The 288,358-nt window shown below is 40.1% G+C and overlaps 2 protein-coding genes and 1 pseudogene across 4 annotated transcripts; 2 read left to right on the top strand and 1 right to left on the bottom strand.

The window, feature by feature from the left end:
* Positions 1-126,664: 126,664 nt before the first annotated feature.
* Positions 126,665-270,629, top strand: WLS (Wnt ligand secretion mediator). Of its 3 annotated transcripts, XM_054574545.1 has the most exons (13): positions 126,665-127,009; positions 170,198-170,470; positions 200,407-200,531; positions 205,488-205,649; positions 206,727-206,863; positions 209,726-209,894; positions 211,170-211,267; positions 211,622-211,685; positions 213,629-213,772; positions 215,039-215,122; positions 221,466-221,619; positions 239,275-239,388; positions 270,610-270,629. In XM_054574545.1, the coding sequence occupies exons 1-12, from the start codon at positions 126,904-126,906 to the stop codon at positions 239,364-239,366; spliced, it is 1,608 nt and encodes a 535-aa protein (XP_054430520.1). In that variant the 5' UTR covers positions 126,665-126,903; the 3' UTR covers positions 239,367-239,388; positions 270,610-270,629. The 3 variants fall into 3 exon arrangements, with proteins under 3 accessions (XP_054430520.1, XP_054430509.1, XP_054430500.1); XM_054574534.1 differs by lacking the exon at positions 270,610-270,629 and having other exon boundaries at positions 239,275-239,515; XM_054574525.1 differs by lacking the exons at positions 239,275-239,388; positions 270,610-270,629 and adding an exon at positions 230,515-231,446.
* On the bottom strand, positions 154,263-155,550 carry LOC129069243 (protein FAM118B-like; annotated as a pseudogene).
* Positions 270,630-282,669: 12,040 nt separating the features above from the next.
* Positions 282,670-284,880, top strand: DIRAS3 (DIRAS family GTPase 3). The gene is made up of 2 exons (XM_054572704.1): positions 282,670-282,715; positions 283,526-284,880. Exon 2 carries the CDS (start codon positions 283,591-283,593, stop codon positions 284,278-284,280), a length of 690 nt encoding a protein of 229 aa, XP_054428679.1. The 5' UTR covers positions 282,670-282,715; positions 283,526-283,590; the 3' UTR covers positions 284,281-284,880.
* Positions 284,881-288,358: the final 3,478 nt, after the last annotated feature.

The following is a 288,358-nucleotide window of genomic DNA, read 5'->3' as shown; positions in this document are numbered from 1 at the left end:
AATCTTTTCAAGGTGATCTCTCCACCTTTGGTTTCTGCTGGGATCACTGATAAACAGCCCTAAGCTTCTGAGAGACCCTTTGGTTTGGCTAATAGGATGTGTGGGTCACACCCATGATCTCTAAGAAGAGCCTTTTTTTATGGCTGAATGCTTTGACCTTCTGGTCCTTCTGTTGTTTTGGTAAAGAGCTGGATAGTCACACAGTCCTTCTTTCCTCCATGCCATGATTTCAGACGCTGTGGCCAAATGCAGGCCTGGCTGCCTGCCACTTCCAAAGCCAATACTCTAGAGGCAGCTGCTGATGTAAAAGGAAGTGGTTTATTTTCAGGTGCTGGCAACGGAGAAGATGGAGGACTCACATCTCAAAGCCCATCTCCCCCTCTCAGTGGAGGCAGAGGTTTCTAAAAGGAGGGAGAGAGGAACAGAACAAAGAGATAAAGGGAGGGGATTGAAAAGTTCTCCGTGTGCAGATGAGCACAGTCCATTCCATTGAAGCAAGCGATCATCTGTTGTGCATCATCCTGGTTTAGTCTTTCTGGCTTTGCATCATCTTGGCCCCATGGTTGAAGGTCAGCAAATCTCCCAGAGTTAGGTTGCCTGAAGGTTGGAGTCTATATCTTTTGAGGTTACTTCCTAGGATTCTTATACAAATGTGCTGTTTATCTACACGCTATATGTTAGTCAATCAGCATTTACAGAAACAATGTCAAAAGAATGGGAGTGTGGGTTACAATTCCTCACTGTTATAATTTCCTGCTATTACAAAGCCATTTCTGATGTTAGCATATTTTACCATCTGCATAGGCTGAGAATTTTAAAAATTATCCAAAACTGATCCCTTTATGTTAACCAGTTTTTCCCTCCAATTATTTCTTTTCTTTTTTTTCAAATTAAAAGCTTAGCAGCTATAAACAACTCATACTTATTATCTTACCATTTCTGTGCTCAGGAATCAGCCACGTTTTAGCTACATCTTCTGCTTTGGCTCTCAAAGGCATCAAGGCATTGGCCAAGCTGAAGACCCTGTGTAAGAATTTGCTTGCAAGTTCATACAGGTTGTTGGCAGAGTCAGTTATTTTTGTTTTTGTTGTTTTTTGGTTGTATGTAGAGGTCTTCACTGACTTACTGTCTTTTGGCTGGGGGCAACGCGCAGCTCCTAGAGGTCACTCAGATTTTTCAGCCTGTGGCTTCCTCTGTCTTCAAACCAGCAATGGCATGTTGTTTCATTTCATGCTTTGCATCTCTGACTTCTCTAGCTAGCCAGAGAAAACTTTGCTTTTAAAGGGTTTGAATGACTAAATTAAACCCACCTGAATAATCTCCTTATCATAAGATGAACGGACTAGTAACTTAATTACTTCTGTGAAAATCCCTTTTGCCCTGTAACATAATTACAGGACTGACCCCAGAAGGCAGAGATCATGGGAGCCGCCCTAGAATTCTGCCTATTGCACATCTTTACCCTGAAAATACTCTGGAAACATATCAAAAGTGGCAACTTTAAGTTTTCAGTTCTTTCTGCTGTTTCATTTATACAATAAAAAAATATGACTGCAATCAGGAAAAATATAGAATACTGTATCATTCATCTAGTTCCAATCACTGTGGCCTTACAGAATCTTGGAGCTATCTGCCTCCCCATTTGCAATGACTATAACAGCATGACATACTGATTACAAAAAGTAGAATGGTAAATTTTTAGAAAACGGGCTCTGTTACACTGCAAGGTTATCCTGCACACGCATATAAACACACACACACACACGCACATATCCACACACACACCTTTCTAATAAAACAGGTTTATTGTTAATGACAAACTTTGAGAATAGGTGGCTTAAAGGTATGTCTAGCTTCTTACTTTACCTACCTTTATAGCAAAAGAAATCAAAAGGCTAAGGTCTCATTAGCTATAATCAACTAGCTGCTTCCAGCTAAACGGCAGAACAGGACTGCATAATGCAATTGGCTTTCAGTTTCCTCACTCATGTGCCAAATGTTTATGAACTCTCACTATACGCCAAGCACTTTGGTACAAAGGTACAGATGATACAACCCTGAACCCAAGTGAAGAGCTCAAAATGTCTCATTTTTGCCCAGTAGGCAAGTTTCTTATTTCACTTAAATATTTATATTTTAAATATGAACTACCAGATTTGAAGGCCATTTGAGAGATCCCAAAAAGGTCTTCACAATTAAACAAAAAGACACCTATGTTTCGATTGATGTTTATTCCCTACTTTAAAAAAAAAAAAAAGTTTCATAAAAAAAATTTGACAAATTGTAATTTTTCTTCAAACATGACCTCTAGTCAGACATTTTCTTGACTATTTTGACAAATAAGAATCAGGAAAAAGACCAAGGTCACATATCTTGAGGTCACATACCTTTAAGGGCACGTCTCTGTCAACATCATCTATTCTTTGGGAACGTACAGTAGTTACTTCCCAAATGCCACTTACTTTGAAAAGATCTTCTTGACTTAACCTTAGCCTAACCCGGCAAACCCTCCAAATCAACCCAGCATCAACCCCAGTAGGCCTTGGAGAAGTGAAAGACCATGCTGCCCATGCGCTCTTTCTACTAGAACATACCACACTGGTAGGCAAAAGATGATTAGCCATTCAGAACACCTACCCCTTGAGGAGTGAAACACTGTTATGCAGGCTCACATTTTAACATAACTTCAAACTGCTTGGCTAAATGAATTTCTAACCTTCACATTCAGTGCTGTATTCCACCTGCTCACAGTTCCTCATCCTGCGCTGCAACCCTTCTGAAATTGGGACAGGTCGAGTAGGACTACAAAGGAAAATGCAAAGGACTTCAGGGTCCTGGAGCTGGGAGGAAATAAGGAGAAAGAGCCCAGTCTGACAGACAGGGGTTCTTTCTTTATTTTTCTTTCCTATTCAGCTTGTACCATTAAGCTTTTTTTAGCCATTTAATGTCTTCCACTATTGCCTTTCCCTTTCTTTATCTGAGAGATCTCTGTCACCACTAATTCTCAAACACTGCTCAAACACCCCCAGCTTCTTATCATTTTACTAACACTGGCTCTACAGGTGATAGATACAGTCATGCTGCTCTTGCAATGACCAAAAGTTAAAAGTCACAGGTTTCCATTAACTTACTGTTCTCCTGTTCATCCATTCATTCAAAAGGCATTTGCCAAGTACATCCTACATGTCAGGCCTAGGATTAGGTACTGGGAATAAAGAGGGAAACTGTATCTGGTCTGTCCTTCAAGGAGATAGAGGGAACAGTCCTGTACACAAGGGCCTATAGGATATTGCATTAAATTTTTATGCAAGAACATCGAGGCTGGGTGGATTCATTCTCAACTGGGACATTAAGAAAGGCCAAAGGTTAATACCATCCCCACTAAAAACCTATATTCTAAAACAAAGAAACAGACAAACACTATCAGTCCAACCCAGGCATATATAAGACAACTATACTTTTCCAAGGATATCTGTGTGTGGAACTGATAATATTTGCTTTCCAGGGAATGTTCACAAGTGCAGCAGGTATACAAGATCTGTCCAGAAGGTATCTAGCCTTGTACTATGAAAAATGAAGACGTTTATTGAAGAAGATACAAGATACAAGAAACATTGTACATAGGAAAATGACACCTCAGTCCCCTTCAAAGTAGTCACGTTGGGACCACACACAGTTTTCCTAATCACCATCAGCTGCCCTGTCATATTTTCCTGAAATTATCAATGATCTGAAATCTCTTCCCTTTCAAAGCTGATTTTAGTTTTGTGAAAAGCCAGACATCGCAGGTTGCCAAACCTGGGCCATAGTGGGGACAAGTTACCTGGGTGATTTGAAGTTTCACCAAAACACTCCGCACCAGATGTGATGCATGAGCAGACATGTTGTCACGATGAGCTGCCAATCACCAGTTGCCCATAGGTGTGGGCTTCTGAATCATCCAAATAATTTCAACACAGGCATTTGAGGCAGATTCATTTCTCTATTTACTCAGTCATTTTGAATCCAGTGGCCACACAGTACACATTCTCATTTAGTGGAGTCTACCACCCCCTTTGAGTAGTACAGTGAAGTTGTCATTGCTCACACATGTGCATTCCAGTCCACCCTCCTTGGATGCCAGGTTATATCAATGTCACATAAACTGTTCTCATTATATTAACAATGGATGGACTTTTTCCGGGCAGACCTCTAGAAAGAGATTTGTATACCAGAAGAAAGAGAAATGAAGTTTGTGAAAGTGATGCATTGCCAGAGTATTCAGGATATACTATGTACATGTTTATCTTGGTAAATTCTTTTTCAGGCAAAGAAGAAAGTAGAAAATAACTTCAGTTAACAAACATGGGAAGCAGACTATGCACCAAGGCATTTTTTAAGTGCTTATCTTGGCTAAGAATAATGCAGTATGACCTTTTTATAAATCAATAAGTAGACCCACAGAGACAGAATTGGCAAGACCTAGAGGTCATCCCCTTTCCTAACATCCTCATAAAACTCTTGAAAAAAATTGATATTCCCTTGCAATGTTATAAAGACCACCCTTTATATGATATTATATGACCTTTCCCGTGGAAAGATCTCCTCATTCAACCTTGTTTTCATTACTAGCAACCAAAGACAAATATTTGTAACCTAATTCTAGGCTTGAAGGCCATGAACTTAAGCATCTACTTTCAACCTATAATATTTTTTTTTTAATGAGCTAGAATCAGCACAAATCCCACAAAGGGTGTAGCAATTCAGGCCAACTGAAAGCTGCAAGGATGGGGTAAGAGGAAACCAAATTTTCCTGTGGAGGCTGCCCTCTCTTCATTCTTCTTTTAGTCTTTCTTTGTTAATTAATGAAATATTTGTTAAGAGCTCTCTCAATGTAGCCGCTGCACAAGGTACTAGGGTAACAGAGGAGAATTAACAATTCAGCTCAGACCCTGAAGATATTCTCCATCTAAGGCTGAGGACAGGGAGGTATGTGATCATAATACAGTGTGAAGGATACACAAACCAAATTGAGTGCCAAGACCCAAGGAGTACAAAGAAAAGCATGCCACATTAAGGCAAAGGGGTCATGGAAGGCTTCCTGGAGGAGGAGTCATCTGAGTTGAATCTTGAAAGTGGTAAAGGATTTTTCCCATGCGGAAAAGAGACAGAAATGAAAAGGGAAGTATGTACAAAGGTCTGGAAACAGGATACCTCACAAAGTGCTGGGGAAAAAAGATTAACTCTTAATACCTTCCTCTTTCCCACTATCTTACATCACTAATGATGATGGTCATGATTTCTTATAATACAACTCAGGCTGGTGCAAACTCATAGGTCCCATTGAGGGTGCTACCAGCCACCTCAGAATCACCCATTTGTGAAATTACGTCTTTGTATGAGCAGAAATAAAGTTGAATTAAAACTTTGCTAACATTTTTTAAGTGAAAAAAATACTCAAGTCCTACTTCATTATTCCTGAGGTTTGCTTTGTCAGTGGTCATTGGTGCCAATTTAATGCCGACAGGAATCCCCAAGTTGGAGTGTGGTGAAGAAGGAAACTTTATTCAGTGCAAAACAAACCAATTGTGATATAGCACAGCTGTGAAAACAGCGTGGTTGTGAGGAAGCCCTGGGGCCAGGTCCTTATGGGCAAGTCTGCTCTGCTCTGTACCAGTCTTCTCTGGCCTGCCCTGGTTTGCTCCTCTCAGCTCAGCTGCAGAAAAGCAGTGTTCAGTCTTCGGCGGGAAGGGAAAATATTCTCCCAAAGCCAGAGGGGAGCTCGCTTATATATACAGAAGTCCCCCACTCTGGTTCTTGACTGGTCTGTCCTCATGCAAATTAGGACTCCAAATTTCACATTTCGACTGGTCCAAAAGGCACTGTTCTAATTGGTCTGAATGGAGCCACTCTGTTTGGTCCATGAAAATAGGGAAATAGCTGAGCAGCTCCAATTAGATGGGGAAAGCCTCAGGCCTACTTGTTGAAACAGGAATCTAAGAATTTCTTTGTAAGGGCTGGCTCAGATGGCAGAAACACAATGCAGGCAGGCAGTTCAGTGTAGATGCAGGTACAATAGTTTAGTGCAGGCTTCTCCCTGAAGAGCAGCTTGTAGGAAAGACTCTGTAGAGATGACTTTTTTTTGAGCCCAGATGGCCATCAGAAGCCCTTGTTAGCCGTTATCTTCTCATGGTCCACAGCTTCTACAACAGATTTACGGGCTGGTTGAAGATGACCATCCAACTCTGGGAAGGACCCCCAGACCCTGGGTTTGCCCCTCAGAAAGCCAGAGGGGACAGAATTCCGGCCATCCCGGAGGCTGTCTAGCTGTTGTGTCCTCCTCCCAGATTCCCAGTAAAGACCAGAGGGCCCCCTGCGGCTGGTAGCGGAGAGCCTGGAACCTGGCCCCTCTTCGGGTCTTGGGAGAGAAGGACGTTTAAGGGCCCAGAGTCTCCTCAGGAGAATGTAGTTCCACATCACTCAGGCAGGAGTCACAAAAGAATAACCTTGTGTTTTATTCAAACAACGTACCAGAAATTCATCAACTGCAGTAAACAGGGGGATCAAATGCACTCTAAGTCCCCAGGAAATGTGGCAGAATATTCACTACAGCATTTTTTTTTAAGTAGAAGCAGAAGCATAATGCAGTGCAGCCTGTAATTAAATGCTCTTCGACCTGCTCTTGTCCCAGGGGCTTTCACAAGTGTGACCCTGAACTATGGAAATGGCTGACGCTTTTTACTAGCCTAAAAGAGTGTCGCGTTCATATGGTTCCTTCAATCCTCGCCTCATCTCTTGTGATAGTGCTTTTGTTCTGACAGGAAAGTGAGGCCCCGATAAGTTAATAGCTTATTAAAGGATCTCCCCCACAACCTGCAGCACCATACACACACCTGCTTTGTGGGCCATGTGACTCTGCTGGTGCCCAACCACAGCTCTCCCAGGGGGACAGAGAAACCAGATCCGCAGCAGTCACGCCAGCCCGAAGGGTCCCCAAAGCATTGCCCCACCCCACCAGTGTGACGTTCAGGAATAGGGGAGGGAAGCCCCAGCCCCAACTTTCTCAGGCTTTGGCTGTCTGCCACATCTTACCCCTCGAGTCCCACTTGCTTGCGGCCCCATCTTCTCCCTCTGCCGGCTCCTCCTCAGTGTCCCCAGTGAGCTCCAGCCACAGGCAATCTCAGGCTCGCGTGGTCCTTTCCTCTGCCCAGGTTTTCATCCTCTGCCATGTGCACTTGGTGTCACATCCTCTGCCACCACTATTATGAAATAGCAAAATCCCTGAACAAAGTTCATCACTAACCCCTGGCACTGAACTAGAAACCCCAGATGACTCAGTATTGTGGAGGAAATTGGGCTAACATGTTAAATTAATTTGGGTTTTGCTCATAACCACAACTCCATCCCTTCATTTATGAAATGTAAGTAACAACATTGGTGTTAATTACCACTTGGTATTGAATTAGGCTACCTGACACATCATACTTACTACTACTACTATTACTATAATTTTTAATAAAAATTATAAACTTTTGCCCTGGCTGGTGTGGCTCAGTTGTTGGAACATTGCCCCGTAAAGCGAAAGGTCCCAGGTTCCATTCCCAGTCAGGGCATAAGCCTAGGTTGTGAATTCAGTCCCCAGGAAGTGTGGACACAAGAGGCAACCCACTGATGTTTCTCTCCCTCTCTCTCTCTCCTTCCTTTCCCCGTCTATCTAAAATCAATAAGCATATCCTTAGGAAATGATAAAAAAATTATGAACTTTCATTTATTCAACATTTATTGAATGTCTCTTTTGTACCAGCCACTGTGCTAGATACTAAATTTACAATTGTCATTATGAAAAAGGAGACCTCTGAAATGTCAGGCAACGTGGAAGGTTACCTCTGTAATTTATGATTGACACACTGAGAGTGCCCCCGGTGGTTAATGTCACATTTTAGTTCACCAGAATTAAGAAGACTTGATGAGAATGTATATTTCCAGTACCTGGAGCACAGTAAAGTCCAAACAGGTTGGAGTTTTATTTTTATGTTGTTGTTGTTTTCAGATTTCCTTTTCTCTGTCTCAAATTTTTAAATTCATCTCAAAGAATTTGCAGACCAATCACCTTCTCCATAGACCCTTTTAGAGGGCATCTAAAACTGCACCTCATTTTGAGCCACACTGATATAGCCCCAATAAACTACAATGTTTGTTCTTTAATCAAGTGTTGAATATATCTTTGAAATAAATAAAACAATAATTAATTGAGGGACTATTATATATCTAAATTTATTCTTTGAGAGGAATAATCCTGTCCTTGAACAACAATCTAAATGGGGACTCAGAAAATAAATTTATTTTGTTTATTTAAATTGAACATTCTCGTCACTTTTTTTCTGGATGTAGCTGGTTGTCTTTCCCATGAAATGTTTATATTAGGCCATTTGGATACTGGAGATATGTATTTTTTTAAATCACTGACTTAAAGACATTTTTTACTGGGTATGTTTATTAATCATTAATATTCTTAGGGAGTAAAAAATTTAATGCTTTAAAATGGTAGTTTTCCCTTATTTTTAATATATTATATTAGTATGGTACATTTGTTAAAATTAATGAAGCAATATTAATACATTATAACTAATTAAAGTCCCTTCATAATCAAATGTTCTCAGTTTTTCTCTAACGTTCTTTTTCTGATGCAGGAATCCATCCAGGATACCGCATTTCATTTACTCAGCGTGTCTGTTTAGGCTTCTCTTGACCATCACAGTTTCTTAGACTTGCCTTGTTTTACATGACTTTGCCATTATTTGAGAAATACTGATCAGGTATTTTGTGTAATGTCCCTCTATTGGGAATTGATGTATATTTTTCTTATGATTAGACTAGGGTGATACATTTTGTGGAGGAAAATCACAAAAGTAAAGTGCCATTTTCATCACATCTTATCAAGTATACATACTATCAACATGGCTTATCACTGCTGGTATTGAACTTGATCCTCTGACTGAGGTGATGTTTGTCAGGTTTCTCCACTCAGAAGTTACTCTCTTTTTCTTTCTTTCTATACTGTACTCTTTGAAGTGAAGTCAGTATATATAGCCCAAACCTAAGGAGTTGGGGTGCTAGGCTCCACCTTCTTGAAAACAGAGTATCTACATGAATTATTTGGAATTCTGCATGAGAGCTTTGACTCTTCTCCCCTATTTATTATTTATTCTATTTTTTATATCATTATGGACTCAGAGATACTTTTTTTATAATTTGGGTTATGATCCAATGGCTCTTTTATTCATTTTGTTGCTCAAGTTGTTCCTGTTGTGATTATTGGGAACCTTTTCATTTGGCTTCTGGTATCCATTAGACATAGCTCCAACATCATGGGTGTGTATTTGTCTGTTTGTTTGCTTTTGAGTATTTCCTTACTTTCTGGCAATGTAAGATGCTCCAGGCTCATCTCTAATATTTCCTGTCCCAGTCATGGAGTCAACCAGTTCTCCAAGGAGCCCTGGTTTCTTTCACTGGAGAATAGTATTAGAAACCAAGGTCTGAGTGCTAGGTGTGCTCATTGCTGCTAGAATGTTATTGCTTCTAGACAAGCTCTGCTAACCTGTGTACATGTACATTTCTATATATAAACATCTGTACTAATATTAATCTAAACATGAATTCATACTGATATCCCAAACTGTAATCCATTGCCACTTGAATATTTTAGCCCCCTCCTTTTGTCTGTCTATAAATCCCCATGGCAATAGTGAGACATCATCTGACATCTGACTCCTACCACATGACATCAATTCACTTATGTGTTTAATTCTAGAATAACAGTATCAGATTGTTAAACTGTAAACTCTTGGGACATACCTTCATCAACCAGTGACAATGCTTACACACTGTTTCTTTTGTCATTCTTTCTTTTGTCATTCTTTCTTTTGTCATACTGAGACTCCACTCATTTCCAAAACTACTTAGTTCAGTACCTCTTACCCCATCCCCCTTCGGTGAGGTTGTTTGATACATTTGACTGTTTTGTCATTTATTGGACTTAATCCTGGGATTCCTCCAACCTTCTAAATAATTTTTTATTTGCATAACTAAAGTTCACTCTTTTTACTCTAAGGCTTTGACAAATGCATTGTGTCACGTATCCACAATTACATTACTATACAGAATCCTTTCATCACCCTTAAAAAATCCTGTGCTTTACCTGTTTAATCTTTACCCACCACCTGCCAAATCCTGGAAATCCCTGACCTTTTTTCTGTCTCTGTAGTTTTGCCATTTCCAGATTGTCATATAATTAGAATCATAGAGTAGTAACCTTTTAAACTGCCTTATTTCACTTAGCAATATGAATTTAAAATTCATGATGCCTTTTTATGGCTTCCTATTATTTTATCACTGATTAACATTCCATTCTACGGATGTGCCAGAGTTTGTATATTCATCCACCAAAAGATATTTTGGTTGTGCCCAGAATTTAGCTTATAAAGTTACTATAAATATTCATCTTAAGATTTTACATGGACAAAAGTCTTCAAATCAGCTTCTACCTAGGAGCACAATTGCTGGATCCAGCATGTAAGTGTTCAGTTTTATAACTTGCTGCCAAACTATCTTCCAAAGTGTTTGTGTCATTTTATGTTCCCACTAGCAATGAATGAGAGTCTATGTTCCATCTTTACAAGAAACTGATTATTTTCAGGTTTTCTGATTTTGACCATTCTAATACAAGATTTTTTTTTCATGCTTTTACTTTTAATTAATTTGTTGAAATTTTATTTGGATGTATTTATTCTCAGGTCTCATGTATTTCTTGTTTTTTTATTCTTCTTTTACTGCCTTTTATTTTATTATGTATTTTCTAGTTACACTATTTAAATTCATTTGTAGGATCCTGTTACAGACTAAATGTTCATGTCCCTCAAAGTTCATAGGTTGAAGTCCTATCCTTCAACATGATGGTATTTAGACATGGGGTCTTTGCAAGGTACTTAGGCTTAGATGAGGTCGTGATGATGGGGCCTCTATGATGGGATTTGTGTCCTTTGTAGAAGAGGAAGAGACTAAAGCTCCCCCTCTCTCTGCCACATGTGGCCACAGCAAGGAGTACGCCAGAAGGAGTGTCCTCCCTGGCAAATCACCTTGATTTTGGACTCCTTATTCTCCAAAACTGTGAAAAATACATGTCTGTTGTTTAAGCCACTCAGTTTATGGTATTTTGTCATGGCCAAACAGAATAATACAGATGCATTTTACAATATAAATTTTAGTTCTTTTCAGACATAATTTCTTGAGTATTTTTTCTTCCCCTTTCTTTCCTCTAATTCTGTGACACTTATATTGGATCATTTGATGGTGTTCCTCAGATCTCTGAGACTGTTCATTTTTCTTTTTGTAATTTCTTATCATTTTTATCTATCTTCAATTTCACTGATTCATTTTATTCTACCAGCTGAAATCTGTTATTAAGTCCCTCTAGTGAATTTTTTATTCCAATTATTCTACTTTTTAAGTTTCGAAATTTCTCTTTGAGTTTTTAAATCATCTTTATCTTTTTATCCATGTCCTCTATTTGATGAGTTGCTGTTATACTTCCTTTACCTCTTTAAATATCATTTCTTTTACATAAACATGTTTCTAGTTACTGCTTTGAAGTCTTCTTCTGCTATGTTGAATAACTGAACCCCACAGAGATAGTTTCTATTGATTTGTAGGGAAGGCAAAAACCTTATCTCTACCTTTTAAAGTCTCTGAGAATTAAATTGACATAGGGCACATTAATGGGGAAAGCATACAAATTTATTTCATACTAGTTTTACATGACATGGGAAACTTCATAAGGAGAGGGAGACTCAAAGAAGTGACAAAACCTAAATGCTTGTATACTGGGTTGAACAAAGAGTGACAATTGTGGAAATGCAACTAAAATAAATGAAGAGACTAAAGGAAGATGAGAATTATTTTCACAAGGTCTGCTAGTATAGAATTTTCCTGGCCTTGACTCCCATTTCCTGTGATAAGAATGTTCCTTTCTTCCTGACATAGGAAAGGCAGCTCTCGAAAGGGAATTTTCAGGAAGAAAAGGATAAAGCAAGCATCTTCCTTGCACCTGCTGTTATTTAAGTGCCTTTGATTCAAAATAATCACCATGACCAGGTGGCATATTTTGGGGTGGCATGCCCTGAATACCTTCACTTTTCTTCCTGTGTATGGTCACACTTTCTTGGGACATTCTTTTTGCACGTAATTTTTCAAATTGGAAACTTTAAATAATATATTTTAGCAACCCTGGATTCTTATCCCCTCCAAGGGTAGTTTGTTTTGCTGATTTTTCTGTATCTTTAATGACTTGCCTTGGTTAACTCTGTAGAGTCTGTCTTCCCAGCATTGTGCAACCAGCAGTCTCTGCTCAAGTTTTTTTTAAATCTATTTGTGTCTTATTTTGAGCCTGGTTCCCTTGAGGTAAACAAAGCTTAGTGGTCAGCCAATATTTGATTAGATATTGTGCATAAACATCTTGAACCAGTAAGTCTTCCATCTTTTGCCAAAGGAGCTGTGTGGCTGTGTGTATTTTAGAAATATAATCAAAGTTCAAACAGTTTACAGGTCTGCTCTAGATTATTCTTTCTGCATACTCAAGGCTTCACATTCATCAGGGAAAAGCAAACAGACAGAACCCTATCTGTTCTTTCCTCTGTGTGTGTATATCCTTGAGCTTACATATCCTCCTCTAAATCACCTGGGCTAAGTGAACACATATGAAGGCCGATTATCACTATCTCAATCTTTGGATTTCCCTTTCAATTTTCTGGCCTGTCAGTCTGTTGCTTGCCCAAGTAGTATTGTGACCTCTGGCTAGTGGGAATATCAGCCTTCTTAAACTATTTGCTATTATATCTAGATGTTCCTACTATGGTGTTTGACAATGCCATAGGGTATCCGCGCTCCACTCTAAAGCACATCAGGCTTCTCTAGTACGGAGACGTCCAGCACTCACAGCTTGCCCCACCCCGGTAAAATTACTGTATAGCAGAGATGGGGTCAAGTATAGCCAGGAGCCTCAGGATAAAATGCCACAGACTCCCACTGTGATTACTGATGCTTAGTTTTTCTTGAATAAATTCTTGTCATTTAGATGGATGCCTTTGGTCAATGTCCCAAATCCTGAAGTGGTTGTTTTTGACATTTTTGTCTGGTTTTCTACTTACTTTCAGGTGAGGGTGTTAGGATTTGCATACCTCCTCACACAACTATTCTAAAAGTCCCACTTCAAGTCAAAATTTTTGCTTTAGGCCAGAAATCATTGTGATGTTTCATTATGACATATGAAGAAAGAAAAAGCCCTTGCCAGTGTGGCTCAGTGGATTGAGCACCAGCCTGTGAACTGAAAGTCTGCCAGTTCAATTCCTGGTCAGGGCACATGCCTGTGTTACAGGTCAGGTCCCCAGATAAGAGCATGCAAGAGGCAGCCAATCCATGTTTCTCTTGCACATTGATGTTTTTCTTTCTTCCTTTCTCCCTCCCTTCTCCTCTCTCTAAAAATAAATAAATAAAACCTTTAGAAAAAGAAAAAGGAAAATATATGCAAGATTCATGGACAAAATTATGAATAAGGAGAGGTCACATTTTAAAATAAAAAGATTCAATATCAAAAAGACAGAAACATATAAATCCAATGCAATTCCAGTTAAAATATCAGAAGAACTCTTGAAAGAACTTGATTAGAGAGAGTGGATTCTGGCACATGGATTAGCCAATGGTTAGAAAGCCCACAATCAGATTGTGATAGGCAGAATTCTAAGAATTACTCCCCGTGATTCTTGCCCTTGTATAATAACCTCCCCTTTGACTGAGGTAGAATATGACAAAATATCTTTCCCACGATTGTTACATTATGTGGGAAAATGGAAATTACCCATGTAAGGCTAACCTAATCAAATAAGCCCCTTAAAAGCAGAGATTTTTCTCTGGCTGGTGGAAGAAGAAGAACTCAGAGATTGGGTGAATTGCTGGCTTTGAAGTACACAGGGCCACACAGAAGATGAGTGAACTTGAGTTGCTGAGAGTGGCTCTAGGCTCACAGCCAAGGAAACAGGGACCTCAATCCTATAGACTCAAAGAACTGAATTCTTCTAACTTCCTGATGAGCTTGAAAGCACAGTATTCTCAAAAGCACCAGATAAAAGCCTGGCCCAGCCACCATCTGTTTCAACATTTATGAGAACCCAGGGGAAACTACCTGGTCATCTGATCTACTGGGTGTAAATAAATGGGTATTGTTTTAAACCACAAATATGTGGTAATTTGTTATACAGCAATAGGAAAAATAATAGATCTAAACTGACATAATTTTTAAAAATTTTTTGTTTTATTTTTTTCTATTGTCATTTAGTCCCCTTATACCGCCCCCCACCCCCCACTCCCACAATCACCCCACTGTTGCCCACGTCCATGAGTCCTTTTCCCTTTTTGGCTCAATCCCTTTTAGATGTACAATATAGAATGGAGCTGATTTTGCAGACCATTGGTGAAAGGAAGATCTATTCAATGACTAATTCTAGGACAACTGGTCATACATATAAGGGAAAAAAAAAAAAAAGGTTGGATCACTATCTCAAAATACAACAAGCAAATAGAAACTTTTAAATGTTTATAAGAAATTTTAGAACAATTCCCTAAAGCTAGTGTAAAAAATTCCTTAATCAAAGATGCAAAATGCAGAAAACGATTCAAAATTCAAGTACACAAAAAATGTTTAAATTCTATTTATCAAATGCCAACATTAAAAAAAGAAAAAGCAAGAAAGGAAAAACAAGAAGGCTAAAAAGCAGGGATTCATGGCATCAAGAGTCACGAAAGAAGCATGTTTGAAGAAAGAAAGCTGTTGTCTGCATTGAATTCTACTGAGAAGTAGAGTTAGAGGAAAACAGCAAAGTGTGCACTGGATTTGACAACACAAACGCTGGTGGCCAGAACCAGAGCAATTTCAGTGGAGTAGGAGGAAACCCAGGGTATTGCATAGATAGCTGCTGCTCCTCTTACTCATCACCCTTCCAGAAAATGCCACACCTTCCTAAATGTTCCAAGTGCCCTGTTGAGACAGGATAGTAAGAAGCTAGGAAAATTCCTTGGCAAGTGGAATAGGGGAACTGAGAGAGACAGCTGAACACAATGACCAAGCAAGTTACAGTCAGGTGCAGAGGGTCTCTACGGCAGAAGGCCTGCGTGCCTGGCAGGGGGCAGAATAAGGACTTGGCTTTCCAGGTAACCTCTCCTCCCTTGGCCTTTCCTCCTTGGAGATGACATCTAGGCCTCAGTTATGTTTCAGCTCCAGGCCCAGGAAACCAGCGAAACCAGGTGGGCAATGCCAGAACCAACCACAGTAACTAAAGACCCCGGCCCTGTCACGAACCAGTCAGTGGAAATCATGACCCTGAAAGTATTCCGCTGAAACCCTCCACTGAGGGAGACATCCCTTAAGTTTCCCGCCTGCAAGAGATAATGTCTCAAGACAAAGGATACAGCAAGTGAGCTCTCCCTCTGGGGAGCAGCCCATGCCATTTCCTTTCCCTTCTTCCCCCAACTTCTTTCCACACAGGCACACACCTTCTAAACACTAAGACAACCAGCAGCTGGCAGCTTGTCCCAGGCTGATCTCCTGAACCTGTCCCCAGAACCCCCCTTTCCCTGACTTCCCAGTGAGCTAAGGCAGCCCGGCCTGGGCTCTCGTGTTGCTTCTTCTGTGCTCGGCCTTTCCTTGTTTTACTGTCTCCAGCTTTAATAAATGTGCCCTCATAGTCACCTGGACTCCTGTTGTGAAATCTTTCCTACCTGAAGCTGAAAACCAATAGCCAGCCCCACTTTAGGCCAGGCCCCTGTCTGATAACACTGTCATTTGCATATTCATAGTTCTCCTCAAGTACCTGAATATGGTAGTGATAGGTTTCTATTTCACTTTTATTCTATAACAAAAAAGGTAGAATTATGACTCATTTCACAATTTACTTAGCTATTTCCTTTTGACAATTTTATATTTTTTTTGACATTTCTCCCTCTCTAGAAAGATAAAAAAGAGAGAAACAATGACAAAACTATAACAATCCTTAGAGTTGAAATTGGTCTTAGTTGTTTCTAGTCAAGCTGGTCAAGGGATGGTAATTTGAGGTGATCCCTGCTAGTGTTAAAATCCTACATCTCATGTTATATGTATTTGGCACACACACAAAAGCCTGAAACAAACCCCCCACCCTTTTTTCTCTTAGTGTCCCTTGCAAGGTTGACCTAATTGGTTATTTTGACTGCACTACTTCAATAAAAAGAAGTCAGGCTAAGGAGGTACAGGGAATGGGGGCAGAGACCCAGTCCTGCGCTCCCCAGGGAGAGATTGTATCTCGATCCATAGAATCTTGAAAACAGTTCTCTTCCTCAAAATTATTCTCCTCCAACAAAAATAACTCCTAAACTATAGAAGCTCTGGATGTGCAAAAGGATTTCAAAATTTCACTAATGAAGATTATAATTAAAATATTTAAATAGGTTTTTAATTTTCTTTCTGGGCTATGCTATTTCCTAGTCCTCTCCAGGAGCTGCTATTGTTCAATCCTGACAGAATTCTCTGTTAGAAATTATAGCCTGCTGCCTTTCAGCATCTTCATTAAAATGCAATGCTGCCAGATATATCTGCATGCATATGAATGAAGCATCTATAGAATAATTAAGTCATGAATAACACATTGCTGAGCATGTTTTTTCCTGAATAGGGAAAGAATGTTATTTATGAACCCAGAGATTTTATATTATGTGAAAAAATAATTGGCAATATGAAGAATATCAAGCATTACTTGAGGATTCATTAATTTAAATTACGATTGCCATGTTGTAGACTCCATTTTTAATAAAATGATGATTTACATTGGAAAATGGATATGAATTTATGTGCCATTTTTCTTCATTTTGCTCAAAAGGCCACAGAAAGCTTTTTGGCAATGGGATTGCATAATTTGAGGACCTTATTTTAGATGTTTTCTAAACAAAAGGTCATTAGCATCCAGCAATTTCACAGGCCTGGGTTCAAACTGATAGCCACATGTCAATGGAAAAAACATAGATACTATTGCAAGCAGTATTTAGGCTTTTTCAAGGAGCATTGTGGAAACAGAAGCTGAGCTTCTCTCAATCCACCCCTCCCCCCATGCAGTGTGTTTGAGGCAAGAAGCAGTTCTTTTCCAAAGGCCGCAGCTAAGCAATGCCCACACTCTAGAGTCAAACTGTGCTGTAGTTTGCACTGTTTAATGTGTAGCTCCTTGCCCTCCTGGGACCTTTAGCTATGGTGCACTTTATGTTCAAGTCATGCAGGCAGAGAAAGAGTAACTGAGAAGGCAGAGGCAACGATGGAGAGGGAACAGAGACACAAGTCATAAGGTGAAAAGAAAAAGATTGACCTCCCTCCAGTCCTTTGGTTCTCTTTTTTCTGTCATATTTTTTTGTGGTCCTTTTCACATTTAGGCGTATTTCTTATTTTTCAAGAGCTAGCACATGTAGCAAAGCCTGCCTGAGCAAGGGGCAGGGCCAAATGTCAATGGAGCAAACAGCTTTGGACACCTGATCAGTCTCCATGGTGGTCAAAAGAACCTGCTGTAAATCTTGGAAACCCATTTCCTCCTCTTCATTTTTCCCTTCCAAGGGTCTCAGTTTTCCTGCCACTTAGCCTGGATTACAGGAGTGTCTCCTCTAATGGCCCACTCCACAATTTCCCATCCCCACCCAACACCTCATTCCTGTTCCCTCTGGTTTTGATGGCCCCCCAGACTAACACTTTGAGTTCGTGTACTGGAATCACCAGAATCCAGGAGGCATAGAAAGCACAATAGCTGCCTGGGTTATTATCTGGAGGAGAGCAGAGAGAGCTGCAAACTGATGGAGCAGGTGGGTGGAGAGGAAGAGTCAGGGAGCAAGAAGATTTGAGGGAGGAGCTTAGGAGAGAGCATAGGGATAGAATGGCTTATATTAGAGGAAAGTTATTGGCACTATAAGTAGCCAGGGATTTTATGAGTTGCTATGGGATGTACTCTCCAGTTCCACTTATGTCCTTCAAAAGAAGCAAGTAAAACAGATTCAAAAAGACTGTACTTTCCTGAATGCAGCACCTTCTGTAAGATTGGACTAAATAGGTCAAAATGTTAGTGGGCTTTCACCAATTAAGGAGAAGACAGAGACGTACCAACTGGTGCACCCAAAAATATGTGTACTCTGAATATGCATTTAATTTTCAGGATAAAAGAAATGAAGAAAATATGATTTGAGGTGTGTTCAGAACACTAAAAAACTTTTTCTTTTGACATTTTACAAACAAGGTAAATGGAAAAGTGGTAAACTTCAGTACAGTCCAACACTTAGGTGATCAGGCCTACTAAAATCCTTTCAAATGGCATAATTGATGTAAGTAAAAAAAAAATGTTTCATTATTGTGGATGGGAAATTATTTCACAAACATGTTTGGAAAACTCAAAAAAATTACATTTTCTCCTCTTTTAAACAGATATTATTGAGGCAAGACTATGTTACTTAATAACATATTTTAAGGAAGGTATGGCTGCCTTTCTAGTCAATATGGCTAACCCTTTCAGCTAAATTTGTAAGGAAAATGTCAGCTGGGAAAACAACATGGTAAGAATATGAAATCTGATGAATTCAAGGAACCATAAATCATTTAGTTGGGCTAACTAAGGGAGTTATTAGGCCTGCATTTTAGAAAGATTATTTTGGTTGCAGATTGTCGGACAGCATGAAAGGAAGCAAGACCAAGGAGTCTAGTTCGGAAACTGGGTCAATAATTCAGATGAGAAGCTAATGGGAACCTGAACCAGTGTGGCTGAGAATGAATGGGGAGGTAAAAATTTTGAGTTTGATTCCAGGCTTTTGCACTAACTATGCATATACTCTCAGACAAATTACTAAAGTTCTCTAAACTTTAATTTCATAATCTATAAATGTGAATATGAGTATATAGGGCCATTGAAGGATTAAAAAAAGATAAGGTATGTAAAACATTCAGCATGGTTTCTGGAATAAAAAAAAAGACATGGAAGTAATCAACAAATATGTAGGAATTAAACTATGAGATTGACCAAGTATCAAGAAGGGAGTAGAAAAGCAGAGAGCCAAGGTTGTCAAGGGTAAGAGAGTGGAACTCTGACTCCTCAATCTTAACCCACCTGCTGCTCTAGAATATACTACCACCTCTTTACAGAAGATAAAACGCATGCCATATAAATGACGGCACTGCCACTATCAGCCAGCTATTTGTTTCTTGGCAGCTCTGCCTATGGCTTATTTTCAGAAACAAGAGTAAAAAAACATAAATGAAGATGGTTGGTCTGCCTTTTTGATAAATCCCCCTATGCCCCATTTGGCCTGATGAAGATGTATGATTTTTCTCAGTTGCTCAGATGGGATGGAAAAATGAGGTCTGCTTTTTTATGCTGTTTTGATTCCGAGGTTTAATTAGTGTTGTTTCTGGGGAATTCATTGCTTTAATTAATGATGTGCCCTGAATTTCTTCAGTTAAGAATGACATTGCAAGCATGAATATGTAATGAATACAACTTTATCCCAGCAGAGGAGGGTGGCTGGTACTTGGCTATCACCTGTCAGTACAAGTAAAGGAACTCAGGTACTAAAAGGAGATGGACTGTGAGGTTTTATTTACGTATTTTTTTTTTCAGCTCAAGTACTCTTGTTTTATTTAAAAGCTGGGTCCATTAACAAGAAAAACAGAGAAAACACAATTGGCTTGCTTTGGTACACTTTTAGAACTTCTCTTAATTGCTTATAAATCAATAAAGCTAAGGTCTAAGTCAGGGTTTCTCAGTCTCAGCACATTTTGGACCAAATAATTCTTTGTTGTCGGAGGCTGTTCTGTGTATTGTAGGATGCTTAGCAGTATCCATGGCCTCTACTCACTAGATGCTAACAGCATATCCTATTTGTGATAATAGAAAATGTCTCCTACATCGGCAAAATTCCCCTGGAGGAAAAATCACCTAGTTGACTTACTTAGCAGGACAATCAAAGCAAGGCTTACTAATCAACAGTAAACATGTATTGATTGAGAACTTGGGAAAAATTGTGCTTAATGTTATAGAAAATATGAAAATGCTAAAGTATTATGCAATATTAGGAAAAGATGTTGGACCAGCAGTCTAAATTCGTATCTGCTGCTTACTAGCAATGTGTCCTTGAGCAGTTCATTTATTCTGAGTTTCCTCATCTTGCTAAGGAACAAGTTTGAGAAATGTAGGATGAAGAGACACAGGTAGTTGCAACTGGATGAGTAATCTTAGTAGTTTTATCTAAAGGTCTCTAGTGGAGAACCATAGGTCTTAGTTCTCCAACCTGATCTACTCACCATTTTTACTAATGGTTTCTGTGAATGAAACATAATTAACATGTTAATAAAATGTAAACATGACATACATTTAGAATGGTCATTAGCTGGATAAAAGCACTAGAATTTAAGGTGATATTGAAAAGTCACACCTGAGCAAAAGATACTTGCATATAAGTAATGTAAATTAATGCATTTGGACTCCAAAATTCACACCATAGCACAAATACCAGAAAGAGGGCAGCCAGTCTGTATATAGGTGAACGAAGTGGAGTGTAGTAAATGAGATAAGATATATAGGAGCTCAAATTACATAGGACCTCATAGTTCATCTTAAGAAAGCTTTGTCATTTACTCAGAGTGAGAGGGAAAGCCATTTGAGTGTTTAAACAAAGGAATAGCAAATGGAACCAAATTTTAATTCTATCATATTACTTTGATTGTTGCATTGAGATAAATTAACAGAGCTAAGTATAGAAACAGGGAGACCAATTGAAAAGGCTCCTTCAACAACCAAGAGAGGCAGTCCAGTCACTTGGGCGAGGTGTAGCACAGAGACATAAAAGATTAGATTTGCAATGTCAGAAATAGAGAGGAGTTGATACTGATGCTAAGATTTTTGGTCAAATGGAAAGATAGAGGGCCATGAACTAAGATGTGGGAGGCTGAGGGAGCAGATTTTGGATAGAAAAGTTGAATGATATAACATGAAAATAGAATAGCTATGAAAGAGGAATTTGGTTCATTCTACAAAACTTCAGAATGATGACCAAGATGTAGAGTTTATAGGCATGGCAATCTGATTCTGGATAAGAAGGAATAACGGCAGATGAAATGGGTAACCATATGAAATAATATCAACCTTAGTTCACACTCCCTATGAATAAGGCAATTTGCAGTCATTACATCATTTAATCCTCAAATCAGTCCCATTTTACCAATGAGCAAATCATAGTTCGTAAGTGATTAAACTATGCAAAGGCTAGTCTGGGTTCAGATTAACAAGACTGGTTACCCCGAGTGAACTAAAGTTAACTTTCCTCTTGTTTTACTATTGCTTCAACTATTAAGGAATGCAAAAAATACACCTAAGAACAAGATGGGAAGGAGATAAGTGTCTCTAGTGCAAACCTTTTATTTCAGGGAAGCATGCTAAAAGTGGAGTAGTTTCAGCAGGTCAAGTGGCACACAGATCCTCCTCTTTGGAAAAATCTGTAACACTGTATTTGCCCTTTATTTCTTTTTAGGCTGGGAGAGAATCATATAATTTAGGCCCTAGTATAGAAACTCCAGATTCATAATTTCTGACCAACCCAGATTCTAAACTAATCTAATTAGAATCTGTTACCTAATCTAATTATTTCCATATTGTCGTCTTTGCTTAGCCAACGTGCCCATTTGAATCTTTAAAGCAACAGGTCTGGCCATGATCTACTATAGCAGTGAAGTAGGATTTGAACCCAGGCAATTTGACTCCTCAACCCAGACTAAACAACTGCCCCACTCTATCTATTACTAAAGGCATTCAAGAAGAAACTCAAAACGCATTTGAAAAAATACACTAGAGAAAATTCAAACCACAGATATGGTATGGACTAGGTGACTAATAACACAACTTCAAATGTATAGAACATAAGACTACCTCTCTGCCAACCTGTTGGGTTGGTGAACTATGATAAAATATAGACAATAACTGGAGAGGTGTTATTCTTGTTATATATTTCTGCAGAATAGAATCCTAATTACATCTCTTACCATTTAAGTGTCCTCTATTCTATATCTTACTCAACTTTCTTGTATCCGATTAAGCCATAAGGAGTAGTGTCTTTGCAGTACGCTTTCGGCTCCCGCAATACCTTCTCTTACTTTCTGTTCACCTGGATAACAACTACTTGACTGAGAGACCATCTTTTCTGTACAGCCATTTGGAATCTCACTCATCTATCCAGTAAGCTTTGATCTCTCCTTTCTCTCTGATTCTAGATGTAGCCTCTTAGACCTGTTTGCAATAGTACTTATCTGATTATTATGCAGACACACATACATTTAATTACAAGTTTCCTCCAACAACATAATCACCTATTCTTGGATTGCTGAAGGTTTTTTCTGAGCTCTTTTCCAAGATGCTAAAACTAAATGTTGTTGCTGACTGTTTTCCATTTTGTTTGTCTAAGTAGGTTTCTGGTTATCACATGCAGGACGAACTTGGGAGTGATATAAGAGGGTGGGGTGGGGGATCCATATTGGAGGTCCTTGCAATAGCCCCACTGTAAGGTGTAGAGGATTTGAAAGAGGAAAAAAATAGAAAAAATGAGGATTGAAGGAAAAATTCTTTAGAGATGTTGTAGAGGAAGAAGGGTGAGAGAAAAAAGCATATGGGAATGGATAAAAAGTGTCTTTTTAAATGAATAAGCATTTCTGACAATATGGCTATATAAACATGAGGTAAAATTCCTTCCAGACAGCACACTAGAAAATGCTAAAAAAATTTTTCTTAATGTAACAAAATTTGGATATATAACAGAGCCGTTGGGAAGGAACAGAATTATTTCAAGTCTAACAATGTACAAAAATTTAAGTTAGTGCCAGAGCCAGCTTTTCCTTTGGAAGAACTTACTGATTTCTGGTGGTCTACAATCTGAATTTTAAGGGGCTCCTGACAGTGAACCGGAGGAGCCTAAGCAGAGTGGGAGTTTTGATCAAAGACCTTTTCCACAAAGTCAGGACCATCAAAGGGCAATATCCTCAATGGGAGAACTAGAAACAACCTCTACAAACAGAGATGCTCTCAGCCTTAGCTTTTTGTGAAAAGGAAAAATACAAAGAAAAATAAATGTCTCTAATAAGAAGCCCTCATACAAATCTGCATTTTCATGATTTGAAAGCCAAAAGCCACATTGTCCATGTATTTTTAAACCCTAAGCAAGAGTAATTTGAGTATTCCCAGAAGCTGGCATAAAAAGCAAATTCAATGCATAAAATTAATTTTACAAACAGAATCAAAGAAATTTCTCAGATAATTTTCTAAGTTCACAATCAAAAATAGTCAAACTAAAAAAATAAAACACGATGAATAAAAGCTGGCAGACAGAACAAATAGCAGATGGAGAAAATAAAGAATTGATATTGGAATAATCAGACCTAAAATATTAAATAAGTATGTTAATATGTTTCAAAATAGAGTATTGAAGATATTTAAAAGATACAATACACTTAGAATTGGCCATCTAGATAGAAAACAGAACCAAACAAAAATTCAAGAAATGAAAAAATATCAAAATTAAAAAGCAACAGATTAAATTCAGCAATGGAGAGATTTAGTTAACTGAAAAATAGAGATTTTTTTTAAAATTACACAACACTGCTGGGAGAGACAAAAGGAAAATATGAAGTAGAACATAAAACACATGAAGGAGACAGTGAGAAAGTCTGCCATATTGAATCCATTGGTAAAGAAACTCTGAAGGAAATATCACCAGTAGCCACTGCAAAATTGGAGCAGATTTCAAAAGCTGTCTTCTGTTATTCAGATTATTAATATTACAAGAGCATACTTGATGAGTCTCAAAACTGAAAGACTGTCAAACTGAGACAAAAAATAGATGAAAGGAAAAATCTGATCATCCTCTTCCTTTTCAGTCAAATTCATAGTGTCATATCAATATAATTTCTAAAAAAAGAAGGAAACTGGGTCTTAAATTCCACATATCTAAAAATAAACTTGCAATGGACCTAAGGGACAGGGGATAGTAGATTCTCCAGCAGTAGTATTGATTGTTTCTGATTCACTCTGCTCAAATAACCCAATTAGAATAACCTAGAAAATAAATATGTTCCCCCTCCCTTCTCTTCAGAAATGGCCAAAGATTTTTCTCTAAGAGAAAGTTTGAGAAGCCCACCTGTGTGTTCTGGTTGTGGACATTCTTGGGCAGGAATAATCACACTGAAGAATAGAAATAGACGAGTCTTTTCAGTAAAGGACCAGATAGGAAATGTTTCAGACCTGAGGGTCATATGGTTGGTCGCACAATTACTAAACTTTGTCACTGTCGGGCAAAAGCAGCCATAGATAGTGCATAAATGAATCAGACTGGCTATGTTCCAATGAAACTCTACTTACAAAGTCAGATGGTAAACTGTAATTTGCTGCAAAATATTATTTATCTAGAATTACAAATACTGGCAGCATTTAAGAAATAGAGCTGTTCTAAAACAATATTTTAATGAACACTCATTTTTAAACTCATACCATTATGATAACTGAGGGGAAATATGCTATAGAACTTGGGCATACTGATAGTATAAAGGCCCGGGAAACACAACCCAGTGAGTCACAGTGGCTCAGTTCAAACAAGATACCCATAGTGGTTTGGGGCACCTGAGTGGTTAAAGTCACAGACTGCTAAATAATATACATATGGTGATGCAAATTGTGACAGAGTGAAAATGACTCTTTCAGAGGGCACTATATGTGGTAAAAATGTTGGTATTTTCACACAGTAAAAGTAAAAGTAATTTACTGGTGTGCTAGCTATACTTCAATGTACAAGCAGAGGAGAAATTCTCAGGGGAAGCACAACATCAGACAGCAAATGACACGGAAGGAAATTTATCAGTGTTTTCTCCTTTGGATTCTGTCCCTGCTGTTATAAAAGGTCATATACACCATTTTATCACACCCCTAGCTACAAATGAACAAGTTTTCTAGTAAATCATAATTTCATAATTTTGAAAATTATAAATACAATGCAATGTTTTCGTTTTGAACAAAATGATGTGCTTTAAAAATTCTCATTTTCAAGGTAGGGGATGAGTAGGACAGGAGAGAGTAATGGGGGGAAAAATGGGGACAACTGTAATTGAACAACGATAAAAAAATTAATATGTTTAAAAAATTCTCATTTTCATTGGGAAAATCAAGAAGAAATATACAATATAATATTTTTACATAAAAAATTATTTTTTATTTTCAGCTAAATTTTTAATCAATGAACAATAGCTAATATTACTGATTGTTTACTTTGTCCAGCTACTCTTCTAAACACTACATGAATTATCTTATTTAATCTCCATTAAGGTTGACATTATTAAGTGATTTGCAAGACATGTATTTAATCTATGACAGCCACTTAACACAACATTTTTTCTTTCCTTTCCTGGTTCTTCCCATACCTATTCCAAAATGCTGTAAATTAAGAGATTAAGCTCAAAGAAGAATTTACCATGTGAGACCAAAAGGAAAGTCTATGCAAAGCAGAACAGTTGATCTTCCTAAGACCTGACCCCTTGCAAGGGGAAAAAAGATAAAAATAAAAATGAGCTGAAGAATAAGGAAAGTTCTGTTTGGGTAAGATTCAAGTTCACAGATATTATAGTTTGTTGCATGAAATCCCACCCCCTCACTCCTGGTTTGGGGGACTCCATGAGACCGATCTATATTATAGTGGGACTGCAGGAAGAGGAGACTCATTTGCTTGCCAAGTGCTTGACTGATGAGCCCCACTCAGGGCTTGCTACCAGAACTTGGGGAAAAGAAATTTGGGGAGGGAGGGATGGGAATTGGCAAAGTCGGACAGAGAGAGCAAAGTTCAAGCCCCAGTGCTACTTCCCACCACATACACCATGTTTTCTGAAAGACATGAATAATTGGATCAAAACCACACCCACAGACCTCAAGATCAGGAAGACTGGGACATCAAAAAAATGGATAGAAATAGAAGGAAAGGCTTTTGCTAAATGGACCATATTCATCAGAGTTGTAGGTAAGATGGATCTCAGATAGAATATGCAGCCAAATAACTCATGGAAACCACAGATGTCTAGGCAGCTGCTCAGAGACATCCAAATCTATTGGGATCCCTCATCAGGAGATTTGGAATTACTATAATCAATAGTGATGATCAACTCAGAAGTATACGGCGCATTAGCTATCACCAACATATAGACAGTCAAGAAAGGATCTGCTCCCCCAACACTTTTTTTATTCCCTTCCTTCCAGATATGGCCAAAGGAGAAAGAAAACATTCCACACCCTTTTCCTCCACAAGCAGCTCCCAAATGAGTGCATGTGTCAGTTCAGATCCTCTAAGGAGCACATGACAAGATAGAATTAAATATGCAAATGGTCAATTGGGGGATAACAACTATGAAGAATAAAGGAGAAGGAGCAGGAGTATATGAGAAGAGCCTTCAAATCACAATGTTCATCTGACACTTGCGAAAGGAGAGGGAAAAGCAGGATGAGTAGGTAGACACAGCCCCTCAGACTGCAGTGCAGATCTCAGAAAGTCTTGACCAGGCCAAGGGAGCCCAGGAGTAAAGTTTGTCTAGTAGAAGAGTCCTGTGTTGAGCAAACTTGGCTCAGCCCTAGTTTACCTGCCATGCTTAGTTATTGGCTTAGAGCATTCCAGAGACCATGTAGCCTCCTTGTCATGGGCACATCAATGGATCCCAGAGGTATGCATCTGGAGGCCATCAACTAACTATTCTCTTTGCAACATATTTTTCCTTCAAGAAAGATATGAGCAACACATTCCATTAGCTGCCACAAGATCTATTAAGTCTATTCTGGGATGATGGTGTGGGCTTCATACTTGGACATTAGAGAAATTACAATGACTTTGCTTCAAGCCAGAGTTAATAAGATCAACCTCTTCCCATTCAGCAGGTTATTTAAAAAAAAAACAAAAAACAAACAAACAAACTAGGACACCTGGTTCATCTGCTCCACATCAACCCTTTTTCATATTTGCCTTCTCCCACCTCCCTGCTTTCTCTCAGCATTCAACCACATGTCTATCCTATCAACACCTGCCCTCGGATCAGGATCACCTTTACACAAATGGCAATGCAGGTAATACTTAAGTACAGTTTGGACACTGCTTTTAAGAGCTGACAAAAAGAATGTGTGAATTTTTTTTACTGGTTTCTGTCTTAGCATCTCATTCTTGTTAAAAGAACAAAAATGTGATCAAGAAAGAAGAATCACCCCTAATTTGGGACAGTCCTCAAATCAAGCACAAAGTGATATGAGAGGTTACAATAGTGTTATTAAACTTAACCAAAGGGGCTAGAGGAGGTTTATTTAAGGAAATGGCTCAGAGTTAAGACCTTAAAAGGGAAAGGAAGAACATCCAGGCAGAAGAATTAACATGTACAAGGGCCATGGGGGGAAGGGGGCAGAGGTGTAAGATGAGACTAAACAGGTATGTGAAAGCCAACTCATCTTGCATGAGTGTTCATTATCCTAATAGTAACAGTAGGATTTTAATCAGAGGATTTGGATGGGAGGAGAATGATGTATTCAGATTCATATTTTGATAAAAAATCCCTCTGAAGAATGGATTGAAGGATGCATGATATGATGCTCAGAGATATTTAGGAGTTTTGTTTGGTTTTGTTTTTGATTTGTTTCAGTAGCCCGAGTCAAAGATGAGGCTATATTGGACAAAAAGCAGTGCCGTCAAGTGATATTTAAATAGAAAAATATCCAAAACACACTGGTGGATTAGATATGGGCCTTGAAAAAGAGAAAGGCATCAAGATGACTCCTCAGTTGCTAGCCAACACAGCTGGAGGAATGATATTGTCATTTGCTAGAATAAGGAATACCAAAAGAGAATCAAGTTGGAGGACCAGGCTGTGAGTTCAGAACTAAACAATTTACCACTTAGGAATCTTTTAGTTTTAAGTAATTAAAAAGCCCAATTAATCTATTTTAAACAAAGAAGAGAAGTTATTGGCTCCCATAACTGTAAAATCTATAAGAGGGGCTGGCTTCACCAGTGGCCTCATTTAAGAATCAGACAACATCACCAGGATTCATTTCTCAATTCTACTTCATCAGGACTGGCCACATTCTCACACTTTGGAGAATGGCTTCAGGCTCACACCATCACAATACTAGTTCAGTACAACAGGAGATTTTCTTCCCAAAAACGTTGAACAAAAAATTCAAAATCAAACCTGTTCAGCCTTTATCATCTTAATTTGGGCACATGCCCAGCCAGAACCAATTGCTGTTGCTAGGGTGATAAAATATACTAATTGGATCTTGGAGCTTGAGATTTAAGTTATCTTCAAAAAGTTCACAGTTGAAAATGGAGGAGAGTTATGTATTACAAAAACAAAATCATATCTCATTGCCACAAAGAGGATAAATAAACATGGGGTTGTGAAAACTATTGTATGACTATCCATTACAGGTGAAAATAATTTCTGAGATAAACAACAAGCAGAATGTGGTAGACATTCAAGAAAATCAGTTTTATTGATAGAGAAGGGGTACTTGAAATTAGCTCTAAGCAGTGGCAGAGGTCCTATGGGCTTTCAGTAACAACAGGTTCACTACCAAAACACAGACCACATAGGAAAAAAGCAACATAAGATAATTCCAAGAGAATCTGTTTTTTACTGAAGGTCACGTGGAAGGTCCATCAAATGCCTTGCTGTAAAATAATCAGAACTAATTTTCTATTTATATTTAATTCACATCATGTGATGTAAGTTCAATAAATCATACTTTTCTTATTTTATAAGTACTTTTCCAGTATCAACAGAAATAGGTACAGGCCCTGGCACCTAGAACAGACAAAAGTAGGAGTGCAGCCCTCTTTACTTGCTGTTCTATCAGCCAGACCTATTTCTGCTTTGGATAAACCATGTACACAAAAAATCTTTTGGGAGCTGTCTTGGTATGATTGAAAGTAAAAAATAGTTTCCATGCTAAAGGCTGCTAAGCCCCAGAATAAAAATACAAATCAAATACTTGTGATTTTCCCATACTTTTCAATATTCATTGAGCAACTAATAACTGAATTAGCTTGGATTCCTTAGAAGCCAGAGCCTGAAATGAGGCTTATGTGCTACCATTTTATTATAGAATATGACCCCAGGGAGCAAGAATGAAGAAAAAGAGAGAAGGAGGCAAGGAAAGAGTGAGAGCTAATCCAAGAAGATGAATTACTGAGCAAGTGACCTCTTGCTATTAAATACAACTGATTCCTAGATCTCATAGTACCTTCCACCAACAGGCCATATAAAAAGCTCCTTCTTAGAATGGTTCATCTAGGCTGGCTCAATCTTCCCTTGTCCAAGTTTCATTCAGTGGGTATTAATTACCTCCATCCATCTGAGTTGCACGGATGTGAACACCAAGCATGTCTTTGTGGTCTCATATTACTGTCTAAGAACAGAAGGTGAGACTATGCAGAGTTTAGAAGGCAAAGTGATGTTAGTTTGGTCTGTGGGATGGGTCCCAGTTCGAGCACAGCTGATTGCCCAGTGCCTGGGAGTACAACAAATTGCCAAAGGCCTCAAAGACAAGTGAGAAGCACACAAAAGGTGTCTGATACCATGAACAATACTCAAGATAAACAGTGCACAAATAAAAGGGGAATAAATATCTGTCAAAGATATAATGGTGGAGGGTGTTTACCCTTTGACACTACACATTAATTATCACTCTCCATTTAAACAACCAGCTGTGGGTTTCTTAGGTATTTCTTAGTTGAAAATAGATTCCATTAGACTTGCTAGTCATCTAAGAAATTAGCTTTGTTGTTTATCTGAATTAATCTTGTTTATTTTTGCCAAATAAATGCCACATTATAACTGATTGAATGAGCAGAGCTATTTGTTTTTAAGAATGAGAACTTTTTAATTGTTTTTTCTAGCTTATACATTTTGAAATATTTATAACTCTTCCTGTGGCATTAGAGACAGATGAAATAGCAAGAGAAGACATATAGGCTGTGTCTTTGAACAAATACTGTACCACGCAAGCTTGTTTCCCATTTGTCTACTTAGTAAATCAAGCAAAAGTTTTATACAAGAATTTGACTAACTGTCATACAATTTGCATTCATTGTCTTGCTTCCTAAATAATATTACATCTTAAACCCTCTTCTGTTATTTTTAATGCTCTTGTAAAATATGCCATTTTAAAATTGACTTTTTATTTAGAAGTAATTTCAAATTTGCAAAAACTTACAAAAATAAAAAATAGTTCAAATAAAAACCTAGATACTCTTTATTCAGCTGTGCCCGTTATCAACATTTCATGCTGTTACCTGTGGCTGAGCAGCATGGTCCTTTACGGCTACATACTTCAATGTGTATTAAGAACAGGAACAGTCTCCAAGATAATCAATTATATAATCTACTGTCCATAGTCAACGTTATCAGTTGATCTGCCATGTCTTTATAGCATATCCCCCTCCAATACGGAACCCAGCCGAGGTTCAGATACTATATTTGCCATGTCTCCTCAGCCTCCTCTAGTCTGCAATAGTTTTAATGCATTAGTATTTTTGAAGAATACAGTCCAACTTCCCTTTAAAAAAAAAAGTGTGTCATTTTATGATTGTCTTATGTTTCTATGTGATTAAATTTATCCTTAGCCAGCAAACACCTAGGTAATGTTATGTCCTTCTCAGGGTATCACATTATGAGCCCCATGACTTCTAACTGTCCCTCATTGGGAAGAATAGTTCTGATCACCTGGTCAAGGTGTTATCTGACTTCTCTGTGTATTTATTCTTATCCCTCTTTACAACTCACAAGCAATCTGTGAGAAGAAACTAAAACACCATACAAATACTCTGCTTTTACGTAAAATTTCCTTCTAGATTAGCAGCTATTGTTGATACTTGCCTAATCCAATCTTCACTATGATGGCTGAAAGGGTAGAGCCAACGGCATTTGCTATTGTGGCAGCATTTACTGAGCAGGCCTGTGACTTTGTTAGACATGACTGACATTTTACTCTTCTGAGCTTGTCGCCAGGACTGGAAATTACTGGAAAGCAAGAACAGAACTAACTGCTCCTTACAGCCACTGGCAGAAGGTAACATTGGAACAAACTGCAGCCTCCTGTTACAACGCCCCAACAGCCCAGGGGCTACACAGCAGCAACCCCCACCCTTTTTTAATCCAATTATAATTCAATAAAAACTCAAAGCCCCCACCCCTCAGTGCTGGTATATCTGCACACCATGTCCCTCTCCTTTCTTGGAGAGTGAATAAAAACTTTATTCTCTACACTTTCTTCTCATTGTGAATTCTTTTACAGCCTGCGTTATCAACTACTCTAACAATGGCTGCAAAATTTATTATTTTTAACTCCAGAGCATCAGTTTTTGACATTCTACTGTAAGCGAGAGCTCTTCCCTGGCCTCCAGTATCATCAGTGTAGACTTATGAATTACTACAATTTTCAGTAGGTTAAGATTTATTCCTGTACTTAATTATTTTGTTGCTTAAATTGTCCCAGATTTGGCCAACCGGAGCCCTTCAAAGCTAACTCCAGTGTCCTTGCAACACTTTTTTTTTTTTTATAGCATTTCCTTACTATTTGGTATAACAAGATGTTCCAGGTCCATCTCGTACCTACCCTTCTCCAGTTCTGAAATCAGTCATTTTTATACTGAATCCTACTTTTAGTGAGGAATGGTATTAGAGATCCAATTCTGGGTGATATATATGCTCACTCCTACTGTCAAGGGAGAAGAGGTCTTTGCTTTTTTGCTCTCAGGCAGAGCTAAGAAATGTCTGTGTACACATGCATACAAATATGCATAAATACATACATATATAAATAAAAATACATAGGCATATAAAGATCACAAATACATTTTTTTAAGATATCAAGCATCTACACTGATTTTTTCCAATTCATGCCTAAAGAGTTTTTCTTGCTTCTTCATATTCCATACTTTATGTCCATTCTTCCACAGAGAGCATCCTGGTTCCCAACATCATATTTATTCATTTGCTCAGTCTTATAATATATCAAAAATAGTTTTAGAATTTCTTCACCAGTACTATGCAATAAACAAAACTACTAAAAAGAGTTCAGGATTTATATCCAGTTCTCATCCCCACCCACCCACCCCAACACACACACACAACCCTGCCCATGACATAGTCAGATACCGTGTTCATTAATTAACTTCAATTACCTCTTCCTTCTTCTCCTTCTCTTTTCCTTTCCTTTTTATTTCTTTTCATATCTCCCTTCTAGGAGATTATAGCATTCACCTAAAATACAATTAGATTAATTTGTTTCCATTTGCTTTCAGGTTTAGTTCTCCCTCTTCTTAATGATTAATTTTATTTTTTGAATTTTTAGAGCCTTAAAATGCTTTAAAAAATCAAAACTATACAAAAAAGTATACTCATCAAAGTGTCATGCACTCCTATAGTCCCTCTAACCTATTGGTCTCTACCTTCTACAACCCCTGGTAGATAACCAACTTTATTGTCCTTTGGTTCATTCTTTCTATTTCTCCTTCTAATTATAAGCAGATATGTATATGTTTTCCCTTCTATCTTACATGAAAAGTAGCATGCTCTAAATGCTCTTTTTCATTTGTTTTTATTTAATAATGTTTCTTGGAAATCATTCTATATCCATTCTTAGAGATAACCTTCATTCTTTGCTCTAGGTACAGAGTACCATTGCCCACGTGTACAATAGTTTATTCATCTAATTCCAAAGCTTGCACATTTAGGTAGTTTCCCATATTTTACAATTACAAATAGTACTGCAATGAATAACTTTGTGCATGTGCATGTTTGGGGGTAATTTCTAGAAGTAGGATTTCTGGGTCAAATAAATATGTAGTTTTTTAAAATATTGCCAGATTCCTCTTCTTATGGCTTGTATAACATTTCATTCCCATAAACAAGGTATGAGAGGGCCTGATTCTCCATAGCCATGACTTTAAAAACTTTGGAATTTTTGTGAATATGGTGGGTGATAAACAACATCTCAGTGTGGTTTTAATTTTCACTTCTCTTGTTATAACTAAAATTGAACTTTTCTTCATAAGTTTAAGTACAACTTTGTATCTTTTTGTGAGTTATCATTGCATGTCTTTTGCCCATTTTCTTCTATAGGATTTTTGAAGTTTTTTTTTTCTTGATTTTAAAATGTTCTTTATTAATTAAAGATATTAGCCTTTAATCTCCTATATGTTAAAAATACCTTATTTCAATTGTCTTCTGGCTTTGTTCATAGTGAATTTTTGCCATGCTAAAGTCTTTTTCTTAAGTTTTCAAATCTAAATTTATCATTTTTTTAATTGCACTGGACTTTTAGCCATAGTTAGAAAACTTTTCTTTATACCCAGGTTATGGAAAAGTTCAATCATATTGTATTCTATTTTTATATATCTTAGGTTTGGCTTTACATTTAAAGCTCTGATTGATTTGGGATTTATTCTTGTGTATAGTTGAGAAGAATGGCTCTAATTTTAACATTTTTCCCAAAGCTATTTAATTTTCCCAATTTTAGCTATTTATTAAAAAGTGCCCTGGCCGGTGTGGTTCAGTGGATTGAGCACTGGCCTGAGAAAGAAAGGGTTGCTGGTTCAATTCCCAGTCAGGGCTTATGCCTGGGTTGCAGGCCAGGTCCCAAGTAGGGAGTGCTTGAGAGGCAACCACACATTGATGTTTCACTCTCTCTCTTTCTCCCTCCCTTCCCTTCTCTAAATAAAATCTTTAAAAAAAAAAAAAAAGCGTGTCTTTTCCTCGGTTTTCAGATAATATCGTTATCAAATGATATATTAGATTTTTATAAATAGTTGGATCTATTTATAAACTTTCATTCTTTTCCATTGATCTGTCTATTCATGTGTCAGTTCCCTACTGTTTTAATTATAGAAGCTATGTAGTGTTGTTAATATCAAGGCTCTATTTAGGGTTTCCCTTTCCACTGTTTTCCTAGCTATTGTGTGTTTACTTTTTTTATATGACCTTTAGGACAAATTTATTCAATCCCATTAGAAGCTTATTGGGATTTTTACTGGGATCACACCAATAAAGTTGAAGCTTCCTTACCAAGAACAAAGAATATATTCTCATTTGTTATGGACGGAATTGTATACTCCCCAAATTTCAATGTTGAAGCCCTAACCACCCTTCTCCATGTAACTGTAATTAGAGATATTGCGTTTAAAGAAGTAATTAAGGTTGAGTGAGATCATAACATTAGACCCCTAATTCAACAGAAATGGAGTCCTCATAAGAAAGGGAAGAGACACCAGGATACTCAAGCACAGAGAAAGGCCAGGTGAGAACACAACAAGAAGATGGCCATCTGCAAAACAAGGAGAGAGGCCTCAGAGGAATCCAACTCTACTGGCATCTTGAAAGCATCTTGATCTTTGACTTTCAGTCTCCTGAACTGCAAGGAAATTAATTTCTGTAGTTTAAGTCACACAGTCTCTGACATTTTGTTATGGCAATCCTAGCATATGAAGATATCATTCATTTATGACTATTTTGTGTCTTGGAACAGTGTTTTTATATCTCTCATCACACAGATTTTGAAAAATTCTTATTATGCATATTCCCATATATTTTATCCTTTAAAAAATAGCGTACTACTTAAGGAAAAAATCATATTCTCTTTTAGTTTTAACAAAGAGTATTTTCTTCCCATTTTTTAAATCCTTATAGAAAATACTATAGTGTTTTTTTCCTGCATCTTCACACTTCTTTTGCTTTGAATTCTCCTTTTCTTTCTACAAGTACAATATATTGAAATCTTCTCCATCATGAAATATAAAAACCAAAGTCAAAAGCTTTGTATAACATTTTCAAAATTCCTTTTTATAGAACATAGTTCCTTGAAAAGTTGATAGCTATTTATAATTATTTTCATAGAGCAATGCATATCTGCAAACCAAAATTTCAGAGTAGCCAAAAAATGTACACTGTTAATCTAATCAAATATTTTTCAAGCATATTTGACCGTGAAAGCATTTTTTTTTTTTTTTTTTTTTTTTTTTTTTTGCAGAAACCTGTTGACATTACATGAAATAAATACCTTTTGGGACATTTCTTTCCTGGTCATTCACCTGAATCAGCACTTTTTAAGACTACCAGTAATTCCTGCTTTGGCCAATGTGGCTCAGGTGGTTGGGCATCATCCCATAAACCAAAAGGTCTCAGGTTTGTTCCTGGTCAAAGCTCATGCCTAGTTCAGCCTGAGTTGTGACAGAGGTGAGAGGTAACCAGTCAATGTTTCTCTCCCTCTCTTTCTCCTTTCCTTCTCCTCTCTCCAAAATCAGTAAGCATTTCTTCAGTTGAAGATTAAAGGGGAAAAAAAGCCTATTAGTAATTCCTTATTGCCAAATGCAATGGGCTTTCTTCAGGTCTTAGTCTCTTTGCCTTGTTTCCAGTATTACATATTGTTAGCTGAAACTTTGGTTTTAAAATTCTGCTACCTTGATTTTGGTGGTAATATATGTTTCCAGCTCTCCTTCTACTTCACTGACTTCATCTTCTTTCTCTCTTTTGGTGGATAAATTTATTTCTCTGAACTCCTAATTATAGGTGTTTCCTAAACATATTAATCCTTTTTTTCTTGACTTTAGTCTATGCCAGTTGTGAGAATTTTTTAAAAATACAAATGTCCAAGCCACACTTCAGACCTGCTCAGAATCTTCAAGAGTGGAATCCTGGCATCTGATTATTTAAAGAGTTACCATCAATTTAAAATTCTATAATTTTTTGCCTAGTAGATTGAAGAAACTAAAATTTTTAATAACTACTATGTATTTTGCTATACCTAGCTTGAGTTTAGCTTATATCTCATAAAATAAAAGCTCTTAGTATTATAGTTGGACAATAACTGTATAAAATTAAAAGGACATGCACTCTGACCCAGGAACTCTACTGATAAGAATGTATCTTACAAGGTATATTGCACATATTTAAATTTATTGATATAAAAATTATTCACCATAGTATGTTTTATAATGGCTAAATACTTTTCAATAAGATAAGTCTTATTAAATTGTGGTATATTGAATATTGAAACACTATGCAGTCCTTAAAAATAAGGAAGGAGTCTAGCTGTACTACCATGAAAAAACCTTCAAGAGAGACGGTTATAAGATAAAAACAAAGAATAGAACAATATGCGTAGTATGACATCATGAGATGGGGAGAAGTGGAAGCATAAGATCTATGTTTGTAATCACCTGAGAAATCTCTCTAGACAAATATGCGTTGAATTGATAGCAATGGATTGTTTCTGTATAGAAACGGGGTTACCACTAGCAGATAACCATCTCTTTAAGACACATTTAAAAATGCACCCTCTCTAGGCGAATACATTAGGAATATTCATCTCTCTTTCCCCCTCTTCCCCCCTCATCTTCTTTTCCTTCACCTCTCTATTCCTCTTTCTTCCCCACCCATCATGTGCTTATGAACAGTGCACTTTGCACAGCATTTATCAATTATAATGGACATATTCTTTGACTTTGGTTGGACCAAAGCCAGGAAAACAAGGCTTACTTTTCCCTGTAATAGTTGTATCATGAGCATAAGTTAACTATTACAGTTAGCCAGTTGGATAAACGGGATCTTTGGTCCCACCAAAAGACTGAAAATCACTGTTCTATGCCCTGTTCCTCAGCATCTTCTCAGATAACTCCCAAATCAAGCTCTCACTTCAGACCCTCCAATCCCCATTTTCACATAAGCAACTATCTACTTGATATCCCATTTGGATTTTATCAACTCAAAGTCCATATGTCCAAAACTAAATTTTTCTACAACAAGTCAGTTAATTCTCTTGCCTTAGTCTCATTCTTTTCATCTTATTCAGTCTAAAAAAATTAGATTTATCTACATCTCCTTTCTTTTACCTCACTTCCTTGTTCCCATTTCTCAAGCAGAATAGAAAGATTGAAGGATTTGGAGTTTAAACTTATTCTTACTCTTTTATTTACTTATGATATCAGGAAAATTACCTCACCTCCCTTCTCTGAGTCATAGTTTCCTCATGTTTAAACACAAAGATAGTATGCATATATACTCTGGAAGACTTCCACGAAGATTACATGAGGCAGATTTTGCAAAGTGCCCAGCTTTGGTATGTGGAACTCAATGAGTGTTAATCCCCACCTCACACCAGCCTCTTTCCAAGATCTGTGTGGTCAATCTATTACTTCCCAGAAACTGGTTTCTGCAGGGAACTCCAGAATCTTTTCTCTCCCTCCTTTCTGCCCCCACCCTCAATGACTATAACTGGTCAAACCCCAGAAAACTGTAAAGGATCACAGTTCTACAGAGAGAAGACGGTAAGGGTTAAGAGACTGACCTCACCTATAGGTGGTCAGTCAGTGGCAGTGTCCAAGAGTAGTTTGGGGTAAGGACCTTATTTTTCTCATAATCTCCATCACTGTATCCACCATTGCTTAAATTTTTTAAGTAACAATTTTATATGAGCAATTGCTATTTTGTTAATTTTATATATACTGTCAATAAAGGCATATTTTTTAATTTTTGTTATTTTTTATTATTCTTAACAAATAGGATATCCCATGTCCTGACCCTCTCTCTCCCCCAGATATCTAACAGATATCTAACCCATACTTTGCGTGGCCACTAGCTGGCAGGATTGCCACAGGGTTGCTTGGACACTCCCCATCTCCACCTCCATCTCTAGGAGGACTTGCCTTGAGGACTCTGGACCAAAACAAACAACATTCCAGGCTGGCAGAAGCAAAGGCTCTGGAGGGCAGCCTTGCCAGATTGTAAAAGGAGAAAGGGAAGCAAAATCTCCAGTGCTTTTGTGCAAAGGAGATCCTTTTACTAGGATTCTAAGGGATGTTCTAGCTAACATCTATCTATCCAGCCTGTCTACCACATGGTAAATGTCCCTCTAAAGAACTGTAGGTGACTCAGGCCAACACAGAGGTACCCTCTGGGGAATCTGAGAAACATGAGTCTATCAGAAACCACATACCATGCCTCATGAAATACAAGTGAAAGTTTGGGATTTGGGCTTGCAATGTCCAGCTATATGAGCAACTCACTTCAATTTCTCCAATCTTTGCTTTCCTCCTTTGTAAAACCAGTATAAACCTGGTCCCTGATAACTTGTTCTGCCTCCCAGTGTTACAGGCAGTATAGAATCCTGGAAAGAATATGAGCTTGTAAGCACTCAGACTTGCTTTAAATCCTGTTCTTACTATTTACATGAACCTGAGAAAGTTTTCTAAGTTTCCTCATCTACAAGATGAAGATATAAAATCTATTAATTTCACAGGGTTTTTCTGTGAGTGAAAGTAGCACATAGAGGTGCTCAAAAATGTTAATTCCCACCTTTGATTATAAAAATACAAAACAGCATGATTCCATAGTCATTAAAAATTTGTACACATTCATAAAAATACAAAATCAATAAATATCAAAATCTTAGTCTTTAACTCTAGTGATGAAAATTCAAGTAACTATTTTCTTCTTTATACTTCTCTGTAGTTTCTAATTTTCTAAATTGAAACTTTATTACCATTGTTACTTTTATACTGTGCAAGAATATATATAACATAAGATCAATGATTTTAACCATTTTTATGTGTACAGTTCTATGACATTATGTATGTTCACATTGTTGTACAACCATCCTCTTCCAGATCACTTTTGTCTTCCTAAACTAAAACTCTGTACCGAAAAAAAATCATAACTCTCCACTTCCCCTCCCCTTGCCTGTTGTAACCACCATTCTCCTTTTTGTTTCTATGAATTTGACTATTCAAGACACCTCATATAAGTGGAATCATACAATATTTGTCCTTTAGTGTCTGGCTTATTTCTTATTTCGCTTAGCACAGCGTCATCAATGTCCATCCATGTTGTAGCATGTATCAGAAATTCCTTTCTTTTTAAGGCTGAATAATTTATATACGAGGTCTGTCCAGAAAGTATCCAGTCATGTAATATCAAAAATAGACATTTATTGTAGAAGATACAAGAAACATTGTACATAGGACAATAATGCCTCAATCTCCTTCAAACTAGGCTCCTTGGGACCTCACACAGTTCTCCTGATAGTCTTCAGCTGCCACTTCAGATTTTTCTGAATCTCACCAAAGTTCTGAAATCTCTTACCTCTCAAAGGTGATTTTAGTTTTGGGAAAAGCCAGAAGTTGCAGGCCACCAAAACTGGGCTGTAGGGGGACTGGGTCCCTTGGGTGATTTGACATTTTGCCAAAAAATTCTGCATGAGACAGTGATGCATGAGCAGGCATGTTGTTGTGATGAAGCTGCTAATCACCAGTTGCCCATAACTGCAAATTTCTGAATCACCTGAATAGTTCCTACAGAAGAATGTTCAAGCTTAATGCAAAATTTGGTGAAGATTTGTTGCTCTACTTGTTCAGTCATTTTGAATGCGATGGCCACACAGTATACATGCTCACTCAGTGGGGTCCACTGCCCCCACTGACTAGTACAGTGAAGTAATCATTGTTTACATATGCGCATTCCAATCTACTCTCCTTGGCTGCCAGGTTATATCAGTGTCATGCAAACCGTTCTCATTATACTAACAATGGCTGAACTTTTCCCAGACAGACTATATATATATATATATATGTATATACATATACATACACACACACATACATACATATACATATTTATACATATCTATATCACAGTTCTGTTTATCCATTTATCCATCAATGCATATTTGGATTGTTTCCACTTTTTCACTATTGCGAATAATGTGAACATGGGTGTACAAACATCTATTCCAGTCTCTGCTTCCAATTTTTTGGGGCACATACCCAGAAGTAGAATTGCTGAGTCCTATGGTATTCTGTGTTTAATTTTTTTGAGAAAATGCCATATTGTCTTCCACAGCAGCTGCACTATTTTACATTTCAGTGGCAGTTGTTTTTTTTTTCCTTTTAATAATAGCAATCCTAATGGGTGTAAAGTGGTTTCTCATTGTGGTTGTTTCATTTACCTAATGTGCTGATTTGCATTTCTCTAATGATTAGTGATATTGAGTATCTTTTCAAGTTGTTAAATAATGAAAAAATTCTACCAAATAAGTGGATGTATTATGGAGTAGAATGTAATATTTGTACACATTTTCAAGCCAAAACACAAGACTTCCAAGAAATTTCCCATTTGTGGTGAGCAGCTTCGGTCTACATTCCTAGATTCCCCAGGAGTCCTCATTCATTCTCCTCCAGTGTGGGGATGGACCAGGCAGTTTGAGAAGCCTTCTGGCCCTTAGTTCACATAAGGCAGGGAGCATAATAGTCCAGGAATGCCACAGCTACCCGACTGGACAGCATTTAATACGACAAAGTTTCCAAAGGAAAGTCAGCCCAATTCAATTCAAATCAGTTCAATGAACATGTAAGTCACCTGGAAGCTACTCTGCATGTGACAGTGATCAAGTTTTCCCTTGTGAAGTGGTTAAACAGATGTCGAGCATTTGTTACTGGCCTAGTGAGTGTTACCAATGTGGAAGTAGAGTACCACAAGGACTTAAATTAAAAAGTAGAGGAAGCACAGAGCCAGACACTGCACTGAAGTGTCAGGAACTCCAGGGGAAGAGGTCGAGAATCTATTCCCGAACCTCTGTCTGTGGGCCAAGTGGTAGCTGATCAACAGTAAAAGGAGAAAAATAAGGAGGCTCTCATGAGTTTTTCGTAAAGCTAAATTTACCCCACAGAGGAATCATCATTAGGGAACAAAGGTCCTTTCTCTTATAAAATGAAAAATATTCTTAATAAGCTCTAGTAAAAGGTGCAAACCCACCTCATTTCTTAGCATTCGTTGTAACCTTTAACTGGTCTGTGACATTTTAATACTCTCCAGCACTCCAGGAATTCCTGGTTAGGAGCAAGTGGGGGTCTGCTATGGAGAAGGGTAAGCCAGTCAAGTTGAGTTAAGACCTATGGAAGGCTTGGTCTAGGATGACTCTCATGGACTCTAAGATCTTCCAGGGTGATATGTGGTCCCTTTCCCCATCCTCCTGAGCAAAACACAGGGATTTAAAAAGGTAGAAATCTGCTAATGTCTTTTGGACTTGTCTGATCCAACCTCTAAAAAAGAGTTAGCAAACTTTTTCTGTAAAGGGCCAGGTAGTAAATATTTTAGGTTTCCTACACTATGGGATCTCTGTCATGACTCCTCAATACTGACATTGTAGCACAAAAGCAGCCTTAGACAATAATTCGTAGACAAAGGGCAGCGCCTATGTTCGAGGAGAGCCTCAAAAATCCCAGATCAGACTCAGTGATAAAAGTAGATCCTGGTCATCTATAGACAGGAAACTTGTGGCATAAAGAAACATGTGGTTTTGAGTTCAGCATGAAGAGCTGTCTTCTGAGGATCACTATTATCATTACTGATAGAATTTTATAACTGGCTGCTATATGCCAAGTGACATGCTGGGTATATCATGTGGATTATTTTATTTAATTTTCACAACCACACTATAAATAGATATTACTATAAAAAAACTATATTTTCCACTTTACAATTAAAAGAATTGAGGATTAGGAAGTTATGTGACTTGCTTAGACTCTGGAGCTTGGAGTTCCCTGAGCACAAGAGCTGTGTGTGGTTCATAAAGCTGAAGACATGGACTTTTGCTTCTAGCCATGATGGAGGAAATGGACCTAGATTTACCTCCCCACCTAAGCAACTGAGAAACTGAGCAAAATCTAGGAAACAATAGTTTTAGTCATTCAGCAACAGACAGAACAGGACAGTGATCCCTACAAGGAGGTAAACAAAGAGGTGAATCCTAAGGTGTACCAGCACACTATCTGCGGAGAGTTTCAAGGCTATACCAGAAGAAAGAGGAACAAAACAGGTTTTAGCTATTTGAGGACACAATGTCTGGATCTCTGGGAGACCCAAGAAGCTAAATTTCTTGATAAAGGTGCCCTTGCATCTTTAGCTGAGTACTAATCAGCACATATGTGTAGAGAAATTATCAATGCAGGAGAGACCTATCAGTAGGCAGTGCTACCCAGATGTCACCCAGGGTTGGGAATATTTGCTGTTCTTTCCAGCCAGAGGAAAAAGTCTCCTGAAAAGGTGTTTCCTTAGTAGTAGTGGAGCTAAGTCAGCCCTATGCTAAAGGCTGTTCTGGGCCTGCCTAACAAAAATTAAAAGCAAGTCAAAAGGATCAATTTGTTTTCAAGTACTTCATACTGCAACCTCCCTAAAAGCCTTAAAGACATTTAAATGTTTGAAAAATAAATCCACACCCAACAACATACAATTCAGTATGTCAGCCACCCAATAAAAAATTAACAGGCATTCTAAATTCAAAGAAGCAGGGAAATATGACCCAAAATTCAAAGGGGGAAAAGGTCAATAAAAACAAATACATAAATGCCACAGATGATACAATTAATAGATAAGGGTGTTAAGACAGTTTCTGTAAATATACTCCATATGTTCAAGAAGGTAGAAGAAAGCATAACCATGATAAGACATGAAGGATACTTTCTTAAAAACCCATATAAAATTTGTAGGGATGGAAAACAAACAATAGTAACACCCAAGATGGAAGGTCACACAACTCGTAAGTAGCAGACCTGGGATTCCAGCCCTAGACTGACTCCAGGTTTGGTGTTCATTGCACTACTGTATCAGTTCTGTAGCAGAGAAGACTGATCCAGAAGGCAAATAATCAAGCACCATTTTCTTAATTAAACCAATTGGTTCGTACATGTAAGTAGCATTTTTAAAATTTCCCTGAATATGTTTGAACAATCTTCAGCTCACACTGCACAGGAGAAATCAAGGCTCGGGAGACATTGCCTCGCATTATCTGTGACAATCAAAGCCAAGGGCAGTAGAGGAGCGGGGAAGCCATTGCTACACAACTGTGAATCAAACCACACCTGGGTTAAATTTGCTTAGTTTTCTATTCTGTTGAGGATTTGTGTACTATTTTTTTAGACGAACATTATTATCTGATAAAAGTTAAGTAACTGTACATCAGCTCAGTTACTATTCAGAGATATCTTCCTTGCTCTATCAATGACATAAGAGGCACCAAAGAGAGGACACTGTTCTTAGTGAGGGGAGATCCTGCATGGGTCCCCAGGGTAAGTTAGCCTCGGATTCTGGCATCCACATTCCACCACAGTGTGGCTGGAGCTTATGTTTTGGTTTTTAGGATATTTTCAAGAGCAATATTTTCAAGATCAATTTTTAACCAGTAAAAAAGAATGGAGTTTTCAAATCCCTTTGCCATGTTTATTTACACTTTACACATTGCTAATTATACTGAAGTTTATCTCTTCAGATAATGCATAACATCTTAAAATTAGATGCAATCTCAAAGATCATATAATCCTCCCTTGTCATTTTACAGATGAAGAAACCAAGGCCACACACATAGATAGTGGCAGAGCTGGAACTAATATTTCTACTGGTCAGAGAACTGGAGTATATGTGGGAAGCAATGCGTTCACCTTCTAGATGCTGTGGGCTGGGAGGCCAGATCCTTAATCTTTCTAAATGGGAACAATATCTTCTGTGGATTAGAAAAAATAATGTATATTGCATTAACTTTCCTTTTATTTAGTGGATGCCACACCGAAAGGACTTACTGAGTGGATTTAATGTCCTCAGAACTTGTTTACTCGTGTCCTCTCTAAGAGATGAAAACCAGTTGGAATCTACACCAAATATTAAAAAGTCAACCACCCTCAGAACTTAATAAGCAAGGGTATTTTCAAAGTCTAGTCAAAGTAATTGAGATGATAGCTCAGAAAGGTGTAACAAAATACAATAAGGTGGGGGGAGAATAGCTGTGGCCTAATGAATTTTATTGTAATCTTCCTAAAGAAGGATGACAATTAAAAGGGAGGTCTAGCCTACATGAAGGCTAGAAAAGGATGATGAAAGAACACGAGTTGGTCATGTTGCCTCAATCCCTGTCCAAAGGAGGCAATGCTATGAGCTGGATGGCAGCGGCTGTTATTTTCACCCAGGAAATTCTTTGATCTCTAATTCCGTGCTCCCCAAGCACCTTTCTATGAGTAATATATGTTAGGACAATATCATTGTCTTTCTAACCTCGTTACCACCTCTCTTTTCTTCTCCCTTGCCCTCTATTTTCCTCTCTTCTCCTTTTATCTTCTTCCCTCACCCCTCTACCTCTCAGTCCCACTCCATTCTGGGTCATGCACTTTGCCAACATAAAGCCAATTCAGCCATTTTGCTACCATAAGGGAAACTAGCCTCAGAGAGAACTTGATATTGTAGAAGGAAGAGAGAAGGCATCTGAGCACGTACACACACACACACACACACACACACACACACACACACCCAAGCAAACAAACGCTAAAACCAGAATTTGATAATATGGTAAGTGCCTAAATCGATCCAACTCAATGTCTCACTCTACATTCCCAGTTATAGAAACCACCAAATCTCCTCATTCATGTCATCTATTTTGAATTGCAGTTTCTATTACCTACAACAGAATCCCACCTGATGAATTAAAATTGGTTTATCATGAGTACTTTTCTACATAAGAGACAATGTAATAATCAGTCAACATATTTATTTGGTCTACCTGAGTTTTCAAACAAAACTAACAAATTAGCATTAAGTTTTACATTTAGGTCACATATGATTTTGGTTACAAGTGTGCCCAACCTGTAGCCTGTCAGGTGCATGCAGCCCAACACAAAATCATAAATTTACTTAAAACATTATGAGATCGTTTTTGTGATTACATGTCACAATGTATTTAATATGTGGCCCAAGACAACTCTTCTTCCCATGTGGTGCAGAGATGCCAAAAGTGTGCACACCCCTGGCACAATTCATTTACCTATTGAGTGGAATGTGTCTTCTGGCCTTGTTGAGTGAATCATTTCTAGCAGTGCCAACAATTTCACATTTCTGAACCTACAAATCTAAGGGCCAGACCCTGAAATGTAGCCACCAATTTCTAGGACTGCACCTTGTGCAACCTAGACTACTATCTCCTCTATTTATCTCATCTCCTTCCTTTACACAATCCAGCTCATCATACTCCCATTACAGTGCTCTTTCTACCATGCCACATGCTCATTACGTGGTTAATTACATCATAAGCTTGAAAGTAATAAAACAGCATTTCTTACTTTTTGTTAATTTAGATAGACCTTCCCTCCAATTAGCATAAATTTTTGAGGTTTTATTATATGCATATATACGTGTTTTGTTTGCAAAGTTTCATTGATGCATAATGTCTGTGCAGCCACCCACAGACCAGATGGAAATGACTGGGGACCATTAAATAAAACATTGTTAGGTCATTTTCAGCATGTAATCAGCAACAATGGCTGTGGTTAGACTTGTTATTTAAACAGATGGAGGAGAGGATGACTCACCGAGTACAAGAATTATTGAAGCCTTAGGTATCCCAACACTTCAAGAGAACTTCAAGAAATAAGCTTGGGACCCTGGCCAGGTAGCTCATTTGGTTAGATGGTTGTTCTGATATATCAAGGTCATGTGTTCAGTCTCTGGTCAGGACACATACTACAAGTAATGAATGAATGCATAAATAAGTAGAACAACAAAATCAATGTTTTTCTTTCTCTTTCCTCTCTCTCTTCCCCCTTCTTCTCTCTCTAGGATCAATAAGTAAAAGAGAAAAAAGAAGGAAGCAAGCAAGCAAGGAAGGAAGGGAGGGAGGGAGGGAGGAAGGAAGGGAGGGAGTAAGGAAGGGAGGGAGGAGGGAAGGGAAGAAGGAGGGAAGGAAGGAGCTTGGGAACTGCTGAGCATAGTTTGGGAGGTGCCCTAGATTGAAGGGTCTTTGCTCATTGCTATTGACTATAATTTGAGGTCATGAGAAGAGACTCCCCTTTCCTTATTTTCCTTCCTCCTTTCCACTTATTGTTTTTCCCTTATTTTCTTCCTTCCTAAAAACATTTCTTGAGTATCAAATATGTCAAATATGTGCCACCCTCTGAGATGGGCATTAACAAAGACATAATCCTAATCACTGTAACTACTATTTCCTGTTTTTGTGGCCTTGGTCAAGTTAATTAACTTCTAGAAGCTAAATGTATGTTTTTAAAACTAAAGACAAAGTTGCCCTTCATGGTTCTACTCCACAGGTTCGCTTTGAAGAGCCAATGAAATTAATGAAGAAAAAGGAAGGAAACCTCTGAAAATTGTTATTGTTATCCATGCCCAGCACCACCACAGCCTTCTAGCAGATAAGAGCATCCTTCTGCTTTGCTTCTCAGCACATTTTACAAATAGTTATGTAGCACTGGAACGAAGAAAGCAGATGGCATTTGTTATCAGATGAATCAGGTTTAAGTCCCAGCTCCACCATTTAATAGCTGTGTGACATTATTAGGCAAATCTCTCAAAGTCTAGGAGCCTCAAGAGATTGTTACGAAGAATAAATTAAGTTTTAAAAAAGGAATAATGGCTATAAATCAGTTAGGATTTTTGTTTTGTTTTGCTATTTGATTGCAAAAACCACCTTTAGAAAAGGAGGAAATTTATGTTCAGGATTTATACTGTCTAGAACAGGAGCAGGAAACCATCAGGACTCAAGGTCTCTGAGCACCAGGCAAGTCCTTCAAACTCTTTCTCACCTCATCTCTGTTTCTCTCCATCTCTTTGGTTGGTACTCACTGTATAATCTAAACGGATCCTGAGGTGAACCAATCTGAATGGTTTAACACGTCATTATAGCCTCTATGAAACAGAACTGTCCCTCCACCCCCGCCACACACACAATCTCCAAACAGGCTAAAGATGGACTAGCTTGTGGCCATGCTGGTCCAATCAGTGGCCACTTCTGCTCAAAGAACAGTAAAGCACTACTCTCCTGGTTAGGGGGCTATGGATGTGCTGAGGGTTATTGTATGTGGCAGGAAACACCACCGCTTCTTCCAAAATCAGACAGGAATGAATGAGAACCCTGTACTATATTGAGAAAGAAGTAATAAGTAGAAGCTTCCCCTCCAGCACTCTGAGGGTGTGATTAAATGATGTTACATAGAAAGTGCCATGGCTTAGAGAGATTAGATTCCAGTCAGAAGGTAACTTTTCTCAGTAAAAGTTTCCTTTCATTATAGCAAGTTGAGGAGAAAAAAGAAAAAGAGAGAGAGAAGAAAGAAGGAAAGAAAGAAAGAAAGAAAGAAGGAAGGAAGGAAGGAAAGAAGGAAGGAAAGAAAAAGAAAGAGAGAGAGAAAGAACGTTAATATACATGCAAGGCAGTGGGATAAAAGAGGCATCCAGAGTGTCAAGATGAAATGAAGAGAAGCAAAGATGAAAAACCTTGCAAACATTCCCACAATAAAATGTAAAGCAGGAAGCCAGCATTTTTGCAGGACATTTGGAGGAATCCAGTCTCCTCAGCAATATTAATAATAAAATTTGAACCTGAGTATAAACATAAGCATTTACTACTAAGTGCCCTAACAAATATGCACAGAGTAACTTGGGGAAAAAAAGGTGTGGGACTCCAGAGGAAAATCAAAGGAACCTGGAAGAAGACCAATTTAAACTATTAAAACTAAAGCTGTCCCTTCAACAATACCAATCTATTATGGACTAAATTATGTCCCCCTCAAAAAAAGGTGTAGAACTAACCCCCAGCACCTCAGATGACCTTAGTTGGAAATAAGGTCTTCATAGAAGTAATCAAGTTAACTTAAGGTCATTAGGGTGTCCTTATAAGATCAAATTCATTTGTTGTCCTTATAAAAAAGGGAAATTTAGACACAGAGACAGACACACATAGAAAGAAGATAACACAGGGACATGGCGAATACACCAGCTACAAGCCAAAGATTGCCAGCAAACTACCAGAAGTTAGGAAAATGTCTTGGAACAGATTCTTTCTCACAACCTTCAAAAGGAACCAAGCCTACCAAGTCTTTGATTTCAGATGTCACCCTAAATTTCTATTGGTTAAGCCACCTCGTTTATGGTAATTTGTTATGGCAGCCCCAGGAAACTAATGCACCATCTAAGGAAGCTTACCAGTTCCTTAGGGAGATGGAGAAAAGAAAGTAACCATCTCCTTAGGTAATTATACATTCTTGTTGCTTAAAAATTATCTTACCACATTGCTGTGAGAAGTGTGTAGGTTCTTGGTCACTAGTATAGATTCAGTCTTTGAATCATCCCCTGGCAGCCGCAGGTTAGGAAGCTCTCTAGCACTGATCATAAATATCTGAACTTGGTGTGTTCCACCTGGGCATTGCAGTCAAGAATGTAGTGGTTGCAGTAATCAAAATCAGAATTCCTCTTTAAAGCAGAATGCCTCTTTAATATGGCTTCTGTTTTTCTACCCAGGTGGGCCATATGATATAAAAACACTCTACAGATTGTGAAATGCTATTAAATAGCAAAAACATATATTCCACTGGCAAAAGCATTCTCTCTCTATTTTATATTTCTTCCTTCTAAACAAGGATAACTACATGAAAACCCTATAAAAATCCAGGGAAGTACTCTTAGGAATATTGGGAAAGAATACATATTGTTTGAGCAGGGCACTAATAGTATGTCAAAAACCACGGGAAAAGTCCAGTAACACCAGAAGCATTCTCACAGTATCCCACAAAATCCCCTCCTGGTATCAATTTCCACTCCCCCTCACTGCTCCTTGTTGATAAGTTAGGGGGAGTCTCTAGGTGATAGAACTCGGTAGGCATTCCTCCATGTCTGTGCTCCTCTTCTTAGTAATAAACTGACAGATTGTCATCTGGAAGCCTAACCATCTGAAATAAAGACAATATTTCAAGCCTCCACATAGGTGTTCCCATGTAACTAAGTTCTTGCCAATGCCATACAGAAGAAGTATTGACTGTGGTTTCTATGTCCATAAAAAGGGAAGCTATGTGATCTGTATCCTCTTGTCTTTCTGGTGTTGGGATGTAGACACAATGGTTTAGCCCTGTAACATGATGCCCAAGTCATCCATTGAGAATGGTGTAGCAACATGATAAAGGGATCTCAGGCCTTTCCGCTGTAGAGTGTATGCTTACCCTGAAGCAAGAGAGAATTGTAATTCTATATTGTTTAAATCATGGTTATACTGGGAGTTTTGTAACATGCAGCCAAAATTCATCCTAACTGATTCCATGCCTTTGAATATAAAGAACAGAAAACTTAATGTCTTGGTCATTCAAAGAATATAGAGATTTATATAAGGAGAAATCCAGAGTTCAGGCTGCCACAGGACTGGTCATTTAGCAATCCAAGGAGCTCAAAGGATCCAAATTTTGACAACTTTCTGGTCTATTTCCCACTGCTTCCCTACAAATATCTTATGACTTAGGCCTGATGAACTACTGCTGGTTTCCTGAATATGTCACATTCTTTTAAACCTCTTTTTACCTAAACATGCTGTTGCTTCTCCTTGGAATACTCTTTCTTTCTTTTTTAGCTGGTGTTTTAATCAGCTCAGGCTGCCATAATAAAGTATCTCAGACTGAGTGGCTTAAACAACACAAATTTAATTCTCACACTTCTAGAAGTCTAAGATCAAGGTCTGGCTGAATCATTTTCTAGTGAGGACTCTTCTTGGCTTACAGAGGACTGCCTTCTCCTTAAATTCCCACATGAACTTTCCCTGGTTTGGGGATTGGAAGGCTGGGAGTAAAGTGGAGGAGCTAGCTCTCTGTTGTCTTTTCTTAAAAGGGCATTAATCCTTTCAAATCAGGACTCTGACCTTACGATATTATTTAACCTCTGTTACTTTGATAATAGACCTATCTCCAAATACAGTCACATTGGGGTTATAGCTTCAACATAGATTTTGGGTGGCGAGAGACACATTCAGTCCATAACATCTGGCAAGCTCCTCGTAATCCTCTAAGGTATAACCAAATCTTATCTCCTTTGGAAAGCCTTCCAAAACCCCTAACATAGAATAGGGAGGTTCCCTCCCAATTTCCATATTAGTTCTTATCATGCAGTGCTAATCACATTGAACAGGAATTAAGTAGGTGCTTGTCCCCCTTGATGTCGCATGAGACCCTGAAAAGCAGAGAGAGCAATTTGTTCACTTTGTATCCCTAACACTAGGATATTGCCTGGCACAATGTTGGTGTTTAACAAGTGTTTAAGGAAAGAGGAGAGGAAAGAAACATTACATCTTTAGCAGGAAATGTGATTTGTGTTCCAAACAACTGAATTACAAATGATTATCAGGAAATCCATCAACCCCTGTATTTGTCTCAATGATACATAAATTCAATCTCCAGATTGTTAAATTTGGCATAGTGGTTAAGGATGTCTGAATTAAAATGCTGTATTGCAATTTATTGATTATATGACTTGACTGATTACTTATTATGGCAGATTTTAAATGATTCTCAATTCTTAAATGTCCCTCCTATTCCCTTCTCCTTGAATATTGGCTAGTGTTAGTCACTTGTCTGTGGTAGAAGTCACTTTCTGGGGGTTCTGAGGATATGCCATAAGAAGCCTTGCAGCTTCAGCTCAGGCCTCATGGAATACCTGCTCTTGGAGCCCTGGGGCACAATGGAAGAAGTCCAACTACCCTGAGGCCACGACACTATAAGGACACTACAAGGTAGCCATGTGGAGAGGCCATGCAGAAAGAGACAGCTGGCCAGCACCCAGATATTCAAGTCATCCCAGCTATGGTTCTAGACTTCTCGGAGCAGAGCAAAGCTGACTGCTGGGCCCTGTCCAAATTCATGATGCAAGAAAAGGATGAGATAATAGTAATAATGTTAGAGGAGTTTGTTAAGTGATAACAGATGATGGAGCAATAACTTCCCTGGGCTTCAGTGTTCTTGATTGAAAATGGAGATACAGTTTCTACCTCTTGGCTCTACTGTGAAAGTTAATCGAAGTAAAGCTTGTGAAGCACTTAAAATGACCCAGCCCAAAGTAAGTGCTTATAAATATTATAGATCATTTTACTTTTGTTTATTTTTTATTTCTGTAAATCAAAACCATTTTGTTTTGGTGAAATTAATTATGGTTCAGAACTGAGGTATATTGGAATTTTGATGATTCTTGATGACTTTTTATTCAGTGGGACTTGATTCACATGCTGTATAGGTAAAGCCACCCCTGCCAAGGGTCTGTAGGTGCAGAGTTTGAGGGAACAAGCCTTTCTCCCAGTTGTTAACTAATCCTCTTTCTAAGACAACAGTGCTATTCTCCGGGTGGGGGAGAGAGGCTTTCTAGTATGGTTCTGAATCCTCTGTTTACACTGCTTTTTTTTTTTTTCCTCTTGCCTTTTCCCTCCTGGGATAATTTGACACTAATGGGCAAAGCTCTTGAGAATGGAAATTGTTGGTCTTTTCTCCCTGTGCGCCTGGAATCAGCTTCAGAGGAGGAGAAATACAAACATGACACTAATGGACTTCCCTTGTTCTCAGTTCTTCTCATTTCAAGACAGCCATCCCCTTGGCATCAAGGCTCCTCATTTCAGATCCATTAGTGCTGGGCAAACGAGCCGTGTGGTTTCTCTCATCTCCTGCCCATAAACCACCGCACATACCTCTCTCCTGACCCCTCCCTCTAGTTAACATTGTTTAACAGACTCAAGGACACAGTTGCGGTTCTTTTATTCTTAGAAGAGCAAAATGTGCTAATGCTTCCTGTGCTGGCCACCTGGGTTGGTGGCGACTCAAAGCCAAGGCCTGGGCTGTTTGATGATTTCTATTTGGAGATGTTATTGATAGTCTGTTGCTGAGCACCTGGGTGATAAAAAGAGCACCTGAGAGCCCACTGACACTCCCATGTTCCTCCACTGACGCACCTTGGCACAGCCAGTCATTTGCCCTCCCCTCTTTCCAGTGAGGCTCTGGATTTACTCACCTTCTCTTGGGCAGCATCAGGGCTCTGGGATCTTGGGAGGTGAGGCCAAGGAACAGAAAAGGGACTAAGAACTTAGACTTATGCAACTAGTACCCTAATTCACCTAACAAGGGAAAAATTATTGGCTTGGCAGGACATTTAACCAGCATCTGGAGTAATGGAAAGTACGAGGTCTGTCCAGAAAAAAAAACCTACCCATTGTTAACATAAGGAGAACTGTTTGCACAACATTGATGTAACCTGGTAGCCAAGGAGAGTGGACTGGAATGGAATGCACATGCGTGAACAATGATGGCTTCATTGTACTAGTCAGTGGAGGTGGTAGATACCATTGAGTGCGCATGTGTACTGTATGGCTATCTCATTTAAAATGACTGAGCAAATAGAGCAATGGATCTGCTTCAAATTTTGTGTTAAGCTTAAACATTCCTCTGTGGAACTATTGGGATGATTCAAAAGGCTGCAGCTATGAGCAACTGGTGATTGGCAGCTTGATCATGACGACACACCTGCTCACGCATCACGTCTCCTGCAGATGTTTTTGGTGAAACATCAAATCACCCAGGTGATTCAGCTCTGCTCCAGCCAAGATTTAGCGCCCTGTGACTGGTCTTTCCCAAAACCAGAATGCTTTTTGAAAGGGAAGAGATTTCAGACCATTGATGAGATTCATGGGGTAGTTGATGGCATTTGGAAGAACTGTGAGGTTCCAAGGTGCCTCCCTTGAAGGGACTGAGGCCTCATTTCCTATATACAATGTCTCTTGTATCATCTTCGGTAGATGTCTCTTATTTGGTGTTGTGTGGCTTGATACTTTCTGGACAGACCTTGTCTATCAGTTTTGAAACTGCAAACAAGGGTTTCAAGCCCTCTCTGCTTTATACGAGCTGCCTGATGTTGAGTAAGCTTTCCAGATCCCACCCTCTTCTTCATATAAACAGGAATATAATATTCAGCTGGGAGGGCTATTCCGACAGCTGGACCAAATAAAGTACAGTCTTTATGCAATATAGCATCTGGAAGGGCATGCAGATATCAACCATTGCCAGAAAGGGCCCAGTTTCCTTGATCTGTGTCACAAACACACCTGGAATCCAGAGGACACTACAGACTATTTGACTGCTGCTCCCAACAGGTTGCCTTCCAGTCCACACAGAGCTTGACTTCTCTAGTTTTTCTTTTCTTCCTTTCTCTTTTCTATCCTCTGTTCTGGTTCCCAGCCAAGTCCAGGGTCTGTCCCTCAGTTATTCCAGGTGCCTTCTGAGCTGAGCTCCTGCAATGGAACAAGACTCTCTTGCTGGTCCTGACTGCCTCTCTTAACATAGCTTCGATGTATAATAATGTTGAAAGCTCTCTCCCTACCAGGAGTGAGAATGGGCCCAGAGTGAAGGGGCAGAGACGTGCACCCTGACAAAGGCACAAAGTGCCTAACACACAGTAACTATTCAATAATGACCCCATTTTCCTTTAATATTTAACTAAATCTTTATCCTAACTCTTTAACCTACTAAATGTGTGACCTGTGGCAAGTTCCTTGACCTCTCATGCCTTAGTTCCCTCATCTGTAAAATAAGAAAAATAGAACCCAGGTCACAGGATTGTTATGAGAATCAAATAAACTTAAACATATAAAACCCTCACAATGATGTCCAGCAAAATTTAAATAACATGTAAGTAAAGTGTTTGCTGGTATTACTGTCATTATTCACCATTTTGATTGTATTTTTGGAAAAAGGCTTTTAGCCAGGTCAACTCAGTTTAAAACTGGAGGGTCAGATACTGCAGTCTCTTCCTTCTCTCTCCTTAGTTGTTTATAGACTTTTAAAAGTTGTTTCATACTGTTCAAATTCTCATTTGTTATGGTGTAGGGGGGCAGGCTGGAAGCATCCCAGCTTGAGGTCTCCGGGTTCAGCCACTCTGTGACCAGGACGGAGCCCCTGCCTGCCTGCTCCTCCCTTTTCTCTCTGCAGAGGGCAGTTCACTCAGACTGGTGATCTCTGGAATCAACACACCCTGAGGTCAGGAGAATGGCAGGGTCCCTTCAATACTGCTTCCCTGTATTTCTCCTTTACCCTGGATCCCAGGCAAGGCTGAAGGCAGCCTGTTTTCAAACTGCTCAACTCTCAAGAGAGGAGGAAAGCTTGCCTTCAAACATAGTTCATTGCCTTTCTCCAAGATAAGCAACCCCCCTCCCAACCAAGACTCCCTGATTATCGAACATGTCAGCAGTATAAGATTCTTGTATGAAATAAGCAAACCAGTCCCTCAGGAAGACCTGAGGGGTTGCTTTGAACAAAGTGAATGAGTCTTAGCACATGAATGGATGCATCCTCATTAAGCTGCAGATGCCCAGAATCACTGGGGCTGTGACCCTGTGCAGGAGGTGCTGCGTCTCCGCAGGTGGGGAGTTGCCAGAGAGCACAATTCTCTACCCCCTGCAGCGTACTCGCCTCCAGTATCCTTATATGCTCACGGTTACACCTGTCGAATCAAGCTTTTCTCTCCCTTTCCTTCTTTTTCTTCCTTCCTCCCTTCCTTCCTTCCTTTCTTTCTCTTCTTTCTTTCTTTTCTTTTTTTCTCTTTCCTTTAATCTCTCTTTCCAAGTAAAATGAGCCTCTGTGATATACCAGATACTGTGCTTATAGACAGTTACATCAGGAAGATTAAGACATGCTTCTTGCTTTCAAAAACTTTATACATCTGTAGGAAAAACTAAAATGTAGAGAATTTTATAATACAATGCCAGGCTAAATCTGGTCTCCCTGTCAACACTCTAATGTCACTTAGTACTTTCCTTTCCTATCACTTGTCGTAAGTTAGAAAATGTATTTGTGTTTTCCATTAATTAATATCTGCCTTTCCTTCCTCCCCCACTCCACAGTAGAGGCTTTGTTGTTTTGAAAGTATATATATTTTAAGTGCCTTACATATATCTACTTTTAATCTTCACAACTACTTTAAAATGAATGTACTAACATTATTCTCAACTTAAAAATGAGGAAACTGAGAAAAAGAGAAATTAAGTAAGGTGCCTCAGGCCACATAGCTAGTAAGAGTCAGAGCCAGGTTTTCTACCTAAACCTCTGCTCCCAATTACTAATCTCTGTATTAAAGGGAAGGGACAAGACTCTTTTTAAGGTGATAGCTAAGTCCATCAACAGGTTCGCTAGAGTTCCTTGTAAAATTCTTAACTTTTGATAATGCAGGTAAATTTCATTTATCTGGACTACCCATTTATATGGAATCCCCAGTGTGAAATCCAAGTGAGGAACTGTGGTGTGTACAAAAGATGAATAAGATGAGGGAAATGGCAGCCCTAGAGATATCAGATGTAAGCAAATCTGCATGTAGAACTCAGAAATATTGCTGCCCTGAAAACAAAGGGCTCTACATTGTCAGATTTCTGACTTGATCTAAATTCATAATTATAAAAACCAAGAAAATTGCTCTACTGTTTCCTCAAGTAGCCCCACTTGACAGCTAAAACAAACCAGTTTCATTAGTCCATGAACAGCAAGCACTTCAGCAAATTCTAACCTTCTCAACAGTTAAAATAACAAAATGTCTATCAAAAATAAAAGTTGAATTCCTTTTTGCAGCTATGTAATTTAAGGCCTTACTAGATTTCTAAAGTGTTTAATTGTTCTATGCCTTTTCAAAGTATAATGTGGAAACTTTTTATCTTGATGTGTTAAATTTTTGTTGATAATTTAAACTATGAGGTCACATCAGTTAGGTTTCAACCCCAGCTCTCTTACTAATTATATACATATTTTTGGATGCATAATCTAGTCTCTCTTGATCTCAGTTTAGTTAGCTGTAAATTAGAAGACTGAAGTAGATGGTTTTTAAGATTTTCTTGCCCTTCTCTAGCATTTTGAGATCTCACATGGCTTTAAGCCTTTTTATATCTTCATGTAATGTTTAATTTCCATTCGATGATGTAGAAAATGATCATGTTTGACTGCAGTTAAAATTCTTTCTATGAGCTTTTACTATCATAAAAACCACTGAATTCACATAGAAAATAGATTGGGAGTTAGGCTCAGCATTCAGCAAAGCAATGTGGTTCCCAGAGCATCAATAAATAGACAGAATAAGGACATCTGTTGTATAGATTGCTGGTGTTTACAAATACCAGTGCACTGCTTTTCTTCTGGGCACATGGCTGGACCACATCCTGCAGTTAGTTGAGGCCATCTGTCTGAATTTCTACCAATAGAAAGTGAACCTAAGTAGCCTGAGCCACATCTGGGCCTGAAACATAAAAACCCCCTGCATGCATTCCTGGTCTGTTTCCACATTTGCTAGCTAAACTGACAAAATTTGGAAGGTAGAGAGAAAAGCAGTCACAAGACAAATGCAATCCATGTTCCTCAATGACCGCATAGAGCAGAATTCTTCTGCAGAATGCTATTGGATTGTCACATGAAAGAAAAAGAAATGTTTATTGTGTTAATCACTGAATTGTGGACAAAAGCTTATTCTAACCAATATATCATTCTTTTTTACTTTTATCCAGATATAATTGAGTTTTAATGAGCATCTGGTTCAACCCTGAAGGATGGCAATCTCTCAAATGGTTAATCTGAGGAGTGCTTTGTGGCAGGGAGAGAGGAGTATTTTTTCTGAGCATCTTGCCTCACTCTCCCCTGTTCACGGTGTGGCACTTTGGTCTAATACCCCATCCTGTCGTCTTATACCCAGGTCGCCTTAGCTTTGCGCGTGCTCTAGCTGCAGTCCCTACCCAAGTCCTTTCATGGTTTTTCTGATGCTCCACTAACCAAATCTTCTCTCTTGTAAATGCAACTTAGCTTTTCTTTACTCATTTCTATAGCATTATTTCTAAAATATTGTGAGTTTTCTAATCTGTCACATTATTGACCAATTTGCCATCCCATTCAAAACTAAGAGCTGTCCAAGGGAAAAAAAATGTATATGGATTGATTTAGTTCTCCTTGCAATTTTGAGTTTTGGCTTCATATATTTTGAAGCTCAGTTATTAGGTGCGTATGTATTTAAGATTGTCACCTCCTCTCAATGGAATAACCCCTTTATTATTATGAAATAACATTTCTTATTCCTGGTAATATTCTTTGCTCTGAATCTTTGCTTCCCTGCTTCACTGCGTGGAAATTATTTAAAGGCAGTAAGATGTGGCAATTGCAGGGCTTACCTCATTTATTTCCCATCTCTCAGGATTTACAGTACAGATAACTATCTGTTTCTCAGTGTCCTCAAAACTATTGCTTTATGTGTATATTAGCCAGCTTTTGTTTGTTTCAGCCAGAAGAGTAAATCTGGTTTTTGTTATCCTAATTGCCCCAACAGGAAAGTTACTAAGTATTTTTATACATCATCTCATTTGATCATCATAGGAACCCTATGAGGCAAATCTCATTATCCATTTTTTATGTTCAAAAAAAAACCCCAACTAAAAACAGTTTCAGAGAGATTATATAATCAGTCTAAAGTTATACAGTTAGACTTCCAGCCAAGATGGAAGCATAGGCAGATACACTTTGCCTCCTCATAAAACCAAAAGAAAGACAACAAATTTAAAAACACAATATAACAAGAACTACCAGGAAATCGAACTGTATGGAAGTCCAACAACCAATGGGTTAAAGAAGAAATATTCACCCAGACCAGTAGGAAGGGCTGAGACGAGTAGCCAGGGCGGAGAGGACACAAGGCAAAGCAGTGGCTGGAGGACTGGGCTGGTGAGAGGGCAGCTGGTGGTCCCACATTTGTATGCAGATAAACCTGGAGGAATAGCCAGGGAGTGAGACAGACCACATGATCTAGGGTTCCAGTGCTTAAACAGAAATCCTCAAACCCTCTGGCTGTAAAACTCTGTGGGAGATGCAGCAGCGAGAGAAACTCCCAACCTCACCGGTGAGTTCCTCGAAGAGCTCCACAGGGTCCTAGAATGTATACAAACCCACCCACCCGGGAATCAGCACTAGAAGGATCAAATTTGTGTGTGGGTAGTGGGGGAAGTGACTGAAAGCTAGCAGAGAGCCACGTAAGTGGCATTGTTCCCTCTCAGACCCCTGCCCCACATACAGCAATACAACGCAGTGACCTGGGTTGCCCCACCCTAGAGAATACCTAAGGCTCCGCCCCCTCCAACATATAGGCATGCTGAGACAAAGAAATATGGCCCAAATGAAAGAACAGATCAAATCTCCAAAAATAGAACTAAGTGATGAAGAGATAGTTAACCTATCAGATGCAGAGTTCAAAACACTGGTGATCAGCATGCTCACAGAAATGGCTGAGTATGATCGCAAATTGGAGGAAAAAACAAGAGCTATGCAAAGTAAAATAAAGAAAAATATACAGAGAACCAACAGTAAAAGGAAGGAAACTGCGATTCAAATTAATGATAGGGAGCAGAGGAAGAGATAAACATTCAACCAGAACAGAATGAAGAAACAAGAATTCAAAAAAAGGAGGAGAGGCTTAGGAACCTCTGGGACAACTTTAAACAATCCAACACCTGAATCATAGGGGTTCCAGAAGGAAAAGACGAAGAACAAAAAATTGAAAACGTATTTGAAAAAATAATTAAGGAGAACTTTCCCAATCTGACAAAGAAAACAGACTTCCAGGAGGTCCAGGAAGCTCAGAGAATCCCAAGGAAGTTGGAGCACCCAAGGAAGCACACATCAAGACACATCATAGTTACATTACCCAAGATTAAAGATAAGGAGATAATTTTAAAAGCAGCAAGAAAAAAGGGGAGAGTCACCTACAAAGGAGTTACCATAAGACTCTCAGCTGATTTCTCAAGAGAAACCTTGAAGGCATGAAGGGGCTGGAAAGAAGTATTCAAAGTCATGAAAGGCAAGGACCTACATCCAAGATGACTCTATCCAGCAAAGCTATCATTTAGAATGGAAGGGCAGATAAGGTGTTCCCCAGATAAGGTTAAGTTAAAGGAGTTCATCACCAAGCCCTTATTATAGTAAATGTTAAGGGGACTTATCTAAGAAAAAGAAGGTCAAAAACTATGAATAGTAAAATGACAACAAACTCACAACTATTAACAACTGAACCTAAAAAATAAAAAAAAAAAGAAGTAAAAACAAACTAAGTAAACAACTAGAACAGGAACATAATCACAGAAATGGAGATCAGAGGGAAGGAGGGGGAGGAAGAATGGGGAAAAAGGTACAGAGAATGAGAAGCATAAATAGTAAGTACAAAATAGGCAGGGGGAGGTTAAGAATAGTATAGGAAATGGAGAAGCCAAAGAATTTAAACATACAGCCCATGGACATGAACTAGGGTGGTGGGAATGCAGGATGGAGGGGAAGAAAGGGAAGAAAAAATAGGACAACAGTAATAGCATAATCAATAAAATACATATTTAAAAAAGTTATACAGTTAACAAAACCAATTGAAATACAGAGAATAGATAGATTTGGGCAATGGGTGCATATATATTCAGAAACTAAAATTAGGCACATGCCATAGATTTATTTTAATATTTGTGAATTTATTTACAAAATAAGTCTCATGAAGATTTTAAAAATCAAAATGCATTGACATATACAAGTATATGCAGTATTTTGCCTTACTTGACAATAGTTACAGTACATGAAATCAGGTCTGGCTCTGAAAATCTGGGCTACAAGTTTAAAGTATTTGATGGGAAGGATGATGAAATATTATAGCCAATGGGGCTGGACAAAGGATAAAACTTAACACTTATTTCAGGTAGGAATTTGACTGACATAATTTTAAAATATCCTCTAAGCCAGCAATCCTGAAGCAAAAATCCTTAGTATTCATGGAAGATCTTAAAAGAAACAAACAATTGAAGTGTGTGTGTGTGTGTGTGTGTGTGTGTGTGTGTGTGTGTGCGCGTGCGCGCGTGCGCGTTAGTCTCATGTTGTTGGGTGTTACCCTCTCCCCTCTCTGCCCTCCTCCCCCCATATTGGAATGAAATGGAAGTAAATTATCAGAAGTGGCTTGGGAGGGGCCATCCAAAACAGATGATTCAATCTATGTGACAAACACAGTCCTGGGACACAAATGTCTCATTTTAGCAATTCTCCAGCGAGCTTGGTGGGAACAATGGGAAATCCTAGTTCAAAAGTGTCATCTTCTTTTAAAGTACCTGTCATGGTTCCTGGCACATCGGATGCACTTTAGCAAATATGTGTTCCTCTTCTTTATTGCCAAGCACCATCTCTATCACAAAAGAAGAAGCTACTGAAGGACACCAAGGTAAGTCTGGATGAGAAGGCTTAATTTGTTTTTATCTTGGAGATCCTTCTAGTGACACTAATTAATCTCTCCCTCACCCTTGGAGGGTTAGCAAACCTCTTTTAAAACAGCAGCAATATAACGCTTCCTAAAAGGAATTTTAACTAATGTATAATAATTACTCTTATCACAACAGCATCTCTTTACCATATTCGGAAGAGAACCTCGCTTGTCTTCCATAAGTGGTGCTATTGGAAGGACAAGAGTGTTTTCCTGTCCATTCATGCTCCAGCTGCCATTTAGCTGCTTTCTGTGAGGAGAATGATCCTTACCTTTCATAGCGTGCAGATGGAAATGCAGGCTGGTGACATCCACAGAGATTCTGCTGTCTGCTACAGAATTCTAGCAGCCCTACTTCTTTGGAAATGTATAATATTTCTGATCTGTATGAAAACTTTCTTTAAAAAGAAAACTGCTCTCTGGGTCCTCTGTAGCCCAGAAAGAGAGGTCAGATGTGGGGAGTTGCCACAGTAGACATGGCCTTTAGATAAAATGCCTTTTTCATTTGTTGAAATGCAAAGAGAATTTATAGTCACTCTGCATGAACCAAAACTTAGTTGCACAAAAATCTGATTGGAGAATTCATGTTTACTTTGGACACAATACAGGAAAGCATCTGCTTTAACCCAGATCCTCTGCAACTTACTGAAGTAGAAGCATGGGGTTTAGAATCAGATAGATTGATAGGTTGAGTTCAAATCTTAACCTGTCATGTTATATTATGAATTATTATAGCCAATGAAACCAGACAAAAGATCCAACTTAACAATATTTATTTCAAGTAGGAATTGGACCTGCCACATTTTTAAAATATTCTCCAAGCCAGCAATTCTGAATCAAATGTCTTCAGTATTCGTGGAAGAGCCTTTTTTTTTCCTATTTCTTTTTTTTTTTTAATTTATTTACTTTTTAAATACATTTGTCTCTGCCTCCCCCCCTTGGAAGAGTCTTTAATGCAGTATTGTCCAATAGGACTTTCTTCCATCATAGAGATGTTCTACATCTCTGCTGTACAGTATAATTGCCAGTAGTTACATGTAGCACTTGAAAGGTAGTTAGTAAAACTTAATTTATATAGACTTTTTATTTTTTTATATATGCATATATTTAACTTTAATTCATTTAAATTAAAATGGCCACATGGGATAAGTGGCTGCTTTACTGGACAACACATTTCTAGGATGAAATCAAGTGGTTGAGCCTGGTCGGTGTGGCTCAATTGGTTGGAGCGTTTTCCCATAAACCAAAAGTTCACAGGTTTGATTTCCAGTCAGGGAGTATACCTAGGATGCAGGTTTTGTCCCCAATGGGGCATGTGGGAGAGGCAACCAATCAATGTTTCTCTCTTGCATTGATGTTTTTCTCCCTGTCTCCCTCCCTTCCCCTCTCTCTAAAATCAACATGCTGCCTTTTGACCCAGTGATTCCACTGCTGGGATTATACCTAAGAACCTCAAAACACCAGTTTAAAAGAACCCATGCACCCCAATGTTAATAGCAGCACAATTTACAATAGCCAAGTGCTGGAAGCAACCTAAGTGCCCATCAGTAATTGAGTGGATCAAAAAAACTATGGTACATTTACACAATGGAATACTACACAGCAGAAAGAGAAAGAGCTACTACCCTTCACAACAGCACAGATGGAACTGGAGAGCCTTAGGCTAAGCGAAATAAGCTAGGAAGTGAAAGACAAACACCATATGATCTCACCTATAAGTGGAAACTAATCAACAAACAAACAAGCAAGGAAAATATAATCAGCAACATTGAAAGAAAAAACAAACCAACAGTAATGAGAGGGGAGGAGGGAGTGGGGTAACAGACAAAAGAAGGGGAAGGATCAAATCAAGGAATACGTATGAAGGACCTATGGACAGAGCCAAAGTGGGGAAGGATTGAGGGTGGGAGGTGGGGGTGGGTGGGGCAGGGGAAAGTGGTGGCAGGAAAATGTAGACAAATGTATCTGAACAATAAATAAAATAAAATAATCAATAGACATGTCCTCAGGTGAGGATTTAAAAAAAATCAAATTGTTGAATTTTATACCTTCTACCATTAAGTAAGAATTGCACCTCTGAGCACTAAGTTGGTTTCTTTGCATTTTGGAGGCAACACATACTGCACTTAGGGACACTGGTCCAACCCATCTATCAAATGACTCAGAAGGCTGCTAGTGTCACACGGGACTCAGAACAAGGGAGGAATTTGCAGCAAGTTGAGGCTGTGGACCTCCCTGCCCTGTGAGAATGCTAGGTGGAAAACCAGGCAAGCCCCAATGGGAGAGTTGCTTCACAGTGTCCTAGAGCATGAGGAAGGTCATTGCTTTTGCAGAATAGACCAACTTTCTGTTTGGAAATCAATGTCTGGCATTCTACAAGACCCTAAAAGGAACTGAGTACTGACAGCAAAAACTATGTGAGCACAGCTGCACATCATATGGATTATGTTTGGTCCACTCTACTATAAATTCAAGCAGGTGCAATACAATCCATTATTCTATGGAAACAGTACATTGGAGGCTAGGTCCAAGTAATTCAAGAAGGCAAAAGTAAATTGCATAGACAGGTAGCCCGGATTCCAAAGTCACCTATCACTATTGCACCAACGCCTCTTTTAAATCAAACATATAGCACTGGCCATGTACCTTATTGGTTAGGACATCATTCCAACATGCCACGGTTGCAGATATGATCCCTGGTCAGGGCACAAACAGGTTCAACTAATGAATGCCTAAATAAGTGGGACAACAAGTTGAAGCTTCCCTCTCTCCTTTCCTTTAGCTCTAAAATTAAAAATAAACAGTAAATCAACCTATAGCTCATAGTAGGGGTCCCTACAACTAATTACTGGGCTTATTTGACAGATAGGCTGGCATAATATGTTAGTGCTGACTGAAAATGGACAACTCTCATTATAATTCCACTCAGAAGTATTTCTAAAAGACAGTAGTGAGGGGAGACCCTCTCAATGAGTAGGTCTGCTAGAAGTACATACAGTCATCCAATTCTAATGGAGGGAGACATAGCTTGAAGTACTTAGACTTTTGGTAAGTGATGCTTGGCTTGACTAATCATTGAGGGGCCTAAAGGAATAACACTGGAAGATTTAGGACAAGTAATTCTGGGGAAGAGGTATGTAAACAAACCTATAGCAATGGGCACTAAGTATGGAGGACTTTGTGTCTCACTGAAGAGTGGCCTGTCAACAATTCATCAGATAGAATAACTCTTTCTATGGATGTTGACCTGCTCCTTTCCTTAGCAACGTAAAGGCAGATGAAATGGGCCAATCAACAGAATGGCCACATGATAGAAATAAAAACACTGGATGGGTCTAATAGAATGAACTTCTCACCAAGACTTATATAACTAGTGTTATAGTGAATGTCTGTTCTCCCAGGAGAAGAGACTAAATCTAAGCCATCAATGTGACACCAACTCTTGAGGCAATAGCTGGGTTACAATGATCCACATCTAACAAGAAAAGAGCAGTGATCTGGTCTCACTAAAAAAAAAATTATTTATGATGTTAGTGTGCCTTTCCTCGTACTTTCTTCACCACTACTATCCCCCGATTCACAGAACGTTTGATCAATCAGCATGTGTTTCATGCAACACTTCCTTAGAGCAAAGTGCTTATTTATGCTAAAGTGCTACGGTGGATACACAAGTACAAGAGCCACTGCTCCCCCTATGTATGCCCTTGCTAAGAGATGTTGTCTAACAGAGCTGGAAAGCCCTGTTAAATGTTCAGCTAAGGCACCAGCTCAGGGTTGGTTGCTATTCTCTAGGATGCTAAGTATATGTTGATAAATGGTAAATCTACTATGATGCTTTGTCCTAAATAGACCTATGATGGTCTGGGAAACAAAGAGTAAAAACAGAACTAAGCTCTTTCACCATAATTTCTAAAAATCAGAGATTTTGTAACTTCCAATCTTAATTTTTATTTACAAAGTTAAAGATTGTGGTCTCTGGAGGTCAGATGGGTAGAGTAGAATGTGAAAGGTCCCTACAGAACTTGAAGCTATGACATACCTGTTCACTTTAAGCATCTTATCCAAGGGACCAAAAGGCAAATGTGTTAATGCCTTGTCAGGGATAATTGATCCTAATTATCATGAGAAAGAACCAGGATTGCTACTATACAAAATGTTAGAAATTAGACTTGAAGTATGTCTAGGTGGTTTTATGCCCAGCAAATGATCCATTGTAGCAACCACAGCCTTACAAAGGCAAGAAGACTATGGGTCTGTACCCTCAGAGATGAAGATCCTTTTCATTCCAGCAGGCAAGCAACTGAAGGTGAGGGAATTCTAGAAGAGATGGTGAAGAAAAGAGACAAAAGATAAGTATTATAGCCTAGAGGTAGATCAGTTATAGCAGATAGCATGCTGTACTCAGGAGAAGAGGCTTCTTATTGTCAACATGAGTTGATTTGAATAGTGCAATGGTTGGACTGTATCATAAACCACTTATGTTATGATTGCTTCAGATTCTCTTGACTTCACTTGTTTCTGTCATTGCCACACTTGTTTCAGCACCAAGTCACTGTATTGACAAACTCTGGTTGTACTCTGATTAATTTCATGGGGACACAACCTGACAGCATTTTTACACAGGCCCACACTATGCACATTCTGCCAATTTTGAGGGATGAGATGATGTGGGACCTGCTAGGTACCACAACGCAGGAATATATGTCCTAAGAATTAATGTCCTAAGGAGCAAACATTTTACCAATGAGAAATAAGAGCCAATAAATAAATTCGCCTTCCTCCTCTAAAGTGACTGACTTGAGAAGCAGAAGTGCAAAGAGATCAGGTAATAGTTTCACTTCATACCACATAAGGCCAGCTTGGTAATGCACTTTTTTATTGGCTCTTCTCCTACTTTCCCTACCACGCTCTCTTTCTTCCTCATCTCTGTTGTCTAGGATTAGGAAAACCCAGGCTAAGAGAGAATGAAATTCTAATATTTTCCTGAAAAAAAAAAATCCAGGTGTGTAAAAAGAGAGGGCTATTTTTAAACATCTTATAAAGAATAGAGTTAATATATATCTTTGCCTAACTTCAGGAAGTCGGCCTCTAACCCTAACTTGTAGGTTCACTGTCCATTCCAACTCATCCATACTTAGGGCCTGACCCAGGTCCTCCGGAGAGCAGTGCCAACGAAAACACATAGAGGGACCCAGAAGAGAGTAAGACCATAAAGAAAAGGAAATTAATACTGATTAAACATTGTGCCACGTATACTCCATATATCATCTCATTTAATCTTCATAGGTAGGTAGCATTATTACTTTATTTTACAGAAGAAGAGAGTTCAGACCAACAACACCCAATAACCAAGTGGCTCATAATCAAATGTATATTTCTCCACTAATGCAATTTCTCCAAACAGAATTTTTTTAACTGAGAACCAGAGTTATGTTTAGATATTATTGTTATATGAGATCACTTAACTCAGAGAAAAGGAAGGTTGACATTTTGGGAGGAACCCCCCCGCAACACACACACACACACACACACACACACAATTTTGGCAAAAGCACAAGTTAATTACAGTCATATCTAAAAAGGAAAATAAAAGAGTATAAGAAGGTCAGAATCTTGAACTGCATTTGTCCAGGCCGATGAGTTACAAATAGTATGATACAGAACACTTACGTATTCCCCCAAAATGTGGGTGTGTTACTAATTGTTTATCAATTTGCCCAATACATTTTGGTTATCAAGCATTGCATTTGATAGGTTATGCAACATGGTATAGGGTGGAACAAAACTTGCTGTGAACCCGAAAAGATTGTATCACAGATTCCAGCAGATGCCAAAGAAACTAGTATTTACTGGAACAATTGAGAACATCATTTCCTGTGTGTATGAGTAAAGGTAGTTAAGATAGCCACTATTTCTATCAAATAGCAACAGTGTTGCTGGGTGATGAAAGGAATACTGAAAAAAATTAAAATGTGAGACAATATTATTTTTTGTAGTTCAGACTTATCAGTTTTGACTGCTGACTTGTTTACTGTTGTTAGATGAGTCTTCTTATCAAATTGTGTCACTAAAAATACCATGCACATGAGAAGTGTGAGGATGGATCTAAGAAATCTATTTACTTGACCAGACTTGCCATTCCATCTAATATAAGAAACAAATGGGAAATCATGCTTGTCAAAGCAATTTATTGTGTTAAAAAAAGTCTTTTTCCCCAGCAGTACAACCAAAATGAGTATGACTAGCGAGACAGAGATTTATATTCATGGAGCTTCCTATCAAAATCAGCAGCATTCCTTTGAGACAGGTAAGAAGTCACCTGAACCCAACTGGCCCAGAAACCTTGAAGGGGAGAAGACCTCATTCACCAAGAATGTATCTGGGAACAGAAGAGCCAAAAATTAAATTCCTTGAGCCTTGGGCAGGGATCACAACATCCATTAAGAAGGGATAGAAAGGGCAGGGAAAGAAGACTGCCAGGAATTTGCTTTGACCTGGCCCTTCCTCCATTTTGCTGAACATGAAGGAAGCCTGCAAAGTGGAGAGCGTTTCTTCTGTAAATGGCAACCCTCACATCTGCTCCAGTGTGTAAATAAAAGTAGTCACCAAATGCGTCAGAGTGGCTTTGAAACAAGCCATGACCACCAGTCAGGCAGAGATAGGAAGTCATTACTGACCCTACAGGTTGACTTCAGCTCTTTCAAGAGAGTCAGCTGCAGTTTCTTTTGGAAGATTTTCCCCCGACAAAGATAAGTTTCACCTGCTAAAATCCCTTCTTTCACACTGTCCTTTTATCAAGGTGTGATGACATCAACTTGGTATGCACAACTGGAATCCACATTTGGCTCCTGGTGTTGTCCCGGAAATAACAACCCATATCTGAAGGCAGCCCACAGTGGAAAGAACATGAACTTACAGGCCACAGGGCCCTGGATGAAAATTCTAACTCCACCACTTATTTCTTTGGGTCACAGCTCTCTGAGCTTCAGGTTGAACCCAGTTAAATGGGGGAAATGATAGCTGCCTTGCAATAGTAGTATGAGAATAGTATTATGGAAAGGGTCCAGCCCATAAAGGGTGGTCATTAAATGTCAATTCTTTTATCCTGATTGCAGTTAAATGCAATGTCTCCTTTAATTCTCACACTGTACTAGGAATGTAGTGAGGTATTATCCCCATGCAATAGACTGGAGAAACAGACTGGTAATAGGCCTAAGGCTCACCATCAGTAAATGACAGAATTCATAGTGATCTCTACATCTTTTAAAAATTCCTAATGTCTTTCCTCCTTTGTTCTGAGACATCATGTTTTGATTCATTTATTCATTCATTCAATAAACATTTATTCAGTGACCAATATATGCTAGATATTATAAATAAAAGATTGAAAAAAAAGACAAATCTCTCTTCTTGTAGAATTTGTATTCTCGTAAATGGAGACAGATAACAGCTAACCATGAAACATGTACAATGGTGACTATGCTAGAAGGAAAATAAGGTAGAGGACTGAGGTGCTGAGTGTGTGCGTGTGTGCGTGTGCATGTGTGTGTGTGTATGTGTGTGTGTGTGTGTGTGTGTGTGAATTTTAAGAAGCTGGTGGGGAAAGTGGTCTGATAGCACATCTTTGAATGGGCTTGAAGAAGTGAAGAAGAAGCCCTGTGAATATCTGAAAAAAGAATGTTTCAGACAGAAGAAACCACCAAGTACAAAGGCTGTGAGGTAGGAGCTTGCTGCTTTTGTGGGGGGGAAAAAAAGAAGAAATCAAGGATAGTGTGGCTGGAAGGGAATGAGGGGGTAGAGAATGGGAGTGAGAGGATGTGAAATGAAAAAAGCACAGCGGCAGGATTATTCAGGGCTTCACAGGTGATGGTCAAGGTTTGAATTTTTCTCTAAGGTTGGAAGCCAAAGGATGTGCTGAGCAGAGAGGTAGCATCATCTTAACTTTTGACAAAGATCATCCCCACAGCTGAGTGAAGAGACTATACTGAGGGCAAAGGGAAAAATGAGACCAGTCACTGATTTAGGAGAGAGATGAGGTGGCTTGCTTGAAATAGCACTGGTGCAGGTGATGAGGAGGTGTTGAGGTCTGGATATATTTTAAAATAGGTTCAAAAGAATTTGTTATGGATAAATTTGAATGTGAGAGAGAGAGGGAGAGGTTTCAAGATAACATCAAAGTTTTGTTACCTTTTAAACACCACAGAAAACCAACAGTGGTTGCTAAAATATTAGCTTTTATAAATAACGCTGAGTTAGTCATTTTACCTCTCTAAGTTTAGTTCCTTCATAAGAAAACATTGCGCAATTGGTCCAGAGGTACTTCAGCATCCCTTCTCTTCAGTATGCCTTTACTCCAGAATCTTTACATGCCGGGAGATTTAATTTGAGGATGGTGTTTCCTCTTCCCAAGTCTCAGTTTCCCTTCCCCTTTCCCTTCATACATTACTCTATTTCCTTCCTGTTTTCTTCCTCACTTTCTTTTTCCCATTCTACCCGTCCCTTCCCAAGTCAAGGACAGCTGAGGCGATATAGTCACGACTTGGAAGAGAAACATTCCCCTTCCTCTGGATCCTGTTGCCTGGGCATTCTCAAGCCATCAAAGGCTACGTCTTGAATATCTACAATGAGTTAGAAATCTTGGGAAGTTAGCCCACAACCTCAGGATCCTCTTGCATTAATATCTTGGTCCTCGTGGATCTCTTCAAGAGAAACTAAAGGAAACAGAATGTTGAACCTTAAATCTATAAACTTGAATCTAACCACAAAGTTTCGTTTTTTCAAAGCTTTTCCTATTGTATCCCTCAAACCTATTCCCAGCTCTCCTAAAATGTAGACATTTAACTGATTTAAAAGTTAGACAAATAGAAATTCTACTGGGCGGGTAGAAACTCCTCTTATCTCCTTAGCACTGCGTGGCCCACAGAGCCTTTTCATACTTGCTACACCATTCGATCCCCAGACAGCCCCAAGAGAAAGGAGAGCAGAGCAGAGATGGCTTTCCCCATTTTTCTGGTGAGAAAATTGAAATTCAAATGATTATTTTTTTGCCCAAGGAAATAACTGTTGGATGCAAGATCTACACTGAAGTGTGGGTCTTCTCGTTTCTAAACATAGCTATTTCATAATTAGCTACCATTCATTAAGAGCACTGTATACCTAGAGTTCTGTGGATAATTTATGTAAAGTATCTTATTTAATGTTTACGAATGCCTATGAAGTGTATGTGTTGCCCCTATTTTCAAGACTAACACTCAGAAAGTTTTAAAAATTCAATTATACCCTAATAAAGCTGAAATTTTAAAAAATAATAACGTTTCTATTTTGACTTAAAAAAATTAAATGAGTTATTCATCTAACACTCATAAGAGTTTTAGCCAAAATCAACCTTGCTCCAACAGGTGTTGTTGACTATCACGTAAAAAAATTTGGATTCTGACACAGCTGACTACTCCCTTCATCCCTGCAACACTTACCTCTCCTAGGCATTTTTTTCGTATATTCGTGATTTATGATTTTCCTGCCTCAAGGCCATGACTTACTGGTTTCCTCTGTTAATTCTTTTTCCTCTATAACCATCTTACTTTTGCAGTCCCCAAGGACAGATCCTGGGCTCCTTTTTCTTCTTTCTGTTACTACATAATTTTATCCATCCCCTTGGATTCAAATAGAGCAGGTCCTTGAAAAACATTGTTTCATTCAGCATTATTTCATTATAACATTGATGAGAAAAAAAGCCTATTGCTGACTGAGGCCACTGTCTATATGAAGTTTCCATTTCTCCCCATGTATGTGTGGGATTTTATGGGTACTCAAACTTTTATCTCCAGTTTAGGCAACTCCCATAAGCTCTAGGCTGTCTTCTACATCCAACTGAATTTTTAATATATCTGCTTGTCTGTCCTGCTGACATATCAAACTTAATATTTCCAAAAAAGAACATGTGATTTCCTCATCATCCAATTCTTAACTGATCATATCATAGTCTCCCTTTTCTCTGAAAATGACTGAAATACCCTAACAGTTGCTGAAAACCAGAAACCATGATTCTTTCCTCTCTCTTACTCCTCACAATCTATCAGCAATCCTATTGGCTCTGCCTCCAAAATCTATCCTGAAACTCTGTTTCTCTCTGTTCTAAGTCATTATCCATTTTCACCTTTGCCACCTCATAGCTGACCCACTGCACCCACCCACTCTTGTCCTTCTCCCATTGGTCCTCTCTATAATATATATATATTTTTTGAAAATGTAAGCCAGTTTGTGTCATTCCCCTACTTGAAAGCCCTCGGCGGCTTCCCATATACTTAGAGAATCTCCAAATATCTTATTGCGATTACGAAGGTTTGTGTGATATGCTTCCTGCCTTCCTTTTCCTTCTTTCCTTTATTACACTCTAGTCACACTGGCTTTCTAGAAGTTCTTAGAACTTCTACAGCTCTTTCCCACCTCAGCACCTTGCTGTCTGGGTACCTTCACTCTTGACTCTTCACTTGGTTGGTTTTTGATATCATCTTGAACATCTTCTCTTATAAGAGGCTTTCTCTAACTACTACTGTTAATCCCTGTCTCAGCACCATGCTTACTTTCTGCATCACATTTATCACAACCTACAATTTTCTTATTTATTTATTGTTTGACCCCCACATGAGGTCAGAGTGCTGTTTGTCTTATCACTGTCATGATACAGTGTCTGTACATATGTACTCTCTGTACACAAAGCTCAGTAAATATTTATGAGCAAATGAAAGGATGAATGAATTAATAAATCTCAATTTCAATTATGCAGACTCCCATTTCGTAAATATTATGTCTCCCTTATGTTGATCCTCTATTCTGTGCCATGCAAACCCAGGGAGGCATCCTGTGATGAAGTAATAGAGAAACAAGGTGTGATCAGGCCCTAACTTCTATTGAATAGGAACAAAGAGGACAAACTCTATTGACCCCAAAGAATCCAGGCCATGAGGCCAGGTGCCAGAAATGTTTGGCTTTTTTTATTTTCTTAGGTGCATAACAGATTTAAATTTCTGAGAAACCATCCAAAGTATTGCTGTATATGACAAAATCCATTGTACTTAGCCCCTAAGTACATGTCATGCTCCATTTCAACAGTGGCCAGCCCTTTCATCAGCATTTATAGGCTTAGAGACCATATCTGAACCAAGTCTTCATCTTTGTCACCAAAAGTAGACAGTTGTATAATCATAATAACTATTTGTCTTATTAATAGCCTACTCTATAACAAGTAATTCCAGGTGCTAGGTGTTCTGCATGCTGTTTCTATTTAATCTTAAAAAAAAAAAAATACCTGCCTATGAGGAAGATTTTATGCCCAACTAATAGATGAAGAATCTGAGGCTCAGAGAAGTTACACTACTTACTCTTTGCCAGGCTCATAGCTGGTAAGAGATACAGCAGAGACTGAACCCATGTTTTCTGATTCCAAAGTGGGCATTGTATAAACTATATTATGCTGCCTTTTGAAAAAAATCACAACAATGTATTTTTATTAAATTATTTAAGTCATTATGTATACCATATCTTCCGATCAACTAATGAAATGTGATTCTCTTAAGAGGCCATCTGTGTGAGTGCCCTGGCTCTGCACCGTTCCTCTAGGGCAAAACCCTGTGATTCTGTCACAGGAAATAATCTTAATTTGCCTCCTCTGAGTAAATAACTGTCTCATTGACAGCAGAGATTTCTCTTACCTGGAGTCTTCTTAAAGAGGAAATGAATCCATCTGAGTAATGATTTGTGGAACCCTAAGATTTCATGACATTGCTCCTGAGGGTCCTACAAAGATTAAAAGAAAAAAGGTAGTAGTGTTCTATTATTTTCTACTTGAGGCTTTAAGATTTCATTCCAAGATTGAAAACCGCTGCCCTCAAGAAAGTGAAAGAGAACAGAAAAAAGGGGGAAAGCAAGGAGGAAGGGAGAAAGAGAGGAAAGAAGTGGTGAGTGCAGAATCTTCTGTTTCTCAGATTGGTTTCCACTATTAAGTTGTCCTGACACCCTGTTTGACTGGAAGAGGGGGAGAGATGGAAGTCTCCTTACCAAGGAATGTGAAAATGGATTTTAAATTGAAAGACTGTGTAGAGTCTAAACTCCTTCAGCTAGAACATCTAACATAAATGTGAAAGAGTAAGAGTACTGCTTTAAATAGAGTCAAAGAATAAGTTATACCACAGACACAGTCCCCCACTTTTGTAAAGAATTCCTTCAAAAAGGCGCCAAAGTTGAGTGGGAGGTCATGCAAAAAACTTGAAAAGTGTTCTATCTCCAGAAAGTTAAATGTATTATAAAATCCCTAATTACACTTTAAATGATGTGCCACCAGCATTTCACATGTAGTCTTAGATTTCGTTCTTCTGTAATTTAACACAAAAATTTTCCACCTTAAGTCCAATGGATGACTACTTGAGACTTTCAGTATATCTAATCATTTTTCCTAGTCCATTTTGGTACAGAAAGTATCATTTTCAGAATAGATGTACTCCCCCTCTGCTAGCCTTATTAATGTTGCTTTGGGTCCAGGATATAGTCCAAAGCCTACAGCTCTTCTTTAGACACGCATCCTCTCTAGGTAAATACCTGTAGTCCCATGGATTTAAATAATAACCATGTCTAACTGTCACGTACAGCTTCACTGTCAACCTTGAGCTTTTACCAAAGCTCCTTTACTGGTATGTCTAACTCCTTACCTAGCATCTTCAATAAGATGTGCAGGTAGTACAGATGTCCTAAACATGAAACATCCAAAACAATGTTTCCATTTCTGCAAATCTGGTCATCCTCAGTGTTTCATTTCAGCAAATGACTACCCCACCCTTGCTAAAAACAACTACTGGAGTCATCTTTGCCTCCTCTCTTCACACTGCAATTGGAAGCTGTCCTTACCTCCAAAAGTTTTACTATTCATCCACTTTTTTCAGTCTCTTCTGATACCACTCTGGTCCAGACCACCATCATTTCTCAACCGGATGAAATGCAACAGCTCTCCCACTGGTCTCCCTGCTGCTTTTCTCACCCACACCCTCATACAGTGTGCTCCCTAGACAGCAGCAAAGTTCGTTTTTAAAAATATAACTCAGATCATCTTACTCCTCCACTTACAATTTTGTGAAGGTTTCTGATTATACCTAAAAGAAAATCCAAACTCTTTACTATGGTCTAGGATAGACCTTCCAAACCAAGCTCTTTACTAGGTTATGAAACCAATGTATTGGGTAAAGATCAACACTTTGAGATAAAATAAAACAAAACAAAATAAAATAGAAAATAACAGTTTATTTTATTTAGTAAAGAGAGAATATTTCACGAAACTTCTCTTTCCGCTGTGTAGGTGTGTAGTGGACTGCAATGTAAAACATATTTCTTATTATGGGCCATATTTAAAATGTTTGAAAGCCATTGGCCTACAAAACCTAAAGACCTATTGGCGCACATCTCCTCCCTAATCTCCCACCCTGCTCGCTCAAAATATCTCAGCCCTTCTGAACTTCCTTGTTCTGTCTTCGAAGAAGGTAAGGCATTCAGAACCTTGACCATTCAGATCCTTGCTCTTGCTTGAAATGCTCCACCTCCAATTCTCTGCGTGGATGGATCCTTTTTTCAGTGAGGTCTCAGCTCAGATGTCATCTGCCTTGAAAGTCCTTCCTCTAACTAATCTACAACAGTCTCAACCACTCCCCTATCACGGTACCCCTGCTTTATTTCCTTCTGCTGCTAACCATGACCTTGTTTATTTCTCTGTTTGTGTATTGCCTTTCTCAGCCCTCCTGACATAAGCCACCTAATTCAGGGACCTTGACTGTCCTGTTCACCTCAGTTTCCCCCACACAACAACATCTCAATAAATATTAGGTAATGGAATGGGGAATATTTCAGTTCTATATGTGTTTTTACAAAATAGGACCACCTTATAATGAAATCCTTGAATAATTGTAGCAATGTTGCTATAAAAACAAAGATGCTGCTGCTGATGCTGAACAGTGTGACTGGCAGGCCCACCGGAGAGCCTGAATGGTTCATTCATCCGCTGATGAAAACCCAAATTTAATGTACAAAAAGGTAATTTCTTAAAGTGCAAGTTATAAAAATGCAGATTGGTTGACCTTGAGCATTACATTGTTAGGGATGTTGTCACAGTTTTTGTCTAGCTCTCTCTGGGTCCTGGCGGCAAAACCTTAAAATCTAACGTATTCATCCTGAATTCCCTTCATATATCACAGAACCGAAGTAAAATCTGCCTCTAACACCATCCATCTGAATAAAGGAAAAGGGACTCGGCAAAGCAAGTCGTGACAACTGCAAAGAGTGACAAGATGGGGCAGGGTCAGAGTGGAAACTGCCTCAGGGAGCCAGGCCCTGAAGCAGACCCCAGAGTCTAAGAAAAAGAGGCCCTCATTCCATTCACAGGCCCCATCCAGCGAGCTTCTCCAAGAGGTTATTAGGATTATCGTCTCGATCTTTATTTAATTCTTTCCAGGTGCCTGATCATAAAGGGGCATGTGTGCTAAGCTGAGGAATTTGAACTTTCTTCTAAGTGCTGGGGAAGAGTTTAAGCAGGGAGGGCGGGTAGCCGTTTGGGATGTCTCTTAGAGATCCTCCTGGCTGCAGCGTAGGGGGAAATGAGGGCCTGCATGCTTGCAGGGAGGAGGCCCTGGGGCAGACACCCCTGGTGAGAGCAATGAGAGCCTAAACAAAGGCAAGGAGTGTGGGGACCAGAGGTTGTGTGAGGGACAGGCCCCGGCGGGAAGCCAACTCCGCCTCCTTACCAGTTACCACTTCCAGTTTGCAACCCCACCCCTTTAGGAACTCCTCAGCCTCCGTGTCCTCTCTGTAAAATAATGGCACCAGCTTCAGAGGTCACTGTTGAGATTTAAATGTGATAATGCATGCAAATTCTTAGTGTCTAGCACATAGAAAGTGCTCAGTAAATGTTAGTCATTAGTTTTTTAGTCAGGCACTATGGGAGGCACTGAGGTGGACAGAGACACATAGCGAAATAGAACACATGTTGGACCGTCATAAACGCTTTGAAAAGACGGAGAAGCCACAGTGTATTCCTGCCAGTGGAAAGGGCTTTCCAGAGTGAACCTGGAACCTGAGTGAAAAATAAATAGCGTTTAGAACAAGAGGGAACTTAGACTGAAAACTGCAGTTCAGTCGACTGCAAAGACCAAGTATAACTCTAGTCTTGACTGGGACGAGCACGTGACTGAAGCTGGGGGAAGGTAATGGGCAGGACAGGCCAGGTTCAGAATCAGGAATCTGATCCTTCTTCTTCTCCGACAGGCGCCTAGGCCCCCTCCTTTCTGAGACAAGGCTTGGATCTTAAACCAATGGGAGAGGCAGCAGCAACCCAGGCTCACAAAAGGTCGGGGGTAGAGGGCCCCTCAGCCCAGGTTTTTGTCTGCAAACCCAGCTTCCGAGGTGCCTAAAAGTGTACAAATAGTGAAGCCAGGCCCAGCCGAGCCAATTCATTACCTCGCCTCAGTGCTGCATGCTGATTATTTGCTCTCCATATCACCTCTCCTCAGGGGGGCTCAAAGGAATCAGCAAATCCCCCACATCAGAGCCACGAATCCCCAGCACAACCCATTCACACACAGCAGGGTGGCTGGGGATTAATTGGAGGGGGAATGTTGTGAATTCCAGAGAGTTCTTTCTCTTTGCCTCACAGCCGGTGGCCAGGGATATTGCTACATGAAAGCTTCCCTGTCAGTATCAATCATCATTGCCCTGGCTGCTACATTCCAGAGAATGAATTGGCCTCATTTGGTAACTCTACTAGGGGGAGGGGATGGGGGTGGGGGTCATTCCTGAAGGGTCCACATCTGTGGGCCCCACTTCTTCTTCTGTAAGTGGTTTTCCAAAGATAAACAGAAACCCAGGGGGTGCCCAGCTTTCTTTTGTGGGTTCCCTACTTTAGTGACTTTTGGGACAAGAGAGGACCTGGAGGAAGGGTGGAAAAGGGTTGGGACCTGGGTTAGGGCCTAAGCAGCAAATTAGTTGGAGCGAAGCCTGGGCAGAGAGGAGGGAAGCAGCCCAATAGGGCTCCAGGGTTCCTCGGATTGCTTTGCTGTGAGGCTGACTTTCCCCTTCCAATCTCCAGGCTCCTCAGCAGGAGCCCTGCAGGCTCTCCCCTGCCTTGGTGCTGAATGGGGCCCCAGGCCTGGAAGCGAACTGAGACCAAACCCTGTCTGTATCCCTTCAGGGCAGGGGTGCTTCCACAAGGCAGATAAAGAGAAATGCAAACATCAAACATTTTCCCAAGGAAACAGTTGCTAGGAGCCCTGAAAAAGGACAGGAATGAGCCTCTTCCTGGGATTTTATCTCTGAAGTCTGTAGACTCAAACCTTTAGCTAATTCTTACCTTTTTAAATGCAAGACTTCCAGACTGCCTTCCCCTCCCTCTGGCCAGAGCGTTTCTCCCCCATTGTCCGAGTCCCTCCCTCTGCTTTTTTGCAGAATTTCTTGAAACTCCCGAGTCCAGAGCTCAGAGAAGCACCCTGGGAATCCAGGAGTCTGGACCTCTGCTCAGTGTGAGAGCTGAGGTGCTAAACCTGATAGTCCTGAGGGACTGAAGCCCCAGAGTTAGCCCTGCCCAGCTTCTCTGAGGCCTGTGACCTGAGGCAAGTTCCTGGGCTCTTTGTCTCACTTAGTGTTTCCATAAGATGAATGATGATAATTGCTCTGTTTCCCTCATTGGACTGTGGCGAGTACACCAGAAGAAGAGATTAAAAAGTGCTGTTGACTCTTAGAAAGAATATGCCTACCAAAAAGACTTTTTGTAGTTAAGTGTGCCCAAATTTATAATCAGAGTCTAGCAGGCACTTACAGGATGCTTCTCACACTCTGCATTTCAGGGAAAAGCCAGCAGCTGGGCTTCCAAGCCTTCTGCACTCTGTTCTTACCTACTGAGCCAACCCTTATAAAGGAGTTTTTGGAATCATATTTCAACCAATGGGCTGAGGCCTGCCCCATCCAATTGGAGCATAACAGCTATATCCTTATTTGCATCTCTACCAACCAATCAGAGCTACTCCATAACAGCCCATCAGGATGTACAGTTCTGACCACAATCAGGACAGTGCTGTGCGGATCACTCAAACTGCAAATTTGGCCCTGGCTGGTGTGGCTCAGTGGATTGAGTGCCAGCCTTCAAACCAAAGGGTCACCTGTTCAGTTCCCAATCAGAGAACATGCCTGGGCTTTGGGCCAAGTCCCCAGTGGCTGGGGGGTGGGGGGGGAACGTGAGACGCTACCACACGTTGATGGTTCCTTCTCTTTCTCCCTCCCCTTCCCTCTGTCTAAAAATAAATAAATAAATAAATAAATAAATAAATAAATAAATAAATAAATTTTTTTTTTAAACCTGCAAATTTGTATTTTTCCTTTGCATAAAAATAGACCAATCAGGAACCAGGGCAGGCACTTTCACTCTATAAGCAGCCTCCTATTTGTTTAGAAGATCTCACTTTCAGCTTTCTCCAGAGGCTCTGTTTCCTTAGTTTGCAAACTGTTCACCTGAATAAAGTCTCTCCTTTTACTGCACAGCAGACCGGGGACTCCTGCTGGTACTGGATCAGCAGCAGTAAACTTTTGTTAACAGCACTTTGTGACTTATAAAGCACTCAACATAGAGTATTATAATTATTAAGTTCTCTCGTGCACAGTATTGGATATGTTAGTAATCTCTATATAAACCTCATTCTGCACTTATCTGCTGCTATCCAGGAGAGCACTGGTGAAGTATGCCCTGGCAGGACAGAGATTAAAAAAAATAATAATAAGCCAAGATACACAAAAATCAAAACAAAAAGCAAACATAAAACTGAATTGTAAATATTTTAAAAAATAAAAACAGAGTTATATCCCTGGAGCATTTCAAAGTACAGATGCCCAGAAGGTGACACTGTCTAGGGTGGGAATTATTCCTGGCCAGCTGACTATTTTTTTCTGGGGGTTCTTTGGCATGACAATGAGCAAGCATTCGCCTGAAAAGCAGAAGACTGTGTAGTACTGAGCAAATCATTTCCTCTCTCCTGGCTTCAGTTTCTTCATCTCTAAAATATGTGAGTAGGCCTGGACTTTGTCAAGATCTTATCCAGCCCTTTTGTTTTATGATTCCTTGAATGTCATGTTTAGGCATCTTAACTTAGCAACAGTTGGGGCTCCTGGGTCATTTCATATTTGATAGAATATCAAAGAATTTTACTAATCTTCATCCTGGGATAAAGGACTAAGTGAGCAATCCAAAATCATGCCAGCTACTTAGGGACACACAATTTCATTTAATAATGATGAGAATTTTTAACACTTGGAAATTAATATGGAGAAAAAAAGCATGACATGTGTTAGAACACACCAGTGCAATTGGCACTGGATCTCCATTGCAATTAGCCTAGTTTCCCTACTCCTAAACCTTTAATACTAAAAGCGCTGGCTTCACTCACTTAGCAAGTCCCCTCTAAAAGCTGAAACCTGAAAACAACCTCCTTGGTGTTGCAAGAGCCTTAAGGTACACAGGTCAGCACTGCATTTCACCTTTTGTCTTGCTGTATCTGAACGCTCATCTAGAATTTCCCACCCAGGGTCTTTATCTCCCAGCTCCACACGTCTGTCTAGAGAGACACGCTTTTCTTTTCTTCCCAGCTGCTGTCAGCTGGCTCGCCTGCCCTCGGTGGGAGCCTTCAGGTTCAAGGCTCCGTCTGGGGAGCTCATCTATAGCCTTGACTATTATTCTGATGGATCGGTTTAATTCTCCCCACTTTGATCATGTCCGTTTCCACAACAAACAAGGCTCACCAGAAGCATTCCTGGGCTCACAAAAGCAAACACACTTGGCTTTGCATCACAGGACAGAGGCCAGAATTGTTCCGCTTTCGATGCAAGGCTATTTTAACCCTTGATTGCATAAGTTTCCCAGTTAACACTTTTTACTTTCGTTCCCTGCAACCATAAGCATGTTAGGCTCCTCTAGAGACATGCAATGATTTCCAGCCTTTAATTAACTCAGGATCCAAGTGGCAGATGCGGTTCACACACACTGGAGCCAAGCCCTGGCTAAGAATTTTTTGCTCCAAATGCTCTGCAGTTCACTAGGAGTAACTTCAGCTAATAAAAATAGCTCTGTCTATTGAGTGCCAGGAGACATTTTAAACTATTTAAAATGTTATCTCATTTAATATTGGCAAAATATTAAGATGAAATAGGGATTGTGTCTACTTCAAAGTGAAGAAACTGAAGACATAGAAGCAAAGCAGTGTGCCCAAGATTACACAGCTAGCCTGGAATGATGCAGGGGTTTTAACCTGGATTTGTGTGGCTTTAAGGGCAGGCCCAAATGCTGAAATGTCCAATGTTAGACATTAGCCCTTACTATGGTGCAGTAGAAAGAGCTCTTGTTTGAGAGTAAGGAGGCCAGAGTTTAAGTCTCTAATTGTCCCCACCTCAAGCAAATCAATTTTCTCTATGCCTTGATTTCCCCATTAAATTTGAAACTTAATTCACTAGCCCCCAGTGAGTATTTCCTGACCTTCAAAGAAAGTAAAATAGGAAGAGAACTTGACAATAAACAATTACTCTTATCAATTTCTTTGAACAGCGAAATAAATCAAGACTCTTCCTCTGGGAGGTGTTTTTGAGACTGCAAACTGTTGCCCTATAGCCATGCAATAATCTTGCATATTTGCCATGTGTGCACAGGTGGGTTTTCAAAGTGTGGTCGAAGCCCCTGGGGTAACAAATACACTTTCCGGTCAAAACTATGATAATTTTATGATAATACTAACAGGCTGAAGCCTTTTTTGCTCTCAGTTTTCCAGAGGCTACATGAAGTGAGATACTGCAACAGACGGAAGGCAGAAGTAGATATGAGAACCCAGCTGTCTTCCATTGACAAACACATTAAAGAGATCTGCAAAAGGTTAAACAATGCCACTCTTCTCATTAAATGTTTGTTATTTGGGAAAACATAGTTCTTTTTCATAAATTAATTAAGGTATTTGTGTTAACATATAATGAATATGTTATTTTAAAACATATTTTTAAATGTCTCAATGTAACTTGTAATATAAATACTATGAAATATAATCCACATAAACAAAAGTTCTTTAGATCCTCAATAATCTTAAGAGTATAAAGATGTCTTGCAGCCAAAATGTTTGAAAATGTCTGAGGTCATTACAAAGAGCAGGTCTGGAATATCTCAGCTGGAATACAAAGTGAGTAAAGTAATTCATTATAGAACTATCTACAATGGGGAGGAGCAGGAAGAACCTACACCATTAGCAATAATGTATTATTACAGTTAGTAATAATAAACAGCATTTCTGAAATGATCAGTCCAGTAACATCATTTGTGATTATGACAAAGGAAAATTTAGAAATTAAGAAAAAATGTGGTAATCAGAAAATGCTTACCTAAATATATAAAAAAAACAGAAGCAGAACATTGAATTCCAAACACTATGCCTCCTCACGCACAGGCCTAAAATTGAATGTGGAAAATGGAAACTTTACTTTGGAAGTTTACGTAAGAAAATTTACAAATTACTTTACAAATTATCTTAATGATCTTCCCAATTGCTTAAATAAGCTCTGTAAGTTGGTGATCATAAAGTTTAATGTTTTGTGTGGTCAAGAAACTGCTGAAAGTTTGGGACACTGCAGTGTTGGTTCTCTGGTCACACATTTGATTAAATCAACAAGTTGGGCCACTGTTCTGTAGCTATTTTAGTAGATGAATTCCATCATGGCCATAAATTGATTGTGACTATCAGCGGAGACCAGAGCCAAAAAATATATAATTGTCAATTAGTGTGTTTCATGTAGATAAGGCCCAAGTCTGTTCACACCTACGCTAAATGCCTCACTCTCATTTTGATTCTGGGAGCTCAATTTACAAAGAGAATTAACATTTCTCTTTATTTTAAGTGGTTTCTATGGATACCTTCTATGAAGCATTTCATTCACATCTATCCAATTTAAGCTCATTTTAATTTAAATACATTTTTTATTTCTCCAGAATCTGTATAAGACACCCACAGTTCATTTTCAGAAAACAACCTATGAAAAGCACTTATGCACACAAAATTTTAAGTTAATATGTCTAAAGGTTTAAAAAGAAAAACTCCTAAAATACAGAAATTCATAGAGTTCAAAGTCAATTTTCATTTGCTTTATATTATATTAAGATAAAGGACCATGTTTGCAGATTTTAATTCTAATTATTATGGGCTTTTTCCCCTTTCTTGATTTTTATTTATTGCTATATTGCAGTTTCTTATTTAGAAGAGTTGGGATTAAAGCTTTCTAGGCTCCCATACAGTTAAAATTCAATAATAATTTAATTAATAAATCAGGTTTCCACTTAGTACAGGAAATTGGTGGGGAGGGTTTTTTTGTTTTTTTTAAATACAACTTTAAACAATCAATTTAATATTTTCAGCATTGTTAATCTATAAAGGACTTTTTAAAATTTTTCCTATTTCCAACAAAAACTATACTGTATAAATTTGTTAGAAACTTGTCATCTCTAGTTATTTCTTTTATTTTTTACTCCACTATGCAGACTTTATATGACTAATCCTAGAAGCTAAGTTTTTCCATATTATGATTCCAGGTTCCTGCACCTTTATCCTCCACCCTTTCCTATGATGACCCCAGGTGCCACAAACAGGCCTAGTGAGCTCTCTAGGAGCTTGGTCCCCTTGCTAACCTCTGGCCTTTGCTCTCACTCTTGGCTCTCCCCTCAAAATGTCTCCTTCAGGCCCCCTACTGTCTCTTAACTGAAATCCTAATCAGCTTCTCCCCAAAAGAGATGAGCAATGTCACTTCCCTTAGAAAACTTTCCTGTTCTTCCCAAACAAGTGGCCACTCTTCTCTATATTCTCTATGGTGCACTGTGTTTTATTAAGATTCATTCGTGTATTTGCTCTATCATCTATTTCAAAATTAAAATCCTTTAAAATTTTATTTTATTTTCAGTAAGTAATGCATACATACCTTAATTACACACTTTAAGAAGGCATCATAAGGACATTTAAGGAAACATGTCTGCTCTGACCTTCCTCTCCCAGTTATCCCTAAAAGTATCCAATGCTACCATTTCTTGTGCATCTTTTCAGAGATAGTCTATGCACATGTATGTATGTGTACAAATGGCAGCAGATTTTCATGTTGTTCTGCAGGGTTGACACATAATGTTGGGGCGGTCGTGCCTTATACGATGGTGCACAGTGGAAAGGGCATGGGGGCTGATAGCCAGCCCATGCTTCTCTTGCCAAGCTGGATGTTCCAGGCCTGGCTGGAACCCTAAAGAAAGAGGGTTTCTTCAAATTTTCAGAAGTGCTCCTCACAGGCCAGCAGTCATCCTACTGTGTATTTTTATTTCATTTTTAATTTTCACCTTATTGTAAAACATCTTTTTTGTTTTCTTCACTTTACACTATTACAAGAAAGGGCTTGCATTACAAAGTCATGTTTAAACACTGTCATCAAAGGAAAAAAGATTAAATTGCAAAACCTATTTTTAAGCACTAGTCTGTTTCTCTAGACTTACCAATTTACAAGTCATCAGTGGATATACCCAGTTGATGTTATTGTTTTCAAATGACATATCCATAAAAAGGCTTTTCAGAAGTCATGAAAATATCAATAATCGTACTTATAATGGCTATTATTCTTTTCTGAAGAAGAATTTCAAGAATGTTTACTAGGTTAGGTTATTCTGTGTTTATTAAATCTAAAAAAAAAGTTTAATGTAATAATTATACTCTTTTATTTTCTCCAAGTTAGTCTGAGACACCTCTTTGAGAAGTACTGTTTCCATACCCTGAGGGCTCATTGGGTGTCAGTTACAGAACACGTCAAAATCCAAGGCTTTTATAGTTCCAGAAAACATTTATCTTTAATGCTTCTCACTCCAGGGGCCTCCTTTTGATGTGGTTCTGCCCTCATTTTCAAATAATTAAATCTAAACTTGTGTTTTTTTCCTTAGAAAACTCATCATTTCACTTTGGAGCCTAAGATTTGCAAGCCAACACCATGGCTCCTGGATCAAAGATTCATTCTTACAACCACCTATTTCTGTGTTATAAATCTATCTAGAGCAGCTCTTATCAACCTTTTTCACTTCATGGTACACATAAACTAATGATTAAAATTCTACAGGACACCAAAAATGTTATATTTTTTGCCGATCCAACAAAAAAAAATATCATTTTGATTGAGTTAAAAAAATAATAATAGTAATTACCTACCCTTATTGCTCCAAAGTGATTTTTTTTAAAAAAAATCAGGTGCTAATACTTGTATGTAAGGATTTCTGGTACCAACAATTAACAAATCAGGTGCAACCTTATTATGTGAAGTGACCAACAAGGTGCAACTTAACAATATGACCTACATATTTATGGTTCAAGACAGGAGAAATCAAGATGGTGGAGGAGTGAATGGAAGTCACACTGACCTCCTCCCAGGACCAACATGGAATTACAACTAAATTGTGGAGAAATCACCTGGAATAAACAACTGAACAAAGTGAGAGAGGAGCTTTATAACCTCAGACAGGCAGAAGAATCAGCACTACCACAACCTAACTGGTAAGGAGTACAGAAGAAACTCAAGAAGGTGAGTGGGGCACCCACAGGTGGCAGCGCCAGAGGGATATTGAAATGGGCAGTTGGATCCCCCTGAGAAGAGTGGGATCTAAACCATAAATAGGGATCTCCAGCATATAGCACCAGACCCCAAAAACTGCACAGAAAATAGCCAGCTGAGAAAAGCAGCAGGGTTGCTCTCTGCAAGAGACAGGGGGCTGGAGACGCAAAGAGCCTTTTAAAGGGCCAATGCATACATTTTTATTTGCAAACACTTACCTTGGGCTCTGGCAAAAGCAAGTGCAGTGGGCTGGAGATGCCAGAGGAGAGATTGAGGAAGGACACTTTGGGGAGAGAACTGTGAGAGTAACCAGCAGGATCCCGGTGCTGACTCATTCCCCATGCATCAGCAGCCATCTTGCTCAGTCAGACCACTCCCCTGAGTGGCAACAGCTTGAGAGTACACAATAACCCCACCCCCAAGAGGGACTCTGCCCTGGCTCAGTGCTGCTAAAGCCAGACAGCTGAGTACAGAGTGGCAACCACAGATACTAGATCCCTGATTAAAGGGAGCGTGGAGTGGTCTAGATACACTTGAGGAGAGACTGGAGATGGAGGCTTTGGGGAGAGAACAGAGAGAGTAGCCGGCAGGATTGCGGTGCTGACTCCTCCCCCATATGGCAGCAGGCATCTGGCTCAGGCAGACCGCTCCCCTGACCAGCAGCAGTATGGAAGGACCCAATGACCCTGCCCTCAGGAAGAACTCTGCCCTGCCCTGTGATGCCTAAGCCTGAGTGCTGAGTGCAAAGTGACTAGATTAACAACTAAAGGAGACAGTCACAGGGAGTAGATTCCTGTAAGTCTCGAACAGACTGCCTAAGGTCAGACGGGGTCATCATCTGACGTCATCAGAGGCAGATCCAGAAGGAAAAAACAGTGGTCCTCTACCATAGAAGTTCACACCACAAAGTCAGGAGATCAAGACAGATCATTTAAAGAAGCAGAAGCAAAAAAGAAGAGTCTCACAAATAATGGGAAGACAAAGAAACATTCCTCAATCAAAGGGAAAAGAGGAATCCCCAGGAAGAGAAGTAAATGAAATAGAGGCAAGTAAACTATCAGATATTGAGTTCAAAACAATGGTCCTAAGGAAGCTCAATGAGCTCAGTGAGCTCAGCATGAGCTCAGCATGAAAAAGGACATAGAAACTATCAATAAGAGGCAAGAGGAAATGAATATGATTTCTGAATTGAAGAATGCAGTAGAAGGAATCAAAAGAAGGCTCAATGAAGCAGAGAATCAAATCAGCAAGCTAGAGTATAAGGTAGAAAAAAGCCCCCAGAAAGAGCAAGTAAACGAAAAAAAAGACTCAAAGAATGATGAGGCATTTAGGGAAATGTAGGACAACCTGAAATGTAATATATATTTATAATAGGGATACCAGGAGAAGAGGAGGAGGAAAGGATAAAGAACGTGTTTGAAAAAGTAATGGAAAACTTCCCTAATTGAAGGAGAGAAAAAGTTCTACAAGTCCAGGAAGCACAGAGGGCCCCATTCAAGAGGAACCCAATGAGGCTCACTCCAAGACATATCATAATTAAAATGGCAAATATCAAAGAGTAAGAGAGAATCCTAAAGGCAGTAATGGAGAAACAGGTAGTAACATACAGGGGAGCCCCGATATGGCTAGCAGCTGACTGCTCAACAGAAACACTACAAGCCAGAAGAGAATAACAAGAAATATTCCAAGTAATGAAAAGCAAAGGCCTGAAATCAAGACTGCTCTACCCAACAAGGCTCTCAATGAAAATGGAAGGTAAAATAAAGAGTTTCCGAGACAAAAGATGGCTAAAAGAATATACCTCCACCAAACCAGTACTGCAAAATATTGTAAAGGGACTGCTTTGAGAAGATGAAGAAAAAGTCTATGAATGCCCAGTTCCTTTCACAGTCACCACTACTTGATATTACCGATATTTTTAATACTTACTAATCTGATTGTGACAATGATGTGTTATTTTAAATGTTACTTTATTATTTGTTGAAACTAAACCTATTTTTGTACATTTATTGTCTATTTCTACTATTTTTAAAAAGCTTAAAATGACTTTTAGGTATTCTTTATCCATTTTTTGACTAAATCTTTGTAGAATTTTTCCCTAAAAAAACCCAATTATCCCTTTTTTAGATATGTTGCAAATACTTTCCTATTCTATTACTTGTCCTTTTAACTTTTTTAATATGTATAATACTGTATAGCCTTAAATGTTTAATATAGTCATATTGTCAATATTTTACTTTATAGCTTTTGGATATTTTACTTGAGGGTAAGGAAATTATTTTCATTTTCTCCTAAAACTCCTTAGATTTTACATATTGATATTTAACTCACCTGAATATTTTTTGTATAATGTGTGAAATAGGGCTCTATATTTGTTTTATTTCAAGTAATAGTGGTCCATGTGCCTTATTAGTTAGATAAGTCTTATTTTCCCCATTGATTGGAAATATCAATTTAATCATTTATTACATTTTTAGACAGGTATATATGTTTGTTTCTAGAATGTTCATTTTATTTCATGGATCTACTTGATTATTTCTGTGTTGGTGTCATGTTTTAATTGCTGAGACTTTATAATGGACTGAAAAAATTTTAACATTTTATAATGGATTTTGATATTTAAAAAAATAAATAAAATCAATCTGCATTTTTAAAAAAAGAAAGAAGAAATGATGGGGGGTACCACGTCCTGTGCAGAGTCCCCATGGGTCGCCGCGGATGGAGGAAAATAAAATAAGTAGTTTCAGAAACCTCTCAGGTCTGCCAGGAAATGGGGATGGCAATTCCCTCTAGTGGAGAATGCCCCGAGCCTTTCTCTTGAATTGGCTTTTATTGAGAATGATATGCACAGGGGCAAAGCTCATCAATCAATGTCAAAGGGCTATGTTTACAGAAAACAGATAGAGATCATAGATAACAATTGAAGGAGCACAGAGATTTGCCTCAGGTCCGGGTCTGGTAGACAGGGTGGTGCCCATTTCTCCCTGAAACCTGGGAAACTGATCACATTCTATGCTCAACCCCAAATAGTAGTACTCATTAACTCGAAGGCATTCTTAGCAAAGTAAGTTTCATAAGATTTAATGTATTATTTTTCTAGGCCAAATTGTCCCCAAGAACCGCCTGATCCAGATCAAAACTATATCTACCTCTAGTATTGTTTCAAGTCTGAGCCAGGCCAGTGGAGCAGAACAGCCAAGGGATAAGGAGACTTCTTTCAGATAGAATGAGGACTCTGGCCATGACAAAGCCAAAGGGTGAGGGTCTTTTGCCCCTTCTCCTTGTCCCCCCATGTTCTTCCCTGATGGTCCCTATGCAACTGTGCCTGTCTTAGGTTGCCCCTGCCATCTAGGGGCCTTACCCATCATTGACTAATCAGCCATCCCCCAGGGCCAAGCAAGATGGTGTGAGGGAAGCAGGGGCTGTGTCCCTGCCATGGGGCAGGTTTTGTCTCCTCAGTGGCCTATTTTCCCAAGACCTCCTTTCTCAGCTCCAGCCTTGGGGCTTTTTCATCTGTCGACAAGGCTACAGTCCCTGAAACCAGGCAGGATGGTTCCCAACAAAGGAACTCCTACCTTTGCTACTACATGGATGGAACTGGAGAATATTGCGCTAAGTGAAATAAGCCAGTTGGTGAAAGATAAATACCATATGCTCTTACCTATAAATGGAAACTATTCAACAAAGTAAACTAATGAACAAAATAAAACCACAGGCATGGAAACATGGAGCAGACTGAAAATGGCCAGAGGGGATGGAGAAGGACAATGGTGGAAAGGAGGAGAAGGGATTAGATCAGGAACATGTGTGAATGACCCATGGACATGGACAACAGTGTGGGAATCGACTGTGGGAGTAGGGGCGGGGGGAGGGGTGCTGGGATGGGTAGAGGAGGGCAAAGGGGGGAAAATTGAGGTAACTGTAATAGAATAAACATGATTTAAAAAATAAAAATTAAAGAAGTTTATTATTCAAGGACTCAATAAAAATTCCAGTATCTAAAAGAAGGAAAAAGAAAAAGGGCATTCACACAGAGCAGCTATTGTTGCCTTGACTGTTGTCTTTACTTACTTATTTACTTATTTATTTTTAATCGAAGGGAAAAGAAGTCAGTGCCCCTGACTAAATAGACAAGTATTGCATGTTTTAGAAATTCTTGTGGCACATTGTTTGAAAATTACTGATCTTATAAGACTTAGATTCATCCTTTTAAAAAATTGTATTTTAAATGGCCCTGTAACCCTGCTTGAGCACATTACACTTAGGTCAGAATCTGTGGAAGACAAAAAAAACATTTTCCCATAGTATATAGTCTAAGTACACGAACAGTTTTAATGCCATAGACATTAAGAACTCACAACTATTTTATGACTTAAAAAAAACTAAGCTTTTAGATTTTTAGTATAAAATTCAAGTAATGTGCCAATCATCATTTGCAAACCCAGTGCTGATCTTCATGCTTATTGTTCTTACTTAGTTCATCTCAGACCTCAGACTCAGGGAAGAGTGAGCAAGATGATGATGAGGAAGATGATGAACAGAAGCAGCCCCAGCTATAAACTTAGCAGTGGGCTTTTTCAGGTCTCCAAATACCAGGGAATCGAAAGTACCCTGTCAAAACATCCTGGTTCATTTAAAGTCAGATATATTCCTGGCATATATCTTTCTCTGCATTGTAGGGTCTCAGAATACTCCACTGTGGTATAGAAATTATGTTGAGCTAAAGGCATTTGAGAAGGCTTCCTTTCTGAACTCCCTTATCTGCCTAAAAGCAGAGCCTCCCAAAAAAACTTAAGAGATTGGCTTGTCATAAATCCCCTCCCCAGAAATAAGCAGGAAAGTCTGACTCTCATCACTGACAAATAAAATCAGCACAATACCTAAACAGACTTTGTCACAAAATTATCGTATCTCCTATCTATTCTCTCAAGGGTCCATTTATTATTCCTAAAAGTCATGTTTTCTAATAAGTGCCCTGCTTCCCACCTCCTCCCCTATTAAGAGAGTATATAGGCCCCAAATTCTAACCACCTGCTTGAATCACATTTTTCTATTCATTCCTATGGGTATATCATACATAGTGAATTTTATCTCTGTCCTTGATAATCTGTCTTTTGTCAGTTTAAGTCACAGTCCCCCAGTGACTGAATCTATCAGATGGCTGAGGAAATGTTTTTCCCCCTGACAGCATCAATGCTGCCTAGGGACCCAAAACTCACTCTTTAAGGCCCAGCTCAAATGCTTCATTTTTGCTTCATTAGAACAAGTTTTCTCCTTCTGACTTTCCAAGAAATTTGCTTGTACAGTTGCACCTTGAACAACATGGGCTTGAACTGTGCAGGTCCACTTATATTCAGATTTTCTTCAACAACTTCAGTTGGCCCCTTGTATCCAGGGTTTTGCAGCCACAGGTTCAACCAATTGCAAATTATAAACAGTATTTTTGCATTCCCAGCCACAGATACTCAACCACACTTTCCCAGCTGCAGATTCCCAGCCACAGGTTCCCAACCGTGGATCAAAAACACTATTTTCCACCTGAGGTTGGTTGACTGTGAATACAGAAGGCCCATTGCAGAGTTAAAAATTATTTATGGGTTTTCTACTGCTCAGAGGTCAATACCCTTAACCCCATGTTTTTCAAGGGTTAACTGTACTTCTTTTAAAGCATTTCCACAGACACAATGATGTATGCACTTTTATTACTTCCTCATATTCTAATATACAAGTTTCAAAGGCAAAGAGTGTATTTGAAGAGAAATTCCTATCTTCAGATTGTCTCAGTAATACTAAGGACAGTATTTCATGCATAGAATAGATATTAGATAGGAAGAATGAAAACGTATCTAATGGGCCCAGCATTATGAATCTGAATAGTTTCAAAGGTGGTCAGTTATTAACTAATAGCCTTGGGCAAATTCCTTTCCATTCTTAGCCTTAGCTTCCTCATTTGCAAAATGAGAATCACAGTATCTATGCTCTTTCTTTTTCATGATGATAAGATGAGCCATCCCACTTAAGCATCTTGCAGACTGTCTAGGTGCAGAGATGTCCAACTTTTTGGCATCTCTGGGCCGCACTGGAAGAAGAAGAGTTGTCTTTGGCCACACATTAAATACACAAACACTAATGAAAACCGATGAGCAAAAAAAGGCTTTAAGTAAATTTACAGTTTTGTGTTGGGCTGCATTCATAGCCATCCTGGGCTGCAAGCAGCCCACAGGCCACAGGTTGGACACCCCTGGAGGACATCAAAGACAAACTGTAAGGTGAGTTCCTCTGCTCCCTCACACCTACCTGAACACACACCAGAACAATGAGGAAACTGAAAGGTCTTCAGTTGGCTTTTGGTAAGCTCCGTGCCTCCTGTGTCAGCTGGGAAAGAAAGGTTTGAATGGCAGCGGGGCGGGGGGCGGGGCGGGGGGCGGGAATTGAGTGAGTAGAACTGGGCTTGGGAGAGGGGTGGGGATGGAAGAGCTGGCCACACGAAATGGCTAGGCCAGCCAAGGGGGGACTTCAGTAATGAGAACAGTGTCCTCCCCTCTCTAGGAATGTATATGAACTTGGGTAATTGTTTTTCTACTTTTTTCTTTTTACCATTTTTTTTCAATTATAGTTTTTATTCAATATTATTTTGTATTGGTTTCAGGTGAACAGCATAGTGGTTAGACAATCATGTACTGTACAAAGTGTTCCTCCTGATATTTCCAGTACACAGCTGGCACCATGCATAGTTATTACGATAGTATTGAGTTTGTGTGATCTTGTCTTCTGTGTGTCCGTGCTTATGTGTGTACAGGGGAATCGCTAGAAAGGCCCATGCACCCACTCATTCATTCTTCTGTTCATTTTAATCAAATCAAATAAGCATTTTAAAATGCTTAAGGTACTGGAGGAGAAAAAGATAAATCAGATACCATCTGCCTCTAAGGAGTCTGGCTACAGTTTGTTTACAGTCTGTTGGAGACAGACAAGCGTGTGCTTTGCAGGTAGTTTTCTATGACTAGGAAACAGGCAGAGGAAAGAGTGCTGGGAAAAGGGAAAGAGGCACTAAGCTGGTGCTTTTCCCTGCTCTGCAGGCTCTGCACGGACATTTAGCTTCATTATTCTCCATCCTACTCCTTCTTACCCCAGGAGTTTGCTTGGAAATAAAAACAAATATAATGAGACTCTTTTTTTTCCCCCTTTTGACATGTGCTGAAAAGCCAGTGCTATGAAGATTTCCTCTCTGGTTTAGGGGCCGCCCTCTTCCTCCATCTATTTCTAGTGTGCAAAATAAAAATGTACCATTTAGTTATAGAGTTGCCCCTTGTTAGTTGTGGTAGATGCTAAATTCTTTGAGGCACTAGCGCAGGGCCTAGCATATAGAAAAGGCTCAGTGAATGTTCTCTGAATGGGAAGTGAGTGAGTGACTGACTGAATGAACAAATAAAACTAGGACTCATTTGTCAAATAGAGCTATCACCTCCTGTTTCTCAGCGCTGTTGTGAGAGAGGCCTGACGCTGGCCCTGGCCCTGGAGAAGCACTTCTTCAATACATGGTAGGTATTATTAGTAGTAGTATCAATAATTACAGTTTAATGGATTATACCAAAACATTTAAATATTTATTTTCTCTTTTAAAGTAAGGAGAGAGAGAAAAAAGAAAAGAGAAAAACTGTTCCGGCCATAATTAAAACCTCGTGCGGCAAGCCGCAGCTTTGTTTCCCAGATCTCACCACGTACTTACTCTTTCTTCCTCTCAGGCAAATTCCAAGATCTAAGTGTTACCCTCAGGAGAGAACGTGCCATTCCAAGGCTGTGGCCATTATCTTGCAAGCCTTGTTATCTAAACAAACTATCTCCTTGGCTCCCTTGGATGAGTAGATAACCATACCTGAGGACCTTCTGCCCTCCAGGTAAGATCCCAGTCCCTGGGGTCACAGCCTGGTGCCTGGGAAACCCAAGGGCCACCTTACTCAAGACTCAAGCCTTTCACTCCTTTGCCACCTAAGCATTTGTCAACCACAGAATTCTCCACTGCTAGGATGTCTGGCCAGTATGCAAACCAGTGTGGTTCCCAGTTCTGATCACAACTTCCTCTGCTGAGATCTACGCTCAAAAAACAAAAGGACTGAGTCATCTATAAATGCCACAATTGGATTTGTTATTGATAGGGGAAGTGGGTTATTCATTAACTTTTGTGAGAAATGTCTAGAATGCCACTTTAAGTACAGCAACAGATAACTTTCATGCAGCTACCTGGATTTTCGTTTTGAAGAGCTGACTTCTGCACCTACAGTTCTGTTCTCTGTACTACAGTTCTGCTCTCTGTACAAAAACATGTGCACAAGAAATATTGTTTCAATTAATGGAGAAAATGTCATTTGGCTCCTAACCTGAATGACAACATTTACCTTGTCTGGATAGAGTTTTGCTTTGCAGCATGGTTCATCTCTCAAGCTCCTTTCAGAAGGAGCACTTCTAAGGAAATTATACCTGGCAGGCATTAGGCACTTTTTTAAAGTTTGCTTCACAACGGTAGGGCTGGATGTATAGAGAGGATGAAAGAGAGTGTGTGTATATATATATAAAACTGTATAATTGAAAAATTTTATACATAAAAAAAGGCTAAAGCAAATATCACAAAATGCTAACATAAATTAACTTTTCCTGTTGTGGAAATATATATTATATATGTTCTTTATTATATTTGTATATAATCTATATTTTTCAAAATTTTCAAAGTTAAGAAAAAATATGTTTTCCTGGATTTGCACCCCTAGAGGACGCGGATTAAAGGGTACTAGAACTCTTTCCCAAAGACGTGAGATGTCTGCCAACTCTGTTTTTTAAATGTAGGCCAGATCCCACATCTCTTACAACAACTTAAATGTCATGTATTACAATATTGATTTTACAAGTGAAAAAAAATATTAGGTGCAGAGAGGTTAGTAAACGAGCTCAAGACCACACAGCTGCACACGGTTGCACTGGGCTTCCGAGCCCTCCTCTTTAATCACTGTCATGACGAGTAAGAACCACGGAAATTGCCATTATACAATGGGGCACCGAGAATAGTCCTGTCTCCCGCCATCTATCATCTTCCTGGAGTCAAAAACTGAGCTGGAGAGCTTCACGTTCTCTGAAAGACAATGTTCTGTAACTTTTACTTCATTGTCACCTCCCTCAGAAGCCTTTTTTGGACTTTTTCCCCCCTAATTGCCCCCTCTTCATTACCTTCGAATACCACAGATATATTGTACGTCTAGTTATATAATGCAAAGGGTCACAAACCACTGTAGTATCTGGTTTTTCTCACCCTCAAAGAACCAATTTTCACTTCCATGGAAATATTGTCCTTCATTAAGAATGCATGTTCTAAAGAAGCCAGTCTCAGGATTTCTGCAGGACCTTTCATACTGCCAATGTTTAGCCACATGTTATAAATATATATGTCATGAAACAAAAGCTCCCATGTAAGCTGAGATCACAGGAAATATAGTCATGGAAGAATTTCAGTTCCTTCTCCCCAGCTTCTGAGATTGTGTGTTTGAGAGGTGGCGCTGGTGGGTTTTGAGAGAATGGGGAATGAGTAACACCAAAGGAACTGCCTCCCAGCTGAGGATTCCAGTTATTATTATAGAGTCAGTTTTCAACTATGTGTGCTAATGAGGTCCAGCAACGGGAAGGGTAATTGAAATCCACAAAGAATTCCCAAACCTCATTTAGAAAACTATTTCTAGCTCCGTCTGTGAACATGTAAGAACCAGACTGGGATAACTGTTCATTTTCTTCTATTGTCTTCAGCCTCAGATGGAGCAGGAATAACAGTCATGGCACATTCAACTTTATTCATTTACTTGGGGCCTTCTCTCTACGAGATGGCTTCCTGAGTCCCATTCACTGAGGTGCCTAGTTGAAGCCGTAAGGCTCCACAGGAGGTAGGTATCATCCTTTGTATTTTAAAGATGTGAAAAATAACTTGTTCCAAGTGCTGCCTGTAGGAAATAGCAGAGTCAGGGTTCAAACTGAGGTATTGCCAATTCCAAGTTCGTTCCTTTGGGTATCTTCAAAGCCTTATGAAAAAGGTAGGAAGACCAGAAAAATGTTTGATTCAATTGAATTCAGTGTATTTTGAATTGTTAACCAATTCAAATTTCCCTCCCATCCATCAATTTAATCCTCAAATAATTTATTAGGCTCTTGTCTTATGGTGCCCAGCAATGTTACCTGTCATTTTACAGTATCTCCTGGTCTTCTTGGCTGAATTATAAGAACTTCGGGATCATGAATTGTTCTCATAAGAGGTGGTTCTTACATTTTTATATTTGTATCTTTTCAAGTTATGAACTTACATATATTGCAAATTGACACTCATAATAAGACAGTTCTAGGCTCATTTTAGACTTCTACATATCACTCTGTGAGCAAGAATTTGAACTTTCAAATGGTCGTGCCTCTTGCCAGGATGACAACAATTTTAGTTTGTCCTATTATACGAATAGCTTATTGTATTTGCCCTTCTAATTTTACAACGAGTGAAAAATAGTAACTAAAAAAGAAGTAAATAAAATAGTACAATGATAGAAGATATCCCTTAATGGTTTATGTATAGCCTCAAATGGATGTTTATTGGACTTCAGTCTATATCCGTGTTCAATTTCGAAGAGTAAGAATAAAGTAAAAGGTCACCCATGAAACATACAAGTCTATTTTTTGACTGCCTAAAAAGAGAGGAGTGGCGGGAAACATGAAGAAATCTTTAGATTATAAATTGTGAATCTGTATGAAAATCATTACTATGATTCAAAGTGCCCAGAGGAGTTTAAGGCTGAGAGAATATTACGAGGGGTTAAGTTCAAATTCTTCACTCAAGACAATAATACCAGAGTTCAATTTCCTTTGACACAAATTTTTTAAAAAATGATTCCGTAAAACTATCACTATAAACTCTCCCTCAATCTCCTGCACAATTGAACTTGCAAATCCTTTTCCTCCCACAATGAAATGATTTGGTTTTTTTCTGTGTACAAGATGCCATTTAAAAAATTTTATTTATTGACTTGAGAGAGCGCGAGAGAGAGGGAGAAAGAGAGGAGGAAACACTAATTTGATGTTCCACTTATTTATACATTCATTGGTTGATTCTTGTATTTTCCCTGACCAGGGATTGAACCCTTCAGCCTTGGTGTATCAGGATGACTCTCCAACCAACTGAGCTACCCGATCAGGGCTGTCTTGAAAATATTTTACTCATTGATTTTTAGAGGGGTGTGGGGGGTGGAGAGAAAGAGAGAGAGAGAGAGCCATTCTTAGAACGTTAAGCTCCCCATGTGTAGGAATACCTGTTTTGTTCACTTATGAGCTCCAAGCATATAAACCAGTACCTGGTGCAGAGGAATCAGTAAATACTTAGTGAATTTAATTCAAGAAAACTAGTTGAAATAAGATATTAATTCATAAAATTATTTGCTATATTTAATTTTCTCTGTGTTTAATAATCATGTAAGCCTGGCACAACCTAGGAGTTTAAGAAAGCTTAAAATGAAGAACATAATTAGGGTCTTATTACTTTAGCTCTCTTAGGTCCAGAAAAGTTAAGTACCAGGTTAGATTCTGTCTTGCATTACCATGTAATATTGATTAAGTAACTAAACCTCCCTCAACCTGATTTAAGATAAATAAAATATATTCACTTTGTGGGCTTAGAAAAGCTTATAAGAATACATAAAATAATCAAAACAAATTAAGTAAGCAAATTAAATTGAGTAAAGAAATATATAAATACGTATAGGTTCCAAAGAAAATATAGGTTAAACAAGAAGACATGACAAAGAAAAAAGCCTGTTTTTCTCCATTGTAATTTGAGAAATGGCACAAACCTCCCAAGTTGATGTATCAAATAATTTAATGTGATATTAACTTTGAAAAGTTAACAAATTGTAAGCCTTTTAGTTTTAGCAGTTTTATAATCATAACATTAAAGATGGGTAGGGTAACTTCATGTTTTCTACCTACATAGCATTAGAGGTCTTACTCTAAGCTCTCCACCGTAAACTTCATGACGGTTGTGGAGGCTCAGTGGGTTTTCATGGCTCTTAACTGAGGGTGTGGTAGGTCATCTGCAAATATGCCACCAATAACCCCTATTATTCCTACATTTCTGCTGGGCCTCTCATCCAGAAGTGGAGTCTATTTTCTTTTCCCTTTAATCTGGGATGGCTTTGTGACTTTCTTTGACCAAGAGAATGAAACAGAGGTAACATTGCACCAAGCTTTGAAAAGCTTTGAAAAGCCTTGAAATTTGTATTTTTACCATCTGGGCAACCCCGAAACACCATGAGAAGGAGTCCACCTACTCTGTTGGATAGAGAGGCCTTATGGAGAGAAATATTCCAGCCACCGCAGCTGGTGCTCCTGACATGTGAGTGATGCCATGTGAGATCCTCCAGCCCAGGTGAGCCATGCCAGCCAATACCACCTGCAGCAGAGGTGACCTGCCCCGACCAAGCTCTGTCCAAGTGGGAGAATCGTGGACAAAGGCATGGCTGTTGTTGTTTTAAGTCACTAATTTGAAGATGGTTCCTTATGCAGCAACAGATCAACAGCGTGGGTTTTCTCTGGGCAGAACTCCAGCTTCAGAAGTTCCCTCTCCAACAGTAGTGTGTTTTGTTTGTTTCTCTGTTTATCACCTGTCCTGAGCAACTTCCTCTTTCTTTCATTAATTACAGCTCCACTGTCTGACCTATTCACTATCCACGAATTTTCAAGTAAGATCAGTGATGTTGTGAAAAGGGCTTTGACCTTGGATTGACGCCTCAGCGAAGACTACCAGGTGTGAGCACTAAATGAAGATAATATTTAAAACTCAGAGTTGTTTGGTAATACAGAAATGACACCTGCGCCCTCCTTAGAACAAATACCAGAAATCAGATGTTGCAGTGGCTTACTTGCATTAGGCAAGAGGGCAGGAAAATGACATCAGTCAGTCCTGGTAGAGCCCAGTGAGATACTGGTATTGCAAAGGAAATGCAACCTCGCTTCCCTTATTGGGTAATAAAGAAGATTAACACACAAACGTGTCCTTCTTATGCCCAATTTTAATGTATTGTACAATCAATATTTTAATGACAAGGAAAAGAATAAAATAAGCCACAATATTACCACCAAATGCAACTATTTTCATTTTGCTAAGTTTCTTTCCAGTCATTTTCCATTTGTACTAACTGTAAATCCTTATTCTTCACTGAGTAATTAACCAGCTTCTCTTGCACAGGCACAAAGACCAATAATAAACACAAAGCAATAAGGGAGGCAGGAAAGGAAAAATAAGGCAACTGTGCGCCTTATCTCCCTGGAGGATTGGAGAGAAGGTGTTAATGGTTAATTTATTTCTTCACTTATTCAGGCAACAGACAATGTTGAAAGTACTTTAAGTTCTTTTCATTTCTTAACATTCTTTATCTTTGTAATTGTTCATTTGTCTTCTGCCTAATTAAACTATAAGCTACATATGGTCAGATTTGTTTTATCTTATTCACTATTATTTTTTCCAGCATATAATATAATGCTTAGCACTCTGGAATCATTAAGTAAACATGCATTGGACTGAAGTAGGAGAATTGCAAGTCTAGAAAACATTTTTACCAAACTAGAGATAGTAAAGGAGAAATTATTGTTGTTATATTAAATAATGAGTGAGTCTATACATTAAAAGGAGGGCACGCATGCCTTAATGTACTTTAAAATAAATATGGTCTATTTGATTAATGCTGATAGTTAGGATTTGGGTCTTCTGAAAAAAAAAATGATGAAACCATCTCCGGAGACACTGTGTATTCACTTCATTTAATATTTATATTGAGCTTCTTAACTCAGCATCCTCAAGGAGACCAAAAATGATCATTGGAATGTACAGGGTGATACCCAGGAGGATGAGGTAAGAGCACTCTCCACTCACCCCGTCTGAGATAAATCAACATAGATTGAGTTAAATTTAGGTACTCTTCTAAAGGGTGGAGGAAGTACTCTAGAATATTCAGAAAGAAAATATCCTTTCTCATCTCTTTCTACACAAGACTCTGGCAGAGATTTTAAAAAGTAGGTTTTCCATTACAAGGACTAAAAATCATGTAAATTAGGGTTGAAATCAAAAAGAGACCCCAAAATTCAATGGTTTAAGTAAAAAAAAATTATTTTGCTCTCTCATAATTGTCTACCTTAGGCAGACCAGGCTGGCAGACAGCTCTGCTCAACAAAATAATTAAGACCTAGATTTCTTCCATCTTGTTGATCCATCATCCTCCACTAAGGCAGTACTTGATTAGTGCAGCCACTGTGGAAAGCAGTATGAAGATATCTTAAAAAATTAAAAGTGGATCTGCCTTTTGAAGCAGCTATACCACTTCTGGGAATATAACTGGAGAAACTCAAAACAATAATTCGAAAGAACATAAGCAGCCCTATGTTCATTGCAGTGTTATTTACAATTGCCAAGATTTGGAAGCAGCCCAAATGTCTATCAGTAGATGAGTGCATAAAACAACTGTGGGATATTTATACAATGGAATACTACTCGGCAGTAAAAAGAAGATTTTACCCTTTACGACAGCATGGATGGGCCTGGAGAGCATTATGCTAGATGAAATAAGCTAGTCCGAGAAGACAAATTGCCATATGACTTTATTCATATGTGGAATCTAATGAACAAACTGAACTAACACGCAAATTAGACTCATAGATAGTAGAATGAGAGTTTTTTGGCGGAGGTTTAGAGGGTAGAGGGATTGAGCAAAAAAGAGAAAGGACCCATGGACATGGACAGCAGTGTGGTCTATGCAAGTGGGGAGAAGGGAATATAAGGGGGATAAATGGTAATTTAAAAATACAATAAAAAGACAAATGTTAATGTGCATTCAAATCACCTGTGGATCTTGCTAAAATGCAGATTCAAGTTCGGTGGGCCTGGAATGGGTCCCAAGATTCTATAGTTCTAAAAAGCATTCAGGTGATATTGATGTTGCTAGTCCAAGGACCACAGTTTGGTTAACACGGCCCTAGGGGACCGTCATTACCTGCATGGTCAAAGCTGGGTGGCTACCACATCTTGAATCTTGCTCCCAGGAAGCAGAAAGAGAACAGTCAAGAACAGGAGTTTCTGTTAAGCAATGTAGAAATAACATACACATCTTCTGCTCACATTCAAAAGTCATACTTAGTCATGTGACGATGTCTGGCTTCCCAGGGGCTATCAAATGTGCTTAATCTTTAGCTGGCAGTATGTTACCAGCAAAAAAGTGTGGAATAGAAGGGAGAAGTTCTATTGCCCTAGGAAAAAAGATAATGGATTTTGGGGAACAGTTAGCAGCCTGCACACAAAAACAAAGGAGTCAGGAGCTTATAATTAAAACATAAAAATGAAATGAGACACAAAAAAGTAGGACATATGAGCTAGATATTACTCTGAAACCTATTAAAAGGGCTTTAGCAAAAGCTATTAGATTAGAAGTCAAGGGTCATTGACAGCATTTCATTTTCAGTTTTCAACCCTTGGCATGCTTTGCTTACATGTCCTCTGTGACTTATTCTTGGGGGGTGCTGACAATATGACAGATAACTGGGAATGACTCACACTGTTTTAGAGACACTGAGATGATGACATCTGCTTACGGTTTACGAAAATAAACATAAACAAAAATCAAGAGTATAGCTTAGATTTTATTAAAGGCACTAAACCAAATATTAAGATAATCCAAGCATAAATTAGGAACTTCTGAACATATTTAACAGGAGTTTATATCCCTACAACCATCAGTTTATCCAGGACATACTTTAAAATGTGTGTGTTTCTGACATTAGAAATAAAATTCTTTGTCCATTCCTTTGGATATGATACATTTTCTTAGAACATTTGGTTGAGTAATAAATTTTAAGAGCTTCCAGTAAAGAAAGTGGTATAACCTTTTCTGATACCCCCACTTCATTTCAGCACTTAGTTATCCTCTGTCTCACGCAAGATCCCTTTTTCATCTAATCTAGTTAAAGGGACCACATTGGAACACTTCTGAGATTGAAAAGGGCATTGTTAATTATGCCAGGACAACAGGTAGAAACTAGGGCTCCCTGGGTAACCTAAAGTATGTATAAGCAAGTCTAGGTAATATGTATCATATTTACTTTCTTTATATATGTTTATATTTAAAGTAACATTATGTAATCTAATATTGCATATTTTATACATATTACTTCAGTAGAAATATGGAACATTAATTGTGTTACTAAGGATCTTTTAGATTGCAATGGATAGTCAGTTGTGGATTACCTTTGGTAATAAGAGTTTGTTCCATGTATTTCAGGTAATAAAAATAACATGGAGGTGTGACTGGAGAACTGTGAAATCTGTCACTATTGACTCTAATCCTGCACTTTCAAGAGTGGGATGTATAACAGGTTAGAGTTCAATGCCATTCAGGATATAGTCTGGGTTCCACTCTCTCCCCTCTTCGTGTGCCTTTGCTGGGCAGAGATACTGCCAAGTCCTCTCAAGGCACTTGGCTTCTCTAACATCAAAACCATGTATTTATTTATTGTACATTTGCAATAAATAAGGCTCTGTGGAGGATGCTATAGTGGATTTACAAACGAACAAGACACAGGTCCTTCACTCAAAGAACCTTCAATCCTCTGTGTTTAATAAAACATGTGCACAGATTAATACTGGCCACCAACGAACCATAGGAGCAAGCTGACTATCAGTCATAACCATGATGTGCTTAGAGTTTATGATTGTGATTTCCACTGGGACCACATGTTTGTTTAAATCCACAGTCAGTGCCAAGAGAAGTCTCAGTTGAACTAGAAAATTTTAAAAAGGCTTATTGAGCCCTGGTCAGGTATTTCAGTTGGTTAGAGCATCATCCTGTTACACCAGGGTTGCTGGTTCAATCCCTGGTCAGGGCACATACAAGAAGCAACAAATGAAGACATAAATAAGTGGAACAACAAATCTCTGTTTCTCTCTCTCCCTTCTCTCTCTCTAAGAATCAATAAATAAATTTTTAAAATAATTTTAAAGGAAAATACTAGTATTTTTTTTAAAGGCTAATTGAAACATAGTTGGGGAAAGTAGAATAAACGTTGTTTTCCCTTGCAATTCCAAATTTCAACTTTGCTGAAACAAAAGTCCTACTTATCAAAAGTAGCTTAAACAAGGGAAAAAAGTGTATTTCTCTCTTAGAACATTCTAACAATTAGGATAAAGCAGCTTTATAGTGGTAAAGGCCCAAGTTCCTTCTATCTCTGCCATTCCTGACGGTGTTTCCCTCTCCTCATGGTTTAAGGTGGATTGCCAATACATCTCCTCGATCAACATTTCAACAAGCAGAAATAGGGAAAGGTTCAAGGGAAAGACACACTTTTTGCTTATATAAGCGCAACCTAGAAGTAGCAAACATCACTTCTGTTCAAACCTCATTGACTATAAGGGAGGCTGTGGAATACTTTATGCAGCTGAGAGTTCTGGTAAAAGGCAAAGAGAATGAACACGAAGAAACTAGTAGCAATCATACCATAGAAATAATGATTTAACCTATCAATGATGAGAGAGAATCTATAGGCATTATTTAGTCAACTTGTATTACAGGGAACCAGGTTCAGAGAGATTGAGTGATTTACCTAAGGTCACATAGCAAATTATTGAGAGTCAGGATACAAATTGGTGCCAGCTGGCTTAAAAAATAAAGACTGTTACGATCACTTTATGCAGCTTTTCAAAACACTTTTCCACATAAAGTTGCAAAAAGTAAAGTAATAGCAAATATGTCAATTGTTTTTATAAGAAATGTCAAAAGGCAGAAATACTGATTTCTTTCATTGCATAGTTGATAGAGCTTATATAGATTTTAAACTACTTAATTGTTTTATTTCAAACTAATAAATAATCCTAAAAGTCAAATACTACACAAGCGGTTAAAAGTGAAAACCTTCTTCCTGGGGTAATCCTGTTAACATTTGTGCACATCCTATGAAGATTTTAAAGATTCCTTTGCCTATTCACAAAGTGAGGGGGTTCCCAGCAATATTTTTTTTTGGAGAAACAAGGGAAAAGAAAAGGCAAGTAAATCAGCCTAACCACTCCCAGTCATTGCAAATGTGGGTGATCCTTTGGTTAGGAAATTTTGGAGGCACCTGAGGCCAGGTAGCAGAGACTAAGAGCCAGCATTGGAGAAGAGGTGGGGTGCACCTATACTTGTCATCTTGTCAACACCTGGCACCAATTTCTTCTTCCAACCCCACAGGCCAGCTGCTCCCACCCAAGCTTATACTATTCCTAAGGACACCATCATGTTTCCTCCCTAAGGACTGGCTTCCACAGTCAACTTCACAGGTGGATTAAAGGTGGGGCCAGGGGAAGAGGAAGAACATGAGTTTTCCATGTGATTTCCTAACCACTCATAACTGACAGCCCCAGGAGTTTTTCCGTATTCCCAGTTCACCCCGTCTCTCTATGAGGTAGTATATGCTGGAAGGCAGAGGAGCTGGGTTCAAGGTCTTATGCCACCATTTACTATATATATGCCTAGTAACAAGTCAGCTCTCTGAGCTTAAATTTCTTCATGGTGACTGGGGACAATTAATCTCTTAAGGTTGAGAAAATTAGTGAGATGCTGTATATGAACACTATTTTAACTATAAGCCTTTGTGGAAGAGAAGGTTTAAGACTCATCTATGAGTGGGCTAGACTACCTTTTTTTCTTGATTCAAGTAATTCTTAGTGTCCAAAAGACTAAACAAACATGCACCGTTCATGTTAGCATGGACAAACTCTTAAATTCTGACTTATAAAAAGGTTTTGAGAAATGAGGACATAACAACAAAAAAATATTAGCCCAAAATCAAATATTCCTAATTCTTTAGGGACTTAGTAAGCCCCAGGTTATAAACTTGACGTGTCCTGGATATTTTTAGCATTAATAATAAAAGAATTCTTCTTCATGAATAGTCAATAATTCTATAACATTATGCTTGATCTCAGATGCAGTTCAGAGGAGCTAAGTCCTTTTGGGGGGTTATTAGTATTTCTCCTCTTATTTCTAAATTTCATATGAGTATTCACTGGGCCATTACTATGTTTACAAAAAGGGAAATGGATTGAGGAAGCCTAACAGGGAGGGCTGATGGTCAGCAGGCCTCTCTTCTGGTTGATCAATACCAAAACCAGTGCTAACAGGGGCCTTTGTATTAAAAAAAGCAAACGTCCATTTGAAAACCCACTCAATCTTAGGGAAGGTAAATTTAAAATATCTTCATTTTATTTTGGTAGTTTAAAATCAAAGGCAGATATGTTTCTCAATTCTGCAAACAAATGTCATGTATAAGTTCACTAAATTGCAGAGACTTGCCCTTGAGTTTTGGTGCTTTTTCTTTTTAAGGTTTTATTTATTTATTTTTTGGAGAGATGGGAAGGGAGGGAGAAAGAGAGGAAGAGAAACACTGATGCATGAGAGAAACATCGATTGGTTGCCTCTTGCATGCCCTCAACTGGGGACCTAGCCCACAACCCAGGCAGGCAAATGCCCTGACCAGGAATTGAAGTTGCAAACTTTTTTCTTTCTTTTTCCTTCCTTCCTTTTTAGAGAGAGGGGGAGGGAGAGAGAAAGAGAGTGAGAGAAATATCGATGTGTAGTTGCCTCTCATGCGCCCCTCAACTGGGGTCCTGACCCCTAACCCAGGCATGTGCCCTGACTGGGAATTGAACCTGAGACCCTTTGGTTCACAGGCCAGCGCTCACTCCACTGAGCCATACCTGCCAGGACATGAACTGGAGAACTTTCAGTTTGTGGGAAGACACAAAACCCATGGAGCCACACCAGTCCAGGTGAGTTATGGTGCTGTTTTAAGCATAGTTTGGGGTTGCTTACAAGAAAAGAAAAAAAATCCTCCTCCTCCACTGATTCCCTCTCTGCAGAGAAACCCAACAAACAATATCAGTGGGTGTCATTAACACACTATCCTTTGTTACTCACAGACATAGGCAGCATGTGTGTTTCTTTTCCCAAGATCCATTTTCAACCAAGTTTACCCACAGGTGCTTAAACCTAATCCTTTCTACCCCCTTGAAGATACTCTGAAACTACATTTTCTGTTTAGATTTGAAAAGCTCTTTATGAACATTTTACATACACTTTAGAAATCAATATTGTATTTATTGATTTCTAAAGTGTATGAAAACAGTATAATAATTTGTGAAATGATATATTAGTTTTCTTTTTGTTTTGTTTTGTTTTTCAAACACTTAAACGTAGTGACTGAGATTTCTCAGCTTTTAAAACTAAACATTAGAAACCCTACCTATTTCCTGGTCTCTGATAATTTTCCTTCCATTTATAAGACAGGAACAAAAGACAGTGTGGGAAAATCAATTAGTTCATAAATTACTTCTCTTTCATTTGTACATATAGAAATCAGATACATAGACATATAGAAACCAAATTATGAGAAAAATAAGAAAGTCAGAGAACTCAATCTGTTCTATCATGAATTAATCAAAACAATAAATTATTTCAGTCATTAGATCTTCCAAGGCCAGATATAACATAAATAAATAAAGAATAAAGTTGAATTATTCAAAACTACCAGGTTATTCTATTGATACCTTTCAACAATTTACCAAAATATTCACTTGTTATATGTATTTTTTAAGATTTTATTTATTTCTTTTTAGAGAAAGGAAAAAAAAGAAAAAGAAGGAGAGAAAGAATGATACATGAGAGATACATCAATTGGGTACCTCTCATATGCCCCCAACTAGGAACCTGGCCCCATAACCCAGGCATGTGTTCTGGCTGGGAATCGAACTGGTGACCTTTCAGTTTACAGGCTGGCGCTCAATCCACCGAGCCACACCAGAAAAGGTTGTTACATTTTAGATGTGAGATTGTGGATAATCAATTGTTTTTCTTTTACTTCAAAAATTTTTGAATCATGTGTACAACCAAAATTAGTATTACTTTTTTAATTAGATAAGTAAATGAGATATTATAAAATAACAGTTATCATTAGAATTCGAAATGTTGATTCTGCTGCTTTGCAATATTTCAAAAAATATGAAATGTAAGAATTAATAGTTGACTTTGCTGTTGTCCTCTACTATGCAATATATAATTAATCTTAGAACTTCTTGATAGAATCTATTTTTGCTGGCAAGATACCCTAATTCTGAAGTCAGCATACTTTCATAAAATTGAATATTTCTCTTATGTAGTAAGTCTCAGGGAGGTGACATGAGCCAAATTATTCAACTTAGAAAGAGCCTCAGTCACCTCTAGTGGAAGCTAAAAGTTATAATTTTGTTTAATTTTGTCTTATGACCATTTTATAAAATTTAATTCCACTGTAAGAAGAGTAGGGTACCTGATTTTGACCAGGAAATGAAACAAAGACATAGGCACATTTGCTTAAACAAGTAAACTTTCAAATTTCTGACACTAATATAACCTTTAATATATAATATATAAACATTAATATAACCAATTTGTTACTTTTGATATTTAACCATATAATTTCTAAAAAATATCAACTAACCTTAGGCACAGGAATTCTAATAATCAATGAAAATCCCCCAAAGGAAATACCATAATAATCTTTCTCAGTTTAATTTACGAAATTAGTCAATGAGACTAAAAGCAAAATTCACCTCCATGGCAAAAATGAGTGGTTTATTTTCAACTCTGAATATTAGCAGTCAATTCACACCAACATTAGGCAAGCAACAGTTAAAACATGTTAGCTTTTAGGGATTTAACTTAAGTCCACTATTAAAATGATTATTTCGAACTAATATCCCTCCCAATGTTTCAGTATCTTAGGAGAAGGGCCTCTATTGACTATCTCGGCAAAAGCAAAATGTTCATGATTTTTCTTCAAGAATTGAGGATAGAAGTTATCAGAAACTTTTTAAAAGATTTTATTTATTTATTTTTAGAGAAAGGGTAAGGGAGGGGAAAAGAGAGGGAGAGAAACATTGATGCAAGAGAGAAACATCCATCAGTTGCCTTTCCCATGTGTCCTGACCAGGGAACCAAACCTGTAAGCCAGGAATGTACCCTGACTGGGAATTGAATAGGTGACCTTTTGCTTTACAGGATGATGCCCAACCAACTGAGCCACACCAGTCAGGGCTAGAACATTTTTAAAAGTAAAAATAATAGGTATGACAACAATGAAATCATGGTTTTTGTGTGTGTTGCATATTTTTACTGAATTTAGTTCTGAATATTGTATGAAGATTCTCTGGACCATTAATACATCATGAAAAAGCAGAATAGTCTAAATTTAAGAATAGTTCTGTGTCAGAACTTTGTAATTGAATCTTGGCTCTACTATTACCAGTGGCAAAACCTAGGACAAGTTATAAAACCCATCAGAGACTCAGCTTCCTCATCTGTAAAAATGGGAATATCTCATTGGAGTATTTTAACCATTATATAAAATACAAAAGTACAGTTTTTCTTTTTTATCTAAAACCCTAAGGCCAAATGTATTTCAAAATTTAGATAACACATTTACAAAAGAAATATACCCTCAGTGGAGTCTGGAGCAATATTCCAAAATCAATTACACTATATCAGTCAGGTTTTGTTTCAATAATTCCTCATAACAAAGCACTCCAACAAAAGCAATCAAATTTTTCCTTATTTATAGATCTCTGGGTCTGTTTCAGGCTTGGCTCAGCTAGGATTGGCTGGGTTTGCTCCAGACTATAGTTTAGGGAGGCTATTCTGCAGTTCTCCTCCTTTTAGGATCAGTGTTTCCCTGGGGCAGACTTTCCAGTGGTAGATTATGGGAAGGCTAGAGCCAACCCAGCCCAAACCCAATAAGCACATTTGACCACCCCTGACCCGGCTCTTATCACCTCCCCTCCTATTACATCAACCAAAACAATATGACCAAGTCCAAAGTTAAGGAAATATATTTCAGGAGAAAGTATGCGAATTATTTCTATAACATATTTAAATCTATTATACAAAGGAATAATTTCTTCAGTAAAACATAAAAATATATTCACAGTAAGTAAGATAAATACAAATTAGGAATAACCTCATGGTACTTTGGTTTTCTGAAGTTTTTGGATTTCACATTTATAGGCAACACATGGTGGATCGGTATTAGAGGCAAAGCACTTAGAACAGTGCCTGGTAAGAGTCTCTTTTTGTGCTCAGGGACGTTCGATAACCTTTACTAGAATCTCTTAACTGTTAGAAGCTTTCCCCCATGCAATGATGAGCATGTTAAAATGAGTCTCTGTCCCCTCTTGCTATATGAATAAAATTAAACTACAGTTAATCAGTGACATAATTCTAGATTATAATGATGCCTAAACATTTATTACTTCATTTAAGTTTCTTTTTGAATGTTGAAACCAATAATATTTCTTTAAACCTGAACTACATAAATGTAAATATAACATAGTGCTTACTATGAGGCACTATTAAACTTCACATGTTTAGCTAATTTAAGCTTCATAACCACTCTGAGTTAGGTGCTGTTGTTATCCTCAGTTTGATATCCTCTGTATAGAAACTTAGAGCAAAGACATTCTAAAACTTTAATCAATTTGCTGAATTGGGATTAAAATTCAGGGGATCCCTCCCCCTTCTCCTTTCTCTTAACCTTGTGCTAAGCATTTTTATAAACACAAAGAACCTCAGAGTTCCTCAACACTGGACCAGGAATCCACTATGGAAAAAACAAGTCTTGTGTGTGTATGTGTGTGTGCATGAATCTAGAACTTCTCCAGCTATCTTTGAAAATTTGGAAAATCTAGTCATTAGTTTACTTTTTGTCAAAACCATTTCTCTGTGAGCTCCTGAAAGTCAGAAAAGTCATGTGATATATAGCATTTTATTCCAAGTGTCTGGCATAATGCCTGGCATATAATAGACACCAAATAAATATTTGTTGAACAAAATGAATGACCAAAAGACTAAGCCCCACATAAGTAATTAATACATCATACATATGGGCCATTAAGGTAATAGTTTGTAAAATCTTGATCCAATTAGATGGTACTTCCTCTCTACTTGGCAATTTATACTCACTCTAGGTGCTGCAGTAAGGATGGCCTCACCTCAGCTCAAGGCAGGCAAAAGCTCCAGCTTGAGCCTGATTCCTGCACTTCTCCAAGGTGCCTTGGCTGTTTCAAATTTTACCTACTTCTTTTGTGGCCCTCACAAGACCTTAACAGAAGCTTCAGGCCAGTAGGGGGTCCAGAAGAGAAATGCTTATTCAATTGGATTATAATGTCAGCAAACTATAGGCCCCATGCAAGCCAATCCTGACAAGGCTTGAGGAGGTACGCCCCCAGGGACATTCCAGGCATTCAGGTAGCGCATCTCAGCCATTCCTACTCTGATCTCTGCTCAAAGAACATCTGAGCAATTTGGAGGTGTGTTCATTAAACTTTGCGTTCTCCATTTATTAAATAACGCATATTAACATGTTTTAGCCAGAGTGAAATAGTTTCTTGGACTGTAAAATAAAGAAAAAAAGTGTTGGCATTTGAGTTACACTAACATCTAAAGCTGACTAATAATTAGAGACTATACCATTTTCCTAGTTATCAGGTTTCTAAGAAGATTTGAAGTAAAGCTTTTGACTTGTGTTTTAAGTGAAATATTACCCAATAACAGTGTTGTCTACTATATATTTATTGCTAGTCCTTGTGTCCTAGATTATAATTAAAAGAGATGGTTATTACAGCTACATGGTTATTACTTAGTTCATGTTATAGTGGGTTGGTTGATATCTTCTTAAAAATAAAAAGTCAACTTTAAATTGAGGGATTTTTCTAAATATTCCAGTGTAATCCTTGAATATGCAAAATAATGATTTTTCAAGTTTTGGAAGAAGATGAAATAAATCCAAATATTTATTTAAAAATAATATAAAACAATACTGCTGAATTACTAACAATTGACCCAAACAAAAGAAAAAAAATGAATTGCATTTATTTTTCATGCTAGGTCATAAAGAAATAGCAAATCAAAGGTAAATAAAACAAGAAACATTTTATGGTCTCAAAGAAGATTTCTGGACATTCTTCTGAGACTTGAAAAATTGACACATACAAACACAAATTTAATAAAAAATCTTCATCACTTAAAAAAAATGAACTGGTTTATTTTATTGTAGCAGATATAAAGGTTCAATATTTAAAAACTAACAGAACAGAAAAGTATGAAGTAAGACATAAAATTTCCTGTCTTCCACCCTCCCTATTCTGTAATTCTACTTTCTGCAGGTAACCACTGGTAACATTTTCTTTCTTTTAAGCCACAGAGACGATTTCACATTTATTATTTATATTAGTTTGTTAATGTTGCCATAACAAAATAGCAGCGACTGGGTGACTTAAACAACAGAAATTCATTTTCATACAGTTGTGGAGGCTGTAGGTCCGAGATCTGGGGGCCAGCAGGGTTGATTTCTTGCGGCCTCTCTCCTTGCATCGGAAACGGGCTGTATGTCCTCCTTACGCCAGGAGGTCTTCGTCTGGGCAGTGCTTTGTGTTCTAATCTCTTCTTATTGGGACACCAGGCAAATTGGATTAGCACTCAAACCAACAGCCTCACCTAAACTTAGTCACTTCTTTAAAATCCCTACCTACAAATGCAGTCATATTCTGGGTTACTGGGGGTTAAGAGTTCAACATACGAATTTTGGAGAGACACAATTCAGCCCCTAACACTATTAAAAACAGTGTTACCACAAAATTATGGAATTCCTGCACACATATCTCTGAAAACCTGTGCAAGTATATGAGTAGGAAAATTTCAAGATCAAGGTCAAAGTAAATGCTCTTTAGTAATTTGGAAAGATGCTGATAAATTTCCTATAAAAGGTTTATAATAATTTATGCTATCAACAAGACATAGAAATACCTATTACCCTTCAGTTAAGGACTTAACTAACCTTTCTATTTTTAATTGGATAGAAAAGAATTACAAATTATCTTTGTTTTAATATGTATACTTTAAAATATAAATAGGAATGAGCATGTTTCACATGTTAATTGTCTATTAATTTTTTTCATGAATTGCCTTACCCATTTTTTCTATTGGGTTATTTATTTTTATTTACCTATTTGTAAGAATTTTTTGTGTATTAAGGATGCTTTGTCCTATGTGTTTGAAATATCTTTTCCAATCTGTTCTTGTGTTTTTTACCATGATTTACTGCATAGAAGTTCAAAATTGATAAAAATTTAAATGATATGATATAAATTCAGATATTTTCCTGTATAGTTTGAAGGCTTAGAAAATGCTCAGAATGGCTTTTCCCAGGCTAAAATTATTTTTTAATTAATATTATCTCATGTTCTCTTCTAGGTAGTTTATGCTTTTTTAAAAACTAACCTTATTAGGGTATCATTGGTTAATACATATGCATTTCATATGCTCAACTTTGTAATACAATATCTGTATACACCATTGCATACTTACCACCCAAAGTCTAGTCTCCTTCCATCACCATATATTTGAGAACCTTTTCCCTCTTCATCCTCCCTCAATCACCCTTCCCCTTTGGTAACCAACATTCTGTCATCTGTATCAATGAGTTTGTTACTTTTTGTTTTATTTACCACATATGACTGAAATCATACAGTCCTTGTTCTTTTCTATTTGACTTTTCAAAAGTTTTGTTGTTTCCAAATTTTTCAGGTAGATGCCCAGAAGAAGTATTGCTGGATCATATGTTAACTCTATTCTTAATTTTTTTTGAGGAACCTCCATATTGTTTTCCATAGTGTCCATACCAATTTACATTCGCACCAGCAGTGAGGGAGAGTTCCTTTTTCTGAACATCCTCTTTAACACTTGTTATCTCTTATCTTATTGATAATAGCCATTTTCTCAGGAGTGAGGTAGTTTCTCATTGTGGTTTTCATTTGCATTTCCCTTATGACTTGTGATGTTGAACATCTTTTTATGTATCTGTTGGCCATCTGTTTGTCTTCCTTGGAAACGTGTCTATTTGCATCTTCTACCCACTCTTAAATTAGACTCTTAAATTAAGTCGTTGAGTCATATGAGTTCTTTATATGTTTTGTTTATTAGCCCTTAGGGATTTTTCTTCACATTTAAGTTTATTTTTTCATATTTTAGTACAGAAGGAAAAGAGTAAAATTCAACTGTATGTTCTTCAAATATTTGACCAGTCTTGTCAACATTATTTATTCAATAATTCATATTTTTCTCATTTATTAAAGTGACATTATTTTTAAAATTCTGATAATTGTCCACGATCATCTATGGGATCGTTCATCTGTCTCATTGAGCTGCTTGTCTAATCTGAGATCAGAAAAACACAGTTTTAAATACTTTGTTACTCCTCTCATGGTTCTGGTTTTTGTCTTTTAGAAAATTTTCTTACATATACACTTTTCATACAAATTTTAGCATCATTTAATTCAAGTCTTAATAAAACGCTAAAAGCCTTGTTCGTATTTTTGATTGATTCAAAGATAACTGATATCATTTTAAATATTGACTTCTCTATGCAAATGAATGTTTTCTCATTTATTTAACTTTTATGTACCTCAAAGGAATTTTAAATTTCTGTGCTTTCTTTTTACATTCATTCCTAGAATTTCAACTTTTTTATAGTAATTTCAATGAGACATTTTCTCCCATTTTACTTTTTGACATATAATTATTTCTTTAAAGTAAAGTAATTGGCTTTTATATTAAATTTGTGATTAGCAATATTAATAAATCCTTTTATTGCTTGAAATAATCTTTATTTAATTTTTTGTGTTTTTAAGGTTTATAATTATGCCTATTACAAATAATTATAGGTTGATAGAGGTGACTTTTTAATTCTACATTGTTCTGTAGGAATTAGCCATTACAATAAGGCAAGAAAACAAATAAAAACTACAAAGTTTGGAAAGGAAGAAGTAAAATTATCACTATTCACATATGACTTGATTGTGCATGTAAAAAAAATCAAAAGAATCTACAAATATATTATCATAATAAATTAATTTTGCAAGGTCACCAGACAGAAGGTCAATATAGCAAATTAGTTATGTTTACATATATCAGTACCAAACTAAAAAAATAAAAATGTTTAAATTACTATTTATAGTCCTAGCTGGTGTGGCTCAAGGGATTGAGTGCTTGCCTGTGAACCAAAGAATTGCCAGTTTGACTCCCAGTCAAGGGCATATACCTGGGTTACAGGCCAGGTCCTCGATTGTGGTGCAGGGAGGCAATCGCACATTGATGTCTCTCTCTCTCCTTCTCTCCTTCCCTTCTCCTTTCTCTAAAAATAAATACATAAAATCTTTTTTTAAATTACTGTTTATAATCACATCAAATATTCAAATATTTAGTGATAAATCTAACAAAAGAAGCGTAATGCTTCTTCCCTCAAAACTATGAAATATGGCGGAGAGAAACTAAAGAAGACCAATGTCGATAAAATAAATCCTATGTTTATTGACTGAAAATTTCAATATATTAAAATGTCAATTTTTGACAAATTGATTCAACGCAATTCTAGTCAAAATCCAACAAACTTTTAATGAATATTTATAAGATAATTATAAATTTATTTGAAATTTGGAGTACTTAGAAGAGCCAAGGCAATTTTGAAGAACAAATCTGTAAGACTTATTGTATATCAAGACTTAGTGTAAAACTTTAATAATTAAAACAGTCTGGCATTACCATAAGTTGAGATAAATAGAAAAATAAGACAGAATATAGATCTCAGGAGACCTGTATAAATATGGTCACCTATATAGTCACTATATGGCATTCGATGGAAAAGAAATGGTGCTGAGCCAATTGGCTAGACAATGTAGAAAAATCAGTTGGTGATGAATCATAATATTTTGTGTAAAAATAAATTGAGCAAGCTTCTAGATGAAAACAGAAGAATAGCTTCATGACCTTGGGGTAAGATTTCTTAAATGGAGCATCAATTCAAACCATGAAAGGAAAGATTGATACTCTGGAATTAATTAACATTAAGGATAACTGGTCATGAAAAGACACCATTAAAAAGAGAGAAAAGACATACCACAGACCAAGAAATGGTATTTGCAATATAAATCCTGAAAAAATTATTTGTATACAGAATACATAAAGAACTTCTGCAAAAAAAGTCAACAAATTTTAAAATGAAAAAAAAAGTTGAGCAGACATTTCACACACACACTAAAAAGCATATCAAAAGGCCAAGTGTCAACTAATGTCAACAGCATTAGCTACAAGGGAAATAAATCATACATCCCCACCAGGATGGCTTAAATTAAAAGACTGAAAATACTAAGTATTGGTGAAGACATGGGTCAACTGAAAGTGTAAGTGTATGTTGGCATATCTACTTTGGAAAATTGTTCTAAAGTATCTACTAACGCTAAGTATACCTTTATATCTATAACCCAGAAATTCTATTTGGGCACATATACCTAACAGGAAGGAACGATTATGTCCATCAAAGGATATATATAAGAATGCTTAAAGCAGATTTGTTCATAACAGCCAAAAACTGGAAACAACTCAAATATATCAATTATATTTATACAATTAAATGAAATAAACAAAATACTACTACATGAAATAACATGCAGACATTATGTTGGAAGGAAAACACCAGCCCCTCAAAAATAGAAGTTCAAAAACAGGGAAAAAAAACATCAGTGATGATAAAGGTGAAATGAGTTTATCACTGGAGGATTACTTGACTGGAAGAGAGTACAGGGGAGCTCTTTGAGATGGTGGAAATATTCTGTATCTTGATCTAGGTGGTTCTATATCTTATGTACACATCTGTTATCACTGAATTGTGATTGCCCTCTGAATTCACATGGTGAAGTCTCAACCCTCAGTACATCAGAATGTAACAATATTTGGAGATAAGGTCTTCAAAGAGATGATTCCATTCAAACATGCCATTAGGAAGAGGCCCTAATCCAATATACCTGAAAAGAGACACACCAGGGGTAAAGCACACACATCAAAGACCATGCAAAGAGGAAGTAGGAGAGCAGCCATTTGCAAACCACGAGAGAGGCCTCTAAGGAATCCAACCCTTCCAGCACCTTGAAGATGTACTTCCAGCCAGCAGAACTGAGATAAAATAAATTTCAGTTGCTTAAGCTACCCAGTCTGTGGTATTTTGCTATGACATCTCTAGTAAACAAATATAGCATTTATTTGTAGAAATTCTTCAACATGTATACCTATGATTTATGTAGTTTACTCTATGTGAGCTACCTAAGTAAGTACGTAAACAAGTAAGCAAATAAATAGTTTCCTTTTGGCAAATAGTCCAACTTATTCCCAACATGTCTATTTTACTCATCACAACCCTGTCAGAACCAACATTTTTTGCATGACCCATTACTGTTTCTGATTGTCTTTTAACTCTACTTTTTTCAAGTACAATATTTTGATCTACTTTTTTAAGACAAGGAGAGACCCCCAGTCAGTGTGGCTCAGTGTTTGGAATGTTGTCCCATAAGCAAAAGTTTGTGGTTCAATTTCCCACCAGGGCACGTACTTAGGTTGCAGGTTCATCCCTGGTCGAGGCGCAGATCCCCTGGATGCAGTGCTACGAAGGCAACTAACTGATACTTCTCTCACATCGATGTTTCTCTCCCTTCTTCTCTCAATCTCTCTCTCTCTCTCTTTTTCTCAAAAATCAAATGAAAATGTCTTCAGGTGAGGATTAAAAAAAAAGGCAAGGAGAGAAAGAGGTATGTGTTGAATTAGTCTGATCTTTTTACTTTGGGAACTTCAGTGAGGTGTAAATTAGACACCCATTTCTAGATCTACCAATAACATTTTGAGCAACCCTGGATTTCTGCCTTCCCCTTTGTACTCCTGCTTTTCCCTATGAAAAAATGGTGATAATTATAATTGGCCAGACCTCCAAGGTTGTGAAGATTACTGAGATATTATCTCAAAATTGTACAGAAGTGCTGCTATCCAAACACAGGAGAAGGTGTTATTATTCCCAGTCCAATAATAAACATGCTTTCAAATAATAGCTTTCAAAAATCTATAATCATAATGAGAACCTCACTTCTCCACCCTTGTTACGTTCCTATCTCTCCTGGCTACAGGTCTCTGATCCAATATACTGGAGACACAAAGCATATTACTCACTCTTCAGCAAGATATATGAGCTTTAGTTGTTACTATTCACTGATGTTAACCATGCCCATCTATGTTTTTTCTTTCCGTCTATGAGGGGAATACCTATACATCTTTTAAAACTTAATTAGACTTATCATTTGCTTTAAAGATTTATCTGAACTCTCTCCCTTTCTCTAATAAAAAATAAGCACTCTCTCTTCCTGCTTTCCAATGCCTGTGTACCCTTATATGGTAATACCATGACTGCTACCTATAGCTGCCCTTGACTTAGTGTTACCATGTTCCAGGCAGTGATCAAAGTCTTTTATATATATTAAAAGTTAAAATCTTGACAACAATCATATAATATAGGTTCTAAGAAAAAAAAATAAAGCATAAATAGTTTAAATAAATGTTCTAAGGTCACACGAGAAGTAAGTGGCAAAGCCAAGCTTTGAACAAAGTCTGTCTGGCTCTAAAGTCTGTTCTCTTAACCTCCCTGCAATTCTGTCTGTCATACTTCATTGTACTAGTTGCTAATAATGTTCTTTTCTGTTTCTAGATTTTTTTTTTTTTGAGAGAAGGAACATTCTCTGAAGTAGGCAGTGTCTTGCCTACAGTAGACGCTCAATACATGTTTTTGAATAAATGGATAGTTGAATGAATAAAGAAACTCCCGTTCTCATTCTGGAATGGTACCTGAAAGTTTGTGTTAAGGGATATGAGAAATCTAAAATTCTAAAGGACTCTGAAACAAGGTTTCTAGAGGAGTAAATACATGCTCTTTTTAAGTGAGTATTCATGTCCAGATTTTTCTGTTTTCAGTTTGAATTTTTATTTGGCTTTCTTCAAGCAAAGTTAATTTTCATAAGTAATCAAGGAAAAAAATAGCACCTAGCTCATAGAAGGTGTTGTGGGGATTGAATGAAATAATACATGTAATATATTAAGAGCAGTGCCTGACATGTAGAAAACCTTAAAGGATGTAGGATGTTACTCTTACTGCTATTTGATTCAAAGGCAGAAGGTTATAACTATAAAGTGTGTGGACTATGGTGCTACATTGATTAGACTCAAAGCCCAGCTCCAGTGTTTATTAGCTGTGTGATCTTGGGTAAATTACTAAAATACAATAATAGCATGTATCTCAAATGGTTGTGGTAAGGATTAAATGTTCTCAGTCATATATACACGAGTACACCATTTAAGGTATAAATTTTTACTATACTATTTTAATTTTGTGTTATATTTTTATATTGTCTATTTATCTTGCTTAAAACAGTACCTTTCACACAGTATGATATGTGTTTGGTATTATGATAATGATATATTATTTATGATGTCTGGCAGATAATATTCTCAGTATCTGTTGACTAAATTTTTAAAGAAGACATCTAGGATGATTTCTAGGTCTCTATTTGTGTCTCTGGATAACCAGCACTTTAAAATAGGTAATATAGGCCCTGGCTGGGTAGTTCAGTTGGTTAGAGCATTGTCCCTGTATGCCAAGTTTGCATGTTTGATCCCTGGTCAAGGCACATACAAGAATTAACCAATGAGTGCATAAAAATAAGTGGAAAAACAAATTCTCTCTCTCTCTGTCTCTCTCTCTCTCATCAATAAATAAAATATTTTTTAAAATAAAATAGATCATACAAGAGGAGAAATACCATCGATTCATAGTTTGCTGGAACTACTTGAAGGGTCAACTGGTCTATCCCAATGATTATAATAAGAAGAAAGACATGAGCTAGACTGTGAATTATATCAAGTCAGGTACAAAGAAGTGACTTGTTAAGTCTGGGAATGAAAGATATTCTCAAGCATGTAGATTTTGGAGAAGTCAGTGAGCTTTTGCTAGATATGGGCTCTAAAATGTAGGCTTTATTTGTAGGCAATAGGAAAATATTGCAGACTTATATTCACAGAGTGAAGAATACAGACCTGTGTTTTATAATCATTGCACTTTGGAATCTATGTACAGACTTAATTATCTATTGTTAGAAACCAGAGATTGAAGACCTGACACAAAAGGACTTCAAAAGTCTAATTTGGAGAGATGATGAGAGTTTGGACTTGCAAAGAGGTGGGGGATGACAGAGAGGAGAGGCCAACCCATTATGAATAAGGGAGGTAGAACCTGGTCTGGAAAACTGATTGGGTATGGGCAATACATCAAGAATAGCCTTGAGATATGTAACTTGTGCAAGTGGTTGGAATTTAGTCCACTAAATGAGATAGGGAAGACATTTGGTTCATGTGGAGGAGCACATGGTTTTTCTAGGCAGAGATGTCTAGAAAGTGATTGGCTCTGCGTCTAAAGTAAGTTAAGAGATCAGGTCTGAAGACAGACTTTCTCACTGACCCTATGAGAAAAGATGAGCTAACGGGGAGGATACTAACATTCAGGGGTTGGGCAGAGGAAATGGAGCCAATGAAAGAGAGAGAAAGAAATGTTAGAGAAATAGGAAGAGAACCAAGAATAAAGTGGGGAGAGATTTTTCCAAAAGTAAAAGTGCTAAATTTCAGAGACATCAAATAAGACGAACACGGACGAGGTTGCTGGTGATCTGTGGCAGAGCAGAGTCCTTGGAATGTTGGGTCTAGAATCTAAATTGTCTACAGGGGCTCAGGGAGGGAATGGGAAGAGAGATTATTTTTAAAAACAGCAAATGTGAACTGTTCATTTGGAAAGTTTGATTTACAATCAAAGGAAAGAATTCAGTAAGCAATGTATTATGTAGAATGTGGGGTTGAGAAGGATATGTTTTATGTGGGGGAGACTTGAGAGTAAGGTTGAGAAAAAGTATGAAAGAAGATCATGAAGAAGCTAGTCACAGAAGGTGCTAGAAGATAATTAGTAATAACTAACATTTACTGAGTGTATAACCGGCACTAAGTACTCTATCTAGTAAGTACCTTTCATATGCTAACTCATTTAATCCTTACTCTCACCCTAGAGGCAAGGGCTAAACAGAGCACAAGCTATTAACCTGAGGCTCTGCTGGCCAGCTTTGTAGAATAGGTCTGAGCAGAAGTACAGGTATCTGTGCATAAATAAAGAAGCATACTTTACCCTAAAGGTAGATCATTGCTTCTTTGGAGATCATGCTTAAGAAAATAATCAGTTTGGAAGCTGAGAGTGGCTCTTACCTGATGGCTCTTTCCCTTAACTTCCTTATTAAAATAGAACATCTGTTCTGAGTAATAGATAAAGGGGCAGTGATATGGAAGGACGACTTCAGAGCTTGGGATTCTACTAGAATTAAATAAAAAGACTTCCAGGAAAAACACAGCCCTGTTATCTTAAAACAAAACAAAACAAAACAAAATAATACCATGATCTACTGGAGTAGATATGACAAGTGCCCAGATAACCACAATATCAGGTAACATGTGTGAAGGGCCACCATTGATACAGCTATATGAGTATCCCAAGGGAGATACTGTATCTGCTTATGAGGGAGGAGGATCAAAAAGTACTTCAAAGTATGTGTGATAATTAAAAGATAGTCAGTTCAACAAATAGTCCTGGAGGTTTAGTATCCCATTCTTTCCCAAATCACAGCTTACTAAGAGCACGTTGTTCAACGAAAGAGTTGTCAACAAGGATTTCATGGAACGATTTGCAAGGAACCTGGCACATGGGAAGAAGAGTCCCTGAATAGTGCAGAATAGGAGAGCAGGGGCTGAGGGCACTGAACCTCAGTTTTCTAACTAAAAAAGGGTCTTGCCTTCACAATCATCCTACTCCTCACCCTCTCTTTCCTCCTCTAGTCCCTCCTTATTGGGTGCTTATCAAATACCTGGCACTTTGCTAAACCCTTTATACACTGAATGTATTCAATCCTCCCCACAGCTTTTATGAAGATATCATCATCGCCATTTTACAAGTGACTTAGCTGAAGTTCTGAGGGCTCAAGTTACTTGCCCAAGGTCCCAGAATTTCACCCAGATCTGTTTAATATTAAATCCTTGCTTCTCCTGCTGCCTTTCACAATTATGCAACAACACCTGGCATATAGGAAATGCCTAAAAAATTAATAATGGAAAATAATAATTACTAATGAATATATGTTCAACAATATGTGGTGCTTTAGGGATTTAGCAAAATGTTTAAAGTGAACAGAACCTAAGGTATCCTTGTGGCAGTGGCAGAAGAAGAAAAACTTTTTTTTGAGCAAACACACTAAACTTACTTTGCTTCAGGTGCTGTTTCGTTTTAAATACTCAACGCCAATTATTCCATTTAATCTTCATGACAATCAGATTTGGGGAGAGTATTACAATCTTATTTTATAGATGAGGGTGCTAAGTGACAAAGTAATGACCCTAACTAGCCCAGAAACACAACTAGTAAGTAAGTAGCAAAGCCAGATCCAGACCCCAGGCAGCCTGGCTCCAGAGCCCATGCTCTTCATCACGGCACAACATTGACCCAGCGAAGCAGATTGAGTGGAGCCAGAACGTGGAGCCCTGTGCACCCAGCCAAGGAGTGCACCCTCTGTCCTGTCCCTTCCTTGGATTAAGGTCTCTGCCATGCCTCTTATACCAGTGATTCTTTAGGACTTACCTTCTTGGGTAACAGAGCCATGGCATCACCAAGGTCCTTTTACATGCCTGAAATTATGAGCTTTGTGAGAAGAAGAGCATGCCTATCCTTTTTGTATTTATAGTCCAGAAATTGGCAGATGTCTGGCATATGTAAACACAATAAATATTTATGAAATAAGTGAAAGAGAGTACCACCAAATCATTCAGGCTTCCCAGTTCAGATTTATTAAAAACCTAAGACATGTATCAGAAATTGGGTAGGTAACCAGCATTTGAAAACATATATTCACAAAGATGTATGCACCTCTATGATCACTGCAGCATTACTTACAGTAGCAAAGGCAGGGAAACTACCGAAATGCCCTTCAATAGAGGGCTGGATAAAGAAGACATGGTACGTGTATACAATGGAATACTACTCAGCAATAAGAAAAGATGAAATACTATCATTTGAGATAACACGAATGGAACTTGAAAATATCATGCTAAGTGAAATAAGACAGTCAGAAAAAGCTAAGAACCGTATGATTTCAACCTATATGTGGGGTATAAAACTGAAATTCATAGACACAGACAACAGTATGGTGGTACCAGAGAGGAAGGTGGGGGTAGTAAAGGGTAAAGGGAACCAAATATACGGGATGAAAGATATTTAACTTTGGATATTGAGCACACAATACAATATGCAGATCATGTATCATAGAAATGTACACCTGAAACCTGTATCATCTTATTAAACAATGTTACCCTGATAAATTTTTTTTAAAAAAGTTTTCACTGTGGGAAAAAAAGAAATTGAGAAATTTACCCTCATAAATTGTTACAGTAAGATGAATAATATTGATAAAGCAACTTGAAATCTTTGATAAAGACTGTCTTTATCAGGGATTTATATCACAACAACAAAATAAAGAAAAATATTTGCAAAATCAATTTTCAGGTTAGCTAAGCCAGCATTAATTTTGTGCACTGAATGTCTTTTGCTAACAAGTAGTCTTCAAGAACGTCCTCAATACACTGTGAAACTGTACTTAACAATTACTTTCATGAGTTATTTGTCTTGAAAATTGATCTTCAACTTGGAAAAGCCTTAATGGCAAAAATCTGCAAAGAAAGACTTACAAAGATTTAAGGCTTCATTGGAGGAAGTTTGATCTGAGTGGGAGTAAGGTGCTGAGGAAGAAAACAGGGTTGAATGTATGAACAAAGGAGCAGTCAAAAAACACTAAACCAATGCCTGTCTCAGAACTGGCAAGAAAAGGAGTTTCTGAATACATGTCTCCCGAGAGCTCACGGGGAAAGTAGGGGTAAGGCCCCTGGCTCACCAAGGAGGTGATTTCTACTCATTTTCACAGTCCTGCAGGTTTCTTTTCTTTGTTGAGTTCAAAGGCCACAGCTGACATAAAGGAGATAAGAACTGAGGCTCTGTAGTAGGCTTTCTAATGCAGGCTCCATGAGGGCAAGGCCTTTGTAGGGCCCACTGCTCTAACTCAGCATCTAGAGCAGTTCTGGCACTCATCAACATTCAGTCAGTATTTGGTGCTTGAATGAATGGTGTGTTGCATCTACCTCAGGATCTGAATTGCCCAGGTTACTAACAGTGTGGTCAAAGAAATATTCCTTAATTTCCCTGAACTGGCTTTCCTTTTTTTTTTTTTTTTTAAAAAAAAAAAAAAAGATAAATCACCTAAAACTGTTGTGCGTATTAATGATAGCATATGTAGAATATTTAATTTAGCATAGTGCTTGGTACATAGGAAGCCATCAGTATAATTTTGTATTGTTGTTATTATTGACATTAATATTAGGGGCTAACAGCTACTATTAGATCTGATATTTGGAGAATTGCCTGCCCTCCCTCATTCCCTGCCATCTAGTTTCCTTTATCTAATGCAAAGTGGGAATATTACAGTTCCTTGACTTTCATATATTTTATCCTCACACAACCTTTTCTTTCCCGCATTACATATAGATGCTTGAAGCTGTTTTTATTGGAGATTATCCTTCATGCTGAGCTACTTAGTGATGACTCTGAGCTAATTTACAATTAGCATGGGGTAAAGATTGGGCTTTGGCCCAGGTTAGGGCCTTTTCCCATCCCAGATGGTCTAGGGCTGAGGTTAAGTCTGAGTCCCTCTGCCATTGACCATCCATAAGGGAGTTTCCCCGAACCCCTTCATTCATCATCTATTCACTCATTCAACAAAATTTCTCTGCTAACACTGTGTCTTTTGTTGGTTGTGTCTACATATCACAGGGTCGTTATCCAGGGCAGGTGTTTCTTGGCCTGTTCAGGCCTTCCTCCCACTGCCATTCCCCATGGGGAGGAGCAGATGGAGGGACGCTTATGAGCTGACAAAATACAAGGTGAGATGGAGGGGGACAGCAGTCATGAGGACATGGGGTAGGAGGATGAGTCGGCTCAGACCCCATTGGGCGTATGCTAGGGAAACTGGCAGAGAGAAAGGGCCATTTACCTCTGCTCCAGAAACTGAGCACATGCCATCTCAGGGGTTTATACACTGGAGGCATCCCAGCTCTCTGCTGCAGCCTCTTTCAAGCCTGGAAAACAACAGGAGGCTGGCTGGCTACCTCAAGTTGTCAGCTGCCTTTCACAAGAGGCCTCTGGAAACCTATAAATTTGTTACTGGTTCCTTCCAAGTTGCCTGGGTTCAAAGAAGCAATTTCATAAGAAACAGTAATTAGGGGATTTATAGTTCTTTGTTTTGCTTTGCTATTTGGGAACAGAAACCTCCCCTTTATAGCATGCAAAAGACATTTGTTGAGTGCCCACTTTGTGTTAGACTCTATGGTAGGCACTTTGTAACCTTTTTAAAATATTCACCACAATTTAAAAGGTTGGTATGAGCATCATAAAAAGAAAAAGAAATAAGAAGTCTCAAGAAGGTAAGTATATTATCAGATTTATATATACAACTAGTAAGACAAGGCTGTGACTGAATAAGCCTAATGTGTGAAATATATGTGGAATGTAAAAGGTGGAATGGAGTTTATGCATGGCAGGTGCTGATATGTAAAATGGGAGAGGGTGATGGGATATTTATAAAATAATTTTATCTAAAGATCAGGTTGAAAGTACTGGTCTTCCCAGCCAAGATTTCTGAATAGTTTCTCCTTAAGGTTATTGTGCAAGGGGTCTCAGAAAGGTCTCATATTTACATACACAATAAGACAAAGGCACTCATAGAGAGAAAACAGAACGGTGGTTCCTTTTGGGAAAAAAATGAATAAGCATTTAAAAGTTGTGAATGCATGTGTGTGTGTGTGTGTATTCTTTTATATCTGTATCTACATCTATCTATGGAGAGAAAGAGAGAGAGAAATGACACTGAATAATAGAGTGTGAACCCGAAGTGCATACTCACATTTACAGGCACTAACTATGAGAAAATACCAACAACGAAGGAGCCACAGGGATGCCATTTATGGATAAAAGCTATTTATGAGAATGAGAAGCCTCAGAGCAAGATTATTACTCTTGTAAGGTCCCTCTGGGAAGTAAATTAGGTGTTTGAGGAGGTATATGCAATTCTTTTAGATCTCTACGTTACATTTAGTGCAACGATGATAATGATATGCTTGCTGCCTTTGGCTTCCAAAAGGGGCTTTCTCAACTCCAGAAAATGAGCCCTCCTCTGTGCAAGGTGCTGTGCTGGGGCTGTGAGAGAGACAAAGGCTCAGGTCATACTCCCCTTGGCCTTAAGGAACTTGCCAGCCAGGGTGACAACACAGCACATACATAAATGTAGGTGCAAACTACAACCCAGGTTGTACATGCCAGATAGGCATTTAGTCAATAAGTGCTATATGAGAATGGGGAGTTGGGTGGGGGGGGGAGGAGTTGCAGTTAATCCACCTTCAGGTAGATATTCATTCATTCGTTCATTCATTCCGTAAATATGCATTGAACACCATTATGACCTCCCATGTGCCAAACCCTTCAAATAAACAATGAGTAAATCAGGATTCCCTACCTAAGTTTAGTGAAATGGTGTCTGAAGGATTAATTTCTGTTGGCAGAGTTGGATTGCACCTTTGGATTATCCCAGTCTCTGGGATAATCTACCTGGTGACCCAAAACATGTGTTTTATGTGTGATTGGAAGCAGTTTTTAGAATGTTTTTATGTTTAAAGTTCACTGAGTGTTATTCAGAGTTCAAAACTAGACATTGGCCTTATTAGCACCCTTGTCAGTTACAGTTAATCACTTGGACTGCTCCTAAATTATGTTTCAAAAATAATTATAGCATGATAAAATTTTAGAGCTGAGAAAGAACCAATTAATAATCAGTTTTACTCGTTTTTTTACACAAGATTATTGATTTCCCTTAAGAGCTCCCAATTATAACTATTAATAATATCTTGCAAGAACACCATCAGCTAGGTACCATTATATCCATTTTAAAGATGAAAAAACTGAGCCTCGGAGTGGGCAGGTGGCTGTGATCTGAGCAGGGGGCAGAGCTAGGGGTGAGGCTCCCTCCCAGATCCAGCCAACTCAACACTCCTGCTCTTTTCTGCTTGACTGCTTTATTCCCTTGGAAAATAAGAACCCGACAGTCCTTTTAATTTTTAAAAAGACATAAGAGAAATGGTAACTTATAAAAAAACAAAAAAACAAAACAGCTCATGGTGATTAATGCTGTGTGCGTCTAACCCTAACTCAGCTTGGTAATACTGGTAGTCTCATACAAGTCAGAAGCACTGGTTAGCAATGAGAAATATCCCTTTTTCATTAAAATGTTAAATAATAAGTGCCTTTAAAAAAAGGGTATCGTCTTGGTGGGGAACCAATATTTTATTCCAAGCCTCTCATTTCCAGATTTTAAAGAACTAGGCCAGTTACTCTGAAGGTGTATATTTGGGAGTCAAGGGGATGGAGCATGTTGTAGCAGTTCATATTGTAGAGATGTCAGTTGAGTGGAGGAGGTCACTAATCTTAAATAAACCAAGTCAACTAGCCAAGAATTTCTTATAGATCGAACTCATATTTGAAGTCCCTCGGACACTATTTCTTTCTTCCTAAATAGTGAAAAGTAGTATCAAATGGAGAGTAAATCTTGATACTGAATCATATCAACCTTACTAAAAGAAAAAAAATCTGTTATTAAAAAAGAAATCCTACCCCAAGGCATCATTATTAATTAAGTATGTGGAAGTTGGCAGCTTACTTAGAAGAGAACACAGAATGTAGAGTTAACTAGCAAAAGAGGTAAGAATGATACCCTGGAACCTTCTCCTGGCAAGGAAAAAAGCAAATAACCCACATTGGTATAACTATGCTTGGGTACCAAACACTCCTGACCACTACTGTTGACAAGAATTTTTTCTGCTTCTTCCTGTCTGATCTCCAAGTGATTAGCTTCTCCAAAGTAAAGGTTGCTAATCACTACTCTCGGTGAAGAACAGCTAGACTGGGGAGCCCAGATGTCAAGATAAGGGCAAGTGTCTTCACATCTTGGCACCTTCTAGTGCCAAGAAAAGAAAGCCTGGAGAGAGTTGAGGGAAAGAATGAATAAATAGCAAATATATCCCCAGAACTGGTAAGAATTGTTAGATGCCAAGGAGATGGAGTTATATATACATGAAGCTTAGTCCTTAAAAATACCTAGTTGAATTCCAGAAATGAACACCTTTATGAAGTGTAACCTGCATAGCATCTTCAATAAGGGCAATGAAAATTCAGGAACAGAGCAGAGTAGATGGAGGAGAGGGCAAGACACTAGGTGTGTAAGGGGGGGGGGGGGGTGGCAGAAACTCTGCGTGTGTGGAAATGGAGAGGGGAAGTTACCAGACCCAGGTCTATTGGGCAACGTGCGTATTGTGCTGTCCAGCTGACCGGTTTAGGAAACACGGAAAAACCAGGCCCGGAAATTTAGTTTTGATAGAGCAGGAAATCTCTTGAGTCCCACCCCCCTTCCTCCTACAAGTTAAGTATAAATATAAATACATCTTCACTAAGAGAGAACAAACATTGCAACTTAAATGTGTACCATGTAAGCTAAATTTCCCTTTTAAGCTTTTGAAATGCAAACGGTGGGCTTTCTTTCACATTCACTTATTTATTCAGCCCACAAAAGTTATGGAAGACCTACTAGAGCTAGAATTTTGTTAGACACCACAGGGAGTACAAAGATGAATAAAACTCGGTCCCTATCCCCCAGGAGTTAAGGCCCTGTGGTGGAGACAAACGTCCTTCTAACTACTTACAATAGGAGCTAAGAATGTAAACACAGGAACACAGGAGATACTACGTGGAGGTGGTTTGGAGAATAAGCAAGGTTTTTCAGACAAGTTGGTTTTTAAATGTTTAAAACTTACGGAGGTTTTGTTTGTTTGTTTTTTGTTTGTTTTTTGTTGTTTTTTTGAGACAAGAGCCGGGGGCAAGGCTCTGAAAACACGTGGAGTGGAGTATGATGTGGTGAAGAACAGCGCGGTCTGAGATGGCTGGGGCGCAGAGTGCCTCAAGGGGTGCCGTTGAGCGGGTGGAGGGGGGAGTGTATTTAGCTGGGTATATGCCCAATAGCCCAGGCTGGGATCAGGCAGAAGGAAGCCGAGCTGAGCTTTGATTCCGCATCTCTGTTCTCTGATTTAAGCATTTTTGGATCCCTTTAAAAAAAAAAATTTCTCCTCCTCTTTCCTAAAGAGAGTTCTTGCAATTGGGGGGTGGGGACCATTTCCTAAAGTCAACGCCTAAGTTAAAGGTCTGCAAAGCTGTCCACGGGCGATTTAAATCTCGCACCAGAAAAGGAAACGCGTGAGAGGCGGAGTAGAGAGAGCCCACTTAACAACATCATCAGCCCCCAAACGACACCAGCCCCTGGCGGGACAAGCCGCCTGCCAGACTTGGGAGCGGGACGCCAGCACCGGCTTGAGCTCCGAGCCCCGCCCGCACTGGCGGGCAAGGGGGTGAGGAAGAGAGGGAGGTAGGGAGGGAGGGAGGAAGCGCGAGAGGGAGGGAGGAAGAAAGGGAGGGAGGCGGCGTCATGTGATCCGCTTCCCTGCTCCTTTAAGCGTCCACAGGCGGCGGAGCGGCCACAATCACAGCTCCGGGCATTGGGGGAGCCCGAGCCGGCTGCGCCGGGGGAATCCGTGCGGGCGCCTACCGTCCCGGTCCCATCCTCGCCGCGCTCCCGCACCCCTGAAGTTTTGCAGCGCCCAGACAGGAGGCGAGGGAGGAGGGAGCGTGAGAGGAGAGCGAACAAAAAGCACACCCTAAAACATTTATTTCCAAAAGAAAAGAAAAAGGGGGGCGCAAAAATGGCTGGGGCAATTATAGAAAACATGAGCACCAAGAAGCTATGCATTGTTGGTGGAATTCTGCTCGTGTTCCAAATCATCGCCTTTCTGGTGGGAGGCTTGATTGGTAAGTGTGAGAGCTGCAAACTTTTCCCCTTTCTCTCTTTTCCGGCCCCTTCCCTCTTTGCCTCTCGGGCTACTTGTTACAGTATCACTGTCTTGCTTCTATGATCTAATTAGTCCGGCTATTGTGCTTAAGAAAGCAGAGCTCCATGGGGCTCCGTGGGGCACAATCCAGTCTAGTGGCTAAGAGAAAAGGAGGGGAAAAAGTTTTGGCCTAGTTTCAGTACCCACTTGAAAGGAAGGAAGGGGGTGGCGGGGGTGGGAATCTTAAGCATGGCGACGGATCGCGCGAGGAAGCGCTGCGTTACAAAGTTGATTGCTGCAGCCCCCCCGCCCCCCCTGCTTTTCCCGCGTTCCCCCCTTTTTCTCTCCGTTCCCTCCCATTCAGCTCCGGAGGGCAACGTAATCGACTTTATTAGGAACAACAGAAGAGTCGGGGAACTGCGCCCAGCGCAAACCCGGAGCTCTGTTGCAGGGCAGTGCTCCTTGCCTGTGTAAACGCATTTGGCCGTCTCAGCCAAGGGGTGAGAGTTTGTATTTTGGGTCCCGACCTTCGAGTCCTCCGTTTCCTCGCCGCTGCCCTATTCCACTCCGCGCCTCTGCAGTCGGAAGGTCCGAGTGGTGGGCAGGGAGGCGGGATGGGGTGGGTACGATGGGAGAAAGTCCTTGGTTGGAGCTGCGGGAAGTTGGAGAGGTCGGAGGGGAACAGCGTTTCCGAAAGGTGTTGCTTTTGGCCTCGTGCCCCCTTTCGAATCTGCCCTCCCCCACTTCTCAGAGCCCCGAGAGCGGGTGAGTCTGTAGCCCCAGATCCTTCCTGGCGTCTTGGAAAGCTCCTCCGCCCCCGCCGGAGTCCCGCGCAGGTGACAGCTCCCCGGGCCTCAGGCGAAGGTGTCCGCCCTCGAATACCTCTCCCCTGGCGCGCACGGCTTGGACCTCTCAGAGCCAAAGAGGCTTCCGGATGAAGAAGATGGTCTCGTGGACTTTCCACTCAAAAAGCTCTTATCCCCCGCCCCCGGCTGTCTCTTCATCTTCATCCATTCTCCCACCTCTCCGCACACTGGCGTCCCCCCGGGCTTTAGGACATCCCGGTACAAACTTCAGCGCCAACTTTGCAGCCGGTGCGGATTGGGAGGTTTTTCTCCCTTACTTCGCGGATTTCTGAAACTTTGCGAAGTGGAAGTCCACGGAGGGGCTTTTTACACACTTCCCTTTGCAAGAGTCAGCGCCGCGGGTGTCGTAGTCGTCCTAGGGAGGAGGGCTTGGGCACCTCGGATCGTGTGCGTGGCGTTTTGTCTCCAGACTTGGGGTTGATGGGAACAAACTAAAGGGAGCCTGGTTCTGTAAATCACTGGGACATCCAAGCTAATTGTTTAAACAAAGGAGAGTGGGTGAAGCTTCACCGAGGAGAGAAATTTCTAGAAGAGATCGTGCCTTTCTCAGTGTAGGAATCCACATCACAGAAAGGGGGTTCAGAGTTTTCCAAGCTCACACTCTCAATTTGGGCCAAACAGCTAAACGTTTTTATTCCTGGAACCCTCCCCCTTTAACCCCCCTCCAAACAGACACGCAGACACACGCACTCCCCTTGGGCTTTGCTGTTATGAGCTCCTCTTTAGCTACGTGCAATCTCCATGTTTCCTTGTATTGGATTTTTCGAGGCTCTTAATACATTCTCTGCTGGAGCGGATGGCAGCCTTCCCTGTGCCCTCACAGTGATTATGCAGCAGTTACAATTACACCTCTTGTCTCTCTTGATGAGCAGTTGCAGTTAGATGCCATTGGATCTTGTGTGATTTCAGTGGCAGACCATAATTAAAATTTCTTGCACCTTGTGCTTTCAGGATTAAATTGGCCTATTATCCCTGCCTGACCTTCATCCTCTTTGAGGTTTTTCTACAGGCAGCGAACCATTACACATAGTTCCCTGGTATTGGTTGGTATATGTTGTGTGTGTGGTTTGCTTTTTTTTTTTTTGTTTTTTTTCCCCCTAAAGCTGATCTCTTAGCCTTGAAGAACCCATCCTCTGCTATTCCATGTTTCTTAAGGCACTTCTGGAATTAGTATAATTTCTGGAATCTTAGTAATGGGGAGATGGTTCAAGGACACTGAGGAGTGCCCGCTGGACATTAAAGTTGCAGTAGGATCGGAACATTGGTATGTTCAAAGAGGGGTTTTTCTGGACTTGGTGGTGCCAAGAATTGTTTCTCCCAGAGAACGGTTAGTGACCATACTTGGTAACAGTCTCAAAAAGTTAGTGATAGGTTCTAACTCTAATTAAATTCTCTACAACAAATAAACTGCTTTATTTCCAACTTCCCTTGAAAAAGAAAATATCTATGGATATAACACTTCTTGGGGGAAATTATTGTGTAAATTTACTGTTTAGCTCCCCTCCTTTACCAGTTGTCAACACCTATGTACCCAGTTCTGGCTGGGAGACTGAAAAGATCAGATCCAGTCCATGTTAAACACTTTGAACAGTGACCTAGCCTTTTATCTTGTCCATTTAGAGCAGTGATTTTCAATTGATGTGCCGCAGCACACTGGTGCGCCGCAAGAATTTTTAAAATGTAGTACCTGCCTATTTAGTGAGGGGCACTGACAACAGCCAACACAACAGCCATCCAGTGTGAACGAATCAAAATCATACCTATTATTTTTGTCAAATTGGCAAAGAATATATTTTTGGTGTGCCGCAGAATTTTAGTAATTAGTTTACGTGTGCCATGAGGTGAAAAAGGTTGAAAATTGCTGATTTAGAGAATTTTTCTTTTTCTTTTCTTTCTTTCCTTTTTTTTTTTTTTTTTTTTCTGTTAAAGAAATCTTGGAACTTGGGTATCTACAAGACCCAAACATGGGAAATAAATGTCAACAAAAGGTAAGTGATAGTTCTCTAAATTGGAAAGCAGATGAAACTGAGCAAAGAATAGACCTTCAACAAAGTGGGCAAGTGGAATCAGTAGATGAAGGAGCAGTTTGCAGGCTGGAAAGTTGAGGTAAAGTTCAGAATCTTCCTCCTCCTGGGGAGAACTCCTCAGTCCCACTGATATGTTAGAAGCCAGGTGTCCTGGGTGGGAAGTGCCTTTCTAATACATCTGTAGAGGCCAAGAGAGAAAGTGAAATTTTAGAGTTGAATTGACCATAATATATGTTCCTTTTTGATCACTCTTGTCCCAGGTGAAAGGAAACATGGCAGCCTAGAAGGGGAGGGTCTGAATGGCAAAGCTCCTGACTTTAAGGGTAGAAGTACTACACACACATATACACAAAACAAAAACAAACACCCCAAACAACAATGACAAACCATGCATAACAAAGTGACCAGGCAAATCAGTTAACCAATAGGTTTCAGTCTCCTCACAGGTAGGTTAATGAGTTTGTTTTCTTTCAGTTATAAAATTGTATCAATTTTTCAGTACTTAGTTTTATATGAAATTTAGACTGGTGTTTGGTTGCAGACTTTCAGAATTGATGGGGAAATTTTAAACATTAGATGAAAAAGCAAAAAGAAAAGAAAAGAAAAAAAAGCAAATAGGATCGAGTTTTAATTAGCCAGCCTAAACACTTTCCTGCGTCAGTGACCCTCTTAGAACCAAGTTTGTGTGTGTGTGTATGTGTTCATTTTTTTTTGTTTGTTTTTCTTGTGTCAGTGTCTGTATACTACTAAATCTTTAATGGGATTTTGCAGAAAGGCCCTGGAAAGCAATATCCTATATGATAGAATTTAGGTTATTTAAAAAAATCACTGAATTATACTATGCTTTTGTGAAAACTTTGAGCCATTATGAAATCTTGCATCTGTTTTTCTTATGTATTGAAAAGATTTCTTAGGTGGCTATCTTCTTTAGTATTTAGAACTCATTTAAAAATTTAAGAACCCCCAGAAGGAAAATAAATTTTTTTTAAAGATATAGCTTAATCTTTATCCTCCTGAAAAATAAGCCTGCAGAAAGTTTTTAAAAAAAATTTCTTTTGATTTCACATTTGGTGCATTTAGTTCATGAAGAGGCAGCTGCAGGGATGAAGGGGGTGGGGAAGAAACCATGTGCCCTGAAACAAGAGTGCAGCCGACTAAAAATCATGAACTTGAATCCCTGGCCCATTATGTGCAATTTGCTCAGCTTCAAATTAGTCATGTCTGGGGGATATTATGGTTGAAAAAGCAGGTCACTGTTCCCACCTGTTCTAAAACTGTGAAGAGTATGAAGACCAGGACTGGATGAATAGAAAATTACTGCACTGTTTTAAGTGTACACATAAACGAGAATATTTCAAACTTAACTACAGATGAGTATCAACAAATATCAATAATTGTTTCTTTAGGAAGGATTCCTCTTTCTTTCAAAAGCTTGCTATGTAAGCATCTGAATGCTGAGACTATCGTGTGTGTGTATATTTGTATGTATGTGTATACACACGCACACACACAGGTGTCAGTTTTCTCAATTTTTACGTGGACTTATCTACCGCCTCTCAATGACACAGCCTATACCATTGTGCTGTTACTGTTTAAATGGGAACTATTGGTGGTCTCGATTGAAGTTTATTCCTGTGAGGTTTTGTTCTATAACTATCATTTATTTAGAAGTTGCGATATTTTAAGAATTTAAATGCAATTAATTATGCAGACTATATAAGAGTTTTCTTCCCAATATGTTAGGTTTTAAGCTTGTTGTGGTATTTATTATATTGTAGCACATGTTAATAATGCAGTACTTTTAATCCTGCAGTGTTTCTGTATCTGGTCAGAATCTTGAAAAGAACTAATTAATTTGCCTTTGGTACATGTTAACCCATATTTTTCTGTATTTGATTCTCCTTTTTATTTTGTAAAATTTTTGTATCTGACTAAACCATGTTATTTTTTTCTTTGTTAATTGCTGACGTATCTAATGTGGTTTATAGGAGTACTATGCAATGTCGAAACTTTCTATAAAATTTTTTATAATTGAAATTACATTATTTGACTTAAAAAAACTAAACTACCTACTTTGTTGTAACAAAATCATGCTCATGCTAGCAATTTCTAATCATGCTTTCATCTAATTGTTCAGGAAAGCCTGTCTAGCCTTCTCTTGGAACCTTCCCTTTTCCCTATTAAAGGTGAGAAATATTTCCTTGAGATAATAGAGTAGCTTTGTAAGGTTTTCAGGTCCCCTGCTTGGAACACATTTCTAGACTCAAAGCCTTTCCTATGTGGTTGATAGCTTGTAATAACTTGGCCTTTAATTTTTTTTTTAAACCCATATATACTGAGGAAAGATTCTTACCTTATATTCCTTATGAAAGTATTTCTATGGAGATTAAGGATTTGAGAATTTTTGAAGGTCCTTAGCTCACAGCTTATGTATGTCACCTGCCTAAGGTGCAGAAATATTTTTTAAAGATTTTATTATTTATTTATTTATTTTTAGAGAGAGGTTAAGGGAGAGAGAAAGAGGGAGAGAAACACCGATGTGTGAGAGAAACATGGATCAGTTGCCTCTTGCACGCCCCCTACTGGGGACCTGCCCACAACCCAGGCATGTGCTGTGACTGGGAATTGAACTGGTGACCTTTCAGTTTGCAGGCCAGTGCCCAACCCACTGAGTCACACCAGTCAGGGACAATACTCATTAGAGCCTACTATGTGCCCAAAATAGGGCTGCAGTACTGACTGGCAGTTAGGAAAAAGGGGACTTGAAATCTGAGTAACCTAAGGAAGCCAGAGGTAGGAGAGAGCCCCTCTAAACAAAAGTTCACCAGCAAAAGATTCCCTGAGATAAGGTTTCTAGCACCAAGAATTCTCACTTATTTCCTGGGAATTTGAGAACATGTGAAATGAGAAGCCCTGTTAATTATACCATTAAATAATTATATTAACATTTCACCTTGAGATAAATTTATTAATAAAATAATACAATGTTTAACATGTGTTAAATGTGCACTTTATGTCAGATATTATCTAATTTTATTCATGCCTTGCCAAATTGGTACCGCTGTACCCAGTTAGCACGTAAGTAAACTGAGGTACAGAAACATCTAGAAAAAGTGCAGAAGATTACCTAACTAGTCAGGGTCAAAGCTGGGACTCCAATCTGACAATAGAAACAGAATTCTCAACTATTAGGTGATCTTGCCTCCACCTCCCAAAATCTTGGCTTCAATGACTGAATAAAAATGGTTTGAATACAGAAAGATATAGTGAGTAACAATAGAAAAACAATTACTTTCTTATTTTTAAATCATTGGGTAACATGTAAAAAGGAAAAGATATCAAATATTATGATAAATGAAATGGAGTCCAGATGTATGTAGCAAAACAGCATCCTTACGGAGGCTAAGGGAGGACACCTTTTGATATGTCTGCGTGTGCCAGTCCAACCAATTTCATACAAGTCCTAACCAGTCTCCATAATTGTATGAATCATCCACTGCCTGAGCAGCCAAGTTCATTAACCATAATGTGTTTGAGTTCTGCTACTTTAAGGAAGATTACTCGATTTTGTTTTCTCTAGTTAGTGGTTTTAACCTATTTATGTAGTTATGTAAGCCTGGACTTCAAAGGAAGAGGAGTCAACTGAGGTTGGAGAGGATTTTAGAGGTTGTGAATTGGCAGTGATGGTAGAGCAATTGAAAAAAGAGTCTCCTACTGAAAACTGAGAATTCTGTTCCCCAAAGGATAATTTTTGTTTATATTCACATCCATGCATAACAATGAGGGCATTTCAAACTAGAGGCTTCCATCCTGACACCATGAATAGATACATTTTGTTCTTTGGAAAAAATAATGATAAGACTTTTTCAATTGGAAGATTTGTTGTCCTCAGTTGTGCCAGAGACTCTTGAGAGATGATGGCAGATAGGGAGCATCAAGATATGAAATGATCATGTCTATTCCATTTTAGGTCTTGTGTCTTCTCTGAGCTGTTGTAATGGTCTAATAGACAAATGAGGCAGAGAGGGACAGTTCCCAGAGAAAGTACCTAGATAGGGTTGGAGATCAGAGTGGAGAAGAGGAGCTTGAGGCATTCATGTTCTCAAAGGATTGCTAAATAACAGAAAAAAGAGCAACTCATGTTTTAGAATATAAAAATACTAAGGTTCTTTAGACTTTTACTGCTCTTCCTCCCATCCCCACACCTCTAATAAAGTCTTGTAGAGGAACAAAATCAATAATCAGATTATCATCCAACCAGTAGTGAAAGATTTGGCTTATTATGATTTGCTGCTATTTGAGGATTTACTCAATGACTATGGAAAGCATTTTATGTATATTGATTTATTTAATAATCATAACAACCTAGAGAAGCAGACACTTTCCCCTGTTTTCAGATGGATCTTGAGGCTCATTGGAGGAACTTTTCAGAGGTTACAGATATAGTAAATAAGATGGCTAGCACTGCAGCCCACGTTCATTGATTGAATCCTAAGCCATAGGTCTTAAGTCTAATACCATTCTCCTCCTATTGTCTGTTCAGTTTCCATGGGGAACAAAGGGGTGGAGTGTCATGAAACTAATTCCATGCACATTCCATAGCAGATGAAAGCTGTTTCCCCTTTTTTCTGCTTCAGCCCTTTTACCAAACCACATACTCTCATCACTGCCTGGGTACTAATCATGGACCTAGTTAATTCCTAAACAATTGATCCCAATTTCAATATATATTAACCTCTTACACTAGCCATTGTAAATGTTGACCAGTGTTGGAGGGCTGAACCTTTTTATGGGTGCCCCAGGTACCTGTAAAAAGAAATTATTGCACACAGCAAAGAGTGATGGAGATTTGTACTTGAAAATGTGTCAGAATTACTGACCTCTGAATGCTCCCTGGACTTGGCATACAAAATAGGCCCTGAATATAGTTGTTGAATACAAGAGAGGGGAGCATGGGTGTGGAGAAAAGAGATGGGAGTAGAATATGGACTCAGGAAAGGAAAACTAAGGACTTTGTAAACATATGAGACTGTATCTCTGGGACTCAGCTTGTACCTGGATTTCCAAAACCTACTTCCAGTATCATCCCCCCATCCCCCTGCCCTGCCAATCTGCTGTGCCTGTTTAAATCCTGGCCTTCAAGTACAATCTTCTCCTTTCTCTTCGTCTTTCCTATTCCATTCTTTTAATATTCCCTGATAAAGAAGTGCTCTTTCTTTGTTGGAACACAGGAACTATAAGGCTCTCTTAAACTTCTGGTTAATTCCCTGGGTTAGCTCAGAGGCTTTATCCACAAAACATGTTTCCAAGAAAACAGAGGTAATTGAAAGAGGAGGCCAAATTATTACATTTGTTTTGGCGAGGCATTATGATTTTTCTTTAGAAAGAAGGTAATGGGTCTGTAAGCGAATTGCTCAGTTTTTTTTAAAGCCCCAGATTGATGAGACTTAGCTCATGAGAGTTGGTTGGGGGCCAGTTCACTGCTGCCTTAGTCCTGGCTGAGCCCCTCCCAAAGAGAGAGCTCCTGGTCTCAAGGCAGATTCATGCAGTGGGCAGAAACTTGGCTTGAACTCTGCAAATGACTTGTCTCAGTGATCTCAAATAGTCACAAAAGCTCCTTGACTGCCACCCTTAACTATGATGTGGGACAGAGCCCTCTTATGTCATGGATGATTGTTGCAAGGATCTTGAGGACATGGCGCCGGGTGGGGTATCTCATTGAACCAGGCCCACCAGAGACGTGATTTCCAGAGGACTGCTTTCTGAAACTCTCTGATGAATTCCATAGCCATCTCTGTTACTACTTTTCTTTCTTGGTCCCTCTCTGTTCTTAGATATGGAGGAAATTCCATGATGATGCTGTTTATTTTCTGTTCTTTTTCTTCCTTGAGTCACCACTTTGTCAAACACCTCCAGATTCATGAATCTTTGGAGGATGAAGAAATGGGATTGACCCAAAGCATTACCCAGTTTGGGTTTGTAAGTACAAAATAGGTCATTCCATTCTGCTTCCTAACATTAATTTCCATGCTATAGCCAGGTGTCTCATAATAAGCATTCCCCAAATAGTAGATATTATTGCAGAAAACTAGTAAGAACACAAGTCTAAATCATTCTCCTTAGCACGCACATTTTGCCCCTAAGAGAATCCCTCATGTCTTTACTCAAGGTCTATCTGTTACTTTCGAATCTTTCTTTCTTTCTTTCTTTTCTTTCTTTCTTTCTTTCTTTCTTTCTTTCTTTCTTTCTTTCTTTCTTTCTTTCTTTCTTTCTTTCTTTCTTTCTTTCTTTCTTTCTTTCTTTCTTTCTTTCTTTCTTTCTTTCTTTCTTTCTTTCTTTCTTTCTTTCTTTCTTTCTTTCTTTTCTTTCTTTTCTTTCCTTCCTTCCTTCCTTTCTTCTGAGTGGGGGAGGGGAGGGGCAAGGACGGGGAGGGAAACATCGACCTGCAACCTAGGCATGTACCCTGACCAGGAATCGAACTGGGGATCTCTCCCTTTGCAAGATGGCACCCAACCAACTCAGCCCCACCAGCCAGTGCCCATTATACACAATTATAATAGAGCTTGGTTATGCCATTTCTAAGTCTACAACAATTGAGACAATTTGCCACAGAAACTCTGGCAGTGGAGAGATGGAGGAATGTGGTAGGTAACATGAGGACAAAGGAAGAGAAGGAAGAACGCCCAGGAGTCTGGGGCCTCTGTGATATGGGCAGGTCATTTCACAGCATAGTTGGCCCACTGGCAGCATCACTACATTATAGGCTGATATGATAATTGATTACACTCTAAAGTGGTCTTACCACTTGTCATGAATGTAGCTTTTTGGGTGAGTATATCCATACTCTTTGGTGTTGTTTGGCCTGAATGGAACCTGTGGAGCTTGTTGCTATTCAAGTATAAAAAATGAAAAGGCCTTGGAGACCGACCATCTTGTCCTACCTCCTTTCAGGAGGAATCAGAGTCTCTGGAAAAGGAAGGGACTCAGTTTACAGAATTAGAGGCAGAACCGAGGCTTGAATTCATGTTCTAATGCTGGTCAGCACTCCAAACATATATCTCTTTTTGAGTATCAGCATGAATATTATTTGATTCCTGTCTGAACTCAAGAAAATTCCCCATTTGTAGTTCTTGTATTTCTATTAACTTTTCTGTTACTTGAAAATAAAATAGTAATGATTTTAATGTCTTTACCTTCTTGCTTTTGTTTACTTAGTATTCTTAGCTAATCTCTTATGGAACAATATAATTATACACAGTGTTAAGCTGTGTAAAGGATACTACAGAATTAAAAAACAAAACTAAATTCCTTCCTTGCTTGCTGAGGGCGTGGTACATTCCCTTCCTGTTGCATGAGAAAATGTTGTCAATTTAAAACTTAAAAAGAAAAATCCCACAACTTGTGGTACTTACCAATCCAACCAAAGACCCATCCTCGTGGTTAGTTTTAAGACTTCATCAGTCAGAGGCTTCTTTGAGTAAAATTCTGTGACTGACTTATGTGCTGTCAGAGGATGTTTGTGGCAAGCATAATTCTGAAGTTATAGTGAGTTTCGGGGAAGTGACAAGTCATGTATGTTTTGGTCTGTTTTACAAAAGAAACAACAAAATTCCTCAACCTTCCTCTCTATCATTTCTTTGCTCTGAAGGTAATTGCAAACAGAAAATTTGAATTGCGAAAATAGGACTGAAAATGTTGAGGGTCTCCATGCCACTGTAACTGACAGGCATGTTTTTGTGATTCCAGAGATGCAAATATTACACTGTAAATTCTTCCTCCTCCACCTTTCTTTTTGTTGAAATGAAGCAGAGTCACAAAGCACTCTGCTTTTCTGCATCCTCTGATTTAGTCCTAATAAATTCTGACTTTAAGAGTCTGTTTAACGTCCTTGTCTTCAGGTGATCACAACCAAAAAGCTGGGTTTCATGTTTACTAAATCTAGCCCTCTGTTAAGGCAAGCAGGACTTTTAGAGGCCCTCTTCCTTTTACTCCTGGTCCTTATATATTATGTCTGCTCTCAGTTGAATTGTGACTTGCCCGAGAACAGAATACCTCAAATGTAGAAAGAATGCATCCCCACATTCCTTTCTTTTCTCTCTTCTGTTGAGCTAGTTCTGACTTGTGTGAAACAGGCTCTAACTTTAGTTCCAGCATGCTATCACTTATAGAACACACCTCTACTTAGAAATGATCAGCTTTTTCATAATTTGGGGGTGAAATGGAATGGAGTTGATGCGGGGCTTGGCTGTGACAGGCAACTCTGGACCTTAAGCATCCTTTTAGTTTTACCTTTCCTCTGAACTTTACAGAATTTTCAGGTCCATGAGAGAGCTGGCATTAGATCCCTAGCACCATTCTTTGAACATGCCTAAACAGAACAGAGTTTTGTTCTAATAGAACATGGTATTTGTGGATAACAGTTGATGAAAGCGAAAGAAATAGGATAATTTGTAGATGCCCAAGATTTTTAAACTAAGTTCACCTTTCAATTAACATTTGTTCCCTTTTTTTTTTTTAACCAACATCAGAAGAATTCTCGCATTACCCTCCTCCCCTATGCAACACAACTGTTAAAAAAATGAACGAAAAAATACTTTGGGAGAAGGATGAGCAGTATGTTTGGGATTTAAACAAAAGCAACATTAATATGTATTTGAGATCATTATATTTCTGGGTTAGGTCTTGGGTTGGGTATTGATACCAGCTTTGCCCATTAACTCTCTAGGTGACTCACTTTAGAATAACACTCCAGACTTGGCCGGTGTGGCTCAGTTGGAGCGAGGCGCCTGGGGGAAGACAGGCAATCTATGTTTCTCTTTCACATCAATGTTTCTCTCCTCTCTCTCTCTCTTTCTCTTTTTCTTCCTTTGTCTCTAAAAGCAATTAAAAAAATGTCCTCAGATGGGGGGCGGGGGGCGGGAATGGAATAACACTCCTGGCCTAGCAGGACCACTACAGCAATTTTGAAAGTTGCCCTTGATGACGTGGACTTCTCATAGGATTCGTAGGAAATGGTCATTCTATAAAACAACATGGTCCTGGCTGAAGGTTTTCCGTGATGTTTCTGTTCAGCGAGAAGCTTACTGATCCTTCCATTCAAAGCAATTGGATTTCTAACTGATAGTTTTCTAACAGGTGGTTTTATGGTGATCGATGGGTGTGATTGGTTTGCTCTCACACTTGCTTTGTAACCTGGATTACCACTTACATACTTTGAAGCTCAGTTTCCTCATCTAAAGGTTTCTCCTTCAGAGGGACGCTGTTGGGTTTAAGTGAGACGGTGTAAGTTACCTGAACATGCGTGTTAGATCAATGATATATGAGCTATTTTCCTGAATTAGAATTTATCACTAATTAGCTTTTTAAAGTTTAGGCTTTCTTTTTTATTTAATGATCCTATATTTCGTTAGGCCTGTGGCAGATTATTTCTGCCCCTTTGTTGATTACATAAAATTAGAAACTCATCAACCCTGTTTGATAGCCTTCTATTACGCACAGTCCATGCTTGGTGACAGTTTAAAAAACATATCATTTATACATTTGGTGAATGAGAGTGATTAACTTACTTTTTGATCTGGTTAGTGATAGTTTTCACCAAAGTTTAATTTGAATCTTAAATTTTGCCTGTCAGATTGCTGGATCAGTATTCATGGCTCTTTATAACATAGATAAACCCAAGTAACAAAAGTTTTAAATGCATATAACTCAGTTCATGTAAGAACTGTATCCCATGTGTGCACACTGCAGAGTGAATCCCAGTTATTCTTCTGTTTTACATTATAAAATTGAAGTCATCATCCATGGGGAGATTTTTTTGCTTGTAGATAATAATATATATAACAAAGACTTTTCAAAGTCAAGATTATGAGCAAAAAATAATCTTTTTCTCATAAAATATTAACTACTACTAAAATACTAGCTAAAATTATAGTGCTCTATTGTAAGAAATGATAAACAAAAAATAAAAATGAAAATATAGTCCCTATGAAACTGTGCACTGCATAAGAGCAAGACTGGTCTAATTTGCTCAGCTTTGTCTCCAGTGGTTACCATGAGGTGGTGCAGTGTAGGTGCCAGGTAATACTTGTTGAAGGCAAGTATTGGATAAATGCCTTGCACTTGAGACCTATTGCAGAGGTAGCTGAAATGCTTCAAGTTTAAGGTCTGTCTTTAAGATTTGTGATATTGTATTCCTGGTTATTCTTTTATAATTTAAATGGAGATTTCTTATTGAACCACTTGAACTTAAAAGATTGTGTTACCTCTATGGTTTTCATGCTTAGATTTATAAAAATGTATAATTTTTGGAGCTAGAGGAACCTTTTCCTATTGTATTGTTGAAACTAAGGCCCACAGAAATCACACTAAGAGAATAAGATTAGAACCAAGAAGTGTCCTGACAACTAAAGGAGTGTTTCATTTCCGAGGCCTACTGTGATGCTGATTACTATTGTGTCTGATCTAGAACTTGGTCTTTACTTAGCCAGAAAGGCAGAGAATTGACAGTGACTTGTTATCCATACTGGCTGGGAGGAAGGGAACATAGACTGTGTATTTCCAGATGTGGATATTCAAATGAGAATGTTGACAGATGATGGAAATTTTGTGATTTATTGTCTTTGGGAAATAAGTGTGTTTTCTTCTCCCTTCATGTGGGCTGTTTTTTAGGGGATCTTTAGAGACCACATCATTTGCTTAATTCTCTATACATTTTTTAAAAAAGAAAATTCATCTTTCAAAGTTTCCCTTCTAAGAATTTTGTAGAGGTATCAACAGTTCTTCATGGAGATCAGTGATCTTGTGTTTATGATGCCAGCTTTTATAACTGCCCTTGACAAGAAAGCGTAATGCGTTCAAATGACCACTCACCTCCATGCTCCGTTGTGTTCAGCTTATGCATCTGGAGGGTGGGAATGAATTCGCTCAAACATTCTTCCAGGTTTCTAAACAGTACTGAAACACAGTGTGCAGAATGTGTATCTGCAGGTAAACTTGGACCTGGGGCTTGCTAGTGGAGCCACGTGGAGATGTGGGATAGAGATTTAAGAACCAGATACAAGGTGAAAGAGAAAAAAGAAAGAGCCCAGGAGACAGTCACACAGAAGCCGGACTTGGGCTTCTCTTAGCCAGACCTTCCAGTTAGAGGTGGGAGTGTTGAGGGGTTGGGGGGGTGGAACAGAACTGGCACAGAGTGAGGAGAGGGGGAGGTGGTGGTGTTGGAGAGAAAATACGCACTTGAAAGAAAGATGACAAGAATTCCTCCTCAGCTGGGTCAACATATCGTCAGGCCCTCCTTCCCTCCCTCTAAAATAATGACTTCTTTTTTTTTTCTGGTATGGATCCATCCGCTGCTCTAAAGTGTAGGTAAAACTCCACTGGAAATGGGAGTTTGTTATTCTACATCTAACAAGAACTTTAGGGTCAGAAGGACTGGATACAAATCTTGGCACTACCACTTGCTGGCTGTGTGGCCTTGACCAAATACTCTCAGAGCCTGAGTTTCCTCCACTCTCAAATGGGTAAAATGGTAGTAGTAATGCTGCAAAGATTAAGTGATATTTTATATGAAAAGATTAGCTAAGTGTATAGTGCCTGGCAAATAGTAAACACTTAGAATAGGCTAGGAACTATTTTATTTTGGTCTTTTTTTTCCTTTCTTTCATTGCATTTAGAGAAAGAGGAAGGGAGAGAAAGAAGTATCAAGGTGAGAGAAACGTTGACTGGTTGCCTCCTGCATGTGCGTAGACTGGGGATTGGACCAGGACGATGCTCCAACCAACTGAGCCACACCAGCCAGGGCTAGTCTTATTCTTTGAACCCACGAATGAGTTCCTCGAGTTAAATCATTGGAGTCCTTGGGGAGGCTGGCATAGAAGTTTTTGTTCCTGCTCTGAATCTGGCCATACTGGGTCAGGGAGTTGTAGATGGTTGTAGAATGAGGTTTAGATTGCTTGTGTGAATTTAAAATCTAGTAACTAGAAACATGTATTTTTGTTCCATTCCAATTTTTATTTGTTTTTGAACAAGAATACAAGGATGTTAAAGGAATTAAAAAAAAGAAAACAATCCTCCTGAAATCCATCATTTTAATACAACAATCCTGTGTTAGTTTTTTATTCTTTTACCTTCTGCGACTGAATAGTTCCAGCTTTATATAAAAGAAATGTAAAAACCTAGTTAGCAGAGGCTCAGAAGTTTATTGTTTATGCCTCTGCCATTGTGTATTTATTTTGGAAATTCAACAGTCAGTTCCTCCTCTCTTCCTTCTAAACTCTTCTCTGTTACTTAAATCAAGTTGCTTGTTGAACCATTGAACCATGGGAAATTCATTTTCAAAATCTGCTTAATTGCTGTGAGACTTTTAATTTGTTCTGGATGATGGTGCTAATGTCTGGGAACTGGGACTGAAGCCCTCCAAAGTTGTTAATTCAATCAGCCGCTGTGCCCTTGCCATGCCTAATGAAGGGGGAGGGGGGCATCCAGATTCTTCTCACAAAGAGGCCAAGGCTCTCCTGAACACCTTGTCAAAGATGAATAAGAGGGGCCCCACAGTTAGGTTGAACACTTGGGGCAAATTACCAGGGTGTCAGTCCATATTATCCAAAGCTCTGGGCTGTGCTTCCCAAAATGATTATTCAGTGGGTTTTATGTAGGACCCCAGAGTTTTAAGGCATGGTTTTTGTGTGCATGTTGTTCACACCTGCTAATCTGCAAAATTCTTTAATTACTGAGGTTCTGTTGTGGCTCTGTCTATAATCTGTAGGATCATAAATATTACCCCCAGACTATTGATATTCCCGTTAACCGCTGAAGTTTTCCATGGCGAGACTGGTGAAAGCTTGCTCTGTCCTCATGATAAATTAGCTTGTTTATTCCTCTTCTGCTTATTTCTATCCTGCTGTTGGTTAGTGTAATGAAGCAGAAATCCATTGTGTATGTTCATTGGGTAGCGATCCTCTGGCACCAAAGGGGGTAATTGAGTAGAAAGGCAGAATGCTGTTGGTGCATGGGAGAAGTTAACACCACATGAGGTCACCAGGCTTCAAGCTTTAATCAATGTGGACACAATGCAATTGAGATTTTGAAAAAGGGTTTGTTTATAGTGTGAGAGTAAGGGTCAGTAGTTAATTTGAAATGCTGTAGGTGTGTTTTCCTTGAACCAAGAAGGTACAGAGCATGTGTCATAGAGGATTGTAAATATCCTCAAGGAAAGGATGTAATTGGGGTGGGGGTTTAAAAAGGGCATTTAGGAACTTAAATGTACGTACTATTGACCCATCCATGTTTTACTTAAACTTTACCATTCTTTAAAATGAGAGACTGTAGAAGAAACAGAATGTAAGTCCGTAGTATAGAGGCACAACCCTACCAAGAAACAACTTTTTTTTAAAGCAGTGATTTCCTTTCAGAAGATAATTGAAGTGCTGTAAAATATGTGTGCTAATTCTAAAAGAATTCTCGCTCTCAGAAGTTTACATCTTTTAGGATTTTAAGCACTGTGGCTTGAATGAGATAATATGAAAACCATTAACCCCTCTGCTTATTCATGCTGCTGCCCTTTTCCATTTCAGGCTCTAGTCTGTGCCAGGCATGTCTACCTGCTCTTTGGAATATTTTTCGTCCTCCCCTTATTTGATTACCTGTGGTTCAATAGCTGGAAACACCATAAGCACTCTGGCCAATTTGAAAGTAGAGAGGGCCTGTCCTCTTGTTGCAGGGAAACTTTACAGACCAATGTCTGGTTTTGCAGAAATGACGCTAGGAAAAGAACTTGAAGGTTATGGAAGAGTCAAAGGCTCTCAGATGATTTGTTGAGTGTATGTTAAATCTAGATGATGGATTCATACTCTGATTCCTCACACTTCTGTAGCGCTTTTACCCTGCTCCAAATCACTTTCATATAAATCATCTCATTTAACATTACCAACAACACTCTAAGAGAGGCTGGATCACTAGGGCTATTCACATTTTAAAGTTATGAAAACCGAAATGGAGAATAGCTGTGTTTGTGGTTAGTTTTGTTTGAGGAGATAATTGATTTGTTTGTGGAGGGAATCGCTCTGGGGAGTTGAAGATTAATTGCTGTATGATGACAGGATGAAGAACAAGAGAAAAGGCTTAGTTTTTTTAAATATATATTTTATTGATTATGCTATTACAGTTGTCCCATTTTTTTCTCCCCTTTATTCCCCTCCACCCTGCACCTCCCTCCCCTCAGCATTCCCTCCCTCCCTTAGTTCATGTCCATGGGTTATTATATAAGTTCTTTGGCTTCTCCATTTCCTATACTATTCTTAACCTCCCCCTGTCTATTTTGTACCTACTATTTATGCTTCTCATTCTGTGTACCTTTTCCCCCATTTCCCCCCTTCCTCTCCCCTCTGATCTCCATTTCTATAATTCTGTTCCTGTTTTAGTTGTTTGCTTAGTTTGTTTTTGTTTTTTATTTTAGGTTCAGTTGTTGATAGCTGTGAGTTTGTTCTCATTTTACTGTTCATAGCATTTGTTCTTCCTTTTCTTAGATAAGTCCCTTTAACATCTCATATAATAAGGACTTGATGATGATGAACTCCTTTAGCTTTACATTATCTGGGAGGCACCTTATCTGCCCTTGCATTCTAAATGGTAGCTTTGCTGGATAGAGTCATCTTGGATGTAGGTCCTTGCCTTTCATGACTTTGAATACTTCTTGCCAGCCCCTTCGTGCCTGCAAAGTTTCTTTTCAGAAATCAGTTGAGAGTCTACAGGAACTACCTTGTAAGTAACTGTCTCTGTTTCTCTCGCTGCTTTTAAGATTCTCTCTTTATCTTTAATCTTGGGTAATGTAATTATGATGTGTCTTGGTGTGTGCTTCCTTGGGTCCAGCTTCTTTGGGACTCTCTAAGCTTCCTAGATCTCCTGGAAGTCTGTTTCCTTCACCAGATTGGGGAAGTTCTCCTTCATTATTTTTTCAAATAAGTTTTCAATGTCTTGCTCTTCCACTTCTCCTTCTGGAACCCCTATGATTCAGATGTTGGATCGTTTAAAGCTGTCCCAGAGGTTCCTAAGCCTCTCCTCATTTTTTTGAGTTCTTGTTTCTTCATTCTGTTCTGGTTGAGTGTTTATGTCTTCCTTCTACTCCCAATGGTTGACTTGAATCCTGGTTTCCTTCCCTTTACTGATGGTTCCCTGTATATTTTTCTTTGTTTCACTTTGTATAGCCTTTGCTTTTTCCTCCAATTTGTGACCATACTCAACCAATTCAGTGAGCATCCAGATTACCAGTGTTTTGAACTGGGCATCTTATAGTTTGGCTATCTTTTCATCACTTAGCTCTGTTTTTGGAGATTTGATCTGTTCTTTCATTTGGACCGTATTTCTTTGTCTCTGTGCTCCTGTTACATTGGAAGGGGCAGAGCTTCGGGTATTTGCCAGGGCGGGGCAACCCAGGTTGCTGAGTTGTGATGCTGTCTGTGGGGGAGGGGTCCAAGAGAGAACAAGCTCGGCTCTCAGCTGTGTTCAGTCACTTACTTCCCCTGCTACCCACAAGCAATTTGAGCCCTTCTAGTGCTCATTCCTGGGTGGGTGGGTTTGTGTAGGTTCTAGGACCCCATGGGTCTCTCCAGTGGACTCTCCTGTGAGACTGAGAGTTTCTCTTCCTGCCACAACCCCCGTAGGTTTTTACCTCCCGAGGTTTTGAGGCTTTCTTTTCCCTCATTGGAACCCTGGATTGTGTGATCTGTCTCACTCCCCAGCTGTTCCTCACGGTTTATCCGCACACAAATGTGGGACCATTCGGTCCCCCAGCCTCCGCCTTCCCTCATAGCGCCTCTGCTCCGGCTGCCCATCTTTGCTCCTCCTACCAGTCTGGATAGATGTTTCTTCTTTAACTCCTTGGTTGTCAGACTTCCGTACAGTTCAATTTTCTGGCAGTTATGGTTACATTTTGTTTTTAAATTTATTGTTGTCCTTTTGGTTGTGTGAGGAGACAAAGTGTATCTATCTACCCCTCCATCTTGGCTGGAAGTCCTTAGTGTGTGTGTGTTTTTTTAATATATAGAATTATTTGCTATAGAAGTCACTGCATATTAACAAACATTACTTTTTGAGCTATCTTCTAGGACAATGAAATGCCATCTGTGGTCCATGTTCTTCACCTTCCCCATGTAACACTTCAGCTGTTCCCATTAACCGTTGTTAAATATGTAAAGAATATGTCTTTGAAGGAATAACTCATTTTAGCCTGCTGGGGCAGCAAGATGTTTTGATCTTTCCCTGGGCAGAATCTGGGTCTCTAAAACCCTATGGTAAATCTGAAGGAAGGAGCCAGTGAGAGCGTAGAAGAGGCAAGTGAAACTGATTTTCTAGTATTAGCTAGTGAATGATGCTGTGGTATGGTCATGTACAATATTAACTCTTCTGTGGTGTGCTTTTCTCTCTTATCTAAGTCATGACAACAAATATGCATTGAAAGGTCATTTTTGGTGTTGGTATGATAGCGCATAGAATGGGTAATTTAATTATGGTGCATCCCACCTCCTGTTTTTGAACACTGATGATATTTCTAGTTTGGGGGCTACATGATAGCCATTCTGGGAAAACCTCGTTTGTAGTTAAATTCTCATTCATACCCTTAATTACTTCCTTAACAATTTCACCTCTGTTAATTTATATTAGGCCAAAAGTCATGCTCATTTTTAAAGATTTTGATCATAATTGCAAACTTTCCCATCAGATCAGTGATAACCACCAAATACCCCCATTATTCAAGTCAGGAAGTGTTCATCTCTCTGCATCTTGGTCAGTGCAAGGCATTACATTTAATTGTATAATTTTTGTTAATGTGCCAAGAACATTCTTTTCTTTCTTTCTTTTTTATTTATCTATTTTTAGACAGAAGGTAATGGAGGGAGAAAGAGAGGGAAATAAATATTGATCAGTCTTTCAACGCCCCCAGCTGGGGACCTGGTCTACAGCGCAGGCATGTGCCCTGTCTGGAAATCAAACCGGTGACCTTTTGTTTTGCGGGACAATGCCCAAACCTCTGAGCCAGACCAGTCAGGGCTCCGTTTCTTACAATTTACATTTCTTTACTAGTGAGGGTGAACTCATTAAAAAACAATTGTTTTTAAATCCTCATCCAAGGACATTTTTCATTGCTTTTTTTAGAGAGAGAGGAAGAGAGAGAGAAAAAAGCATCGATTGGCTGCCTCCCAGATGTGCCCGTATAGGCCCAGACCAGGGATTGAATTGGCAATGTAGGTATGTGCCCTGACTGGAACTGAACCTGCGACCTCTTGCTTAGGTTACAGGACGATGCTCCAACCAGCTGAGCCACACCAGGCAGGGCAAGTGTGAACCTATTTTCATAAGATTACTGTCTATTTATATTCGTTTGTGACTTGCCTGGTTGTTTCCTTCCTTTAGTATGCTGTTTTCAAAGTTGATCATCCCTATAGTACACTTAGAGATTAGGGAAAGAGGGGGAAGACTTATTGGGGAGGAGGGTCCAGCCAGATTCTATTGATAGAAAGATCCTGAGTTTCCTTTGTGGCATTTCTCCTGCCCCCTCTGAGTCCATGTGATTTAAAAGAATTCTCACCTCTGACTCCAGTGATGGGCATGTGACCAAGCCAAAGTAGACATGTTAGTCTAATCAGTAAATTCTGAGGTTTGTGTGGAGGCTACCAGGAAGGGAGGCATCCTCTATTTTTCTTACCGAACTTAAACCCTGATAATATGAGCCTGGAACTGCTGGAAGCCTTCCAAGGAAGCCTGATAATGAAGCTAATAAAACATAAGGTAGCATTCAGTGACTGTAGAGAACTGAGATCTTTTGACATAATTTGATCTCTCAAAATCTATCTAAAGACTGCTCTGTCGCTGGACATTTTTCAGCTTCACCTTACTAAACGATTGATTAATTTTTGCTCAAGCAACTTTGAGCGGTTTTCTTTCTCTTGCAGCCCAGAAATCTCTGACTGATGTACTTACTGCTATGTCTTTGGTTTAAAGATAGATTGATGGAGACCGCGAATACATTGCAGAAGGTGTATTTGGAGAGTTTGTTCAGGGTTGATGGAATAGGTCTTCTGTAACAATTAAAATATAAAATCAGCTATGGAACCATAACTGCTACTGCTCTGTTAGGAATAGCTCTTCTAACTAGAGCAGCAATTGAAATTGTGTGTGTGTGTGTGTGTGTGTGTGTGTGTGTGTTGTACCACTGTTGGAGCACCAAATGGCTGGTGAAGATCATTAGTGACAATTCCTAGAACTAGGGCAGGCTGCTGGCTTTGAAATGAAGTTTGTTGCAACATGTCCTCCTGCTGAGCTGGATTTCTTTGTGAAATGGAAGACAACAGGATGTCCCAGCATCTAAAATGAAGTTCTTGAAGGCACAGGAGAAGCTTTAATGACTGCCTAAGCAGAGCAGTATTTCTGGGGATTGTTGGGAAACTTAAGTAGATGTTGCAATGGCTCGAGGTTTCTTTGGGACATCCAGGAGTCTGTGAGGCAGAACGAGGAATGAGCCAGCACACATTACTACCATTCCTAAGCTGGGTTAGTCAAGGGCTACAGAAGGAGGGCACACATGGATCTTGCCTTTGAGAAACTTAAATTATGATGGGAGAGATAAGGTCGATAAAATGAGACAGTTTGTTGTTAAGGTCAAAGTTGGATGAAGACGACTAATTGTTCTGAGCCTTTTTTAGATCAGGTAAAAAGATCTTTTTTTTTTCAAGAATTAGTGAGTTTGACCTGGGCCTTTAAAGTTTAGGGTGATCATTTGAAGCACAATTTGATGTGCATAATCCAAGACAAGATTCACCTCATTCAAGGCATTGAGCTTAATAGAAAAATGAACGTAAGAGAAAAAGCCATGAGCAGGATATCTGGTTCTGCCCCCATGTGCTTGTCATTCAATTCCCCTTGCTTCTTCTTACCTTTATTATTTGCTAAGTGGAGATGGTACTGCTTTTTCTTCTTGGCAAATAAAAACAACGGCATGTCTTTCTCAAAGCCAAATATGTTAGCATTTTCTACCGATTTCTTTTTGTTAAAGGCACTAAGGTAAATCCTCAGGGTTGTTAGGTCACTTACAGCTTAGAAATTTGTTTAGATGTTCATTAGGTGGCATGTCTTAGTACTTTGCTAAATTCTGGGGAATATAAAGAGGAATATACATAAAACATGTAACCTGCTCAGCTGTGGTGTTATGAAAAGAAAGCACCAGATCTGAAACTAACACATTGAGATCTCAGCATCTAGCATGCACCAGCTATGAGACTAGGTTCACTTAGTATCTCTTCTATCACACACCATAGATCTGTAGGCAAAAATATGTTTACAAAAGGCACTTACCTTTTGTAATGCACCAAAGACAAATGTAACGCTGTTTCAGCTAAGTAGACAGGTAGGACATGTATAAGAATATCTTAGTAATGCAGAGCAGCATCTAATAAAATATTAGATAAGATTAATTGAGAATTTAATGTGCCAAGCAGCGTGCTAAGTGTTTTATATGCTTTATCTCAACCTTCATGGTGTTTGAGTTGGAACTCAAATCTTTGTCCCACTTGCTGTTTTCATATTTAAAGGTCTTGAGAGACTGAAGTTTCCTTAAAACAGTGATTTGGCCTTACCTGGTAAATGGCATTTTCTTTAAAAAACTCTCTGTTTTAAAAGCATTGGAGTTTGGGGGACAAAACTGGAGGTGGCTATAAATTGACTGCAAGGTTTACAAATACCAGTAAAGACGGGCACTGTGTTAGACATTGTGGGCAATCTCCATTCAGCCCAGAGTCTTCTGTCTGTATTTCCCTTTGTGAACACTTTTGCTGAGTGTCCCATCACCCTTTGTCAAGATGAGGTCCTGTTCATCCTGTCTGCTTTCACACCATAAATGTTTTAGGAACTCTCCACAGACTGGCTGGATTGTCTCTCTGGCGATGAACAGATTGTGTGGGTGATGAGACAAGTAGGAAAAGACTCAGCCATCAGAAAAGAGGGGTGGAAAGCTCTTTCTCGGGTTGTCAGAATGGAGCTAGGACACAAAGGGAACTTCGTTAATCATGCTTCCTATTGTGATGAGAATGGCGGAGGCATTTTTTCCAACCACTATTATTTTGTCCTCTGTCTCGTCTGAGTTAAACCAATTGTTAATAGCTAATCGAGGGGTTAAAAATTTCCCAGGCATGGCCAGGCAGAATCAACCAACTTCACTTGATAAAGGAGTGGGTTGATTCTGATTGGAAAACCAAGTTAGGTGAGGTACCAGGCTTCCTGCAGACAAGGTGCTAGTTTGGTAGGAAACCCTTGCCCAAGATCTACAAAGTGGTAGATTTGTGCTTAGATGATGAAAATTTCATGTGTGCGTGAGAAATGGAGTCAAGATTTAAAAAAAAAAAAAAAAAAAAAAAAAAGACTAAGGTGTTCATAGGATTCAGTCACTTTGTAGTACCACATGCCTAAAATAAGCAATGAATGTAAAACTTCAAACGTCTCAATTTACTGAACAACCTTGGACAACTTGTTTAATCTTTCTATAGTTGCCTTCTTAGAAATCAAAGGAGGATAATAATCTTGGGTATCCACTTAAAGGGTGCTGTGTAAAATAATGAGACTGTAAGTGTTTCGAGTGCCCTGGAGATGAAGAGATAGGGAAATATAAGTATTATTCATATTTAATGAAGAAAGGTGAATGAGAGTAGATTCCCCACCCACCCCCTTTTTTTGAAAACCTGTTATGCTTTACAAGGGAGGTTGTAGTGCTAGAAGGGGTTGCCTTAGTAACAATTTTGTTTTCCAAGACAGATCCTGCAAGTTTACACTGTGGTTGGTTTTCTAGGAGGAAAGTTCGTGGATAGCCTTGTCCTCTCTCCATTCCTTGAATCCAGTGATGAGATGTTTTATAATTATTGTTGGTTGAGGATAAATGAAAGGTAGTGAAGTCAAAGATAGTATTAGTGTTTAGGAGATAGCTGATCAACTATTACTTTAGCTATTCCCTAGCTGCATGTTTGTCTATTTTCTTTTAAGAATTAAATGGAGTTTTGAAGTCGGAGTAGTGAGAGGTGGCTGTAAAGTGCAAGAAATAAGCATCACAGTGTCTCAGGGTTTGAAGACAGAAAAAAGAGCTGCTTAATTCTTGGGGTTTTTTTAAAAAAATTTTTTCACCTCTATTGCTCTATTCCTTAGTCATCTATTCAGAACAGAAAGAGAAAATTCCCCATAAGGTTTTTTCCCTCTAATGTCTGGTCTCATGTAAATGATATTTTCTTCCCAGGCAAGACTGGAGTTTACGACTTCTATTATGGTGAGGAGCCGCTACTGCTGTTTTCTCTCTGACCAGTAGAGATCCCTGATTCCCCCGCCCTCCATTTGTTTTCAGCAGGAATCTCACAATTCTCCAGTTCTGTAGAGAAACAGATCCTTGTTTTATAAGGGGCCTGTGAATTCATCGAGCGCAGCCTTGCCCACCGTGGGGTCTTGCAACAGACACGGCCATCCTGCTGTCACCTTTCTGTCCTAGTGATGAGTGGCTGTTTAGACAGCTTGTTTAAATTTTCAGTCTGGTTGAAACACTATGATGGTTAAATGTTCTTTCTTATCACTCAGTAGAAAACTGGCTTCCATTACCACATTGTAATTTCCACTCAGGAATCCTGGATTTTCCTTTTGGAATAATTTACATCATGTGCTTCCCTTCAGTTAGATGGTGGCCTTTCAAATAATTGAAGATGACTGTCACTTCTCTCTCTTGACTTTCTCTTTTCCAGTTGAAAAACACCCCTTATCTGGTTTAGACTCTTTTCCACACTTGCTGTCCCTCTCTGGTGATTGTATTCCCAGTCAAGATTAAGTGTACCTCCGCTACCATGGCAACTGGCTAGGGGCTTGTTGTTTCTACATAGAGGAAACCACCATTTTCCTGTTTTCAGTAGAATGCTCATAATTCAGAAATCAACTTGTTATTGCTGGTGGTCAGTTTATTCAGAGAGCACCGAGTTCTAAAACAATCTATGCACTGCCTCAACATTTTAACTCATATAGCTTATGCCAAATTCATTTTCTGTGTATCTGCATTTTTCTCAGTAAGAGAAAGTGTAGCCTAAGGCAAGGAGAGATTCTGAGCTCAAATACATTTAGGTTCAAACCTCAGTTCAACTACTTGTTGACTTTGGGTGAGTTTTTTACATTTTCAGAGTCTCATTTTATTCATCTCTATGTGTAGATATATTATGTACCCCTCTCTGTTGTATAAGAATGGATATCAATCCAGTTAAATCCCCTAGCCCAATGCCTGGTACATAACAAATACCAAAAAATGGTACCTGTTATAATCATTTATAATTCGTAGATAACAACCTGATGGAGCCAGTCCAGTATGTAGATAACTGCGGTGGTTATGGATTGTTGAGGACTTAGAATCCTTGTAGTTGCAAACTCTGAGAAGGGAGTGCCACAGAATGTCTTAGTGGGGTAGAGATTTGTCTTCTAAGTTCGAGTTAGGAAAACATAGGGGTTCCCAACTAGGAAAAATTTTGTCCCCCAGATGATATTTATCATTATCTTGAGACATTTTTGGTTTTCGTATCTTGCTGGGGGAGTGGGGGAAGAAGCTATTAGCAACTAGTGGGTAAAAGCCAGGGCTGCTGCTAAATATCCTACAATGCATGAGGCAGCCCCAACAACAGTAAACCCGCCCAAAGTGTCCGTAGTGCTGAGATTGCGAAACCCTGGGATAGAGGGATCAGGGCAGGACAGCCAGGAGTACTAAGATGGAATTGGCAAGTGTAGCTCTCTGATTGCAAGGAGCCCAGGCTTTGAATAAAACTTTGAAATAAGATGATGATCTAGTGTAACTGTAGCTCTAACCTCGTATGGTCTAACCCCATAATCCTAAGGTCCCTTTGTCAATCCTTTCTTTCTTCCCATTGTCATATGCTAATTAAATAAATCCTGCCAAAGGTTTATATGAAGTTTTTGCACTTATCTTATTTTCTTATGTTGCCCTTATTAAAGACATAACTGACCTCTTCTAGCCAAGTCCACCTCTTCTACCTGTCCCCTTTCTCTTGATTGTGTATCCTGAAAACCTAAAGAATCCATGCAGCAATAGTTGAACCCCCATTGCGGGGCAGGTGAGGGCATGCAACAAAACAAGCAAAACCATTTTCTCTATCTGTAGGGAGGAGAGGAAGGAGTAGGGAAGACCCTTGTTAATACCTTGGCTATAAATATTTTATAATAATTTGTAAAAATAATTGTGAAAAATGTTATGGTCCCATTTCACTGAGGAGAAAGCAAGGCCTATTTCTGAGTCCCCTCAAACAATAGGCTGACTAAGGTATCCTTGGGCTATTTCTCAGAGAAAGGACAACTTAGATATTGAAGTTAAATTTTTTATGTCTTGGAGTTACTCTATATAGGATTCAAAACCAAAATCCCACATCACATTGAGTAGGTTTTATTGTAAGAAGGGAAACAGGAGGAATCAGCAGTGCTCTGAGGAATTGAGTAAAATGGCTCTCCTGAGAATGAGACCACCCCTGCCCAAGGTGAAGGAACAGATATTTAAAAAAAAAAAAAAAGATTTTATTTATATTTATTGATTTTTTAGAGGGGGGGGGAGGGAGAAAGAGAGCGAGAGAAATATCTATGTGTGAGAGAAACATCAATCAGTTGCCTCTCACATGCCCACAACAAGGGAACCCAGCCTGCAACCCAGGCACGTGCCCTGAATGGAAATCAAACTGGCTACCTTTCGGTTCACAAGCTGGTGCTCAGTCCTCCGAGCCACCAGCCAGGGCAGAACAGATCTTTTAAAATTTAAACTGAGTTCCCAAAATTAGGCTTGTTTAGTACCTTGCAGGTTTGTTTTCCAAAATGACTAAAAGTAGAACCAGGTCCCTGGGAAGTAAATTAACAAGTTTTTAATACAGCTCAAGTATGTAAAAGTTCTAGAAAACTAGAGCTTCAAATTTTGTTGTAAAAAACAACCAGTAAGCTTCATTGAAAAACCAAGTGTAGAGCACAAAACTGAACCAAGGGCTACGGTGATTCCATGTCATCTGCACCCCAAGTCCTTCACGCAGAACAGCTGCCTCACTCAATGAATATCACATTGGTCTGCTGCGTAGACACAAGCAGTGTATCCAGCTTAGGGGTGGGCTGGGGAGCTGCCTTTGGGTTCCATTGTCACTTGGGTGTTCTTGAACTGAAACAGGCTGCGTAAGATCAAGAGCTGAAAAAATAAAACCAAAAAAGACCAAGAACTGGCTGGTGGCACAAAGTAAATGCTGTCCCTGGTAGGACCTTACAGCTTGGTCTGATGCTGGTGACTCCTGTAGCGCTCTCATGTACTGCAGTCTCTTATTTCACTGTGCGCTGCAGAGGAACCAGATAGCTGACCTCCTCTCACCCTCCCTGCTAATCTACCCCTCCCAGGCATCTCACAGGTCCATCGCTTTAACTATTCTGCAAGACCTGCATATTCATCTCCATAAGGGACAACTAAAATCTCTTTGTACCCTGTGTCTTCTTGATGTTTCTTGAACTCAGCTTCATCTTTTGCCTGAGCCAGAATGAAATGTGTGTCAGGTATATGCTTGACAGCCTCTGGAAAAGAAGCTTGGAAAGTGGTATGAAGCATATTCCAGCCACAGCCCTGGAAGAGAAACAGCTTGTTTTCATAGAGTTTCTGAATCTCTCCCTAACTTGAGCGTTCCTGAGCACATTCCAGTACGCAGCTGGATGAAGGACAGTGCCCCTAGGGTTGGTGCAGACTCCATGGGTGTGCAACATGCTAAGCTTCTGCTTCTCTTAAATCCACTCTAGGACTTTTTCTTTTTTTAATCATTAAGGTCAAGGGATTCAGGTTGTTTTTCCTAATCTGCTGCATACAGTTGCAGGAGATTGTCAGAATTTTTAATTAATAGTAGGGCTCAATTTTCCATCAGATAGGGAACTGACTGAAGTAGCTTTTTCCAGAGTATTTGATCTTTGACTGCAAGCCATCAAATACTGTGCATAAACAGTCCTTGAAATACATCCAGGAATGTCTAAACTTTTGGAATCTCTGGGCCGCATGGAAAGAAGAAGAGTTGTCTTGGGCCATTGTAATTTTGTGATTACATGACATTGAGACATGTAATCACACACACAAAAAAATCTCATAATGTTCTAAGTAAATTTATGATTTTGTGTTGGGCTGCTTTCGTAGCCATCCTGGGCCACATGTGGCCCGCGGGCCAAGGGCTGTGGGTTGGACACCCCTGAGACGTTAGTAAAACAAGTGGAGCATTTCTGAATAAGCTCCAGGCCAACATGAGCAAGATTCAGATCTTCATGAGACATTTCTGAAATGTCTTGCTGTCCTCAACCTCTAGAAATATGAAATCAGTGGCAGCCTCAGTAAGGCCTGAATTAATTAATCCTTCCTAGGATCTCAAGGCTAGAACCTGAGGTGCAACTGCAGCAGTAATGACTGTTCCAATCACCAGCACAAGTTCCTCAGGCTTATTACTTGTTAATCTTAGAAATAACATTCTGAGTTTTTTTGGTGGTGGGTGGGGGCGGGGGTTGCCATCATTGAAGAATCCAAAAATGTTTTGTGTATCAGATGCCCTGCTCCCTGGAGCCATCGATTTCCCATGTCTGCTCCAAATGCCACCACTGCTCTAACTCTCAAGTCAAAATTTTTGGAGCCCTGGCTGGTGTGGCTCAGTGGATTGAGCGCTGGCCTGCGAACCAAAGGGTTGCCTGTTCAGTTTCCCATCAGGGCACATGCCTGGGTTATGGACCAAGTCGCCAGTTGGGGACGTGTAAAAGGCAACCACACATTGATGTTTCTCTCCCTCTCTTTCTGTCTCCATTCCACTCTCTAGACATAAATAAATAAAGTGTTTAAAAATTGTTAGAGAATCATCCCTGATTGTTGGGGATGTTCATTGAAAGACAAGGAGAACCCCTGTTTTTAATGAGGCAAGATCCAGACCCCCTAGTACCTTGGTATTAACACATCCTTAGGGGAAAGAAGAGGGGATAGAGAGCAGGGGCAAACTCACCGTCTCCCTCCAGACTATTCTGCATTTACTGGCAGCATTATTATCAATATGTAACATTTATTAAGGCCTCACTATGTGCGAAGTGATGTAATAAGTTCTTTCTGTTAATTACTTTATCTTTACAACCGACCCGTGAGATGAGTACGCTTAGTAAAATCTTACAAAGAAGAAACTGGCATTTCATAAGGCTATGTAAGTTGCCTAACTAACCTGCTAGTAAGTAACAGAGCTGGGACTTGACCCAAGTATTTCTGGGTCTAGAGCCCTTGCTAGTAATTTTTCTTATTCTGTTTTTGTAAATGTCTACAGCCACATCAAGAACCTTGTGAAAGCTGCACTGCAATTGTTTTCCCTTATGCAATATTTCTTTTGTAGAGGGTAATCTGGTTAAAATTCAAAATATATTAAGAACTAGGCAGTTTAAATGAAAATATGAATCAATGTTATGAATCGACGAGTGTCATGAATTGATTAACCAATTTCATCAATGATTTTTTTTTTTTTTAGGGCAGTGTATGACACAACTTCCATTTCTTCTGAATAGTAATAGGCAGCACTGTTGAGCTTATTTCTATCATCCTGAAAAATGGAGTTTGGACATACTCCACATTATTTCATTGTATTGGAATGTCTTTGTGTTGCATTATACTGTGAGTGAATGGGCTATTGCTTGGAAGCTGGACTGGAGTGTTTTGGGGTTTTTTAATTCCTAAACATTTTCTTTGTGATTGGATTAGACTCAACTTTCCCATTGTGCATATTATGGAGGTATATTTCATCATGCTGAATACATCAGTATGAAGTTTTACAGTTGGCTGTTGTTTGCCCTTGCCTTTTGGAACAGTTTGTTGGTCTCACCTGTTGGTGGAATATAGAAAACACCCAGAGCCTATTCTGACTCCTAAAAGCACTACACAGGAGAGTAGGATGATTAAGGTCTTTTCCTCTGACAGACATGAACATACAAGGAAAATGAAGGGAGAAGGAGCCTAGATGAACAAGTCTTGGCAGCCTCTATTCTTGGCATACACATTGACCCTAATTTAAAAAGATATTTTTTAATCTTAAAAGGATGATTTTCACCATAACGTAGAGTATATAACTTCCCTGTAGAGTCAATTTCTAAGTTAGACATGTCTAACAGTTAAAATACTACCTTTACAGTTGGAAGAACTCGGGCCAGGTGAAATAACATGCGTCGTTGGTGGCATGTACAGTATTAGAATTGAGCAGGCCTGATTCCTGAGACAATTCATTCCACCAAGGTTCTTCTCAAGTTTATAGTAGTTCAGGAATAGCAGACTGATTTGTGGCCTAGAATTGAAACTCTTCAGGGGTGTCCAAACTTTTGGCATCTCTGGGCCACACTGGAAGAAGAATTGTCTTGGGCTACATATTAAATACATTGCAACACATAACCACAAAAACAATCTTGTAATGTTTTAAGTAAATTTACAGTTTTGTGTTGGGCCACATTCATAGCCGTCCTGGGCTGCCTGCGGCCTGCAGGTTGTGAGTGGGACACCCCTGCAAGAATGCTCATAGGATGCAGCCCTCAGGGCTGTCTTTCAGCCCACACCCAGCGCGCAGGTGTCCTCTGCACTTTCAGCACTCACCCCGTGCCAACCAACAGGAGCACCTTTATTCACACAGATGTGGGCAGCTCATTGTCTTCAACTGGGCAGGTTAACGTAGGACCCTTGGATATTTTGATCTCAGAATTGCTCCTTTAGAACTTGCGACTTGGGACTTACTTAGCCTACTCCCCTCAATGCAAACTGAGCTCTTTTTTTTTCTGTTCTTGTTTATTCTCTTACAGTTGTCCCAAGTTTTTCCCCTTTGCTCTCCTCCATCCCACCCCTCCACCCGCTCCCAGTCTATCCCCACACCCTTGTCCATGTCCATGGGTCATTCATACATGTTCTTAAAAAAAAAAAAAAAGAGTTTATTTATTTTTTTTAGAAAGGGGAAGGGAGGGAGAAAGAGAGGGAAACATCAAGTGTGGGGTTGCATCTCGTGAGCCCCCTGCTGGGGACCTGGCCTGCAACCCAGGCATGTGCCTACAGTGGGAATCGAACTGGCGACCCTTTGGTTTGCAGGCCAGGGCTCAGTCCACTGAGCCACATCAGGTAAGGCCATACATGTTCTTTTAACGAGCCACATACTTCCAGCTTCTGCATATTCTAACTGATGTCCTATCACTCGTTTTTCTTTGATTCCTCTCCTAGCAAAATGACATCACTATCCCTCAGCTGCCAGTGCCGGAAACTTGGGGACATTCTTGATTTCTCTTTCTCACTTTCCACATGAATCAACATGGTCTGCAGATTCCTCCTAAATCGCTTTTCCCCCAGTCACAATTGCCCCTACCTGTCATCCTTCAGAAGCTCCATGTATTATCTCACGACTTTTGATCCCCATTCTATGCTCCACAGTTCCTTTAATACCAGAAGTCTTCCCTTGCTTTTCTTACAGAAATTTCATGTGTGATTTATTGGGCCAGAGAGAAAAACTCATTTAGAACTGCTGGGTAAATAGAACATGCTCATACATGCAGCCAGACGTTCCTTTGCCCAGGTTTCTCTCTGAGCCTGTCTTACAGATTTTAATTTCAAAAGTAGGATTAGATGCCTTTAGAAGGGGGTGTTTGCTTTTTTCTCTGGTAGGACTTGTTTTAAGATATTAATGAAATGGCCACATTTTTCCTTCTGCATGTAGAGAGTATAGATTCTGTCATAAAGTTTTCAAATATGCAGCCACTAATTATATACATGTAAGGCTAAGAGATAAACATATTATCTCATTTTATTTCTATCATTCAGGCCTTGATCCCCTCAGGGCAGTGCTGGAATAAGATAAATAATTGTGAAATGCTACCTTTGAGAACCTTAATTTCCAGGAAATAGGCTAAAAGGTAACTATCGAAACTTACTCCCACATTTTAATATTAGCTATAAACCCTTTGGGAGAAATTTTTCAGAAATTACCATGTTTTTCCTTGCCTGTTGTCTGTCTCATACACATTCTTTTGATGTGTAAATTTACTTTTTCCTCCCCCTGTGGATTGGGATGGTAGTGTTCTAGTTTAGGAGAAGTTCATTGTGATCCTCAAAATTCAGTATTCATTTTATATATAGGTTTACCCAGACCTGCAAGAACTATCAAAGGGAAATGAGCCTCAACTTGGGCACATGTAACACTGGGAGGATGGGCTTACGGCAGGTGTCGTGGTTTCTCCCAAACTCTCTGAGTGCCAGTCTTAGTCTTAATTTTACCCTGATATAGGCAGGCCCTGGATCAAATTCACTATGGCATTTTTCTGTGGTGCCTAATAACAGTGTTTGATAAAAGTCAGTGTTCGATCATTAGTGTTTGATATAAGTTAATTTCCTAACAAGTATATCAAGCATAACTGAACATTAATGTGTTTATTATGACAAAAAGATCCTTTAATAGAAATAGTTCTGTTCAGGTTTAGAGGATCTGTCTGTTCAGATGTCTAGGTTTTGTGCCAAAATGAGGAATAGAACATGGTCTCTCCTCTAAGAAACTTATAATTTTGTAGGCTTCAGAAGCTATGTTTGTGAAATAAATAGAATGCTATAATAAAAGCATGGACCAGGCGGTATTGGCATTAGAGGAAGTAAGGATAATTTGTTACTCAAGGGTAAACTGGCGAAGGCCTTAGATGCTGGCACACTTATAGGCATTTAACAAAGTGAATGAAGGAAGTGGCACTTGAGGTAGAATCCAGAACTGATGAAAATATTAAACTACTTAACAATTACGTAATGATCTTAATTTTACTTCAGTGTTCAAAAAAAAAACACAGTAATTCTAAGGATATGACTGTTGAAACTGCAGCTTAGCCTCTACTCCAAATGACCTCTACCTCCAATTCTAGAGAATTTGAAATTATAAGGGTCTTGTCTTCCCTTTGGAAAGTGAAGGAAGGGGCTCTGCCCTGGCATTTGTGAAATTCCAGATAAAGTTCTTAATGGACCTCACTTGAACCTGGTCTCAGCTTGCATTAACACTAAATTTTTGGCCCTTCAGAATGCCCTGTACTTTTGTTCCTTTTATTGTTTTTCTGAAATGGGTGAGAATATGGAGAAAAATTAATCAATAAACTGCATAAAGTTCTTTTTAGGCCTTATGGGCTCCATTCCCTAGTATCCCACGTGTGTAAATAGGAAACTTTATCATTTCTATATCACTGAGAAAAACTTACTTAGTTCAGACTCTTATTTGGTTACTTCCTGAATGTTTCCATAAATGGAGATCTCATCCTTTCCCAAGTCAAATTATGCTGTAACTCACCTATCCGATTTTTCAGTGAATTCTTCCTTAGGTTGTTCTGACATTCTCACACCTCTTACTTGTAATCTTGGCCCTTATTTTGCCCACAAGATTGGGCACAGCCTGTTCTGGAGCAGGTCTACCATGTGTTTCTGAGTCAGTTAGGCTCTAGGCTAACATCCCAGACTGCCAGCCTGGAATTCAAAGTTATAACCCTAACCCCAGTAAGTCATGGGACAGTAGCCATTAATTTCAACTAATTTCAGTACATTTTTGAGAGCCTGTTATTCCACCTTCCCTTTCTGGACCTCTGTGGAGGTATCCAGTTGCTGACTGAATCTTGCAGAGAAGCTCTCCTGCCCATTCCCTTTGTGCGGATTCCAGCCCAGTGCTGGGGAGGGCCTTGTCTGTGGAGCTTCAGCAAGTTCCTCATGGCACACTTCAGTCTTCCTCATCCATCCTTTTGCTCCATTCATTACCTCTCAGGTAATTGGAGAGATCTAATGAAGAAAGGAGCAATTGAGGGGCATTGCAATGTATTGGAAAGAGCACTGGATATCAAGTCAGGCTGGGGTTCTGGTCCTAGATCTACAGTTACTGGGGGCAAAAACCACCCATCTGCATGTGCCATGGAGAGGCATTGTATTGACTACACCTGTTCACTGTGACGACTAGATGGTACCAGGGCATGAAACTGCTTTGTAAACTGTATGTGACATAGTATATGTGTTTATTATTAACATTAATAATATTGATAAAAGTAGATATCTGTAATTTATAAATAAAAAAATGTCTGATAATAAATTATAAATACATGCATGAAATTTATAGAGTAGAACAAGTATTTCAAAACAAAGCTGCTGTTCTAGAAAAAGTTTTTCTTAACCCTAAAATTTTAACACAAAAGTGTGTCAAGCGTGCTCACAAAATAGAGCCAGCTGTCCACCTTTCTGTCACCACTACCCCGGCAGCTTTGCCAGGGCAACTTTGGGGGCCTCCAGAAGGGCTCAGATTTCCCTCACAAGAGCCGGTTCGCCCTCCATGCTGGCTTTATGAAAGATCATAGCCAAGGTAGTAAATTATAAGGTGCTGTAACTCACTTTCCATAGGTGGTCTTGGCTGCATTCCACAGCCTTTTGGCTGAAAGGTGGCTGATTTTGAAGCCCTGGCAGAAAGTCAAAAATTCAGCCCCGATGACTGGTTTGCTGAGCAATGAGCAGTAGCATCACAGATGAGCCATTCGGTTTTTCTGTGGAGATATTTTGCATTTACTTCATGTGTATTTTTTACTGCTTTGATTATTTCTGGAGTGCTGGAGGAACAGTAATTGCAGGTATTTTTCAGGGATGGAGGTTAGAATGAGTGATTTGGTGTACTTCTGTCAAACTTCGTAATGTAGCCCCCCTTTGTACTGCATACCAGAGGCGAGGGTCCATTTTTAAATCTGAATTCAGAATTCAGTATTTCTCCCCCAATTAGCACGTCTAATGGTTGGCAGGTTTTGTGTGCTAAGTCTCTGGCAGGGCCCTTTATGTGCATTTTATTATTTTTTCAAAAAGAGGAAAAAAACTGGCACCAATCTTTTGAGCTTAAAATAATTTTATATTTACCACGGCAGTTCAAATACTATGTAAGAGTTTGGCTCAGCATCCCAAAGCACTCTAATTTTTTTCCCTATTGGTTCCAATGCTCCTCAATTCCACGGGATCCTAGCCAGGCAAGTAATGGAAGCCAAGTGGTGCTGGTTGTTGGCCGTGCAGATTCTGACAAATATAGAGTAGTTCTTCTATTCTTCAAAGCTGTTACATCTTTGGCTGCAAAACAATTGAGGTTGCAGGCCAAGCATTTAAAATCCTGATCAGCCTTAGATGTAAACATACAACATTTTTCAATGTTTTTAAAGTCAGAATGAATTATACAAGTGTTTGCTACAATTTCTGAAACTTTGCTGTCAAAATGTCTATGTCATTTATTCATAAGTTTATGTTGCAGGGAACTATTTTTAAACAAGCGCTTGACTTTTGTGTGTACAGTACAAATTATTTTGCGTTCAACTCTGCTACATGGTATGTGTGAGTTTGTGTTTTAGTGGTAGTAGTTTAGTGTAGAGGAATGTCTGCTGTGTTTAAAAATTTAGCTTTCCTAGAACAGATGTTAGCATAATTAACTACTTACTGAAAATTGCTGGCAAGAATGAATTACATTTCACTTAGTGCGCCCCATTACACACACTAGGGTATAGCTAGGATGATTCTGAAAACTACTTCTCCAGTTCTTGGCCCTGCAGACCCACCTTCCGTTCTCCAGTAATTAAGATTGAATTGTGAAATAATATTTCACTTAGTAATCTAGTAAGATTTAATTGGTATGGTTGAAATATAGAATTTTATCTTCAAAGTCAGAGGTGGAGGTAGTCTGTCTGATCATTATAACTTTAGAACAATTTCAGTAAAGAAATGAACAGAGTGAATCAATTAATTCTAAAGCACTAAGTCCATTTAACACAAGTATTTACACTTTCTTTAGCTGAAAGTTTTTGAAGCGGTTGTTATAGTGAGATATCCTAAAACTTAGACACATGCTGTGGCAGGTACTAAGAAATCATTTTAGAAGCCGACCTGGAGGGAAGGGTAAACAGAATTGGCTGAAGGAATTGCTAGTTGTGTAAAACCTCACGACTCAACCAGATAATATCATCTGGCTACATCAGTTGTACAGTGTATCCCACATATTTCTTTTTAACTAGAATTAAAGTAGATCTTTGGGCTCGATAAAGACAGGCAGAATCTCTGAGGGAACTCAATATAACACATTTAAAAACTAATTTCTAAATTTAGCTGAAGATTCTTTTTTGTTAAATGAGGACTTGGTGGCAGGAGGGGAGCCTTGGAATAAAAATTCTAGTATAAATAACAGGAATTCAACTGGTCTCCTTGGTTTCTGCCACCAATGTTCCTCGTGCCTCTTGTCCTCCTGCCCCTCCGTGAGGCACATCAAAAAATACTAAGCAAAGCCAGGAGTTATCCAAGGGCCTGAATGCCCAATACATTTCATATAAGTTGAGGCAAGCATTAGATACTCAGATAGGTGAAGTTTAGAACCGAAGTGAGCACAGTAATCCCCCTTAACCATGGTTTTAGTCACCTGCAGTCAACCATAAATAAACAATCCATAAGTTTTAAACTGAGCACTGTTCTGAGTAGCGTGATGATATCTCATACGGTCCCGCTCCATCCTGCCTGGGACGTGAATCATGTCTGTCCCGCGTTTCCACACTGTGTGCGCCCCCTGGGTTGTAGTCACTTCATAGCTAGTCTCAGTGGTCAGGTGGATGGTCTCAGTCACACAGGGCTTGTGCTCAGGTAATCCTTATTCTACTTAATTAGTGGCCCCAAAGCACAAGAGCGGCAATGCTGGCAATTTGGGTATGTCAAAGAGAAGCTTTAAATTGCTTCCTTTAAGTGAAAAAGAATGTATGTACAGGAAGAAGCAGTATTGTAGTGTTTGGTACTACCCACAGTTTCAGGCATCCACTGGGGGTCTTGCGCTGTAGATGAGATAGAATTACTGTATATAATCCTATATACATACCATCCATAGCCAGGCAATAGAAGTTTTCCCTACATTACAAAGTGAAATGAATACCGAGTCACTTAGTTTTATCATTCAGGTGGAAGTTGTGTGGGCTTATGTTATCCAACTATTGCTTTTGGTCTCTCCTTTTGTAGCTACACATGTAGGCCAAGTGATTCTTAGCCCCCAAACATTGTCTGTCTTTTAAAATCAGCCTCAATTCTTTTTAAAAACAAAGTTTAATGTTCACTTTCTAGTAATCCCAAATCATTTAGGGAACAAAGCAGAGAATAAATAAATTATTAAAAATAGATTAATAAATTAAGGATTTATGTTTTTTACAGGTCCGGAGATTATGATAGCAGCTTTTTAACTGAGACTGGAATTTAAGAGTTAAATCACCCTCCTTCTGGAGTCAGTAACAAAAAGTATCGCTAGCAATTGTCAGGATAGTTATTGATGCTTATTAACATGCATTACCCTTTTAACTGGTCTGTTCTCTTTATTCCTGCCCTCTTGCAGCCCAGGGCAGATTAATCTTTATATATCATTTTTGTTGCAAGGCAGACATTCTTCTTGTTATTTAGGTGAAGGCTATTATCTGATGATCTAGTCTTCAAAGGCTCTTTGGAGGCCCGCTTGCCAGAATAAGAGGTGGGGCCTCTCCATTCCCTTCCCACCACACTCTCTTGCTTCTCTGTCTTCCAGCCGAGCTCACATCTAGCCTTGCGGAACTTATAGGACAGAGATAGCTGTCTTAGAGGGAATGGTCCTCCTAATAAAAATTTTTTGTTTTTGGGAGAACTCTTTATTATTTCTTCTTTATGTTGCCCTATAGGCAGGAATAGAGACTGTTGGGAGCAGAAGCTAAGGCCCCCTAGTAGAACGATACCATTGGTTAGAGAAAGTAAAGAGCTGAAACAAAATTAGGGGTGGTGCTGCATGTTCATCTGTTAAATAACCTTGGAAAATTTTTAATACTCCAACATAGACATCTCTAGAACATTCCGTGATTTTCTAGATGTCTTATGACCCAGCATATGATCTTCAGAACCTTCCTCATTTGGCTGTTGCCCTTTCCCCCCGGCTAAAAAAAAACACCTGCTTATTCTAGTTCAAGGCTAAGTCCAAGCCTTCTGCAAGCAGCCCTCTTACTCCCACCCCAACCCTCTTTCCAATGGATGCATCCTGTACAAACCTCGGTAAGAGCACATTTCAATCAGGATGTACATCTCTGCCAACTTCTGAGCCTCCCACGCTAGACTGTGAGCAAGTTGGGGTCTGGGACTGTCATTGTCTCTATCTTTAGTTAACACTGTGCTTGCATAATAATAATATTCCTAGATAATCGCTAAAAGAATTTTTTTCACTCAAATAAAGCAAAGAAATAAATAGTCTGTGTTGGCATAAATGGAGACCATGTGTCATGACAACATGTTGTTTTAATTTTAACTTTTCTAGGAGGCAACCAACTCTTGCATCTCTCTCCAACTCTTTAATTACAGGTCTGGCGGGAGTAGGGGCTAATGATTTGATGTTGACTCAACTTTGAGCATGATAGCGGTAGTGGCTGGCTAGATAGTAATTTGTAAGCTGTACAGCCATTTGAGATGTCATAACAGGAAGCTGGCTGGAGTCAATGAATATTCTCCCAAAAGAAGTATGGGTTTAGTCATTGCTCACTTACATTTTATTCACAGTTACATTGTAATGATGAATGGAATTTTTGTCTCATGCTAGAGAATTCATTTTCTCTACCTCCCAAATATCTGACTGTTGCCCTTTCTCAGGTAATGTCAGGATAAATTTAGCATTCATCACAATTATAATTACTTTTCCCTGTAATTATTTGGGGTTTTTTTTTTTTTTTTGGTCTGTTTTTCCCTTATTTGCACATTCAACATGGCTGGTGTCAGACTAGGTTCATTTCAGCCTCTAACAGCACCTCAAGACATATTTGGTGAGTGTGGTGTAAGCCTTATTAATGTACTTAATTGAGGGGCCACTGAATTTTCAGAGAGGCTTCAAGTTGTGTTTGTGCAGTTTTTCAAAACCTTGCAGTAGAAGTCTTAGTGATTTCATATCATTTTGAAATTAACTGTTGTGTAGTATAACATTGTATAATTCTTGTACTATAGTGGAGAGGTGGAGGCCAAAAATCCTGTGTGGAAATACAGATACGGAAAGAATAATATGGCCTACACTTGCCATAGTAAAGAGAACTGAACTCAGAATGGGCCAGAGTTTTCAATGAAGTAGCTTGTGGTGGTATGGCTTCTGGGCATACCCTAAATGCTGCCTTAACCTACCCAAAGTTAACCCACCCACACTGCCTGGACATATTCATTTTTGGCCAGATTGCTCTGTCCACTAAATTATTTATGTAGAGGTAGCTTTTGGTCTACTTTTTTTTTTTTTCCTCCCCAAACTAAATGCTACAGATGAACAGAGGGGACGTTTATAAAGTATGCTGAGGCAGCTGGGTGATATTGCATTACTATCCTTGGAATACTGAGGAGTGGCTATTTTTAGCTTTCACCTGAGCAAACATGACTCAGTTTGTTGACCTGAATCCATCTAGTCCCTTTTTAAATACACAAAGTCTATTAATCCCTAGAACGACACTGGTTTCTAAGTAAGGCCTTCATTTCACATACCTGTCAGTTGACTTGTAGCTTCCTCAAAGGTTGCAGATAATTTCAACTTCTTCCACTTAAATCTGTTCCCCTACGATTAAATCCCTCACACTTTTAAAAAATGTAATGATGGAAATCAAACCTTTTGATTTTAGACAGTTTTATGATACATGTAGTCATAATTTTGGCTACAATTGAATGAGAACACCTATTATAAGCAACCAGCCATTAGCTATAAGTTTTATTTTTTACTTTACTTTTGTAGGCTTTCTACATAAAGGAACACCTTGGAATTCACTTTTAACTGGAGTAGGAAATTGTCTTGAGCTGTAAATATGGTACCGGGGGAACATTTACTGTCCATCTTTGACTCTCAGAATTTCTGTTTACTTTCTCCAACAATACTTTGCCTTTTGAGCACTACAAGAAAAGTTGAAAATACTGAATTGTCTTCAGGTTTTTAAGTTATGTAAAGGTTTTTGAGTCTAGAGCACTGGTGTATTGACATGAAGGAAAATATTTGTGGTTCTCATAGTATAGTTTGAGATGCATTTGAGTTTCTCCAAGTTCATTGCCATGATCTTTATGAAAATATTAATATTTTGAAATTTTTTCTTTATGCAAGAAACACTAGACTAATGAAAGAATGAAAATAATTCGGGCCCCTACAAAGGCGGGCGTTCACTGTGTCCATTAAAAATGCAGCCTTTGTGCCCGTGAAGTGTTCGGCTCCTCTGTTATTAAGTTTGGAATGTGGTTTCGGAGCTTAGCTGAGGAACTCAGCTAGTCATTTTTCATTTTGGTCTGAGGAGGGAGAGACTTGTTTTTCAAAAGGAAAAAAAAATGAAAAAAGGTTAGGTTCATTTTGGAAGAATAGAAGTTTTAAAATGTAGTAACTATTTTTGCCTCAAATAGTCAGTTTGAGCATGCTAGCCAAAAATAGAATTCATGACTTTCGTCTCCCTGTTTACTTCTCCAACCACATTAAAAAGGATTCAGTTAAATGTGTCATTTGGTCTTTTTAATGTCAGTGGGCTATTTAGCTGAGTCAGGATAACCAAAGTTTGATTTTCATCTTTCCAGTAATAAGCCAGATGTCTGATTTTAAATGAATTAGGTATAAAATTGTCTTTGTGAGGCAGTTCTGAGCTTTAAAGAAAAACTTCCCTGGCATTGATCAGCGGTGACTTCACGTCACACGTTCAGGATTCTACACTGAAGAACTGTTGGCTAGAGTTTAGCAGTGCTGTGTTGTTGGGTACACTTTATTAGGCATTTTCATAACTTCCTGCAAACATACATTCTACTACTCAAAATTTAGGGTAGTTACTTAGGGAAAAAATGTATTTAGAGAAAAATGTATTTTTCCCTAAATAATGTATATTCGAGCATTAGAAGTAGAGAAAATATTAATAATATACAATTTTGCCTCCCATGTGACTTTCCTCTTCCTTTTACATTATTTCTCTGGTTGCTATTGCTATTAAATAAGTGATAATTTCTGCTCATATAAATTCTGAAAGCATGGTATACCAAGTATATTTACAAAATTAAACATACTTAAACTGTACACATAAAACATAATTTATAATGTTTTCCTTTCACTACTAACTTTCAGAGAGAAGTTTTATAAATTGATTTTAAAAACATATTATACTAGCTGAACCCATGAAGAAAACTATGAAAATTTTCAAAGAGATATAAAAATGAACTCCAGCTAATGGAGAAGCAATCACTGTTCTTGCACGGGAACACCAAATGTTGGGAAAGGATGCTTATGTCCACATTAATTTATGGACTTAATGTAATTTCACTGTAAATCCCAGCCGTATGTTATAAATTTCAGATGGACTGAGGAGAGAGGATTTAGTCTACCAGATACCGATACAAACCATCAATGTTGTATTGGGCCATGAAATGACAGTCCAATACAGGAAACAGATCAGATTGTCCAGAACCGTCTATTGTTACACATAAGGTAAAGGTGATGTCATAAATCAATAAGAGAGTCTATTTAGTAGAGAGTAATTTACATATTTAAACAAGTAAAAAACTAGAACCTTGCCTCATCTCTTATATCAAAACAAATTCCAGAAGGACCATCTTTAAATACTTAAAAAATGATTTGTTAAAAGTAACTGGAAGTTACTGAAGGTACCTGTTTATTGAATTTGGGGATAAAGAAAATCTCTCTAAGGACAAAAGCATGGAAAAAAACATAAATTGAAAGAGAGACTTTATATGAAATTTTGATCTTCTCCATATGAAAATATGCTATAAACAAATTTAGACAGCAAATGGAAAAGTTTAAATAAATTGCAAATAAAAAATGTTAAAGAATGATTCTTATTTATAGGGTATGTAAGTACATTAAGTTTGGTGTATCAGGTATCGAGTTTGGAATATTTTGTAACTGTGATTTGAAAATTTAAATTATGTAGAAAATATTTATAATATAATAGTTAATACTAATTTTATACTTCTAATGTGCTCAAGCACTGTTCTGAGTACATTTCATGTTAACCTGTTTAATGTACACAATGACTCAGAAAGGTGAGTGCTATCATTATTGCCATTTAAGAGATGATAAAACTAATACACAAAAAGGTTCAGTAATTCACTCCAAACTTTCCCAGTGTGGAGTAGTGACGACACAACTAGAAATTAGAGAGCCGGGGTCTGACGTCACGTAGGCTGGCTCCAGAGCTCATGTCAGTTACCATTGTGCTACCCTGCTTCTCCACGTGAACAGGAAGAAAAAGCTACAAAACTATCTATGGTATCATACTATTTTGTAAAAATATGTGTTAAGATTAGTATATATTTTTAAGGTCATACAAGGTAATTCATGTATAAATTTTTGTCTAATTATACCATCATGGAAAAGACAGTATTTTCATATTATCCCACACTAGTTTCTTCCCTGTCGTGGGATTTTGGGTAAATGTCTCAAACTTTATAATATCTATATTTTGTAGAATTTCTATTATAATTGTAATCATTTTATAATCTCAAAAGTGTTTTTTAATGTTATGTAGTTCAAATGTGATACTTTCTTTTGAAATGTGTGGGTTATATTTTAGTATACCTTTGGAGTATCAGTCATCGTTTGAGTTCCTATCCTCTGACAGGTATCACTCTAAGTGGGGACCTGAGATTAACGTAGTTCTTTTTCTTAATCAAAAGCAGTATTGTAACATTTTAGAATTAAGAATCTTAGAAACCAGCTATCTTGGTTGAATCTTAGAAACCAATTATCTCTTTTCTCAGATGAGAACCCTGAAGTTATTAGAGATTTACCTACTTACCCAAGATTAACTGAGGGTAAGCTGTTTAACCAGGCTCCAGACTCAGGTCTTTTGATTTCAGACACTGAGATCTATGAAGCACCAGAGCCCTCCAAGTTGATAGGCAAGTGGGAACTGAAACACCGTCGATTTTTGTGACATTTCATTTTGGAGTGAGGAGATAACTGAACCAAACAGGTTACAAATATATCCTTTCAATAAATGTCAGGGATTGAAGACACAATGGGACGGCCCTTGGGGATGCTTTATGACGCCTACAGAGGTCACTGAAGGAGCCTCACACATATTTGATCCCAAGTTATACAAGGCAGTACAAAAAAAGCGAGGAGACAATAGTGGAAAGAATGTTAGCCAGAAATGAGCATTTTAGTGGATTATTTTTCTAAAATAAAACCATTTTCTTTTCAGCTCCAGGTCCTACAACAGCAGTGTCCTATATGTCGGTGAAATGCGTGGATGTTCGTAAAAACCATCACAAGGCAAAATGGTTAATGCCTTGGGGACCCAACCAGTGCGACAAAATCCGAGACATCGAGGAAGCAATCCCAAGGGAAATAGAAGCCAATGATATTGTGTTTTCTGTCCACATTCCTCTCCCCACCATGGAGATGAGTCCTTGGTTCCAATTCATGCTCTTTATCCTACAGCTGGACATTGCATTCAAGCTGAACAACCAAATCAGTAAGTGCATTCTCTTCTCTTTCCTTTCCTACCTTGGAGAATTTCTCTCTTTAGGTTCTTTCAGAGCCAGCTGTAGTGACAGTAAAATGGTAATGTTAATAGTAGACAATTACTGATGGCTTACTACTTACTAGGCACTTTTCTGAGCCCTCAACTTGTGTTAACCCATTTCACCTTCCCACCAGTATCTAGAGGTAGGTCTTTTATTTCCTTTAACAGTGAGAAAACTTGGATACCAGCAGGTTGCATAAGGTCAGACAGCTGAAGGGTGGATTCAAATATGGGCAGCCTGGCTTTAGAGCCCTGCTCTAACCATCAAGTTTCATTACCTCTCTGGAGGGTAGAAAATGTTCCTTTTTCCCTTGGCTGGTCTAGTGATTAAAATGACATAAGACATAAAAGAAAAAAAATACTAATTTCATACATATGGGAGCTTCAGAGTTATGAGACTCAAGGGCAAGTTGAGTAATTGAAGCTTAGTATGCCATCCTGAGCTAAGGAATGGGATAGAGGAGTAGAGCTTCAAAGAGGAGGAGGATAGTTCTCAGGATGATAAGAAAGCAAATACTTGTTAATTAGAAGTTTACCCTGCCAGCAGGTAAGTCTTTCAAATAAAAATTTATCTCTGGTAAAGATCTCTTTCTGTGCCAGACCCACTAACTAAATTCTTTTAGGCTGTTAAGGGAGCAGTAAATTTTTTTTTCTTGAGTATGCTGGGTCTTTATGGCCCTCAGGTCAAAATAATCCGCCTGCCACATTTGTCCCTTCAGCTCTCTGGTGCGACAAAGGAACTCACCCCAGTAGAGTGACTTGAGGATTTCTGAAAGGCCCCTCGTTTCAAAATGTCCTTTTCCACTGGGCTGTGAGGAAAGCCATTGCCTTAGAGAAAGATCCTTATCAAAGTGGGAACGTCAACCCATGCACACTCATTTTTCCCTCAAAACCAGGGCATTCTTTTAGCTTACCCAGTTGTGATTCAAGACTCTGAGGGCATGGAGCCCATACACATCGTGTGCAGAGGAGATCACTGGATGATTTCTGGCAGGGAGATCCACCTGTGGCATCTGGAGATAGTACAGGGAATTCCAGGTTGAGAAAGAAGAAAGCATTTTTTACTGATGTAAGATCAGGGGTGAGAGGGAAAAAGTATGTTGAAACAGCTCTGCCTGGGGTCTGCTCATGGATTAAAGCACTTTTTCTATTGTAATTTTCCTGTATCAGCAGTAATCTTGTGCAATCATATTAATTTATTCTTCTTAGAAATTGAAACAGTTTGTGTCCCTGATTGACAGCTTATCAAACAGATTATGCTGAGATAATTTTCTATAATGCAGACTTTCCCCTCCCCATTTATTTAATCTTCCACTCATTACTTCAAAATGTTTTTGAGTACCGACTACCACCAGGCAGTGTATTGATGGCTGGACATGCAGATACAAATGAAGACGCCATCCTTCAAGTGGAAAGGACTAGGAAATAACCAGTCATTACAGTAGAGTGTGCTAGGTGCTGTGACTAAGGTATGCCCAGGAGGCCAAAGAGCATAAAGAAAAGGCTTTAGAGCAAGGAAAGGAAAAGCTGGCTTGGTGTGTGCATAGATGTGCTTATGTATATCAATGTGTGTACTTGTGCATGTACTGGTGAGTAGATACTTGAGGTGACTGTTAGAGTGGAAACCCTGACAAAGAGTTGGTGAGCATGGGGTGCAAATAAAAGAGTATTCTAGGTAGAAGGAAGAAAGAACAGTTAATACGAAGGTCCAGATTTGTACAACAGCCCAAAGCATTCAAGTGGCATTTCTCTTGTTTCATTCTCTTGCATATTGACTCATTCATTGGTTTTGTAACTCATTCATTCATTCAGACTTTGAACCCCAACCCAGTGTTAAGCAACAGGTACTGAGGATACCAGACTGAACAAAAAATGTTCTTCTAAGGAGTTAGGGAAGATGGTGGTTGGGAAACAGACACTTAAAACTACCAAAGAGAAAGATAACTGTTATAATGAAAGGAATATGCAATGGTATGACATTGTGATTTTTAAGAAATAAGATATTTGATTATAAAGATGTCCAGAAAAGATTTCTCATGTATATTGGGTCTTGCTCCACAGTTCCTGGCTCATGGCTCCCTCAAACCCTTGGAATTTTCTGAGTGATAAAAGCATTGGGAGCATCTTTTGTTATATTTGGGCTCTTGTTCTTGCATTTTGAAAATGCTTCAGAGTCATAAATGTGAAATATGTGTCTTGTTCCACCACCAGTAGGCTTCTGTTAACAAGGTAACTTTTGGAAAACACCTAAGGGTAAGGACAGGTTGTGAAGGAAACCAACCATAAATACAGGGATGAAATTTTCAGCATTCTTGCCCCCCAGTTTCCGGAGAGGAGAGAGGGCTTGGAAGTGGAACCAGTCTCCAATGGTGAGCGATTTAATCAGTCATGGCTACGTAATGGAGCTGCTATAAAAAACCCAGAAGTGAGGGGTTTGGAGAGCTTCTAGGATAGGGAACTAGAATACTTCCATGTGTAGGGCCCCAAGCTCTAGGAGGGATAGAAGCCCCTTTGTTTGGGATCTTGCCCTGTATATCTCCATCTGGCTATTGATTCATATCTTTTGTAATAAGTCTGTAATCTAGTGCGTTCTGCGAGCTGTTCTAGCCAATTATTGAACACAACGAGGAGGTTGTGGGAACCTCTGATTTATAGCCAGTCGGTCAGAAGCATGGGTGACAACCTAGGCTTATGATTGGCATCTGAAGTGGAGGGTGGTTCTTGTGGGACTGAGCCATTAATCTGCGGAATCTCATACTATCTCCAGGTAGTGTCAGAATTGAGTTGAGTGGTAGGACACCTTGCTGGTACTTGAAAATAGGTGGATATGTGTGGATGTCCTCCCCCTGCCATACACACATCCTAATTGGTGGTCAGAGCCTATTACTTACATACCTTAATAACTTTATAGATGAATTATTTCCCAGCAAATATTAATCCTAAACATCAAAATGTCTATGTTGGTGATGCTTTGATAACATATTTCTATTCAGTATATATAAGTGAAGTGAAAATGTGTATTCAAGCTTCAAAACATATTTTGTCTTCATCTAGAAAAAGATTTCGCTAAATATTCTTATCTTAAAAAAGTCCTTAAATTTTTTGTAACATGAAGCCCTGCACTTATAAGGGCACACTAAAAATTTAACAAAATAGATAACTAATGGTTCTGTCAGTAAATGTGTAAAATAACTGAAATCATAGAGCTTGGAAAAAATCAGATTTAAAAAATACATTTTATTAGCAGAGGCAGTGGATTGAGGCCATTAACTTTAATATGAGAAAGTTACATATTGGGTTGGTGAGAATATTTTTTTTCTTTAAATTTATTCTCTACACTTTTATTTATGGACAATGAAGAAGGCATTGAGTAAGGAGTGATGGTATGTCTTTGCCCATTGATACAGATATATACCTACATGTATTTTAATGATAATAATATGTGTAAGACATGGTAGGTTTTCCTGTAACCCTTATATTAGGAATGCATGAGATGCCTGTCCACTTTTTATATTTTATCATTGTTTGGATGCCTTTTGGAGAGCAATAAATGGGACAGGAGAAAAGAGACTGGGAGTGTGGTGCAAAAGATCCTATTATATGTAGGTGATTGTCTGTTTATCAAAAATTCAGTCATAACAATATTACCTTCAATGGAAAGAGAAGTCAGGACCAATCCTATTTTCTCTTTAAGCTTTTCTAGGTAGTCTATGAAATAAATTTCAGATTGCAAATAATGAAAAGACTTCCCATTTGGACTATGAAATTAATATTTGTATTTCCAATATATACGGTCAGAGTTTTCACCCGGGTCTTTGAGCAGATAAAATAATCTAAGGACTCCTTTTTTCCCAAGAGAACACCAGTTCTTTTTTTTTTTTTTTTCCTCAGATGGGTTGGAGTGGTCAGACTGGGTTTTTCAGGGTATATTAAGAAGTGTGCACAGGACATAAGACTCTCCTTTACTAGAAAAGTCCCCCATCAAGTGTGAGTATATCTCAGCTTAGAGCTCAGAGGAGCAAAAAGTGGAAATTTCCCTTGGCTGTGGGGCTGAAACAGGAAACCACCCAGAAACCTTTGGCAGGAGAAAGCGGGGAGTTTCCGGTTCCCCAGGACCAAGTGGACATTTTCACCAGAAGCACCTCTAGGTGCAGCCACATCTGTCCTCCCTCCTCCTCATTGAGGTGGAGTCTCCATGAGCTCACAGGTTGTTGTCTGTTCCATTTGCTAATGAATCCCAAGCACCAGTGCCTGGCACAGATCTGTCCCCTGCATGTACCTATTGAATGAGTGAATAAATCCAGCCACATCCTTGCACAGCTGATGGGGACAGCTGGGTAAGTGGGTCATGACTCTCCCTCTCTGTGTGGCATTTGTGTTGCCAAATCATGGTGGTGCCCTGCACTCTAGATGACCAGGGAAAACCCCCACCGAAACCTCACTGGGTATGGAACCGCTTCAGACATCAAGCAAGTGAAGTGCCCAACACCTGGGCTACTTGGGTGTGAATGATCTCTGCCCTCTTCCAGGATTGCAGTGTTGTTGCAGGTATCAGGAGGGTCCTAGTGGGTGTCTTGGCTGCCTCGATTAGGGGATCCCTTTCTTCTGAGTGTGGTCCAAGCTGGGAGAATGAGTCCAAGTTAGCGGGAGCAGAGGGCTGGGAGCATCCTCACTGGAACCTCCATCTTTGGGCTCACAGTGAGTGGGGAAGGTCGCCTCCTCACGGAGGAGCTTGACAGAGGCTGGTCCTTGTCGAACTCATCAAAGAGGTCACAACTCAGCAGTTTTGAAAGAACACATCAAAAATATTCTGCTGGTGTTCTTATCCCACAGGGCAAATCGAACTTATCACTACCGTACAAGGAAGCAAGCTTTTTAAAATCAGCGGCACAAAGAAAAGGTGAAACTGATGAAACCTCAGGAGAGAGGCAAAAGCTGGCTTTGATGACAACACTAGATCTAATCCTTAGTTTCATTTCCATGGGTAGCACCCAATAGACATTTGCTGCCCATAATATACAATGCAGCACATAGTAGAGGAAGACAGCACTCAGGAAAATGGCCACGAGGTACCCTTTTATGGCTGCTGGCCCACCTCCCTTATAAGTAGCCATGACAGTAGTGCAGGAGAGGATTTGCATGTGGATTCTCCTCTAGAATGGTTCCAGGCTCATCGTGGCTGTGCAATAATAGCCCACGAGTCTTTGATTCATTCCAGCCCTCTCTGATCTCTCTGGTTTTCAATTCCTGAACCACCTCCTTCGAATGGTAGTGCACTGGCCTGGGTCTCACCCCTCTAACTTCTCTGTGCTTCTAAGGACTTTATATTTTAAGTGAATTTTTGTTATTTGGGTTGAATGCTTATTTCTTGTAAGTTTTGTAATTTAAGGTGATAGAGATTTTAGCTAGAATCAAGATCTTGACAAACCCTTAGAAACTAGAAAAGCATTGACTTGTGATTTAAAAGTTAGTCATTGTTTCATCAATTCCAAGATTTAATCAGGGTGATCCTTTGGAGAGAAAATGGTGACAATAAAGGGTAATTTATAGTGATAAAAAAGGTCAGAGAGTGTACGTAACTGATTATCGAGAAAGAAGATACTCCATGCATATTATGCAAAAAAGTAACCCACATTTGAAAAAGTAATTTTAAACAGAACCCTGACTTTGCACCTTTTAAGCATAAACATTTTTAACACTTACAGTTGTCATTAAGTAATAAATATGAAAAATATTAGCCAGTTCAACTCTTTTTTTTACTGTTCTTCTTCTACAGTTGTCCCGATTTTCCTCCGTTGCTCTCCCCTGCCCACCCCCCACTCCCGTAGTCAGTCCCCACCATGTTGTCCATGTCCTTGGGTCATTCATACGTGTTCCTTGACTAGACCCTTCCCCTTCTTTCCCCCCTGATCACCCTCCCTCCTTCCCTCTGGTCACTGTCAGTCTGTTCCTTGTTTCCATGCCTTTGGTTCTATTTTGCTCATTTGTTTGTTTTGTTCATTAGGTTCCTCTTATAGGTGAGATCATATGGTATTTGTCTTTTGCCACCTGGCATATTTCACTTAGCATAATACTCTCCATTTCCATCCATGCTGTCACACAAGGTAGGAGTTCCTTCTTTCTGTTGCATAGTATTCCAGTGTATAAATGTACCAGTTTTTTGCTCTCCTCATTTACTGATGGGCACTTAGGCTGTTTCCAGCACTTGGCTATTGTAAATAACACTGCTATGAACATAAGGGTGGACAGGTTCTTTTTAATTGACGTTTCAGGAATCTCAGGGTATAATCCCAGCAGTGGAATCACTGCATCAAAAGGCAGTTCCATTTTAAGATTTTTGAGGAATTTCAAAATCTGTTTTCCACAGTGGCTGCGCCAGTCTGCATTCCCACCAACAATGCACTAGGGTTCCCTTTTCTCCACACTCTCACCAACACTTGTTTGTTGATTTTTTAATGATTGCCATTCTGACTGGTGTGAGGTATATCTCATTGTGGTTTTAATTTGCATTTTTCTGATGGTTAGTGGTTCTGAACATCCTTTCATATGCTCATGGGTCCTCTGTATGTCCTCCTTGGAGGAGTGTCTGTTCAGGTCCTCTGCCATTTTTTAATTAGATTGTTTGTCTTTCTAGTGTGGAGTTGCATGAGTTCTTTCTATATTTTGGAGATCAAATCCTTGTCTGCGGTATCATTGGCAAATATGTTTTCCCATACAGTTGGTTCCCTTTTCATTTTGATGTTTTCTGTAGCCATGAAGAAGCTTTTTAATTTAATGTAGTCCCTTTGTTTATTCTTTCCTTCATTTCCCTTGCCAGAGAGGATATACAGGTGAAAATATTGCTGTGTGGAATATTTGAAATTTTACTGCCTATGTTTTCCTCTAGGACTGTCATGGTGTCATGGCTTACGTTTAAGTCTTTTATCTATTTTGAGTTTATTCTGGTGTATGGTGTAAGTTGGTGGTCCAGTTTAATTTTTTTGCATGTACCATTCCAGTTCTCCCAATACCATTTGCTGAAGAGGCTATTTTTACTCCATTTTATGCTCCTACCCCCTTTGTCAAATATTAGTTGAGAGACATTTCTGGGCTCTCTATTCTGTTCCATTGATCTATGTGTCTCTTCTTATGCCAGTACCAGGCTGTTTTGATTACAGTGGCCTTGTAATCTGGTTTGATATCAGGTATTGTAATCCCTCCTACTTTGTTCTTCCTCAAGATTGTTGAGGCTGTTCAGGTCATTTTTGGTTCCATATAAATTTTTGAATTATTTGTTCTAAATCTGTGAAGTACAGCATTGGTATTTTAATAGGGATTGCATTGAATCTGTAGGTTGCTTTGGGGAGTATGGACATTTTAATGATGTTAATTCTCCCAATGCATGAACACGGTATATGCTTCCATTCATTTGCATCTTCCTCAATTTCTTTCTTCAGTGTTCTGTAGTTTTCCAAGTATAGGTCTTTTACCTCCTTGGTTAACTTTATTCCTAGGTACTTTATTTTTCTTGTTGCTATAGTAAATGGGATTTTTTTTTCATAGTTTCTTTTTCCGAGAATTCATTGTTGGTGTACAAATATGCCTTTGATTTCTGAATATTGACTTTGTATCCTGCTATTTTACCAAATTCACTTATTAGGTCAAGTGGTTTTTTGATGGAGCCTATAGGGTTTTCTGTGTACACTCTCATGTTGTCTGCAGGTAATGACAGTTTTACTTTCTCCTTTCCAATATAACTGCCTTTTATTTCTTTTTTCTTGTCTGATCACTGTAGCTAGAACTTCCAATACTATGTTGAATAAAAGTGGTGAAAGTGGACACCCTTGTCTTGTTCCTGAACTTAGGGGGAAAGCTGTTAGTTTTTGCCCATTGAGTATGATGTTGGCAGTAGGTTTCTCATTTATGGCCTTTATTATGCTGAGGTATGTTCCCTCTATTCCCACTGTGCTGTTTTTATTATAAATGGGTGCTGTACCTTATCAAATGCTTTTTCAGCATCTATTGATATGATCACGTGATTTTTGTCTTTCATTTTGTTTATGTGGTGTGTTAACATTTATTGATTTGCAAATGTTATACATCCTTTCATCCCTGGGATGAATCCCATTGATCATGGTGGATGGTCTTTTTAATGTATTGCTGGATGTGGTTTGCCAATATTTTATTGAGGATTTTTAGCGTCTATGTTCATCAGTGATATTGGCCTGTAGTTTTTTTCTTTTGTTGTATCTTTAGCTGGTTTTGGAATTAGGATAATACTGGCCTCCAAAAAAACAATTGGAGGGATCTTCCCTCTTCTTGAATTTTTTTTGAATAGTTTGAGAAGGATAGGAGTTAGTTCTTCCCTAAATGTTCAGTAAAATTCACCTGTGAAGCCATCTATTTGGTCCAGAGCTTTTGTGCGCTGGGAGTTTTTTGATTACTGCTTTAGTTTCACTAGTTGTTATCAGTTTATTCAAGCTTTCTGCTTTTTCTTGATTCAGTTGGAAGAATATCTGTTTCTAGAAATGTGTCCATTTCACCCAGGTTATCCAATTTCTTGGTATATAGTTGTTAATAGTAATTTCTTACAATCCTTTGTATTTCGGTGGTATTGGTTGTAATTTCTCCTTTTTCATTGCTGTTTTTATTTATTTGGGTCCTCTATCTCTTTTTCTTGATGAGTCTTGTTAAAGGCTTGTCACTTTTATTTATCCTTTCAAAGAACCAACTCCTGGATTTATTGATCTTTTCAATTGTTCTTTTAGTCTCTCTGTCATTTAATTCTGCTCTGATCTTGATTATATCCTTCCTTCTATTTGCTCTGGGCTTTGTTTGTTGTTGTCAGTTCAACTTTTAAATGTTGATAGTTTTAAAATAATAGTCTACAAGATCTAGAGAAAAAAGGCTAACTGAAGAGAATCCTGAGACTTAGAGATTCCTAGAAACAAGAGTAATGGTCCTTTTAGTGAATACGAGTTTTTCAAATTCTGAGCAGACCTGTCTGGAAATCTATGATTGGGTTAGTGATGATTTCTGAACATTTTAGAGGCATAGAATTAACCTGTTTGTCAAGGCACAAATGTGGTGTTCCTGTAGAATTGTAAGGGACATAAGACTTTAATTTTTACTCCAAAATGTTAGAACATGGAAGGGAGAGAAGAAGAGTGAGTAGACTGAAAAGGGTGTCAGAAAAATGTCAGCCTAAACATCTGGTGTCTGGATGTATAGTTAATCATTCAGAAAAATGAATGCTTATCTGTTTGATAGGCTTGGATTTTTCTGTAACACCAAATTCTGTATTTGAAAATAAATATCCTCTAGAGTGAGTATATCTCATTCTTTTTAAATAGTATTGTCAGTCGCTCAATTTATATATGTCTTTGTGAAACGCAGCTTTTAGTTGGCTAATAGGTACCCACTTGTAATGGAATGTCACTCTACTGATTACAACTGCAAGTCACATACTTAGCATAACTTCAGATGCTCTGTGGGGCTCCTTTAGAGGAACTTGGGTGCAGAGATCAAAGTCGGAGGTTTTCTTTTTTTCTTTTTTCTTTTTTTTTTTTGACATGTCTTAACCCAGCTTTCAAATGTACTGGCTGTTGAAATAGAAGCACTGAGATTCATTGGCAGAAAGCCTCAAGATGGATTGCTCTGTGTTGAAAAGTGAATCGAGGATTTCAGAGGGTAAAAATCCCTTAGGCTAAAGAATCCCTTAGGTAAATGGTATGCGGTAGGGAAAGCCCGTGTCTGTTCTGTTCTTAGGTAATGAAGTTGTTGTTTTGCCTTGAGGCCTGTGCTGTACTCTACAGTTGAATGTTTTCTTACTTGCTTGTTTCATTATTGCAAATGATTACATAAAATGATGGAATTAAATGTTTCTATAGTGGACGAGTGATTTCCTCTTCTCAAACTGAAAACATGTCTGTAAAACTTATTTCTAGTAAAAAAAAGAAAAAAATATAATCAGAATGATACTGTTACCTAGTCGATAAGTCAATACTCAAGTTAGATGGCTGAGTGTCCTGGGAGAAAACTGCCTAACTTTTTATGAAGTGATTGTGTGCTTCCACTTGAGCACCTATTATGGGATATTAAGTAGACACTACAAGAAAACGATTAGAATAAAGGAACAATCTGCTAACTGTAAAAAATAAACTCTCAGATTTTCCAAAATCATCAGGGGTGAATTTATAGAAGGAAGGAAGTCAAGGAATCCTTCTGTGAACTTATTGTTAGCCATCGGTAAGAGTCATGGTTCTGAATTTTATTTTCAGATGCTTCTTGGGAAGGGGTCACAGAGAGAGCTGAATGGGGCAGAGGATTCCATCCACCACAGATCTACGACTGCTGTGGTGGAACAGACCACTGGTAATATGGTATTCCCACAACTGGAATTTCATGCTTCATCAGATAATCCTCTTTAACAAAATATGTTGAAGCAACTACTGAGATATAAATTCTACCATTCTACTTCCCTCCAAACAGAGACCTTCTTTGATTTTTTGACCACATTACAAGAAAAACATTTCTGATTAGATATTTTTCATTGCAGGCTCAGGTCACCAAGATTTTCAGAGTTACCTTTTAAATTTTTTTATGTACCTCAGTCAGAGTCAATTTGAGCAGAAATAAAAACTGAATTTTCCCTCTATGCTCATATTTCTCCCCCTCCAAACAAACAAACAAACCCTCAAACGTACCAGAAAGATCCAGAAGACTTAAAGAAAGCGGGGTTTGTGGTGGTGGATAAAGGTAGGAAAGTCGTCAGTATTCCAGGCGGGTTTACGTGGCTAGTTCTCTTTCTTAGGGAATCATGCACTCTCTTCAAACGAAGGCTAGAACCTAGAAATTACTAGTATGAATCAGTCTTACCAACTAACTTAGAATAGAAAAAAACTAAAATCCTGGGAGAAGACTATATTTTAATGATTAACCAAGAATGGCAAAGATTAGAGACATCGTGTTTGTTTACTTTGATTCGTGGATTATCTTTTCCTTTGAGGGACTCTTCAGGCACAACTTCGGAATTAATCATTGTGAACATGTTTATATTGGCAGGAGCATGGGAACCTTTGGCTTTGTTGTGTTTGTTTCATGTGATAATTGGGGTAAGCCCATTACTTAGACAGCATTACTATAAAGCTGTCTGGATCTCTCTATCTAGCTTGATGGTTTTGCGTTATATATTTCCAAATTTAAAACAATCCAATCTAGAAACAGAGTTGGGCTTCTCCAAAACTTTCCCAAGGTTTTTAAAAATTAATATTTATAGTTTACTATATCCAGTCCCTCCCACCTCCTTCCAGTTGTCCATTAGCTTACTGGTCAGTTTCACATTAGAAAGTGGATCGTATTGGCTTGACTTCTAGCCTTAAAACACTCATCTATGGTGCTGAATAATTTGCAGTAATTGTTACTCAACATTAGCTGTGTAATTGCAGACTCTGAGCACTGAAAGCAACGTTAGAATACTGCTGGTCTAATAATCCTTGACCAAGAGACTATGGGCAGACTTCAAGGACCAAATGAGCCCCCTGATATGCTATGTAAAATTTCAGTTGTAGTTACTTAAGTTAATTTTTGGAGTAAGAGGGTTTGTGGCTTTTGTCAGATTTTCAAATAGGTGCTTGACTCCCAAATGTTAAAAACCAGTCCTTTAATTTACCAGATGAAGAAATCTTACAGCTGGTGATACTTGTCCACTCCAGCACAGCTGTTTGGAGACACAGCAGGATCTCCTCTTTGTATTAGCCACGTAGGTAGGCAGGTAGGCAGGTGGTGCATAGCAGCAAGTGCGCTACACTGTAGAGGTCAGTGAGCCTTCTGCCAAACAGCAGCCTCTAATTTTTGGACAGAAGTTGCTCTGGTCTTTCTAAAATGGTGTATTTTTCTATTTAAAAAAAAAATCTCCCAATCTGTATGCAGTTGAGGGAATGTAGTGTAGTCTCGAACCCAGATTAGGAGGCAGGTAGGACCTGTTTATAGTGCCACAGCTGCAGGTCACCCACGTGTCTCATTTCCTGCTCTGAGTTTAGAATATAAATGAGGAGATTCTCTTTGCATCCATAACAAGTATATCCTGGTTACTAAAATAAAAGCCTGGTGACATCAATGAGAAATGTGAACAGCAAAGCAGCCAGCAGCAACAGATTCCTGGATAGTGGCACCAATACACACAAAGTGTTGTTGTGTTTTTACGTCCTTTTCTAACTTTGGGTTTTCATATTACTATTTAAATGCAGTCATCACATAGCTAATGTGCGGTTATTTTATGGGGAACCATACTTTTATTTTTTGGAACCAAAGAATATATTAAGATTATTTTCTGGACTGTTCTTTCCAAAGCAAAAGAAACTTAGATGGGGGAAGGAGAATCCTTTGTTAAACAAAGCAGAATTCTACTCTCAAAAGTACCAGGGAGCCTACATTGGAAAAAACCATTTCTTTCAACATCTACGTACACCGATGCTAGAAATGATTCCAGTTCCTCTTTGGTTTTAGTAAGTTAATGTTAATAGTAGAGATAGTAGAAATCCTTTAAAGAAGAAGGGCCTCTGTTTTCTTAAATTTTTCTGGTCCAGGTTGTTTCCTAAAATAATTGTCCAATGAATTTATCTTCCCTGCCTTACTGGTTATGCATATTATGACCACAAAGGAAAGCCCAGGCCTGACCTAACAAGCAAAATTATGCCTTCTTTAAAAGTAAGGTTTGGGGGAAAATTGAAAATATTTAACTTTAGTATCTTCAAAAAAGTTGCTGACACATAGAAAAGAGTTCAAATAATTGGAGTTGTTCAGCAATGAAAAGCCTGTGTCTTCAAGTAGCGAGCAGCCTGTCACTGGTAGTAATCAAGCAGAAGCTGCTTGGTGGAGTATAGGAGATCAAAATTATGATGACCACAGTGGAGTTTGCCTTTGCCAAGTATTTTTGTATCAGGGATGCTGGTGGTTGTCTTTGCTGCCAGCCATTTGCTTTGACCTCACATCTCTTTTTTTTTTTTACCAAACTTGCCTATCTTGGGCTTCCACCATGCCTACTGACTGGGGAGCTGGCCACATGATCAGTCCCCTAGCCTCAGATGATTGAATTAGGATGGGCCCTTGACACAATAGGCAATAATCAGATTCTCTCGCGCACGCGCCTGCCTCTCTCTCTCTCTCTCTCTCTCTCACTCTCACTCTCACTCTCAGAAGTTGGGGTTTAATTATTCTAGACCCATCTTCATTAGCACTTACACTGAAAAGTCCTGAGGGCTGTCTGGGTAGCCATCACTGACCACATGCGTGGAGAAGAGAAAATTGGTTGAAACCAGATGCAAAGAGAAAGTGGAGGTGAAGGACAATGGGATGTAACATTGGGGTGTAATTATGATTACTACAAGTGATGGCTTTTTCTTGGCAGATTTCTCTTTCTGGTCTGGTCTCTCAAGCTTGTCAGGACTTTCTGTCCTTGGGTTCCTTGAGATACCTTTGTATCCTCCCAGTTAACTTCTACTTAAGTTTGCAGGGGTAAAATCTTGTTACTTGTAACCAAATCATCTCTGATTAAGACAACTTTACTCTCCTTTCATCTGATCATCTCAACAATTCTCCCTGACAGAATGAGGAAACTGAGGATGAGAGAAGTTCACTGACTGGGCCAAAGTCTCCTAGTGGGAAATAAAAGGTTACAAGTCAAATTGATTTTGTGGCTCCAGTGCCTGGATCCCACCATGAGTCTATCAATAAGGCTGTGGATTCCTGTTCTGAGAGGAAAATTGTAATAGATGACCCCTGAAGTCCCAGCTACTCTAACTCTCTTTGCAGAGAGTCTGTGATTCACTTAAGATTCTTTGACTCCGTAGAAGTCCCATGAGTATGCCTTCAGCGTTGTAAGTACGTGACTTCGGAAACCCTCAAGTGGGAACCATTTTAGAAGATGCCTCTGTCAGGATGGACGCCCCTTTGTTAGTGGGTGAGCTTAGTGTTGAACTGAGTGAGTTTTCTTGTCTTTTATTTTGTTACATGTTACCATGTGTTCATTTCTAGTCCTTGGGTAGGCAGACAGGGTTTCTGTACTGGAAGTGTATTTTTAGTCTGACATTAAAAAATGTATCATAGACACCAACACAGGAAGCAGTTTTTAGGTGAGTCAGTGTATAAATAACCAAAGAGTTTTCATAAAGGGATGGTAGGTCTTTTAATTTAACAGTCCAGCTTCTGAGCTTTCCTTCCCAACTTCCTTCATTCATTCAGTAGTCATTTATTGGGCTTCTACTATGTGCTGGCATTTTTTTTTTTTTCCTTAGGATTTATGATACAAAGGTAAGCCCTCCTTCATAATACAGTTTCAGAATACATTATGGCCCTTCTATGTTTACTTCTCTTTATTCTGCAAGACTGAATTTTGAGGGCTGGAACTGTATCTTGTTCCTTTTTGTGTCTCCATACTTAGCACAGCTCCAGACACAGTAAATATTCAAGATGTACTCAAAATAATTAGTGAGGAGTGCGCAGTCTAGTTCAGAGGTAAAGAAACAAAAATTACACTGTTGTATTCAATGCCAAGTGCCCAAAGTATTCTATGAACACAGAAGGGGAAATGATTAACTCACCGAAAAGGTAATTTTTAAAGAGTATAGGTGGAGTCTTAAAGGGGATGGTGGAATTTGTTACAATCTACTCTCTGATGGCAAGGAAATGCCATTTTAAAAAATGTAAACAGCCTCAATTTATTTATTGATTTTAGAAAGAGAGGAAGAGGGGGGAAGAGAGAGAAACATCGATTTGTTGTTTTACCTATTTATGCATTCATAAGTTGATTCTTGTTTGTGCCCTCATGGGGATCAAACCAGCAACCTTGGTATGTTGGGACGATGTTCTAACCAATTGAGCTACCCAGCCAGGGCCAAAGCCCAGCCTCATTTTGTTATGTGAAACCAAAGTGTTTGGCCTGAATCCCTAACCTTCCACTTACAAATTAAGTTTCTGAACTTTCTTGTACTTATCTTCATCTACAACAGCAATTTTCAACCCGCGTGCCACAAGAATTTTTAAAACATGCGTTACCTGATTATTTAGTCAGGAGCAGTGATCTATTTCGTTTAGATTGTCAAATTGAAAAAATGACAAGAGCCAACACAATAGCCGTCCCCTGTGAGTGAGTCAAAGTATACCTGTTTTTTCATCAGACAGGCAAAAATTATATATTTTCTGGCATGCCACAGAATTTTAGTAATTACTTTATGTGTGCCATCAGATGAAAAAGGTTGAAAATCACTGATCTATAAACTACAGATAATAGTAGTACCACCCTTATCAGATTGTTCGGAGGATTAAACTAGAAGAATATATATATATATATTTTATATATATAAAATACTTTTATATACCAAGTGCTTGGTACATAATAAATGCTCAATAAAAGCAAGTGATTGTTATTCTTGGACTTGAGCAGAGAGGAAAAATGTGGTTCGGGAGAGAATATGGAAGCCCAGAAAGGGAAACAGTAGGGCCAAGTGTGCAAAACAAGGATCCAGGCGGAGGCTGCCACCTGCCTTTTACAACTCTAGGACAGAGATTCTTAACTTTAGATCAAGAATCTTAACCTTGGGAGGAAATGTGCATAGGCCCCGTTCACAGGGTATTCATATTTCTACTGAAGCCCTAAAGTCATCCATGGAATTCAGAGGTTTGTGAATCTAAACGGAAAAGCTCCAAAACCTTGGTACTCATGAGTGCCAAATACCATGCTGACCAGCACTTTTAAAAGGTGGAGAATACCCTCTTAAAATAGGAGATATTATTAACGTATAAATTAAAATGTTTTGGAATAGAATAATAATTCAGGATGGGAGCAGAGGTATATGGAAGACAACCTCAGACAATGAGTGACTTCTCCAAGGTCACCTGGTTTGCAGGTAAGGAGGTTAGGACTAACACCCATATTTTTCTACCGTGAAAAGCTGTGAAATAACATGTTCTATGCGAAGGACAGTAAGCCCACTTGTTAGGCTGTGGAAGAATTCCATATTGGAGAGAAAAGTTAAGCCCCTGGAAGACATGGGGGTCAGTTGGTGAGTTGCCTTGATGACCAGGCAAAGAAATTTGGAGTTTGATCCTTCAGAAAAGGAATTGAAAAATCACATACCTAGTGCTGAAATAAAATGTGAAATTCAGGATTTGAGACTCATAGCTGGTCCTTTGAATTATACAGCAGCTACAAGTGCAAGTCTCATTTCTTTCTTCCTTCCTTTCTTTTCTTTTTTTTTTTACCCCCATCCGGATTTCTTACGTGGTGGTATTCCTGACGGGAGGGCATCTGTGAACATTTTAATGGGAGAAGTCATAAAGCTGGGTTAGGGCTGTGTTCGCACAAGGCTGGCTTCGCAGGCAGGTAAAATCTGACTCCCTTTTGCTTTTCAGCTGCCGACACAGCCATCGCTGCCACCACCAGCTGAGTGACTCGGAATCTAGGGGTTGCCAGTAATTGTGGGTTTAAGTCACAGAGGAAAAAGATAAGAGGCTAGCAAGGCTGGTTTTTCCACAATTAAATGCTGCCTCTCGGGCTTCTCTGACGGCAGGAATCCAGGAGGTCAGGAACCACCAGCCATATTATTTTTCTCCCTGGCTGCCTGCTCGCATTTGTATCCCCTCCTCATTCATGGGAACGAAGAAAAGGTGGGTTGGAAATAAAAAGCTTGTTCTAGCCTACTTTTTCCTTTACGAAACTTGTCAGAAACAAAGCTTTCCCATGAAACAGATGTGATCCCTTCTGGTAGCTGGCTTTTGCTGCCAGCAGACAACACAAAGATATTTTGTGGGGAGGGGGAAAACCATTGTTGAAATGCACTATTGTCCTCCGAAAATTACGACTGTGTTTTTTTTCTTCCCCACTCCCATGTACTCTGGTATTTTTGTATTTGTTACTGTTTATTTTTTAATTATTTTATTTTATTATTATTTTTAAAAATGGATTTTGGAGACAGAGAGGAAAGGGAGGAGAGGATCACTGATGTGTTGGTCCACTTATTGATGCGTTCATTGGTGGATTTTTGTATGTGCTGTGACCGGGGACCGCAGCTTCAACCATGGCGTTTGCAGTCCATGCTCTAACCCACTGAACTCCTTGGCCAGGGCCTGTGTGTTACTGTTTAACTCTTACATTAGTCAAACTCAAGTTCTGTCCCTTATCACTCCAACAGTTATTGTAAGTGCCTGGAGGGCAGGGGTTGTTTTATTGTTTGTTTTTGCCATAATGCCTCAAGTGTAGAAGGCAGTTAAATAGCTGGTGGCAGTTTAGATTTCTACATTTATGAATTGTTAGAGCTAGAAGGACCTTAGTCATCATATGATTCAACTCAGTATTTAAAGAAATAATATAATATGTAAAGCAGCTTATTCAAACTGTACAGCTAATTAGTGGCTCTCCTAGAGCAAGAAACAGGTCTCCTGATATGGGACATAATGGGAAAGAACTTGAGCTGTGGAGTCGGGCAAACCTGGGCTTACGTTTTAGCTTCCTCCCACACTAGCAGCGTGACTGTGGGCCTCAGTTTCCTCATTTTGAGCTTGTAGAATGCTCGTTTTTATCTGGTTGGCATCTGTGTGTGACTGAAAATGTCTGCACATAGTAGGCACTCAAAAATGGGAGGTTTTAAGGACCACTCTTTTATTTTTTAAAATCAAGATCCTCTTTATAAGAGACTCACATTTCTGTGATCTCTTCGTAGAGAATGTAGCCCTATTGCTTTTGGTGAGAACTTAGGAGAGAGAGTGGGCTAATCAGGCTCTTAGGAGGATGCAGCTTCTAATGCACTAGAAATAGAAACTGGTCCCGCCAACAGAAAAAAACGGGTCACCAGCACAATGTCTTTTCTCTTCTCCTGTCACCCCTCAATGTAAGGGAGTTGGGTTGGTTCGTTCAGCGGTTAACAGTGGCGTGCCTGCCATGCTGAGGAAGAGACTAGCGATGTGGGGAGGCAGGGAGGCGGGGTGGCGGGGGAGATGAACAAGCCAACGGGACCATCTTGCTTCAGAAGTGATAGGAGCCTCAATGATCTCAATGGATGTGATGGCAGAAGGGGAGGCCATTGGCTAAGGATGCTGCCCGGACTTGGTATCCAGGGGCAAATTTACGGAGAGAGGTGCATGGAGAGAAGGACAGAGGCAGAGGGGGTGCCCATGTTACCCAAAAGGAAAGAAGTTATTTCCAGGGAACGGCTGAAGGAGATGGATGGAGAGAGAGAGAGAGAGAGAGAGGAAAGGGGAAAGGGCTTAACACTGCTGTTAGTGTGGGTGGCTTTTATTGAGGGAGGGGCAGTGGAAGTTTTTCGGGGCTCAACTTAGGGTCCTGGTTTTTTTATTATACTTCCTTCTCACTCTCAAACAGACACACATGCCTTCTGCACCTTCTTGGTGGTGTGAATCTGTCCAAATTTTGAAAGCCTGGGAGGGAGCCCGATATTGTCCCTTTCCTACCCAGAGCTCAGGTCCAGAGAATGCCCTGGCTGATGGATCAAGAAGAGGACCAGATCTGCAAATAGAACCCCAAAAGCCAAGTGCAATAATCCCCCCTCCTCCCATAAGCCATATGAAACAAATACTCTGTGTGAGTAACACTGGCCTGACTCCAGCAATAACACAGCTGTTGAAACAGCTTAGTCACCGGGGCGATGGAGGTAGTGTGGCGCGGGAATGCTGGGGTGCAGTGATCTGACATTTAGCTGGCTGGCAGCAGCCCTGAGAGCCTACACAGATCTGTGGGAGAGCTGCAGAGAGGACCTGCCTCCTGTCCACAAGTGTTCCCTTGTTTCTTTTGAAGCCCAACCATAATCCTGGGCAGGGCAGACTGAGGAGAGGAAGAAATGGTTCACCCCTGTTAGACACCTGGTCTCTCCCCCTTAATGATCCATATTTATTTCCTGAATAACTTTTCTTTTTCTGCCCCAGGCTAGGCAGAGTGTAATTTTTGATATGGTAAAGGGGGAAAGGAGTGTTCATGTATTTTACTTATAAATCTTAGCTTCTGGTATCCAGGTCATCTATGAAGAAATTACAAGCACAAGTCCAGGCTCTTCCACCTGACCTTGCTTGGATTCCTTGAGCAGCTTCATCTGCCAAAACTCTTGTCTAAAGGTTCTCAGCAGATCTGAGCAAAATACTTAGCCAGTTTCATCAGGATTTAGGGAGGACTAGTAAACTGCTGGGGAGTGACGCCACTCCTCTTCCAGCCCTTTGGAGAAGTGACCTTGGTGTTTTCTCTTTATCCTAGACTTCTGCACTGTTTGTTTTGGAAGTTGTTAAGTTAAATTAGCCATTCCTTCCCCTTCCTGGTTACTGTATGAGAATGCAGCTGTCAGTCTGTGAACTCTGCCATCAGCTATTTTTAGATTCAGTGTGAATGAAGCTCTTCTCTAATTGCCTTCAGAGGGAGAGGGAGAGAAGAAGGGAGGGAGGGAAGGAGAGAGAGAGGCAGGTAGATTTTCATAACCATCAAATCAGCTATTCTAAATGCTCTGTGCACTGACGGTGTCCTGGGGAGAAAGCAAAGAAACCACTGTGTGTTTCCTCCCTTGGCTGTCAAGATTTTCTCTGCACATTTATGTTGATTATGGTCAAATAGGAAAGAGCTGTTGCCACATTTGTTTCCCAGTTTTTTAACACTCGCCGGTTTGGATGGTTCTGATTTCTCTAGCTTCGCTAGGAACAGATTGGTTATTGTTGAGTTCATGTTCCTTTGGAAACAGACAAGGTGATATTTTCTGTAAGAGTAGATAATCTTAAACATGCTGAGAACTGCATAAGGGCAATGGGCTCGGTTTTCTCCAGACCTCCTTGCTGAAATACCCTTCCAAATAAAGTGCTGCAACGTGCAGAGCAAGCTTCTCCCATTGTCACCAGAGCCTCCCTGCTCTCCAGCCTCCACTGTTCTCTCCACTCCTCCCTGATGACACCATGCTATTTTGTGCTTCGATGACTTTTTATGCACGTGGCTTCCTCTGCCTGTAATTCCTTCTCCTACTTGTTACCCAGTGAACTCTTACTCATCCAGTGATTCACAGTGGACCATCATCTCATCTGGATGAGGTGATCTGATCCAGAAGATCGTGAAGTCCATTCTACATTCCTTGTCCCCCTACCTAGCACTCTGGGCATCTTTGTGTTGACTATGTACTTCATGTGTACTTCTAATGTAGTACTGCCCACATGGAATTATACTTACTTAAACATAGGCCTGCCTTCCCTACTTTACTGTGAACAATTTGAGGGCAATGACTTTGCCTTGTATGTATTTTTATCCGCACTGTTGTGCATGGAAACTAGTAGGTTCTTAAAAGTATTTGATGGAGAAAAAATTGAACTGGATTAGATGGTCCACCTAGCATTAGGATTTATAGAGGTATATCAGTTCCATCTTGGAGGCAGTACTAGCTGTTGTTCTCTGCAAGATGCGATGGGAATTGACCAAACGGAGGATGGGGTTGGCTTTCGGAACCACAAAAGTGCAGTAGAGACATCCAGTAGGAAGTGAGCATGTGGATTTGAAATTCGGGAGGGAAATTTGAACTTGAGAAAGTGACTGGCATCCCAGGAGCAAATGAGACAACCTCAGAGTGAGTATGCTGAGTTAGAAGGGGAGAAAGCTACTCTACAACCTGGTGAACAAATGTAGTTTTTCTGTATTCTGTGGTACTTCAGATTCATTTGTTTACAAAACAATTGATGTCCCAGCTACTTCTCCAAATGCATAGCCTTTAGCAGTACAGTAGGGTACAGTAAGGATAAGTGAATGTTTTCTGAGATGCCACTTTGCAAAGGGCCTGATGTGAGGAATGTTCCCCCCGTCCTCATCATGTTTCATAAGTTGGCATTTTATTACATGCAGCTGACTTTGCCTAGGATGTATTGCTCCAGAACATAGCAAGGGACCATTTTGATGATGCTTAGAAAAATGACCCCTTACATGTGGAAAATACTTCTCCACAACGCAAATGCTTGATGTGATGGAGACAAATGAGAGAGGTAATGCGAACAAACTGTTAGGCTGGTTTGCGAAATAATTGTACTCATTCATTTTTATAACTGCTCACACCCAGACCTGTAGCCCATCTTAAGAAAACACCCAGGGCCAAATTTATAATTAGCTGAGTCCATTTTTACCAGCCCAAGCCATGGATATAGGACAGGGTTTGTTTTGTTATTTCCTTAATTGAAAGCGTCAAGAAAATACAAGCCAGGTCAGAGAGTTTTTGATTGGGGAAGGAACGCTGGCATAAATAACCCCAGATTATATGTCTGCTGGAGGCTGGTCTGGGCGTCCTCCTTCAGAGGTTACCCAAACAAACCCTGATGACTGACAGGCTCCCCTATGGAATGTAGGAATGCATATGAGCATTTTGAAACCTCTTTAATTTTTTTCCCAGGGCAAGGGCCCAGGAAAATCAAGGTTTCTCAGGAAACCTTTGACAACCATAAAATAATTCTTTATTTCCTCTCAATGTGACTTCCCCTACCCCCTTTTCCCTTTATTTCCAGTTAATTGGTCAACAATATAACCTAACCATCCTGAGGCTGGAGGGAAAGGGAACTAGTATTTTTTTTTTAACCTTACCTGAGGACATACATGCTTATTGATTTTAGAGAGAGGGGAAGGAAGGGAGAGGAGGGGAGGAGAGAAACATTTGATGTGAGAAGAACACTGATCAGTTGCCTCCTATATGCACTCCTGACCAGGGACCAAACATGCAACCCAGGCACGTACCCTGACTGGGAATCAAGTCTGTGACCTTTCAGTGTATGGGACAATGCTCCAAAGGAGCCACACCAGCTGGGGCAGGCAACTCGTATTTTTAAGTGTCTGTGTGATAAGTGGTCCTGTCAACAGCCTTGGGAAGTAGGCCCCACTATTTCTATCTCGCAGAGATGGCAACTGAGACTTACTCAGTGTCACTTAGCTAGAAAGACATAAAGGTAGGATTCAAAAGCAGATCTCTTTGGCCCCAAACACTCTGTACTATCCTAGCTGGCAAGTGCCCATTTCCAAATGTGAGAGACTGACTAATTTCACTTCGCATAATACCCTCTAGGTTTATCCATGCTGTCACAAATGTTGAGATTTCATTCTTTTTTTTATGGCCGAGTGACACCTGAAACTAATATAAAGTCGTACTGAATGTAAACTGCAATTGAAAAATAAAATTTAAAAGAAAGTGCTAAGTGAAAACCATTTGATGACTTCCTCAATGAAGCCTCGCCTTTCATCACTTCCGGCTGCCCCTTCCTGCCCCCGGGCTCATTCTTTCACTAAGCAGCTGCCCTACCTGCTTGGAGGTGCTCAGACTGTTTCCCAGCTAGTTTTCTCCTCATCATGTTTGCTCCTCTCTCTGACTTCTCACCTGTCATCAGAAAACTAATGGGCAGATGCTTTTTTGATGCAGGGCAGGACACTTTAACTAGAACAGAAATAAATGCCTCCTAAGGATATGATTGATCGGTGCTTCCTAATATGGAAAGGCACAGGCCCTTCCACCTGGAATGATACTCTGCCATCTGGGTCTGTTTCTGCAAAACCCTGGAGCACAGGTTTCCTCATGTTGGAGCACCGCCCCCATAACAGGATGCAAATAGCAAGTGTCTGTCGAGAACCACAGTGCCTTTCCACACCTCCCTTCTCAGCATTCTGAATAAATTTTCCACCCCACCAAAATATGTCTCCAAAGCCATTTGAGAAAAGCGAAGCTTGGACAGCCCAAGTATAGCAAAGCTGCTAGTCTGGTATATTGTGAAAAACCATGCATTTTAAATCTATAAATGCCCTATGCTGACACCTTACAACTTTACACTATGGAACTGGTATAACCAGTGTCCTTGTTTTATAGGGAAGGTTCTCCAGGTGCCAGAGGTAGCCTACCTTGGCCTTCCTGCCATTCTCCCAGGGAGTTCGAATTGTATCCTTCACTTTCATTATCTCCGGGGGTGGCGATGGAGGGAAGGAGTATCCCAGGAGTCATGAAACTGGTCTTTTATTACATGCAACATAGTCATTAAAGCTGAACTTTATTTCCGAGTCCATTGGAGGCCGAAGAGAAAATGATTCAGGTGGCTGACTTCACAGCTTTGCTGGGTTCCGTAGCCCAGTGCTTTCCTGTTTCTGAGTTTTATGTTCCAGGTTTGGATAGGGGTTTCAGAGTGGAAATTTCCATGTCCCTGAAATCTGGTAATTATTTTGAGTTAAAGGTAGGTATAAGAGTTCCAGTTCCCTGATGAAATGGTAACAATAGCTAATCCTTTATGCTTTCTGCACTGCTCTAAGCATTTTTGATGCAGTAACTAATTTAGTGATCACAAAATCCTAGGTGGCAAGTCTTATTCCAACAGATAAGGAACCTGAGCGTTTTTCTCAGGGTGATATTACAACACCCAGTGAAGGAGGGCGGGAGGGTCACTTGAACTGGCTATTCTCCCTGTGGTTTCTATTTATAAGTGCACCATGAAAGACAGAAAAAGGCTACAACTGTAGGCCAGGAAGCTCTAGAAGCTTGAGGCCAGTGTTTCTAGGGGTGTGACTTTCGAGTCTTGTCTTCCTCACCTCGCAAACAGGAGTGATGACACCTGCCTCAAAATACATACATGGGAATAACATAGGCGATGTGTGCAGATTAATCAGAACATGTGTTGAAGTTCATGAACACTAACAGAAAGCTTTAGAAAGAATTTCCCTTGAATGAAGAGAAAGGGATGGTGGTGTGGGAGCACTGTGAGAATTGTCCCCTCCACAGAGTGACTCAGGTCACCTCATGTTTTATTAGCTGATCTGAACAGACATTGTGTTTCATTTTGTTTTAGTTTAGTTTTTGTTTTTAGTGAATTAGAGATGTTATGAAACCTCTCTCGATTAGATGTCTCATTACAATTTGAATTTCTGGCTTCTCTTGGAAAATGCAAGTCTGGTAAGAACAATGTATAGTGCCTCATGATGTCTATGGACCAGAGCCAAAAGCAACTGCCACCAGCAGATGGTAATTATTTCCCTATCCAAACCCAGCCTATCCCTGATCGCACATGTAGTTAGGGGCAGAACCATGATGCGAACCCATGTGTCCCCAGGCTTCAGTTCCAGCTCCATGCTGTTTGGATCACATCATGCCTCAGCAGTCAGTTTTCGGAAAAGGTGTTGTGTAGGTTTTGGCAATTCTTCTCGGCAAAGCTCAGATTAGGGAATTCAAGATATATTTCAAGCCCTGCTTACAGCTGCCCAGGAACATTCCGTATTTCTCTACTATAGAGATCTACAAAGGATGTTTGGTCAGAGTTGAGTGGCCCTTTGCACAGAGTGTGATTGAATCAGCTGCCAAGTTGCTTTCGAATTCTACTAGTTTCAACCAACAAAGGTAGTTAGTAGAGGGCAGTGGGGCTTTGGGGAGATCCAGACCAAAGTTTAAGTCACACCTCTGCCATTGTATTGCATTATTACAATGCATTACTATATATTCTTGGTGGTATTGGGTAATTTACGTAACCTCTTCTTCATTGAATAGGTATAAGGACTACAAGTTTTTATTAAAGATTGATATATTCATATATTGTGACTAGTCCGAGTGGCTTATTTGAGCACAGGTTAGCCAGTTTTCTTGAAGCCATAAAGAAAAGATGATTGTCTTTTAAGATAATTTCAAAATAGTTGTCTTTCTCATGTTACCAGTTACAATATGACTGTAAGTGACTTACTATCTGAGGACCGTAGTTTATCAGAAGGAAAGAGCCATGCCCATTTAATAGAGTTGTTGGGAGAATTAAATAGGTAATTTAAAGGGAAGCAGGGAAGCCATGGGGGCTTCATACAGAGAAGTCGTCCATGAAAACAGTGTTTTAAATTTTGTTTGCTTTTAACAACATGTTTTAAAACAGTTTGGGGATTCCCAACAGATGGGAATAATGCAAAGCTGGGAGCAGGCCAGGAGGCCAACCTGTCTGGCTTCTCTCTTTCAGAGGCCCCTGCTCTGAAGCAGGCCCATCCCTAACATTTGTAGGGCCCAAGGCAAGAGCACCTGTGGCTGCCATATGTCTAAATATTTAAAAGTGATAACATATTTTTAAGACAAATAAGTTCTGTCATCTAACTGTAACAAGTCTGCCTTCATAATGGATTGGAAGGCCAGGTTTGAATTTAGGAGCCTTGGACTCCTTCGAATTCTGTGCTGAAATGTGACTGACCAAAGCGTATAAGTCCCTAGAGGCCATTTGTTCCCACCCCAGGATTCATCCCAGTCAGAAGGGGGGCCTGCGTACTTGTATGTGGGTATGCTAAACTCCAAACCCAGTCTCTGTTCATAGCCTTTTACAAACAGTAGCCTCTGACCACGCCTGCACCCTAGGGTACACGTATATTTGTATAGTTCCCCTTGGGAGGCAAGATCTGGGGAAGAGCCCCCCTCCCCACAAGGCCATGGAAGTCAGCACAGCGATACCTGGGTAGGATATTCTGGGGTCCCAAATGAACGTGGGACCCCCAGAGCATGGTCTAGAACTTGGGGGTGGATTAGCTCTTGGTGGGCATGTCCCCTTTACTAAGGTTATCTCACCCTGTTAAGAAGAGAGCATCTGGAAAAGAGCTAGACACAGGTGGACCTTTTAAAAGTATGGGGCTCATTCTAGACTTCCTGGCAAAATGAAGGTGTATGTAACCATGGCTCACCTCCTCATATAACCACAGCAAAAATTGCAACTAAACTATAAAACAACTATCACCCAGATTTGTATGAGCTGTATGGAAGTCCGACAACCAAGGGACTAAAAATACCACATTCACTCAGATGGGTAGGAGGGGCAGAGATGCAGAGAGGAGCAGAGACATGGTGACAGAGAACAGTCAGTCAGTCCCACGCCCGTGTGCGGTGAATAAAAATCAGGAGGGATACCTCAAGAGTGAGGGATCCCAGCCCCACATCAGACAACTCAGCCCAGGGTTCCAGTGCCAGGAAGAAAAGTCCCCATAATTTCTGTCTGTAAAAACCAGTGGGGGTTGGGGCAGTAGAAGAAACTACAGGATTCCCAGAAGTCTCCTCTTAAAGGGTCTGCAACGGTCTTAGGACTTAGGCAGGCTCCCTCCCTCTGGGCTCGAGCACCAGGACAGCAGCTGGAGAAGCACCAGTGGCGTATGAGGAGAAAATGAAGTGTCTGGTGTCAGGGCACGTGCCAGGGGACAGTTTTCTCCTGGACAAAACTCCAGAGGCTAGGCAGCAACATTTTCCCCTTTCTGAGCCCTCCCCCACACAGAGCCACAGAGCAGCTAACCCATATCTGAGACTCCATCAGCCTAGTTCACATGGTTGCCCCACCCTGGCGATGACCTAAGGCTCCACCCCATCCAACTTACCCTTGTGCTTTTCTACAATAGGCCTCATTAGTAAGACAGGTAGTTAAAGCAGCTCTACCTAATACACAGAAACAAACACAGTGAGGCTGCCAAAATAAGAAGACAAAGAAATATGGCCCAGATGAAAGAACAGAACAAAACTCCAGAAAAAGAACTAAATAAAATGGGGATAGGCAAACTAACAGATGCTGAGTTGAAAACACTGGTTATTAGGATGCTCAAGAAACTCACTGGGGACTTCAACAGCATAAAAAAGACCCAGGCAGAAATTAAAGTTACACTCAGTGAAATAAAGAAAAATGTACAGAGAACCAACAGTGGAGTGGATGAAGCTGACAAATCAGATCAGTGCTTTGGAACATAAGTAAGAAAAAAGACATTCAATCGGAACAGCAAGAAGAAAAAAGGACCTCCCCCAAAACAAGGATAAGCTAAGGAGCCTCGGGGGCAACTTCAAATGTACCAACATTGAATCATAAGGGAGCTGGAAGGAAAAGAGAAAGAGCAAGAAATTGAACACTTACTTGAAAAAAATAATGAAAGAAAAATTCCCTAATTTGGTGAAGGAAATAGACATGCAAGTCCAGGAGGCACAGATAGTTCCAAACAAGACGGACACAAAGAGGACCACACCAAGACACATCATAATTAAAATGCCAAAGTTTAAAGATAAAGAATCTTAAAAGCAGCAAGAGAAAAACAGATAGTTACCTGCAAAGGAGTTCTCATAAAACTGTCAGCTGATTTCTCAAAAGAAACTTTGCAGGCTAGAAGGGACTGGCAAGGAGTATTCAACATGATGAAAAGCAAGGACCTGCCACCTACATTACTCTATCCAGCAAAGCTATCATTTAGAATTGAAGGGCAGATAAAATGCTTCCAAGACAAGGTAAAACTAAAGGAGTTTATCATCACCAAGCCATTACTATATGAAATGTTAAAGGACTTATTTAAGAAAAAGATGATCAAAACTACAAACTTTAAAATGGCAATAAATTCACAACTATCAACAATTGAATCTAAAAAACAAATTAAGCAAACAAGCAGAACAGGAACAAAATCATAGTTAGATCATTTGGAGGGTTATCAGATGGGAGGGAGAAAGGGGAGAATGGGAGGAAACGTGCAGAGATTAAAAGTACAAATAGGCAGTTAGAGAATAGACGGGGGCATGTAAAGTGCAGTATAGGAAATGGAGTAGCCAAAGAACTTATGTGCATGACCCATGGACATGAACCGTAGGGGAAATTGCCAGGCAGAATGGAGGGTACTGGGTGGAGGTGGGCAGAGAGGTAAAAATTGCGACAAGTATAATAGCATAATCAATAAAATGTATTTGAAAAATTAAAAAAGAATAAAAGTGTGTGTCTCACATTAGCAGCCCCTCCTACCTGTGGCTCAGGCAGAACTGCTCTGAACCTTAGTGCTCCCAGGAGCCCAGTGTGGGAACTGATAACTTCTATTACAGCTTTTCAGACTTGTATTCTTGAGCTGCATAGTTCTGGAAGTACCCTTTCAACAGAATTAAAAGCCCCAATTCCTAATCCCAGTGTGATAAATAAAAGGAAATTATATATATATATTTATTTTGATGCCTAGTACTGAAGCTCTGGCCAGTTCTTTCTATTAACCACAAGGCTGCCCAGTGAGGAGCAGTTGTAGCCATTCTGGCCCCTAACCTAGAGGATGAGCGAATTTTAAGTGTTGCTTCTGCCCAGCTGGGCATCCCACAGTTTCGTACAGACTCTGACCATTTTCAGCCCTGGGTCTCTGCATTGCCTGGTTTCCTTAAGTCGAGAGTCTCCCCTCAGACTGTGGTACAGGCTGTGTAGGAGAACTGGGGGTCCAACAATTCTGTGTACAGACTTCAGCCCAGTCACCCTGATGTCAGTGCCAGGCCTCACCTCTATCCTCTGCAATATCTGGTGCTTTCGAATTCAGAGTGGCTTGGGTGGCCTGTTGGACATGTTGATTCACTCTCCCAGAATATCCCTTCTGTGGGAGTTCATGCTGTGTCTGTCTCTATGGTTGTTAGGAAACCCTACTTTATCTATTTTTCATCCTTGAGAAACTTGTTGAAATCTCTGACCTGCTCATTTATCTACAGTTTTTTCCCTTCTGATTTAATAGCCTTTGGTTTCCTTTTCTGTCTTTTTTTTTTTTTTTTTAATTTCATGAGAAAGAGGAGGAAAACACAAGTCACCATGCTTTACTAAGGTTTAAATACTAATAACGTAGCAGACTCCAGTGTTCACAGAGTTCATCTGCACCTGAACGGCCTCAGACACCTTCTGTGGCATGCATCCTTTCTTTCCCTTCCTTGATTTCCTCAGAGAAGCAGGGATTTAGGACATTGTCAAATAGATCTCAAGCCACACTGGGCCAGTGGTAGAAAAACCCTAATTTTCCAAAGAGCAGTTATTCTTATCTGCTTCCCCTTGTGACTTGTGTGTGTTCAGGTTCTGGAGCCTAAAACTGAGTGCAGTCTCATGTCCCCAAGTGGGAGCTGGCTCTCCAATCATTTCAGAAATGTGGTCTGTGCTTTCTTTAATTCTCCATTAGAACCCCTCTCTTCTTGAGCTTGCTCAACGTAATATAAAACAGGCAAATGAATAGATGCAATTTTTATTAATCTAAACTTAATGAGTTCTGTGGTGAGTTAAACTTATTCATGGTCCTTACTGATATGAAAGAATATGTGAGCATTTATTTGTACAATTATGTTCTCATTAATCAGAAGTCATTAATTTTGGGAAAAAAACCTTCATCTTTTAGATAACCTTTTCCAGAATGCAAAGAAGGGGTTTTACATTCTAGAGAAGTAGCAGATCTTATATTTGAGAACTTATTGGGGATAATTTTAAGAAGCGTTCTTTCAGACTAGAGTATGCCCTGAAGAAAGCACCAAAGATACTTAAATCTTGTGTCAGGGGGTGTTGAGAAACCTGGTCATGTTTCTCAGAGAGGAGAGAAAATACAGGCAGATGAGGTATGGCTTTCAATACCTAAGGCACTTTTTAAAAAGTTATTTATTGATTTTAGAGAGAAAGAGGAATAGAGAGATATATAGAGAGAGAAACATCAATTTGTTTTTCCACTTATCTATGCAGTTCCTGGTTGCACATATATTCCCTGACCAGAGATTGAACCCACAACCTTGGTGTATGAGGACAACACTCTAACCAACTGAGCTACCCAGCCAGGGTCCTAAGGCACTTTTGTGGAAGACAGATCTTAACCTTCTATGTGACTCCTTTGGGCAGACTTAGGACCAGTAGGGTGAGTATAGGAGGATTAAGTGCTGAATAAGTCAGAATATGACCATCCCAGCTGCCTCCGAGAGAGTGAGGACCCCATCTCTGCACAGTGGTTGTAAAAGGGGGCCCAGCATCCAGCCATTCGTCCTATGACTTTTAAGTCTTCAGATTTGGAGCTTGATAGGCACTAATATATTTATTTTGTCTTGTTGGTTCTTGTGGAAGAGTCTAAGAATTTCTGAACTGTTTCCAAAGCCATTTCTAAATTGTGAGTCCTTCTCATGCAGGAGAAAACGCAGAAGTTTCCATGGATGTTTCCCTGGCTTACCGTGATGACACGTCTGCTGAATGGACTGAAATGGCCCATGAGAAAGTGCCCCGGAAACTCAAATGTACCTTCACGTCCCCCAAGGTAGGATTCCTTGATATCTAAATTGCTGGAGTTTTTATTTGATTTCCAGGTATGTGAGGAGATTTGCTTTACCATTAACAGAAATGTTCCTTATTTCTTAGCATGCATGAGCCACACTGTCCTTTCTCTTAGTAGAGAAAAGGGCCAGTAGATATTTCACATCCCTGCAAGTGAGGAAAGACTAGAAGGAATGTCTATCTGAAGTGATTTAATTGTTTCTCTGAAATACTTACATAAAAATAAATTCTTCATTCTTTGGTTAATAGCTGACCATGACTAGAGACCATGGCTAAGTTATTTTGAGGTGTAATAATCTGTTGATACTGGATTAATGCTGTGTCTACTTCTCTGTTTCTTAGGCATCTCTTTGCTACCAAAGTTAATGTGCAAGTATGAAAATAAAAAATCCCAATGTCCACGACAAAAAGAAGACATGAAGGAGGAAATCTACTTTTATTTGAGGCCTCAGTCTTCTAGCCCATCTTTAAGACTCTCCCTTCCCCAGTTCTTCCAGGAGGACTCATTCCACGACCCATGGAAGGGAGATTACTATCCTGCATTGAAAATAGGGAGATATTTTCTTTGGGGGCAAAGGCCTCAGATTCCTCATAAATAAAAATTCAGGAATTGACTCAGTGACTTTTGAGAATAGTGGGATTTGATGGTTTAAGAACCAAATCAGAATTAGCTGGAGGTCCTTTACAAAAGGCAAGTGCTGCTCTCGTGCATGCCTCCCTGACATTCTGACCCCAGGCTGGCCTTGAAAATCTCTTGAAAGTCTCTGTGAAGGTGAAACGGAGCCAGAGTTAATATTGCTCATAGTTACTCACATTCCTAAAGCATGCAGACGTGGCACATCATTAGTGGTAGGTGATCTCAGATGGCTCTTCAGGTACAGAAATGGCCCCATTTTTCTCTGTGTCAAGTGTGTGAGAGCCAGGCCCTATAGAAGTACATTCTTGAGTATGTTGTTTTGTCACATGACATCTCCAGATCAATTGCTCCTGAAGGATTTGGACAGCTTTGTAGTACCCACCCCATTGTTTGATTTAGTTTCTCTCCTCTCTTAGCTTGGCTTTTCTCAACTTTGCTTTTGCCTATAACTAAAGTTGGGGTTCCCTGCAGAATGAATGGTAAGAACGGCAGGTTGAAGCTTCTGAGTACCATGTCCCTGCCCCGTCCCACCTACCCTGAAGAGGAGCAATTTGGGGCAGGTTCAAGGTATTCACTCACATTAGTTAAAAGTGTAGATTTGGAGCAAAACATACTTGTCTTGCAGGTTGTATAACTTACTGTCTTGCATGACCTCAGGCAAACTGTCTGAGGTCCAGTTTCTCTTCTGCAAAATAGGATAATGAAACCTTCTATAGACACTTTATAAGGACAAGATGAGATAGTGAACATAAGCAGGATGACCTTATCATTTAACATGCAGTCTGGGATATGTTTAAGAATGAAAGGGGCTGTTAATCAGGAGTCCCTCTCATGGGCATTATGCACCGATTGAGGCACCTGGCATTTGTTAAGTCTCTCTCTTCCCAGGTTCCCTAGATTAGAGTGACAAGAAGTAAGATCTGAGAACCAACAGCTTTAGCATTGCCTGCAAGCTCGTAGGAAATGCAGATTCCCAGGTTATACCCAAAACCTAGTGGATCAAAATTTCAGGGTGTAAGAGCAAGAAATCTGTGTTTTAACAGGATTTTGATTCTTTTTCTTAAGCTTGATAAAATTTGAGAGCCAATGCCCTAGACTCTTTGCTGAGTGCCAGTGATAGCACCCCCGCCCCAACAAAAAAGCCAGCTGGAATTGTTTGGGTAGGCCCTTAGGGGGCAATCAGTGGGCAAAAATGAATGGTAGAGAGAAACTGGAAGGAGCAGGAGACAGGAATATCTGACATTTTCAGATCTTTGTGTGCAACGGAGAAAATTAATTAAAACCTTTCTAGCGGTTGCTGCAAGTTGATTGCATCTTTCAGCAGGAAGATTGGTTGGCTATCTAAGCTAAAGGATATAAAGCTTTGGGATATGGAATTTCATCCTCAGAAAAGGGAAAAGTATTTCTCACCTTACTTACACACTTGGAGGGCACTGAGAAGCAGAGTGAGGGGAAGTCATTAAGAAGCCTTAATGTTGGTTGCTTAATTATCTTTAGGATGTGTTGATCCCTTTCAAGAAAGATATTAAACCTTGAAAAGTGTGAAGGAAATGAATCATCAAATCTGTGCCTTTTGATTGCAGTGAAATTTAGTCTTGAGCCTGAAGATTAAATGAGAAATTGCTTTAAAGCTTTTTAGTCCCTAGTGGATTGGAAAGTTTAAAAAAATAAAAAAGTCAAGTTGCCACCTGCTGTAATTTGTCCTAATTAGTCAGTCTCATGCTGGAGTTGGGGGAGGACTGAGGGGGATGGGAGAAAGCAAAGAGAGCAGGGGGTGTGTCTTTCTTTCTAAATGCCCTACATCCTGGCAGAGGCAGAACTTCAGTGCATAAGGAAGAGTCCCCAGCAGGATACAGTGAATTTGTCTTTGAGACAGGTGGGCCAGGCCAGGCTCCCAGGAGCCAGTGTGTCTAATTTCTTAAACTTAGATAAATTTGCCTCATGGGTTGGTAGCATTAGCCTCTCTGTAGGGACAGGGACGTGGAGGACACCTAGAGACCCCTAATGGGGAACTAGAAGTAACCCTGGAGATTATCTTATTTTATCTTCTTGTTTTACTTATGAGGAAAGTGAGGCCAAATGAGATAGATGACCTTCACAAGGTAGTCAGCAAGGAGCAAGGTCACCGCTAGAATCAGCTAGAATCTAAGTCTCCTGGCTTAGAGTTCATTGCCCTCCTTATCACAGCACAAAGCCTCCTTCAGGCACGCCTGAGGCAGTGTCATTCCTTTCTGCCCGCTGTCCGCTGTCCACACTGACCTCCTCCCCACTGAGCTGGAGGCTGGACTGAGAAGACCTATGCCCTCAACACAGTACTGTTACTTTTGGGACCAGGGGCAAATTGCATAATGAAGTCAGTGGCATTACACTAAATAGACTTTTGTTTCCTTCCCCCTCAAAGTCTCAGTTTCTAGAAATAAAACAAGACCCTGACAGGAAACCATATCAGAAAACCCTCCTCTTGGTGTTACAACAGAGGGTACTCAGCCTTCTCAGTGCAGCTTAATCTGAGGCAGATTTGAGGTGTATTTTTGCTGTTCCTGCAGAGGCCTAATGCTAGCCCTGAGATGTAAGTATGGGAGAGAGAAAGGAGCAGCAGGGAGAGAAAAACAACCTATACAGCCTGCAGCTGAAGTTTGGGAAAGAAGCAGGACTCTTTCTACAGAAGAATTTTTAAATTCCAAAAGCCAAGTCTAATCAACTGGTAGTTCTGATAAGAGTCCTTCAAAACTTTCAGGGATGTCCAACCTTTTGGCATCTCTGGGCCATGCTGGAAGAAGAGTTGTCTTGGACCACACATTAAAGATATTGCGACATGTAAACACACACAAAAAATCTCATAATGTTTTAAGTAAATTTACGATTTTGTGTTGGGCCGCATTCACAGCCATCCTGGGTTGCCTGCTGCCCACCGGTCACAGGTTGGACACTCCTGCTTAGAGGATGAAAAACTATCAGGATTGATTAGTGATGTCTGCTGTGAGTAGGGAAGAGAAAAGTGGAAGTGCCTAAGCCAGATATTTGCCTGCACTACCTCTACTTTGTCATGTGTGTCTTTTGTCTCTATACGAAGGTCTGTTTATGACACTTTAAGCTCTGACCCTCCAATAAAGAACTCCCCAAGGTCACAGAAGGGGCAGAAGACTCTTCATATACTAGTTAGATTATAGAGTCCGTACTATCTTCCTTCTGATTTCTCCGCTACACTTTCCACTCTGAAGATAAACAAAAAATTAATTATAGAGGTCCTGAGAATTTAAACTTCGGAACAACAAATTAGGTCTTTCCTGTCACTTGATCAGCAAACATTGAAAATGGCATATAAACCCAACATTGATGGCAGACACTCATCTCTTTTATCAGGGAAAAGTCCCTGGCTGCTAAAGCTCATGCCTCTACATGCCTGCATTTACCCCACTACCCCTGCCCCTTGGCAGGGACACAAGGCCAGAAGCCCTGGGGAGGGAGAGCAGGATTTAGCTTTCAAAATAACCTGTGTCCCTGCTCTCCAATCTCCCACTGCCACACTCTGGGCAGCGCTTCTTCAATTGTTTGGCAGGGAGTCCAAGAGGCTCTTATTAGAAACTGGGCTTAATTTTTGTTTAATTAAAATTGTTGCTCCTTCTGCCATCTTGCCTCTTGGGCTAGTTCAGCTTTGGAGATAGAAAATTCCAAGTGGGTATCTCTAACAAACCAGTCCCATTGTTACCTTTTATCCCTTTCTGTCTCCCTGAAATATCAAGGGCTCCTGGAGTTGCTTCTTTTTCTATCAAATAAATAAAAATAGACATTTTCATCTTGCAGCTTCTCCTGCTGGCCAAAACCATGGAAGTAATTATCCATTATCTAAGACTATGATGAACATCAGCAAGGGCTTCCTTCTGAACATTTAAGAAGTTGACTATTTCTTTCACAGAACCCTGCAGGTCTTCAATGAGGCTGCATATAAAAAGCCTACCATCCTTCCTGGTGGACCAGGTTACTCCGATATTAGCTTCCAATGAGGGTTAAAATGCTGAGGAAAGAGAGTCAGAAAAGTGTTATGCTTTTTACCTAACATTTTAGATTCTGGCTCAAATGTGGCTAGTGGTTTTTTGTTTGTTTGGTTTTTGTTTTTTGAAGATGAAAAGGGCAATTAGTGGATACCATGCCTCCAGGGTGCCCTATTATCTGTACCTCCAAGGTATACCTTTAAGCATTAGCTTTTTTGGAATTGGTAATAAGAAGCGAAGGTAGAACAGACAGTTCAGACAGTCTGTTGGAAATAGAAAGCCTGCCTCAAGACCTCTCTTCTTCTTCCAGACCCCAGAGCATGAGGGCCGTTACTATGAATGTGATGTCCTTCCTTTCATGGAAATCGGGTCTGTGGCTCATAAGTACTACCTTCTAAACATCCGGCTGCCTGTGAATGAGAAGAAGAAAATCAATGTTGGGATTGGGGAGATAAAAGATATTCGGTTGGTGGTGAGTGAATCTGAATGACCCATACAGCCTGCGATACTGGAATACTGGCTAAGAACACTGGTTACTGAGCACGTGTATCAGAAGGGAACTAGCATGTCACTCTACACATCTCGGTGTCTCGGTTGTCTCATCTGACATAAGAATAATAATACATACCCATGATGGCTGAGATCATAAATTTGTGCGAGAGGTTACTGAAATGCAAAATAATGCAAATATTATGTCCATTTAAGATGTGGTAATGATCATGATTGCATAATGAATTATACCAAGATAAAAGCAATTTTTTCTAAATATTTCAACTTGCACCAATATTAAAGGGAACAGTTGTATTTTAGGTTCTTTCTATTTATTTTGTTTAATGGGGAAGATTAGAACATGGAGTCAGGAGACCATTTTTTTAATCTAAAAATAATCACACAAGAAATATATATTTAGTGTAGAAAACTAGAAAGCACAAGTAAACACATAGAACATAAAAATTACCTGTAATATCTTACCATTTAGAAGTAACCACTATTGAGGTTTTGATTCCAGATGCTTTCTATACATATGTACATATATAATCCCTCACATAAAAAAATTGGGATCATACTCAACTGACACTTTTGTTCCTTGCTTTTTAGGTTTAATGGTACTTGTGAATATTTTAATGGTATATTATGAATATTCCATATATATAGTGAATGAATTTACCCACTCACACTTTGCGATACTGTTTAACATTCATTGAACTGTGAAGATTTCCCTTAACACATTTTACCAATCTCAACTTGGGGCATTTAAGAGATCTCCAATTTTTCAATGAAGGCCTTACAGAAAAATCTTTGATCATATTCTTGATCATTCCCTTACTATATAGTGGGTCCATTTTTGTACCCTTTGATTTATATCTCTATGATTCCTGAGATGGGGCCAGGGAGAGTCTGAGGACAGTACATGCTACAAATGTGAAAGCTCTTGATCTTGACAGTTCAGCAGACAAGATCTCCCCTTACCTCTCTCCAAAATGCGTTTGCTGGTAGAAGATAACATTAAGATATATTCTCCTTCAAAATTATGTCGGCCTCTCTCTAGGGAATCCACCAAAATGGAGGCTTCACCAAGGTGTGGTTTGCTATGAAGACCTTCCTCACACCCAGCATCTTCATCATTATGGTGTGGTATTGGAGGAGGATCACCATGATGTCCCGACCCCCAGTGCTTCTAGAGAAGTAAGAGCTGATTTTGGAGCATTCTGAAGGAACACAGCATCGCATGATTTGCCTGCCATGCTTCTGATTTTGCAGGGTCTAGTTCAAGCGGTCAGTGTGTTACTTGGGCTAGTAATCTGACCAGGAGTTATTTTGGACATTTTTTTTCCCTCCAGCTTTCACATGCAAATTTTTATTAAATTCTATAGGTTCTATTTCTTTTGGCTCTTTATTCTGTCTTTATTGCTACACATTCCTGTGGTCTGAATCAGACACTTCCCTCTGTGTAGTGGGTTAACTGCCTCTCTCCTAACAGCACAACCAGAAGCATCATGCTCCTATAGCTATATTTATCCCCTTTCTTTCCCATATTACTGACTTTTCCCTTTTTGCTGAATTCTTCCCATTAATGTACAAATACCCTCTACCTTCTCCCATTCTTAAACAAAACCTTTTTTTCCTATTCCCCCTGAAGCCATCATGCCATTTTTCTGCTCTTTGTTTTTTACGGAAAAACCCCTTAGAAAACTTTTTCTGCATATGTTTTCCTCCTGTTTTCTCAAGCCCATTTCACCCCCGAACTCACCCCATGAAGCTCTTGACAGGATCACCGGTGATCCTCACATTCCAAATCCAGTTGTCACTTTTGAGTACTCAGTTTTCTTGACTCCTCCTCAGCATCTGACATGATTGATCACTCTCCTTTTTCTCAGCACCTCCTCCACCCCTCTTGTGGTTATTTGTGTCTTTTGCCAACCATCACTCAGTCTCCATTGCTGTTTCCAACCAACTTTCCAACCTCTTAAACTTTGGAGCCAGGGCTCAGTCTTTGGAACTTTTTTATTAGTGTTTTTTTATTCCTTGAGTGAGCTCATCTAACCTCACAGTTTTAAAAATCATCTAAATGATGACTCTTAATTTATAATCATCAACCTCAGCCTCTCCCAACTCTAGACCAGCTGTTTGTTCAATATCTTCACTTGCACAAAAATGCAACATGTGTAAGGAACACCTGATGTCCTCCCATTTCAAACTTGCTCCTCTCCTGGACAGTCACGTCTTAGGAAATGGGACTTAGGAAGTTCCATCCTGTCCCCTTGCTCAGGCTAGACACGTTGGAGTCATCCTTTCTACTTTTTCAGACTTCTCATCCAACCCACCGAAATCTCACCATTTTCATTGCTGCCACCCTAATCTAACCATTGCTATCACCATTATTTCTCATCTGGTTTATTGGAAATAGCCTCTCAACTGCGCTCTCTGCTTCCACCATTTTCCTCCCTATAATGTATTTACACTGCAACCAGATTGTTCCCTTTTAGGTAAAATTAGATTGTGTCACTCCTCTGCTCAAAGCTCTCTGTTGTCTTTGCATCTCCTTTGCCCTAGATGCTGTGGACTCCCTCTGATTTCATCTCCTGTCCTCTTTAGCACCCACCATCCTCTTGCTGCTCAAACATGCCTTTCATGCTCTCGCCTCAGGGCATTTGCACTTGCTGTTCCCGTTATCTGAACTGCTCTTACCCAGATATGTCTGTGGCTCAGTTCCTACTTTCCTTCAGGCCCTATGCTCATATCTCTTATCTTAAAGACTTTCCCTGTCTACCATATGTAAAACAGCACCTCTCTCCATTCTCCTACCTTGCTTTTTTTTCTTTATAATACTCATTCTTCTTTATTTATTATCTTTCCTCCATTATCCCTCCTCTCACCCCATCTGAATGCAGGTATCACTACAGCAGGACTTTTGTCTATTTTGTTTGCTACTATACCCCGAGTGTCCAGAATAGTGACCTGCACATAGCAGGAACTCAATGAACGTGAATTTGTTGAACAAATTAATGAATGAACCATGTCACTCCATTGATGAAACTTTTTTATTGGGTCCTCAGCTCTTTCAAATTCTCTAATGATGTATTCAGGTTTGCTCATGAGTTAAGCCCTTTTCACTTCTCTGGTATCGTGTGCTACATGAAGACCCCCAAAGGCTGTTCTAGGCTTCTGTGGCCCATCCAGACACTTCCCTCTGCTTGAAATGCCCTTCTACCTCCCTAACCATGACTCTCAACTCAGCTCAATTTCTGTCTCTGTCAAAGTTAGACGCCCCTGTAGCAGCGTGTGCACACTTCTGTCATATCACTTATCACACTCTGTCTCTCTCTCTGGCTAGGCACTAAATATATCTCCGCAAGTGCAAGAACTAGTCCTATTTATTTAGGTATCTATAGCCCTAATAAAGTGCCTGGTATATAATCTGTGTTTAATAGACATATGTACTTCATTGGTATAAATCAAAGTGGGAATAAATCAGTGACTAAATGAATGACATTTTGATAGAGAAGTGGCAGTTAATTATGTGACGGGGAAAAGTAAAATAAAAACTGAACAAGCTGCTAAAAGAATTTGTATTTCATATTGTTCAGAGTCATTTATTATTGAAATGAATATGCTTATATAATTCATAGTTGCTGAGGATAGCATAATAATAATGAATGTTCTTATTGATCAAGTTAATGATAACCTGGATAGGTAACAAAAGATAATTATATTCAATGAGGTCTCATTAAGAAAGCAAAGGAGGGTAAAAACATTGTAGGAAGTGTTTAACCTGAGCTAATACCAAAATAAAGTTCCAGGGATTAAGGAGGTTTGGTTTGATTAGCGAGAAAAGTCAAGATAACACTCCTTCATTCTACAGCGGTCCCAGCAAAATATAGGACATGTTGCATCTCTGTGTAGAAACTCATTCTGAGAGCTCAGAAACCGATCATACCGCATCAGTCCCAGTAACCAACATCTCACTTCCCCAAACTGGCTTCTGATTTTTGAAGATCTGCTTCCCAAATGGATAAAGTCATTTTCCTGATATTTTCTTGCCATCAGAGTCATCTTTGCCCTTGGAATTTCCATGACTTTTATCAATATCCCAGTTGAATGGTTTTCCATTGGGTTCGACTGGACCTGGATGCTACTGTTTGGTGATATTCGACAAGGCATCTTCTACGCAATGCTTCTCTCCTTCTGGATCATCTTCTGTGGGGAGCACATGATGGTAAGAGGAAGAGCCCCTGGGGAAGGGACAGTGCATGAGGCAGAATAAATTAGTGCTACAGGAGTAAGCTCCGTAGTCAGGCACTCGGTTCAAATTTCTGCTTCACCACTTGTTAGCTGAGGGGTCCTAGGCAAGTGACTTAATCACTCTGAATCTCAATTTCCTCATCTATAAGATAAAGGGTTTTTGTGAGATTTAAATGTAACATACTTAGCAGAAAGAAAGTAAACACATAAATATTAATGATGATGATGATGATTATTCCTTTGACCTCTACTGTGCTTGTCACAGGACCAAAGTAACCACTGGAGAGTGTGGGCCCAGTTCTTTCCAGCTGGCAATCTGTCCAGGTGGCCTAGTAACCCCTATTGGCCTGAAATACTGACCTCCCTGATCAGTTTGCACAGACACCAAATCATATTTCAAGAGGGATTGAAGGTACCGTGGATAAAAATAAGAATGGTGCCGTCATCTCGCTGTGGCTAAAATGATGTGCCAGCTGGAGCTGGGCCCCCATGTCAGGTGCATGGGCTTCCTAGTTAAGTGGGTTGTTCGTAAATTTCATTATGGCTCAGTTGTTGCTTCTGAAGCTTTGCAGCCCTTCCAGGAGAACAGTGAGAAGAGAGAAAGGCTCTTGCCTACTGCCAGGGTAAGCATGAGGGCCCTCCAGCAGTGACACACTGAGAATAGGCCCTCAGCAGCAGGAAGTGGAGAGGACTTGGGTACAGAAGAAGGACAGGCTGCCAGGTGGATTGCCCAGGGTGAATTGGTGTGGACCATCCCACCTGGGTCACAGCCTGGATTTTAAGATAATGTCTTTTGCCTTCCTCCATTTTCTCATTTTGCATTCCTTTATATTCTCTTTTAATGTCTTTGTATATGCAACAAGAGAAACCATTCTTGTTTTTAGTAAAGATAGGGAAAACATGTATTTATTTTCCTAACCATGAGACCTCTTACACTTGACGTATTTTAATGCCTTTTAGAGTCTTTACTTTGTCCTCTGGGGACCACCCCACCTTAACAAACAAGGGATAAGTCACATAGGAATTTAATTCTGAATGATTTAAACTATGAAGCTTTTCTTTATGTTCCCGTAGCATCCTATTGTTACTACTATGAGACAGATTTTGGTCTTTCTCATATGCCTAGAGTCGAGCGTGATGCTTGATACACAGCACGTTGTCAGCAAGGACTGTTGCAATGACTGACTCACCTACAGAATTGCTTTGCTCTCCTCCTCTTTATCTCATTTCTCAACTTGGCTTTCATCAGGATCAGCATGAGCGGAATCACATAGCAGGGTATTGGAAGCAAGTTGGACCAATCGCTGTTGGCTCTTTCTGCCTCTTCATATTTGACATGTGTGAGAGGTGAGGGGATGCCTATGGGACTTTGGGCTGAAATGTGCATCACCATGTCCACTGCCAGCTCTTCAGGAGGAATATCTGGAAGGAAGAAGGGTGGTTGGGAGCCTGTGGACTAAAAGGGTTGGACACGGTCACATCCTCAGATAAGGATTGGGATTAAGTCAAAGATGCAAAACTATTTGCAAAGATGCAAAAGGAGATGCAAACTCCTTTTCTCTTTAAGACCTCTGTGACTTTTCTTAGTCTAAACACAGCCCCCACCCCTCAATTGAAGAGCTAAGAACATGTAAAAAAGAAAGTTACCCTTGGCCTTTGTATTAATTGTGTCTTGCTTTTCTGTCTTATTTCTCTTTGTAGAGGGGTACAACTCACGAATCCCTTCTACAGTATCTGGACTACAGATGTTGGAACAGAGCTGGCTGTATCCTTCCTGGATGGGCTCAGGGTTTTAATTCTTCTTACAGCCTCCAGATCCCCAAGATCATTTTCTAATGATGTTCTCTGTATGGGCTAGCCAAAGCTTTGATCCTTAGACCAATGATAATGGCGTAATTAAGGCAAATAATGAGAGGAATTAATGCTTGCTTTCAAGCTCGGGTGAGAGCAGGCAGAATAAGGAGATCGCAGCACGTCCCTACGGCGGGAACAATCAAGAGTTGCTGGTCTTATTGTACCCCGTCTGAATTATCTTTTATACACTAGTTTACTGCAGACCGAAGCTTGACTAGCTTTTCCCTGGAGCCATGGAGGCACATATCTGGGCTCCTTGTGGGAGAGCCTGTTTGTGAAGTCGTCTGTGTGTGAGACTTCTTACAGTGACCTTGGTGTGCTGTCATACTATGCTGCTGCTATTCATTTCTGAGACCAAGTGGTGATGAGGCTAAGGTGATTAGTTCCAGACACATCGTTGAGGCTTCTGGTTGGTTGGCATACACTGTCTGAGTCATCTTCATGAAGCAGAAGTGACAGTCTTAGCTTATCCCTTTTAGGATGCTGGATTTAAATACATTATCTTCCTGAATAATATATGTTAAAACCTTTGGAAGAAAAAGCCTCTTCTCTGGAGTGGGGAGAAAGGCCTGGGCTGCATTCTTTCCTAATGGATAATATCTTGTCATGTGCTGGTAATATGCTTTGTCCAGCCATGATGTTTATATTGGTCTCTTATTAAAACGAGAAGTTTGGGAGCAAACTAAATCAGTTGTATTATCTTGAAGATGAGAGAGCTGAGCTCTCCCAACCCCTTCGTCACTCCTTCCCCCCATCAAAAACCAAACAGGGAATATATGCAGTGTTAGTCTACTCCAACCCTTTTGTTCTACTGGTATGATGGAAATTCAGGGAGGCAAATAAAATTACAAGTCCTGCAGCAAATAACTGTGTTCCCTTCATTTCATAGTACTATTGATTTTAGGAAAGAAGGAAAACCGTCATTAAATATGTTTAATATATTTAATGAAATATACATGTGGAGTTCACACTTGTTAAAATATTTAAAAATATGCAGCTTGGGATAGAGTGGTAGCAGAAAGGAGCTGAACCAGTCTCCCAAGCCTTACTCACCCCAAGCCTTAGAGGTTCTCAAACTGAACTTTAAAGATAGATCTTAGAGTTGCCCTGCTTGGTCTCAAAGTACATTGCCACCCCTTCAGCTCCCACGTTGTCCTTATGTTCTGCTCCCTGTTCCATTTGACAAGGTTGTTTTTGTGGTGGACGGAAGATTGTAAACAGAACCTCATGCCTGGTTTTACTTCAAGACATTCCGTCCCATGGCCAGCCGCCCTTAGCAGCCACTGTACCCAGCCCCACTCCATTTCCCTCTGATTCCAGGGTATCTCAATCTTCTTATAAAACTCCAGGGACTAGCCCAGTGGTTCCCAGGCATGGTTGTACTTAGTGTTCTATCCCTTGGAAAATCTGATTCCATATACCTGCAGCGAGAGACCTGAGCCACCTGTTTTTTAACTGCCCTGTGATTTTAATGCAGCTGTCCACCTGATCAGTACTTTGCAACTGATCCTGAATATTTTAGTGCTTTTCAAATTTTTTGTGCATATAAACCTCCGGAGGACCTTGCTAAAAGGCAGATTCTGATTCAGAAGGTCTAGGGTAGGCCCTAGAGTTTGCATTTTTCATAAGCAAAGCTCCATTTCTCTTATTTGCCTTAGGAGGCAATTTAGAACATTCCTCTCTGTGATACTTTTGTGTCAGAAAACCTCTATCACTAGCATTAGAACCAGGTTTTAGTATTTTACCCCCTTGAAAATTGCTTAAATATTTGGAGACAAATGGTATTGCCACCAGAGCTGGGAAAAGTGCCTGTGACCTTGGCTACCGTGCCATTTCCTTTACTGACACCATCAGATGGCCTTCATCATTGTGGCTGGGATCTGTCTCTGTCTGTATTTCCTGTTTCTGTGCTTCATGGTATTTCAGGTATTTCGGAACATCAGTGGGAAGCAGTCCAGCCTGCCAGCCATGAGCAAAGTCCGGCGGCTGCACTATGAAGTAAGCAAATCTCTTGGCTCATTTAGGAAATGGTACTCAATATCTCCTGCTTGATGTGTAAACACACACACACACACGCACACACACGCACACACACACGCACACACCCTATACCTGGAGATCGGAAGCCTTTATTTCAAATACACATACACAATGAGAGATTTCCATGTAATACAGGATTGCTGGGCAAAATAAGAGGCTAAATCCTACTCTGAGAAGCATCTAGCTGGGCTCTCTAAATCTTGGAGTTTTTTGTGGTATAAGTGCCTTTCAGTCCCCAGTGAGGAGTAAACTTGTCCAGCAGGTTCTTCAGCTTTGGGATGGAATGTAGATGCATACTAGATGGGAGATTTGAGGATGGTAGAATTGGGATTTGGCTTGGGGAAAGGCATTACTTAAAGTTCCCTTGCTGAGAATCAGCCTTAAGACTGGGATTCAGCCCAGATCATTGGATTTCCAGACTCCAGGAAGCCACAGTTCCCCTGAAATAATCTAGCAGGTGCTCAGATATAGTTCAGTAATCTAAGTTTAGAGATCATGTGCCTTATTCAAGAAACACACTCAACATCCTCAAATCTCTAATGCAGACAACACATTCTCAATTCCTCAAGGATCCCTTCCAGCTCATGCCAAAGTGGCAGTCCTTAGAGACAGGGGCCCAATTCCTCTGTGAAAAGAGAGACAGGAACAGCAGAACCGCAGGGTTTCTGTATTCAGTGGCTCTGCAGTAGGAGGCGTCCCTCCTCCCCGCCCCAAACAAGTGTGCCCTTCAGTCCTGCTCTCGGAAACCCTGGGCACGTTCTCAAGGTCTGCCTGTCTCTAGAACTAGAGTGACACATGAAAAAATTCAATCAGATCCACGTCATGTTGATTAATATGCATATTTCTCTTTGTTCACTGGAGCAGAATTTTATTTCAACTGCAGAAAACCTGAATTTGGTAACTTTGAACCCTTGCGGAGGAGCGTAACCAGCTTAGCAGAGAAATTAGCAGCCTCATAACATGCTGTGAATATAATTTCCCAGGCTCTGGTATTACTGTTTCATGAGAGATAAAAACATAGGAAATATTTGGCCCAATGCATTTTTCAGCCACATTCACCTCTGCAGGAGAAATGTTACTATGTGAAATTATTTTTACCATCACTCTTAGGGACTTGGTTTTATAGATTTCTTTAAAATTAGCTTTTTATAGAGTTATATATTGAGATAAGGATTGACGGTAGCTGGTGGAATGTTAAACTACTCTTTCTCTCTTTCCTAATAGGGGCTAATTTTCAGGTTCAAGTTCCTCATGCTCATCACCTTGGCCTGCGCTGCCATGACTGTCATCTTCTTTATTGTTAGTCAGGTAAGAGGACCCTGAGAGGTCAGGGTGAGAATGTCCCTGGAGAGGTGCTTCTACTCTGCACGGAAAATTCTATAGAGCTACTGAGAAAGGAGCAGGGAAGGTTATCATGCTGCACAGCTGATCAAGCCATGTTTTTAGACTTCAATCTGGGTCTTTTTATCGTCTGGCCAGAGGTGCACTGAATTTTCCCTTTCAGTGCCGCCTCATGGGAGGAAAAGTAAATTAAAAGCCTGCAGCCATATTGAAGAGCACTTGTTTCATTTACTTGAGAGAATGAACTTTTCAAGCCCTGTAGCAGAACACCAACAAGCATTAATTTGATTCGATCCTTATCTGGCATTAACATAGATCCTTTTACAGTTCATCAGCCATTCTTCGTAATAATTATATTGCCACTTAAACATGAAATGAAACTGAAAAGTCCCCCTGATAGAACTTTATCTTCCTGCTGGTTATTTCCAAAACTCAACATTTTTCTGTCCTTGAAAATCTTAACAATGCTAACGATTTTAAAATACTGGACTTGTTTTGGAAAGTACTACTTACATCTAATGTATTATATACCTATTGTTTATTTGAGCTTCACAGACACCCTGTGGGTACGAGTTGTTATCCCAGTTTGCTAGAATGTGAAATCTAGTGACCTTAGAGACATTTCCCACTTAATGCTGTCTTCTAGCTGGGTGGGACTTTGGATGGATTACTTAACAGTTCTAAGGCTTAATTTTCTTATCTGTAAAGTGAGTATAATAATAGTACCACTGTAAAAGGTGGCTGTATGGATCACATGAAGTCAAGCTTGCAAAGTGCTGTGCACTGTGCCTGGCACGTTGTGAGCATAAGTAGGTGTGCCCTTAGGAATAGCAAAAAGCATGAATGGTGTGCCAAAGGACATAGAATAAGTTAACAACCAGTACCCAGTCCTTTTGGCTTTTTTTTTTTTTTTTTTTTTAACCAACTGCTCTGTCATCCCTGTATTTGGCCAAAATTGAAAATGTTAGTAGTGCTCACAGAGCCTGAGGAGAAGACTTGCCCATTCTAGTAGCAAATTTCCTTCCATTACAGGAGCTTCTAAGTTTTGTGTCATGAACTCCTTGGTACCCCTGGTGAAGGCGATGGGCCACTTCTTTGAATGTATTTAAATGAGTGAAATAAAACAAAAACAGAAGCCTTGGACTTCAAAGTGAATCAGATATAGATAGATAGATAGATGGATGACATACATTTGCAATTATACATATGTACAACTAAAAAATTTCAAAATATGATTTCTACTGGTAAGAAATTACAGGTAGTGCTAATATTATGAGGGTTTGTTTTCTATATCCATAATTGAAAGAAACAGTAACTTTCAGTTAGAGACTGGTGAAAATAAAGATATAATTTTTTTCTCATTCCAGTTCACAGACCCCTTAGATTCCTTCAGGACACCCAAGAGTGCCTGTAATGTAAGTTAGGAGTCCCCAGAGTTCTGTTGGCTATGCCCACTGGACATTGCTAGTGTTGCTCCTGAAGGTTGGAGTGACTATGGAAAAAAATAAGAAATATATGCATATGTATCTTCATAAGTTCTGTTCACCACATCTGTTTTGACCTACAACAGTGCTGTGTTTGTATCAGACTGTTTGTTTATAAAACCTGGGAGCACTTCATTCACCACTCCAAATGCAGTAAAAATATTTCAAATTCTGAATGAGTTTTTTATTCAACCAGCTGAGGCTCAAACAAGTTGTGTGGGGTGGGAGGCCTGACTTACCCTTTGGCTGGTTCCCTCGTGTGACCAAAATGCTTTGCAGTCCTGCAGCCCTTCGGTAATGTGCTTAGCACAGCTGGCCCTGCCAGGCCGAGGGAGCAGGGCGCACCGCTCAGAGAAACGCTGCCTCAAGTAAGGCGGGCTGGGGAATAAAAGGCCACACCACGATATGTTCTCAGGAAGGACACCTTTGGTCCTAACACATATTTCTGCCACTTTCGAGAGCTGAAGTCTTTTTCCCACAGCCCCATCCCACTGGCTCCCTTGTCCCTGCAGCGTCCCTGCTATCTGAAGTCAAGAAGGGACATTTGGCTGCGGTCTAAGGCGGTTGTATGTTGTCCGAGTTTAACCTTGTACAGGTTTCATCCGTGTACCTTTTGAAAGCAAAGGAGGTCAGTCTCCCAAGGAACAGAGTTTGTGGCTTTGCTTTTGAGAAAAAGATTAATATTCCATTGCCCCAGTATTTTCTAACATAGCTCCAGCCTGTGGCTGGCTTTTTATATCTGCTGTGACAGTTGGCCCAGAGCGGATTTCAACTCGAAGAGGGTAGCGGTGAGGTCTTTTGGATTCCATTAGCTCCTCATATTCCTCCTGCTGGGTTATTTTTTAAGGTTTATTTATAGATATAAGACGTTTTCAGGCATAACTCTCAGTGTCCCAGGTACTGTATTAATATAGTCATCAGAGGATTTATTTTTTAATGTCATTTTGAAATGTCTCAGCAATGAGCTCACCTGAAAGAAAACCTATTGGGTAACTTTTTGAAATAGATCCCAGCCTTAGGTAAAAGGAATGTATTAAAACTTCCATTATGCTCCCGGGCTTGCTGGGAGAGCTTGCATTTAAGCCCCATGAAATATAATGCGAGGGGATCTCGCCAGGATATTGAAGCTCTGAGGCCAGGAATGAAAGACGGGCTGACGGAAGCTGTGGAATGCAGTGACCTTGAGGCTTTGTAGCTGGGTACTGAGGTGCAGTCTTTTAATGCCTGCAATTTTAATGGTCTCAGTCCTAGCAACCAAGCGGTGGCACATCACAGTCTGGTATTTTAGCCCCTTCCCTCTGGAAGAGAAAGAGGTGTTCCATTTAGAGGTGACAAGCAGTAGGGAACACAAGTGTAATGCAGGGTAGAAGGTCACCAACCTTCACCAAGGGGGCCTCCAGGTGCCTGACATTCAGGTCAAGCCATAAGCAGCAAACACCCAGAGCCTGTCCCCAGCTCTTTTTTTGTTTGTGTGACCACTTCATTCTGTTACTTACAGAGGAAATGTTTCCAGTAAGAGAGCCTGTGTCTGGGATTGAGAAATCTTGTTGTTAAGTGGAATGTTGGTTGTCAAGACTACTGGGTGTAAAAGGATTTGACCTTCACTTGGCTCCAGGGGTATAATTGGGTGGTTTCACACAAAAGTAAATTGTTCAAATGTTAAACCAGGAAAAACAGAAACTTTGAGAAATAAGACGGATACAGAAGAAAGATGATTTTCTTTTTCTTTTGGTTGGGGTTACCTGATTTTTTTTCTCTGAAAGTTAAAACGGGGTGGCCATCACCTCTCTGCCTTGGCATTAATGAGATTTTTGGACTTACAAGGCCCGCTCTGTTGAGGCTGCTTATTGTGGACATATCAGTGGGAATGCGCTTAGAGCTCAGGATGGATCAGGCATGAATAATTGAGAGATGAGAGGGGAAAACACAATTGTGTCTCCAAACAGCAGAGCGACACTGTATAGTTTATTTATTTATGCAAAATCAAACTCTTTGCCCTCACAGGAAAACAATACATTTAGAGTTTACAAATTAAGTAGTATGGGTAATTCTTCAAGTTTATCTAAATGACATGCATATGCCTCAAAGCAGACATACGAGGTGGGCATGAAAATGCTATTTCCTCCGTCTCCTGTGTGCCGCCTCACAGAGTACGAGCATCGCATTTAAGCGGTACTACTGTGAAATTGTGTTTTGCATATATACCCCATTTATTACATACTATGCTTTATATCTAAGTTGTACAGTGCATATATATTACTATACAGATTTGAATAAACAAACCAGTGTGTATATATACTATATAAACAATGTGCATTATGGTCAGTTAAGTGAATTTTCAAAAGAAAGTTGACCTTACACAATATTTGCCTTATAATTTAATTTAGGAGACTCACCCCTTTTTAAGATAATATTCTTATTGTTGGGTAATGGTTAAGTAAACCTTCTTTTGGGGTCAAGAGCCATGACTTCCTGGCTGAGCAGTTTGGGCAACACACTGTACCTCTATGTGTCATAGTTTACCCATGTGTTGAGTGGAACTATTACCTACCTACCTCATAGATTTGTTATTGAAACTAAATGATACCTCCCCTGTAAATTGTTTAGTGTAGTGCCTGACAAACCACTAACATTGGAAAGTGTTAACTATTATTATCCTTGTTATTATTTTTAAAAATCTTAGCTTTGCTAATACCTGTTAACTTATTGTTTTGAATGATTATAAAAGAATAAAGTAAATAGATATATGTAAATGAAATAACACTTATTACCTATTGACCTCTTACTTTTAAGTGCAATTATTGTGATTTGTTATGGGCTGAATATTTTCTCTTGCCTTAGGAATCAAATACTGCCTAAGCATGACTATTTCTAGCCCCACTTTCTGCCTCCATGTATTTTCACTGGCCTCCCTGCACATCCCTATACTTTTCTTATATTCATTCAGCAAATATCTGTCTCTTGAGCACCATTGTGTACCTGGCATGCAAGTGGGTGTTTCCTTAGATCAGTCATGACACTCCCGACAAGGATCAATTCCAGCAAAATTGTAAATCCTGAGTATTTACAGTGTATGTCATAGGAAGCGGGGTTTCTTACAGGCCAACAATCTTAATAGAGTAGAAAAAAAATAAGAACTGTCTTATTCCATTTTTCCTATACTTCTCCCAGCCTAGCTGCTCCTCCTTAGTCAGACAGATGTGTTCTCTCTGTAAAGACAGCAGGTGCATATATTTCCAGGAACCGAGGCTCCCTCTCCCTTTCCATTATATGGATTTAAAAAACTATCTTAAGTATTCTCTAAGTACTGTGATTGTTATAAAGTTAGGCTGTTCTGTACTTAAGAGTGACATTTGGAGACATTTCTAAGTAAACCCTAAGTAGCTTGAATTCTGGTTCATTATTCTAAAATCAGTAATGGTTTTGAAATCTTTCTTTGCCAAAATGTTTGTGAGCATGTCATATGAGGTGAATTATTTCCCAAAATAAATAAGAGTTCACGGTGGTGGTTTGTTTATGAATCACAAAAATGAAAAAAATTATATGTCTCCACACAATGTCAAATTAAAACTGATAAGTCTACAGTCAGTTAATCTGGTTAACTGGTACTCCGGGTCTTTCCGAAAGAACCAGCTGAGCTATGCCTGGGGCCCCAGGGGATTATGGGTTATAAAGAGGGTACCAAATGAATATAGACCTACTGCCTGGGAATCAGGAGGTGAAATCAACCTGTTAGTCATTAATATTTATATATATAGTGTGCCATCTTACACTTCAGCTCCTAGAAGAAGGGGCTCCTCAGGATGGCTGACATCACCCCACCTCATTAAGCTATCACAGGAACATCTGTCCAACACTTTCTTTTATTCCCACATTAAGAATTCATGTAGCAAGCAGAAGTGGTCAAAATCACTTCATTCTTCCCAGAGCTGGCACAAATCACTAGTCATTCACCTCAACAGTTCTGTTGACAGTTCTTAGTGTAATCCACATGTCTTCAGACAGCTCTTAAAACAATTACCAAGTCATTAGCATATAGACAAAAGCAGCCTCAAAACATTCTTGCAGAATTGTAAAGCTCCCAAAAGCTCTTAAGTACTTTTGTGAGTGACTTACACAGAGTGACATGATATAAAAAAAAAAGATTTATTGAGTGTTTACTGCATGCCAGGAAATTTCTAGAAATATTTTAACTTAATTCTCCTCAATAACCCTGCAAGTTCTTCTTTTGTGCTTAAGGAAACTAAGGTTCAGAGTCTCAGTCTTCTCCTACATTAAACCAAGCGGTGGAGGCTGGATTTGATTCCGGATCTCTGACTTCTGGAAGCCTGTGCCATTCTGCTTCCCCACATTGCCCCACTAAGGACTCGCTCTAAGGATTCATTTGTCTTCATTGAGCCCCTGTGGTACATCAGGCACTGAAGATACGGCAGTAAACGAATCAGAGAGGGTCTCTCCGTGGGAGTTTATAGCCAGATGAAAAGACAGATAACAGAGGAGGCGTTCTATGTGTGGATAAGTGTTAGACTCCAATATGGTTTCTTTAAAGTAGGGGTAACGATGAACTGTTGTTTTAGGAAGGACACTCCCCAGGTGATTTTGGTGTGCAGCCCACATGAGAAGTAGACTTCATGCCTGACACATAGAGTAACCCTGTAATTAATTTTTTTCTTACTAGTGTGATTCAGATTAAAAAATGGACTCTTACCCTGACCCTTCACTGTTCCCACATGTAGAAGAGGCTTGGTTTTTGTGTTGGTTGGTTCCTGTGTTGGTGCTGTGTTTCTTCTTGGCTCTAATTCAGTGTCGCTGTCTTTTTTCCATAGGTGACTGAAGGCCACTGGAAGTGGGGCGGCGTCACAGTCCAAGTGAACAGTGCCTTTTTCACAGGCATCTATGGGATGTGGAACCTATATGTCTTTGCTTTGATGTTCTTGTATGCACCATCCCATAAGAACTACGGGGATGACCAGTCTAATGGTGAGTCCCAGTCTCTCTAGTATAGCTCTATTTAAGGAAAACTAGGATTCTATCTCTACAACTTAAAAAGCAAGGGCCCCGGGCTCCCCAGTCAAACTTTCCCTCCAGGTATGAATGAACATCCCCACAAATTCCAGAGCCGTAAGACAACAAGGCAGTACATGGCAGATACTTCATTAAGTCCTCATTTTAAAAAGTCTGTAGAATACATTGGGAATATTATATTCTAGTCTAAAATATGTCCCAGATTTAGCAAAAAAAATTAAATTTGTTCTCCTCAATTTTTTGAGCAAAATTAACTGTTGAAAAGTATACCACATTCTTCTAGCTTGAGAAGCATAATCCTGTGATAGCCTAAGATCCTAAGATGGAGCTGGCTTCATTTTTCTCCTGCGCACTTTTTAGTTTGGACATGTGTCCAAACTAATTGCTCTTCTCCGGTCCCCACAGCCTTTCTCTCCCTAAGTGCTGTTGTGTCCTATCTCAGATGTTGATGCTTCAAAGAGCCTTAGAGAAATTAGCCAGTCTGGTCATTTTGTAGATGAGAAAACTGAGGCCCAGAGAAGGGAAGGTCTTGCCCGGGCTTTTCCACTAGCCATGGTGGGAAGAAATGAATATCATTGTCAAAGGCAGTGCTATTAATTCGGAATTGGTGACCCGGTAAACACCTGTTCTGATAGCTCCTTTTGCTTTGGGTATTTGAGTCTATACTGTTTGGCTCCACCCTTATTCTTTTATGTCTTTTTCACACCTGCTTTACCTTAGCTGTGTGCTTGCTATTCCCCAAATACAAGATGCTCTTTCTCAAGGCAGAGCCAGTGCCCTGCACTCTGCCTCAGACCAGGGCCTGTCCACCATGGCACAGAGGGTTGGCCTTGCTTGTAGGAAGTTCTTAGTGGGTGTGTGGTGAATTAGTAGATTCATATCCTGCCTCCATATGGAAGTCATAAAATCCTACCCATCTTCTGGGCTCATTCAAAATATTTCCCCCATCCTGAAACCTTTTCCTGATCACTCCAGTTGGAGTTCAGAAAATTACATTCAATAGAGTATTATCGCCACAGGACGTTAATAGGTTTTAGTAGTCAAGTAAGTTTGATAATCATTGGGTTTTTAATCAGCATCAATGGGGTTTTTACTAAAAGACATCTTAATGCCTTTAGCACATTAATACGTACTGTAAGTCATTTACAGTGGGTGAGAGTAACAGCATTTCCCAAAACTATTAAATCATATGGTCCTGGAACCCTTTTTCTAGGCAGTGTATCTTTTGGAACTAGTGTCCCAAGGAACAGGCCTGAGGGACAGGATTACACTTTTCATCTGGCATTCACTGTGCAGAGGTGGATGGGTTTGCCTGTCCCTTCTCTCGCCTTTTGGAACACTCACTCCTTAAGGGCAGGACTAGTTCCTAGGGGTGCTTTTGAAAATGTTGAACTACTTAATGCTTTTGAAGTAAGAGTTCTAGATTAGCTTTCCTATTTCACAGAGGAGAGTCGGGTAGGAGGAGGTGGGTGATGACGTGAGAAATGGAGCGGGGAGAGGAGGCATCTGTGCTGAGGATCAGCAGTGAAGGAATGGTCACAACTGTCATGTCTCCAGTACTACACCTGCCACTTCTCTGTGAGAGCGTCCTAGACATTAGGCCTTCCTTCCTACTCTTGACTTCTTGTCACATTCAGTATCAGGTTTACCTTTGGCCATGTGTCCTGGGCAACAGGGAAGAATTTTGACTTCCCTGCCCAACTCTGGGTTTGATTGACATCCTCTCTAGAAAGCTCATAAATTAGGCAGTCTTCATTTTCTGCTGCTTCCTTTCCTTTCCCCTTCTGGCACTCAGTGTTTTACTATATGCATGGAATGTGGAAGCAGGTAGCCTCCCCAACAGTGGGCCTCCATCACACCAGCAGGAAGGGATTCTGGGCTGGTGAACAAGAATTGCGATTTCATTTCATAGTCTTCCTCTTGGACTTTGACAGAACCCACGTGGACCTGGCCTTGACTTGAGAGTATTAAGCAGGAATCTAAAAGATGGACCTCCTGCCTTCCAGGGAAATTCCACATAAAGCAATCGCTGGACTTCCTGGGATGTTAGAATGATTATTCTAACGGGTAACAATTACTGAGTACTGACCTGTGCTACAGCACTTCATGTATATAACCTTTTCTGGTTGTTTTTGCTGTATGACTACAGGCAAACTGCCTAACTTCCCTGTGTGTCACGTCTCCCAGTTACAAGTGATCTCTTAGAGTCCTGTGCCACCATGAAATTCTCTGCTTTTCTTTCTTCCCGATAGCAAGGAAGGGGCAGAAGAGCATCTCCTGTCACAAAGTGGCAGCCCAGGGGGTGAGTCTGTCACAGGTAAGGGGTTCCCAAACACTGCTGAGAATTTGTCCAGCGCCAGCACTTTCAGGCACAGGGGAGGCCAGAGCTGAAGCCACCCCTGCAGACAGGATGACTGAGCTGAGGCCAGCCTGCAGGTCAGATGCTGGGGTGGGAGCCAGGCATTACGCAGCTTCCATTAGGGCTTCTTTGCCTGTGCAACCGCTACCGTCTTAGGCTCGAAACATTGCAGTTGAGAATAGCAGTTGATCTATTTCCCATCACATTTTTTTGTTGTTGTTGAAGACAGCTTGAACTGCAATTTCACAGAAAGCTCAAAAGCTAGTTCTCACGAGGAAGTCACCCTCTGAATCTTTTACCAAGTGGTGCTGGGAAATGTTCATGGTTGTTTTAGATTGTCACTATGACTGGGATGTGCCACTAGCCTCTAGTAACCAGATTCTAGGTGTGTTAAATATCCTGCATTGAGCAGAACAGTCCTTTGTAGTAAAGTACTGCCCTGCCCCTAATGCCAATAGGGCACCTGTTGGAAAACATTCTTCAAGCAGTTTAATGGGCACAGTCTTTTGGAACTTTGTTCTGAGCACAGACACAAAAGTCACATGATTTAGCAGTTCCATGATGGTGACATGATCAGCTCTGACTTCAGAGGAGCCCATGAGGTTTCCAAACCCTGGTGAGTTGGTTGTAGCCCCGGCAGTTTGGTTGTACCGTTGTTCCCTCACGGTGCCATGACCTGTGTGCATTTGGAAGGCGCTGTTTCCGGTTGGGTTCTCCGATCATTTTTCTCCTCTGCTCCTTTCTCTTTTCATCTCATCTGCCACCAAACCACACAATGTATCCCAGGAATTATGGCACATTTGCCAAGATTTTGACGCTCCCTAGAAAGACTAGTTTAGAATATTACATGGAAACCTAGAAAATGAACTTGTAGGGGGATATGCTGTAGTTTTAAATTCTGTGGATGGCGTTTCTCCCCCACTGCAGCTTTTTCATGCTTCTTTCCCTTCTTGTGGAAAGTTTTTATTTTTAAATTGGCTTGGACTCTTCCCCCACCTCCTGGCTTTTAAGGTCCAGAGCCAAAAATTCAGATCTCTTGCTAAGGGGAATGAATCACAGGTGTGTCATGCTTCTTGCCTTCTGAGATGGATCCTGGATAGATCTCTGGAAAAAGATAGACCTCTGGAAAGGAAAGAACCACTGAGAAGTGTTGTTTTGTTTGGGAGGTGGAGAAAGGTGTCAGGAGGAAGTGGTAGGAAGGAAGTGGGAGCAGAGAGCACAGACTTTTGCTTCTCTCTTTTGGCCTTTTGGGCAAGGAATGGACAGAGAGAAACAAAGTGAACAACAGGTTTAAGAGAGGGTGGTTTCCAAAGAGCATTTTCTCTCATGTATTTGTCTTTCATTGCATGGGTTGGAAAGTGACCCTTAGACCACTGAGTTCCCCAGCACTCAGCGTTGTGCTGGGTTTGATGCGATGGAGTGATGAGAAGCCCAAAGGAGTGACAAAGACACAGTCCTTGTTCTCAGGGAGCGAGAAGTTTGGGATGGGAAACACGACTTCCTTGGCTGTCTTCTCAACATGGATGAGGCAGGACAGCTCCAGCCAGAATATTTTCATGTTTTCAGTAGCTGATGGGTGCTGCAGGGTGTGGAACTCTGGCTTCCTTCTTGCTGGTTGACTTACCATAGTGCAGTAGTGCTATCACGTTCACATGAAATTGTCTTAGATATGTATGAGCACATGTGTGTTGGTATATGCTTATGTAATCATTTTGTGTGTGTGTGTGTGTGTGTGTGTATGTGTGTGTGTGTTTTACTTTAAAAAAGATATTTTAGACCTTTCTTGCTAGGACTGTTCACACTCTCTGCACTTTTCTTGCTGCCTTTTCATTAAAGTTGTTCTTTTTTACCTGTTTCCATAACAATTTGTGAATCGCTCTGGATGTCTTCCCAGGCAGAAATGAATTTCAGCTGATGTTAGTTAGCCCGTAGCTCAGAGGGAGGGCACCATCCCCCAGGGGTGTAACATCGATGCCCCGTACACATGACAAACTGTACAAACCCCCAAGCCAGGAGTTCACATGGGGAAAAAATGTTGGTGTTGCTTATGAAGTCAGACAGCTCTTGATAATAGCTTTCATTCTTGTGTTCTTTCATCGAGAGAATTCTTGTCAGAAGGTTTTAGAAAAAAAGCAAGAAATGGAATTCTTGACTAGATGACTGTGACGAAGGGAACAGGAGACACTCTAATTGCCAACTGGTTCCTTTCTATTTCCATTCACACTAAATGTCTTCTGTCTGACACACTCATTCTGCTGGAAGCCACAGCAGCACCTCCGGGTCCCACGTCTTGGTAGCTTGCTACCACGCTGCGACGGTTTTGCTTCCGGAGGCTTCTGAGGTCTGAGGGGCTAGTCTCGCAGGAAAGGTGGCTTTGGCTCTTGTTGCCTCAATAAATGTTTGGTTTGGGTTGTAAGTCTGTGACAGGGGCTGCCTTTTATCGAGGTCTTTCCTGTGGTTGCGTGGTAGATGACTCACCCATGGCCAGCCCGGCTTCTCCTGATGTCTGTCATGGAACTGCTCCTACCACCAGGGCTGCACTCAGCCTTTTCCCATTCCCTCGTGAGGGTGGGACTTCGGTGACAGGCCATCGCCAGCCTCACACCTCCAGCTCTTCCTCTCCCAGAGCTGCTGTCCTACCAGTCACCTAATTTCCTTGCCTGAACACTTAAAATCCTGTTTTCTAAGCCTTAGTATTACTGTCTCAGTCACGTTCCTGAGAGGACCTTTCTGCCTCTTAAAGGCACTAGTTGGGTGGCGCTGCTATAACGAATACCACAGGCTAGGTGGCTTAACTAACAGAAATGTGTTGATTTTTATCACAAATTTGGAGACTAAAAGTCCAAGATCAAGGTACCAGCAGGATTAATTTCTTCTGAGGCTTCTCTTCCTGGTTTATAGGTGGCCGTGTTCCCCTCTGTGTCTTCACATGGTCTCCCCTGTGTGTGTGTCTGTGTCCAAACTCCCTTTCTTATAAAGACACTGGTCATATTGGATTAGGGTCCATCCCAATACCTCATATGAGCTTTGTTACCTCTTTAAAGACCCTTTCTCCAAATATAGTCACATTCTGCAGTATTGGGAATTAGGACTTTGACAAGTGACTAGGGGTGGGGAACGCAGTTCAGCCCACAACACTACAAGTTCACTCAAAACTTCTAGGCTTTATTGTGCCCCCTTCCTTGCAGTTGCCTGGCACTGAGTGCCTGGAGGTACTGTGGAGGTGGGTGGGAAACGCCTTACCCCAACGCCTGGTGTGAACTAGCTTGAATGGTTGAAAAGGATCAAGAGACGGCTGGACCCAGGATTCTGGAACCCTTTCCCTCCAAGGCCACTCTGCCCCATCCCCCAGAAGGGATCGCAAAAGCAGAATCATCCCAAGGCAGACCTGTTTTCTAGCTGAGAAGTATGTCCCAAAGCCCCAGTGGGGAACACCAGTACTGGTGCCCTGGACTGGACCAAGCCACACGGAGTAGAGCAGGGAGGAGCTAGACTGGCCTGTACCAGACAAACCTTGGTGGGTGTTTTAATGAGCACTTACTATACCAGATCCTGTGCTGGATATTCACATTCTTCAAAAAGGAAAAAAGAACTTTGTAAGACCTAAATTCCACTATTTTATTAACACCCCTAATGTAGGACTGATACAATCTTAGAGTAAACAACAGTCATTTGCATGGAAATTATTTTCCTTTACCAATACTACACTCTCCTTGATTTTCTCATTCTGCTGTGAACCAGGGACCTCATTATAGAGAGTTGTTATTTGAGCTTAGCTTTGAAAGTGAAAGGGAAGGATGTCAGTGTGGGACCAGAAAAAATGCCACACAAAAGAATGAAGTCTAGAATGTTATGAAAAGAACAAAAGCTTTGGACATAGCCACAGATGGTTAGGAATCCTGGCTCTAGTATATCCTGTGTAGGACCTCAAGAGACGAATATGAACTCATGGTATTGGACCTTTCTGGCTTCCATATCTGGGTAATGGGGTGCTAATTTGCCGTAATGGTTATAAGGAAAGAACTGGGTACTCCTTATTTGTAATAGAAGATGGCCGGTCTCTCCCAGATTCTGTGAAACAATCTCAGAATTATCCTTCTTTTTACTAACATAGTCACAGATGCACAAATAATTGTCATTGAAATTCTGCCCATTTTTAGAAGCTGTGCTTACCGTTGTGTTATGACAGTTCAATTTACGTAGGCTTCTGGGTACCTAGTCTGCATTTCAGGCAGTTAGAGTGAAGCAGCAGCTACAGCAGCACTTTCTAGTGGCCATGATACCAGAAATACGGACCCAACAGTAGTCCTTTGAGATTAAATCTCATGCCAGAGATTGGTCTCATTTCACAATGGTTAGAAAGAAACAAGCCTTTATCTTACTGTTAATTAGGTGAGAGGAATTGACATTATAACCAGAGAAAAGAAACTTCCTGCAAGCTGAAAGTCTCTTCCTTCTTCAATTTATTATTATTATTTTTATCCTTCCCTGCCTCCAAAGTAAGAAACATATCACATTTTTGGAAAGGTTTTTTTTGTTGTTTTTTGGGGTTTGTTTGTTTTTTTTGTCTTGGAAAGGAAGAGCCTTTGAGCATGTCTGTGCACCGTGCAGCAGGAGCTGAGAGAGGGAGAACAGATGGAGCAAGACCTTGGCAGGAGTAGGGGGTAGATGGAGTTTGGAGACAAATGGAGGGATCCCCACTCCTGCCATGTTACTGCCATATTTCCACATCCATTCCCTAAGGGGAAACAGTTGGTCTTTGAGGTACAGTAGACCCACACATGAATCATAGATTTTGCCAGCCAGAGTTGTATAGGTCTGGGTCCTCATCCCAGTTCTGCTGGGAGCAAGCCGCACCACATTAGAGAAATTAATTGCCTGTCTGAGCCTCAGAGTCTTCACATCTTACAAGGAAATACAGGGTATGTTAAACCCCTAATAGTGCGTATGGTGAATCCTCACTCATAACAGCTCTCCTTGCTATCAGTGCACTGATATTGTGTGCTATAAATTCTCTTTCATCAGATGCATAAAGTAAAATTAACATCCTGAACAATTCATCCAAATTATTACATGTATGTGTTTATGACCATAATGCATCACATGCAGATTTATACTTCGCCAGCTGTCTCATTGGCTGTTATTTACAGAGTCAGCATAGCCTGAAGGTTGGGAGCTTGGATGCTGGAGTCTCATTGCTCCCCTTTGACTCTCACGTCACTATTTACCAACTTGGGCCTTGGGCAAGTTGTTTAACTTCTCTGTACCTCAGTTACTTCATTTACAGAATGGGAATGATGACAACAGCACTTCTGTCAAAGGGCTGGTATGAAGATGAAATGTGTTAATATTTCTAAAGTGTTCAGAACAGTGTCAGGCACATACTGTAATATAGGTATCTGTTAAATACAGAAGCCAAAGTAATTTTGGCTGTTTCTTCAAATGACCTGTAGGACCAGACACATTTTCTAGGGCCTTCTCATTGGAATCACATTTTAAGCTTAAAGAATTCACATCTTTGGTTCAAAATCTGAAGAAAATTAAATACATTCTAATATCTTTGTCTTCAAGGAAAGGGATTCCTTAGGTAAACACTTGGAGGTGCTAATGGGTAAACTGGGGTGGCCAAGACTCTGTTTGAAATGTTAATGACTCTCAGACATGCAGATTGTGAAACTGGCTTTGAACTTTTGATGGCTCACCCAGATATGCAAATTCAGAACTAGCTTTGACCAAGCACCCTGAAGGGCCGGTGTATGGGGTGACCAAAACACTGGTTTTATATCCACAATCCTGGAGATAGCAGATAGTTCAGAGTGCATTTCTGGTAGATTTCCCTTGAGAAGAAAACTTCTAATTGCTCCTAAATGTATTACATGTAGTAATACCCTGCCCAGTCTGTTGGGAAGAGGCAGGTCTTGTTTGCCTGCACCGGGCATAGCCACTTTGTAAACTATTCACAACAAGGAAGTATGCGCCTGCCCTCCCCTCACAGGGAAGGCGAGTTGTGCTGGCTTAGCCCACAGCACAAGCCTTCTTTCCTTGGCCTAGATCCCGTCTCGGCTGTATATCTGTTCCATCACCTGGGGCAGTCCCCTTCCTTCCTTCTCAGTTTTCTCCTCTGTAAAGCCGGCACGATCAGAGTGCCACGTTGGAGGGCTCTTGTGAGGATAAATATGACCAAGGATAAAGCATCCAGAGTCGCGTCAGGCACCAAGTAAGCTCTCATTAAATGTTAGTAATGACTACAAATTATATAAGCAGTAAGCTGACTCATCTCTCATTAATATCTCTTCTCTGGAAGACAAAAATGGATGAAATCACTGCAAAGTCTGAGTGAAAAGGTTCTGTGTGAGCCCTTAGGTGTTCATGCCCAGGTTTTCTCTGTCAGCTCAGAGTGCGAAAGAGGCATTGGGCGGTGGTTACTCAGATGAGCCAGCTTTCTTCTTTTTGCTCCCTGAACACATCTAACAACAAAAACCCTGTTTCAGGCGATCTGAGGGTCCACAGTGGGGAAGAACTCCAGCTCACCACCACTATCACCCATGTGGACGGACCCACCGAGATCTACAAGTTGACCCGCAAGGAAGCCCAGGAGTAGATGGCTGCAGCACCTGGCTGGGACAGTTCTCCGCATCCTAGCCCTTCTAACTAGAGCGGGGAGCATGCCAGAGAGAGCTCACTGTGCAAATGAATGCTTGACTGCTTGTGTTTCTTAGCTCTGGTTTCTTGGACCAGTGGCGTGGATGTTGTCACTTTGCCTTCCGACCATAGCTCTTGGAGGAAAGACTCCTGCAGCCACTAATGCATTGTATATGATAACAAAACCTCTGGTATGACACATTTTCTGTGATCATTGTAAATTAGTGACGTAGTAACATCTGTAGCAGGTGGTTAGTAAACCTCATGTGTTGGGGGTATACTCCTTGGGGGATGATTTGGGCCAGATGGAGTCTATATGGAGTGAAATGTTTGACTCTTTTTCCTGTTTTAGATTCTAGGATAGATTTCTAACATCCTTTGCAGTCCAAGATAGGCTGGTGTCATAGTTTTTCACTCCTACTTCATGACCACTTTTTTTCCTATTTATATCACCAGGTAGCCTGTTGAGTTAATATTTAAGTTGTCTTTAGATATCCGTCCCTATTTTTTATGGCATACTATAAAATAACTGAATTTCATGAGACGGTCTATTACACCAGGGGCATTTCAGCTTTGAAACCAAATCTGTGTATCCAATACTAACCAATCTGTTGGATGTGGGTTGGGTCTGAAAAGTGTTTTTAAACTCTTGCTTCAAATGTGTTTTCTTTTGATAAGATGCTTCAAACACTCTCCAAAAGTGTAGATCATTTAAATAAACCTGTATGTATATTCATATATGTACATGCACACGTCACCCTCCTGCTCAGCCAGGACACACGCGTGCAGATTCTTTTCCATGTCAAATCTATGGGGTGGGGTGTGGGTGGGGACATAGCTTTATGAGAAATTAAAATATTTTGCCATCAAGTCAAAGTGTTTGGGGGCAGTATCTATTTCTGGAAATTGGGTAACAATTTTTGTGCTGGGTGGTTACCCTCCCTAGCTGTCATGTGTGGCAAGAAGGGTGGGGGGGAAAGTTACATGACTTAGAAGCAGATTGCCATCCCCACCTTATTCTCACTTCCACAAGTAGCCTGTTCAGTTGTATTTTAACTCTTCCACTGGAGAGGCAACATGGTACAGCGCAGAGAAAGAACCCTGACTCTGAGGTTAGAAGACAGTTTCCTGTCGAAAGCCTATCATTTACAAGTGTGACCTTGTTGAAGAGACCTGACCTGCATGCTTCTGTTAGGTAGGATAGATAGCAAACCAAGGCAGGGAGGAGGAGGGAGACATATCTCACCCACTAGCTCAGCAGTCCTGAGCCTGTTCCGGTAACATTACCAGGTGTTCCAACACCACAGGAAACACCAGGCTAACATGGGAGGAGGGCGGTCTCTGAAATTCTAGGTATCGTTTCCACTATCTGGGAAAGTAAGCCTTTGAAACTGTGCTCTCATCCCAAGGCCTGAAAGGCGGGAAAGGGCCCACGGTGCCCATAAAACAGCTTTGGTTAATTGCCTACTGCTGGTCACTGTCTGCTTTACGAGGCAGTCCCTAAGGCTTCCAGGAAGAAGCCCACAAGTACCTTGGGATAGCTGCCCCAACGTCAATTAACTGCCTCCTGTCCATATCTATTTTACAACAAGATGAACAAATGTGGTCTGGAGCAAGATAAGGATTCATGCTAACAGCCCCCGACACATACCTAAGTTTGGGTGGTCACGTCCCCCAGGGAAGATGGCACCAGTTTTACCCACCAATCAACATGAAACCTCTTCACCCCCATTCCACCAACTAGATAAGTCCTCAGAACAGAGGACCTGATGCTCTTGCCACCCCAGCTCTTGCCACCTCTGCCCTTGGCATCCTTGCTCTTGCATTTCTCCCCACCTCGGCAAGGCCTGTTTTCTTCATGAGAACATATCACCAGTAAACCCTGCATGCGCGCTAATAGACTTGCTGATCTGTAATTTACTGCATCAGCAAGAAGAACCGAGTTTCTCCCCTAACATAACATAAATGGTGCTGAGACTCGGATCCTGACTTGGCTCTTGCCCTTTGTCTCCAGCCATTTGGAACGCAGCGAATATGGTCTCACTGGTGAGGTTTTCTTGCCTTTCTCACCTTTGGGATAAAGGAGATGCTGTGCGATGGGCTTGAAACGTAACTATGTTTGGAGGTAGAAATAATGAAATGTGAAATGAGTGCTTGGATTTCACCTGGGCTCCGAAGACAAAAAAGAGGCACTTTCTCCCTCTAGCCTGAGTTCCCCAGAGGCCCTGTGTGAGTGGGGGCCTGGTGGAGATGTCTGGGATCAATCTCTAAGACATGGCAGGGGCCTCATAGGGAACTCCCATCACTGTAACGTAGCTTTTGCTCATCTGGGGATATTTAAAGTAAGGGCTGGTCACCCCGCACTCTGAGCACCCCTGGCTGTTCCCCGCGATGGGGAGAAATTTAGACACCTAAGAGAGCTAGGGATAACTGAAGGGGTAACAGCCTCTGGGAGCCCTACTCATAAACAGCACATTTTGACCCACTACTTGGATTCCATAGCCTCTTTGGCTTCTAAACCCGGCCAGAAGAAAAGTCAGTTTAAATCATTGACCTGTTGTAAGCTCGGAGCATCTTTCTCTTCCTCAGGTGGCTTCTAGCAACTCAATTTGCATCAGAATACTCTCTGCAGGAGCTGCTAGGAGGGGCAATTTTACATTTGCCAAGTAACAGTCTTGCTCTCTCCCTCTTGAGAAATTGCCACACCTGGCAGGGACAGGTTGAGCATTTAAAAGCCACCAGGGTACTTTCTGCAAAGAAAGACACCTGTGAGAGGATAAGTTGGGACGTGGACCGGGACAGAACCCTCGGTCTCCCACCGGCTGCAAGCAGAAATCCATGTAAGGAGAAACACACTGTAAAAGCAATCACATTCCCATCCCTGTACCGCTTTCCCCACTTAGGTTTAGTTCTTGAAAAAAGAGCAAGATTTTAGCCTGTGGTGGAAAGTCCTGGCTTTTCCAGGTCTTTCCTGTTCTCCTTACTAGGCTTTTTCGTTTGAATTTGCCTCACTCATAATAAGTCTTTTCCCCCTTTCTCTGACCACTGGTTTACATCTCTACCACTCCCATGTCTATCTGGTTTACAAAGTAATTGCCTGTTTGTTTTCCAGCAAGCAGCAATCTAATCCCCTAAGGTCATGCCTTTTGATCACCATTTCCTAGCAGGAGGTGATTCTTTACCTGCCTAACCCAAACCCTGCATTCAACTTCAGCTTCAAATTTGGCTTGGCCCCACTGTGCCCATGTTACTTGGGAGCAAGGGAACAAAGAGGGAAAATCTCAATCCCTCCTATACTATATAGAACTCAGAAAGCAAAATAAGGAAATAAGTCTTTGCAACACTGTAAATTCCAGACCAGGGGAACTACTAGGTCCTGGGAACAATAGGTGAATTAACTCGCTACTCAGACACATTACTGGTTGCCTTTCCAACGCAGAGGAAAAAAGGCGACACCTAACTCTGGTCAGTTTTCATCTGCCGCCTGAGGACTGAGCATGGTATCTGCTGTTTCTTTTTTCTCTCCACCCTCTGCCCTCCCTGAACAGAGCAGGGGGCAGGGCGCTCACTCTAAGGGCAGAACAGACTACTTCCCAGCTCGCTCCCAGGGGATGGCTGTCACTGTTGGACACCTCATCTCCCCGCTCAGCCTTTTTAGCTCCCAAAAGGACACAAACGACTGAGACTCTCAACCACCTAGAAAAGGGGCTGGGCAGTCCAGCTACTGCCTTCATCCCCTTGCTGGGCAGTCTTGCCACTGCCTACGTCCCCTCCCTGGGCAGTGTGTTTTTCCCTTTTCTAGTTGGGGAATCAAGAGTCCATTTCTGCTGGTACCCCCTTAAGCTGTATCCTTTCTACTTGGTTGGCTGCAGTTTGATCCTCAAAACTTAAAGAAAGACCGACGGATCTTCTTTGGTAACACAGCGTGGCTGCAATATGGACCAGGGGATGGGAAGGTCTGGCCCCTATATGGGACCCTAAGCTATCATAGAATTCTACAACTTAGTCTCTGGTAAGCGTCTTGGGAAGTGGTCAGAGATTCCTTATACCCAAGAATTTTTTATTTGAGGGGCCGTAGTGATTTATGCAAAAAGTATGAACTTAATCGTATGAATGGTGCACTTACTGATTCATCCTTCAATTCCCAGATGCTCATGGGACCAATCCCAGCCCCAGAGACCCCAGAGAAGGCCCTTTCTCAGCCTTCTTCACTACCCCCACACCCAGGGGTCCTCTGCACAACCACCAGCCCCCACTTTTCCTGCCCCTGAAACTGCTCCGACCAAGGATAAATGTTCAACTCAATCAACTCTAACTAAGCTCTTGCCCCTAATAGAAATGGCAGGAGGATTCAGCCCCCAGCTAATCCACAGACCTTTCTCCCTTGTCGAGCTCAGGTAAATCAAAGCTGGCCATGGGACAATCTGGACAAATACATAGACACTTCCCAGCACCTTACTTTGGCATATGAACTGACCTGGAAAGATGTAGTGGTAGTTCTAGGACAAACACTATCAGACATTGACAAGAAAGTAATTAAGGAAGCTAGAAAGTTTGCGACTTACATCTGTCTGACAACAAATATCCTGTAGGAGAAATAGTTCCACCTATGGACCTTGGATGGGATTATAATAGCAATTCCCAAAAAAGTGAGAACGAAACCATTTCTTGATTTGTGTTAAGGCTGGACTCAAGGCAGGCCACCAAGAGGCCATTAATTGCTCCAAGGTGTCTGCTGTTAACCAGGCCCCGATGAAAACCCTCTCACTTTCCTAGAAAGGCTGAGAGGAGCTCTCATCAAGCACAGTAGCTTGGACTTAGAGTCTTATGAGGGACAAGTGATATTAAAGGATAAATTTTTAACTCAAGCAGCTTCTGACGTTAGGAGAAAATTACAAAAACTTCTCCAGGGAACCTGGGGTTTCCTTGGACAAAATGCTGACCACAGCCGATGGGGTCTTTAACAAGTGCAACGAGCAGAGGGAGGCCAGGGCTCAGGAGGAGGAGAAACAGACGGAAAGGAGGCGCGCCCACGTTTCAGCCCCGCCTGCGGGACGTTCACCGTCACACCCTGAAGGCCCTGCACAGCCTGCTTCAAATGGCACCGAGTGTCGTGTGTGCCGAGAGAAGGGGCACTGGGCAAAGGAGCGTCCTAATCATAATAAGCCCCCTCCAGGGCCCTGCTGGAGGACTGCAAGGTCACAGGGCGGCCCTCTGTTCCTGGGGCCAAAGGTCCCCCCAAGACTGCCTTGCAGATGGTAACTGAGGACTGAAGTAGCCCACCCCAGTCGGTCCCACCTCAAGAGGTCACCATCATTGGACTGGAGCCTAGGGTATGCATGGATGTGGCAGGTAGGACAAAAACCTTTTTATCAGACACAGAGGCCACCTGCTCCGTCCTTATCGCCTTCTCCAGGCCCCTCTCCTCCCAGTCCCGCACTCTCCTAGGTTTGGCAGGAAAGCCCACCGCTAAGAATCCCCCCCTCCCTTGGGATGCCTCTGGGACTGATACTATTTTATTTACTCCTTTCTCGCAGTCCCTGAACGACTAACTCCCCCTCATCGGGAGGGATCTTCTCCAATTGTTAGGGACCAAAATACTTACAGGAGGGAATCCTGCCTTAAGATCACCTCTCCAAATTGAAGACCATAGAAATACTCTCACCCCCACCTGGGAGAGACAAATTGACCCAGCAGTCCGGGTCACCAGAGCTCCTGCTCAGGCTAACAACGCTACGCCAGCCTTCGTTGCCCTCCGTGACCCGAGGCAAGGCCTGGGCTTCAGCCTATAATTTCTAAATTCCTTTCTCATGGGCTACTTAAACCCACAAGTTTCCCCTGTAACATTCCTGTATTAGTGGTCAGGGAAAAGGATGACTTCTATAGATTAGTCCCAGGTTTGAGAATCATTAATGAAGTAGTGGTTCCGCTGCACCCTGTTGTCCCCAGCCCATACACTGTTGGGGACAATTCCTGCGGATACAGTGTAGTTTACTGCATTAGACCTAAAGGGTGCATTCTTCTGCATCCCCCTGGACATAAAGTCCCAATTTCTTTTTGCCTTTGAATGGACATTCCTTGAGGGATGATCCCAACAACTAACTTGGACTATCCTACCCCAGGGGTTCAGAGACAGCCCCCTTTTATTCAGTCAGGCTCTGGCTGAGGACCTGGCTGACTTACAGCTAGAGAATGGGGCGTTACTTCAGTACATAGATGATCTGCTTATTTGTTCCCTGAACCAGAAACTATCTGTTTACATACTGGTCATACATTAAATTTCTTGGCTACGTGAAGATATAAGGTTTCCAAGACGAAGGCTCAGCTCGTCAAACAGGAAGTACACTAATCTGGGTCCTTACTCCTGGGAAGCGTGGCCTTTCCGCAGTCAGAGTCCAGGCCATCACTTAGCTTCCTGTACCCAGCATGCAGAAGCAACTGAGGGCCTTTCCTGGCTTACCAGGGTATTGCAGAATCTGCATACCTAACCATGGCCTCCTTGGACAGCCCCTTTATGATAGCCTCCAGGTCTGGGAAGAGTCAGTCCCTTTATAATGGGGAATCAACAGAAGGCTTTCGATCAACTTAAGACACTGCTCATTCAGGCGCTAGCCCTAGGACTCCCTAATCCCTCCAAGCCTTTCCAATTGTATACACATGAAAAGGAGGGCATGGCCCTAGGGGTCCCCACCCCAAAATTAGGAGATACCCACCAACCCATGGCCTACATTATTTAAAAGGCTGGATGCTATGGCCCATGGGTGGCCATCTTGTTTTTGAGCTGCTGGGCCCTTAACCTTCTTTTAGAGGAGGCCTTTAAACTGACTCCTGGGGCTCCCATCCAGGCATACACTAGCCATCGAACCCCAGAACTCCTACAAACTAAGGGCCACTACTGGCTCTCTGACAATGAACTCTTAAAATAGTAGGCCCTACTTTTATAGAATCCTGGTGTTACTTTCCTTAAATCCTATCACTCTCCTTCCCAATTCAGCAGAGAACTTACCATTCTACTCCTGCTCTGAAATTATATCTATATCTTCTAACCCTTGCCCCAATCTCCCTCTAGACCTCTAGACAACCCAGATATTATTTGATTCACAGAGGGCAGCAGTTTTGTTCTAGAGGGAAAAAGAAAGGCGGGATATGCAGTAGTTTCTCTCCATCAGACAATAAAGGCATAAGCACTACCTGCCAATTCCTTGGCTCAATTAGCAGAACTAATAGCTCCCACCCAAGCTCTTCCACTAGAAGAAGAAAGAAGGGCAAACATTTTCACAGATTCTAAATACATTTCCTTAGCCCTACATGTTCACGCAGCAATCTGGAAGGAGAGGGGCTTCCTTGCCACTAAGAACTGCCCTATCAAATACGGGCCTCAAATCCTAGATCTTCTCGAGGCTCTTCAAAGGCCTCAGCAAATACTGATCATTCATCGCAGGCGACATAGAAAGGGGGATTGTGAAGTAGTCAAGGGCAATCGCTCGGCAGGTGCCATTGCCAGACACTCGGCCCTCTAGGAGGTACGAGTTCCCAGCAACCAAGGTACTATAGGGGCCCTCATCCCTGAGGCATCCCTGCCCACTCCATCCTGTCCCGAAGAAGAACAGTCCTGGGCAGCACAGAAAGGGTTTCAACTTCTCCCTTCAGGATGGTTAGGCTGAGGAACTATTTTAATTCTACCCCAAAATATGCAATGGTGAATGACTAAGTCCTTCCATGAATCAACTCTCATGGGAAAGGAGCCTCTGGCCACCCTTATTAACAGGGTATTTCAAGAAAAGGGGCTGTCCAAGACTGTCAGTCAAATAATATCCTCCTGTCCCACCTGCCTTCTTAATAATGCCCAGGGAGCAGTTATGCGAGTGCTGGCCCAGCCTGCTCAGCGTAAGAGATCCTATCCAGGGGAGGCTTGGCAAATAGATTTTACCCAGATGCCCCCTAAACAATGACACAAATGCCTATTAGTCTTTGTAGACACCTTACAGGTTGGATGGAGACCTTTCCAACCCAAAACAAGAAGGCTCAAGAAGTAGCTAAGAAGCTTCTACATGAAATTATTCCTAGGTTCAGGCTACCCTGTTTGCTTCAAAGTGACAATAGGGCAGCCTTTATTTCCACCATAGTCCAAACAATTTCCAAGGCCCTGGGAATAGACCACAAACTCCAATGTGCCTGGCACCCTCAGTCCTCAGGGCAGGTAGAGAGGGCCAATCGATTTCTAAAAACTGCTGTTAGAAAAATCACACAAGAAGCCTCTCTTGACTGAAAGGAAGCCTTGCCGACTGTTTTACTCTGGACAGGGTGGCCCCCAAGGCCTCCTTGAATTTAAGCCCCTTTGAGGCACTATATGGCTGATCTTTTCTATATTCAGAGCTCTTGCTAGGCACAGAGCCTTCCTCCCTAGAAGCCTAGGTGCAGACGGTGGCTGTTTCAGGCCACCCTCTGGGAATTTGGCCTACAGCAAAAACCTAGTCAGGATGTGGCTACCCCATTCTATCCCCTGGGAACCCAGGTTTTAATAAAAGTTTGGAAGGATGGTTCCCCAGGTTCTCAAGTACAACCTTCACGGAAAGGACCCCTCCCTGTTCTCATGTCTTCTCCAACAGCCATCAAAGTTCCTGGCATCTCCAGTTGGATACATCACTCTGAAGGCAAACCGTGGAAGGAGTCGACCAAACCCTCAGGACTTCCAGAATAGCAGGATGGTGCTACATACTCCTGTGAGCTGGTGGAGGACCTCAAGTTTCTTTTCCAAAGGACACTCTTGAGTCTGATAAGTAGCTTCCTATGTTACCCCTCACCCCCTTCCGCTTATGTAAAATCCCCACCTAAAACTGCTATGAATTAGCCAATCATATGGCCCAGTCTTTAAAATTAAATTCTTCCTGTTGGCTTTGTCCTTCTACCCTTAGCTGGGGCTGTGTTCAGCCATTGGTACTGGAAGAGTGGGGAAACGTCTCCATTACCCTAGACAAAAAGACTGCATTCCATCCCATGGGGCATCATAGCTACTCAAAACCTTGCTAAGTAAACTATTGCCCAGGTCTTTCTCCACTAGCAGTCAATGCTCCCCTTGAGGTCCTCTGTTTTCTCACATACCGTATTTTGCCATGTATAATGTGCACATTTTGTGCCCAAATTTTTGAGGGGAAAAAAAAGGTGCACATTTTCTATGGGTGGTACAGTATATAAAATTCCTTGTACTCTGTATCTGTTCTTGTGTTTTGTAATTATTTGTTTCTTATACAAAATTTCTTGTACCATACAATGTTCAAAAATAAATGCGAGAATTCCTTTATAACACACAAAAAACAAGTTATCTAAATATAAATACATAAACAATTGAATTCAAAAATTAAAACTAAAGATTTTTTCCCACAAGTTTGGGCCAAAACATGGGTGCACATTATACATGGCAAAATACGGTAATAAACCCTCTTCGGGTCAGCTATCCCTTCTGCATCGTCAGTGATGTGCCAGGAGGCGCCTGTGGGAAGGCTTGCTGATAGCCAAGGCTGACAAAATTTTCTAATCCCAGATCCACCTCTCAGAAACACTGCTCTGGAATTTTCCACACCACAATACTTTACATCTCTGGAGGAATTCCTAACCCAGGGGATGAAACAAATTTCATACATACCTGCTTTCCAAATCCGGCTGTTCCTAGCCCAAAGTTAGACAAAAACTTACCCAAAACATCTTACTGCCAGGGCAGGCCATCCTACCCAGTTAATGAATTCCTCCCGCAAGAAAGAGGTCTATGTCACTCTGTTCCACAGCTCTCAAGTCACCATACATTTTGGACTGAAGAGAGACTCTATCTTTACTGAATTTATAAATAGCACAAATTTCCACAATCCCATAATAGACCCCCTGGTCAGAGCCTCCCTGGCAGCATTATGGTCAGCTACTAAATACCCAAGAACCACACAGCTAGTCCATGTCTCTGTAGAAACCCAGCAAGTTAAGCTGGTATATATTGCTTTGATGGCAGAAACACCCCTTTGACAGGAGTCTATTGGATCTGTGGGTCCCAGACATACTGGACCTTCCTCCATAGTGGAAGGGAATCTGCTCCTTCAGGTATATTCTTTCTGGTGTTTCCACAGTGTGGGAAAACGCCTCCTCCCCATTCTCATTAGGAGGACAAGGACATCTTTTCAAAAGGGCTGGTCCCCTTTTTCCTCTAATATCACTTATGGGGATCCTCTATGCAATGGGAGCAATGGTAGGGGGTACTTTGTTAGGAATCCACCACTGTCTATCATAGGAAATGGCTGAATCATAAACTAAAACAGGGAAACACTTGTGGTACTCTAAGAACAGTGGAGCTCATTAGCTGGAGCTGCCCTCCAAAACTGAAGGGCATTAGACCTGCTCACAGCCTCAGCAGGAGAAATACCTGAAGGAAGAGCGTTGCTTCTAAGTTAAATCAGGAAAAGTCCAGCAAAACAAGCAAAGTATCCTTGAATCTGCATTTAGGATCAAAACTTCAACTTCTTTTGGGGACTCAGATTGATGGCTTATGTCTTTACTTCTTCCCTTTGCAACACCATTATTAATTATGCTAGCAATATTACTATTTGGACCCATGATAATCAACTTACTGACTAAATTTATCTCTTCTAGAATAAAGGCTATAAAGCCACAAATGATTGTCATGAACAACTATCAACCTCTGGGACCCAAGGCTCCAGCTATCTAACATGGGCCAGTGGAAGGACACTTCCCTCCACAGCCTCTGACTGATAGTTAGCAAGCAGATGGAACCCAAAGAAGGCTCAATGTCCCTTTTACACCAGGAAGCAGCCAGAGCAGTTGTCTCCCCAAACCCCCCGGATATGGGTTCCAAATGCTTGAGGGAGGAATGTTAGGTAGGATAGATAGCAAACCAAGGCAGGAAGGAGGAGGGAGACATATCTCACCCACTAGCTCAGCAGTCCTGAGCCTGGTCCGGTAACATTACCAGGTGTTCCAACACCACAGGAAACACCAGGCTAACACGGGAGGAGGGCGGTCTCTGAAATTCTAGGTATCGTTTCCACTATCTGGGAAAGTAAGCCTTTGAAACTGTGCTCTCATCCCAAGGCCTGAAAGGCGGGAAAGGGCCCACGGTGCCCAAAGGAAGAAGCCCATAAAACAGCTTTGGTTAATTGCCTACTGCTGGTCACTGTCTGCTTTACGAGGCAGTCCCTAAGGCTTCCAGGAAGAAGCCCACAAGTACCTTGGGATAGCTGCCCCAACGTCAATTAACTGCCTCCTGTCCATATCTATTTTACAACAAGATGAACAAATGTGGTCTGGAGCAAGATAAGGATTCGTGCTAACAGCCCCCCACACATACCTAAGTTTGGGTGGTCACGTCCCCCAGGGAAGATGGCACCAGCTTTACCCACCAATCAACATGAAACCTCTTCACCCCCATTCCACCAACTAGATAAGTCCTCAGAACAGAGGACCTGATGCTCTTGCCACCCCAGCTCTTGCCACCTCTGCCCTTGGCATCCTTGCTCTTGCATTTCTCCCCACCTCGGCAAGGCCTGTTTTCTTCATGAGAACATATCACCAGTAAACCCTGCATGCATGTTAATAGACTTCATCTGTAATTCTTTACTGCATTGGCAAGAAGAACTGAGTTTCTCCCATTAAATTTCCTTATCTACAAACTGGCATTCATATCCTTTAACTGCTTCGTGGGGTTGCAGTGACAATTAAATCAGTTAACGTATATGGAAATGAATTTTAAATGCTAAAGCAAAATGAATGTGTTCCTCCTGGAATCAAAAACAATTTCATGAGTGTCCTGGTTTTTAGAAACTGCCGTCGGAAGGTCTGGGGTTATGGTCTGTTTAACTCACCCACTTAGCACCCACCATCTATTTTGTCCCATGAATTTCGCTAAAAGCATGGTAAGAAGGGAGAGAAGGAAATACTCTGGCTTTGGCTGTTCTCTCAGACCTTTTACGATCTTGGTGGACATCTGATGGCGTATGAACTAATTCACTGAACACCCACTTCTGATCAACAACTATGGTGCCAGGAATTAAAGGTAGTTTACACCCCGCAGTCTGGAATGGGAGATAAACTTAAAGTGTGGCAAGTGATCTCCTGTTCCAGAGGGTGGAGGAAGATGTTCTCCTGAGGAAATGGGGAAAGGAGCTGAGATAGACCTTAAAAAGAAGAGTTCACCAGGGCCAAAGGGCAAAGGGAACCAAAGTACAGAAATCACAGAGGAAGTGAAGAATGGAGAATGTTTAGGTAAGTCTGCTCATCCGGCCTGACTTGCACAGAGGAATGGAAACAGCAGAAGATAAGCCCCCTGCACCCATGAGCTGGAATGAGAAGGGTATTTATGTAACATTAAAAGCCATAAGACTTAGTCTTAGGGTTTAGACAAAGAAATGATATGACCTGAATTACCATTGCAGCATGTGGGAGCTGGACAAGTGGACTAGGGCAGTAATTGAGCATGTTTCAAGCCTTGCTGGGTAAGGGGAGGGTAGGGCCCCTTCCAGAATGGGAGAGATTCCTGGAGAGGTGTAGGTGGTTCTGTTACTTGAAAGCCTGTAGCAGTAAAAGCCAACTCAAGCAAGCTTAGCCAAAAGAGGGACTTTACTAAAATTTTTCTGGATAGTCTCATGAATCCACAGAACAGTGGAATTAACCAGAAAGACTGGGAACTGGGACAGTTCTAAGGGACCCTAGCACCAGGAATTCATGGACCTTTTCCCTGCACACTACCATTTACAATTAGCCCAAGCCTTTGTCTCTAACACTTCAAGCCTAGGAGAAATCTATGTGAGTGGCTCAGTCTCAGGCAGGTACCTGTCTCTGTGCCTGCCAATCAACTGTGATAAAGAAGTCAAGTGGCTTTGAGCAGCTTACTCTGTGGATTGGGGTCAGTTTCCAAAAAATGGAGAATCCATTTAGACCTGGGCAAACAATCAGAAAAGATTTACCACAATGGGCAAGATGATAGGTTCAGATTTGCCTGGGTTGGGTTTTAAAAGCCATCTTCTGGCAAAATTGACAAACTAACAATTAGAAATAAGAGGTTGAGCAGACCACTCAGAGCAGGAGGTTTGGCAGCCATTATCACTGAGAATGAGAAGGACAGCTGGACAGAGCATCAGGGAAGACAACCAGGAGCAGTAAACCAGGCATGGCCTCATTTAGTAGGTGACGGGAAGAAAATGAGGTAGATTACTCGAAAAAAATGTGAAGTGTTAAAGAAGCCAAAGAAAGACCAGATTCATGGAGAAAATGTTAGATATCCTGAGAGATTCAACAGTACTTAAGGGTCAAATATAAAGCCTGTTGGATTTGGTGGTTTGAACGTGACCTTCTCAAGTGGCAAGGGCAGAATTTAGAGGTGGAACAGTCAATGGGTAGTCAATGGGAGGTAAGGTTGTGGTTGCAGGAGGAACCAAAGTAGAGGGAAGGCTTGCATTTATAAGTATGGGGAGCAAACTGGACTGAGTTTATAAACCTGAGGGGTGAGAGCCAGCCAAGAAGTCAAATCAATGATGAGGTAACATAAGCCCCAAGAAAGATGCCCCAAGGCAGGTTAGAGATTTGGGGCGTGACTTGAGTTGATGTGTTCATTTTGAAGGAGTTTTAGGACACTTCTTTCATCCTGAGATGAGAGAGAAATAACAGGTAGATGTTGGAGGAGAAATCTGAGGTCAAAGGAGAGAGGTTGCAGCCTGTCACTCTGAATGTTTAGTCTTCTCCATGAACATGAAAAGAGGGTTGGAGCTCTGCTAAAGCTTTCAGTTTCAAGAATGCAGGTTGAACACAACCATTTTCAATCAGGGAAAATTCAAGAAACTCTTCATGAAGTGAGAAAAAGCCTTTGTTAAGGACCACCAAGCTACACTTCCCCCCTCCAAAAAAATTATTTTCCATGTATACCAGTTTTAGAAATTGTCCTAACATTTTTCATGTAGCTTTGAAGATTATTATAGAAAGGGTATATAAAATATTCCAATTACCTACTTTTAAAAAATAAGAAAACTCAGCAATATATTCAACAACAAATAAAATACAATTGCCATTTCAAAGAAAAAACAAAAATTAGATTTACGCTGGTCAACCCATTTAGTATTCATGAAGTGTTATTCCCATATTTTCCCCTTATGAGAAAAAAGTGTCCATAATAATGAAATAAGTGGCTCTGCATATGATCTCCAAGTAGTTGGAACCACTCCTCAGAATAATTCTGATGCCTGAGTCTTTCAGCCCTCACATCCCTGGTGTTCTGGAAGGTACTTTTGAGAAAGTTGAAAGAAATTCAGAAGGGAGATGGGGCCCACATATTATCTTAATTTTGGTGTTTCTAGAAACTGTGTTTAATCAACTCAAATTTGTCAGGCAGACTGGTCACACTGGGGAACCTCAATGAACTACAATTTTCATGTTACCTTTCACAACGTTGCTGCATACACATATCTTGTGGCTCGATCACCCCACTGAGTTTTCCTTGCTATTGTAAGCTAAAGAGGACACAGGGGAAGAGATAGCATCTCAAACATCACAAAGCCTAAGGGGTCATCCCTGTGCCTCCAAAGAAAGTACACACGGCTCTTAAAAAAGGGCCCAGTGTAGTGTGGGAATTCAGTTGGGGAGGGATCATGAGTGAGGGAGTGAACACACGTCAGCTAATCCCAGCCTCTGTGTGACTGCTGTAAACACATAAATTCTTTGGGACACCCCCTCCTTTTTCTTTTTTTAAACAGCTTCTTTCCCTGACATTCATCATCAGGATATATTAATGGTTTTGATATGGCTTAACTTGCTGGTGCAGCCTGTCTTCTTGTGTCGGTACCTTGGTCCCTATATCTCAAGGTCCTTTCATCCTGTAGTGCTACGGGAACCAGTCTGACAACTATGCCTCCCATCATATTTGGTATATGACTGATTTCTGTTCTATAGGAACAGCTTGATTTCTGACACCACTAGCACCTTTCCTCCTGACATCAGATGGGTCTTCCAGGCACTCCTTGAACATTGAAGCATCTGGAGCTTCCTGACTCCCTGATGATACGCTTAGTTTTGGTTGCTGAGAAAGTCCTTCAGTATGGAGCTCAGATCTGCCTTTGTGACTTTGATCTCCTTGGTCTGACTGAAATTCTCCCTGCCGGTCCTGTCCCATGCTCTTCTCCAGGCTCCCAGCTCAGTTCCTCAACCCCTCCTCTGGTGTGGTTTCCAGACATTTCTCTCATGACTGCTTGCCTGTCAACTGTGTTATAGTTTCTCATTGTTCCAAAATATAGTCAGACTGCAGTTGTGCTCTGGCTGCCACAAAATAGTGTGAAAATAATACTTCTACTAAGGCTCTACATCCTTAAAAAATGAAGCTATATTTAAAAAAATATCTACATCTTGTACTTTTTTGCTTCTCACAGCCACATATGTAACCACTCAAACACTTAAGAGTTTTAAAATAATTATCACTAAAACCTTCCTTTGTATTCAGGAATATTTTTCAACTTAACCGTAGGGCTTTACATGTATTCCTGTGATATTTCACTTTTTATCACACAGTCAATAAGTAAAGCACTTCTTTAACTTTTAAAATAAGCAGTTTAAAATATAAATAGAAGTACATTTTTTCAAGTGTAGAATGGGTTGGTTTTAGTTGCTTGAGAATTTACAAATATACACTCACATGAGACCAGAAAAGCCTCCCGTGGCCTGGACCCCTTTGTCCATAGCTCTCCTTCGCACACACATGCGTGCACACGCACGTACATGCACACATACCACATTGCAATTAAACCACTTTTTCTGTGCATATATTTTTGTAATATGGAAGTTTATAATTTATGTATTTTCCTGTAATATCACCTTATAGACACATAGCAGGGATCCTACTTCACATAATAAAGAATGAGGCTCAGAGAGGTAAAGTGACAAAGTTAAACTGAACGGCAGTCTTCGAACTTCACTGTCATTTAAGGAGCATATTTGCAGCAGAAGAGTCAAGAGTTTTGTTTTGAGCTCCAACTCTCATTAGAGGAGAATGACCTTATTGGGAGACGTTTTTTCCGGCCTAAAAAAACCCCCCGAAAAACCCTACCCGCTCTCCACCTCCATCCATGGCCAATGTCTGCCCTCTTCTGGCCAAAGGGAGGATGACAGCTATCACTGAGCAAATCTTCAGCTCTAAAGTCAGACCTTGTTATTTGGGAAATTGATAGTTGTTCCATGATAATTGCTGCTTTTTGGTGACTTTTGGTCCTGGCCCTGCATATATCTTTGCTCTGGGACCCTCGGGGTACCTTCATTCCCACCCACTCAAGCTAGGTGAATTCTGAAATGCTCACCAGCCTTGATTCTAAGAATTATAAAGAAGGCTGTGTGTTAATGACGTCCTTGAGCCGTATAGAGTGCCTAACCAGATCCGATGTGCTGGCATTGCTGTCTGAGAAATGTTGGTGTATACACAGATAAGTTAGGATAGCATTATATACGGAAATTTTCTAGAAAATATCTTCAGAAATTCTCTAGAAAACAGCATTATGTAGCCTGTTCTTTTCAGAACACTGTATCTAGAAAATCATTCAATGTTATTATATCACCAACAAAATGATGTTAATGACTTTACTTTTGTATCCTCTCATAAGGATATGTCATAATTTTTTTTTTTGTTAATCCCCTATGTTGGACATTTAAACGATTTGCAAAGTTTGACTCTTACACCATACGCTGAAATGCTCATCCTGGGTGTAAATGTTCTTGTAGATCTCTGACTGTTGCCCGAGGATCAGTTCCTAAGAGTAGAGTCACCAGGGCCAAGGTTCAATTATTCACCCACTAAGTGTATGTTGAGGATCCTATTATGGACCAGGTACTATGCTAAGCACCTGGGACAGATCAATAAGCAACGTCCCTGTTATCAAGGTGTATGTTGATCTGGCAGGGGAAAGTGGGGATGGGCAATACGTAATAAATAAATACAGTGGTAGCAATAAAGGCTGTGGGAGAAAAGTATTTACCATGGACACCTGTAAGCTTATCATGCCCTCTGGAAATGTGTCACCAGAAGAATTAGGGGAACTGTGGCTTGGCATCCTTGCTGACACTGTGAGTTTTATTTGCCACTTCAATGTGTCCAAAAAAAAAAATTGATTTTTGCATTTATTTCTTGACCAGTGATATCGAACATGTTCCACACTCCTATAAGCTTATATTTTTAGGTTGTCAGTTAATTATCTTCATCTGCTTTCCTCTGATATTCTGACTTAGGATATTTATCCTTTGTCTTGCTTGCTTTTAATTCTGTTTTTGATGTTTCCTGGGACATAAAGCTTTTTAACTTTTATGTAATCAAATCTGTGATTCTTTCTGAGTTTCTATCTTTGCTGTAATGCTTAAGGAAAACTTCCTAATCTAAGATAATAGAATAAGTCACCCATATCTTTTCTAGTTTTTACATTTTCTATTTTAGTTTTCTTTAGTTCTTCAATTCATAGGAGTTTTTCAGTAGGAATGTCAATTAAAAAATTTTTTTTCCCACATAGTAACCCTGGCGTGACTTTTCGGATAATAATTGGGAAAGAGGAGCTTAAGCCGACTGAAGGGGCCGTGGCAGCAGGCCACACCTGCCCTGAGACTGTGCAGCTGTGGTGGGGCTGATGCAGGGGAACCGCTCCACCAACAGCGGTGCCAAGGGCTGCCAGAGAGAAGCAGAGCATTCTGGGCCCCGCTATTCAGAGGCTACCCAAGGGCTCCCAGCGAACACGCCTATGATTTTGCTAGAGTAGGCCCTGTCCATGTCGAGGAAATGTATACTTGGACCTCCCAGGAAGCTGCCCTGAAAAGCCGTCTGCTCCTCTGTATTGGGGCCTGGAGAAAGGTATCTGGGGCCAGAAGTTGGTGGTTACATTGATTGGATCAATACAAGTGAACCACTTGAGCCTCTTCTGTGGATAAAAAGGGAAGTGAGTGATGACTTGGTGGGATGGACAGAGCCAAAGGGCCTGGCTAGTGCTCTGACTCTACAACTGATTGCCAACTGTGTCTTGAGCCAAGTTATAGTACCTCTCCAGATCTAGTTTAATCAAATCAGATGTTCTTTTTATTATACCATATTTAGCATCATTAGTTGGTCGGGAAGAAGACTGCATAAGGATATGCACTTCATGGTTTGGAATACAAGCTGCAGTTGTACAGATAAAATTTGGGAGTGTGCACAGTATACTAGCTTGATCTAGTGGTTAATCTTAAGTGTGTGTCTGTGAGAGAGAAGGAGATATTGGAGAAAGAAAAGAGGGAGAGAAGGAAGGAAGGAAGAAAGGAAGGGAGGAGGGAAATTGAAAATAAATTGGACCTGTGAGAAAATACTGAATTAAGTTTTGTTGTTGTGAATTGGAATTTCTGCGAATCATTCTGACCTGCACAGAGGTGAGTGGGAGGGATAGGGGCCACTCATACAGGTGAAATAGAAAACTTTCACCCCACTAGATGGCTCCCCACAGTCCTATTAGCCTTCAAAGTTAACACTTGAAACCTCCCTTGCCAAGGCAACAGGTGGTGGACTGGCCCATCCCACATTCACGTGCAGATGAACCAAAAGGAACAACTAGGGAGCAAGACAGACCTTAAAACCCAGGGTTCCAGTGTGGGGAAATAAAGCCTCAAAACCTCTGGCTGTAAAAACTTGTGTGGGTTGAGGAGGTGGGAGAAAGTCCCAGTCTCACAGGAGTGTTCACTGGAGAGACCCATAGAGTCCTAGAATGTACACAAACATGCCCACTTTAAAGTAACAGAAGGGCCCAATTTGATTGTGGGTGGCAGGGGAAGTGACCAAACGTGGGGTAAGAGCAGAGCAGGCAGCATTGTTCCCTCTCTGACCTACATACAGTACCACAATGCAGCAGAGTGGGTTATCCCACCCTGGAGAATACTTAAGGCTCCGCCCCTTACAATGTAACAGCTGTGCTGAGACAAAGAAATATGGCCCAAATGAAAGAACAGATCAAAAGTCCAGAAAAAGAACTAAGTGATGAGGAGATAGCCAACCTATCAGATGCAGAGTTCAAAACACCGGTAATCAGGATGATTACAGAAATTATTGCATACAGATGGAAAATAAAGGAAGAAGTAAAGGCTATACAAAGTGAAATACAGAAAAATATACAGGGAGCCAACAGTGAAGGGAAGAAAACTGGGACTCAAATCAATATAAGGAAGAAATAAACATTCAACCAGAACAGAATGAAGAAACAAGAATGCAAAAAAAAAAAAAAAAAAAATGAGGAGAGACTTAGACGCCTCCAGGACAACTTTAAATGTTCCAATATCCAAATAATAGGGGTGCCAGAAGGAGAAGAGGCATACATTGTAAACTTATTTGGCACTATGGGGAGGCGGGAGAGCTTGTTTGAATAAATAATGAAGAAACACTTCCTCAATCCAGCAAAGGAAATTGGCATCCAAGTTCAGGAAGCTCAGAGAGTCCCAACGAAATTGGACCCAAGGAGGAACACACCAAGACACATCATAAGTACCCAAGATTAAAGGTAAGGGGAGAATCTTAAAAGTAGCAAGAGGAAAGGAGAGAGTTACCTACAAAGGAGTTTCCATAAGACTCTCAGCTGATTTCTCCAAAGAAACCTTACAGGCAAGAAGGGGCTGGAAAGTAGCAGTCAAAATCATGAAAGGCAAGGACCTACATTCAAGATTACCCTATCCAACAAAGCTCTCATTTAGAATGGAAAAGCAGGTAAAATGCTTACCAGATAAGGTAAAATTAAAGGAGTTCATCATCTCCAAGCCCTTTTTATATGAAATGTTAAAGGGTCTTATCTAAGAAAAAGAAGAAGATCAAAACTATGAATAGTAAAATGACAACAAAGTCACAACTATCAACAAACGAACATAAAAAACAAAACCAAAAAAAAAAAAAAAACCTAAGCAGATAACTAGAGCAGGAATAGAATCACAGAAATGGAGATCATATGGAGGGTTATCAGTGGGGAAGGGAGAGGGGGTGAATGGGGGAAAGGGTATAGAGAATAAAAAGCATAATCAGTAGATACAGAATATACAGGGGGAGGTATAAGAATAGTGTAGGAAATGGAGAAGCCAGAGAACTTATATATATGACCCATGGACATGAACTAAAGGGGGACGAATGCTGGAGGGAGGGGGGTGCAGGGCAGAGGGGGACAAAGGGGAAAAAAATGGGACAACTGTAATAGTGTAATCAATAAAATACACTTTTAAAAAAAGAAAGGAAAAGAAACCTCCCTCGCCCAGAATTAGTGTCAGCCACAGCTATTTGCTGCTCTCTGCTGGCCAAAATAAATAACGCCTGCATTACACAGGACCGTTTTTTCTGCTTGCAATAACATTCATTTACCCAACAAATATTTATGGAGCTTCTAGTAAGTGCTATGCACTGTTATTAAACAGACCAGGAATCAAAACAGACAAAAAGTCCTACCTTCGTGGTACTTAGTTCAATAACAACAATAATTGTAGCATCAAACATTTTGTACAATATATGTGCCAGGCAGCACTTTAATTGCTTGATAATGATCAATTCATTTAGATCCTGAAATCAGTCCTGTGAGGTAGAGGTGGGATTATTTTCCATTTCACAGATGAGGAAACTGGTACAGAGAGAGGCTCAATGATTTCCCCGAGGTCACACAGCTGGGAAGTAACTAAGCCTGGTTTTTAATTCTGGCTCCAAAGCCTGTTCTTAATCTCTCCATACCCTGCCTTTACTGGCACATTCCAGTAGATACACTTTTTTTTTTTTTTTTCCTGTCCCAAATAGTGCACAGACATCAGCGTTATTAAATGGAAAGGCAAACACCGACTGCTCGTTTGGCTCAGCCACTCCTCCGTCTCAGCCACTGTGTGGCGGTGAGCCAGTCCTTTACCCCATGTGGCCGCGAGGGTTAGCATACTCACAGGCGTGCTCGCAGCAGGAGCCTGCCAGATGTCCCAGTCCTCCTGGACGCCACGCCAGGCGCTGAATCTTTGCCCTGCTGCTCCAGGCCCCTGTCTTGAGGTCCTTGGGATCCTGCTTCTCTAGTTCAGCATTACGGGCAGGAGGTAACCTGGAGGTTAATGATGAAACCAAAAGTTTCTCCCTGCTTGGCCTAGATCTCATGGGCAAAGAGACAAAATACAGCAAGAGGGCTTCAGGTCAGCTCCTGGGAGAGCTGGCACTACGGCCGGGGAGGTGCAGACCTGCCGGGCTGCGCTGAGACGCAGCGGGGCTGCCAGGAGGGAGAAGGAGGAGGGCCCCAGGACGCGGAAGGGGTCCTCGAATGTTTAGAAACCCTTGATTTCTTTGTTTTTTGTTATCGTGTGTCCAACCACATACAAAACATTCATTTTGTAGGGAGAGAAAAACGTATTTTTAAATTCCATTTAGAAATTTGTCAATGTTTTAAAAAGGCAAATTAAAAAAATATTTCATTATGGTTTACCCCAGAATCCCCTTTCTTAAAACCAATATCCAGATACAGTGGTACCTCGGTACTCCTAACTCGTAAAACCTGGTACTCCTCGCATTTTGGCAAGAAAAAAAAAAGTTTCTGCTCGTGGCACTTATGCACCACTCATTGCGCTTGCTAGAACTTGTATTGTCACGACCTCACCCCCAAAGAGAAAATGCTTCTTCGATCGTTGCTTGCTCACCACTCTTCAGAATGAATTAAGGGTGAGTACTGAGGTACCACTGGAATGACAATAATAGCTACTTTAAAAAAAAAAAAAGCACTGATTATGTCCCAATGCCTCCCAGCAGCTCCAGGATATTGGTCCTTTTCATTCATGCCCACTTACCGATGAGCATTCTGAAGCTCAGAGAGATTAAGCCATTTGCCCTGGATTGCACAGCTAACACGACATTACCACCACCCTATGCTATGTCCCACGGTAAACTGAGTGACTTGCTTCTAGGTCCCAGGAACCTCTACTTATCATCTCAGGAAGCAGAGACAGTTTATCCCTGTATTTTTTCTGACCACACGCACAAAAGGGCCTTTATCCTCCTCACTGGGGTTCTGACGGTGTGGTTTGGAGGCAGCAGATCTGTGCATTTCTGGGAGGGGATGTTAAGCCAGCTCTCCTGTGATCCCGATTTGCCAGCCTGGAGCAGCCACAAGCCCAAGGGAGTCCAGGAAAGGACCGCGCAGTCAGTGAATTGAAAAGAAGTGTCGGGGGCTGTTCCATATACTATGTGAGAAGCCTTCAGCAGGCTTGTATGGGGGCAGAGAAGGGAGGGACTGAGGCCCAGGGGAAGAGGCTTGCCAGGGACTACGCAGCAGCTGGGGGCCAGAGCCTGGACTAGAGTCCAGGTCTTGCAAGTTCAAGGTTAGTTTTGCCTGGCAGCACCAACCATGCCCTGCCTTTCAGGACAACCCAGCAGCAGCAGCAGCATCGCCTGGGAGCATGACAGAAGTGCAGACTCTCAGGCAAACCAAGCCTCTCCTCCCAGTCTTGGGCTCAGCACTAAGGCCCCTCTACCTGTCTACTCAGTGCAGCTCACACCTGAAGTAACACCTGCACACTGGGGACAGGAGAGACATTTCCCCAGAGGACATTCAACTTTCTTTGTTTACACTATTCCAGAAGGAATTAGCCTACAGCATAATAACTGGCAGTTTTGCTGAGGCACAGATTTGAGTCATGCCCACTGTCTGACTGGGGCTTTTGGCAAGGCTCTTAGCTCACAGGGGGCTTGCTGGGGGGTGACTGAGGGGACCGAGTGACCAACCTATCATATGACCAGTTTGGTCTCTACTTGTCACCTAGATCTCAGAAGTCACATTCAGCACAAAAGGAATTGAACTGTGCCTCAGTTTTCTCATGCATGAAAAGATTTCACTACTTACGCCATAGCATTGTTGCAAGACAATCACGCATTAGGACAGTGCTTGGCACATAAGAAATTCTCAATAAATGTTAGCTATCGTTATCATCATCGTGGATTCTTGACACCTGGGGAGTATATTTGGCCCAGGACCTTCTTGAATTCCCTAAAAGGTAGGTAGCCGATGCTTATATTGACGTCTGAATTTCTCCAAATGACGTCCTTCTAGAATGTAGTATTTCCTATGCATATTCTCACAAGTTAACCAGCAGTTTCAATCATCATAAAGGCTTATCTCTCCTGTGGCCAGTATTTGTTGAGATTCAGTGGCTCTATTAGCCCATGAGCACTGCCGCAGACTCAGTAGTGGGCGGAGACCAACCCAGCCACATGAAGGAAAGGTCCCCTCCATCTCCTTGCCCCCCCAGAACAGAGACCTTTGCTCAGAGCCACAGCTGGGAAGCAGGCATAATTCCAATTTGTGCCTCAACAAAGCTGCCAGATATTATGCTATGGGCTCATTCTGTCTGGAGTTGTTCAAGCCAAGGAAGCTGAAATTGTGGCTGTCAGGGGGCCAACATGGTTTTTCCTAAGGTGCATTTCATGAGACACTCATCCCACGGAATGCTTGCAGTTGTTGAGTCATTGTTGAGCTGTCTGGTGAGTTTGAAAGGCACTGGCATTTTAAGTGAGTTTCTTTTCAGAGGACATCTTCATCTTTCACATGCCTAGCAGAGTCTGCAAGGGACAGAGGGGATGTGCTCTTTCTCACACTCATTTTTGAGTTTGCTCAAAACTTCCGCGCACTTTTGTTTACAGGATAACTTGTGGGACTTAGCGTTCTGTAGCAGTGCTGTTCAAATCTTCACCTGCACATGGCTCACCTCAGGGGCTTGCTAAGGTACGGCTTCTGATACATAAAGTCTTGGGAGGAGCCTGAGATTCTGCATTTCTATCATGCTCCCTGGTGGTGCCAATGCTAGTGGTCCACACTTTGAACAGTGAGATTTGAGGAGGTATTTTTAAAAGGTGTGTCTTCTGTGTTCCCTACCCCAGGAGCTCTGTGACATTGCTGTCACAGATGCCTAATGCCTGCTGAAGGGCTTGGATCATGTATGTGAGCCAGAGTAGAAGCTCATGAAGACAGGGAGCTCTGACGATTTTGTTCGCCGCTGTATGTCCAGAACCAAGAACTGTGCCTGGATCACAGAGGTGCTCAGCACATGCCTGTGGAATGACGGCATCATGAGGGAAATTCAGCAAGTGTGCCCTTTTCCAGGCATTTTCTGAAACATTTGCTGTACTGACTTGTGGTGGGTGTGAGTCCTTAAGTGGTCCAGACCTGCTGCACACTCACCAAAGATCTTGCCTACCAGTCAAAGCACTTCTTAAACTTATACATCAGAGTTACCCAAGTATATGGAAGGCTCCACCTGTGCAGACGTAGCTGTTGCCCTGGTTACAGGAACTTCAGCCCAGGTGGTCTCTAAGTGAATCACAGAGAGTGTGGCCGGTCCAGCTCTGACACTCAGGGGTGTGGGCCTCAGACCATCAGGATGAAGCACTTGCTTTAAGGTGGCACCAAAGTGTCCCAGGCCAAGTTCCTGGGCAACTTACTAAACCAAGATCACTGATTTGGCCTCACTCTCGTCCTGATGATCTCATTGCTAATCTAGTCAGGGAGCCAGATTCCACGTTCTTCAACAATTTCTTTGTTTTCCTGTTTATTTGTTTTGGTCTGTAGGAACAGGAAAAGAAGCTATTTGTTACCATGGTAACTGCTTAGCAATTTTTAAGTAAGGGAACCTGGGGGCCAAGTCTCCTCTAATTAGGTTTCTACCTTCCAGGAACTTATAATTGTAAGGAGCAAGGCTCCCCAAATGTGAGCTGTGAGGCCAGGAGGCTGCAGGGAGGCGCAGGGAGGGCTTTTCAGTGATCCCTGAGCTGGGCAATCCCAGGGGGCTTCCCAGAGAAGCAAAAAGAAGCCAAGTCTTCAAATAGCTGGATGATAGGGGAGGACAAAGGAAGAGTGTGAGAGAGTATGAAGATGGAATTTCACAGGCGTAATTTGGGAGGTCATGACTAAGGCAGCCTGCTGGAAGAAAGTCTGGGGAGTAGCGGGGAGTAAAACAAAGCTGGAAACAGGGTGTAGAAGGCCTTGCATGTCAGGCCAGTGGGGCTGGGCCCTGGGGCCCACCCCTTTAGAACTAGAGTCCAACAGAGACAAAAGTGTGGTGATTGCTGGGGGTGAGGGGGCTGCGGGGAGGAGGGTGGGTGGAGGTGGAAGAGAGCATGGGGGCGGGGATAAATGGTGATGAAAAAAATACAATAAATTAATAAAATAAAGTTTAATTTAATTTAAGAAGAGAACTAGGGTCTGAGATGTATATGCTATGAGGTTCAGGCTGTCAGGAAGCAACTGCAGAGAGACAGGCTCCTGAGTGAAGCCAAGGCTGGGTCACCAGATGGGTGGGCAGCAAGAGGGTCTGTCCACTAGGTATAGCTTCAGAGCTCATGCACTGCACAAGAGCGGCTGTCCAAGAGAGCAGGGGTGCACTGGAACCTAGTGCTTCCTCCCGTCAAGCTTTGCGCCCTGGCACGGGCTACCTTCTCCGCAGGAGCGCCTCCGTCCGGTGTTCACGAAGAGGCCCTTGTGGGATGGCAGCGGTGTGATCGACTCAAGCTATGGGCTGTTTTCTGCTTGTGGTGAGGCATTTTCTGGGAGCAGCAAGTTGTGTACATTCCCTGTGTGTCCCAGGGAGGGCACTGCTCAGCTTTACACAGGACAACAGAGCCCTCAATACACAGTTGTTCTGAGAATGCAGTCAGAGCCGGAGCAAGCCAGTTTTCTGGTCCTGCTGGCGGGCAGAGCAAGTGAGCAAGCTGTCTGTGATTGCCCATTGCAACCCAATTCAACCAAGTCTTACTGCAAGGACGACTCGGCTCCCAAGCAGGAAGTAAGTAAGAGCAGAGCCTCCGCAGCCCTATAGATCCTAAAGTTGTACCAACAGCCATGTGTCCCCAGCAGTGTGAGAGGAGACTTGCATGCTTCAGAAAGCACCCCGCAGTTTCCCTGCCCACAGCAGCGAACACCACACATGCAGGCGATTGAGAGAAGGGTAGGGGGCTCAAAGGACTGTTCTCATCAGGGGCACTACTGGCATTTTGGCTTTCCAGTCCCTGTGATGACCAAAAATTTTCCCCAACATGTTTTAAATACCCCCTCGGGAGAGTTCACCCCACAAATGAGAAATAGAAGAGAAAACTGGAGCCCAGAAACTTGTCTAGGGTCACACAGCTGGAGAGAGGCAAAGCAAGAATTAGCACGTAGGCTGCTCACCCCTCACCCTTTTTCACCAGCTTTTCCCACTCTTCGTGGGAGCTGATTCTCTTCCCCAGCCCTAAACAGTCTCCAGGTTCCTGAACTGAGACCACAGCAGAGTGAGCCATGTGCTCTAACCTCATCCCTGGTCCCCAAATACTCAAGTCAGTTAAACAGATAAACGATTAAGAGAGGAATGGTCAGTTCCCTGCCTTTGGACTGCAACTCGTTTGTCCAGTCTTTCAGGGCTGGGTGCCCATGAGCACAGATAATGGGGGCTCTTGGCTGGACCTGACCCCCAAGGTCCCCTACTGTCTGGCTGGAACCTTGCTCTCCACTGGGCTGGACAGCATCCCAAAGGCTGAGTAGTAACTCACCACTTTGTTCACCTCTCTGACATTTCCTGGGTGAAACTGCCCCTGTGTTTGCAGTGAGTAGGGTACACTCACTCTTTTTGGGGAGCTCGGCAGAGGACCCAGTGGGAGGCAGCGGCAGTGTCCCACCTGCTCAGGAGCCTTTGACTAAGGCTCCCCTTTGCCTCGATCTGAAGCCCGTGTGACCCTGAGAGGCCCCATGGCGCAAGGCCATGTCATGGACTGTGAAATAGAGATAGAACTCAGAAAGGGCCTTCTGACAGAGTCCTGGGTCCCTGGCACTAATAGCTAATACTAGGTATTGGCCAATAAATAAATTTTATTATAACTTTTATTATGCCTCTCATATCTTTCAACTTTTCATTGTGTAATATATGATAATACAAAAGGTATATGTAATGTATATTGAAGTACATAAATGAAATAATGAAAGCCCGCCAACAACCTAAGGGCTAAGATATGCCCAGGAGCCCTTCGTCTGCCTAGGCTCTCCTCCCCCGCGCCACATCGCTTCCGGGCCAGCCCAGGGCCTCCCTTTCTGAGTGTCATAGTTTACTGTTTCTTTGCCTTATTGTTACATTTCATCACATTCTTATGAATTTTTAAGCAACATGAGTATTGTTTCATCTTGCTCTTTTTGAATATTAGGAAAAGATCATAAGCTATATGAACTATGTTGTTTTTTAAATTAGAAAATGTGTTTGTGGGATGTATTCAAGTTGATGCAAATAGCTGTGTATTATTCATTTTCATTCTTGCACATTTTTCCAGTACCTCATATACAAGAGCTTCTCTAGGGATAGAATTAATAGCTCATAGAAATGGCAAATTGTCAACTATACTACATATTACTGAATCAGTGTGCAAAGTGATTATACAAATTTCAGTGCCACTAGCAGTATATAAAAGTTCCCATTAACCCACATCCTCATAAACACTTGCTATTATCTTAACTTTCTTAATTTAGTGTGTGTAAAATACTGTCTCATTGGTTTTAGTTTTTATTTCCCTGATTACTACTGAGATTAAACATATTTTCCTATGCTTATTTGTCATTTATGTTTGCTCATCTGTAATATGCCTATTTGTATCATGCTCCCATTTGGGGAGGGGATTGTCCTAATTGATTTGCAGAATTTTTAAAAATAGAATCTGGATATTAATTTCTTGTCAGTTATAGCTATTATGTTAAAATTATCTTCCCTCAGGATATTTGATATTTTCATTCTCTTCATAAATGTCTTTTGATGATAGTAATGTATTTTATGTAGCAATGTTTTCTTTGCCCTAATATACACTGTGGGGCAAAAGTAGGTTTGCAGTTTTAAGTATTCAAAACACAGTTTATTCTTGTATTATCATTTATTAATTATTGTATTACTTTCCATGTAAATAACTGTAAACATACTTTTGCCCCACCCTGCAGAGTGAGGTTTGACACTCTATAAGTCTCCTCCATAGTAAGATACCGGCTTTACCCATAGCACAGAGACACCATTAAGATTAAATGAGAGAACAACAGCAAACAGTTTTGAAATATACAAGTATTATTTATATACATATAAGAATTATCAGGACGACTTCCAGTCAAGATGGAGGCATAGGTAAATATGGCTCGTCTCCTTGCACAAACACAGAAAAAATTACAACTAAACTACAGAACAACTATTACCCAGAATCGTCAGAAAATTGAGCTCTAGGAAAGTCGGAAAAACAAGGAATTAAAAAAGTCACATTCATCCAGATGGGTAGGAGAGGCTGAGATGGAGAACAGATGGTCCCTCACCCATGTGTGGCAGATAAAAATCAGGAGGGATACCTGGGAGTGAGGGGTCCCAGTCCCACACCAGACCACCCAGCCCAGGGTTCCAGTGTCAGGAATGTAAGTCCCCAAAACTTCTGGCTGTAAAAACCAGTGGGGGTTGGGGCAGTGGAAGAAACTGCAGGATTCTCAGGTTTCTCCTCCTAAAGGGCCCGCAGTGGACTTGGGACTCATGCAGACTCTCTCCCTCTGGGCTTCAGCATGGGGAAAGCAGTTCGAAGAGCAACAGTGGCATATAGGGAGAAAATGAAGTGTCTGGCATCAGAGCAAGTGCCGGAGGACAGCTTCCTCCTAGACAAAACTCCAGAGGCCAGGCAGCAGCATTTTCCCCTTCTGAGCCCTCCCTCACACAAAGCCACAGAGCAGCTAACCCATAGCTGAGACTCCATAACCTGGTTCACATGGGTTGCCCCACCCTGGCGATGACCTAAGCCTCTGCCCCATTCAAATACCGGTGAGCTTTTCTACATGAGGCCATGCTACTAAGACAAGGAGTCAAAGCAGCTCTACCTAATACATAGAAACAAACACAGGGAAGGTTGCCAAAATGAGGAGACAAAGAAAAATGGCCCAAATGAAAGAACAGAACAGAACTCCAGAAAAAGAACTAAACAAAATGTAGATAAGCAATCTATCAGATGCAGAGTTCAAAACACTGGTTATTAGGATGCTCAAGAAACTCACTGGATACTTCAACAGCATAAAAAAGACCCAGGCAGAAATGAAAGTTACACTCAGTGAAATAAAGAAAAATTTACAAGGAACCAACAGTGGAGTGGATGAAGATGACAATCAAATCAATGATTTGGAACACAAAGAAGACAAAAACAGTCAATCAGAACAGCAAGAAGAAAAAAGAACCCCCCCAAAATGAGGATAGGCTAAGGAGCCTCTGGGACAACTTCAAACATACCAACATTCAAATTGTAGGGTTGCTGGAAGGGAAAGAAAAAGAGGAAGAAATTGAAAACTTATTTGAACAAATAATGAAAGAAAACTTCCCTGATTTGGTGAAGGAATTATACATGCAAGTCCAGGAGGCATAGAGGGTCCCTAATAAGATGAACGCAAAGAGGACCACACCAAGACACATCATAATTAAAATGCCAAAGGTTAAAGATAAAAAGAGAATATTAAAAGCAGCAAGAGAAGAGAGTTACCTACAAAGGAGTTCCCATAAGAATGTCAGCTGATTTCTCCAGAGAAACTTTGCAGGCTAGAAAGGACTGGCAGGAAATATTCAAAGTGATAAAAAGCAAGGACCTACAATCCAGATTACTTTATCTAGCAAAGCTATCATTTAGAATCTAAGGGCAGATAAAATGCTTCCCAGACAAGGTAAAACTAAAGGAGTTCCTCATTTGGAGGGTTATCAGTTGAGAGCAGGGAGAGGGAGAATGGGAGAAAAAGTGTAGGGATTAAGAAATACAAATTGGTAAGTATAGAATAGACAGGGGAGGGGGAGTGTTAAGAATAGTATAGGAACTGGGGAAGCCAAAGAACGTATATGCATGACCCATGGACATGAACGAAGGGGAGGGATTGCTGGAGTGAATGAAGATACCAGGTGGAGGAGTGCAAAGGGGGAAAATTGGGACAACTCTAATAGCGTAATCAATAAAATAGATTAAAAAAAGAATTGTCACATCCATTTTCAAAGATTGATAAATACCTTCTTTGAACCTAGTCTGTGAGGTTTGTCAGAACCATTTTGGCCTCAAGAGGGTCTCCACTAATGTTTACATTCATTTCCCAGAGACCCAGGTGTGCAGGACAGCGATGTCTCTAGAGCATGTCTTCTGCAAAACTGTGGCACGTGTCCTGGTCTGCACGGTATTCACCCCAGAGCCTGGGCCGCGAGTCGGGCAGACCTGGGCCCCGCTCCACCACTTTCAGTTTTGTGACCAATATGGGATAGATTATGCACCTGTCTCGTTTTCCTCCTGTGTAACACATGGGTAATAAAATTGTACCTGCCTTATAGGATTGCTATTAGCATTAAAAGGAAATAAAATATGTAAAACAGAGAAAAATGCCTGGCATACGAGAGGCTTGCAATAAATGAAAAATAATAGTTTTTTAAAAATCCCTCTACAGTGAGTTTCAATGAAAAGGTACTCTCATGTATATTCTCACAGCCTTGTGCTATCCTATTGGGTAAGTCTCCTTATTCTCATATTGCAGATGGCACTGAGGCACAGACTGGCTGAACTAACTCGTTTAAGGCCACAGGATTAGCAAATAACTTGATTCTAAGGCTTCTCATTGTAGATCTTAAACTCTTCCTACCGTATCTACACTCTCACCTTCTCAGGTATCAAGCATCCTTTTGCTCTCTGACAATTAAGGATCTTTTACTCAAGAAAAGATAAATTGCCACATTGTGTTAACAGCACACACACAAAAAAAATCTAGCTGTTCAACAGCAGAAGATAGTTAAAGAATGCATATCCATATAATAGAATTTTAGGTAGTGACTAAAAATGTATAGGAGAATGTATTTAAGAAAACGAGCCCTGGTGGTTGTGGCTCAGTGGATTGAGTGCCAGCCTACAAACCAAAGGGCTGCTGGTTTGATTCACAGTCTAGGGCACATGCCTGCATTGTGGGCCAGGTCCCCAGTAGGGGGTGCATGAGAGGCAACCACACATTGACATTTCTTTCTCTTTCTTTCTCCCTCCCTTCCCCTCTCTAAAAATAAATAAATAAAATGAAATAAATTTAAAAAAAGAAGATTACTGACAATGTGTTAACTAAAAGGAGATGATTAAAATATGTGCAGTTTTGTCCTCTTTTTATAAATGAAGGGAAAGATAGACACCAACACATTAACAGTTACTATATCTAAATAGTGGGATTATGTTTATCATTTTGTTCATGTTAATATGTGTTTCCTAAATTTGAGTTTTTTCATGTAAAAGTAGAAAAGACTGAGATGCAGTAATTTTTAATTGCAAACCAACTTAAAGTGATATTTACTTCTTTTAAGGGAATTTTCCTTTTGACAAGGTCCAAAGCACAGTATTTGACAATGGGGTTTGAATGTGTTGTGAGATCCTGACCCAGAGTGGCAGAACACTGAGCATCTCTGGTCCCAGGCACTAAATGCTGGGAGCCTCTATAAATGCACATACACATGCATTCACACACATCGTGACAAAGCAACCCAGCCCTGCACATTTCTGTGTGCCCCTTGGGTGGGAGAGAAGGCAGCACCCTGCATATGCTTAAAACACACTAAACTTTCTGCCCCTGATTATCCGGCATTGTCCCATAGCTTGCAGTGGGTTCCTAGATTCAACAAGGGATGAGTTTCTGGAACGGAGTTTGAATGGATTTGCCCCATGGATGCAATCAAGTCCAGGCTCTTGTCTTTGGAGTCCCAAACCTGGAGGCCAGCGGGCCTGGGGTTTATCTCTTGCCCAGAGATAACTATCTCTATTCCAAAACTGCCTTTCAGTACAGTCAAGCTGCAGAGGTCGCAGGGGTCTCGGAACCCCAAGGACACCATTTTCCAGGCCCAGTTTCAGGGCTCCCTTAGACTTTCCTTGCAGACACCCTGTCCACCCAGACTCAGCATCTCCCTGAAGCACTCACCACTGACTCCCCACCCAGCCCTTAGGGGAGGCTGCCTTACACTATTATTATTTCTGTATGAATGGGTCTAAGTGCCTTTTAATTAACCACCTGAAGTGTGTATGTATTATTGATGCATCTACATCTTAAATACAGAGGGTTGCTATGGGGATGACTATTAGTTGCTTTTAACTGGGATTCTTCACAGGCACAAATCTGCACCAAGGAATTCTGGAATTTTAGAGCCATGTACTTGGTTCCCCATAGTAAAACTTTAAGTGCAGTGACCAATGTGAAGTTTAAAGTCATTATTTTGAAAGAAAAAAGTAGAAAAAGGATGGTGTAGTCCCATGACGTTTTCTCTTTTTTTACCCCCTTCCTATTTTGAGCCAACAGCTTTCCTTCCTTTTTCCTCTTTCCTTCTAAATGTCTTGTGCACACCTCTGACTTTCAGTGTACAGTACTGACATTTTCCAGAGATGCAGCTTCAGAATCCACTCCTATCTTTTCACCCCTGTTTCCTAGGTCAGACATAGTCTGATTCCTTATTCTAAGGCTAAGGTCGCTTACACCCCCGCATCCCAAGAAATGTGCCCTTTCTGTATTTCCCAGTTTACATGACAGCTGGTTTTCTAGCAAATCTTGAGCTGAGTTCATAGACAAAACTAGGATCCCTCGATGGGGGCCTCTGACCATCATTTCAGTTTGGAATTACAAAGTTGCCACCCATGACCACTTCCTTCTTCCTGGATTCTTTCTCTATAACGAGGCAAACCTTGGTCATGGCTTTGTGGCACATAAAACTAGACTTTCCCTAAGACGGACAAAACTGAATGAAAATTTAATGAATGCATCCATTTTTATGGACCCTGGAACTCTGTGTTAAAACAATTAAATAGCATATAACCCAGAAGTCGTAAACAATGTAAATGTGGCTATGCAGGCTGTACATACTATTATATCTCATGACAGTAATGTAATACCACATAAGCTAATTTTGATGCTTCCACGAATCAGAGAAAGAGCAGAACTCCTCAGTTTCTGCCTTTCCTCCAACTTTCCTGTCAGGGATTGGAAAAGAGAATAGGCATTGATAAAGGGCAGATCAGACCTCTAACTTCATTCAACATGCTGGTCTGGATAAATTAGAGCTGAAGAGATCGGGACCAAGTGAATGACATCACATAGACAACGGCCTCCTGGGGCGTAAAGACCAGGAGAGGTGCCAAAGAACCAGAGACAAGAAGCCTCAGTCCCTGCAATCCTGAATTTTAAAATACTGAAGGTAAAATCAAGAACTTGATCACAAAAGCAGGCCAGGAACTAGAAGGGGCCCTGCACACCCACAGTCCCAACAGAGCTGAGGTTGGGGGCCATGTGATGTTACACCATCAAAGGAGAAATAACCTGGGAGTTTTCATTGGTTGTACAGTCCTACAAGAGTCACCAGGGGGAGGTGATGTCCAGCACGTTCTTGGTGTTTCCAAAAGAGAGCACAGGAATGCTGCTGGACTCAGCACACCTGGCTGCACCTAGAACACTGAGTCCTCTGCTGGCTCCGGTACTGTGTAAAGAAAAGTTTCATATGATATTTACTTTGGGTAACAGGGTCTGCCTTTGATTTTGGGTTGTATCACAATGACATAAACATTGCAGGACCCTGAGAGACAGAAGTTTATTCAAACAGTGCATCAAGGAATGGTTGCCCTGCTCCTTTTCCCCTGTGTCTGCAGGTGAGAGTCCCCAACCATCTGGCTAGTCCTCGGCCCCAGATCCTGTGCGGCTTGCTCAGCGATGGGCACGTATGATAGAGGGAGGGTGTCTCTTAGACTCATAAACAAGCCTCAATGAACTCAGCCAGCCAACTGCATCAAGGAGGGAAAAAACCCACCCTTTTGTACCCCATTTTTACTCAATTTAAGGCATATTACCTAAAAATTAGGGCTGTTTTAAAACAAAATTGGCTGCCTTGGGAAGGAGTGTGTTCTTCATCACTGGAAGTATCCAAGAACAGAGATTGGGTGACTATAGATATAGGACGAGAGAAGTCTGGGCAGAGATGATGCTGGGTCAGTCCTTTTCCAGACCTGACACCATGCTCCTACATTTAGACCACCCTGGTTTTTTCTGATGATGAAATTTCCCAAATAGCTGGATTCTCCTAATTTGGAGTTTACAGTCCCCTATGAATGACAATTTTAGGATTCTGAATCCATTTTAAAATAAAAAGTCCTCGTAGATATTATTTTATCTCCATCCTTTCAGATGCTGCCTCCAATCAGTCTGCTATGAGCACCTGAATTCATAAGAACAGAGGGACTGCAATATTTTGCCTTTCTAGCTTTGTGGGTCCACTAGAAAGGACACCATCATGTCCCCTCTGGCTCCCTCTTTTGGCAAAGCAGGGGAAAAAACCCTTTACAAGGAACATGAACATACCACGGTGAAAGCCAACCTCTGATTGTTTTATCCTCCTCACCTGCTTCCCAGTTTGCTCAGTCCAAATCCATGTGAAGCAAAAGCACAAATTACTGCTAATTTAGGACCATTAGAAGATTTACAAATTAAACATATTCCCATTGGTTTCCCTAGCAGTCATCTCTGAGTCACATAATGAGATAAAACTATTGCTCTATTTAATAAAGTCTGATGTCAAGAGGAATCCAACTATATAATTCACAGTGAGTGCCCACCCTGGTGTGGGCAGAAAGAGCATTGGGCAGGAAGGCAAGTGACCTACATGCAGGCTTCGGTTTTCTGGGGTCCCAAGACATATCTCAAGATACTGGTGGTTGTGCCCCATCAGTACAAAGGGGTCTGAGCCTTGCCAAGGGGGCAGAGACTCAGGTGCTCCTGAGTGAAAACAATGGACACAGAGCAATTTTCAGCAAGAGGTTCTATTTGGACAAAGCCCAAACAGACCAAGATTCGAGGCAGAGCTGGGCTTTCCAGCTCTGCAGGGTCTGGGCAGGGCTTAGAGGAGCAGTGCCAGGCCAGGGGATGGAGCAGGCTGGGGCAACCCACTTCCATGCTGCTGCCAGCACCTGGCGAGGAGTCTGGAAGGGTGGACCGGCAGGAGAGCATACACTCAGCTTCGCACTTGCACAGTAAGGGGCTTGAGTTATACCATTTCAAGGCCCCTTTCAGCTCTTTTAGGTAGTAGGGCTTCTTTGGTTCTGGACCAGTTTAAAAATAGTCATATTTATAATCAGATAAGGATGAAAATAGTGCTTTATTGATGGCCATGTTGGAGCACTTAAACTGGACTTGCAACCAAATGACCTTCAAAATGGCACAACCCTGACCTAGTCTGGGCCTGTATGGGGGTAGAATGGCTGATACGGCACAGGCTGTCTCTAACCCCTGAATTCTGGAGAAAGAGAGACATGGTCCTGGGCTGGGATCCAACTGTTCTTCCCACGGGAAAGTGGAAGCAATGAAAAAAGTCCCCATCCTGTGTGCAGCCAGCCTTAAAAAGAGAGCCCAGAGTGCAGGGCCCTTCTCTAGCCTCCCCAGGAAGAGAAGTCTCTCGCTCCCATGGGAAGTGGTGGAGGAGAAGGAGAGGACAAGCTCACTTCCCAGTTGCTCAAAGAATGCTGAAGTTCCTGTTTTGTAGACTGGCAAGAATGCAGAAGAGAAAATGGTTCCCTAACACAAGCAGGGAGGTGTTGAATGAAATTCTCAAGGCATACAGCTGGCTCCTGGTAGATGCTCCTTGCCTCTCCTTGCTTCCCAGAGAACAGACATTTGGCCATCCACACCTCCGCATGCACAGAGCCTGCAGCTCTTAGCAGCGGTAAAGAAAGCATTTACTGCCACCCACACACATACTTTGACAAAAGTCAAAGTCCCTGTGAAAATTACAATCTGCAATAGGACATTTTATTTCTATCCATTGACAAGTTTGAGTAGAATGGAGCTCTTGAGTTACTGAATTTTTAAGGCCATAAAAATTTTTTAAAAGCTTTCCAATATGTCACACAATGACTGAACTATAGGAAGTTATAATTTTCCTTGTAAAGCACAAGTGTGTTTATAAGCATGTGTTTTGCAAAGCCCCTGCTGCTCGTCATTCTGAATTGTCTCCATTGGGAGATTCATTGCCCAAGGGTATATATAGCACTGGGTGTGACAGAGTGGCTGCCAGCAGAGACTCTCAAGCTAGACCACGTGAACTTGAATCTTGGCTTTGTCATTTATGAGATGTGTGACCGTAGACAATTTAATTGTCCTCCTCTGAAGTCATTTGTCCCCTCTGTGTGTGTGTGTGTGTGTGTGTGTTTTATCAGCAAAATGGAGATGACAGTACTTACCTCATAGTGCTGTTGTGATAATAAATTGAGTTAATACATGAAAAGCTCTCTGAAGGGTACCAAGCACATAGTAATTACTGCATGAGAATAGGCTCTTGTTATTATTCTCTGTTTGGGCCTTAATGTCTCCCTCTGTAAACAAGTTGGATCAGATGTCTGTATTATAGACACTAATGTCCCTTTCAGCTTTCCTCTTAGATTTCACGAGTTCTAGTTAAGTTCAGCCTCTGCTTCTAATTTGCTGACAAACCATCTAAAATAGAGAAACAGCTATGTGACCTTGAAGAGGTTACTTTATGTTTCCAGGCTTCATAGTCCTCACCTATCCCTCCCCCTTAAATCTTCTAGGACACCAAACAGAATAGTACATACTTCTAAGCTGAAAAATGAACCTGGGCTCCCCTGACCTGGGCCCCAGATCCAGGGCTGCCATCTCCTTACTCATGAGCAAGGTACCCTTGAAAGCAATGGTCTGAGTGAGGCATTTGTGAGGTTGGCTCCAGCTCTGAGAAGGGAACATCATAGAAGACCCCCTCCACAAGCACATGACGGTACTGAGGGCTTTCTTGGATGCCTCATAATTCTGTTGCCTTTCCCATCTTATTTTTGGATAAAGTCAATTGGCAGTTTCTACAGCTAAAGTGAAGTACTGCACACACTCAGTTCAAGCCTCATTCCAAGCCAGGGACTGTCCTTCACTCCTTTCAATCAGGAATTCTGGAACCACTGGTGCATGCCAGCTTCCTGTGAGTGTTCACCCACGCACACCCCAGTCGGATGCAGAGTGACTCAGACAACAATTTTATCAACTATTTGCCACAGCAAACAGGGTTCTCCAGTCTTCCGGTCTCCAATATCTGTTTCCTCACAAAGCTAATTTACATGCTTTAGTTTTCTCTTATGGGAGCACCCCTTTCAAAGTAGCAATTTCTAATTTGCTGAGGATGGTCTAAGCTATGCTGTGATTGCAGATGGGCCCAGCCATGTAATGGCTTAACAGGAGAACAGTTTACTTCTCACCTATGTCCAGGTCTAGCAGGTTGGATGATTCTTCTTGAAACTCTGATTCAGGAAACAGAGCTCTTGCTATCCTGTGGTTCTACCATCTTCCATGCGCAGCCCACAGAGCAGTCTGAGAGTTCTCCATGCCAGTGTGGGGAGAGAAAGAGCCTAGAGGACAGGTCTGGAGGGGTCATACATGACTTTCACCCATGGTGTTCTACTTGGCCAGGACTCAGCCACACAGTGCCATCTAATACAAAGGAGGCTGGGGAACGTAGTCCAGCCATTGGCCAGAGGACGAGGAAATGGGTTTACTGAACATCCTGCCAGTCTCTACTACTTTAGCTATCACATTGGCCCCAAGACCTATCTATTCTGCCTCCGTAATATCTCTAAAAATTTTCCTACTCTCTATTTCCAGTATCACCTCTTTTATTTTCTATCCTTTCATAATTTCTTATAATATCCCCCTTTCTCTCATTTTAACCTCTTATCCTTACAATTTCCTTTAGACATTTACCAGTTATATTTTTAAAACTCAGGTCTGATCGTATTACTCTCTTTCCCCAAAAGGTCGGCGTTCCCCACACTCTGCTTACAGAATAAGATGTGAACTCTTCAGCCTGGCACACATGCCCCGTTCGCCCTGTGGTCTCTCACACTGGGCCCCTGCATTGCCTAGGCCAGGTCCTTATCTTTTCCATGTTAGTGCACGTGATGTTCTTTCAGCCTCTTCTACCTCTTAAAACTTAAAACCAGGCTGACATGTCATACCCTCCATGAAGCTGCCCTCAGGGTGCCCAGCTGAAAGTGTTCTTCCCTCAAACATTCTCATAGTCCTTTGTTTATCTCTGTATTTGATTCTTATGTTATTACTATGATATATGACATCATTCTCATTATTCTCACATTTTATGTCCAAGAACAAATGTGTATTAGCAAAGAGCAGAACCAGTTGGAAAGCTATGTCTCCACATTATGCAGGAAAACAAAATTAATATTCTTGGGAATGTTGTGAATTTAAAACTCTGTCAAATCAGATTCTTTATGCAATCCCCAAGAGTCAGAAGGAAACATCCCTCCCACTGTTGGTGCAGGGAAGGAAACACCTTCTTGTTCTTGTCTAAGAATGCTTTTGGTGCTGTAAAGCCTTCATTTTTAACACCAGTCTCTGGGATTTTATTAATTAGTCTCAAATTTTAAAAGCTAGATTGTGAGTATAGCATAGAAAGAGAGAAAAAGAAAAATTAATTTCACTGTGAAAAAATTTGACAAACACTACTTCAGCCAGGTGATCCAGGATAACGTCAATAATATCATCAGGCTGATAGTATATGCCCATGACATGGTGTGATGAGAATGATACTGTACCTCTGTGGTCTTCCTCCCAAAACAATTCCTCAGGCTAATTATGAGAAAGATACCAGATAAGTCCCAATTGAGAGACATTCTACAAAATTTCTGACAAGTAATCCTCAAAATAGTCAAGGTCATCAAAAACAGGGAAAGACTGAGAAACCATAATAATCAAAAGGAAACTAAGGAGACATGATAACTGAATGGGATGGGATCTTGAGGCCCAGAGAGGACATTAGAAAAGAAAATGAGGAAATCTGAATAAGGAATGGACTTGACATGGGGATATAAAATACAGTGTAGGGAATATAGTTAATAATATTGGAATAATTGTATGGTGTCAGGTGGGCAACTAGACTTATCAAGGTGATTACTTCATAAGTTATATAAATGTCTAATCACTATGTTGTACAATTGAAACTAATATAATATTGTATGTCAACTATAACTGAAAAATAAAACATTTTTAAAAATAAGAAACTTGAGTTAATAATTATATATCCATATTCATTCATTTATTGTGACAAATTGACCAGCCTAATAATGATAACAGAGGACACCAGCTGTGAGATGCGTGAGAAATCTCTGCACTATCATATGGTTAATCTTATGCATCAACTTGGCTAGGCCATTGTACCCAGTTGTTTGGCCAAACACAAGTCTAGATATTTCTATGAAGATATTTTTCAGATGAGATTAATAGTAAATCAGTAGACCTGAGTGAAGCATATTATCCTCTGTAATGTGGGTGGGCCTTATTCAATTAATAGAAAGCCTTAGTAGAAAAGACTGAGGTCCACTCAGCAGAAATCTGAACAAATTATGAATCTGAGTTTATAATAATGTATCAACATTCAACATTGGTTCATTCATTGTGACAAATGTACCATACTAGTGTAAGGTGTTAATAATAGGGGAAACTGGCTATGAGGTATATGGGAATTCTGTTTATTATCATTGCAATAATTCTGTAAATCTAAAATTGTTCTAAAATTTAAAAATTGTTTTAAAAAATCAAAGTTGAGAATTTAATTCTACTGGAGGAAACATGATTTTGATTTAGAACAGTGAAATGAGGAGCGTATACCATTGTGATCCACAATAGCATCTAGAGTCCTGCTGAAATGACACCAAGGGTGAAAACTGATTTCTTTTTCTCAACATGTTCAAAGAAAAAGACAATGAGTATTTTACAGTGGAAATGCTGTGCATATGGAAACAGTAAAAAGGAAGTGTGCTGGAAAACTAAACTCTTCTACTTAAAAGAGGCGTAAAATGTGTTTTTAATGGGAATTTTTCCTTAATTTTAAAATAATTATTCCTCTCTTCCTAGCAGCTATTTCCTGCCACTTCAAGAGACCACAGGGGCAAAGAGAGGACTGGAAGCAGGGGAATGAGAGGTGCTGGGAAGAAAGGTCTTTGCTCTGTCTGGCAGGTCATGTTCAGGACATCAGGTAAGTAGAAGATGAAACCATTCATTCAGAAATATTTGTTGTTTGCCTGCTGTGAGAAGGAAGTGTGAAGATTTTTAAAATGAATCATTTACAAATGCTGCTTTCAAGCATCTTATCATTGTTCAGGGTTGTAACACACGCATGCCATTTATGTAAGTACAGGTTATGTTAAATCATATCCTTATATAAATCATGTATATATAATAAACATAAACATTAAATCATATGCAAATGTAATATATATTACATACATGTATATATGTAAATGTAGAAATATATAGACATACGTATATATATCCTGCATAACTTTCTGTCTTTCCTTGCTTCTCATAGGCAACTGCTATAATGTGTTTAATATGTACTTTGTAAGTATGCATTCTTGGAAAAAACATACAATTTTTTTGTGGGCATATATCTTAAATTTATGTAAATGGTGAGGTGCTATATATTTCATCCCATTTTCTTAGTGGGTTTTTTTAAAAATAAGCACTGTGTTTTTAACATGCATTCTTGTTGTTATGTGAATATATAATCTTTCACTTGTAATTACTACATAATACTTTAAGGTGAGCTTCTGGAATGAAAGAAAGAACTTCCTCTGCCAGTCCCATGGTGGTGCCTGACTCTCACGCCCCACGACCCAGCTTCTCAAGGAAGCTTTGGTTGGTAGGTGCATTCCTTTGGGTCTAAGGTATAAGTATTCACTCACACAGAACTGATCACCTAGGAGAGTTTCCAGAGAAGGGTTCTGGCTCATTTCCTTAAGAAAACCATGCTGGTAGCTTATTCAAAGTTGTAGTTAGTGCTTCTTTACAATTCCTCTCTGCCTTCTAAGAATATATTGTTTCTGATTCCTATGGAACCTTTTCTTTTTTCCTTGATTCCAGAAGACTATATTAATTTCATATCTAAAATCCTCAAAAGATTTCTGATCACTAATTATGTTTCAAGATGTGCACTTGTGGGAGAATGAATGGTAAAGGGTATGGGAGACAGGAACTGAAAGCCTTGTCCTGATTATGTCTGATTGGCTGGAACATCTTGAGCAGGTCTTAACCACTTTCTCTGGTTAGAATAGGTGACGTCACTCTTCCTGTCTTTGAATAACTGTTCCGCAACTTTCTAGCTATGTAATCTTGGGCAAATTACTCCCTTAGGAAATGAGGTAATTAAACCACAGATGATTTCTAGGATGGATTCCAATTCAACAACCGTTTTATCCATAGATGCTTTCTTGGCTCTGTGCCCTTTTGGCATCATTCTTCCATCTGGAGTATCTATTCCCCAGTGTTCTCCCTTCAAGTTTCTCCCCAAGCAGTGTGCTCTCTATAATGCTTTTCCTCAGAACTTAGATTTAAATAAAGAATGGAAGAGTGTTAGAGATGGAATAAATGAATGTAAAATAAAATTTTTCATTTTTCTTATTAACTGGTCTAATAGAGAACTGTCCAAAAGTGATAAGAGTAATAATGTATTAGGTGATTATAGCACATGAATGAGTGAAATAAGAGACATTAATGTTATAAAGGATAGGAGGAATGAATTGGGAATACTATGTTATAAGCTGTCTGTATTACATGTGAACTGGTATAGTGTTATTTGAAAGTGGACTCAAATTTGTTATATATGTATATTGTAAACTGATATGCTGAGAGAGGAGAGAAAATAGAATTATATAAAGTGTTCAGTTAAAACCAGAGAAAGCAAGAAAAGAGAGAAAATAAAAACACAGAACAAGTAAAATGAACAGAAACCAGTTACCAACTTAGCAGATATTAAACCAAATATATGAATAATTACATTAAATATAAATGGTCTGAATATACACTAATTAAAAGAGATTGCCATAGCAAATAAAGAAGATGTAAATATATATAAAAAATTTAAATAAAGATACCAATAATTAAAAGTGAAAGACTAGAGAAAGATCTACTCTAATACACCAATCAAGAGAAAGCAGAAGTGGCTATATTAATTTCAGACCAATAAGACTTCAGAATAAGAAAAATTATGAGGGATAATGAGTGCCATTACATAATGATAAAGGAATCAATTCTCCAAGAAGACAAAGCAATCCTTAATGTGTATATACATAACAACAGAATATCAAAAACAAAAACTTATAGAACTGCAAAGATGAATGGACAAATCCATTATTATAGTTGGAGACTTAAATACCCCATCAGTAATTGATAGGTCCAGTAAAAGAAAATGAGTATTAATAATACAGTTTTAAAAGCATCACTAATTAACTAGGTCTAATTGAAATTTATAAAATACTTCATTCAACAACAGTAGAATGCACATTTTTTTTTTCAAATTCATAAGAAACATTTAGCTAGACAATGAGATTTGGGGCCATAAAACACATTTGGAGAGATCTAAAAGACTACAGACTAGACAAAGGATATTCTCAGACCACAATGGAATTAAACTAGATAACAATAACAGAATGATAGGCTAAAAAATTTCCAAATATTTAGAATTTAACAATATAATCTTTGTTGGGTATAGTGAAAGCAGTGGTTATAACTGATAACATGGAATGCCCATATTAGAAAAGAAGAAAAATCTTAAGTCAATAATTTATGCTTCTACCTCAGAAAACTAGAGAAACAAGAACAATGTAAGACTAAAGCAAGAAAAAAGGAAATACGAATTAGAGCAGAAATCATTGAAATTAATTGAAGAGGAAATCAATGAAACAAAAAACTGGCTCTTTGAAAAGATGAATAAATTGATAAACCTCTTGCCTGGCTAATCAAGAAAAAAGAGAGAGAACACAAATTACCAATATCAGAAATAAAATAGGGGTCATTAAAGATTAATAAAGGGATATAAGGAACAACTCTATGTCCACAATTTGATATTTTGTAAATAAATTCCTTGCAAGGTAAAAACTATGAAAACTCACACAGGAATAATAGGTAACCTGAATGAGACTATAACTTTTAAAGAAAAATGAGTCAAAAATTAATAATCTTCCAAAAAAGAAGCCACAAGATCCAGATGTTCTTATTGGTGAATTCTATTAAATATTTAAGGAAGATTTTATACAAATTCTCTACAATTTATTCTAGAATATAGAAGTATAGGAAATACCTTTTAACCCATTCTATGTGGTAAACATTAACTTAATAGCAAAGCCAGATAAAGATATTACAAGAAAGGAAAACTACAAACCAATATAATCTATAAAATTGAGATAATAATAATACCTAATTTATAGAATCCTTTTGAGTAAATACTGAGTATTTAATGAGTAAATAAATATAAAATTCTTGAAATAGTGTATAAGACATAGAAAACAGGGAATATTAGCTATTTCCATGACTAAATATTTTTAATTAAAAAAGGTATACAGATTTGGATGGAAGAAATAAAACTGTCTTTTTTGTAGGCTGCATGACTATCTATGTAGAAAACCCCAAAGAACTGACAAAACAGAAAACCCCGCTGGAACTAATAAGTGATTATAGCAAAGTCACAGAGTACAAGGTAAATGTATACAATCAATTGATTTCCTATATACCAAAAATGAATACTGGAATTCAGAATGAATAGCACAATATCACTTACATTAACATAAAAAGCTTGATACAATTAAGTATAAATCTATCAAGATATAGACAGGATCTGTATACACAGAGAAGTCATCTAATAAGAGAAGTCAAAAAAGACCTAAATAAATGGAGAGATATTCTGTGTTCATGGGTTGGAAGACTCAATAATGATAAGATGTCAACTCTTCCCAACTCAACTTACAGATTCAATATTTGATTTACAGGAGCATTGCTGACCAAAATCTGAGCATGTATGTTGTGGATATCAACAAACAGATTCTAAAATTCATATGAAAAGTAAAAAAAAGCCAAAAACTATCAAAAAAGAACAAAATTGAAGGACTGATATTACTCAACTTCAAGACTTACTAAATGGCTACAGTGATCAGCACAGCATGGTGCTAACAAAAGAATAAAAAGAGACACATAGATTAATGGAACAGAATACAGGACCCAGAAATAGACTCACACAATCGTAGTCAACTGATCTTTGACAAAGGAGCAAAGACAGTTCAATGGAGAAAGGATAGTTAGTTATTTTTTTCAACAAATAGTGCTGAAACAATTGGATGTCCCTAGGCAAAAAAATGAATTAGACACAGACCTTAAACCCTCCACAAAAATTAACTCAAAAGGGATCATTGATCTAAATGTAAAATACAAAACTATAAGACTCCTAGAAGATAACATAGGAGAAGAATCTAGGTAAGCTTTAGTTAAGTTTTCAGATAAAACACCAAAAGAATGTTGATAGTATGTACCCTGGATATGATGTGATGGAAACAATGCTTTACCTCTGGACCCTTATTCCCCCGAACTCATAACACCAACTTAATTGTAGTTAAAAAAAAAATCAGAGGAACTCCAACACAGGAGCATACACAATACTCATTACCACAAACCTATGATGTTAAGATCTCTTATTATTAGGATAGAAGAGATTTGAGTATATTTGTGAGCCTAGAGAAAGAATCTAATGCAAGGCAGGAGATCAAAGAGATAGGTTAGAGATGGGACGACTGATCAAGCAAGGTTCTGGAGGAATAGTTTCAGGCTTTCTTTTGCATCAGACTCACATGCATTGGCTTGTTAAAATGCAGACCCTCAAGTTTCACCTATGGATTCTGATTCTGTAGATGTGGGCTGGGTATTTTTTTCTTTATCAAATAAATTTGACATGTAACATTGTGTAAGTTGGGTTGGCTATGTTTAAGAAGCATCCCAGGTGATTCCCATACAGGAAATCCTAAGACTGCAGGCTGAAAAGCACATCAGTTATTAATTAACCTTGGTTGGAAAAAAGAGAAAATGCTGCAGAATATGTGTGGGTCAGGAGCTGGTGGAGTTTTACCTTGTGGCCTCCTTTCTTTGTGAGGTAAGAGGTGATATCTTTGTGGACAAGGGGCTATTTGTAGTAATATGTGCTTAACAGAAAGCAGCCAGGTTGGAAACAGAAGTGGTAGGAATGAGAGAAGACAGCTTGCGTCAGATAAGGGAAGGGATTTCTGAAGCAACTTTGATCCTGGAAATCAAAATTGTAAATAAGGTACTACCTCCTTGTGAAGGAAGAACACAGTTGCTGTTAGTTTTATATGGAGCTTGAAAGGAGGGTTGAGGGAGAAAAGCCTAGAAAAAAATGAAAAAAAACAAAAACAAAAACAAAGACAGACTCCCAAAATTACCATTGTGAGGGTCTTAAGCATCACTACCTGCCTCTATCACAGAGGTAACATGAGGTAAAACACACAGGTCCTGGAGCTAGCCAGATTTACTAGTCTCTAACACTTAGTTAATCTCTCTATGCCTAGTCTCTTTATTTGTAAATTCGAGATAGGAATAGACTCCACTTCATAGGCTCATAGTAAATTCTAAATGAGTTAACATATGTAAAATTATTAATATAATGCTTGGGTCACAATGGCTGGGTTGTTTTCAGTATTTGGCTACTATGAATTCAGGCAGGAATTTTCAACCTTTTTAATCTCATGGCACATATAAACTAATTACTAAAATTCTAAGACACATCAAAAAAATATATATTCTCCCAATTTGACAAAAAAAATAAGTACAGTTTTGATTCATTCACATGGGATGGCTATTGTTGTGTTGGCTGTTGTCATTTTCTATTTGACAATCTAAGGAGTAAGAGGTCAGTGCCCCTGACTAAATAATCAGGCATTGCATATTTTAAAAATTCTTGCAGCACCCCAGTTGAAAATCACTGAATTAAGGTGCTGCAAATATTTGTGAACAAAGTTCACATATAAATTTGTGTACATTTTGTGTGAATGTAAGTTTTTCTTTTCTCTGCGATAAATATCTAAGAGTGCAATTGCTAGTTGTATGTTTAGTTGCATGTTTACTTTTATGACAAATGCCAAACTGTTTTCCAGAGTGATTTTATGTTCCCACCAGCAATGTATGGGTGATTCAGTTTCTCTTCATCTTCATCAGCTTTTAGTGTTATCGCTATTTTTTATTTTTAGCTATTGTGATAAGTGTATAGAAATATCTCATTGTGCTTTTAATTTTCATTCTTCTCATGGCTAATGATTCTGAAAAGCTTTATATTTAGTAATTTACTATCTGTATATCTTCTTCAGTGAAATGTCTATTTGTGTCTTTTGCCCATTTTCTGATTGGATTTCTTTACTATTTAGTTTTGAGAGTTTATATATTCTACAGACTAATTCTATAACAGATATGTGGCTTCCAAATATTTTCTCACAATGTATACCTTTTTATTTCCATTAGCTTTATAAGGCCTTTCACATAGAAAAAATTTTAAATTTTTGTGAGTTCTAATTTATCAAATTGTCCTTTTATGGATTTGCTACTGGTGTTAAGGCTAAGAACTCAGCCTAGACTTAAATTCAAAAGATTCTGATTGTTTCTAACAACTTTGTAATTTTATATGTTTCATTGTCTATTATTAATTAATTTTTATAAATGATGTAAGATTTAGTTTGAGATATTTTGTTTGCTTATTTGTTTTTGTCTATGGGTGTACAACTGCTCTAGCACTATTTGTTGAAAAGGCTATTTTTCCTGCTTTGAATTCATTTTGTGCCTTTGCCAAAAAATCACTTGAGAATGTTTGCAGGTGCCTATTCTTGGGTTCTCTATGCTGTTCTCGATCTATAAGTCTATCCATCCAGCAATACAACACTGTCATGATTACTGTAGCTATATAGTAAGCCTTAATATCAAGTACAGTCATTCTTTTCACTTCAGTCTTCTTGAGTCTTTTTATCTACTCTCTGTATTATGCCTTTCCATATAAATTTTAGAATAAGCTTGTCTATATTCACTAAAATAAAATCTTGCTGGAATTTTCAGAAGAATTACATTAAACCTATAGATCATTTTGGAGAGAATTGACATCTTTATTAAGTTGTGTCTTCTAACCCATAAACATATTATGTCTCTTTATCTATTTAGGTCTTCTTTGATTTATTAGAATTTTCTACATTCTGATCCTTAATGTGTTTTATTAAGCATATACAAAATATTTCATTTTTAAAAGTGACATATAAATAATTTTGCATTTTTAATTTTGGTTTTCACATGTCCTGTGTTACTATATAAAAACATCCTTTTACTTTCGACCTATCTATATCATTGAATGTAAAGTGAGTTTCTTCTTACTTCAAACACCATATATCTAACTTGTGTTTCTTTTTGTTTTTTTTATTCGCTATGCCAATCTACCTTTTTAATTGGTTTATTTACACAATTTACATTTAGGTAATTGTTTGTGTGAGGTTAAGTATGCAATTTTATTATTTATTTTCTGGTTTCCTGTTTCTATTTTTTCACCTTTCTGAGGGTTACTGGAACTTTTTTTTTTTTTAGGATTCCTTATTAATTTACTTTTAGTGTGTTTGAATGTGTCTTTTTGTATAAAAAGTTGTTCTGGATATTACAATTTGCATGTGTGACTTACCACACTCCATTGGTATCAACATTTTACCACTTTGTGTGAAGTATGGAAACCCTGCTTCTATTTTGGGCTCTTTGCCTTCCCCATTTTTCCCTCTTTTTATTGAATTTATGGGGGGTAACACTGGTTAACAAAATTATACAGGTTTCAGGTGCCTAATTCTACAACACATCATCAGCACACTGTATTGTGTGTTCACCACTCCAAGTCTCCATTTATCCCACCTGTACCCGCCCCAACCTCCCCTCACCCCTCCTGCCGACAGTCATGACACTACTGTCTACATGTCCATGAGTTTTTTCTCCTTTTTTTTTTTTTTTGGCTTAACCCTCCCACCCCCACCCCTGACCCCTTATATCATATGGTTCTTGTCTTTCTCTGACTGGCTTATTTCATTTAGCATACTCTCTCAAGGTCCCTCCATGTTGTTGCAAAGGGTAAAGTTTCCTTTTTTGTTATGGCCAAGTAGTATTCCACTGTGTAAATGTACCTTAGCTATTTTATCCACTTATCTACTGATTGGACACTTGGGCTGCTTCCAAATATTGGCTATTGTAAATAATGCTGCAATGAACATGGTGGTGCACATATTCTTTCAAATCAGTATTTTGGGTTTGTTCAGATAAATTCCCAGAAGTGGAATATTTTAATATTATTGCCTTGACTATCAGGTGTTATAATATTTTGTTTCAGCCATCAAATATGATTGTAGAAACTCATGGAAAGATAGTCTATCATATTTACTCTATTTTGACATATTCTGATATTCTATTCTTTTCTGAAATTCTGAGTTGTCCTATATTATCTTTTCCTTTCTATTTAAAAAAAAACCCAATAAACCTCCTTTTGCCATTCATTAGGGTAGGTTCATTTGCAACAAATTCTCTTAGCTCATCTGGACATGTCACCATTTCCTCATTGTTCTTGAAGGACCATTTTCTTGAATATAAAATTTAGAGTCAACAGTGTTTTTCTTTCAGGACTGTAAAAATGTCATGCCATTTCCTCTGGCATCTATGATTTCAAATGAGATATCTGTTGTCATCAGAATTAGTGTTCCTCGGTAAGTAATAATGTTGCTTTTTCCCTAGCTGCCTTTGAAAGGTTTTGTTTATGTGTTTAGTTTTCAGAATTCGATTATAGTAGTTTCTCCTTATTTGTGGTATCACTTTCTAAGGTTTCATTTACCCATCGTCAACCACTATTGAAAAATATTAAATGAAAAACTCCACAAATAAACTACTCATAAGTTTTAAATTGTATGCTGCTCTGAGTAACATCATGAAATCTCCCACCACCCTACTCTATCCCACCTGGGATGTGAAACATCACTTTGTCTATCATATCCATTCTACTCACCCATTAATTATTTAATACCTATCTCGGTTATCAGCTTGACTGTTGCAGTATTGCAGGGTTTGTGTTTAAGTAACACTTATTTTACTTAATAAAGGGCCTAAAACACAAAAGTGGAGATGCTGCCAATTAGAGTATGTCAAAGAGAAGCTGTAAAGTGCTTTCTTTAAGTAAAAAGGTAAAAGTTCTCCAATTAATAATGAAAAAAAATCATATGCTGAGGTTGCTAAGATCTACAGTAAGAACAAATCTTCTATCTGTGAAATTGCCTAATTTATAAATTATAAACGTAAGTATGTGTGTATAGAAAAAGCATAGTATATATAGGGTTTGGTAATGTTTTCAGTTTTAGGAATCCACTGGGGGGTCTTGGAATGCATCCCACACAAACAAAATGAGGCTACTATATATGTCTTGGTATAGATTTCCCTGGAATTATCCTGGTAGAGTTTACGCAGCTTCTTGAAACTGTAGGTAGTGCCTTTCACCAGATTTGGGAAGTTTTCAGTCATTGTATTTTCCAGTACTCAGGCCCACTCTCTTTCTCCTCTCCTTCTGGGATTCTAATGATACAAATACAGGAATGTCACACATGTCTTTGATACTGTTCATTCCCCACCTGACCCCACCCCCATCAATTGTGCCTCTGCTGTTTACAATGAGTAAATTTTATTGCTTTATTCTCAGTTTACTGATTCTGTCTTCTGTCATCTCCATTCTACTATTGATTTGGATCCATTTAGGAAGTTCTATTGTTGTATTTTTTTAAAGATTTTATTATTTTTAGAGAGAGGGGAAGAGAGGGAGAAAGAGAGGGAGAGAAACATCAATGTGTGGTTGCCTCTAGCATGTCCCCCCTGGGGACCTGGCCTGCAACCCAGGCATGTGCCCTGACAGGGAATCGAACTGGTGACTGCTTGGTTCACAGGCCAGCACCAAATCCACTGAGCTACACCAGCCAGGGCTATTATTGTACTTTTCAGTCCTACAATTTTTATTTAAATCCTTTTTATACATTTTATTTGTTAAACTTTTTATTTTTTATTTGCTTCAAAAAAATTCTAAGTGCTTGTTGAAGTATTCTTACAATGGCTACTTTAAAATCCTTCTCAGATTGTTCCAGAGGTGATTCATCTCTGTTAGTTTGAATTAATTGTCTTTCTCCCTGATGTATCTCTAAACTGTAGATCCTAACTAGCTAGTGTTTACTCCAAGCCTATTTCTTTGAATCTTCTGGCCCAGTGTAGTGCTGGTTCCTTGAGATAGGTCTCTTCTCAAGGTAAAATATTTTATACTAGTTTTTGAAGGATAATACTTATTTTGGGTGCAAAAGCTATGGCTTCATATTTATATCATTCCTTGTGAATTCTGTTTAATAATCTTTTAATTTGATCTCTCTGGCATTTAAAGGGTTTAACCTTGGGGTATATATTTTTCCACTCCAGCTGTTCATGTGTGTGTGTGTCCTACTTCCAAAAGCACCTCCTTTCATCTTCCACATTAGTGTTTTCAGAGGTATCTTTTCTAGTCTTGCTCATTCCTAAAAACTTTACAGTTGCTTTAATTTCAATAATCAAAGAGAATTTTGTGGTTTAGGAGGAATGGGTAATAATTGCATTATTGCTTGAACATCATACCCTACCTCCCCCCTGCCCCAAATCCTTCTGCCCCCCCCCCAACTTATTTCTCCCTGAACTAGCTATATTTTCCAGACTGAAATCTGGATGAAATAAAGAGGTCATGACTTCTTCCAAAAAGCTATGATTAAAATGCTTAAAGACTACAGGATTACGTGTATATAGACTTTGGCATTACTATATCAAGGTTGATAGCTTTCATTTATAGATTACTTGTTGCATTAAGTATGCTTTCTAATAGTGCTTCAGGCAATAGTTCCTTGAATCCTCCTCACAATTCTTTGTCATAGGCATTGCCTTCGATAGAAAATAATTTCTCAAGATCCCACGACTTAAAGGCACATTAAGGCATATTCAAAAGAAAGAAATGGGAAACAACACGCAAACATTCTAAACCTAGGCGGTGGTGGTTGATGTTTTCTTTAAAGCATGTGTCCTTGATCTCTACCCAACATAGATGTGTCTTTGGGTAAGGAAAAAAACTATGAAAAAAGTTTCTGCTATGAGTAAGAAATAGAGCACCAGCTTAATGACAGAAAGATAATACCAGTAAAAGATTTGGAGTTAGAAGAACTAGGTTTGGGTCTAGGTCCATCATTACAAACTCTGAAACCTTGAACAAGTAATTTTACTGCTGCATTAGGTTTGTTTGTTTGTTTGTTTGTAACAAGTTACCACAAACTCCATGGCTTAAAACCACACACCCAAACTACATAACCCATAGTTCTGTAGAACAAAAGTCTACGAGCTTGACTGGGTTCTCTGATCAATCGAGACAAAAATCAAGGTGTTGGTTAGTCTGTGGTATCACACAAATTTTCTTGAGCAGAATCTGCTTTCAAGTTCATTCAGGTTGTTGACGAAATCCAGTTGCTACCAGTTGTAGGTTTGTTCCCTGTTTTCTGGCTGGCTGTCTGCCAGAAGCCACTCTTGCCACCTAGAGGCTGCACATATTCTTGCCCTGAATTTTTTTTTTTTTTTTTTTTTTTTTTGGTTAAGGTTTTTGTGATGACAAAACGAGACATTGTACAAAGAGTAATGATGAATGTAATAGCTGCTTACTGTCGCTGGGTTTAGAGGGTACCCCTCAACCCTCCTGTATAGAACCTGTCCAAATCGCAGGAAATCCGACCGGAAGGAAGTTTCTGCGGTCATTTAAAACAGAAGTCTTAATTGGCTAAGCCCACAGGAGCCACTGCCTGTGAATCCAGAATCAGCCCCTCTTACTCCGCCCAGCCTTGGGCTGTGGGTACAGGCACTCTCAGGGGTGGGGGACGCCGGGTGGACGGCAGGAGGAGGGGTGGGGATGCATCTGTGCTAGGCTATCCCTGCAAAGCCGGTCCCCCCCTCTGTGTACCATGCAAATGGAGTCTCCCAGCCTGCGCCCCCTGGTTCCAGTTCTCTGGTCGGAGTCCAGCAGTTGGAACATTTCTCTCCGAACCTCGGAGCGCTCGAGTCGTACCTCCCTGCGCTCCCGTTGCCGCTTCAGGTAAGCGATTAGTGCCGCATCCGCAGGTACCGCCAATGTCGCCTGGGCAAAGAGCGAATATGCCCTCCAGCACCCTCGGTTCTCGCTTCGCAGAGCGGTCAAAGCCATCTTCTGCCTTTTGCGGGCGCTCAACCACTAGGGGTAGCGGGCGAACCAGCCGGGGTTGTTGCGGGCGGGAACTGGCAGGCGTGTTGTCCGTGAAGCGAGTACCCTCCCTGGATGACACCGAGACAGTTGCTGCGGGCGGTGGGTATCTATTGGTGCCACGAACCGAGCTTCCTGGCTCGTATGTGTTCCCTGGGTGCCGCTCAACGTCCCCATGACTATACCCTGGATCGCGGCGTCCGCGGCGGCGAACCCTTGCCCGCGGTGACCGAAAGGTGTCACAGAGGCTGATAATTTTTAATACTTGAGGAAAAAGCAAAACAAGGGCTTATTCAGAGAGGGAAGGTTTGGTTAGCATCTCTTGGATGTGTGCGTTTTAAGGGCTGGCAAGCTGTCCGTTTGAACAGCTTCTCGTTCTGCAGTTGGAGTCTGGAGTAGTGTGTTGTGTAAGAAAAGAACGGGTGTGTAGCCCCCGGGTGAGGCATCCTCGCTGCAGGTGCCCAGCGAGCCTCCCAGCCTGTACCTGATTTTGTCGGTGCTCGGGGTGGACAGTGAGCCAGGCTTTCGCTCAGGAGGGAGCGTGTCGGGTTGGGGAGCGAGTGGTGAGATCCTCCCCACGTCCCCAGGGAGAAGCTGTCTGGGCGGGCGCCGCGACCACATTCCAGGCTAGAAGTCATCTCTCACTCTCCCTTTCTTCCTCCCTAGGCTTCACCCACTGCTCACTCAGTGCCTGAGAAGTTGTGCACGCATCTTCGTGCCAATTCCCCACAATGGGCAACTCCTGCTTTGGCCTCAAGGAAAAGCTGATGCAGCGGCTGCGACCTCTGCCCACCCTGCTGATCATTCGCGCCGTTATGCCCCAGAAGAAAAACAAAGATTTCTGCGTGGTGATCCTCGGCTCTGCGGGTGTGGGCAAGAGCGCACTGGTGAAGAGATGGGTGCGCGGCAACTTTCGTGAAAAGTATGTGCCAACTATGGAAGATACCTACCACCAGGTGCCAGGCAACAACCGTGGCATGGGCACGCTGCATATTACCGACACGGCGGGCGGTCACCGCTACCCCGGCTTGCAGCGTCTCGCCATTGCCAGGGGCCACGCCTTCGTCCTGGTCTACTCTGTCACCAAGAAGCAAACCCTGGAGGAGCTGAAGCCCTTCTATGAGCTGATCCGCGAGATCAAAGGTAGAAACCTGCGTAAGTACCCTATCGTGCTGGTGGGCAACAAATGCGATGACAGCCGCCGCCGGGAGCTGACCGCGAAGGATGGCGCTGCCTACGCATTGGAGTGGAATTGCGCCTTCATGGAGACCTCCGCCAAGACGGATGTCAACGTGCAGGAGCTGTTTCACATGCTGCTGAACCACGCGAAGAAGCCTGCCGCCAGCGTCCAGCCTACCCAGAAGAAATCCCAGATGCCCAAGATCGCCGAGAAGCTGCTGGGCAAGTGCATCATCATGTGAGCCCTGGATCTTAGGAGCCCGACCTCCTCCGACAGCGTGTAGAGAACATGGACCAATGCCAGTGTAACGTGTCACCTGTATATGATTGACTTTTGTGCTGTGGTTTGGGTTGTAACAGCTAGATATCAAAAAATGTCCCTTGTAAGTTAATACGTTTACTTTTTCCTAGGCAAGAGAATTCATATTGTTACAATATTGATGTTAGAGGAGGGGGAAAAAAGAGTAAGTCTTGATAGACTTCAGAAATTAATGTTTGAAAAAGAAAATGAAATAGCAAACTGAGTTGAAAGATGCCACTGCCCTTCTTATAACTCTACTACCGTGTATTATTTTTAAACATGTCAAGCCCTGTAAGTGTCCAACCAAACCTTTCCATTATGTACTCAATTGTTAAAAAATGTGTTTTTGCAATAAAAGCTTTGCTAGATGACTGTGAGATAGATATACTAAACAAGATAAATAATTGAATATTCTTTAGTTGAGCATTGAGGGTGGGGGCAGAGAAAATTATGAAAGTGGAACTTGCTTCCTAAAGATGTGCCAGTTTCCTAAGTCATTTAAAAGTGTTTGGATATTCCCCGTAGCAGTTTTTAAAAAGTATGGCAGTTCCGTGACTTAATAAAGCTTTTCCTGCATGCAATCGGCTGTCATAATTTTTTTCACCACTGGACAACAACAAAAAATGACAGATGGCATTAAAATTTCAACCACATCTGGCGAAGGTTTTTCATAAGAATTTCACACATGGGTGCCCTTGCCCTCTTGAAATTAGCTTTTGTAGGGAGGGGGTGGTAAGGGGACAGGGCAGTGCAGACCTGGTTTGTATCCATCATCTTTTCTGGACTGACATCCAGAAGAACTCCAGGGGTCTCTGAAGAGGAGGTTTGCTGTTGCCATCTTGGAGGTACCGGCAAAAAGCAAACCTCAGTCTCTGGCTGCTTCAAAAGTCTCCCCTTAAGAAATACTGGATATGTGCAGATGGAAGGTAAGGGAAGAAATGACTAGGATTTGAAATTTGAGAAACTCTTCCTTAAGGCAAGTTTTTAAAAAGATTAATTTTATATTTGAACATAAGTTTTGAGAGAGCAAACTACGTAACTATACACGTTCTTACTTCTGAATGTTTTTTTTTCAGTTGGGGAAGGAGAGAGAAGGCTCTCAATCTGGTGATTTTTTTCCCATAAAGTATTGAACAAATATTGAACAATTTATGCGCTTTAAAAATGGTTTCATGTAGCTTGATTTTCAGGGAACATGAACACTGTTCAGAAGGAACCATAAACATCTATTTCATAATAGTACAAAGTTGTGAGTTTAGAAAATCCATTCAGTGGCTCATTTTAAACAGTCAATTATTTAAGATTTTTCCTTTTTCACTTTCAAAGCAATTATCCTCAACCACTAGAAAATACCTAAGTGGTTTTACCATATTGCTTTTTATGTATTCTATTTTAAAAAATAGTTCTCAGCTAAAGTTCCTAGTGGAGTTATTTCATTTCCAAGAGAAAAATACTCTATATCGGCTACTTTCCAGGAGAACTCTCCTTGAAAAAAATGTGTTGCATTAGCTTAGAAAATCCACTCAGTCATTCATTTTAAATAGTCAATTATTTAATATTTTTCTTTTTCATTTTCAAAGCAATTATCCTCAACCACTAGAAAATACCTAAGCGGTCATACCATATGCTTTTTATGTTCTCTATTTTAAAAAATAGTTCTTTAAGCTAAAGCTTCTAGTGGAGTTACTCCATTTCTAAAAGAAAAATACTCTACCTTGGCTACTTTCCAGGAGAATTCTCCTTGAAAAATGCATTGCATTCATTGTTGCTTCTTGTAGATGAGCAAGGGATTACTAACTTGCAAATACTACCCTTTAGAAAAGGGGAAATGTGTTTTTTAATGTTGCAGTAATACACAGTAAAAAATATTTTAAGCACATATTTATATAGTCTATTTACATGCCAGTGTTTCTATATTACAGTGGAGCAAATATTTATCAAGTCTTTCTACATGTCAATGTTCTACATTATATCATGTAATCTTCACAACAGTTCGATGAAGTGGATATTGTTTTGCCCACGTTGCAGATGGAAACACTCATAAAGGTCACAAAACCAGTAAGCGGCAGGGCCAATTTTTGGAGCCAGGTGCTCTGCTCCAGAGTCAGTGCTCTTAACTACGATGGTGTACTTTCTCTCTACGATGGTGAATCAAAAGATAAATAGCTGACTTTTCTGTTCCCTATATTATACTCCTTACAGAATCCAAATTGGAGGTTAGGAAGCAAATCAACAATTACAACATGCATGGGAGAAGTGGTGTTAGAAACAGGGAAGAGAAGCCCTTTACGAGGGGCATTGGAGAACATTTCCCCCAAGAGATCGCATGGCTGGAATCTTTTATACCTAGTAGGAGCTGATTTAAGTAGGGTTGGTGTGGGTGAGGGAAGGAGAGGATAACATTTTTAGGGAAACGGAGCAGTGTGAAAAAAAGGTCTGGAGCAAGTGTGAAGTCTGAGAGATCACAGCATGTTTCCAGAAATGGACAGAGCAAACTGTGCAAGACGAGCCTGCAAAGTTTTGAATAGGTAATGGGAAGTTACTAAAGAATGGAAGCAGATTTGATCCTATTTGAATTAAGAAGAAATCACTCTGGAACATCGATAAGAGGTACTGAAAAGAGGCGGGTAGACAAATTTTAAAACTATTAGAATAGTTGAGGAAAACGATTTTGCGTAAATGCTCTAAACATTACCATAAGGAATGGAAACAAAGGGATGGATCTGAGAACTATGTAATAGGAAAATGGCCAGAGCTTGGCAATGTGTTGGAGTTTGGTAAAGAGGAAGAAACCAAAAGAAATGACACACTTCTGAGTGGGATTCCTGAGTAGGCTAGGAGGTCGTTAACCAAGTTCAGTAAGGCAGAGGAAGAGCCAATTTGGAGAAACATCTATTGGCTTATGTACATGAGGATAGTAAGTTACATTTTGGGTAATATTTGCCAGGATAGCCAGGTGGAAGTTTCCAATGGGAACTAGACTGAACATAGGGAGTGGAGATGAAGATTTGCAGGTTTTCAGTATGTAGCTGGCGGTAAGACTGTGGAGGGGGAAAAGAGGACGCAAGACGAAAGGACTTAGCTAGGATGGAGTCCTGTGGAGCACAAGCACTTAGAAAGATATCTACCCAGAGAACACTCTGAACGGACACTTAGAAGTGACCAGAAGATAGGAGGACACTCATGATGTGCCGTAATAAATGCTAAGGAAGAAATGAGTTTCAAGGAAAAGTATGTATGCTGTCATAGAAAAAAAAATTTCAACAAATAAGATGAGTATTATACAGTGTTGCTTAGATTTAGTACTTGGGAGATTTCTGGTTCTTGCCAAGACAGAGAAGCCCCATTCCTCCCATGTATTCCTCTTACAACTGGAATAACCCTGGACATAACACAGAAAACGAGGTAAGGAAAATGCTTAACAGTGGCAAGAAGTGGAGTGCCTGGGAACCTCAGGACACGAGGAAGGACATGACGGTGATTTCCCCGAGTCTCCTTGTCTCTCATGCATCCTGGACAGGACTCTGCAGGGACCTCAGGTTAGAACTGCCAACAGGCACAGACAAAAAAAGTGCCAAAAAAGCATACTTCTCCTAACTAAATAACCAGGAAAAGGGGGGTTAATAACAGAAAACTTTTTTTTTTTGGCAATATGCATCTTACTCTAGACAAAAAATCAACAGCAAAACCTCTGTTCTTCTTCCTCCCCCCAGAGCGAGCTGGTCTTCCACCCCACTGCACCCTGCCCCATGGAAGCAGATGACAGTGTTCTGATGCCCCCGCCTGGTGTCGGACAACAGGCCAGAACGGAGAACTAACCCATCCCAGAGTGGCAATTCCCTCCACCCTTTCACCATTGACGGGGTGATGTCAGTGGGGCTGGGCAGGGAGGTGATGTTCTCAGTCCCCTTCCACTGTGTGTGTCCTCAGGTCTTGGCAGGGAGCTGAGCTTCCATGTCCACCTGTCAGCAGTGAGACTCCATGAGACAGTGAGAAGCAGAGCAAGGCAGCTCTCCGGT

This window comes from Pteronotus mesoamericanus, unplaced genomic scaffold, assembly GCF_021234165.1.
Source record: "Pteronotus mesoamericanus isolate MK-2021 breed Mesoamerican mustached bat unplaced genomic scaffold, CSHL_Meso_final contig_105, whole genome shotgun sequence".
Lineage (NCBI taxonomy): Eukaryota > Metazoa > Chordata > Mammalia > Chiroptera > Mormoopidae > Pteronotus > Pteronotus mesoamericanus.
The sequence above is the reverse complement of the archived record's forward strand: the minus strand, read 5'-3'. Positions and strand labels throughout refer to the sequence as shown.

Coding starts and splice junctions, on each gene's coding strand:
- WLS (XM_054574525.1), top strand. CDS start 126,904: ATGGCTGGGGCAATTATAGAAAACATGAGCACCAAGAAGCTATGCATT. Junction 211,686..213,628: donor ATGTTGGAACAGAGCTGGCT/GTATCCTTCCTG, acceptor TGACACCATCAG/ATGGCCTTCATCATTGTGGC. Junction 215,123..221,465: donor TCTTCTTTATTGTTAGTCAG/GTAAGAGGACCC, acceptor TTTTTTCCATAG/GTGACTGAAGGCCACTGGAA.
- DIRAS3 (XM_054572704.1), top strand. CDS start 283,591: ATGGGCAACTCCTGCTTTGGCCTCAAGGAAAAGCTGATGCAGCGGCTG.